The sequence below is a fragment of the Neovison vison genome, chromosome 11 (assembly GCF_020171115.1).
Source record: "Neovison vison isolate M4711 chromosome 11, ASM_NN_V1, whole genome shotgun sequence".
NCBI classification, from domain to species: domain Eukaryota; kingdom Metazoa; phylum Chordata; class Mammalia; order Carnivora; family Mustelidae; genus Neogale; species Neogale vison.
In genome coordinates this window covers 158,596,938-158,885,295 of record NC_058101.1, presented here as the reverse complement: position 1 = coordinate 158,885,295, position 288,358 = coordinate 158,596,938, and positions in this window count along the sequence as shown.

The window sequence follows — 288,358 nt, the reverse complement described above, 5'->3', positions numbered from 1 at the left end:
TAAGAATGCAGCTACATGTGAGACCCTGAACCAGCACTCTTCAGCTCTGTCCATCCTCAGCTGGTGGCACACAGAAACTGTAAAATAATGAAATAGTTGTTTTAAGCCAGTAAGTTTTGGCATGCTCTGTTAAGCAGCATTAGATGAGCAGAAAAGAATTATTGTGTAATGTTTAGTATCAAGCTGTGCCATCCAAGTGTGCCTTGGATACTTCTATATTGCAAGGACTTTCTTTCTTTGAGAAATATCCCACTCTTTCTACATTTCTTCTTAGTATTATTGGCTAATAGAAATCACCTAAAAAACTGCCTTTAAATGTAAACACAAAAAAGGAAGATGTTGTAGTTGCACAACTTCTGTCTTGATTCTGCTGCCAGTAGATTCTGAGCACATTCTGAGAATCAAAAGCTTTCGTGGGCTGATCCCAGCGTGGCAGTTACAATGCACTATGGCTTCTGGCAAGTCACTTAACATCTGTGGAACATCTTTTTTCTCTGCAAAGAGACAATACGACATGCCTATCCCACAGGGGTGTTATATGGTTTAGATAGGGTCTCATTCTGCAAATATAAAGTCCTATAATTTCAAGGTAACGTTACCAACACCCTTTCCCTTTCTCATTTATGACCATATGGGGTGGGTGCTATGAGGACTTGGTTTCTCGTTTACAAAGTTTGTGCCATGCAAACGGCCACCTTGCAACCAAACATGTCCCTCACTAACCATCTGAACACTGCAAAGGTTGATAAAATAAAAATTCACGTGTCATCTAGAAAGGGGTGCTGTTTTGGGCTTCATTTTCCTAGCTTTGGAAAAAATTTTCAGTTTTATGTGGTTTTAATAGTTCAATCTATCTTGGATCTGTAAGAGAATTTTTACTTTACTGTATTCCTATGGAGTCTACATTGGGGAGCAATTTGCTGTGGAAATCTAAGGTCCTGGCTAAGTTTTAGTCAAATTGTTCTAATAAGAACACACTAATGGCTCTTGCTCCCTTGGTTATTGATATAAATTCCTTGGCTACAGAATATATGTTTCTTTAATAGAAACTTGGAATATCTATATAGAAAATCCACCTCCCTGTTTTTATAAAGATGTGTAATTAGCTGACTTAGTCCCCATTCAATTTCAGAAGAGTACACATAGATTGAGCACATAAGGAAATACTGGAAATAATGGTTTAATATAATTTAACCAAGCAATATATTAATATAATTTGGCCACTAGTAAGGCAGGATGAATTAATCCATATTTCTGCTATACTTCAGGCTTGTAATCAATTTAAATTGCAATATCAGACCAAATTTAGCAGTGTTTAAGTTGAGTTGACTGGGTTCTCCCTGCGATTCCCACAGAGTAGGTTAAAATAAGACAAATGTAAAATTAGGTTTTGAATGAGAATTGTAGTCTCACATATTTTGTTAAGATATTTATAGTTGCAAAAAGTGAGAATTTTTTTTCTTTCTTCCTAATTTACAGTGCTCATACTGAGCACATAAATCATCCATCCATCGACAGGGGATTTATAAGAAATTACATCACTTATTCTTTACCTTTTTGACATTTGAGTATTATTAATCCTATTTGTGTGTTTCCATAATATATTTGTTTTTGTATAATAACAAATGTGAACTCTCTCTTTAAGAGCTATTGTGTCACTAGTTAAATTTATTAGAATGTATCTAGTAAACTACAAAACAAAGGAAATTCATAGCTTTATTTTTCCTTTTTTTTTTTTTGGAGGTTATACAGATTTAATGTCTTTTGTCATTTTACAAGACCAGTGCTCTAACCCCTGAGCTACAGAGCCCCGCTTGTCATTTTAAAAATTAAACTAACCTGCCTGCAGCTCAAGACTCCCTGAGCAAACACTGTGAACGCTTCTGTGACAGCGGCAGAAGTAGCTCACTGTTTCCACTTGTCTCCTGTTTCCTCCACCTGCTGCTGCTGTTCTACCATACCTGTCCGTAGACCATGGATCTTCCATCTCATGGGAGCAACCAGAACTTTTCTTCATGGTGAAAACCAAGAGTGCAGTTCTTTGACATGGACATTATGTCATTCACAGCTGGAGATGGGCCATGAGAAACAGGATAGTGCAACAATTCCTAGTGGCCTGGCAGGACAGAGGAGATACATCCTGAGAAAACCAGATTGTTTAATCCCCGTATCTTCTTCTTCATACAAACCATACAGACTTAAGGCTCTTATAGTCAACATTTATATTTACTATTAAGTGAACAGGAATCCCAATTTGTATTGAAAACACACACACACACACACACACACACACACACCCCAATTGCCATTAGTATCCAAACTGGACTTTCCTTTTACAAATCTAAGCATATAACCAAAATCTCATTGCAAAGTTCAGGAAAGTTATCATGCTGGAGATTGAGTTGGGGGCAAGAAGACAAAGCCAAAGGATCCTTTACTTTGTTATAGAGTAAATGGAATCTGTAACAGTTTCCCTGGGAGGTGTTATTTGTGATTTTTCTTAGTGAAAGAATAATTTGAAGGTAGGCACTGGATGAGAAATCAGATTAAGATAACTGTAAAGTCTAATACATTCCAAAATAATAAGCAAATGAATAAAATTATACTTTAATGCAATTCATTTTATGTTGAAAGTTTGTAAATTTTAGCATTTTATTTAGCATTTAAATTTAGCATTTATTATTTGATAAATAGTTTATTTTGAAGCTGAGGGTCTTGACAACAGAGTAGGTAAATTTTCCAGCATATTACATCATAAGTCACCTATACTTCTATCATCTCTATAGTTTTTTTTTTTTAAGATTTTATTTATTTGACAGAGAGAGAGAAATCACAAGTAGGCAGAGAGGCAGGCAGAGAGAGAGAGGGGAGAAAGCAGGCTCCCAGCGGAGCAGAGAGCCCGACGTGGGGCTCCATCCCAGGACCCTGGGATCACGACCCGAGCCGAAGGCAGAGGCTTTAACCCACTGAGCCACCCAGGAACCCCACCTCCATAGTTTTTTTAAAAAATATTTTATTTATTTCTTTTGGTAGGGGTGGGGGAGGGAGAAGGAGAGAGAGACTATTAAACAGACCTTTCCACTGAGCACAGAGCCCCACATGGGGCTCATTAAGGGCTTGATCTCAACCCTGAGATCATGACCTGAACCAAAATCAAGAGTTGAATGCTTAACTGGCTAAGCCACTGAGGCATCCCTATCACCTTGATAGTCTTAAATTATTCTGTCATTGGCTCCATAAGTTTAAAGTCATGGTCATGCCTTCTTAAACCCTATTGGTTATGCCATTATAGTACCAAACTCTGTAATAGTGGAAAATAAAACATCTATACATGAATGTGCAAAAAACATTAAAAAATAGATCACATATTTTGACATGGAATAGGGTCATGATATACTTACTCAACAAAGATAGAAAACACCTCAGTGGTGAACTAAAAATGGAATTTCCTGACTGCCAGTTTTATTTCCAGTAAAGAAATCAGCTACATACATTGGGGTGCCTGAGTAGCTCAGTCAGTTAAGCGTGGGACTCTTGATTTCTGCTCAGGTCATGATCTCAGGGTTGTGGGATCAAGCCCTGGATCAGGCTTCATGCTCAGTGTAGAGTCTGCTTGTCCCTCTCCCTCTGCTTTTCCCACAACACTCTCTTTCTAGATCTCTAAAATAAAGAAAATCTTAAAAAAAAAAAAATCAGCCATGTCAGTTTTATCAGCAAGTGTTCTGACAAAATTATCTTTGAATTGAACCAACTAGAATTTTTACAAAAAGAGCATCAAGTATATGGGAATGTTACAGCACTTAGCCTTTTAGGTTATGGGTGAGAGAGGAAGAAGTTGTGACATTATATAAGTTACTGATAATATTTTTTGGTTCCTTATATAATAATGTTTTCTATATTTCAGGATTATTAATTTGATTATTAAGTTTTCTATATTTCAGGATTATTAATTTGAGTAGAAAATTAAGGAAGAACAGCAAATAACATGGGATATACTCAATAAAAATATGTTATATTGCCCTGTGTGTGCTATTTACCACTCCTATGCGCTCTTCCATTTATAGAACTTCTGTCCATCATAATGTAAATTACAGTGCTCCTCTTCACTGGTTTTCTAATCTCTATGTCCTATTAATTACAAGCTTCAAAGCAAGAGAGGCATTATATGCTCTAAATCTGGCATAATCCTTGGTACTTACTAAGTATTAAATAACTATTTCTGGAGTAAAGGAATAAACTTACTAGGTAGCTATTATTCTAATTGCTTCTAAAAGTATACTCCATTTAATCACGTTATCTTTTTAGAGGACTTGGCTTTTCATGAATCTTTAATTCATATGATATGAATATATTTTATTGCTTTCAATCAGGACTTATTTCAAATTAAATATATTTAATTTTTTTCTGTTTATATTTTCCAGAATTTTATTTATCCATTTATTAGAAATCTTAAATCCTGTCTGCTTAATGCTTCAATTAATCTTTTTGATTCTGTTGTTTGGAATACACTTAAACTCTTTGGTTACATTTTAAGAAAGAAATGCAGAAACAGTTTCACTTACATTTGAGGTTAAATTTTGAAAAATTGGTTGTTTTTTCTGTATTGAAAATTAAAAAGAAGAGAAATAGTATTTCATGTGCAGAGTTACTTTGTGTGGATTTAAGTACATTAAAAATGTAGTATGTTTTAAATACTATTACTATTGTCACAGACAAGAATACCTTTTGGGGATAACAGATACAGTTCTTGGCAGTTTCCAGTCATTCAGTACATACAGTGTTTAGTAAACAGTACTTGCATGGATGTCAGCTGGCTGAGCCCAGTCCTTAACCTGGGGACAGTATGCTAGAGTAGATCTCACATTGCCAGATTAAGTCATCATGTTTTCAGGCCTGGAAATTTGATTTGTCAGTTTCCCAAAGGTGACTCAGCCCTTATTCACTGACTCACAGTTGCCCAAATCCTACAAACAGGATGTAATATTGAGAATGATGTTTTCTTCTAAGAAACTACTATAAGCAACCCAACCTGTGCTGGCTGCTCCATCTTTGATGGGCTAATTGTTGGGAAATCAGTTTCACATGAAACACTCCTTTAATGGGCGCTTGGGTGGCTCAGTGGGTTAAAGCCTCTGCCCTCACCTCAGGTCATGATCCCAGGGTCCTGGGGTCAAGCCCCGCATCAGGCTCTCTGCTCAGTGGGGAACCCTGTTTCCTCCTCTCTCTCTCTCTTTCTCTCTCCCTCTCTGCCTACTTGTGATCTCTGTCAAATAAATACATAATAATTAAAAAAAAAAAAAGAAAGAAACACTCCTTTAAGAAGAAAAACAAGGGCAATTATTTTGGCAATATTCAAGACGCAAATATGGTAGTCTAATCTAACTTCTAGAGTAGGGTGTGGCTGGGGCGTGCAGTCAAATCTGGCCTGCTGCTTACTCATATACAACCTAGGTAAGAATGGTTTTTACATTTTTTTAAAAAAATTGAAAAATGTAAATAGAAGAATAATAGTTCCTGACTCATGAAATTTGTAGGAAACTTAAATGTCAGTGTCTATGAATAAAGTTTTATGGGAACACAGACCCCCCCTTGATCACTTACATGTTATCTGTGACTGATTTTTCTATAATGACAGTGTGGAGAGGTTATGACAGAGATTGCATAACCCATAAGGCCTAAGATATTCCTTCTCTGGCCCTTTAAAGAAAGAATTGGCAAACATTGCTCTGGAGATAGGCTTTTCAAATGTTATTTGGCTTATAAATTATTTGAGAACCTCTTAAAATGCAGCTTCAGATTCACTCAGTCTGAGGAAGTATCTGAAATTCTGCATTTTTATGAAACTATATGATATTTGGATAAGGAAAATTCTAGAGCAGTGGTTTTCAACCCTGGCTACACATTAGGATCTTTGAAAAGATGCTGTTTACTGTGTGCACAAAGATAGATTAAAACTTATATTGGGATGGTTCCTAATAGTCATTAGCTTTTAGAAGCTTCTAGTGATTGGAGATAAAGGCAAAGGGCATTATCAGAGGATTTAGATATGCTTTGCCCAAAGCCAGTGCAGTTCATTACGTTTGCTGTTTGGATGTCTCCAAAGGCTCAACAAGACTTCTTTTTTTTTTTTTTTAATTCAAGTGTAGTTACATACACCATTTTATTAATTTCATGTGTACAATATAATGATTCAACAATTCTATACATTACTCAGTGTTTATCATTATAAGTGTAACCTTAATACCTTTCATCTATTTCACCCATTCCCCTACCCTTCAGCATCCACCAGTTTGTTCTCCATATTAAACAGTCTCTTTTTTGTCTGTTTTTTTCTTTGTTTGCTCATTTGTTTTGTTTGTTAAATACCACACGTGAATGAAATTATATGGTATTTGTCTTTCTCTGGCTGTCTTATTTCACTTAGCATTATACCTTAGACGAGGACCTAAAGATCCATCCATGGTATTACAAATGGCAGGATTTCATTCTTCTACATGGCTCACTAACATTCCATTGTATATATAAACCACATCTTCTTTATCCATTCATCAATGGATGGATACCTGGGTTGCTTCTCTGTCTTTGCTATTGTAAATAATGCTGCAATAAACATAGAGTTGTATATAGCTTTTTGAATTAGCATTTTCATTTTCTTTGAGTAAATACCCAGTAGTTGGATTACCGGTTCTTATGATAATTCTGGTTTTTTTTTATTTTTTATTTTTTACTAACCTCCCTACTGTTTTTCACTGTGGCTACTTTGCATTCCCACCAAGAGTGTGTAAGGGTTCCTTTTACTCCACATCTTTGCCAACAGTTGTGGTTTTGATTCTTGTGGTTTTGATTCTGATAGGTGTGAGGGGATATCTGATGGTATTTTTGATTTGCATTTCACTGATGATTAATGATATTAAATATCTTTTCATGTCTTTTATGGAAAAATGTTTATTTATGTCCTCCACCCATTTTTTAGATTACTTGGGTGTGTGCATGTGTGTGTGTGTGTGTGTGTGTATGTTGAGTTGTATAAGTTCTTTATATATGTTGTATAGATCATTTGTAAATAAGTTCTGCCATTTAGTCGGTTGCTTTTTTGTTTTCTACATGGTGTCTTCACTGTGCCTAAGCTTTTTTTTTTTTTTTTTTTTGGTGTAGTCCCAATAGTTTAATATTATTTTTGTCTCCCTTACAAGAGGACACATATTTACAGAAATATTTCTATAGGAGTCAAAGAAATTACTGCCTATGTTTTCTTCTAGTAATTTTATGGTTTTAGGTGTCACATGCAAGTCTTTAATCCATTTTGAGGAGGTGTTTTTTTGTGTGTATGGTATAAGAAAGTCGTCTGGTTTAATTCTTTTGCATGCTGCTATCCAGTTTTCTCAAACCATTTGTTGAAGAGACCCATTATATATTCTTGCCTCCTTTTCATAGATTAATTGACAATAAAGGCATGGGTTGATTTCCACACTCTTTCTTCTGTTCTGTTGATTGATGGATGTATCTATTTTTGTGCCATTTCCATACTGTTTCAATTCTTGCAACATTGTAGTGTATTTTGAAATGTGGGATTGTGATACCTCCAGCTTTGTTATTTTCAATATTTCTTTGGCTATTTAAAGTCTTTTGTGTTTCCATACAAACTTTAAGTTTATTTGTTTGAGCTCTGTGAAAAATATTCTTGGTATTTTCATAGGGATTCATTAAATCCATAGATTTGCCTTGGGTAGTTTTGACATTTTAACAATATTGGTTTTTCCAATCCATGAACATGGAAAATTTTTTTTGTTTTTTCCCCTTGTTTAGAATAAATTATTTTATTTACATTTTTACCTAAATTCCAGTTAGTTAACATAAAGTATAATATTAATTTCAAGTGTACCATATGTTGAAGTGATTCAATACTTCTATACAACACCTGGCACTAATCACGAGTGCACTCCTTAATCCCTATCACCTATTTCCCCCCATCCTCTCCACCTACCTTCCCTCTGGTAACCAACACTTTGTTCTCCATAGTTAAGAGAGTGTTTCTTGGTTTGCCTTTCTCTCTCTCCCTCTCCCTCTCTCTCTCTTTCTCTTTTTTTTTTCTTTTTGCTTATTTGTTTTGTTTCTTAAATTCACCTATGAGTGAAATCATATGTTATTTGTCTTACTCTGAGTGACTTATTTCACTTAACATAATACCTTAGCTCCAGCCATGTCATTGAAAATAGCAAGATCTTGTTCTTTTTTATGACCGAACAATAACATGAGCATGAAATAAATTTTCACTTGTTTGCATAGCTTCAATTTTTTTCATCAATGTTTAATAGTTTTCAATGTTCTTTTTATAGTATAGACCTTTCACCTCCTTGATAAGTTTATTCCTAGGTACTGTATTTTTTTTGTAGCTGTAAATGGGATTGTTTTCCTAATTTCTTCTTCTGCTACACCATTATTCGTGTATAAAAATGCAACAGATTTATGTATATTAGTTTTTCATAGTGTTCTCTTAATCCTTTGTATTTCTGTAGTATCAGTTGTTATTTCTCTTCCTACGTTTCTGATTTTATTTCCGTCCTCATTTTTTTTTCATGAGTCTGGCTAAAGGTTTGTTTTTTTAGTTGATCTTTTCAAAGAACTAGCTCCTTATTTCACTTACATGTTATATTTCTTTTTGGTTTCTATTTCACTTTTTTCTGCTCTGCTGTTTATTATTTCCTTCTTTTCTCTGTTTTGGACTCTGTTCTTCTTTTTCTAGCTCCTTTAGATATAAGGTTACATTTTTTATTTGAGATTTTTCTATCTTCTTGATGTAGGCTTGTACTGCTATAATCTTTCCTCTTGGAACAGCTTTTGTTGCATCCCAAAGATTTTGGACCATTGTGTTTCCATTTTCATGTATTCTTTTCTTTTTTTCAAGTTTTATTTAATTTCCAGTTAGTTAACAAAAAGTGTAATACTGATTTCAGGTGATTAATTTCAGGTAGTTTAGTGATTCATCACTTACATATAATACCCAGTGCTAATTATCTCCATGATTTTTTTTATTTCCTTTTCAATTTCTTGGTTGACCCCATTCATTGCTTAGTACCATATTATTCAGCCTCCATATATGTGTTCTTTTTTTTTTTTTTTTAAGATTTTATTTATTTATTTGTCCCAGATCACAAGTAGGCAGAGAGGCAGGCAAAGAGAGAGGAAGCTCCCTGCTGAGCAGAGAGCCGGATTCAGGGCTCCATCCCAGGACCCTGGGATCATGACCTGAGCCAAAGGCAGAGGCTTTAACCCACTGAGCCACCCAGGTGCCCCCATATATGTGTTCTTTTAAGATTTTTTATTGTGATTGACTTATAGTTTTATACCATTGTTGTTGGGAAAGGTACATTTCAATCTTTCTAAATTTACTGAGACTTATCTGTGGCCTAACCCTTCACTTTCATTCTACATGTGTCTTTAGATCTGAAGTGAATCTCTTGTAGGCAGCATATAATTGGATCTTGTTTTTTTATCCACTCAGTCACCCTATGTCTTTTGATTGGAGCATTGAGTCCTTTACATTCAAAGTAATTATTATTGATAAGTATATACTAATTGACATTTTGTTACTTGTTTTACAGTTATTTTTGTAGTTCTTCTGTGTTCCTTTCTTCTCTTGTTCTCATTGCCTGTGTTTTGATGGCTTTCTTTAGTGATGTGTTTGGATTCCTCTATCTTTATTTTTGTCATATATATTACATTATATTATATTGTATTATAACATATAATATAATAATATATAATAAGCAATAAGTAATATATAATATAAATAATATATAATATATTATATTATAATACATTATATTATCATATATTACATTATACTTTTATTTTACATTATAATACATTTACATATAATAACATTATAATACATTATATTTTTTATTTTTAGTTATCATTAGTTTCATATTTAAATCTTAGGCATATAACAGTCTATATGCATATATAGCAGTGATTAATCCACTTTTTTTATTATGTTTGTATGTAACTATGAAATTTTTTCCTTTCCTAATGTTCTTACTCTTGACTATGGTGTTTTCTTTTCACTCAAAGAATTCCCTTTAATGTTTCTTGTAAGGTCGGTTTAGTGGTGATAAACTCCCATAACTTCTGTTTGTCTGGAAAACTCTTTATCTCTCCTTCTGATTTGAAAGCTAACCTTGCCAGATAGAATAATTTTGGTTGCACATTTTTTCCTTTCAGCACTTTGAATATGTCATACCAGTCTTCTGCCTGGTGAATTTCCTGCTAAAAAATCATCTGATTGCTTATGGCATTTTCCTTGTTTGTATATACCTTTCTCTCTCTCTCTCTCTCTCACTGCTTTTAAAATTGTCTCTTTATCACTACTTTTTGCCATTTTAACTATTATGTGTCTTGGTATGGACCTCTTCAGTTGATTTTGTTGGGGGCTCTCTGTGCCTCCTGGATCTGGATTTGTTTTCCTCCTAAGATTCAGGAAGTTTTCAGTTATTATTTCTTCAAATAAATGTTATGCACCCTTTTCTCTTTCTTGTATTTCTGGGATCCTATATTGCAAATGTTATTATGTTTGATAATGTCACTGAGTTCCCTTAACATTTCTCTTTCTTTATTATTCTTTTGGTTTTTGCTGTTCAGCTAGGTTACTTTCCATTACTCTGTCTTAAGCTTGTTGATTGTTCTTCTGCTTCCTCTAACCTACTATTCTCTGTAGTGTATTTTAAATTTTAGTTATTACATTCTTCATTTCTGATTGGTTCTTTTTGTTTTTTATATCTTTGTTGAAGGTCTCACTATGATCCTCCAGCCATTTTAAGTCCAGTAAGTATCTTTATGACCATTGTTTTGAGTTGTTTATCAAGCATTTTGCTTACTTACGTTTCTTTTAGCACTTTTCGTGGGATTTTGCCCCCTTTTTTCATTTGGGATATTCCTCTGCTCCTAATTTTGTCTAGTTCTCTGTGCTTGTTTCTAGGCTTTAGTAAGGCAATTATGACTCCTGATCTTGAAAGTAGTGGCCTTATGAAGAAGAGGTCCTGCAGTGCCCAGTAGTACAATGTCTTCTGCTCACCAGAACCAGGCACTTTAGGGAGAAGTGTCCCCTGTGTGGATTGTATGTGCCCTTCCTATTTTGGCTTATCCTCATTTGTCTTATGTCTAGTCATCTGCAATGGCCTGCTTTGCCTGTTGTGGGATTGGTTTGATCCCTGTGTTGTTCAGAGGCCAGTCTGGGGCCATCGTAGACTTAGGGTTAGGTGGTATCAGCAGTCAGACCAAGGTGCCTGCCCTCCATCCATTTGCCATGGTTGTAGTAACACTGAACTGCAGAGCACTTTCCCCACTTATCTCTTCAGTGACTTTTTTTGGTGGGCAGGACTGGCAGTCTGGCCAGGTGCCTGCCAGGGTTGTAGATACGTTGATCAGGGCACTCTCTTTGCACTGCTAGTTAAATGCTTTGACCCCTGGTACTGTGAGTCTGTGGTTGTCTTTCCCTCTCCCCAGAACGGAAGTCACTTTGGAGTGTCAAGGTCAGTAAGCAAGGCAGGAGTCACATTGGAAGGACTCCTGCCAGTGGAGCCAGTTGGATGGGGTGGATTAGTTGGATGGATCCATCAGATAATGTAGAGGAAGTGTATAAGATGTGTTAACAAGGTAGATAGGTAGTGCTCCAGCTGTTTCCTGCAAGTATCCTGCAGACTATCTAGGCTAGGGTGGGAAGAGAGAAATGGAGACTTCCATCTCTTTTGTTCTTAGAGAAGTCTATTAAAGATCCCTGCCTTTCCAGCATATTTTTGGAATTAAGAAATAAAGCTTTTTTACCCCCCAAGTGCTTTTCAAACTGCTGCTTTTCTGCTGTATCTCCATGGGATTGTTTGTTATGCTTTCTCTTTAAGGGGCACACTGTTTCGTATTGCCCTTTGGCTCTGCCAGACCATGAATCCACTGATTTTTAAAGTACCTTGAATTAAGCCCTGCTGGTTTTCAAAGCCAAATGTCATGGGGACTTGTCTTCTTAGTCCAGGTCTCCTGTGTCTGGGGTGCCTACTGTGGGGTCTGCTCCTCTTCCTTCATTATGCTCGTGGTGTTCCTCCCACTTGTGGTTAGTCTTGCTAGGAATTTCGTTCCCAACTGGGTCTCTGTCCCTCGTACCATTTTTAATATGGCGTCCTCTGTACAGCTAACTGTGGAAGCTCTATTCTGCTTCGCTGTGGGTTTTTTCTGGATTGAATACACTGATGTATCTGTTATCTAGGTGTGTTCATGGGACAAAGTAAGCTTAGGACCATCCTACTTCACCATCTTCCTACAAGTTCAAGAGGACTTCTGATGGTAGTAGTGATGAAGTTCCCAGGGAGAAAAATTATGGTCAAAGAAAAGTCAGTAACATCATACCTACTATAAAGCATGCCCACCTCCTACGGAGAAGCCCAAATGATACTATGCTGACATCTGAGATAGAGTCACTGAAGAGAAAGCTGCTATTGTCATTACCTTCCTTGATCTCTATATCCAACAAGTAATTCTTTGCTTCAAGGTCGAGCACTTTCAGAATGCTCAATTTTATCACTGAATTGGGTGGATAAAATAATAATTGGGATAACTGTTTTTCTTGAATAAATAACAAATATCTGAAGGCATGCAGTTTGTTTTGACAAGACTTTAAGGAATTTCCAAACTTTTTACATGTAAACAATCTTAGGGTAGTATCCTTTTTGAGGATAATAGATCCTCTGTGTCTGATTCTTATTATTTCCATTTAGTTATTATGAAATTGTAGTCATTGACATTTGGAATAGATAAGGTAACCTCTGGTTTCCATGGACTGAAATTACAGTGAGAATGAGTACTGAAATGGAAGGAAACTAAAAACCTTCAACTGCAAAGAAAGAGTCATATAAATTAACCCTATATTTCCACTAACAGTCATCTATAAAGAGAGATTGACTAACACTGAAAATAAAAGAAGGATATAGTTTATACCCAAAGAATTTGGACCGATGAGACAGAGAAGCTGAGAGATGGATAAGTTAAATTAGAGGTCACATATAGATATGTAGCACAGGAAACCAAAGTGAAGTATAACTGTGAGGAACTGAAAAGATCAAAAAGAAGTGGAAAAAAACTACATTCTGTTAATATACTACATTGGTTCATTCAGAAGTTCCATGTAATAGAAAATCAGAGTGACAGAGCACTGTATACTTACAAAATACTGAAAATGTTTTATAGCTTCAGTTCAGAGATATCTTCAAAGCAACTTTGCACATGTCATTAAAAGCAGATTTATCATTTCCCATTTGTATCTTTTTAATGACACACCTTTGTGATTTTTCTAAATGTGCATGGATATATACTTAACATGCTAGCACAAAGCAATGGTATTGTTTGTTTGTTTGTTTGTTTAAGATTTTATTTATTTATTTGGCATAAAGAGATCACAAGTACACAGAGAGGTAGGCAGAGAGAGAGAGGGGGAAGCAGGATCCCTGCTGAGCAGAGAGCCAGATGTGGGGCTCGATCCTAGGACCCTGAGATCATGACCTGAGCCGAAGGCAGAGGCTTAACCCACTGAGCCACCCAGACACCCTAAAACAGTAGTATTGTTAAAATATAAGAATGTAGTAATTTTTAATTTATGTGGACTTACTATGTGCCTGGTACCTTCCTAAGTGTTTAGCAAGTGTCGTCTTACATGAACCTCACTATTCTGAAGTATTCACATAAGAAAATTAATTGGAGATGTTTTATGAAAATGTTAGTCACTTGTAAAGTGGAGAAGACCGGTTTTAAAACAAGGCCAAATGATTCCAGAGTTTGTAATCCTAATCACTATGTTCTGTGACTATAAAACACACAATAAATATGTCTCGATTCTACACTGTTGATGTCAACTTTTAAATTAGTGGAAGTTAAAAAAGAACATCACATAATTGCACATAGTATACTCTTGTTATTCTTAATCCTATTGATATGTATTTTTAAAGTAGAGCTTTATGAAGAGAAAAATGTCCAACTTACTAAAATTTCATGTACTATTAATGAAATATTTGTTGCATTCAACATTATCCTAGCAGTAATTAGAGATCTTGGTGAGAAGATTAGGTAATGAAAACTATGCCTTTTTCCCCCTTTGATCCTGTTCTGATAAGTGAGAAAAAAGTTATACTTTCAAGTTATTTTTATCTCAATGTTTTAGCAACATTTGAAAATAGAATGTGTTATAATTTAAATTCCTTATGTAAGTTCTGCAATTTAATTGCGACCAATCTAAATGAAATTTCAACTCTGAGTTTTAAAGTGTATGTTATATTTTCTCACATGTATAGTAGAATGCCATATTTTTATCTGTCTTGCAAATTTGTTAAAAAAAAAAGTTTGTTTTTCCATAATTTAAATTGAAGGTAAATTTCTAATTTACCTAAAATAGCACTCCTAACTTTAGCAAGCAAAACAATAAAGAGAAATTAGTGATAATTTTATTGGCTTTACCTTTAAATAATTGTAGCTGAGATTAAAGATATCTATGAATAAAATTTAAGCTATGGCTTTCCATGAGGAAACATCTCTGGGTAGATTTAAATAATTTAAATCTAGAAGATAATGTCATTTACCAAAGTCCTTTTTTTAATATTAATTCTGTATTTATAACTGCATTGATTGTCTATTGCTGTTGTAACAAATTACACATATTTAGTGCTTAAATCAACAAAAATTTTTTGTTTTACAAGTCTGCAGGTTTCAAGTCTAACACTCTTACTCTTACTCTTACTCTTACTGGGCTAAATCAAGTTATTAGCAAGGTGTGTTCCTTTCTGCAGGCTCTTAGAGTAAATTTGTTTCCTTTTCTTTTCCAACTTTAGAAGTTGCTCATCTTCCTTGGCTAATGGCCCCTTCTTTCGTGTTCAAAGCCAGCAATGTTGCATCTTTCTGTGCTTTAGAAAAGCTCATAGACTCAAAGGCTCCTAGACATAGGCTCAAAGACTTTCATAGTCACATCTCTCTCTGACTCTGATTCCCCTTCTGCTCTATCCTTCCATTCAAGGACACTTGAGATTACACTGCGCCTGCTTAGAGAGTACATGATAATCTCTCGATTTTAAAGCCAGTTGATAAGCAAGTTTATTTCTATTTTCTATCTTAATCCCACTTTATCAATAAGATAACATATACACAAATTCCAGGGATTACAGTGTGGACATCTTTGGGGACTATAATTCTGCCTACCACAAAAACTTACCCTTGATTTTAATTTAAACATCACTGATTCTGTATTCTTTTATTAAGACAAGGTGGCAGTTATTTTTCATTGTGTCATTCATTCATGGTGTCATTAATTTTTCTATTTTATTTTTATATGTGATTGATCTATGAATATTCAATTAGTAGCAAATTTAGTAATAAAGCAGGAAAATTAAATACAGTTAGTGAATACCACTTAGATGATCCTCTTTCTTTTCCATCCGTACCTCTGTATCGATTAATTTTGCCCAAGGCACATACATAAAGAAGATTTCACAGGATCCTTACCTCAGTGGGGAAGGAATGGAGATAAACTATAGACCAAGTTTGCTAAAGTGCTTCTATTGGCAAAATGTCACTGTGGGCCAGGGCCAGAAAGTGCAAAGAATGCACTTTGGAAAAATAAAACATCTTAATAGGATAATTGATTTTGCATTATCATTTAAACTAGTCGAAGTTAACTTAAATGGGCTCAATGTTTTGTCATAATCAAAAGGAGAGAAATTTTAATACAAATACTAGCATACCACCAGCCAACATCTTGTAGAGACCACCCCAAATATTCTGAAGAAATTCAGAAGACTAGAAGGGACTCACTGGCTACTCTCTGAGAACTTGTGTATAAACTGGCAAAAACACAAGCACATGTGCCTTATGAAATGTGGAAAATGGTCTGTTTGTGCATAGTCATCATTTCTTAGGTAGCCATCTTACTCTTCCAGTAAGTCTCTTGTTTCTATTTGTTGTTCTAGCGCAGTTTCCCATAGCCTTCATATGCAGGGACATTTAAGCTGCCCATGGCAAACCAGAATTCATCTACAGGCCCAAGTCGTGGTGGATTCCAATCATCAGCTAACACAAGATATGTTTTTCTTACTATTTCAGCTGCTCTTTATTCTTTTTTTTTTTTTTTTTTATAATTTAGATTTTATTTATCAGAGAGAGAGAGGGAGAGAGAGCGAGCACAGGCAGACAGAATGGCAGGCAGAGGCAGAGGGGGAAGCAGGCTCCCCACTGAGCAAGGAGCCCGATGCGGGACTCGATCCCAGGACCCCGGGACCACGACCCGAGCCGAAGGCAGCTGCTCAACCAACTGATCAGCTGCTCTTTATTCTTATGGCTATCTTTTTTCAGATGGATGTTTTCAGGTGCCTCTAGTATCAGGGTCCCATCACACATTCTACTCTACTCTGGACCACTGCCTTTTGTAGTATATGCCTTCATTTGACCTGATTAGAATTTATGACTCTGTTGTGCCCTGGATTTTTGCAACATTGGATATTCCCAAAGTCCACTTATGTCTGGAGATAAAAAAGATGGCCAAGTAGCACACTTCACTGGAACATTGCTTGTTGAATAAGCAAGCATCATATCAACACATCTTTTTGGAGTGAAAGCTGAAGAGATAGCAACCCTTGGATTATACAAATCTTGAAAAGTTCCGAAAGAACACAATCTATAGTGGAAAAATTCACCCAAAAGACTCAGACCCAAAATATAATCTGAGAAATTATTACACATTAACAGTTTCATGATAAAACAAAACAAAACCCTCTGAGCCTCCAGGTAAACAAATGAATAAAAAGAGAAACTTTCAAAAGAGCTACCACAAAAATACAGTCACATATTTTAACAAGGTTCAGTGAAATAAAACAGAGGAGCCATAGCTCAAAAATGCTCAAGGAAAGGAAATATGTGTCAAGGATTGAATAGCCACCCACTCTTAACTGTAATAAGGCTACTGAAAAATGAACTATATAAGAATGAAGAAAATATTGTATCTCTGAACACTTCCAAAAAAGACATAGATAAAGTTAGCAAAAGAAAGTCTTAAAATAGGATCAGTCCTACATAGTTTCAGTGGGAAGTTACACAAATATTCAGATAATCCCAATATATTTAATTTATTTGATATATAAAAATACATTTTTGATATATAAAAATACATTTAAAATCTATTATATTAACACATTAAAAATGCTCATTCTCATTAATACTAAAACATATTTTAAATAATATGTATTCCTGCTAAAAATACCCAATAAGTTTAAATAGATACTTTCTTAATTTGATACATATGTATGAGAGTTTATGTATTACACATGTTGGCTAAAGAGCAACATCTTATTGGGGAAAATGGGATATTCTCTCTAAAGAGAGGAAAAGGAAAAAATGCACACATACTGTTGTTTGGGGAGAATTTCCCAAGATAGCTATAGAAGAGAAAGGATATTTAAAACTGCCTCCGTATAAAATAATATGGTGGTATGCCTGAAAAATTAAAAAAAATAAAAATAAAAAGAAATTATAAAGTACGATAAGAAAATCCAGTAAGGCAGCATTTTATTAAAAAAAATCATTAACCTTCCCATCTACAGATAATAATTACTAGAAACTTTTAATAGGAGATATAGCCTATAAAAATATAAATTGAAAAGCAGGTAAAGTAATATTACAAAGTTGTAGTAATTAAAACAGTATGGTACTAGTATAAATATTGACACATAGATCAATAGAACAGAACAGAAAATCCAGTAATGAACCCACAACGATACAGTCATTTAATCTTTGATAAAGCAGGAACGAATATCCAATTGGAAAAAGGCAGTCTTCTCAACAAATGATGTTGGCAACACGGATAGCAACATGCAAAAAAAAAAAAGGAACTGGACTTTCTTACACCATACATAAAAATTAATTCAAAATGAATTACGGACCTAAATGTGAGTTCTCTACTAAGATGCTGAATCCAACTAACCTAACTGAAAATATTAATTCCCATGAGTTAAATACCAAAATAAACATATGTCTGTGAACTGCCACTCAACTATAATATGCAGTTCCTTTTTTTTCTGTTGGGGCCTTCAGAACCAGTCAAAGAGGAGACTCAGGCAATATGTGGAGGTACATACTCATTCCTTGAACGAATTTTGGATTATTTTATGGTCTCAAAATTTACTCCGAAGCTTAAAATAAAATACTTTCCAGTTTTTTTTAACCATAGTGCTAACACTTAATAGTAAGAAAAACCTTGAATAAACATGAAGATTAGGAAAAAAAATAATCATCAGGAAGGACAAAATACTTTAAACAGATTATATATTTCTGAAAATGAAACTCCTCTCCTAAGTAACAGGTAAGGCAAATGTTATTTGTAAGAGGAAGATTCATTCTTTTATTGGACAGTTATGGTTAGGTTCAACCCAAGGATTTATGTGTGCTTCAACAAAGCAATAATTTCTTCTTGAGCTTCTTAAGTTAAAGTGTTCTATCAGGCTTAGGGAGAATTCTAAAAGAAAGCTACTGAGTGAAAAATGACAACAAGAAAAACTACACAATCAAGGAAAACATACTTCTTAAGCTCATGCTATCCTTTTAGATAGAGAGAAAAATGAATCTAACAATTGACACCTATTTTCCTTTGCAGCTACATATTATTTATAAACATAAACTCTAAGTTCCTTTCAGTGGCAACAGACTTCATTGATTTTACTATTATTAAAAAACAGTTGAATTATGTAAAATTTAATATACACAATATAAACAAAGTTTCTTGAGTAAACTATAAAATCTGTACAGAAAAGTGGGAAAATATTGAAGAGGTATCAGGATTCTATGTAACTTGTATCATATTTTAATAATATTGCTATATTATTGAAGTATGACTACATATAATATAAATATTAGGTAGATAGTAATGGCAAATAAATTTTAAAATGTTTCTGAAACTCTGAATTTTAGAAATATACCTGTTTACTAAGATAATTGAGAAATATATAACAGTTAAATTTGTTTATTAGATCTACTATATTGATTTATGAAGTGGAACATACCAGAAAATTCTGGTTACTGTAAAATAGAAGAACTGTTTGCATATATTAATTAAGATATGAAATATTTTAATATATACACATTTAATTAAATATGTGTATATAGAGATATAAGCTCCTAGAAATATAGTCATAGGCACAAATATGTATGTTTTGCTTGATTGTGTAGTGTGTGTATGTCTATATGTATATGTGTCTCTGGGTCTGTGTATGTCTTATTTTTAGGAGGTTTTTGGTTTTGTTTTGTTTTAGGAGATCTCTTGGTATTCTGGACAAAATAAATGTAGATATTAGGAAACTATACATGTTAACTCACCTCATAACCATTTGCATGATGATTATAATTAACCTAGATGTTTGGCGCTATTACATATAAAATGATATTAAAATTTATATGTAAGGGGTTCCTGGGTGGCCCAGTTGGTTAAGCATCCAACTCCTGATTTCCTCTCAGGTCATGATCTCTGGGTTATTAGATAAAGCTAAATTTGATCTCTGCACTCAGTACAGAGTCTGCTTGTTCTTCTCCCTTTGCTCCTCCCCCCACTTGTACACACACTCTGATTCAAACAAACAAAAAAACAAATAAATAAAATCTTTAAAATTTATATATATGCTTTTATATGGAAATTTGCTTTCATACCTCTTATGTAAATAGAGGTTAGAATGGCTTCATCATACCTTGTGGTATATTTAACTTTTGTAGGAATTGTCAAGTTGTTCTAAAAATTGGTTGCTATATATAGAAATACAATATGTTTCGACATGTAGATATTCTAATTTGTAGCTTTGTTAAACTCACTTTTTTTTTTTTTTAAGATTTATTTATTTATTTATTTGACAGACGGAGATCACAAGTAGGCTGAGAGGCAGATAAAGAGAGAGGGGAAGAGGGAGGCAGCCTCCCTGCGGAGCAGAAATCCTGATCCCAGGCACCCGGGATCATGACCTGAGCCAAAGGCAGAGGCTTTAACCCACTGAGCCACCCAAGCACCCCATGTTAAACTCACTTATTAAGCCAGTAGCTTTTGTAGATTCCATAGGATTATCTATGTAAGATGGTCACATATGCAAATAAGCATAATTTTATTTCTCCTTTCCAATCTGGTGACCTTAATTTCTTCCAGTGCCTGATTGCACTGACAAGAATCAAAGGTCAGATGTTGAATACAAATGATCAGATTCAAACCCTTGTTTCATTTTTTATTGTAAAAAGAAAGCATACATTCTTTCAGTATTAAGTATAATTTTAGTTTTGGGATTTCATCCATGTCCTTTATCACTTAGGCTGAGAAACATCTCACTAACCTTACTTCACTGATTTTTTTTTTTTTTAATTAGGAATGGATGTCGGATTTTGTCAAATTCATATTCTGCACAATTGTTTTGATCGTATGGCTTTTCTTTTCCTTGTCTGTTGTGAATTACAGTGATTTTCCAGTTATTATTCTTGAATCTCTGGAGGAAAAAAAAATAACTTTTCATATGTTATTTGATTGTGTTCCTAAAATATTGTTAAGAATTTTTACATCAGAGTTCACAAGAATTTTGTAAGTCAGTAGCCAGCTTTTCTTGTAAAGGTCATAGTGTTGTTATTAGAAAAGCTGACATCAACAAATAATTGCAGAGTATTTCTTCTTTTTTTGAAAAAAAAATTATGTCGAATTATTATGCTTTCCTCAAATATTTCTAAAATAATGGTTATTTTTTCTTTATATAATAATTGATATATTTTTTTCCTTAAATAGAAATATCCTTCACTTTCACTGGTAAAGCCCTCTGAGCTCAACATTTTCTGACTAGAAAGGCAATATAGAGCTATGGAGTCATCTGGATTTTTTGAGTGAGTTTTGGTAATTTTTATTATTTTTAAAGATTTGTTTATTTTAGAAAGAGAGAAAAAGTATTTGGGAAGGAAAGAGGCCACAGGAGTGGAACCAAGAGAATCTCAAGCAGACCTACTGCTAAGTTTAGAGCCTGATGTAGGACTCAATCTCATGACCCTGAGATCATGACCTGAGCCAAAACCGAGTGGGACACTCAACTGACTGAGCCACCCAGTGACCCTTGGTAATTTTTTAAAGAAATTTTGTCCATTTTGCATTTTTTAAGATAATGTCTTATAACCTTTTAAATATCTGTAGAAGCTCTATTGATGTCACTGTCCTCATTATTAATAATGACAGTATTTTTCCCCCTTTTGTTACTGGTCAGAGTTGATAGAAGCTTATCAATTTTATTGATCATTTCAAAGAACAGATTTTGATGTTCCTTGATTTTTCTGTATGATTTTAAGTTGATTATTCTTGCTTTTAAATATACTGTATTGTTATTTCTTTCCTATTTACCAAATAGGTTCTTTGTCCCTTTACTTATTTTTCTTCCTTTTCAGATTTTTGTAAATTCATTTTATTTCCTTGGTGGGCTTATTATCATTAACTTTTTTGTTTGTTTTGCTTTGCTTTGTTTTGTTTTTAGCAGTTGATATAAGGTTTGTAGTGTCTATATCTGACTTTTAGTATACTTCCTTCAAGCATTATAATACCGCTCTACATAGGTTATAGGAAACTTACAACAATAAACTTCATTTTCTTTACGATGATGTTCCATTGTTTTCTAATTTACATTGTTTGTTAAGAGTAATCTGCTATAATTCTTACCTTTTCTTCTCTAGTAATTTTGTTTGTTTTGTTTTTTAACTATGGTACTTAAAAAAAAAATTATCACTGGTTTCAGCAATATCATTGTGATGGATAATGACTTAGCCTTACATATGTTTATTTTACTTAGGATTGATCATATTCTTAAACTTGTAGATTTATAAATTTCATCAAATCTGTAAAAAATGTTCTGATATTTTCTCTGTTCCTTCTTCAAGGACTGCAATCCTACTTAAACTAGGCTGGTTCAAATTGTATCACAATTGTTTCACTACCCTACAGCTCATTTTTCCTGTCTTTTTTATTTCTGTGTTACATTTTGTATAGTTTCCATTTCTATGTCTTCAAGTTTACTAAACAATTTTTCTGCAATGTCTTGTTATTAATATTGTCTGGTATATTTTTATCATAGATATAGTAGTATTTTTCTGTAGTATTTTAATTTGTATTTTTTAAAAGATATCTTTCATGCCTCTACTTCACATGATAAAATTTTCTTCCAGCTTCTTCATATGGAATTCAGTTATAATTATTGTTTTATTACTCTTATATGATTATTGAGTTTCAAGCCTGGTAATTTTTGATTGAAAGACGGACATTATGAATTTTACCTTTTTGGGTCCTGCATAGCTCTAATTATTGTTTCATGTAATTCTTTTGGATCTTCCCCCCCCTCCCCGCCATCTCAGGGGGGAAATTTTTCCCCATCTTCATATATTTTTTGACAAGTACTTGCTTCTATATTTGAGGGGTGCCTTCTGAATTTACTTAGAGTTTCTGTGTGCAGTTATCTTCTCTGGTATTCTTTCCTATAAATTCTATCAACTATACTTTCCCTGGACTTTCTATCAATAAATCATCCTACCAGTTTATAACTGGGTAATGTCTCCCTGCACTGTGTTCTGAAAACTTGTCTAGGCCATAAACTGAAGCCATACTAGGATTTGCTTGATTTGTTTCCTATCTCTCAGGAATTCATCTTTTTTGTTACCTCATGTCCGATGTCTTCAGAGTTTTTATTATATATATTTTACCTAATTTTTAATTATTTCAGATAGGATGGTAAATGCAGTACTTTTTCTTCTACTTCTAAAAGTTTAGTCTAAAAGTTTAGTCTAAAAGTTTAGGTTCCTGTTTAACATTTTTGATCTCTCCCTCTCTCCCCTCTCTCTACATAAAGTGTATAAAAATATAGACACTAAATTTGGCTCATAGCTTGTCATTTTACCAATCTATTCCTTTTGTTGCTTTTGATTTAGAGCCCTTTTCTTCACAAAATGATTTTGGTTTGAGAACAATAATGGTTATGGGAAGAAATGCTTCTCAATTTTATTTCTGGAGTAACTTTTTGTCATGTCAGCTGTTTGTCCATGACCATTCTGCTCATTTTACTAAGGTCTTACTATGTACAGAAAATATTTAAAAATGCCTTATATGTATTAATTTGTCTAATCTTCACAGTTATCTTAATCCTATTTAAAGACAAACCAAGTGAACAAACCTGAAGCTTAAAAAGTTTAAGTAATGTGCCCCAAATTATAGAGTAATAGGTACCAACATTTGGATTTGAATTCATGCATTCTAATTCCAAAGAGTGACCATACTCTTAAATTATCTGTGTACTGCCTCTATCTCAGCTTTTCTGAACCCTAATAATGCAATATTACTATCTGGGGAAACTTTTAAAATATATCAGTTTTCAGGTCTCATCCCCTTGATTGATTCATTCCTTCCTTCCTAGATTTATTTATTTATTTGAGAGACAGAGAGAACACATTTGAGGGACAGAGAGAGAGGAAGAGAGAATCTTAATAAGACTGCTGAGCACAGAGCCTGACACGGGGCTTGATCTCACAACTCTGAGATCATGACTTGAGCCGAAACGGAGAGTCAGACACTTAGCTGGCTGTGCCACCAACGCATCCCATCATCCCCTTGATTTCTGATGTAATTAATGTAGGACACGTCTGAAATTCGCATTTTCTAAGGCCCTGACACTGAGAACCATTGCTCTACTTCACAGGTCCTCTAGGTGACAAACAATGACTTATGAAACAGATGGACAAAATATATAAGTGATTGTTTGGAGATTCAGAGTGTCACATAATCAATTCTTTGAAGCATTTGTGTACCAAGACAAGAGAATCAAGTTATAATTAGTTTAATTAACACTTTCACAAGCTTTCAAAGGCTTTACTGCTAACTACCATGGAGTTTAAAAGGGCAAAGCTCTTGTTTTACCTAAGAATATAAAGGAAATCACTGGCTGTAAATCTTTTGATGATTAAGAAGATCTTAGTCTGTTAGTTCTTAGAGATATTTACTTTTTTAGGCATGCATTCAGTTTTACTCTCCAAATAAAATAACAAATGTCTAATTATATGGAGGCAAATGTGAGTGTAAAATTAAAAATAAAATAAATAGGTTAAAAAGAAGGTCAATCTTTTTAGACAGATTAAGAGCAGGAGAAATTTAGCATAAAATCTTAATTCTTCATAGATTATCTCAGTTCCTCATTTGACGGTTTTTTTTCATACTTTCTTTAGCCCTGTTTATTTCCAGAACTAGTAGTCCATGTCCTTAAGTCTTTTGATACATAAATTGCTTTGGATTTTCTGTAATTCTTCTCTCATTGTTGGTAACCGCATACTACATTGCCATGATAAAACCATTTGTTCCTCTCCTGCTTTTGCTTATAATCTGTGTACACAATTTATAAGGTTCATTACATGCAAAATCAATAAGAACTTCACTATGCTATTCTCAGCATTTTTGTGGTCTTAGCAGTATAAAAGATTATTTGCAATTTTGCTTCATCTTCTTCACTTCTATGTTATGGGTTTGCTAAAATTCAAATTGTTTATTATTTTTCCTCAACTGTTAATAGCTTCACTTAGAGATTATTATTCTACCTGGTTGCCATCCACAAGCTCTGCCTCTAAGAAATTTTTACACCAAAACTTCTTTAAAAACATTGTATGATCATATTCTTCACATGCTCAAGAAAAAGAAAAAAAAAAATGGGAGGAGGCGGTGGTAGATACTTCCCAATACATGCTGAATAAACCTTACAGTATCTTTCTACCGTCCATAGTGCATGTTCTCTCCTTTGTTCCCATGTGTTTCTAAGTAAGCAAACAGAAAAATAAAATCCTTTTAAAAGACCTAGAATTTCCTTGTTTTGAACTTCTAGAATGTCTTTGTTTTGTTAACTCATGACTTGAAATACTCTTCCGCTTCTTCTTTAACTTTCCCCCACTCGTCCAGATGTTACATAGATGAAGCCTTCTTGTATCATAAAAAGGAGTTTCTCTTTTTTTTGGTGCAACATGGAGATTTTCCATATGCATTAATTAGTTAACATATATATTAATACTTCATTCTCTAAAATTTAAGTCCCAATGAAGCCCCAAATCTCATATTTCTCATCTTGTAGTTTTAGTATAGTTTTTGTACATACTGAGAACTTTAGAATGCCCATTCAACTTATTTGACTTTAATTTATAAACCATATTCAGGAGTAGTAGTTAAACTGTGCTACTTAGGTATGTATCAATTATGTATCTGAGGGTTGGTAGATATATAACATGAGTGTATATTAAAATTACCTCATGTCATAGATATATTCTGTATTAGAGTGGTGCTTTGATATTAAAAAAATCATATATAAAATAATGGTGAGCTTCTATAAAAGAAAATGTACGTATTTATCTGATGTACAATACCACTATATTTTAGTTCTGATTTAATTGTTAATTATGCACCAAATTTAACCTATTTAATCACCTATTTAAAATAACAAAAAATGTAAAATCTTTAAGCATAGTTTGAATAATCTATTTTGTGAATTTTAAGTATGAATTCATTTCAGCTAAAAAATCAATCTGCATTTAAATACCAAACTGACAATTTTGCCATTTGAAAAGTGATAAAATGCTGATTAGAAATGATATATTAATATTGGCAAAGCCTAAACAAGAATGATTTATTTGAAAAGGCATTTTTGTAAACCTTTCTGATGATGAGGGATAAGATACTTTCTCGATAATTTCATTCATGTTGCCAACTAGATCATGTTTCTATGAAATACTACTGTCAAGGAAAAGAGAACAAAATATTAAATGATTGATGGTATAGTCAGTTTTTTTTTTTCCAAAAACAGAAAATGCTCTGATTAGAAAAAAACATATAAATTTGAAGGGCCCTCTCTCCTTATACAAAGTTGATAGTTGAGAATGATTTGTGTATTATGGAGAATCTATATCCAGTGACACTGCCTATTTTAGATTGATGATCCTAAAACTGGGAACATCTATCCAGACCCAGGTATGCACTTTTTAGATTCACTTCAGAATATTATTGAGAAAAACATATCTTCTGACAGAGTAAATATATTTCAAGGGGTAGTATCAATATTTTCCCATTGATTTCACCTTCTATATTGATACTTGATATTGAATCTATAGAAACTGACCAATCAGCAAAAAATTAAATATATACATTAAATGAACACTGACCAGTCCTTCTATAGAAAATATAGAGAATAATTTGAGTGTTTTTGCTACAGGGATTTTAAGTTTTATCCTGTAAAATAGATTTATAGCTAATTTATTATTTTAAAATTATTTTATGTCTCAAAAATAACAACAAAAAGGTAAATATTATGTATTGGGTTTCAGTTCCTAAAAAAAGTTGATAATAAATGTGGAACTGGCCTAACCCTTGACATTTTTTACCAACCCTGAGGGCTAGCTACAGCAGTATTCCTGATTAGATGAAAATCAGAAGACAAATCTGCTAGCAAAGCATTAGTATCTACATCAAAATTTAGTAAGTATTTTCAAAAGTCTGTGCTGTAGACGATGACTTAACATCTATAGGTGTAGAAGGCTTAATTAGTTTGTCACTGTGAAATATGAATATTGATGTAGAAAAGATCATTGTTCTTCAAATTAATTTCACTTATTTTAAATTTGTTCTTTATGACCATATTAAAGGTACAAGATGAGTTGTTTCATATGTTGCCTCCATTAGTAGTCGAACTTTGCACATTATTGCAAATATGTCACATTCAATAGATCTGGTCAGATGATTCAAACTGAAAATTAGTAAGTTAATTTCAACTTGTTTTGATTTATATCATCTATGTCATTGCTTATTAACTTATTATTGTGAATGTTCTTATAAATAGAGATTTAAAGTTCAACACTGAAGATGAAATAACTTTCTTTGGTGTTGATTGTATACATATAAATTTTTGTTGAGCAAAATTGTAAAATATTAATATTTCTACAAAATAAGAATCTATGAAAGAGAAGTATCTTTGGAATTCACAGTTGGATCTAAACAAATTGTAAAATTTTACCAATACACGAAAGGGTTTTCAAAATGTATGGACACAGATGTCCAGAATAATTACACTCCCTTATTTTGTGACATATAAATTACACTTAAGCAAGCCAGGATATGTGCTTTCTCTTTGCTAGCTATTATCAACTTAATTTAACAAAGCTTTGAACATCTAAATGACTATATTTAAGTCAACATTATAATAGTATAGAACATATTTTTTAGTGAGTATTCAAATTTTTGTTACAATCAATTGAAAATATTGAATCAAATTATTCCATATATAGAACACAAAACTTCATTTTTGGAGTTTAGGGTATTGTAATTATTGAAAATCATGCCGAAATACAAAGGTGTTAAAGTTATTTCTCAAAATCAGTGGAGAAACTGAAAAAATAAACCAGAGCTCATTGTTAAGCTTTAATTTTGAAGTTTTAAATCAAGATTTGGATTACTTATAATTTCAGGAAGAATCTTTCTTATAGAACTTTTATGGCACTATTTTTAATTAAATATGTGTATATTCTGTACCAAAATGAAATTTTTTGTAGATTAATTGCAAAAATGCCCCTAATTCTTCATTTCCCCCTATAACCATGGACTTTTGTACTAACTCAGTAGTTTACTCTATTAAGAGGTAATATCTAACCTTAGGACGGGATAATCTGCTATAGCAAAGGTATTCTTTTGCCAGTGAGGGGTTAGGCCTCCAGAGATTGGTCATACTTCTCTCTCTCAGAAACCTTCCGCATCATTAAACCAAACTAATTAGAGGGTAAGAGAGCATATGTAGTTGAGCTGAATTTTCTCTAGATCTAGAGATCTCTGAGACCAGCTAAATGATTAAATGAATAAGCATGGTCAACAAAAGCTGAGCCCCAGAGTGAGTAAGCATAATAACCCAACCACCTCAGAGACTTGTGATCAATCATTGTTTTAATCTACTAAATGTTGGGATTATTTGAAACATGGCAATACCTAACTAATTTAGACATGAAGATGAAAAAGTTTAGAAATTTGTAGCATTTGATTTCAGTGATATATTCAAAAGATTTAAAAGACAGTCTTTGTAGAATGTTGATTTGCATACAATTTTTTAATTTTTTTAAAGATTTAACAATTTTTATTTGTCAGAAATAAAGAGAGAGCACACAAGCAGGGCGGAGTAGCAGTCAGAGGGAGAAGCGGGCTCCCTGCTGAGCAAGTAGCCCAATGTGGGACTTGGTCCCAGGACCCTGGGATCATGACCTGAGCCTAAAGCAGACGCTTAACCAACTGAGCCAGCAAGGTACCCCTCATCAGCATAAGTATTTTTTAGTGGGAGGAAAAAAGAAAGTGTGTGTAAAAAAACAGTGGGCTGAAATATTTGCACATAAGTTATTAAAAACAAAACAGCATATGATGAGATGAGCACTGGCTGTTATAGCAACTGATAAATTATTAAACATTACATCTGAAATTAATGATGTACTGCATGTTGCCTAATTGAATTTAAATAAAAATTTTTAAGAAATTAAAACAAAACAAAACAGAATGGAGACTTTCTTCATATACCTGAATGTCCTTGGAGTTAACATTATTGATTGGTTAACAGCTTAAGTGAAAGCATTCTTCAATTTAAAATACTGACACCAGGCACCTGGGTGGCTCAGTGGGTTAAGCCTTTGCCTTTGGCTCAGGTCATGATCTCAGGGTCCATCGGGCTGTCTGCTCAGCAGAGAGTCTGCTTCCTCCTCTATCTCTCTGCCAACCTCTCTGCCCACTTGTGACCTCTGTCAAATATACTAAAAAAATCTTTTTTTTTCCAATTTATTTATTTTCAGAAAAACAGTATTCATTATTTTTTCACCACACCCAGTGATCCATGCAAGCTGTGCCCTCTATAATACCCACCACCTGGTACCCCAACCTCCCACCCCCCTGCCACTTCAAACCCCTCAGATTGTTTTTCAGAGTCCATAGTCTCTCATGGTTCATCTCCCCTTCCAATTTACCCAAAAGCACATACCCTGCCCACTGTCCATAACCCTACCCCCTTCTCCCAACCCCCCTCCCCCCAGCAACCCACAGTTTGTTTCGTGAGATTAAGAGTCACTTATGGTTTGTCTCCCTCCCTATCCCATCTTGTTTCATGGATTCTTCTCCTACCCACTTAAGCCCCCATGTTGCATCACCACTTCCTCATATCAGGGAGATCATATGATAGTTGTCTTTCTCCGCTTGACTTATTTCGCTAAGCATGATACGCTCTAGTTCCATCCATGTTGTCGCAAATGGCAAGATTTCGTTTCTTTTGATGGCTGCATAGTATTCCATTGTGTATATATACCACTTCTTCTTGATCCATTCATCTGTTGATGGACATCTAGGTTCTTTCCATAGTTTGGCTATTGTGGACATTGCTGCTATAAACATTCGGGTGCACGTGCCCCTTTGAATCACTACGTTTGTATCTTTAGGGTAAATTCACAGTAGTGCAATTGCTGGGTCATAGGGCAGTTCTATTTTCAACATTTTGAGGAACCTCCATGCTGTTTTCCAGAGTGGTTGCACCAGCTTGCACTCCCACCAACAGTGTAGGAGGGTTCCCCTTTCTCCGCATCCTCGCCAGCATCTGTCATTTCCTGACTTGTTGATTTTAGCCATTCTGACTGGTGTGAGGTGATATCTCATTGTGGTTTTGATTTGTATTTCCCTGATGCCAAGTGATATGGAGCACTTTTTCATGTGTCTGTTGGCCATCTGGATGTCTACTTTGCAGAAATATCTGTTCATGTCCTCTGCCCATTTCTTGATTGGATTATTTGTTCTTTGGGTGTTGAGTTTGTTAAGTTCTTTATAGATTTTGGACACTAGTCCTTTATCTGATATGTCGTTTGCAAATATCTTCTCCCATTCTGTCAGTTGTCTTTTGGTTTTGTTAACTGTTTCCTTTGCTGTGCAAAAGCTTTTGATTTTGAGGAAATCCCAAAAGTTCATTTTTGCCTTTACTTCCCTTGCCTTTGGCGATGTTCCTAGGAAGATGTTGCTGCGGTTGAGGTCGAAGAGGTTGCTGCCTGTGTTCTCCTCAAGGATTTTGATGGATTCCTTTCTAACGTTGAGGTCCTTAATCCATTTTGAATCTATTTTTGTGTGTGGTGTAAGGAAATGGTCCAATTTCATTTTTCTGCACGTGGCTGTCCAATTTTCCCAACATCATTTATTGAAGAGGCTGTCTTTTTTCCATTGGACATTCTTTCCTGCTTTGTCGAAGATTATTTGACCATAGAGTTGAGGGTCTATTTCTGGCTCTCTAATTTTGTTCCATTGGTCTATGTGTCTGTTTTGGTGCCAGTACCATGCTGTCTTGATGATGACAGCTTTGTAATAAAGCTTGAAGTCCGGAATTGTGATGCCACCAACTTTGGCTTTCTTTTTCAATATCTCTTTGGCTACTCGAGGTCTTTTCTGGTTCCATATAAATTTTAAAATTATTTGTTCCATTTCTTTGAACAAGATCGATGGTACTTTGATAGGAATTGCATTAAATGTGTAGATTGCTTTAGGTAGCATAGACATTTTCACAATATTTATTCTTCCAATCCAGGAGCATGGAACATTTTTCCATTTCTTTGTGTCTTCCTCAATTTCTTTCTTGAGTACTTTATAGTTTTCTGAGTATAGATTCTGTGCCTCTTTGGTTAGGTTTATTCCTAGGTATCTTATGGTTTTGGGTGCAATTGTAAATGGGATTGACTCCTTAATTTCTCTTTCTTCTGTCTTGTTGTTGGTGTAGAGAAATGCAACTGATTTCTGTGCATTGATCTTCTATCCTGACACTTTACTGAATTCCTGTATAAGTTCCAGCAGTTTTGGAGTGGAGTCTTTTGGGTTTTCCACATAGAGTATCATATCATCTGCGAAGAGTGATAATTTGACTTCTTCTTTGCCGATTTGGATGCCTTTAATTTCCTTTTGTTGTCTGACTGCTAAGGCTAGGACTTCTAGTACTATGTTGAATAGCAGTGGTGATAATGGACATCCCTGCCGTGTTCCTGACCTTAGTGGAAAAGCTTTCAGTTTTTCTCCATTGAGAATGATATTTGCAGTGGGTTTTTCATAGATGGCTTTGATGATATTGAGGAATGTGCCCTCTATCCCTACACTTTGAAGGGTTTTGATCAGGAAGGGATGCTGTACTTTGTCAAATGCTTTTTCAGCATCTATTGAGAGTATCATATGGTTCTTGTTCTTTCTTTTATTGATGTGTTGTATCACATTGACTGATTTGCAGATGTTGAACCAACCTTGCAGCCCTGGAATAAATCCCACTTGGTCGTGGTGAATAATCCTTTTAAGGTACTGTTGAATCCTATTGGCTAGTATTTTGGTGAGAATTTTTGCATCTGTGTTCATCAAGGATATTGGTCTCTAGCTCTCTTTTTTGATGGGATCCTTGTCTGGTTTTGGGATCAAGGTGATGCTGGCCTTATAAAATGAGTTTGGGAGTTTTCCTTCCATTTCTATTTTTTGGAACAGTTTCAGGAGAATAGGAATTAGTTCTTCTTTAAATGTTTGGTAGACATCCCCCGGGAAGCCGTCTGGCCCTGGGCTTTTGTTTGTTTGGAGATTTTTAATGACTGTTTCAATCTCCTTACTGGTTATGGGTCTGTTAGGCTTTCTATTTCTTCCTGGTTCAATTTTGGTAGTTTATATGTTTCTAGGAATGCATCCATTTCTTCCAGATTGTCAAATTTGTTGGCGTAGAGTTGCTCATAGTATGTTCTTATAATAGTTTGTATTTCTTTGGTGTTAGTTGTGATCTCTCCTCTTTCATTCATGATTTTATTTATTTGGGTCCTTTCTCTTTTCTTTTTGATAAGTCTGGCCAAGGGTTTATCAATTTTATTAATTCTTTCAAAGAACCAGCTCCTAGTTTGGTTGATTTGTTCTATTGTTTTTTTGGTTTCTATTTCACTGATTTCTGCTCTGATCTTTATGATTTCTGAGAATAAAGAAGCTGAGCAAAAGAGGGACAAACAGCTACTGGACCATGAGGGGAGAATTCGAGAGATAAGTGACACCATAAGACGAAACAACATTAGAATAATTGGGATTCCAGAAGAAGAAGAAAGAGAGAGGGGAGCAGAAGGTATACTGGAGAGAATTATTGGGGAGAATTTGCCCAATATGGCAAAGGGAACAAGCATCAAAATTCAGGAGGTTCAGAGAATGCCCCTCAAAATCAATAAGAATAGGCCCACACCACATCACCTAATAGTAAAATTTACAAGCCTTAGTGACAAAGAGAAAATCCTTAAAGCAGCCCGGGAAAAGAAGTCTGTAACATACAATGGTAAAAGTATTAGATTGGCAGCTGACTTATCCACAGAGACCTGGCAGGCCAGAAAGAGCTGGCATGATATTTTCAGAGCACTAAATGAGAAAAACATGCAGCCAAGAATACTATATCCAGCTAGGCTATCATTGAAAATAGAAGGAGAGATTAAAAGCTTCCAGGACAAAAAAAAAACTGAAAGAATTTGCAAACACCAAACCAGCTCTACAGGAAATACTGAAAGGGGTCCTCTAAGCAAAAAGAGAGCCTACAAGTGGTAGATCAGAAAGGAACAGAGACAATATACAGTAACAGTCACCTTACAGGCAAAACAATGGCACTAAAATCATATCTCTCAATAGTTACCCTGAATGTTAATGGGCTAAATGCCCCAATCAAAAGACACAGGGTATAAGAATGGATAAAAAACCAAAACCCATCTATATGTTGCCTCCAAGAAACTCATTTTAAACCCAAAGACACCTCCAGACTTAAAGTGAGGGGGTGGAAAAGAATTTACCATGCTAATGGACATCAGAAAAAAGCAGGAGTGGCAATCCTTATATCAGATCAATTAGATTTTAAGCCAAAGACTATAATAAGAGATGAGGAAGGACACTATATCATACTCAAAGGGTCTGTCCAACAAGAAGATCTAACAATTTTAAATATCTATGCCCCCAACTTGGGCGCAGCCAACTATATAAACCAATTAATAACAAAATCAAAGAAACACATCAACAATAATACAATAATAGTAGGGGACTTTAACACTCCCCTCACTGAAATGGACAGATCATCCAAGCAAAAGATCAACAGGGAAATAAAGGCCTTAAATGATACACTGGATGAGATGGACATCACAGATATATTCAGAACATTTCATCCCAAAGCAACAGAATACACATTCTTCTCTAGTGCACATGGAACATTCTCTAGACTAGATCACATCCTCGGTCCTAAATCAGGACTCAACCGGTATCAAAAGATTGGGATCATTCCCTGCATATTTTCAGACCACAATGCTCTGAAGCTAGAACTCAACCACAAGAGGAAGTTTGGAAAGAATCCAAATACATGGAGACTAAACAGCATCCTTCTAAAGAATGAATGGGTCAACAGGGAAATTAAAGAAGAATTGAAAAAAATCATGGAAACAAATGATAATGAAAATACAACGGTTCAAAATCTGTGGGACACAACAAAGGCAGTCCTGAGAGGAAAATATATAGCGGTACAAGCTTTTCTCAAGAAACAAGAAAGGTCTCAGGTACACAACCTAACCCTACACCTAAAGGAGCTGGAGAAAGAACAAGAAAGAAACCCTAAAAAAATCTTTAAAAAATAATAGTAATAAAAAACTGACACTTACTAAGACAAACGAGTCAGTTGAAAGAGTCATTAACCTTACTGAGTTCCCTAAAAAATAGAATTTTGAAAAATACATAAAATTTTATGAAAAATTAACTATCAAAAGGACAAGGAGAATTATGATATTTAGAAAAATACCAGTTACACAGTATTAGAGAATAATACAGTTAAGAATTAAATAATTTTTTATGTAGGTATCTGTAGGGCACCTGGGTGGCTCAGTTAAGTCTCTGCCTTTGGCTCAGGTCATGATCTCTGGGTCCTGGGTTTGAGCCCCTAATCCAGTTCCCTACTAAGGAGTGAGTCTGCTTCTCCCTCTCATTCTGTGCTCCATCTCTCTCTCTCTCTCTCTCTCTCTCTTACTGTCTCTCTCAAGTAAATAAATAAATTCCTGAAAAAAGTTATGTGGACATCTGAATCAAAAAATAATTTTTCTTTTATTACATACTCAAATGTTTATTATAATATTTTTTTACGATTTTATTTATTTACTTGTCAGAGAGAGAGCAAGAGAGCATATAAGCAGGGGGAGCGAGAAGTAAGCTTCCTGCTGAACAAGGAGCCCAAAGCAGGACTTGATCCTAGGACCGTAGGATCATCACCTGAGCTGAAGGCAGATACTTAACCAATTGAACCACCCAGGCATCCCAAGACTCCATTTTTGAAGAGTAATTTTAGGTTGGTAGAAAACTGAGAAAAGGGGACAGAGATTTCCTATATATCACCTCCTTAACCTCTCCCATTATCAATTTCCCTAACAGTGTGTTTCATTAGTTAAAATTGATGAACATACACTGACACATTGTAAACATTCAACATCCGTAGATTACATGACAGTTCATTCTTGGTTGTACATTCTACAAGTTTGGCATGTAATAATGGCATGTATCCCTCATTATAGTATCATACAGAGTATTCTCACTGCCCCCAAAATCCCCTGTGTTGTGCTTATTCATCTCTCCCCCATGCCCAAGCCCTGGAAACCAAGGATGTTCTTACTCTCTCTAGTTTAGCCTTTTCTAGAATGTCATATCATATAGTTGAAATCATACAATATATACATTTTCAGATTGATTTATTTCACTTAATAATATGCCTTGAAGGCGTTCCATGTCTTTTCATGGCTTGATAGCTCATATCTTTTTAGTGCTGAATAATATTACATTGTGGGTTTATCCATTCACCTATTAAATGACATCTTGGTTGCTTACATGTTCTTGGTAATTATGAATAAAACTGCTATAAACAGCTGCATACAGGTTTTTGTGTAGGCATATTTTCTGTGACTATGGGTAAATATCAAGGAGTGTTTTATTAAGGTATTGCAAATCTGTCTTCCAAAGTGGTTGAATTCCCACCAGCAATGAATGAGAGTTCCTGTTGGTCCACATTGTTACCAACATTTGATGTTGCCAGTGTTTCAGATTTTGGCCAGTCTAATAAGTGTGTAATGATATTTCATTTTTGTTTCATTTCTCTAATGACATATGATGTGGAGTATTATATCATGTGCTTATTTGCCATCCGTTTATCTTCTTTGGTAAGGTACCTGTTAAAGTCTTTGGCCTATTTTTTAATTGAGTTGTTCGTTTTTTTGCTGTTATATTTTAAGTGTTCGTTGCATATTTTGGGTAATAGTCTTTTATCAGATATAGCTCTGCAAATATTTTCTCTCAGTCTGTGGTTTGTCTTCTCATTTTTTTGATGTTGTCCTTTGTGACGTTGTACTTTGCAGATCAGAAGTTTTCAAATTTAAGTCCACTTATTATAAAATAAAGGGAAACCTATATGACCTTGAGTATGGTGGTGGCTATGTTATCTTTAGAGATTTTATGATTTTATATTTTACATCTAGGTCCATGATCCATTTTGAAATAAGAATTTTTTTCAGAATTCTGTTATAATGTATTTAGAAATACAATTTTAATATTTATATTTTTATAATATTTATTTATTTTTTTTTAATTTTCAACATTTTTTTTCAATTTATTTATTTTCAGAAAAACAGTATTCATTATTTTTTCACCACACCCAGTGCTCCATGCAAGCCGTGCCCTCTATAATACCCACCACCTGGTACCCCAACCTCCCACCCCCCCGCCACTTCAAACCCCTCAGATTGTTTTTCAGAGTCCATAGTCTCTCATGGTTCACCTCCCCTTCCAATTTACCCAAATTCCCTACTCCTCTCTAACACCCCTTGTCCTCCATGCTATTTGTTATGCTCCACAAATAAGTGAAACCATATGATAATTGACTCTCTCTGCTTGACTTATTTCACTCAGCATAATCTCTTCCAGTCCCGTCCATCTTGCTACAAAAGTTGGGTATTCATCCTTTCTGATGGAGGCATAATACTCCATAGTGTATATGGACCACATCTTCCTTATCCATTCATCTGTTGAAGGGCACCTTGGTTCCTTCCATAGTTTGGCGACTGTGGCCATTGCTGCTATAAACATTGGGGTACAGATGGCCCTTCTTTTCACGACATCTGTGTCTTTGGGGTAAATACCCAGGAGTGCAATTGCAGGGTCATAGGGAAGCTCTATTTTTAATTTCTTGAGGAATCTCCACACTGTTCTCCAAAGAGGCTGCACCAACTTGCATTCCCACCAACAGTGTAAGAGGGTTCCCCTTTCTCCACATCCTCTCCAACACATGTTGTTTCCTGTTTTGTTAATTTTGGCCATTCTAACTGGTGTAAGGTGATATCTCAATGTGGTTTTAATTTGAATCTCCCTGAGGGCTAATGATGATGAGCATTTTTTCATGTGTCTGATAGCCATTTGTATGTCTTGATTGGAGACGTGTCTGTTCATATCTTCTGCCCATTTTTTGATGTATTTGTCTGTTTCGTGTGGGTTGAGTTTGAGGAGTTCATTATAGATCCTGGATATCAACCTTTTGTCTGTACTGTCATTTGCAAATATCTTCTCCCATTCCATGGGTTGCCTCTTTGTTTTTTTGACTGTTTCCTTTGCTGTGCAGAAGCTTTTGATTTTGATGAAGTCCCAGAAGTTTATTTTCGCTTTTGTTTCCTTTGCCTTTGGAGATGTATCTTGAAAGAAGTTGCTGTGGCTGATTTCAAAGAGATTACTGCCTATGTTCTCCTCTAAGATTCTGATGGATTCCTGTCTCACGTTGAGGTCTTTTATCCATTTTGAGTTGATCTTTGTGTACGGAGTATGAGAATGGTCGAGTTTCATTCTTCTACATATAGCTGTCCAGTTTTCCCAGCACCATTTATTGAAGAGGCTGTCTTTTTTCCACTGTATATTTTTTCCTGTTTTGTCAAAGATTAATTGACCATAGAGTTGAGGGTCCATATCAGGGCTCTCTACTCTGTTCCACTGGTCTATGTGTCTGTTTTTATGCCAGTACCATGCTGTCTTGGTGATCACAGCTTTGTAATAAAGTTTGAAATCAGGTAAGGTGATGCTGCCAGCTTTATTTTTGTTTTTCAACATTTCCTTAGTGATTCGGGGTCTCTTCTGATTCCATACAAATTTTAGGATTATTTGCTCCAGCTCTTTGAAGAATGCCAGTGGAATTTTGATCGGAATGGCATTAAAAGTATAGATTGCTCTAGGCAGTATAGACATTTTAACAGTGTTTATTCTTCCGATCCAAGAGCATGGAATGGTCTTCCATCTATTTGTGTCTTCTTCAATTTCTTTCATGAGTGTTCTGTAGTTCCTTAAGTACAGATCCTTTACTTCTTTAGTTAGGTTTATTCCCAGGTATCTTATGGTTCTTGGTACTACTGTAAATGGAATCGATTCTCTAATTTCCCTTTCTGTATTTTCATTGTTAGTGTATAAGAAAGCCACTGATTTCTGCACATTGACTTTGTATCCTGCCACGTTGCTGAATTGCTGTATGAGTTTTAGTAGTTTGGGGGTGGAGTCTTTTGGGTTTTCCATATAAAGAATCATGTCATCTGCAAAGAGAGAGAGTTTGATAATATTTATTTCTCAGAAATAATAATTTTTCTTTTTTAAATAGTTATTAGTTCAAGCTATGTTGTAAGTCCAATAATATAATAAAACTATTTCAATCAATTACAAATATCTGTTATTTATATATTTCTAAAGTATTCTTAGAAGTCACTTTCACTTTCAAAATTTTTTCAATTTAAAAATATATGGTTGTCCTAACTATCATAGCTTACTGAGTATAGTACAATTACTCATGTTAATACATTGTTGCTTTATTTCCTAACATTGTTTTATGCCCTTTATAATGGTTTAGTAATGTGGTTAAGTTTGTGTAGTCCATAAAAGAGCAGGTAGCTGAAAAGATAATGTGAAGTCTGTATACTATGAAGGATGACACAGGGAGGATGGCATAAACAAAAGGAAAAAAAAAATCCCAAGATATGGTCTGAAGGAAAGAAATTTGAAATTTGAAATAAGATATATGAGCCTACACTGTAAATAAACTGACTAATGCTTAAATCCATGAGCTGTAAGTGAATAGAGGATACAAAATGGGAAATGTAAGTTAATTAAGTTCCAGACTTTATGATCCCAATTTCTGTTTTCCAATAATGATTTTTATGCTTTTGAAATAATATTTTTTTGTTTAATTATAGCAATTACAGTGAAGAAGGAAGCATTTTATGGTATGGAAATAAAATAAGGAATGACTACCCATTCTAAAATCTCTGGGAACCAGAATCAGGGAATCATGTTCTGAGCACACTTGTCAGAATGATCCATTCTCTCCAGCTTTCACAATTCTACATGTGTTTGAGCAATGAGCAACTGATACCATGAAGCCTAGAGTCCATGTTTGCTTATCATCACTTAATACCTTTTAGGTAGAATATGGTGGCCCAGAAAACAAAGGAGCAAAGGTGTAAAGAGAAATACTCTTTCCTTTTACATACACTGCATACTCGCATCATACATGTAAGGATCTTTCTTCCTTCACACTGTTATTTGCAATAATTTGAGCAGGTATGTCCAGTTTTTAATCTTATCTGTATGTCCATTGTGTTCATCCAGATGGCCATTTATCTATCCATCCATCTACCTATCTTCCTATCAGATATGGAATATATAGCATATGTGAAAGGAAAGAGTATTTTGCCCATTGCTCAAATGTGAGTGTTACTCACTGAATATTGTCTTCCTCCAGAGAGGATTTTAGTTTATTTCTAAATTGCTGGGATGAAGACACAGGAAAATCCAGGAAATCTCTTATTACACATGAAGATGGTGATAATTAAAAGTTGGCTTCAGTTTATGTGAAGTTTGATTTACTTCAGGTTCAAACTTTTCCTTTTAGTGTCTTTTGTATACTAAGCCTGAAGCCTGTAGAATTTGTGAGGACTACAAGCAGGTTATGAATATTAACTTTTGTCTTGCCGGTTTTTGTAAAGTTGGCAAAAGACTTATTCTTAGCCAACATCTTAGATAAACTTTTAGAAAGAACTCCCTGGACTTTTATTTTTTCCTTGTTATATATTTATTTTTTATTTTTTTCCTTCTAGGACATTTGTCTTACAATTTCTCATTGCCTTTTAAAGTAATCTTTTTAAAATTATATTTTGTCCAATTTTAAAATTATTATCTTTGGGAGATTGACAAGAACTTTCTAGTCTGTTGTTTCCGAAATTAGAATTGAAAACATTTTTGCTTCCTGATTCCTAATCCTATTTTTTGATGCCCTACTATGGTACCATTGTCTTTTCCCTCAACCAGAAATACCTTTCATTGTCAAACTATTATACATTCAGCAAGGGCTAGTTCAAATGTCACTTTCAGGACATCTCTCTTGATCCCTAGTTGGTGTCACTATCAATCTACCTTAATCTGTCAGTAACTTCTAATTCTCTTGAAAGAAAATCACACTGTACCATATTTTTCCTTTAAATACTTGATAGCCTAATTGTTTTTGACTGCTGAAATAGAAGTAACTGAGTTGCAAAGCTAGTACTTTCTATATTTCATATTTGGAACAGTCTATCCTAATGCCAGATATTCAGGTTGGTTATATTTAAAGTGGCATAGTAATGCCAGTAACTACCCACATTCTGCGATGTTAATTGCATTACTTTTTTTTATCAAATACACAATAATTGGAATATAGCCATTTCTAAAATGTGTTCTTTTAAAAGAGCTTACTTTGAAATTCTCTTCTACTTATAACAAGGTAACTCTAACAAGACCATTGTGGAATACTCATCCTGATCCATTTTTAGTCAACTCTTAATGACTATGCATTATAAACTACATGTGCTTACTGCCACTAAACCACCTTGTAAACAGATGGTTACGTTTATGAGTTACTTATTAATATGGAGCTTGATGGTGGACCAGGGCAAAAGAATTCATAAAATAAAGATATAGGCTTATGGTTACAACCACCCAATTCAGTCATAGGTTGGAAGTCTTTTCTCTATTAACTCATAGTCTACCTTGCAGTACCCAGAATAGCCCTTTAATATTAATCAGGATAATTCCTTGATCTTGAGTTAAAACTTGGAATGGTTTAAATATGATAATAGGACAAAAGGGTCTCATTGACAGTTTCCATTTTCTCCAGGGCATACATCTCAGTATCTAGTCAAGAAAATTTTATCTTTTAATTCATTCAAACATGAAATAGCCCCTGGTTTTTTAAATGAGCAGACATTTAGTGAACCTACTTAAGGAATAAAAACACAAAAATTATTTTTTTTCTGGAAAAAGACCCATGAATGTTAAAGCATTTTTGAACTCTATACAAGCATTAAAAGTAACAAAATGTTTTAACATTTCCCAAACACTGGAAAAGTTTAAATGAATTTTAAGTCTGGATTTTTGATATAATCTAAAGTATCATACACACTAAAGCAAGGCTACTTAATAATAACTTTAAAATTTTGAGGACCCTTGTATTTTTCTACAGGGTTACTCTAGAATTTCCAAGGATTATCTCTGCTCTAGTCCACTGTGAAAAGTATACAGGTCCAACGCAGACTTTCTATAGTAATTTTCTAAACTGTGGACAATGTTAGGAGTTTCTAAGGTCACTAGTAAGTAATTAGAAGAAGTGATTTTCAATCCAGAGCCAGACTTTTTCTATTTGCCACTGCCAGTAATCCCAGCTATAAAGATACTAATTTAAGAGGGGTTTCTTTAAACAGATTCAATAATTTCAGTCGTATTTGGCTGATTTATCAGTTAAGATTGTTATAGAAAAGAACAAACAAAACAAAACAAAAACAAAAAAGTAAGAAATACTGGGCAAGGTAAAAAACACAAAACTTAACATTAAAATGACAAATTGTTGGCATGACTTTCATTCCTTAGTTTAAAACATTTAGAATACTTTTATAATTCATATTTTTAATTTCTAACTATATTTTAACTGAATTTAATGTTTTTTACTTCCTTCTTGCTCACTTAAAAATAATGAACAAATCAATAAAATAATAGATCTTTGAAAATACTTTGGAAATACTTAGAAAAAAATGTGATCATGAATGAAAGATGTAACAGTGAACCAAAAGAATTCTCTGACTGAAAAAAAGGGACAAAAAATACTTGTCTGCTTTTCTTATCCTTATTGTTCTTCTCATAGATCCTATAAAATATACTTGTGCAACTAATACTTGTTCATTTTATTCTATTCCTAGTCTATATAAATAGCTAAATATTAGAGAAGTGAAAAATTAAAGCAGTGATATATAAAATATATATTTTATAGGTGATTACACTTAGAGTCCATATAGTTAAAAACTTGGGTGAAAACAACATAAACTGAGCTTGAGATATTCACATTAACGATTTACTTAAATTATCATGGCTCTGCAAGTTCCTCTTGCCCTCTGTAGTCTCCTCTGCCCCTTTTATGTTTTTTTAACAGTTTTAATGAGATATTGCTCATGTACTATACAACTGACCCACGTAAAGTGTGCAATTCAATAGTTTTTCAGATATTCACAGACCTTTTCATGTTTTTATCTCTTCTTTCTTCTACCCTTTTAAAAGCCTTCCTCTGACCTACTCCTCAACTAAAAAGTAGATTTATTAGGGAGCTAATGATAGAAAATGACCTGGTATTGCTATTGGTAAAATGCCATCAAGAACCAGCCCTAACTGAGCTGTATTGTAGTACACTGGGTGGCTGTTATCACTTCACTTTATTAAAACCCATATAGGTTAAGGAATAGGAGTAATAAAAAGATGTCTTGAGGATAATAAGAAAATATCACTGGACACATTTGCCTCAAGTCGACTTGGCATCCAAATTAAAAGTACTAAAGGGAAGTCTGGAGTCCCTTTATGTTATCAGTAGTGGTAATTCTTGTGAAACTGAAATTCATAAATGCCTTCCCTGAATTTACCTAGCATAGTAATTTATGAATCAGGCAGTACTAATGTTACAGCAGCTCAAGCTCTTATGTATTCCTGACCACCACATGGAAGTGAATATAATATGGAAGGGCATAAATTAGGTTTCCAAGTAATGAAACTGCATGCCCTTGATCCACGAAACAAATCAAAAGCAATCTGTTTCATGTGAATTCACAATCTATGGGTTGTTAATAATTCCTCACACATTTGATAAGTGAAAGTAAACCCGCATATTAGAACATATTAGAAGCTGCAAATTCTAAAAGCCTATTAAGAGTTTTGTATATTTTTCTACTCTTATTAATTCTACTCTTATTTTGTGCTGTTTATATTAATAAGCGTATATTTATTCTACTCTTATTTTGTGCTGTTTCCAAAACTAATTTGTAAATGTTAAATAAATTAATATAATGTAATCTCTGTTGCACATCTGTTATACACTTATAATGAAGAAACCCAAGGAAAGATATATTTCTATGATTGGAAGCTACATGCCTTATATTTTTACATGTAATCATCTGGAACTGAATCTTAACTGTAGAGTTACTGCACTTTCAGTAGGATGTTTTTATTGTTCACTAGAATAATGGATAGTTAAGTTGTTGGGAAAAGCAAAATTGACATGCATATTAATGAACTTTTTATTCTTCTCTGTCACAGAGGGTTTCTCCAACAGTAGAAAGTGTAATTTAAGCATTTTGCATTAAGTTAATTGGTGAGAGAAGTTTTATATAACATGGGAAAAACAAGGATATGGAAACATCATTATTAGATATCTAAATGACATCTCTAAAAGAGAAAGACAGCCCATTAGATTATACCTTAAAAATGTTTAGAAGTAATTCTGTGGGGAAAAATAAATCATATAAACACTATTACAGTACATTTTACCAGCATATCATAATATGTCTGCTAAACTGATGATGGGTATTCATGGATTGTCTCTACTGACTCTACATTCTTGAATTAAACAGTAGATCTAACTTAAGATGACAGAACATATCAGTATCTGATTTGAATCTTCATGTTTCTATCCTTTCTTTGAGTTTGGCTTAGCAGTCTGGGATACTGGGACAAAATTCAACCTCATTTTGTTGATCTATTCTAGACAATAAATAAAGAAGTAGTCCCATGCCGATTAGTTTTGCTCTGATCTCCTTTTCTTTTAACCTGATAATTAAAAAATGTACCTAGTAGTTGCTTAGAAAAACAACTTTTGTAATTCAAAGCTGTATTGAAGTCCTGTAAAAGGAACAGAAAGAGAAAAAGAGGCATTTGAATACAAACACCTACATGACACACACAGGCACACACAATCCACCACTAGTCCTTCTATATTGCTCCTTTCTTCTCTTGATTAAAATCCTTGATATCAAAGCATGTTGATATGTTGCTGTTATTATATTGTTATTATATTTTATTCTGCATTGAGTATAGCATCCCACCGTGAATGAACAGATAACCAAAAATTATTGAGTCATTGCATAACCAAAAATGTATTCTTTAGATGCTCATATCCCTAGAAAACAGAGAGAAAACTTTTTCCGGAAATAAAATCTTAAGGCAATTTCTCTAAGTAATAAAATTAGCTGTTGTTAAGCAGGTATAGGCTAGGTGAAAAAAGACATAAACTAATTTTATCTCTAAGTAACTCTTCCCTTCCAAATCTATGGGGGTTTTATAACCAAAATGGAAAATAAGGGAAATAAAATTTATGACGATCTAGAGCCATAATACTATACCTTAGTGGAAAACACAAGTGAGTTAGAATTGACCCAATGGACTATTTCATTGTCTAGTCTAAATCAATTGTAACAATGTAAAAACAAGACTTAATGTGGCACTATCCGATCTTTCTGTCCTATCAGATAATCTAAAAGACATCTTATATACAGGCATACCTTGGAGACATCATGATTCCTTTTATAGTTCAGGAACCAAAAGTACCCTTAACTTGATCAATCCAGAGCACTGCTCCTCCTTAGCAAAGATATCCAACATTGGTCAATCAGTTCCTCCAGTGATTAAATAAAAGGACACTAGCTTCTTAGCTTGCATGCAAGAATCCCAACTGATCTCAATCCCTGAGAAGCTCTACCTCTAAGCTTTTGCTTATACTGAATCCTTCACATGACTCATCATCCTCGCTCTCTCTCTCTGAGGTCCTTGGTGTCAGGTCAAAGCATTTCTCTTGGTGGTGTAACTCTCAGAGGACCTGACTACAGTATTATGACCTGAAAGACTTAATAGCTAAAACTTCAGCATTTCTCCACTATCTAAAACTGGTTGAGTTCTGATGGACAGTTTGAAAGCTTATTTAATAACCATTTTCATTTACTATCCTTAACTTTGACAATTAAAAGTTACTGTTAGTAAATGATTCTTATCTACCATCCTTCTCCTCAAATGTTTCATGGCATTTTGTAGCTGGAGTCATCCTCAGTCTTACTGGTCAGTTTATGGATTTTTCTGTGGGATGGTCACCAGACATTTTTATTTGCTGTTTTATGCTTCAAATATTAACAATAATAAAGCTCATGTTAAAAATGGGGCATGGGGGTGAATTTAGTTGGCATAACAGAATTCTGTGACAACACAGACTTCTGTGTCTAAAAAAAAAAAAAATTTTATTTATTTATTTGAGAATAGAGAGAGAGCATGTGAGAGAGAACATGGATGGAGGGAGGAGGGGAGGAGGTGAGCAGGGAGCCAGATGATTCGAGACCCTGAGACCTGAACCAAAGGAGGATGATAAACCGACTGAGCTACCCAGTTGCTCCCAAGTGTCATCTCCTTTTTTTTTCTTTTTTAAATATAAGGAGGAAGAAAACTCCTTGAGAAAAATGTCTTAATTAATATTAGCTTTAAGGAGGAATAATTTGCAAAAAATAAGAGCATTTCATACAAGCGGTGCCACATCTGAATTATTTATATACATATTTTTACATACACACACTTGTGCACACACACACATAGAGTTCCCTAAGAAAGAGGATCTTAACATTTTTATGCATATTTTCAAAGACCAGACTACCTCAGGATAAAAGAGGGAAACATGTATCACTAGAAAGTAACACATTTGCTAGGAGCCTGCTCTCAGCAGCTTGGCATAACCCGAAGACACCATTGCTACATACTGTGGAGATGAACCACTAAAGAGTGCTGCTGCTTGCGATGTTTCTTCAAAACATATTGAATTGCCCCAAGCTAGCAAGTTGTTTAATGGCATATTGAGTCCATATGTTCAAAAGTAGGGAATTATTTAGAAGAGTGTAAAGCTATAATTATCTTTTCTGTTACCAGCCAGCACATTGCAAATCATCTTCTCAGGGATACAAAATCTCCACACATTCTATTCCTCAAACTCTAGCTTTTCTTTTTTAGATTGATAAAGATGAACCTAAAATAACTCAGTTATGCTGTTTCAAAAAAGTGTCCCCTTGATCACTTATCACATCAGAATCTTGGAAGCTTAATAAGAGGAAGATTCCTAGTACTGAGTTGTACTCAATACCCTTGGAGTTCAGAACCCTTTTACACTTAGGCATATTGGGTGGTTCTAAGGGTCCAAGAAATTTGGGAACCATTATTTACAGAACACAGGCCAGATGGACACCTGCAGAAAAGTTTGATTAAATTGTTGCATAATAGGATTCTCTATTTCACAGGCCTAATTTAAATTAAAAGAAAATTTTTCCTATTATTAAAGTGATGTGATTTTGCTATCAAAGGAAATAATGCCCAGGCCCTTCCCCTCTTCTTCATATATTGTATTTACTACACAATAAAGGGAAGTGTGGAAGGCCATGGGGGTTCTATTTGGAAAACATGCTTCCTATCCAGTTTTGTAAGAGACAAACTTCATTGGCTCCTCTTGGTTATTTTTACTTTAGCTTGGCTTTCAGTTTGAAAGGAAAAGAGAACTACAGATTATTGGAATTTACATATATGTATATATGTAAAAAGAAATATAAGAAACTCTTATAGCCATACAGCCACACCTCATGAAGTTAGAACAATACTCCTCATCTTTCTACATAAAAAATTTCATTTGTACCAGCAACTCAATAACCCAATAACAGTTTTAGGGATTTAGCTTTCTTTATTTTCCCCACTATTATGAAGCAACTGGCAAGCAGAGGGAGATAACTGTTTTCTGCTCTAGAGATTTAAGAATGCTATTTAATTTTTGCTCTCTAAATTAGCTTTACATGCTTCTGTCTCTGCTTTTGTTGCTACCCTGCATTTTATAGGTACCTCATACTTTATACCTGAATCTTCTCAAAACAGGTCTAATGGATCAGTTTGATTTGGGTCAATGCAAAAATGAGTTAATGGAAAAATATCCCTGTCAGACTGATGAAGTTCTAGAACCTAGGTGAGGTTCAGTGGGTTGAGGTCCGGAGCCGATGACCAAGAAAGAATTCTTGAGACATCTTTGGTGCAAAATGGTGGTTTATTAAAGCACAAGGACAGAACCCATGGGCAGGAAGAGCTGCTGCTCCCAGTTGTGAGAGATGGCAGGTTATGTACCTAGCCATTGGGGGAAGGTGAGGGGAAGGGAGGTTTCAATGGAGCTTTCATATGCTAAAGAGGGCCTAAAAGGTGCTGGGATACCCAATGCCTTGCAATTTTATCAGTGTTGTGTTTTGGCAAGCCATTCACATTTCTGCTTTCAAGTGTTTTTGTTAGTGAGATTTAGGTTTAGAAGAGATTTAACTATATTTACATTTCCTTCTACCTCAGCCTCCTTCAGTTTTGTTTATGGAGAGGAGGGTGACATTAGGGTTTGAGGAACTGAGTTATTTGCCTCTGGAAAGTGTGCTATTGATAAGGTAACTTCTTTGTTTGTAGATCTCTAGGACATTTGTAAACCAAGGGAGACTCCTGTCTTGTAGGATTGAGATTTCTGCAAGTTAACTATTTGTTTATCGTTTATGGCAGTCAAGGTTACCTGAGGAATGCTACACATATTAAAGAGGGGGAGGTGATGGTGCCGGCTTTTGCTTTGTCTTCAGCCAGCCTCCTGCTCCCTCATCAAGACTATCTCCGAGTTTAGGCCTTCCTTGTGTCCTAAAACGATGAGATAGCTAGAAATGGTAATAATTTTGATGTAGTTTTAGACTGTAAGTGAGGTTAGGTGGGGTGGAATCTGGAGCCGATGACCAAGAAGAAATTCTTGAGATATCTTTGGTGTAAAATGGTGGTTTATTAAAGCATGGGGACGGGACCTGTGAGAAGAAAGAGCTGCTGTCCCAGGGGTTGTGAGGGGGTGGCAGGTTCTGTACCATGGGGGGTGGGGGAAGGAAAAGGGAGGTTTCAATAGAACTTTCATATGCTAAAGAGGATCTGCAAGATACCAGAGGCCTTGAGGCCTTGTCATTGTCCAAGGTCTTTTTTCCCTCTAGCAAGGTATTAACATTAAGATAGGTGGAAGGTTTCTAAAGAATGTCACATATTTTCCACCCAGGAGTGGGAATGGGGGAAGGTTGCCAGGTGTCAGATTTTGCTTTGTCCTCAGCCAGCCTTCTGTTCCCTCATCAATTTCACCAGAGAACTTATTAGTAGAAAAATCTTAAAGAAGATTACTTTGACTGCTTTCTTTGTTCAGGGTGAAGTGGAGGAAGGATTATGGATTTAGAATGTTGGTTTAGGTTTGCCTATGAAAGGAGACAGAGAAAGAGAAAGACTGAGAGAGTAAAGGGGGAGGGAAGTAAAGGAGGGAGGGAAGGAAGTGGAGTATTTCCTCATTGTTAGAGATGATAACTGCCCATCTAGGCAACTTATTCTATAAAAAAGAATCCTTTAAAACAGTGTTGAGATATAGTGATTTGTTAGTATTCAGCAGATGTGAGTTAATAATATTATTTAGCCTTCTATGTTAGGTACTTTGGGTTATAAATGGCAAGTTTTTTCAGTAATCCCTGTGGTTTAAAAGAGTGACTCTGGACGCTGTCACATCAAGCTCTTTGGAAATCTCAGCAACTACATAGCCGATTGCCAATTTTCTCCATTAAATAGGTTGCTTCTGTCAATTGGCAACTACAGTAACAATAAGAAATGTTTTTATATTACTATTTATTGTCTGAGCCTATAATTTCCTACTTGGTCTCTGGCTATCTTTTACAACTTGGGGATATTTCTAAGTAAAAGCTACAAAGAAAAGAATCATGATTTTCACAAAATCCTGCATTTAAATGCCTATGTCTTAAATTCTGTAAAACTGAGCTGTGATTCCAGAATACACTGCTCAATTCTCCTGAACAATATGTGGGGGAGAAGATTGTTATTAACATAGTTATATGATGGTACTTAGCTGAGTACTGTTATTTTACTTTCTCTTGTGTCCAGTGACATTTTACCTGTTTATTAAATGTCTTACCCTGGAAAGAAGGAGGTTCGTGTTATTATCACCTTGATTAAAAAAAAAAAAGTGTACCTTTTCTATGTAGAGGTTGTTGTGAGAGATTCTCTGCTCTTCCATATGGAAAAGTAAACTTTTCTATACTACGTATTGAAAATGCTTGCTTTCTTATCATTTCCACTTAAGGAAAAGGGCTAAAATTTTGTTCATAGTGATATATTTAAAGCCAATCAGAGTGCCTAACACATGATAGAGTCACAGAATAGCTATTCTTAGAATAGATGGATGAATGAATGAATGAATTGGAGGGGATTTAATTTTCTCTCTCTCTCTCTCTCTCTGTCACAGTGTACCTTGCCACATTACTTCTCAAACTTGAATGTGCATGTGAATCACCTGGTTATTGTTGGGTCAGTGGGCTCCAGGAATGCAGCGGTGATGCAGGAAGAACAACAGAAATGACCCCCAGGGCCCTGCCATCTTCTAGCCCCCCTCCTTTCCTTAACCCTTGACTCTCCCGCCAAAAGGATGTATGCCCAGGTCACATCTCCATAGGTAACCCAATACCTATGTAGGAAACAGAAGTATCAGGACCCCCCCACCCCATACCCTCTGATCACCAAATACCCTACCATATATGGATGTGAGCCCATGCCCTGCCTTGGCTCGATAAAAGAACCCCGCCAACTCCCTCCCAGTGCAACTTCCCCCACTGCCCTTTCCAGAGTCAAGGAACCTCACCCGAGGGTGCCCACCTCCTTCTGGCGCGACTTTCCTGGCTCCCCTTTTCCTGAGCCCTGAAACTTCACCAGAGAGTGCCTTTAATAAATCTTGCCTTGCACCCAACTTGCCTGCTGTTATGTTTACCTCACCTGCAAAACCTTACATTTGGTGCCCGAAACCTGGAAGGAGATTGAGCCTCCACCCCAGTGGGGAGGCTCTCTCCTCTCCCTAGCCAGACCTGGACCTGCCTTTCCGAACGCCACTTCTGAAGCCATGGTGCGTTTCCCCGGATTCTGCTCCTTCCTCCAGAAAGCCTTGCCTAATCGTGGCCGCATCAGGGCAGACCCCGCTGGTCACCAGGTGACCTCCGTGACTCTGAGAGGCTGGGAGACATCCTAACCTCTACGGCAGTGGACACAGTTTTTCTGCAACCCAGTGGTGGAGGAGGAGATGCCTTCCTCCAGCCCTGGGGTTGTCCGGCAATGAATCATGGGGACCTCCCAATCCAAATTCGACCCTAAAACATCCCTGGGGTGTTTTGGGCCTGTTGGCCAATCTTAAAACCCTGGAACTGGATCAGGACCTGCAAAAACAAATGGAATTAAATTTGTTGGACGTTTAGGTCTTTTCCAAAGAGGAAAAAATGCCAAGTCATTGATTACTGAACATGGGTTTGTGCTTTTGACTTCTTACAGCAAAGAAAATAAGAATATTTAGATCTGTTAGTAAGCATGGTTTGTGCTTAACTGATTCATAAATTGGAATCTAAAGAATTCTGTTATAACCATTCACAATGGATTAATAACTGACTAGAGGTTAATAACTAAAGGTGTTTCTAAGAGTACAAAATTCCGCTAACTGTTAGACTGATGGAAATAAAGGAAGCAACTCTGTATGTAGGAAAGTAGAAGATATGTAAGAAAATTTTAAGGAATAGGAGTACATTTTGTTGAAAGTAAAAGGAGGTAATTTTGTCCTTAATGAGATGATTGTTTGGGACAAAACCTGAATGCAAAGGAAAGTTGTAGAAGGTTTGTGAGGGGAAATCATTCAGGAACCCAATGAAAACCCGGCCATGTTTCTTAACGGACTTACTGAGGCGCTGACTCAATACACTCGCCTAGACCCGGCCTCTCTGGCAGGAGCAACTGTTTTAGCTACCCACTTTATTTCTCAGTCAGCCGCCAACATTCGGAAAAAATTAAAGAAAGTGGAGGAGGGCCCTCAAACTCCCATTTCTGATCTGGTGAAAATGGCATTTAAAGTCTTTAACTCCCTAGAGGAGGCAGCAGAACTTAAGCACCAAGCCAGACTCCCAACAAAAGATCCAAATGCAGACCCAAGCCCTGGTAGCAACCCTGAGGCCCGCAGGTTTTGGGGGTCAAAGGAAGGGAGCACCTAACCGCATCCCTCCGGGGGCCTGTCTCAAGTGTGGATCCAAGGGACACTGGGCCCATCAATGCCTCAATCCAAAAGCATCTACTAGGCCGTGCCCTCAATGCCGCATGATGGACTACTGGAAATCGGACTGCCCCAGTCTCGGGGGATTCCCAGCGCCTCCACAGCGGGGAGACCCTGAGATGATAAGTCCTGCCTTCCAATTTTTCCGATAGGAGGATGATTGACAGAGCCCAGACTTGGATACCCCTCTCACACATGCTGAGCCCAGGGTCACACTCCAGGTAGAAGGTAAGTCCATATCTTTTCCGTTGGACATAGGGGCTACCTATTCTGTCCTGCCTTCCTACTTGGGTCCAACTCGTTCCTCCCCAGTTGCAGTTATGGGAATTGATGGTACTTCCTCCACTCCAAAGGCCAGCCCATCCCTTACGTGAAGCCTGGATGGATTCCCCTTCTCAAACTCCTTCCTCATTATCCCTTCCTGCCCTGTTCCCCTCCTAGGCAGGGACATCCTCCACAAACTTCAGGCCACCATTCGTCTCTCTCCCTCTCCCTTGACTTCTGCTAACCTCATCCTCCCTCTACTCCCCTCTGACTCGTCCTCTATCCTGGACTGTCTCCCCTTCATGGACCAGGAGGTATGGGACATTTCCAGATCTATAGTAGCAACCCACCAGCGAGGACTTAAGTCCATCATCGACTGCCTCCCGCAGTAGGGTCTCCTTATCCCCATTAACTCTCTAAGCAACTAGATGTCACCGCCCAGGGATGGCAGCCCTGCATCAGGGCCCTAGCGGCAGGCGCTTCTCTGACAAAGGAGGCCCTCAAACTTACCTTAGGACAGCCCATCACGGTCTTCTCCCCCCATCGACTGATGGACTTAGTTAGCCACAAATCCTTGTCACAACTCACTCCTTCCCGTCTCCAACTCTACCACCTGCTATTCATAGAAAACCCCCAGGTCACTGTCTGTCTCCCCTCGCCTAAATCCCTCCACTCTCTTGCCAACACCTTCGTCTACTCCCACTCCTGCCCTCAACTCCTGGAAGAACTCTCTCCCTCCCATCCAAGACTTTTGGACCGGCCACTGCCTGACCCTGATCTCACTCTGTTCATGGATGGGAGCTCCCTCATAGCGCCAGATGGACGGCCACATGCAGCCTATGCAGTGGTCACCCTGGATGCTGTCATAGAAGTGGCCCCCCTTCCCACTGGGACTACTTCTTAAAAGGCAGAACTCTTGAATATTACCAGGACCCTTCACTTATCTGAGGGCCAACGGGTCACTATTTATACTGACTCCAAATATGCTTTTCGTATTATTCACACTCACTCTGTCCTCTGGTGAGAAAGGGGATCTCTCACGACCAAGGGAACCCCCATAGTCAACGGGCCTCTTATTGCCAAACTCCTCAAGGCTCTCAATTACCCTACCAAGGTGGCGATTGTCCACTGCCATGGCCTTTAGGCCTCCAATGACCCCATCTTTTGGGGGAACAACAAGGCCGACTCTATTGCCTGACAGACGGCTTTAAACTCCTCTCCAGCCCCTCTCCTGATTCTCAACACTCCCCATAGTCCCTCATACACTGATGAGGAGACTCAGGCCCTCAAAACATTAGGTAGCAGGTTGGGTGACAAGGGATGGTATTTTGTCCAGGACAAAATTGCCCTCCCGAACAGCCTAATCCACACCCTCATTACTGACATCCACCAGTCTCTCCATATCAGTCCAAAGGCCCTATACCAATTTCTCCAACCTCTCTTTCACCACCCCCTCCTCCAAAAGACACCAGGTCTGCAGAACCTGTTCTGTGGTCAGCGCCCAGGGCGGCCTCCGCAGACCGGGACCCACCCACCAGCTCCGAGGGCATCAGCCAGGCAAGGACTGGTAACTTGACTTCACTCACATGCCTCGACACAAAACCTTCAGATACCTACTAACTCTTGAGGACACCTTCACAGGCTGGATCAAGGCATTCCCCACCACTAGGGAAACAACAGATATGGTCGCCGCGATTTTCATTGAGCACATCATCCTGAGGTTTGGACTCCCTCGAACCCTACAATCAGACAACAGACGCCTTCATCTCCAGCATCACACAACAAATTTCTGAGAGTCTCAACATCACCTGAAAACTCCATGTCCCCTATCACCCCCAGTCTTTGGGTAAGGTTGAGAGGGCCAAGGTCCTCCTCAAGGAGCAACTCACCAAACTCACTCTTGAAACCTGCCTCTCTTGGCCAACCCTTCTCCTTCTAGCACTCACCCGTCTTAGGGCCTCCCCTCACGGCTGTCAGAACTCAGTCTCTTTGAGCTCCTGTGCGGCAGGGCCTTCCTACTCAATCACAACCAGCCTGCCTCTCCTCCACCCCTCCTATCTTATCTGCCCTATCTGACACTCTTATGAGCCCTCCTAAGGGCTCGTGCAGATACAACATCCCTGCCCTCAACAGCCCTGGTGGAGACTTCCCCCAGGCCCTAAATCCTGGGGACCAAGTTCTCCTACGAGAACTTCACCCTAAGTCCTTACAGGCCAGCCCCCATACGGTTATTCTCACAACTCCCACAGTGGCAAAACTCCTAGGACACCACCCGTGGGTACACATTTCTAATCTAAAACCAGCCCCACCACAGGATGGCTGGACTTCCCAAACCCTGGGGCCCACGTGGTTGTGGTTTTCCCACACCACTTCTCCTCACCCTCCTCCTTCTACCCGCCCCCCAGTAGCTGCCCCTCTGGTGACCCTGGGTTCAGGTGGCACTTATTCCTAGTGGAAACTTGGACCCATGGGGACACCACACGGTCTAATCAGTTGGTCACTACAGATTGCCAGCCCGAAGGGTGCCAGCCCTAGCAGAAATGGCTGTCCTTTCCACCCCACTCCTGCAACAGAAAAGGGCTGTGTTTCTTTCTCTGGTTTTTGGGGTCTCCTTGGAGTCTTCCCTAGTGGCCACTGGGCTGGGCACTGGGGCCCTAGCTCACTCCATAGATGTTACCCGAGATTTATCTGAACAGCTCCAAATAGCTGTAGAGGCCTCAGCCGAGTCTTTGGCATCCCTACAATGACAGGTTACCTCAGTGACCCAGATAGCCCTACAGAACTGACGAGGCCTGGACCTGCTCACCACAGACAAGGAAGGAACCTGTTTATTCCTCAATGAAGAATGTTGCTATTATATCAACAAATCTGGTATAGTTGAAACCAGTATCGGTGCCTTGGCAAAAATCCGTGACTCCCTTCATGGCCAGCATCGCCCTGAAATAAACCCCTCTCAGTGGTGGCTCTCCTCCTTAATGACCTGGCTCCTTCCAATCCTAAGTCCCCTTATTCTCCTCTGCCTATTAGCACTAATCGCCCCCTGTGTTCTTCGCTTCATTCAGGATTGCATCTGCGAGGTTTCCAGGGTCACTGTCAACCAACTTCTCCTGCATCCCTATATCCACCTACCCACATCCGTAGGACTCGAAAACAATGCCCCTTTGACAGCAGGAAGTAGTCAGATCTGAATCGCCGCCCCTATTACACCAAAAAGGTGGGAATGTTGGGAATGCAGGCTCCAAAAATGCAGAAAGAACAATAGAAATACCACTGGGGCCCCGCCATCTTCCAGCCTCCTTCCACCCCCTTTCCTTAACCCTTGACTCTCCCGCCAAAAGGATGTATGCCCAGGTCACATCTCCATAGGTAACCCAATACCTATGCAGGAACGGAAGTATCAGGACCCCCCACCACATACCCTCTGATCACCAAATACCCTACCATATATGGATGTGAGCCCATGCCCTACCTTGGCTCTATAAAAGAACCCCGCCAACTCCCTCCCAGTGTGACTTCCGCCACTCCCCTTTCCGGAGTCAAGGAACCTCGCCGAGGGTGCCCACCTCCTGCTGGAGCGACTTTTCTGGCTCCCCTTTTCCTGAGCCCTGAAACTTCACCAGAGAGTGCCTTTAATAAATCTTGCCTTGCACCAGCCTTGCCTGCTGTTGTGTTTACCTCGCCTGCGAAACCTTACAGTTATCTGGGTAAAGTATCTCATTGGTAGCTCTGAAGTAGGGCCTGCCACTTTTATTTTATAACCTAAATGGTGCCAATAATTTTAGCACATGGAACTTATTTTGAGGAGCAAGGATGAAATTATTGTTGCAAGCAAGCAACAGAGTTCCTCGTCTTGGATTTTTTCAACAAGATGAACAATTTGTAATATTTAAAATGGATGTCAGAGCACTACATGACAATATATTTCATTTTTATATTTGCTAATTAAGAAATGTAGTTAGTGGCTTTCCAGTCAAGTCAGACTTTCAAATGTATTAGCATTTTATTTTTTCAAAGCATCAAAATAATATATATATGTATGCATCATAATATTTATTAATATGCATACAGTATACTCAGTGCTTTCAAACCTCTTAAGCAGTTTCCTCAAAGTGTAGTGTTTGGCACAGTGAGGATCGTAAGACAAAACAAATCCATGAGGTCAAAATTATTTTCATGAGGAACTAAGATTTTGCCACAAAGGTATTTTTTTTTTTTTTAAACCAAGACGTCTTTTGCTTTCTCCATCGTATTGGCATTTGTAAGACAGTACAAGAGAGTACAATAAATAGCTCTTTAGCATGAATCAAGGTAATGTCATCAACTACACCAGTCATTGTATTCTTAACCACCACGCACTCACAGTAAAGATAATGCCAGTTTCACTGAAAAATGGCTATGATGAAGCAGTTCAAATTATATTTTAATGTATTTTGACCTCAAGTACATGCCTTTTTCATATTCTGTATGACAAAAGAGGGAGTATGCATAATGCACTTTTCCGGCATAATGAAAAACAGTATTTGTTCAAGGAAGGGCACTTGCACAGTTGTTTTTAAAACTAGTTGCTGGTTTTACAGAATGCAATCCAACTTAAATGAATGACAAACTATGACTTTTTTCTGATTTAGCTGTACAGCAGATTTTCTTGAAAATGAATGAAGTGAGTCTGTCATGTCAAGGTAATAACTGACAGTATTTGTTACCAATTGTAGAATTTGAGCTTTTAAAGAAAATCAGATTTTGAAAAAATTGGATTTGCCACTGTGAGTTTGACAGCTTATTTGTACCTAACACTCTTCTGATGACAACAGTGGCAATATTAAAAAATGTGGTATTTTGATATCCTATAATGAAATGTAAACATTTGGAAGATATGAATAATATACCAAGCCAATATTTTACAGATGACCAATGCATTATTTTAGAAGAGCATACATGATTAAAAAAAAAAAAAAAGCCTTTCAGAAGCAAGAAAGACCAATGTATTTTAATATAACAAAATATAAAAAGTTTGTTGATAAGGTTTTAGATTCCACACTGGAACTAATACTTTTTAAAAGAACCACTTGTCAGGAGATTTGATATAGCATTTAATATTCATAATCTGAAGTTTAAATATGTCTGTTATATAATGCACTTTCAAATTGATGATTATAATTATAAATGTATTAAAAATTTTAAAAATAAAAATATTAATTCATAACATTAATTCATAACATAATTATTTTGCTCCTTGCTACATTCTTTTCTCTGAAGTATGTCTTGACTTAATAAGATGTTGGAGTTTTCTTTTCTTTTTTTTTTTTTATTATAAACATATATTTTTATCCCCAGGGGTACAGGTGTGTGAATCGCCAGGTTTACACACTTCACAGCGCTCACCATAGCACATACCCTCCCCAATGTCCATAACCCTACCCCCTTCTCCCAAACCCCTCCCCCCAGCAACCCTCAGTTTGTTATGTGAGATTAAGAGTCACTTATGGTTTCTCTCCCAATCCCATCTTCTTTCATTTATTCTTCTACTACCCCCTTAACCTCCCATGTTGCATCTCCACTTCCTCATACCAGGGAGATCATATGATAGTTGTCTTTCTCTGATTGACTAATTTCACTAAGCATGATACCCTCTAGTTCCATCCACATCATCGCAAATGGCAAAATTTCATTTCTTTTGATGGCTGCATAGTATTCCATTGTGTATATATACCACTTCTTCTTGATCCATTCATCTGTTGATGGACATCTAGGTTCTTTCCATAGTTTGGCTATTGTGGACATTGCTGCTATAAACATTCGGATGCACATGCCCCTTTGGATCACTACGTTTGTATCTTTAGGGTAAATACCCAGTAGTGCAATTGCTGGGTCATAGGGCAGTTCTATTTTCAACATTTTGAGGAACCTCCATGCTGTTTTCCAGAGTGGTTGCACCAGCTTGCATTCCCACCAACAGTGTAGGAGGATTCCCCTTTCTCCGCATCCTCGCCAGCATCTGTCATTTCCTGACTTGTTAATTTTAGCCATTCTGACTGGTGTGAGGTGATATCTCATTGTGGTTTTGATTTGTATTTCCCTGATGCCGAGTGATATGGAGCACTTTTACATGTGTCTTCAGCCATCTGGATGTCTTCTTTGCAGAAAAGTCTGTTCATGTCCTTTGCCCATTTCTTGATTGGATTATTTGTTCTTTGGGTGTTGAGTTGGCTAAGTTCTTTATAGATTTTGGACACTAGCCCTTTATCTGATATGTCGTTTGCAAATATCTTCTTCCATTCTGTCAGTTGTCTTTTGGTTTTGTTAACTGTTTTCTTTGCTGTGCAAAAGCTTTTGATCTTGATGAAATACCAATAGTTCATTTTTGCCCTTGCTTCCCTTGCCTTTGGCGATGTTCCTAGGAAGATGTTGCTGCGGTTGAGGTCGAAGAGGTTGCTACCTGTGTTCTCCTCGAGGATTTTGATGGATTCCTTTCTCACATTGACGTCCTTCATCCATTTTGAGACTATATTCATGTGTGGTGGAAGGAAATGGTCCAATTTCATTTTTCTGCATGGGGCTGTCCAATTTTCCCAACACCATTTGTTGAAGAGACTGTCTATTTTGCATTGGACATTCTTTCCTGCTTTGTTAAAGAATAGTTAACCACAGAGTTGAGGGTCTATTTCTGGACTCTCTATTCTGTTCCATTGATCTATGTGTCTGTTTTTGTGCCAGTACCATGCTGTCTTGATGATGACAGCTTTGTAATAGAGCTTGAAGTCTGGAATTGTGATGCCACCAACTTTGGCTTTCTTTTTCAATATTCCTTTGGCTATTTGAGGTCTTTTCTGGTTCCATATATATTTTAGGATTATTTGTTCCATTACTTTGAAAAAAAAAATGGATGGGATTTTGGTAGGAATTGCATTAAATGTGTAGATTGCTTTAGGTAGCATAGAGATTTTCACAATATTTATTCTTCCAATCCAGGAGCATGGAACATTTTTTCCATTTCTTTGTGTCTTCCTCAATTTCTTTCATGACTTTATAGTTTTCTGAGTATAGATTCTGTGCCTCTTTGGTTAGGTTTATTCCTAGGTATCTTATAGTTTTGGGTGCAACTGTAAATGGGATTGACTCTTTAATTTCTCTTTCTTCTGTCTTGTTGTTGGTGTAGAGAAATGCAGCTGATTTCTGTGCATTGATTTTATATCCTGACACTTTGCTGAATTCCTGTAGAAGTTTTAGCAGTTTTGGAGGGGAGTCTTTTGGGTTTTCCACATACAGTATCATATCATTTGCGAAGAGTGAGAGTTTGAATTCTTCTTTGCCAATTTGGATGCCTTTAATTTCCTTTTGTTGTCTGATTGCTGAGGCTAGGACTTCTAGTACTATGTTGAATAGCAGTGGTGATAATGGACATCCCTGCCGTGTTCCTGACCTTAGTGGAAAAGCTTTCAGTTTTTCTCCATTGAGAATGATATTTGCAGTGGGTTTTGCATAGATGGCTTTGATAATATTGAGGTATGTGCCCTCTATCCCTACACTTTGAAGAGTTTTGATCAGGAAGGGATGCTGTACTTTGTCAAATGCTTTTTCAGTATCTATTGAGAGTATCCTATGGTTCTTGTTCTTTCTTTTATTAATGTGTTGTATCACATTGATTGATTTGCAGATTTTGAAAAAACTTTGCAGCCCTAGAATAAATCCCACTTGGTCGTGATGAATAATCCTTTTAATGTACTGTTGAATCCTATTGGCTAGTATTTTGGTGAGAATTTTGGCACCTGTGTTCATCAAGGATATTGTTCTGTAGTTCACTTTTTTGATGGGATCTTTGTCTGGTTTTGGGATCAAGGTGATGCTGGCCTCATAAAATGAGTTTGGAAGTTTTCCTTCCATTTCTATTTTTTGGAACAGTTTCATGAGAATAGGAATTAGTTCTTTAAATGGTTGGTAGAAATCCCCTGGGAAGCCATCTGGCCCTGGGCTTTTGTTTGTTTGGAGATTTCTGATGACTGTTTCAATCTCCTTACTGGTTATGGGTCTGTTCAGGTTTTCTATTTCTTCCTGGTTAAGTTGTGGTAGTTTATATGTCTCTAGGAATGCATCCATTTCTTCCAGATTGTCAAATTTGTTGGTGTAGAGTTGCTCATAGTACGTTCTTACAATTGTCTGTATTTCTTTGGTAATAGTTGTGATCTCTCCTCTTTCATTCATGATTTTATTTATTTGGGTCCTTTCTCTTTTCTTTTTGATAAGTCTGGCCAGGTGTTTTTCAATTTTATTAATTCTTTCAAAGAACCAGCTCCTAGTTTCATTGATTTGTTCTATTGTTTTTTGGGTTTTTATGTCATTGATTTCTGCTCTGACCTTTATGATTTCTCTTCTCCTGCTGGGTTTAGGGTTTCTTTCTTGTTCTTTCTCCAGCTCCTTTAGGTGTACTTGAGACCTTTCTTGTTTCTTGAGAAAGTCTTGTACTGCTATATATTTTCCTCTCAGGACTGCCTTTGTTGTGTCTTACAGATTTTGAACCATTGTGTTTTCATTATCATTTGTTTCCATGAATTTTTTCAATTCTTCTTTAATTTCCTGGTTGACCCATTCATTCTTTAGAAGGATGCTGTTTAGTCTCCATGTATTTGGGTTCTTTCCAAATTTCCTCTTGTGGTTGAGTTCTAGCTTCAGAGCACTGTGGTCTGATAATATGCAGGGAATGATCCCAATCTTTTGATACTGGTTGAGACCTGATTTAGGACCGAGGATGTGATCTATTTTGGAGAATGTTCCATGTGCACTAGAGAAGAATGTGTATTCTGTTGCTTTGGGATGAAATGTTCTGAATATATCTGTGATGTCTATCTGGTCTAGTGTGTCATTTAAGGCCTTCATTACCTTGTTGATCTTTTGTTTGAATGATCTGTCCATTTCAGTGAGGGGAGTGTTAAAGTCCCCTACTATTATTGTATTATTGTGGATGTCTTTCTTTGATTTTGTTATTAATTGGTTTATATAGGTGTCTGCTCCCACGTTAGGGGCTTAGATATTTAAAATTGTTAGATCTTCTTGTTGGACAGATCCTTTGAGTATGATATAGGGTCCTTCCTCATCTCTTATTATAGTCTTTGGCTTAAAATCTAATTGATCTGATACAAGGATTGCCACTCCTGCTTTCCTTTGATGTCCATTAGCATGGTACATTGTTTTCCACCCCCTCACTTTAAGTCTGGAGGTGTCTTTGGGTTTAAAATGAGTTTCTTGGAGGCAACATATAGATGTGTTTTGTTTTTTTATCCATTCTTATACCCTGTGTCTTTTGATTGGGGCATTTAGCCCATTAACATTCAGGGTAACTATTGAGAGATATGAATTTAGTGCCATTGTATTGCCTGTAAGGTGACTGTTATTGTATATTGTCTCTGTTTCTTTCTGATCTACTACTTTTAGGCTCTCTCTTTGCTTAGAGGAGCCCTTTCAATATTTCCTGTAGAGCTGGTTTGGTGTTTGCAAATTCTTTCAGTTTTTGTTTGTCCTGGGAGATTTTTATCTCTCCTTCTATTTTAAATGATAGCCTAGCTGGATATAGTATTCTTTGCTGCATATTTTTCCCTTTCAGTGCTCTGAATATATCATGCTAGCTCTTGCTGGCCTGCCAAGTCTCTGTGGATAAGTCTGCTGCCAATCTAATATTTCTACCATTGCATGTTACAGACTTCTTTTTCTGGGCTGATTTCAGAATTTTCTCTTTGTCACTAAGACTTGTAAATTTTACTATTAGGTGACAGGGTGTGGATCTATTCTTATTGATTTTGAAGGGAGTTCTCTGCACCTCCTGGATTTTGATGCTTGTTCCCTTTGCCATATAGGAAAATTCTCTCCAATAATTCTCTGCAATATACCTTCCTGTCCCCTCTCTCTTTCTTCTTCTTCTGGAATCCCAATTATTCTAATGTTGTTTCATCTTATGGTGTCACTTATCTCTTGAATTCTCCCCTCGTGGTCCAGTAGCTGTTCCTCTTTTGCTCAGCTTCTTTATTCTCTGTCATTTGGCCTTCTATATCACTAATTCTTTCTTCTGCCTCAGAGCCTCCATTTTTGATTTCACCTCATTAATAGCTTTTTTGATTTCAACTTGTTTAGATTTTAGAGCTTTTATTTCTCCAGAAAGGGCTTTTATATCTCCCGAGGGGGTTTCTCTAATATCTTCCATGCCTTTTTCAAGCCCGGCTAGAACCTTGAGAATTGTCATTCTGAACTCTAGATCTGACATATTACCAATGTCTGTATTGATTAGGTCCCTAACCTTTGGTACTGCCTTTTATTCTTTTTTTTTTTTGTGGTGAATTTTTCCATCTTGTCATTTTGTCCAGATAAGAGTATATGAACGAGCAAGTAAAATACTAAAAGGGTGGCAAAGACCCCAGGAAAATATGCTTTAACCAAATCAGAAGAGATCCCAAATCATGAAGGGGGGAGAAAGGGGATAAAAAGAGGTTTGGGAAAAAAAGGAAACAATTTTAAAAAAGAAAATGAATAAAGAAAAAATATAAAAAAGAAAATAAACTAGTTAAAAACGTTAAAAAAGAAAAGGGTAAAAGTTAAAAAAATTACCTGAAGAAGAAAAAAAAATTGAAAAAGAAAAAAAATTCAATTAACTGCAAGGATAAAGAATCATGGGGAGAAAGCCATGAGTTCCATGAGTCGGTTAAGCCTTCTCTGGAGCTCCGCTGTTCTCCTTGGTATTGAAACTGCGCTCCTTGGTAGTTGAACTTGATATTGGCTGGATTTCTTGTTGATCTTCTGGGGGAGGGGCCTGTTGTAGTGATTCTCAAGTGTCTTTGCCCCAGGCGGAATTGCATCACCCTTACCATGGGTGGGCTGAGTAGTCAGGTTGGGTTTGCTTTCAGGAGCTTTTGTTCCCTGAGCACTTTCTGTAGAGTTCTGGAGGATGGGAATGAAAATGACGGCCTCCCAGTCTCCAGCCTGGAGGAGCCGAGAGCTCGGTGCCCCACTCCTCAGTGCACCCTCAGAGAATAGCACCCAATTACTCCTGTCTCCCTGGCCTCTGGCCCCACTCTGAGCTCTGAGCCTTCGACCTGTTCAAGGTAACCTGAGCTGAGAGCTCACTCCTTAGTTCTGTCTCTGACAGAACTCCTTAGTTCTGTCTCTGTAGCCACCTTCCCCATTCTAATAACCTGCAAGCTCTGCGACACTCAGACACCCCCGATCCTTCTGTGACCCTGTGGGACCTGAGGCCACGCTGACCCCGCATGGACTTCACCCTGGTTTAGCCTCTGATGTCCCTCAGTAGAACAGACTTTTAAAAAAAGTCCTGATTTTGTGCTCCATTGTTCCACCACTTGCTGGGAGCCGGCCCCTCCCCCCCGCGGTCTATCTTCTGGTCACTTTGGATTCACTTCTCTGCCAGTCCTACCTTTCAGAAAGTGGTTGAGTTTCTGTTTCTAGAATTGCTGTTCTTCTTCTCTTCGATCTCTTCTTGTATTTGTAGGTGTTTGCAATCTTTAGATAAGCTATCTAGCTGATCTCCTGCTTCCTGAAGTAGTCTCAGCCTGCTACTTCTCCGCCATCTTGACTCCTCCGGATGTTGGAGTTTTCTAGTCAATTCTTCATTTGTATAGATGTACATATATCTATAATCAGTAAAATAGACATATATCTTTAAAACATATAAACTATTTTATAATGCATTTTCACGTAATTATATATATATATATAATTATGCAATGTATAGTGGTTGGTTAACTGCTCATATAATTATACTTAATTTTCAGTCACTGTAAATTTATTTGAAAATGTGTGAGTGGGTGTTTATATGTTTTATGTTTATTACAATCACAAGCACATGGATGGATTCTGTAGAAATGTAAATATATATCTGAGAGTATAGTGAAAAGTGAGAAGTTTATATGAATTATTTTAAGACTAAGTCAATATTCAAAACTTTAATTTGCTCATTAATCTAGCAATATTATGTTTTAGATATCAAAACCTTTCAAGTATTTGTTGTTGCTGCTGTTAAATTAAGTCAAGTACAAAATATACATTGACTTTAAAAGTGTTCTCAAAAATTTTTTCCCCAATATTCTCAGGGGCTAGGTATTTTAAAATAAAAATAAAATATTGTCATAAAATTTGTCAGTCATACGTCTCAAAAAATAAATAACTTTTGAGTTGCTTAACCTCTTTGTATATGAATTAAGTGTAATGACATGGCAATATAATTTATTTTTAAATTTTTTAATATTATTATCATTGAAATAATTATAAATGTGTTGGTTGGAAGCTTAAGGATTTAGATCCAGGGTTATTCAATAAATAGATTATAGTTTTGTACAATCTGTCTTGTGATAACAAGAGTAATTTGTCCATCAATGCAAAACAGGAGTGAAATAAATGAATCATTTCTTCTTGGTTTTAGTCTTGGTGTCAGCAGACTTTTTCTATAAAATGTCAGTGTGCGGGCACCTGGGTGGCTCAGTCGGTTAAGCCACTGCTTTCAGCCCAGGTCGTGATCCCAGGTTCCTGGGATCAAGTCCCACATGGGGCTCCTTGCTCAGCAGGGAGCCTGCTTCTCTCTCTGCCTTTGCTACCACTTTGCCTGCTTGTGCTCACTCGTTCTCTCTGACAAATAAATAAATCTTAAAAAAAAAAAAAAAAAAGGTTTTAAATAAAATGTCAGTATAGAAATGTGTTTGGTTTTGTGCCCGGTCAGTGTTGCAACTACTCAACTTTGTTGCAGTATGAAAACAGCCAAAGCCAATAAATAAACGTATGTGTGAGTCTTTGTTCCAATACAACTGTATTTGTAGTCTGTAGCTGATTTGGCCCAGGAGGTTATAGTTTCCTAAACCAAGCTGAAAAAGGATGATAAAGCTTGTCACTGGGTTCCTGGTGTAAACAAATATTTGAGAAGTACTTAATGATAGTCATTGCTATTTTTAGCATTCTTGCTGTTTTAGGAGGCGAATTGAATGCATACTGTGTGCTAGGCACTGCACCGTGTACGATATGGCAACCAATGATCTCAAGGTCAACCTAATGATATCAAAATATACTTCTCTGAGAATAGTAAATGTAATGGGAGCAACATGCAGACATATGTGTTGTGTCCTAGCAAGGGATCCTGGAAAGGAAAATCATGAAGCCAATAAGTCCATGGGGTACTAAGAGCTGTATTTTACAAGGCAAATACTTTTTGTTTGTTTTGGAATTGGATTTAAGAAGCATGTGAGAGGGTATTTTTATTTTTTTTATTGTTACTCTTTTGAAGTGATAAATTTCATGAGTACTTAACATCATGTTTTGAATGTACCTAGATTTGTCACTTTTAATTTTTTATCTGTATTCTCTCCTTTATGACGTCAGCTCAGTAAGGACAGCCACTTTGTTTTGTTTATTGAATCCTCAGTCACTGATACAGAGGGTTTGGATTCCTGGTGATGGGTTCAGGATTTCATAAGTGAACCTCTTCTTTGCTAGAGTTCTCAACCAACTAAGAAAAGAAAAATGAACAAGTAGATGGGGCTTCTGTGAGTCTCTGTGTCTTTGTTTATAGGTAACAGGGATCATCATAAATAACTAATTTCATAGAGTTCTTATCAAGACTGAATAAGATAATACTTATAAAGCACTCACAGTGGTGCTCTTTCTATCCACTCAGTAGGAGTCACCCATTACTATTAACAAGCTACAATAATACTGTTAAGTAAATAATATTAAATTAGTGTGGAGCATCTCTCATGGTATTTTAATCCAAATTGAATTATATACATGATAATATCTAAAATTAAGAAAAGAGCAACACATTTAGCCTCTCATTGTGCTAATTGTAAATTTATTTCTACTTGATGAGAATTATAAAGGTATCCTGAATCTATTCCTCTTAAATATAAAGTAATTTATTTTTTTCTTCTCAAATGATTTACTGTGATACTGTAGTAGCCTTAAAATTCCACTTAAATAGTTTTTAATTACTATTACCTTATTCAAAATAATACAATGAAAGATAAAACCTATAAATATCATTTCATACTCTTAATGGGAAACTGAATCTACTTACAATTATAAGCGAATTTTGCATTTATCCATACATTGTATAAATTTGTTGTGCTACTGAAATAGCATTTAGTTTTTTATTTAATCATAAACTGTGAAGAGAAAGAGTCGTATCATCTACTACAAAACCCTTTGTTCTGGATGCGTTCTTTTTCACTCCAAATGATTCTTCTCCCATCTCACCCCCTAGCCCCCCGCTGTGTACTACCACAGATGGGTCAGTGGATTGCATTAACTGGATCCCTTATTCAAAGGCAATCACAGACCAGACAATGAGAGGGAAGGGTAAAATGAAGTTGCAGTATCTATTCCTCTGCAGGATGTCACTGGATGATTTCAGCCCTTGATATGAAGTCATAGATATTGTTAGACAACTCCCTCTACGCAGCCCTGTCTTTCTTCAAGTTCAAGTAAATGTCTCTACACTCCGATCTTCAAGCATGAGGGAGCCAACTGCTCTCCCCTTATATTAACCTCAGGATGCTGCCTATGCCAAGTAGTTTTCTTACACCATGACTTTATATGTAATCCCTTTGTTAAATTATCCTCAAATTATCCCAGTTTGAGTGACACATACTTTTTCTTCTCAGGATACTGATGGCACACTTTATGTTTCAAGTAAATAAAAGAAGGTTTTGAGAGTCGAAGTACTTATTTGTTTTTTACCCAGAAGCTTAGAGGCAGATAGGGGCTGAGAACTGAGGTCTTTCAGTTATAATTAATATGCTTAATTGCCTAAATTAGCAATGCTGTAAAAAAAAGAATTCAGCAATGCTTCTCTGTATCCTACACCATGTATGTTCATGTATAGGCATAAGCACATGGATACATATATACATACACTGCCTGTGGTCCCTGGAGGATGGTGATTAAGTGAGGGGCTCTAGCATCTGATCACTGATTTAAATCCAGCCTTCACCACTTCCTGGCTGTAAGAGGCTGAAAAAGTAAGCCTCAGATTTCTTATTTATAAGGTGGGGAAAGTACAATTACTTACCTCATAGAGATGTTATGGAGATGAATTGAGATAAACTTCTAAAGTATTTAGCAGAATGGATCCTCACATAGAAAGCATAAATCAGTTCCTGCTGTGAAATCATTTTTACTAATAGTATTAGAAAATAATAATCATATTATTTTGATAAAGTGAATTGAGGTAGAATCAAGAGGATATGTTTTGTTCCCTTTTATTCCATTTTATTGAATTTGTTTTATTTATTTTATTTGAATTTGTTTATTTGCGCTCTGAGTATTAAATTCTTCAATCTTGAATTATTAACATTAAGTCCTTTACTGTAGCCAGTACACCTTAAAACACCTGACATTTTATATACATTTTGAAGGAATGTACATTCTTTAGGTTAAATGAAGAAGAAATAAAACTTCATAAAAATTAAAGTTTATTTTTTATAATTGAAAACCTTATTATCTTATAATAGAATCATTTTAGTTTTGGTTAGGATCTGTATTTCGGAAATTGTGTAAATTTCCTGAGTCTATTCTTAATTTTAGACTATTCTTTATTTTGTAGTCACAAAGATTTATATGGTTGAAAAAAATGGTAGTTTTGTGTGCTAAAATACTCAATGCAAATCTGTGAATTGATCTATAAAACAAACTATACTTTGATAAACCTATATTTTCACATGTGTAGGTGAAAATTCAGAGGCAGGCATATTTCTACAAATGATTTTCTCTTAATTTTAAGTCAAAAGGGTTATTTTAATTAGAAAACTATGGAGATTAATAATGAGCTGGGAAATTTCCAAAATAGATTTAAAAATGCCTATACTTGATTAAGCAATTCCTCTTTAAATATATTCACATTAAAAATTTGGGGCGCAGTCGACTAAGTGACTGACTCTTGGTTTTGGCTCAGGTCATGGTCTCATGGTTGTGAAATTGAGCCTGTGTCAGGCTCCATGCTTAGCGTGGAGTCTGCTTGAGATTCTCTCTCCCTCTTTCCCTCCTGTTCATGTTTTCTCTCTAAAATAAATAAAATCTTTTGGAAAAAAATTCATTTTTCTTGATGACAGCTATTCTAATAAGTGTGAAGTGATATCTTGTGGTTTTGATACTGCTCTGAGCATTTTTCTGATGATTAGGGATGTTGAACATCTTTTTATGTACATATTGGTCAGTTGGATGCCTTCTTTGAAAAAAAAATGTCTATTCAGTTCTTCTGCCCACTTTTCAAATGGATTTTTTTTGTTGTTATTGATTTGGATGAGTTCGTTACATATTTTGGATATTAATCCCTTATACAGTATATAATTTGCAAATATTGTCTCTAGTTCTATAGGTTGTCTTTTCATTTTGTTGATTGTCTCTTTGGCTGTGAAGATATTTAGTTTGATATTGTTCTACTTGTTTATTTTTGCTTTGGTTGTCATGGTTTTGGTGTCATAATCAGAAGTCATTGTGAAGACCAAGGACATGGAGTTTCTTCGCTGTGTTTTTTGCTAGAAGATAAGAAGAGTTGGCAAGGATATAGAGAAAAGGATACACTTGTGCACTATTAGTGGGAATGCAAATCAATTCAGCAGCTATGAAAAACAGTATAGAAGTTCCTCAAAAAATTAAAAATTGAATCCAGCAATCCCACTTCTACATCTATATCTAAAGCAAATGAAAATAGGGTGTTAAAAAGATATCTGCACTCCAATCTTTATTGCATCATTATTCACAATAACTAAGATAAAGAAACATCCTAAGTGTCGGTCAGTGGAGAAATAAAGATATCATCTATATCTACATCTGCATATCGATATCTGTTTCTACACACAATGGAATATTATTTAACCATGAGAAAAATGGAAATTTTGCAATTTGTAACAACATGGATGGATCTTGAGGGCATCATAGTAAGTGAAATAAGTCAGAGAAAGATAAAAACTATTACATCATTTTTAAGTGCAAACGCCAAACTCATAGAAACAGAACAAAAAGGTGTTTACCAGGGTCTGGGTAGTGGGGATTTGGGGGACATATTGTTAAAGGATATAAACTTTCACTTAGAGAATGAATAAATTCTGGAGATCTAATGTACAGCGTAGTGATTATAGTCAGTGATACTGTACTGTGTACTCTACGGTTGCTAAGAAACTAGATTTTAAACATTCTCATCTCATAAAAGAAATAGTAATTTTATGTTGTGATAGAGGGGTTAGCTAATGCTTCAGTGGTAATCATATTGTAAATGTGGTCAGTTATAAAATAAATTTATCAAATGTGTCAAATGTAAAATAAATGTATCAAATTTAAAAATTGTACACTTTAAACATATAATGTATATTGATTATAACTTAATAAAATATTAATATTTTTTCTTAAAAAACAATTCCATTGATTAACTGGAGTAAGGAAAAATAGAAAATAGAATGGAAATGAAGAAGCTAAATAGAAATAATCTTTATGATATCAAGACCTCAGGGTTATGCAAAGTCAGTTCTCCCTTTTAATAACATTTAGGTGGATATGTAGCTAGCTAGATATCTAGGATGATAGTTTCTTTTAGTCATAACCCTAAACAATAAAAAGGCTAACAGTATGAATTGCCTTATTCACCTGACTTTATCATTTAAACCACATGGTACTCATTGAAATTGTACTTATGGCACAAGAAAAATCTCCTGATCTTAAATATGCTTTATAATTCTTGTTCCCTTTGGTATATATCGACAGTTTTTGTAATCTTTACATGGCTTCTTAATGAGGTTTAAATGACTTCATCTGTTTAACTTTTTGAAATTATGCCACAACAAATATTACCTATAAAATGGTTGTGTGCAAAAATGGAAGAAACACAGGTATTTGGTATGTGAATTAATGTACTGGATTTTTGCAAAATCCACATCCAATCCCATTTTTAATTATCACAAAAACAAATCTCTGTTGTTCATTGAGAAGCTCTTCAGAGTAAAGATGAGAGTGACCAATGTGTTGAGTAAAATGTAGAAATTCAAATAAAAATGTTAGAGAGAATTCAAGCACCCTCCTGTGTTTAATTATTTTTCCTGTTTCTTCCAACATTCAATGACTTGCACCTCTGGTCACACTGAGACCCATATACGTTTGAGATATGATGTCTTAATATCTCTCGTTTCAGCAGAAAGAGGATGTTATATTTCCCTCCAAAACTCAAGTGCTATTGTATTTGATCTGATTTTTCAGGGTCCATTTTGTACTTTCCTTTTTAATTTAAGTGGTGTGAATTTTGGTCACAGTCACACAAGATGGTAATATTAATAGATGGTTGGAAGTTATTAATGACTACTTATATTTTCAAATCTGAATTCAAATCCAATCTGTAGGTGCAGCACAGTGTCCTTAATGCTGACTTCTGTTGTTGCTACATTCTTGCCTTATTCTGTTCATTGAAGCGGCACACTTATTTAATTATATAAAGCAGCTGTTGTGCAACGGCAACAGCTGCTTTGCATAATGTTTATTTACATTGCCATAATGTCATTTAAGAGGCCATTATGATTCCACTTTTAAGACCAATCCCATATTCTTTTTGTAGATTTTGTAGCAATGAACTTCTATCTTTGTCAGAGCCTGAAGTGATAGAGTAAACCAAATATAATCATGATATACTTCTCTGATTTTATGTTTCATGAGTTATGAATAGAAGTGTATAATAATGTGTGAAGATTATAAAACATTAGTACAATATTTCATTTCGGCATTTGTGTTAGAACACAAAGTTTATGTGTTTCTTTTTACTTCTCTTTGCTTTTCCCTTCTTTGTTCCTCCTTGTTTGACATGATTGCCCTCAACTTTCAGATTTGGATGAAACACTCAACTTCTTGCTTAAGAGATGGGCCAATTGATTCTTCTGGAAGTGCGAACAAGTTAGTCAGTCCCCTATGGGATGAATCTTAAGAATGAGAAAAGGATCTGGGCAAAATCATCTCCCCTCTCTCTCCTTGATGGCTTCATGGGGCAGTTCCTTCTCCCTCATTCTAATAAGGAAGATGTTGTATTGTGAGCTGTACAATGGAGATCTCCAGTGTAGCAAGAATCTCAGGAAAGTTGGTGGTCATAAGCTAGGGGTAACTGAATTCCAGCAAACTGGGAGCAACAATCCTGCTGACAATCAGATGAGTGAGTAAGCCTAGAAGCGATCTTTCCCCAGTTGAATCTTGAGATGATGGCAGTTCAGTGAGCCCCTTATATAAATTCTGTGAGAGACCTTGAAGCAGAGAACCTAATTAATGCAATAATTTTTGACCTCCAGAAACTATGGAATACTAAGTATTATCATCTTAAAATGTGAACTGTTGGGATATTTATTACACAGTGTTATTTATTAAAGTTTTAACATTCCTTTTGCAGATTGCATTCCACAGACTTCCATTTACTAATAAAGCCTTTGCCAACCAGGAAGGTCCTACAACTACAGAGGCCTTTAGGTGACCTATTCCATTGGTCCTAAAATTATGCTGCATTATATGGACCAAGCTTGTGTTTTAGAGCCCTACCTATCCATGGTGAAGGACTTCTTTTCATGGACACCAACAGAGATTTCTCACCTAAGCTTGTATCTTTGCAGTTAATACAATCATGGGAATGGGTTTGTGTATGAGTTTCACTCTAATAAAACAAATTTTGTATTTATGCTTCACAGGTCTATTTGTGTGGGTTTAAGTTTTCATCACACCCCATGTGATGGTTAATTTTATATATCTACTTCATTCAGCATAGTTGTTTATTATCATTATTATTAATGAAGTTGCTTTTATATTAGTGTTCAGTGGTGTGTATTGATTTGCAGGATGGATAGTCTATACCATTGATCTATTCCTTTATCACTGTGAAATCCAAACCATTTCAATTATTATATCTTTATGGCAAATTTTAGTATCTAAAAGGGCTCTCACTTCTTATTTTCTGTTTGTTAGAAGTATCTTGATTATTAATGGGCCATTTCTTTTCTATAAAAATTTAGAAATAATGTTATTATGTTTCATTAAAACCTTAATTGAGTTTCATTAAATCTGTACAGAGCTACATTGAAAAAAATTATGGCATTTAATCTTTTTATCCAGAAATATAGCACATCTCTTTAGTAATGACTTTCAAATATTTATGTTCCCACATATATTTGTTTTTGGATGACTTCAGATTGTTTATTTTTATGAAAATATGTTTGAACAATTGGTTTCTCTTATAAAACTTGCAGTCATCTTTCATACATAGCCCTCTTGCTATTGCTGAGGAACACTTCTCCATAGGTTTCTCACATGGCTGTACATCTTGGCAGAGACATTGATTGATTTTGTTCTGAACTATCTTCTTAAGGATGTCTGGATATTGATCAAACTTGTACGATAAAGTAAATGTCTTCCGCTTGGACATAGATAATGTCTTGTCCATTTGCTATCTTGGAAAATAAAACTAATGACCCCTTACAAAGCAGATGTTGTGTAAGTGTTCTACTAGGCCCATTTAAGACCGGGAATCTCTAAGGTTGTAGTTTCTCAGCTATGACACAAACCCATATATACTTGAAAAAAATGCAGTGTGGTTTTTTGTTTGTTTGTTTTGTGATTCTTGATGATAGTCTTTATGTATGTCTGTTAGGTAAAGTTTGTAATTATGCTGTCAACTTTTCTATACTTAAGTGATTTGTTTTTTTACTATCTTGATCTACCAATCACTGGCAAGGCTATATTGAAAATTTTCACACCATTGTGGATTTGCCTTTTTGCATTATAAAACCATAAAAATGTATATAATGAAGTTACATTGGTAAATTGAACAATATATCATCAAGAAGTGAACCATAAGTACTATTTAATATTAACATGCCTATATCATTTCTTTTTTGGTAGTGTTTCTATGATTTATTTTTGCTCACTTTTTAAATTTCCAATTGTTTTTATTTGGCTTTGTTTTTAGCTTTACTTCTTGCTGGAAGCTTATTGTTGGTTTCACTTTGTAATTTAACTCAGTATTCCTTTTTCAACAGAAGTATTGATTCTATTTACATTTTGTATTATTTTTGATAAATTCATATTTAAATTTATAGCCTTGTTTTCTTCTTAACAACTGTCCTACTTCTATTATCTTTCTTCTTTAATTTGGGACCATTTTTTTAAAATTAGTTTTTTATTGGTTTATTTGATCACTTGCCTTAGTAATTTTTTGGTAAATTTATTATTTATTACAAGTTTAATTTTAAAAGTACTTCACTAGAAGCTTGAAAAGATTGCCCTGTAGCCAATATCTGGACCATATTAAAAGCAGTTCTTATTCTACGGCAATTTATTTCTGTCTTTACTTACTAATTATGTTTTCCAGTTGTGTATTAACATAGTGAGATACAGAAAGCAGGGAAGTAAAATTACATAGAAACATAGGTAAGTGACAAAATGAAAATAAAATGATTTATATTCAACATTAACTGGTCAGAATTAGAATTCACTGAAGTTTAATTTCAGCTCAGTGTAAGAAAATATTTCCCTCAAATAAAGGCATCCCAAAGTGGAATTATCAGCTCTGTTCCATGTACTGCTTAACCCTTTGGTTGTGGTGAATGCTCTCAAGGAAACTTGAGATGGAGGGGATTTCTCATTTCTCTTATTCTCATTGACGTCAAATCCAAGCCAGCTGGTGAATATCTGCACTTGGAAGGGAATATGTGGCCTCATTGGACCTAAGAGAACAATCATTTTAAGTAAGTTATTAGTTACTCTGAAATAGGAAAAGTTGTGTTTGTTTGCTTGTATTTTTTTGTTTTTGTTTTTGTTTTTTAAATTTTATTTAAATTCTGGTTAGTTAACATACAGTATAATACTAGTTTCAGGTGTACAAAATGTGATTTTTAGTTCCATGCAACACCTGGTGCTCATCCCAAGTGAACTCCTTAGTCCCCATCACCTATTTAACCCAGACCACCCTCCCCTCTGGGAACCATCAGTTTGTTCTCTGTAGTTAAGAGTCTTTTCTCGTTTTTTTTCCCCTCTCTTTTTTCCCACCTTTATTCATTTGTTTTGTTTCTTAAATTCCACAAGTGAATGAAATCATATTGTTTATGTCTTTCTCTGACTGACTTATTTCCCTTAGCATTATACTCTCTAGCTCATTGCAAATGGCAAGATTTCATTCTTTTTTATGGCTGAGTAATCCTCCATTGTAGAGCTATATCACATCTTCTTTGTCAATTCATCAGTTGATGGACACTTGAGCTATTTCCATAATTTGGCTGTTATAGATAATCCTGCTGTGAACATTGAGGTACATGTATCCCTTTGAATTGGTACTTTGTATTCTTTTTTTTTTTTTTTTCTTTTAATCCTTCTATGTTAATAAAGTTGGTGTTTGACTCAGGGCATGTTTTACACTCCTAAGACTTAGCATCATTTTGGCCTCCAATTTTACTTTCCCTCCAGCTTCTTTAACTTCTGGCTCATTCATGTTGTCAAATTATCATTCATGGAGGGGGATAAACTAACTAGTGATGTACTCTAATAATTCTCTTACCCCTAAGAGTCTATAATGCTGTTAGAACTTTCAAAAATACATATTTTAAAATAAGCAGACATTTAAGTTTCATTATGCAATTCTTCATCCTCAGTTTATGAGTATCTGAGTGAAAAGTAATGAGTACTCTTCATCAAAGTGGAACTAAATTTTAGAGCATTAATATTAATTATATAATTGTGAATCCTTTCAAAACATGCCAAAATGTATTTCATTTGGATATCTGCATGATCATTTTTATTTCAAATGTCCTCAATCTAATTAAAGAAGATTAAAAGTAACCTTATCTTTATAAATTTCTGTATTTTATTTAAATTAATGTTCATTGACTTTCTCAGTTCCAAATAGTTGATCATCAGTTGAGATAAATCAAAGTTTGAAACTACCGACAAGCTGTCCCTACGGCCAATTCTAGTCTCTTTTAAAGGATAGAATAAAATAAAAAAGAATTGAAATCCTGTGGCTTTTAGCTAACTGTAACCATCTGACTTCAGTTATGATTTTAGGCAAATCTTTACATATTTTAACAAAAATGTCATACTCTATTCTTTATAATTGTATAAAAATCTTTGGAGAGTTATTAAAATAACAAAACTCATTAGACATTTATTCCTATAGGTTTGATTATCCTTACATTAAAGGTAATAGGATTCTAGTGAGGCAACTTCTGAAAAAAATATTTAGCTCCAGTTGTGGTAGTATATGTCCATAGATGTCAAAAAGTTTGACTATTTTGTCAAACATTTTGCAGTTGCTTCTATTGTGTACCTATGTTTAGACATGTATTTATATCATAATATATGTTATAATATAAGCTGACTACTGCTTTAAGGTTATCTAAAATTATGATAATAATAAAAAAGTAATTTTATCCATCCAAGAAGAAAATTTGAGAATGATAACCATTCATATTAAATTTATATCAACTTTATAAGTCTTTTGTCACTATGACATATTTATGAAGCTGTTAACTTTTAACTGCCTGAGAATTATAATGTACTTGATGTGACCCTCACATGCTCAGTCAAGATCATACAAGGTTCATTGATCATACGTCATTCAGAAATAATACTAATTTAGTTTACTATGCTTTTCATGGAAGCTTATGAAAAAGGATGGTCATTTCTTAGAAAGAAAATATATATAAAAATGCCCCTAAAAAAAAGTCCCTAAATAATATAACTGAAATGCCACATTTGATGCTGATGTGCAAATATTAGTGCATCAGGAGACTTATTTTAAAACATTAAATTGGCATTTAATAAAATTAGATTTTCCAAAATAAAATTAAGTTGTTTGTGTTTTTGGCACACAAAAATTAAATGGAGGGGCCCCTGGGTGGCTCAGTCAGTTAAGCATCTGCCTTTGGCTCAGGTCACGATCCCAGGGTCCTGGGACTGAGCCCTGTATCAGGCTCTCCCTCTCCCACTGCCTGCTGCTCTGCCTACTTGTGCTCTCTGTGAAATAAATAAATAAACTATTAAAAAAATAAATGGAAACCAAGTCACGACTCTACATATTATCTTGACTGGCATCAAAAAGTGCCACCAAAGGTAGCATAGTGATATAAAATAGTAATGTGGAAATGCACGAGGTTTTGATATTAGCTAATGGATGTATTAATTTGATTGTCCTTTTGTGTGTTAATTCATCTTATTATAAATGATAGTTGCAAAGAGTCATTTTTTAAAAATCAGTTAATAAGACAGCTATCGCTTCTCAACATTTTACTTAATTTCTGATCTGGACATTTCATTAATTTTAAAATTTATTTCTACTATCTTGCCAAAAGGACGTTTACCACTTCTTAAGTAAACATTACAATGTTTAACACTCTTGTTCTTTTTTCTTGTTCTCTGTCTTTCTTTATGTCCTGGTCTGGTGCATGTAGTACAAAAGAAATATTATATTGTGTTGTGGTAAATAGCTTCTTGATTACAAATAAAAATAACGAGTTATAATTATGTTTAATCCCCATATTTCTTCTGAATGATATCTTTACAAATTCATAAGACATTTCAGAGAGTGGAAAGACAGTCAAAAGTTCATGAAAATCGGCTTTGAATGTACAAATTAAAGGTTCCCAAACATTAGCATACATTAGAGTCACCTATAAGAGTTATTTAGATACATTTTACTGAGAAATTACTGAAGGAGATCAGAAGTGGGGGTCCAAGAATTTGCTTGTCAATGCTTTTGTTGCTAGATGGGGGAAAATAATTTGAGACTTACTGTAAAACAAATACAGTATTGGACCTTAGCTCTGACTACTTTATGAACTAGGAAATGCAATATTTACAAATGAAGAAATGTTTTACCTAATGCAGTGATATGTCAGTAAAAGTTTCTGAACATGTTTCCCTCTTTTGGGGGTGGAGGAGAGAGGGAATAAAACATAAATAGGTATGACAGTGATCATTTTATTGCTTTTCAGCTCTACATCCACCCTTCTTTGCTTTGTTTTGTGATATTACAGGAGGAACCTGTAAATCTTTTAGTTTTCCTTCCTTCCTTCCTTTTCTTCCTTTAATCTAGTAACCCAGGGATGGGTGTGCAGACATCCTGGGAGAACTATTCTGTAGCCTTCAGGGAATGCTTCTGCAGCACTCATGGGCTTCCCTCTGTATCTGGCAGCTGCTTCCACAGTAGTTGCAGTCATAGTCTTAGGGAGCTGTCTCCTCACGGTAGTGCACGCCTACTGAAGATTGTCTGTGGACTGACTTCTCCTTTTCTAAACCACTTGGCAAGTTCCGGGACCACTGGCAAACTTTGTGCTCTGTGGCGGCTCCTTCACTGAAGAAGTCTAAATACCTACCAGCCTGACCTGCCCTCTCTCATCCTTAGCACCTACTGGTTCCTCAGCGTCAACTGCTACTTGCTTTTTAATACTTGCTGCTTCTGGTCCTGTTAGAATTTTGTTTTGCCACTTTTATTAGTAAATAGCCATTTTCGTTAGTTAATTATTGATATCTTATTAAACTTCCCTCTTCAATTGCTGTAGTTACACTCTTGACTGGAACCTGATTTATCTTGAATATATTTAAATGAAAGCTTTTTTTTTTTTTAATTTCCTTACAGATAAACTCCTTTTTCTTGTTTCACCAGTGAGCCTCCTTGTTGAGACTTCTGTGAGCTTGAAGAATGAATAAGCCCAGTTGATGAACAACTATTTTAAAATAATATTTTAGATGGCAAATGGAGGACCATGCTTTCAAAAAATGTTAGATTTCAGTGAAGTTTTTCATTCTTGGGAGGACTCGTCTGATATGCCTGAGAATTTTATCTTTTTGATGTGGTAGTTAAAAAATTCTCTCTCATGTCCAAATCAACCTTTCTATGTCTTGCTTTCTGCTGAGACTCTGTTAACATTTATTCTTTGTCATCTGACTCTCTGTTGAGCTCTGCCATAAGTGTGTGCTAGAGGGAGATTCCAAGACTGGAAAAAGAATGAACTCCTTCTTTTCTATTTTGTTGCCTGTGTGCTTGCTGTCTGCTTCCTCCTTCTTTCTTTACTGTTAGAAACACCTGCCTCTTCATCCCAGCAGCACCAGTTCACTGCTATGCATTTGTCCGCTATCACATCCTAAAGCATGGAACCCTCTCTGAGACACCCATTTGCTCTGGAGACCCCTCCTCCAAGGCCAGAGGCATGCACACCAGCCAGGGAGCACCTCTTCATCAGAGGTCTGAGGTTCAGCTCCGTGGGCCTCTGTGCCAAATATCTAAATCGAATGGTACTTTCCTCTTTCCTGCGTTCCACCAAACCTAGGAGTGGTAGGTGCCCTCCTGGAACTGTTTTTTTTTCAGTGATAACTTTGGTGTTTTGTTTTGTTTTCTTCTCTCTCTTAAGTTATCTGGTTAACAGTTTGATACCTACCTAGCAGTCCCTTATATTAACGTTGTTGTTGTTATTGTTGTTGTTGTTGTACAAGTAGCTGGTGTCATTTTCATCTTGTAACAGGACCTTGATAGTAACCGAAATTGGTACCAGGAGTCAGACTCTAAAAGGTAACATTAAATTGGGTTTGGTTTGGGACACCTGGGTGGCTCAGTTGGTTGAGCGGCTGCCTTCGGCTCAGGTCATGATCCCAGCGTCCTGGGATTGAGTCCCGCATCGGGCTCCTTGCTTGGCAGGGAGCCTGCTTCTCCCTCTGCCTCTGCCTGCCACTCTGTCTGCCTGTGCTCACTCTCGCTTCTCTCTCTATGACAAATAAATAAAATAAAATCTTAAAAAAAAAAAACAAACCATAAATTGGGTTTGGTTTTATGCTTGTGCTTGAATAGAGGGCTTGCAAATCAGAGTTGGGAGCCTATTATTCTGTGATATAAGGTGGTATTATGATTAATCCAATTTTACCTATTGCTTATTGTGATGAAGTTGCTACTGAAACCAGTGCCTTGGGGAATGAGGGATCTATTGTGTTTGATGGTTAGGGCAGTAACAGTGACTACAGACACTATCCTGTAGGATGGATTCTTTGATTCTTTTCAGTGCACTAAATTACTTAGAGAAAGAATATGTCAAGTTTGAGGTCTTTAAACTCTCACTTCAAATCAGGAGACAGAGAATATCTGTGATACTCTAAAAGATTCCTTTATTTCATGTAGCCACCAGACCAAATCCTACTGAACATTTTTAAAAATGTAATTTTACTTGTTGCAGAATTAAAACATAATTTTAATCTAATATCTCATCAAGTCTAATAAAATGGAGTGCATTTTTTTTGTTGGGAGTGTGACCCTAAAATTTTGATTTAAAACATTTGATTGTAAGCAACTTTCCTTCTCATGTACATGCTATATTCGTATTTCCTTTGCTTAGAAACACAGTAAGAATTATATATAGGAATTTTCCTTTCAAATAAATCCCCATTCTCCTTAAAATCTACCCCAAATATTCTTTGTTTCCATTAGTCTTATTACTAGGGTTTAGTAATTAGTAATTACTAGTTTAGTAATTAGTAATTAGGGTTTATCCTATATTTAGGATAAAATATATTCTAGTATATTCCAGCAGAGCAAGTCAATGTCTGAGTAAAGAAGAAATATTTTATATACCAAAATAATTCAAAGATTTTGCTGATTTATATTGGCAGAACCCTGAGGAATATACACAGGAATGTATATCAAAGGGGGTGTATTAGGTAAGATTGAATGAAATTTATCAATATGGATGTACTTATCAGAATTTACTCTGTCAAATAAATAAATAAATAAAATCTTTAAAATATTAAAATGTATTTTTCTTCCATGGTAATTGAGGATTCATTTGAACATTGTTTTCTATTGGAAAATCTTTTGGTAGTCACTTACAAAAGGAATTTTCTTTGTATTTTTCACTTTTCTCGTTTCTTGATGAATTAGATGAAAAGGGCTTTTGCACTGTTCACTTGAGAATACATGGTAAGTGAAAATTTAAGTGATATTTTTTAGTAACATTGAACCACAGAACAACACAAAAATATTAGGTATCTATTTACTACTATTCTTTAAAAAAAAAAAAAGATTTTATTTATTTATTTGACACAGAGAGAGAGATCACAATCAGGTAGAGAGGCAGGCAGAGAGAGAGGGGGAAGCAGGCTCCCTGCTAAGCCCCCCGATGTGGCGATCCATCCCAGGACCCTGAGATCGTGACCTGAACTGAAGGCAGAGGCTTAACCCACTGAGCCACCCAGACATCCTAATACATTTTTTTTTTGCCTTGCTTTATGTTTTTTTAATTTAAAAAAAAATTATTTTATTTTATTTTATTTTCAGTGTTCCCAAATTCATTGTTTATGCACCTTACCCAGTGCTCCACGCAATGCGTGCCCTCCTTACTACCCGCCACCAGGCTCACCCAATGCCCACCTCCCTCCCCTCCAAAACCCTCAATTTGTTTCTCAGAGTCAACAGTTTCTCATGGTTTGTCTCCCCCTCTAATTTCCCCCAACTCACTTTCCTTTCCTTCTCCTAATATCCTCCATGTTATTCCTTATGCTCCACCAGTAAGTGAAACCATATGATAATTGACTTTCTCTGCTTGACTTATTTCACTCAGCATAATCTCCTCCAGTCCTGTCCATGTTGATACAAAAGTTGGGTATTCATCCTTTCTGATGGTGGCGTAATATTCCATTGTATATATAAACCATATATTCTTTATCTATTCGTCTGTTGAAGGGTATCTTGGCTCAGATGGAGTTAAAAGAAGGGCCATATGTACCCCAATGTTCATAGTAGCAATGGCCACAATCACCAAACTGCGGAGAGAGCCAAATGCCCTTCAACATTTAAAGTGCTATACTTAATGTACTCTGCAATATTATTAACATAATTGTGGTTTAAATAACCACTGGATCTGTTATAATCATCTAGGACTCCACCAAATAGCCTTTAACATAAAACATAGCTAAAATAACATGCTCAAGTCATGGATCAGTTAAAGTAATGTGTTGCTGTATATAAAATACACTAATTGCTATGGTGTTAATAATATAAGATATCAAATACAGTTTAAATTCTGTTATCTTAAATTCATTAAACTCTGTTATAAGGTAAAACTTGTTTTCCTAATTTTAAGTTTTATCTTTAGTGAAACAAATATTATAATTGCTTTGATTTTAAATAAAATAATATACTTATTTAAGTATTCAAATATCTTAGAAATATAGAAGCCCAAATTAGAAGCCTGTATTTTGTATCAGCTTAGAAGAGCTCAAATCATCGTGTATATCTAGACACTTATTACTGATTTTTGCAATGATAAATTTTTCATATGGAAAACTTATAAATACAGGATAAGTTAATATTATCATATTGAGCTCTCAATTATTTTAAGGCTTGTATTTGAATTTGTTTCCAATCATACAGAACAAACAGTTTCTGGAAACAATACTTATGGAAAACTATGGTACACAACCTGTTATATATAAATGCCTATATTTGAGCATTGTCATATTCTCATCAGGTACAACTCAATGTAAAATAACTTAGCAACCTCCCTAATAACCTTCTGATTTTATGTAGAAATAGTGTGTTCAAGACCATGCAATAACAATCAAGGACAATATGCTGAACAGAGAAGAACAAAAGTATATAAATTGAGTTGCAGATCTGATCCCCATAAATCATTTATACAATTTAGTGCTTAGTCAAAATAGCTACATTGATTCTAAGGAAATAAAATTCACATTTCACTTTTAATAATGTTCAAAGTTATTCTTCAAAGGTGAGCAAAAAACTTTAAAGGATTTAGTTAGAAATTCTCTGCAACATGTATACGTATTTGACATAATAAAATTGATTTCCTCGTGCTTTCAAAGTTGCCTACATTCATTTTCTGAACACTTTGACTTTGTACTTCATAACCTGCCAGTTTAAAGGTTTTGAACTAGGTCTTAATGTCTGTGCAAATTTCAGAAGCATATATTTAGGTATAGCTCTAGTTATTTTTAATAGCTTATAGCTCATCTAAATATAATTGGACTCTGATTGACTAGAAAATTGGATTAGCTCAGTATAGTCTATGAAAATTATTGTGTAGAAATTAAATGAAGTTCTTTGGGTTTGAACAATTTTTATATTCTAAACTCTTCCACTTATGGTTGTCAATTTATTGGGAAAGAATTTTCAATTTAGCCAACTCAGTGTAGATTTCTTCAGTCTTGTCTGTCAACAGCAACCATTTTCATAAACATATGCTTTGGTTTCCCTGTAATTCAGGATTAATTCAGTGTAATGGGCACTGAATCAGTTTCTTAAAATTTCCTTCAGCCACAAGTATCTGAAATTATAGAGGCTTCTACATTTCTTTGTTGACTAGTAATATCCTAGTTCTAGGGCCTAATTTTGTGAGTCAGATAATTTTTAAAATTGATTAAGTAACTTAGAAATATTTGTTTCAAATTTTAAATATCTTGCATTTTTTCTTTGAGTATGTGCTTAAAGCAAACCCCACAATTATGGGGCTATCGGATAATCCATCTCATTAGTTTGTTTGATGGGTAAATGTGAACACTGAAATATACTTGTAGTTTCTGTGTTCTGAAGTTTGGTAGGTTTACACCTTAATGTCAGGAAGAGTATAATTCAGTATTCATTGAGTAATTTGTGTTAAATAAAATAGCTATTGGCAAAACTACAAGTGAAATAAATTATACATAATATATGTCTCTAATTGGTACCGTTAAAATGATATGGAAAGACCTGGATTATATAAAGAAAAAAATAAGTAGTCCAAATATTTAATCCATTTTTGTAATTGATTTTTTTATTGTTTAGTTGCTCACATCACATAACATAATATCAATATCCTATAGAATGAAATTCCTCTTTGATAAAATAGCTTAATATATTTTGCCATTTCTTAATAATTTTGACATGCATAAATATTTATAAGAAAACATACATAAAATTTATCTCAATGTCTGTAAAAATCAGATAAGGAACCTAGAATTTTTTAATCGCTATGTTGGCATTATTTGGGGTAGGCATAAAAAGTCTTATTTATTCATCCTTGTTTCAAATTTCTATCGATATCCTTTAGAATGTACTTAGGAAATGTGCTAATGACATTGAATTCAGACTAAGGCACAGGCAGTATTAATTTCAATTCCAAGTGACCTTAATATTATATTCAAAAACAGGATAATTAAAATTAATAAGAACATGAACAAAGATATCACACCTGAGCAGAAAATAATAAACTGCAGAAATACAACATCATGCATTAAAATCAGTACTTTGTTGAAAAAAAAGAACATGAGGATTTATGCACACAAGTTGATGGCTTATTGGTTTTAGTTGCCCATTTAAAAATTGTGAAAATGGAATTCATGAGTATTAGTATCGAGATATTGATTCCCAGATTCAATAACTGACAAGTTAATTTTTTAAAGAATGCCTTTGAATATGTTATTTCACATAGTGCTTATAACAATCCTATGAACTTCATGAAGTCAGTATTATACCTATGTTTTCTGCTAAGGAAACTCAGAATAACTGAGGAATCTCAACTGTTAACATACTAATTCAGTGGAGCAGAGGCTGGAGCCCTGTTCTTTGGACCTATAGGAATGAAGGCATCTAAGGAGCATATACCCAGCAGAACAAGTTTCTTCTGGATTTCATAAATAAAAAGAAGAAATAACTTAAGAAAGAAATGAAAGCCATCACAAAAATGATTAAAATGTTGGAAATTCATATAAATATGAAAGTGAGAGCTATATCATAGAGAAAAAAAAAGTATGGAGCAATTTATTGTTCACAGTAGTACAAGTAAGTCTTTCAAAACTGTTAGAAAATTCATATCTTTATTGAGATTCTAAATTTGTTCTTCCTTATTATTCTAAAATTTGGTGATTGCTTATTTTTCTATTTATTTACTCTAACATATTATAGAAATAAGGCTGCATTCTAAGAGTGAAGCTTAGCAATAAAACTAAAATAAAACTATGATTATTGCTTAGTGAACAGTAAGTTTAAGATTGGCTGATAGGCTACCTTATTTAAGGATGAAACTCAGAGCCAAGATGAAAGGCTGAGTCAAAAACTTTGGATATAACTATGAATGCATTTCTTTAAATAAAATCATAATTAGCCTCCAAACTGTGTAACACAGATCCTAATCAAAGGACTTGGCTCCTTGCCTGGTTAAATCAGGCTTTTACTTGATTTCTCTTTTTCTGAGCCATTCACTTTAGTATTCTTAACTTTGTCTCAGTGGCTAAGAAGGAAGGGCTGTGGCCTCTTCTTTCAATATTGAGAGGTAGCTGTTGGAACTACCAGAGTTAGAGGCTAGGAAATCCAGAGATCATCCCATTGTTGTTTTCCTAACCCCAGCACAGTAGAAGGAGTAAAAAGTAACCTGCGGTCAAGGTGGCAGTTTTGATGGTATCTCATAGAATGCCAACATAATTTTGACCCTTAGAACTTTTAGTTGAGTGAAAAACAGGGTTGATTGACTTCTTTAAGTGGTTTTCCAACTTATCTGAAAGATTGAAAATGGCTTCTACAAAAAGGAACAGCATTCAAAATTGATAAATCTGGCTTAAAAGATTTGAAACATAGCATCCCCCAAATGAAAAGATTATGGAGATTAAATGAAAGACAAAACTTCATATAATATAAAAGCTTTTTGACCCTTAGGGTTAGGCATATATAAGTTTTATGACAAAGGTTATGATTAGAATATATCTACATAGTATTCCTTTCTTGTTATGAAACAAAAATAATTTAAAAATTGGCTATAACTTGAGATGCCTGGGTGGCTCAGTTGGTTAAGCAACTGCTTTTGGTTCGGGTCCTGATCCTGGAGTCCCAGGATTGAGTCCCACATCAGGCTCCCAACTCCACAGGGAGTCTGCTTCTCCCTCTGCCCTTCTCCCCTCTCATGTTCTCTCTCACTGTCTCTCTCTCTCAAATAAATAAATAAAATCTTTTTAAAAAAAGTTAAAATTGGCTATGATTTAATTTTTATATGTTCAAAATTATGATGCTTTCCATAAAACAAAAATATTGTTAAGAAAATGATGCAGGTTATTATTTGCATAACATTATCAAGGAAGAAGATACAGAAATTGCAGAAAATGAGAATTAATCATTAAATATCAACATTGTTATTCTTTGAAACATTTTACTTTTGAAAAACTGGTGAATGTTGTGTCTACTTCTATTTGAATGAATTATTATTTTCATTGTTTCAAACATTAGTTGTAATTTTTAGTATTCTGAGTGGTGAAAATTCCCAAAATCTTTAACTCTAAATGAAATAGTAAATCAAAATCTGCCCTGCTGAAGAAAGATGTGTATTATAATATGTCCTTAAATCTGATAAAGAAATTACTTTAAATGACATTACAAACTGCAATATTTCTTTATCTATGAACTAAAAATGATATAGCAGATGAGTTACTTATTAATATATGATATAATACAATATACAGTTTTTCCACTTGCAAGACGTTTGAAGATTTTTTAAATGTTTTATTTTTTTAAAGATTTTATTTATTTGAGAGAGAGAGAATGTGTGCATACATGAACCAGCAAGGAGCAGAGGGAAAGAAAGAGAGAGAATCTCAAGCGACTCCCTATTGAGTGTGGAGCCCATGTAGGGCTTGATCCCATGACCTGAGATCATTTCCTAAGTTGAAACCAAGAAGTGCTCAACTGACTGAGATACCCAGGCATCCCCATTTGAAGATTTTTATAATTATTTTTATTATGGAAGTTAAGGTGAATTACAATTTTAAAAAAGAAGTTGAAAAATTACCCAAACACCTTTTCACCCAAATATATTGAATCAATAAAATAAGCAGTAAAGATCAGTGGAGAAGGAAAAAGCACATTGCCTATATGACTATTCCTTGGAGATTACAGGTTAGCCTTAAAATAACATCAGCAAACTCAATCTCTTTTTTGTCATCTGTTCATTTTCTCCATAAATGATGAATACAGTTATTTGTGCTGAGTGGCAAAGGTTAGCAATTCAGAGGTTACAGAATCAAAGAATCTTGGAATATTAGATCAGTCCCTTGAAATTACATCTGAGGAAATTAAAATCAAGACAGTACAAGAGACTTTTAATAAAGTTACTGAGACAGAATTAGCAATTTTCTGGACATAGTAGGTGGATATTTATTGGCAGAAGCTCTAAACAATCTTAGTGATGCAGTATTCTGAAAATAGTGTAAATTGATGCAACATTGGTTCATCTAAGTCTGAAATTGATAATGATACTTGGATAATCAGATAGTCCTTTTCCTCTGGCCATGGGCCATTTGATAGCTCTTGTTAAGTTCATTCAGTACCATCAGACATTCCTTTCCTTAGGCAGCATAGATGCATCTACAGTCCATCAGATGTTTATCTATTTTCTTTTTTGTCCACCACACTAAAACTTGCAATATGGGATAGATAAATTCTGTCATCCACACTGTTGTCTTTAAATAAATGCAGTTGTGTAAGAGTCTAAATTAATTTATGTAGAAATATACAATAAGTAATATAAATGTCAGAACATATAATCTACAAATGAAATTAACTTGTACAACACCTGATTTTGTATTACTTGTTGGTCTCTTTTCAGATTAAATTCAGCTTAATTTCTAGAAAGGTATCTCTAGAATTCTCTGTAAAGTTGGCTCAGAAGCTATGTTTGTAATCTGGTATAAAATGGGGATCAGTTTAGGCCACTTACTTTACAGTTGCCTTTGCACAGCATGATGTTGTTTATTTAGATTTAATGTTGTAGATCATTAGAATAATTGAAGTTTTCTAAACATGTTTTTTATAATCTTAAGAAAATTTAAATGTCAGCAGCATTATTACTAATATTAACAGAAGTAATATCATTAAAATGATTTGGAAAGCTGTTAGAGCTTATAGGAAATAAAACACTCAAATAACAACAAACTACTCTTTGGTACATCTCTGTTTTCACCCATGTCTTATTTTGTCAGTGTAAATAAGTAGGGGTATACAGACATATACATAAACGCATGTGTATAGAAGTAGTACTTATTATGTTTGGACAGTTGAATTTTCGTTGCTCTCATGTGGGGGATTTGCCTAAAGACCCTGTGTTCTTTTTGGATAGAGGTTTCAGTAGAATCTAAGGATTGGGTTTGGTAAACCAAAGATTTTCTTTCTTTTTTAAGAGAGAGAGAGAGAGCATGTGTGAGTGAGTTGGAGTGGGGCAGAGGGAGAGAGAGACTCTTAAGCAGGATCCACTCTGAGCACAGAGCCCCACAAGGGGCTCCATCTCAGAACTCTGAGATCCTGATATAAGCCAAACTCAAGAGTCGAGGCTTAACCAACTAAGCCACTCAGGCGTTCCAGAATCAAAGGATTTCTAATGCTATTGGGGAATTGATCATCTAGAACCACCCTTCCAGCAACTTTCATAGCCAGATGTGGTTTTTTGTTTGTTTGTTTGTTTTAATAGATTTTTTTAAAAATTTATTTATCAGAGAGAGAGAGAGGGAGAGAGCGAGCACAGGCAGACAGAATGGCAGGCAGAGGCAGAGGCAGAGGGAGAAGCAGGCTCCCTGCCAAGAAAGGAGCCCGATGTGGGACTTGATCCCAGGACGCTGGGATCATGACCTGAGCCTAAGGCAGCTGCTTAACCAACTGAGCCACCCAGGCGTCCCCAGATGTTTTTTTAAAGTTTCACGATGCACTTATAACTAGACACTTACAAAGTATGTATGTATAGTTATTTATCCCTTGCATATTGCCCTTTTGGACTTCTTTGTTATTTTTTATTAGAATTCCCTTGTGATTCTGAAGAGTCAGTTTTGGGTCTTGAGGCACTTCTAACATTTTTGAGATAGTGTGAAGTTGTGATAATAGGAAACACTCAAAATCTACCTCCACCCCCCAAAAAAACCTAGTGATAAATGGCTTTACAGAATACTTAAAAATATTATAAATGATATAGAAGAGAGTATCCACAGAATTCAGTACTGTGTCCATTTTTTAGGACCTATGCCAGATCAGAATTTGAACTTCCTTTTCAAATTCTAGACTTTACCAATGACCAGCAAAAGACTAACACACAACAGTGCATCAGTTTGTTAGCAAATGTTGATTCAAATTTAGCTGAGAGACAGACTGCTAGCGAAGATCGATGAATTTCTTAAATTAGAAAATTACAATTTATAATTATCAAGTCTGATAAATCACATTTCCATGATATACTGAAACAAAGTAATTACAACTTATCCACTTCCTCTGATTAAAATAGATCACATCCTTTTTGAATAACTAGATGGCTAGTTATTTTTGTTTTGCTAAGAAAGTCTCCATGTGTATACTTTTTACATACTTAAGGAACATTTTTGTAAAACATGTATAAATTGCATCTTCCAGTTATAATTTTTTTAGTCTTCTGCATGATCTCAGCAAGTAGGTTTGAGGAAATATGTGTGTGCACATATATGTATATATATATGCACACATAATATATACACACATGTATACACACATATTATATATATGCATGTATGTGTACATATATTTACATATAATATATAAATATATATGCACGTGTGTGTATACATGCATACACACATATATATATATATACATACACAGACACACACTTCTCATGACTCCAAAAACCAGTTCATGAAAGAATCTCTGTAATATAAAAGGCTTAGATGAAGCCTTAAACTATTTTTAGGGGTCAGATTAATTTAGAATCTTCTACAACAATATGAAATATTAGTTATTCAATATTTTGTCAATACTTATTAATTCAATGGACTGATTTAGAGAAAACAGCATTACGAAGCAACCGTATTATTGCAGATATTTATGTCACTATGTTTCACTTTCAAATCCACCATGTCTATGTTTCTATTCCTATCTGCTTATTTATTTGACAGTATTTCTACTCATTTTCTCATTTACCCATGAGTCACCACATACTTCAAGAACATGCTAGAAACATCTCTGCCCTTTGGGACCCTTGTTATGTTAAGGAAACAGACATAAGTAACACAAAACAATTTAGGAAGAAAGGTTACTTTTAGGAAGTTTTCTCTAGTTTGAGTCTGTATCATTGAAACTGTTAATAAAATTAAACCATACTAAACTGTTTTCTAAATTTTTAAATAGCAATTTAACAAAGTTCTATAGTTTTACTAATTTCAGCTTTGGACAAGCTTTAATAACTTTAAATACTATAATTAATTTATAAATTAATTTTAACAATAGGTAATATAAGAATATATTGCTTATTTCAAAATGATTTAAAATTAAGAGAAGATTCTTAATCATTTTTTTCAGAAGAAATGTTCATTTCAAGTAAATAAAACATTTTAAAAAGTTACCAAAATTAGCCAGCTCTTTTGTATGAACAAAAGATATATATATATATATATATGTGTGTGTGTGTGTATTTCCTGATAAATAGTGAAATATATGCAAGTATAATTGTTTGAACTTATTTTAAAATAATAAACAATAATCTTTTTTGTAAAATTTATTGAGTTCAGTTTTCCAGCATAAAATAGAAAGTTTTCCCCATCTGATAATTCAGTGTTATGTTTCTGCTTCAATTTGGCTCAAAGCGTGATGTGTAAAAACTTAGTCACGTTTGTTTCATTGTTGTAAAAAACAAAAAAAAACCCCAGACAAATAAAAAAAGTTTTCCCATATATATTAACATGCAATTTTAGTGTAACATTTCTGTCAAAAGCATCTTTTGAAGTTTTAACTAAATCCTTAGGTTCTAGTACATAGAATATGTGCAACAGAAAAAAAAAAAAGAAAATATCTATCCCAAAGAAATACAGCTTAAAAATGTCCATTTTTGGGGCGCCTGGGTGGCTCAGTGGATTAAGCCGCTGCCTTTAGCTCGGGTCATGATCCCAGGGTCCTGGGATCAAGCCCCGCATCGGGCTCTCTGCTCTGTGGGGAAGCCTGCTTCCTCCTCTCTCTCTGCCTGCCTCTCGCCAACTTCTGATCTCTGTCTGTCAAATAAGTAAATAAAATAAATCTTTAAAAAAAAAATGTCCATTTTTGCCTTTTATTTTAAGATTGTGGTTTTTAGTCAGAGGAATAAAAATATAAACATAATTGTATATATCTCACTAATTGATTAAGATGAAAAATGCACTCTTTTTTTATAAAGCCAAAACACACAGTCATTTATAAATTATGATATAGCTCATTACTGAACTGCTAAAAATGGAATACTCTAAAAACAAAAAATCATTAAACAGCATTCTTCCCAATTAAGCCTAATAACTTGACTTTGAAAACTTTTCAGAAATAAGTCAATATTGATTCTCTGGTAAGCTTTGAAATGACTTTCCTACATCTGATTCATTAGGTCATTACAAGGAAAAATTGTCAACCACATGACCATGCAATTTGTATTCTGTAACTGGCTGCCTTAAAATTCTTTGTTCTGTTCATTTTCACCTGGGATTTCAGCCAGAAACTGACAGCTAGAGGACACTTGTCCACTGGTCTTGCTACATCATAAGTCATGTCAACAGTGCTGCCTAAGAAATTATATTCCTTCTATGCCTATCACTGCCACCACATCAAAAGAGAAAGACATTGATGATGTAATTTCATTCACTTTTATGGATGCGTTTATTTCTAGCATAACCATTAGTGGTTGTAGAAAAAGTTCAAATGTGTTTATGAATAATAAACATTACAAGACAGTATATTTATTGTCTTGGTTGTATTCTTCGTTGCATTCTTTTTATGTAAAAAGGCTGGACATTCTAATAAATTTGATTAAATGGAAAAAATGGAAAAGAGTTTATTGTAGTAGATTATCCTAGGGGGGGAAAAAATAGGAAGATATAGCAAATCAACTTTCACTTTGTGACATTTTGTTTTATCTCAATTGGCCTCAAAATTTCATAGATAAAACAGTATATTTCAATTTTATTTACATGGGAAATGAAACCAAGAAGCAATAAAAAAAAAAAATGTACACCATGTGACCCACCTTGAATACAAGTTTCTACACAAAGACCTGAAATAAGGAAACCACTTGCCAGAAAGTGGATAAAGACATTAATTTTTGTAGAAATTCATAATGCCTAGTTAAATAAGATTTAATAAACACATGCCTCCCTGGATGAAACTAGTTGAAAAGCAAAGAAGGAATGTCTGGAAAACTGGGCCTCCTTTGAAGTTTCTGGGCTGAAAACAGTCAGATCCTTGTTGTGGCTCAATAAACTCATCCAGGGAGTAAATGCTTAGAAAAAACCTTTCTCTTTGGTGGTCATGCATCCCATGTACTCCCTGTCTGCACATGCTCACCAGCACAGCTTATTCTAATCATGAGATGCTCCTTATGTCACCGTCCTGATTATTAAGGCTTCTTCAACCTTTTTATTTTTCTTACTCCGTTGTTGTATTGATGACATTCACAATAAAGGTGGAGGCAGAGTTTGGCTCCAGGACTTTCACCACTAGAACATCTGGTCCCCACCAGATCTCCTTTCTCCTACTTAGGAGAAAAGGTCTTCTTTCTCCTACTTAGGTATCTGGAGTAATCTTTTCATTGCTGCCTCAAGGTTTGCTGGCCAAACTCAACAAATTTTCATAGTTCCAAAGGAAGACATATCCACATACACACAGACACACAGACACACAGACAGAAACACACACACACACACACACACACACACTCTTAAACACCTTCATCCCCCAAATGAAATTGACTGAATATAAAAATGAAAACTATCAAGAGAACTAGTAGTTTGACCAGGACCATGGACCTTTTCTATCTTTAAGTCTTTTAATCTAATAAAAGTCTCAGATACCAAAAAAATCCCAAATCCAAATCGAACACTTTTTAAAAATGAAATAGAATTGATATATTACAGAATAGTACTTTTATTTATAAAACGTAAGGAGTTAATGTTTGTATATATTGCAAAACAGTCACCATAATAAATCTATTTAATATCCATCACTGCACATAGACACTTTTTTCCTGTGATGAGAACTTTTAAGATCTACTCCCTTAGCAACTTTCAAACTTACAACACAGTATTGTTAACTATAGTCCCCATGCTGTGCATTACTTCTTCAGGACTTTTTTTTTTTTATAATTGGAAGCTTATACCTTTGATTCCACATATTTCACCCACCCTGCGCCTCCTGTGTCTGGCAACTACCAGTCTGTCCTCTGAACTTATGGGTTCAGGTTTTGTTGTGTTGTTGTTTTAGATTACACATAAAAAAAATGAGGACACACAGTATTTTCTTTTTCAGTTTGTGAACACATTTTTAAAATAAATTGTTTAACCATATAAGAAATATATTTCAAATGTATTTATCTCTCATGTCTTTCCCCAATGATCTTTTGCTTTTACAACTTGAAAACAGAAGGAAGTCATTAAATTTAAAGTTACTGCGCGATAAACCAATGAGTGAAAAATGGAGACACAATATATTAGCAAGTGTTGTTCTTCAAGAAAATCGATCTAATTGTGCTGTGTACAATTGGTTAATATGTAGTAATTTGGAGGATGGGCAGTTTACCATCAATTGATAAATATTATAACGGTGATTTAAACAATTACCTTAAGTCCTACACTCACAGTCTCATATGATGGCTGGATTGAATTAAATACACTTTTTAAGAGTCAAACTGTAGAATTACTCATGAAAGAAAGAATAGAAACTTAACTTAGTTTTCTAGGCTTGAAATACCACAGACTACATACTGGTTTTTTTTAGTTTCATTTATTAGTTAAACCAATCTGCAAGAATCACTTCTTAGGTGATATTTCTCACAATGATATCTATAAAAGGAGTCATATTGTGCTTGTCAGGGTGTGGATGCTTTTATATATTGCTCAAAATTTTGAGGAATATGTATGTGTGATGTATTGTCCTTAGGAACATGCCTCTATCACAGTGAATTAAAATTGTTTCGATGTTACTGTGCTAGTACTTTTATTACCCTCTGCTTTATTTTCATATATTAATTTACTATAGAATTCGTTTATTTCCTATCCACAAGGCTGTTAGGTTTGTCTTCTTTTTTTTAATCTAGTGATGTGCTGAGCAGTTAGAATCAAAGCATTTTTATGTTACCAGTTCTACATATGTACTTATTTTCTAGCCCTTCCACTAAATTATGGGATGGATCCTGAAGGCTTTCTCATCTTCTTTTCTCCATTACATAATAGAATGTAATTACATAATAGAACAGGGGAAGATACTGTGACAACATACTTTTTTTAAAAATCTTTTATTTATTTATTTGACAGAGAGAGAGAGATCACAAGTAGGCAGAGCAGCACACAGAGAGCGAGCGAGGCGGAAGCAGGCTCCCCGCTGAGCAGAGATTCCCGATGCAGGGCTCGATCCCAGGACCCTGGGATCATGACCAGAGCTGAAGGCAGAGGCTTAACCCTCTGAGCCACCCAGGCGCCCCTGTTACAACATTCCTATGAGAATTCTTATACCAGAATTCTTATACACATAATTCTTATACCATGAGAGGGCTGACTGAATCAATTCTTATAGTATTAGTCCCATTGTATAATCATGACCCTGAGCCTTAGACAAGATAAGTCTTTTGCCTGTTTTTCCTTAACTAGGAATCAGAACATCAGAGATCTTTGTCTATGTATGTCCAAATTCAAATTCAGTTCTCATTTATTGTATCTTTGCCCTTCCAGTTCTCTGTGCATGTAGGTGTATGTGTGTATGGGGGGTGGGGGATGTGCATGTGTGCCTGTGTATTTTGAGTACTTCTTTGCAATCTCCTGTACTGTTCCCATGGAATTGAACCTTCAGATTCATATGTAAAGTTTGATAAACTGTTTATGGTTTTTCATTAATTATAATTAATGTAAATATACTCAGAAATCTGTTGTTATATATAGATAAGGTAAATATCAGGTTTAACTTTCAATGATTTCAGATTCTTAAGGTTTGTCCTATAAATTAATTTGGAGAAAGAAGTTATTCTATAAAATACAGCAAATTTGGAAAAAAAAACTTTATTTAGTCTTTAATGAACTAACCTTATCCATCCCATTCATGGTTTACATATTTTTCCCAGATCATTTCAGAGTAACCTGCTCTTTCTTAGCCTTGGCTTGTTTTCTCAATTAAAAGACAAAGAAGCTGGACTAAAAACTCACAGTATTCCTATAGTTGTAAAGCCCAGCTCCTGCACATTGGTGGACTGGAGAGAGGAAGGCCCTGGCTTCACCAGGCTTCCTCTGAGGCTCTGGGCAGCACAACCTTTGGTGCAGGTGAGTTGACGTTCCATGAAGCAGACTTTCAAAGTGGGATCTGGGAGACATGATGGAGTGAACAGACAAATAACTTCTGCTACTAATAGGCTTGAAATGTCATCAGCAAAAGTCACAGTACTTTTTGTGATCATTGCTTTCAAATCATCAAGTACTTGATACCCCAATGTGATTACCTTCTACTTCCATTTTATATATGTTTAACACAAATGAAAGTCTTGCTCACTGTGTTATCACTGCCTATAACACCTTCCTTATTAATCACCATGGGAGACCCTATTGCCCTCATATTGCATACGATCTCCTTCCAAAATCCCATTCTGAGTCTGTTTTTAATCACATATCTACCTTCCTAGTCCATAGTCCAAAGCAAAAACTTTTTTTGCTACAGTCTTATTGGATGCAATATTAGAGAAGCAGCAGTAAAGGGAAAAGGAAAGTAAGGGAGAGAAGAAGGAAGAACAAATGGAAAAAGGCATTTAATGAAGTTCATCCCAGATTCATCACCACCAACAACAATAACAACAAAAGCTGATTTCTCATTGTGATAGATTGAATTATTGGCTCCAGTTCTTCACTCTATACCTAGATTCATTCTCTTTGCTTGAGATATAGCTTTGCAGTTCTTCCCATCCCTACCTTTTTAAACTTTACTTCCTTACCTTAGTCAGGTTTTTAGGTTTGGGTCATTCTTCTCACCACCAAAGCGCTGGGTGGGGATGAAGAAAAATCTAAAAATTGGATGGAAGCAGTAAATGAAAACCAGTTGTAATCCTGGGATCAACTGTTGAATCAAGTTTTTTTTTTTTAAGACATTGCAGCTTTTTTTAAGATATTGTAGATACCATGAGAGGGCTGACTGAATCAAAATGATGCAAGGACTATACTGGATTCAGCTCATGTGTCATGGTGCATTGTCACAGTCCTGCCCACTTTCCATCCAGAGTTCTGGCAACCTGTCCTGCTGGTCCTAGTGACAGTTTGTGTTATTTCTGTGATTATAAAGCCTTTGCTGCTGCACCTGCCATTGAAGTTGCCTCTAGAACTCCATGTGTGCCTACTCCAGCAGGCACACACGCTACCTAAATGCAGCCCTCGGAAGCTTTGATTTCTCTGGGACCTGACTCAGAATGCTAGATGACCTAACTCGAGAGTACAGGAGAATTGGTGGTGTTGGGTGAACTTACTTCTGTGGGAAATGGAAGTAAGAGGGGAACAAAGATAGTTTGCCCATCTTTTGTATCTATTCCAGCTAAATGTTCTGAGATTCAGTAATTTTTTTTAAAGTCCTGTCTGAATATGTACTAGTGAGACCCAGCAACTAGTAACGTCATTATGTAGTTGTAACAAACGTGGTAATGCATCTCCTGTGGTTTCTCGTCAATTTTTCTTCATCTCATTTTTTCCCCTCATTTCTTTCCTGGGAACCTCCCTTCTCCTACCTCAATAAGACATTAACAGGAAAGCCTTTTGTTTCTTGGTCTTTTTTCTAGGGATCATGACAAAGATATATCAGTCATGACCTGTTTTTATAACCTTACATTCTCTCTACCACTTTCCCTTTATGATATTTTTGACAACAAAGAAATAGATAAACACTGTTTGAGGGAAAATGAGCTTATGAGCAAAATACTACAGTTCTTGCAGCAGCATGTGTGGCTGCTCTATTAATTTCAGTGGTTAAGTACTGCAGAGTGAGCCTCCAGCAGAGCATTACCTGGCAACAGCTAAAACTGCAAACACATTGCTAATTGCAACATTACTTCCTCTAGCCAATCAGGAAAAAAATAATCATAAGCTATCTGCAACTAAGCTGCACTGGGAAATGTGATTTGGCTGAAAATAAGGTAACTATTTGCTTGTTTCAAGATGAAACATTTCCTCTGACCCATTTGGAAAAGAGTGTTAGTAACAATAATAATAATAAAACCTAGCAAACTAATCTATTTGTACCATGTGGATAGCAATTCTGTTAACTTAAAAGGAGAAATTTCCATCTTTTCCCAAACCTGGATTCTCAAAATACTGAAGTAAGAATGCAGTTTCTGGCAAAATATCTCTCTTATATAAATGGTTAATGGAAATTTCTGGATGTTTGGAGAGATGTTTATTCCACCCTCCAAAGAATCTCAACAGAAACCCACATTTTGTTATCAAATTCCAGGAAGAAAAATTAAAAGTTTGAGAAATTAGACTCAAAGCCCAGAAATTTTTAATGTGTGTAGAAATTTTGTAACATTATAAATGAGCATTTTAAAATATATGTTTATGCTCTTTGTGATACATCTCCCATGTCTAAGATGTTTGCATTCTAAAAGTTTAAATTTAGAACATTATGTACTAATTACTCAACATGATAAATAAAAACTGAATTTTTAAAAGCTTAATAATATTATCTAGACATATATTGATTGTTTATTGTGTTAAGTTCTTATATGAAATATCTCACTGAGTATTGCCAAGGATGTATATGAGAGATGATATCATTATCTCTACTTTTTAAATAAAGTATTTGACACAATAGAGTTTATTTTGTTTGCCTATACTTTGCATGAAGTAAGTGACAGAGCTGGGACTCAATTCCAAAGTTATTTGACTCCAGACTTGATGTTCTCTGAGTTGTAGTTACAGTAAAATTGTTAGTAATCACTCTTGCTCAGTAAAATCAAGGAACCTTGAAGATTTTCTCTTCCTTTTCTAAGTCACACTTCTATTACCTAGCAATTGCACATCTTGTCTCCACTGCCCAGAACACTTTGTTTGCAAACCTTCAAGTGGCTGGCTAATCATTCAGGTGTTGAGCCCAAACAAACAAACAAACAAACAAATAAAAATCCCAAACAAAACAAAACAGACTAACAAAAATAGTAAAAACAAAAGAAAAACTGGACAAAACTTTAGTTGAAAAGCCTGCCTTGGTCAGCTCATCTATACCACTTATCTTTTCTTCCAAACATTTATAGCATCATATTATTTTTTCCTAACTTCCCAACTGCTATTGAAAGCAGATGTGGGGACTGAGGATCTAGAGTAAGAAACAACAGAAGAAAGAGAAACACTATATATTACAAATTTTGTTTTCTACTATTTACTAAATACTACCAACTTCCCACTGGAAGGCCTTCATATCAGATAAATCAGATGTATGTATACATTAAATAGATAGTATACATACTAGTATTAGCAGAACCCCCTCTCACACTTATTTAAATTTTTAATTAAAATTTTTTTTTAAAAAGACTTATTCACATATTATTTTAGAGAAATGGGAGGTAGTGATGGAAAAGGAGAGAAAAAAATCTCAAGCAGACTCCCCACTGAGCACAGAGCCTGACCCGGGGCTTACTCTTATAACCCTGAGATCATGACCTGAGCCCAAACCAAGAATTGGATGCTCAACCAACTAAACCACCCTGGCGTGGCACCCCACCTTTTTTTTTTTTTTTTAAATAAAACAGCTCACTTAGTTCCCTAAAATGACCAACTACCTCACCACTAAGGATTCCCAGTTATAACCAATAACGTGGATCCAGCTGGACCCAATTATTCACCTACCCCTCAGAGAACATCAGGACTGATTTCTTCATGTACCCATGTCTTGTTTACCTTCATTTCTCTTAGAAAACAAACTTCACAGAACACTGCTCATTGATGAGGGTCCTGTGCCATACCACATTCTACTTTCTTAGTATAACCAGTCACCTACTCTTCTGAGTTCTCACCTTCCATCGTGCTGTGTGAATTTCATACTCTCACCAGCATATTCCCAAATCTTTAAAAACCTCTTTAGTCATTGCTGTGATTCTCTTGCTTCCAGCTAAAATCTTGCTTTTCCCTGTGGATTAGTCTTCTCCAATGCCATGGGTATCACGGGGAGGTAAGACTCCATATTCTTCATTGCCATTTTAGATATTTGTCTTCCCCTGTACTCCTTAAATCCTCAATGGTAACAGTTCTTTGATTCCCAGTATTACCACTACTTCACTGATCATAAAACTTTCCTATTGGATTTTATCCTTCATTTCTGAGATAATAATCCATGGTCCATCAGTACAATCAATGCTCCTATATTCCATCAACACAATTGTCTTGGTAAAGCCACACCTCCAGTTAATTCAGTTTTCTACCTTCTTTTTTTTCAATTTATTTATTTTCAGAAAACAATATTCATTACTTTTTCACCACACTCAGTGCTCCATGCAATCCGTCCCCTCTATAATACCCACCACCTGGTACCCCAACCTCCCACCACCCCACCACTTCAAACACCTCAGATTTTTTTTCAGAGTCCATAGTCTCTCGTGGTTCACCTCCCCTTCCAATTTACCCCAACTCCCTTCTCCTCTCTAACACCCCTTGTCCTCCATGCTATTTGTTATGCTCCACAAATAAGTGAAACCATATGATAATTGACTCTCTCTGCTTGACTTATTTCACTCAGCACAATCTCTTCCAGTCCCGTCCGTGTTGCTACAAAAGTTGGGTATTCATTCTTTCTGATGGAGGCATAATACTCCATAATGTATATGGACCACATCTTCCTTATCCATTCATCCGTTGAAGGGCATCTTGGTTCTCTTTATCTTTCGAACATTGAAGCACAAGTCATACTAGATTATTGCATTTTATGTCTGTCTGCGCAGAATTTCAGTATGGACATGAGAATCCTAAAATAATTTTCTACACACATTAGCACTCTTATAAAAGACTATCATACCTTCTCATCCAAAGCTTCTAAAATTTGTTTTGTCTCAGCTGATAATATTGATTAATTTACTGCCAAAATAAAAGCAATAAAACGATACATTGTTAAGATGAAGACAAGTTACAGCTGAGGAGAAAATAGTTGCAAAACACATATCAGACAAAAAACTAGCATGCAAAATATACAAATAAATTTTAAAAGTCAAAAGTACAAAAAACTAACAGCTCAGCTGCAAAGTGGACAAAAGACATGTACAGACACTTTACTGAAGAAGAGATACAGATGGCAAATAAGCACATGAAAAGATGTTCAGTATCATTAGCCAGCAGGAAAATGCAAATTAGAACTATGAGATATCACTGTTCACCTATCAGAATGACTAAAACATGAAATAGTGGCAACGCCAAATATTGGTGAGGATATGGAGAAACTGAATCACTTACATATTGTTGGGTAGGGTGGGGTTGGAACAAATGTAAAATGACATAGCCACTCTGGAAATCATTTTGGCAGTTTCTTAGAAGACTAACCACATAATTATCACATGACCTAGCATTTTAGTCTTGGGCATTTATCCCAGAGAAATGAATTTTCACCTAAAAATCTAGAGAAGAATGTTCATAGCATCACTATTGTAATAACCCCAAACTAGAAACAGCCAAGATGTACAACAGATAAGTGGTTAAGCTAGTTGTGGTATATCCATACCATAGAGTGCTACTAATCAGTAAAAAGAAACAGGCTATTGATAGACACAACATAGATGATTCTCTAGGAAATGATTTTGATGAAAAATCCAATCCCCAAAAGACTGCACGCTATAGGATTCCTTTTTTTTTTTTTTTTTTTATATATGATTCCTTTTATGTAACATTCTTGAGGGCAAACATATAGAAAGAGACAACAGATTATTGGTTGCTAGGTGTTAAAGAGTTTGGAGGAAAGTTGGAGTGGCTATAAATGGACAACATAAGGAATCCTTCTGGAGATGAAGATGTCCTTTATTTTGACTGTGTCATGGTATGTATTGAAGTATAGTTCTACATATTCTCTCTGGAGGATTCTGACTAAAGGATACATAGGATTTCTCAATATTATTTCTTACCACTATATGTGATGTAGTTATTTCACAATAAAAACTTTAAAAGATAAACAGAAGGTAAAACCACAGTAAACAAAAAACCTTCCTTGACCTCGAATTTTCCTCCAGCTACTGCTTTATTTCTCAGTTCTCCTTCATAATAGTTTAAATGGCTTGTTCAACGCTTCTTTATAATTATAGTTCTTGTTTATGCTCCTACCTTTCTTGTCAACATTGATCTCTCTCTAATAATGTTTTCATTCCCTCTATCATTCTGAAATGGTAGTATTAAAGATCCTATCTAGCCAAATTCAGTGATCAATTCTAGTTTCTCATTTTATGCAAACTAAAAAGCAGAAATTTACAGTTATTCACTTTCTCCTTCAGAAATAGTGTATGTCCTTTGTTTCAATGACACCATCTCTCATGTTATCCATTTACTTCATGGCTCCTGCTACTCAATCTTTTTGCAGGTTTCTCCTTCCATTATTACTTCTAAATATGGGAATACTATTCCAAGAGCATGTACATCATGCCAGAGTTTTTTCCTGGAGTATTTTTTAGAATAAAGCCCTGGTTAAACATATTATGGTATAACTATATAATGTAATACTCTAATTATACATGAAATAAAGATGTTTTTAAATTTTTTTTCTATCTCAACAATTTTTGAAGTATACAATTCAGTAGATGTTAAGTGTATCCACATAGGTGTACAATAGGTATCTAGAACTTTTAGATCTTGTACAACTGAAACTCTATACCCATTTAATAATTGCCCTTACCCCCCTTCTCACAAACCAGGCTACTTACTACACCTACAAATTTGATGACTTTAGATAACTCATATATGTGGAATCAGGCAGTATTTGCTTTCATATGACTCTTTTATTTCACTTAGCATAATGTTCTTAAGGTTTGTTCATGTTGTGACATGTGATGTTATTTCCTCCCTTTTTAAGGTTGAATAATATTCCATTGTATATATGTACCACTTTTTTTTTAAGATTTTATTTATTTATTCAACAGACAGAGATCACAGGTAGGCAGAGAGGCAGGCAGAGAGAGAGAGAGAGAGACCGGAGGAAGCAGGCTCCCGTGGAGCAGAGAGCCCGATGCGGGGCTCGATCCCAGGACCCTGGCATCATGACCTGAGCCGAAGGCGGAGGCTTTAGCCCACTGAGCCACCCAGGCGCCCCTATATGTACCACTTTTGTACATCCATTCATTTGTTGATGGATTTGGGGTTGCTTTTACCTCTTGGCTATTGATAATAGTACTGGTATGAACATAGATGTACTGGGAATTACTCCATTGTACATATTTACTACATCACCTTTATTCCTTTTGGACATTTGGATTGCTTACATCTGTTGACTATTGTGAATCATGCTGCTATGAGCATAAGTAAGTTAAGACCATGCTTTTTAAGACCATGCTTTCAGTTATTTCATATGTATACACAGAAGTGGAATCGTGGGGTCATTTAGTAACTATTTTTAATTTTTGAGGAACCAACTTACTATTTTCTGTAGTGTTTTCACCATTCTACAATCCCACCAGTAGTACTCAAGTGTTCCAAGTTCTCCACATCCTCACCAACACTTATTTTATTTGTTATTTTATTTTATTTATTTTGTTTGTTATTTTATTTTACTTGTTTTGTTCTGTATTGTATTATTTTTAGTAACCATCCTATAGAATGTGAGGTGATATCTTACAGTGGTTTTGACATACACTTCTGTAACGATTAGTGACAGTAAGCATTTTCTCAAATGTTTATTGATTATTTGTATACTTTCTTTGGAGGAATGTTTATTCAGATCCTTTGCACATTTTTAAATGAGGTTATTTATTTATTTTTTTAGTTGTAAGAGTTGTTTACATATTCTGTAACTTAACCACTTGTAAGATATATAATATGTTATAATCAACATATTTTCTCCCATTCTGTAGTTTCCCTTTTTCCTCTGTTGATTTTGTCCTTCAGTGCATTAAGTTTTCTTTTTTCAATACACATTTTTTAGAGCAATTTCAGGTTCACAGTAAAATTGAGCAGAAAGTACAGAAAGGGGTGCCTGGGTGGCTCAGTTGGCTAATAGTCTGCCTTCAGCTCAGTCATGATTCCAGGGTCCTGCCATCAAGTCCCACATTGGGCTCCCTGTTCAGTGGGGAGTCTGCTCCTCCCTCTCCCTCTTCCCTTCCCCTCATTTGTGCTCTCTCTGGCACTCTCTCTCAAATAAATAAATAAAAACTTAACAAAAAGAAAGTTCCCATTTATGCCATTGTCCCCACATACACACAAACTCCCCACTATTGATGTCCTGCACTGCAGTGGTATCTTTGTTTAATCAGTGAACCTATAATGACACATCATAATCATCTGAAGTTCATAGTTTGTATTAATGTTTACTATTAATGTTGTACATTATGTAGGTTTTGACAAATATGTATGTCTACCATTGTAGTCTCATACTGAATAGAGTCACTGGTACAAAAATCCTCTGTTTTCTATTTACCCTAGTCACCTTACTCATCCCAATCCCTGGCAACTACTGATCTTTACCAGTCTCCATAATTTTGCCTTTTCTAAAATGTTAAATAGTTGGAATTATACAGTATAGCTTATTTTACTTTGTAATATGCATTTAAGTTCCTCCATGTCTTTTCATAGCTTGATAGTTCATTCATCTTTAGTACGGAGTAGTATCTCATGGATGTACCACAGCATATTTATTTGCTTACAAAAGACATCTTTGTTGCTTCCAAGTTCTGGTTATTATGAGTAAAACTGCTGTAAATATCCACATGCATATTTCTGTAGAGACACAATTTTTAACTCCTTTGCATAAATACCAAGAATCATAATTACTTGATTGTATGGCATGTTCAATTTTCTAAGAAATGGCTAAACTGTATTCCAAAGTGGTTGTACCATTATGCATTCCCACTAACAATGAATATGAGTTCCTATTGCTCCACATCCTCATCCTCACTAGCATTTGGTGTTGTCAGTGTTCTAGATTTTAGACGTTGTAAAAAGCATCTAGAGGTATTTCATTATTGTTTTAATTTTCAGTTCCCTAGTAACATATAGTATTTAATGCATTTCATATGATTATTTGTCACCTAAATATCTTCTGTGGTGAGGTGTTTTTCAGGACTTTTAACCATTTTTTTTTAATTGGGTTGTTCACTTTCTTATCATTGAGTTTGAAGAGTTCTTTTTATATTTTGAATAACAATCCATTATCATATGTGTTTGACAGATATTTTCTTCTAGTCTGTGGGTTGTCGCTTCAGTCTCTACATTCTATTTCACAGCCCAGATGGTTTTAATTTTAATGATGTTTAGCTTATCTGTTATTTCATTCACAAATTGTGCCTTTGGTGGTGTTTCTAAAAAGTCATCATCATACATAATGTCATCCAGGTTTTTTCTTATGCTATTTTCTAGCAGTTTTATAGTTCAGTATTTTACAGTTATGTCTTTGATCTATTTTGAATATTTTTGGGGAATATAAGGTCTTGTTTTGGTTCACTTTTGAAGATTGTTTTGGGAAGGCTTGACATCTTGACAATATTGAGTCTCCATATCCATGAACATGGAATATGTCTCCATTTATTTAGTTCTTTGACTTCTTACATCAGTTTTACAGTTTCTCTCATATAGATCTTGCACACGTTTTGTTAGATTTATACCTATTTCATTGTAGGGGGAGGGATAAAATAAATGGTAATATATTATTACTTTATTTTCAGAGAAGGGAGGTAAGTGATTTGTAAACACAGGGACATAAGAAAGACATATTTGATGGTATGTACTTTTTGTATCATTTTAATGTTTTTCCATATAAACAACTTTTTAAATGGTAAATTAGATACAAAAATATTTCCCTTCCTCATGAGTTATTTTTTTACTTTTATCTTTGATTTTTTTCTGGAACAAATATTATCCTTCCTCTTCCCACCCAGTTTTCATTGTCTTTGATGCACTGGAGAACTTATAATTTTGACAGCAAGGGATAAATCACATTAATTCTGATAATCACTGAATGAATTGAAACTCAGACATTTTGTTACCTGAAGCAATTTTGATGCATTTTTTTAATAAAATGCTGTTTAAACTAAGTTTAATACTTAGTTATTTTTGACCAGAATTATTTTTATGAGCTCATTCAATGACTCTTGCAAATAAAAATGAACATCAGCTCAGTGAATTGTTAACAAATATGATTCTGTTTATTTAGAAATATGGCTACAAATAGAAAATGCATCTAGGATCTTTAATAGGTAATACATTCTTATAGAAACAGAGACAGATGAGAATATATTGCCTAATTTTGAATTTTATTGCCAAACTGCAAATCACATCAAATAGCTACAATTAGATGGATGGATTTGATCGTTATCCAGTGAGTTGGGCAACTCAATGATAGTAATTAAATAATATGGTAGGAGAGTAAATGCATCTTATTTGACCCTCCTTTCCTCTCTCATTAGTAAGCCTTTCTAACACTGCTTCCAAGGCACTAAATCAAATTAATATTTCAGAATATAACTTCCTACTACAAGGTCCTTATGCCTTGTAAGGTAATACACTTAAGTGTATGTTCCAAGATGTTAAATCCTCTGTAACCTCTGCTAAAATGCTTCAGAGCTCAAAATTGATGTCAAATGTTAATCAAAATCTTTTGGCAAGTATAGAATTTTAATGGAATTGCTTGGTTCTTGAATTAAAGCAGATTTTTAGTCTCTGAAGTATAGGGCAAAACCTTAGCATATTAGAGATCCATTCTCTGGCATTCATTAAAAAAGGGCAATCAGGAACATAAAATGAATGCTATTCATACAAGCTAGTGGCATTAAGTACATTGGTTTGAACATTAACCTTATCATTTCATGAATCTAATTGATTTGTCTCTTCTAGCCTTTGACAAAAAAAATTAAAAAGAAAGATTTCTATCACTATTATTCATTTACCTTTCTTTCAAAACACATCTTAATGCATAGTAGCTAATTTTCTTTGAGAATCTTTCAGAATTCCAGAAAATGAACTTCCTTAATTTTAATATTTTGCTTCCCATTTTCTCCTTCTCATTTCCAGATTTAAGCAGTAGTAAAAGTATTTTTATTTATCAGGAAAGGCAAAATTATTCAATTTCTAAAAAGTCTTTCTCTGAGATTTGGAATCAAGAAAAAGTGGCTCTTCAGCTTCTCAAAGTCTTAGAATATGCATATCCTCAAACACTTGAATTGTATTTTTACTTTTTTAAAGGAGAAACATCTTTTGTAATTTAAAAGAAAGAAAAAATTAAATGCTACTTTCAGTATTAAAGGATGGACATTTATCTGATTTTCAAATAAACCACCATTTGCCCTTTATAATTTATATTTACAGAAAATTTATATTTTGATTTGATAAGCAAATATCTATTATTTTATTAATTATGGCCCTACCAATGAGAGATCATGAATTTCTATACAGAATGCACTAAGAATGTAGGTAGTAAAGTTGATTGCAAGGGCATGAAACAAGTTTAGCATTGACATATTTTCAGAAATTATTTGTATGCTAAGTATATTTATATACATTTGCTTTCCTCAGTCTGCCTCAATTCTTATTTGCTTCACATATAGTTGATTATTTATGAGCAACACACAAAACATAGAATTGTAAAAAAGCAGAAATTACACATTTATTGTGTCCTTCTAACCAAAGTGTAACCTAAGTAATATTGCATAATATTTTGTAATAGGCACATTCAGAACTGCATTGAAGTCCTTCATATGTAGGACGTACCTTGCCTTGTGCAATTTATGAATCACTTTGAATATTTATGTTTATATTAAATTCATTTATATTTATCTTATTTTTTAATTTAATGATCACACTTTTACAAAAATACTACAAAAATACTTCCTGAAAGCAAAAGAAGTTTGGGTAGAAAGAAGATTTTACTGTACATCTTTTAATTCTTTCAGTTTCAGTATTTACTGCAGATATCTTTTGGTTTTTGAGTCATACAAATTAATTGATAGTAGAAAGTTAACTTTACAAGCAATGATCAGGAAACTCAAAAGACAATATTCTTTTAGGTACTGTCTTTGTTAAGTTTTGTTATCAGGGCTATGCCTCTTTCAAAGAGAAATGATTTGGGAGTATAACCTGTTAAGTAATTTATTAAAACTTACCTGTAAAGAGCATAGTTCATGAAGTGTTATCTGGGCTTTGGAGAAAATAGACTTTCAAAGTCTTGGTTTCCTATTTACTAATGAAAGAGAGTATGTTATTAAAGTTTTAATTCTAAGTTATCTTATCTATATTAGGTGGATAATAATATATCTCTCATTCTAAGATTTGGGGCTATTATGATAGAAAAGTGAAATCTTTTCTGATGACTTTATGGGTAGGGTTTCAGTAATCCCTAAAATATTCTCTGACCATTGTTGGCATGGTGTGTAAATTTCTGCTTTTAAGCCATCATAATTATGTTTAACATTTAAACTTTTGTAGTGAAAATTCTTCATCTTATTATTTATGAGTAATTTGATTCTGAATAAAATTGAATTCATAATTCTTATAGGAGGTAGGGCTTTTCTGGGCATAGAATTATGATGCCTTTTAAAATGCCTGTAAAGCCAGGGCACCTGGGTAGCTTAGTCAGTTTAAGCAAGCTTTTGGATCAGGTCATGATCATAGGGTTCTGAGATCAAGCCCCATGTCTGCCTACCTGCTCAGTGGGGAATCTGCTTCTTTCTCTACTCCCTGTGCACTAGCTCTGTCTCTCTCTCAAATAAATAAATAAATACAATCTTTCAGAAAATGTGGCTTTTCATGCAAAAAAAAATTAAATTAAAAAAGTGCCTATAAACTATTAATATATATTTTGATTTTAACTACAGATCTATTATAAACCTATTTTACCTATATTCTGGTTGGAAAATATAATAGACAAGATGAAAGTTAAATTAAATTGATTATACAGCATAGTGTATAATTTTAAAGGCTATGTAACCTCTATTCTGGTCTAGTGAGCTCCTTCTTCTTAAGAAACCCCTCTCCTCCTTCCTAAGTATAACCTCTTCCAAAATGATCATCACTTACTTATACTTTCTATATAAAGTATTTATTTTATATATATATATACTTATATTTATTGTATCCATCTAAATAATTTTATTAGTTTTTTATACCTTCTCTTTTTAAATCTTTTTAAATATTTACAGCCTTTTACTGTTTATTTTAAACAACATTTTTCCTCCAATGTACATTTCATCTTTTTTTTTTAAGATTTTATTTATTTATTTGACAGAGAGAGAGATCACAAGTAGGCGGAGAGGCAGGCAGAGAGAGAGAGGAGGAAGCAGGCTCTCTGCCGAGCAGAGAGCCCAATGTGGGGCTCGATCCCAGGATCCTGGGATAATGACCTGAGCCAAAGGTAGAGGCTTTAACCCACTGAGCCACCCAGGCACCCCTACATTTCGTCTTTTAAGAAATTATCTCTTTTTAAAAATTTGGCTCATGTATATTAATTTTTTTTCCAATTTATTTATTTTCAGAAAAACAGTATTCATTATTTTTTCACCACACCCAGTGCTCCATGCAAGCCGTGCCCTCTATAATACCCACCACCTGGTACCCCAACCTCCCATCCCCCCGCCACTTCAAACCCCTCAGACTGTTTTTCAGAGTCCATAGTCTCTCATGGTTCACCTCCCCTTCCAATTTACCCAAATTCCCTACTCCTCTCTACTCCCCTTGTCCTCCATGCTATTGGTTATGCTCCACAAATAAGTGAAACCATATGATAATTGACTCTCTCTGCTTGACTTATTTCACTCAGCATAATCTCTTCCAGTCCCGTCCATGTTGCTACAAAAGTTGGGTATTCATCCTTTCTGATGGAGGCATAATACTCCATAGTGTATACGGACCACATCTTCCTTATCCATTCATCCATTGAAGGGCATCTTGGTTCTTTCCATAGTTTGGTGACTGTGGCCATTGCTGCTATAAACATTGGGGTACAGATGGTCCTTCTTTTCACGACATCTGTGTCTTTGGGGTAAATACCCAGGAGTGCAATTGCAGGGTCATAGGGAAGCTCTATTTTTAATTTCTTGAGGAATCTCCACACTGTTCTCCAAAGAGGTTGCACCAACTTGCATTCACACCAACAGTGTAAGAGGGTTCCCCTTTCTCCACATCCTCTCCAACACATGTTGTTTCCTGTTTTGTTAATTTTGGCCATTCTAACTGGTGTAAGGTGATATCTCAATGTGGTTTTAATTTGAATCTCCCTGACAGCTAATGATGATGAGCATTTTTTCATGTGTCTGATAGCCATTTGTATTTCTTGATTGGAGAAGTGACTGTTCATATCTTCTGCCCATTTTTTTTTTTTCCCAATTTATTTATTTTCAGAAAAACAGTATTCATTATTTTTTCACCACACCCAGTGCTCCATGCAAACTGTGCCCTCTATAATACCCACCACCTGGTACCCCAACCTCCCACCCCCCCACCACTTCAAACCCCTCAGACTGTTTTTCAGAGTCCATAGTCTCTCATGGTTCACCTCCCCTTCCAATTTACCCAAATTCCCTACTCCTCTCTAACGCCCCTTGTCCTCCATGCTATTGGTTATGCTCCACAAATAAGTGAAACCATATGATAATTGACTCTCTCTGCTTGACTTATTTCACTCAGCATAATCTCTTCCAGTCCCGTCCATGTTGCTACAAAAGTTGGGTATTCATCTTTTCTGATGGAGGCATAATACTCCATAGTGTATATGGACCACATCTTCCTTATCCATTCATCCGTTGAAGGGCATCTTGGTTCTTTCCATAGTTTGGCGACTGTGGCCATTGCTGCTATAAACATTGGGGTACAGATGGCCCTTCTTTTCACGACATCTGTGTCTTTGGGGTAAATACCCAGGAGTGCAATGGCAGGGTCATAGGGAAGCTCTATTTTTAATTTCTTGAGGAATCTCCACACTGTTCTCCAAAGAGGCTGCACCAACTTGCATTCACACCAACAGTGTAAGAGGGTTCCCCTTTCTCCACATCCTCTCCAACACATGTTGTTTCCTGTTTTGTTAATTTTGGCCATTCTAACTGGTGTAAGGTGATATCTCAATGTGGTTTTAATTTGAATCTCCCTGAGGGCTAATGATGATGAGCATTTTTTCATGTGCCTGATAGCCATTTGTATGTCTTGATTGGAGAAGTGTCTGTTCATATCTTCTGCCCATTTTTTGATGTGTTTGTCTGTTTCGTGTGGGTTGAGTTTGAGGAGTTCATTATAGATCCTGGATATCAACCTTTTGTCTGTACTGTCATTTGCAAATATCTTCTCCCATTCCGTGGGTTGCCTCTTTGTTTTTTTGACTGTTTCCTTTGCTGTGCAGAAGCTTTTGATTTTGATGAAGTCCCAGAAGTTTATTTTCGCTTTTGTTTCCTTTGCCTTTGGAGATGTATCTTGAAAGAAGTTGCTGTGGCTGATATCAAAGAGATTACTGCCTATGTTCTCCTCTAAGATTCTGATGGATTCCTGTCTCACGTTGAGGTCTGTATATTAATTTTTTACTTGAATTTGAGAATTTATTTTGTTATTCTTTTGTAGACTTCTTGGGATGAATGCTTGATCATTAGATTTTGCTTTTCTTCTACAATATAAGTATTTAATGCTATAAATTTCTTATTAAATATTATTATATTAGGATGCTAGAAATGTTTCTAGATAGTATTTTCATTATTATACAATTGAAAATATTTTCTAATTTCTTCTTTGAATAATGAGATATGTATTTATAACTTATCAGTATATTTGAAATATACAAATATATTATTTGGAAAATTTTGGGCTTATTATTTTATTGATTTCTAATATAAATGCCTTTGGCCAGAGAGAACATTTATATGATTTCAGTGATTTGAAATTTGTTGAGATTTTTCTTTTTTTTTTTGAGATTTTTCTTGAAACTGTATAGCTCAGTGTATGTTGAGTTACATAAATATTCTGTTTCAATTTCAAAAAAAGAATGTGTGCCCCACTCTTATTGAGAATAATATTCTGCACGTTTTGTTTTGTCATGTTTGTTAAGCTTGTTCAGATCATCTATATATCTGAGATATAGATAAGTAGGTAGTTAGGTACATACATACATATAGATGTAGATAGAGATATAGGTATAGATTTTTTTTTCTATTTGTTCCTTTAATTAATAGGAGAGGTATGTAAAGCTCCTCACTCTTTAGATTTGGAATTGTCAATTCTTTTCTTGTAATTTTCTAACTTTTTCTCGTGTGTGTGTGTGCCATTTATATGCATGTAATGAAGATAGAGGATAGATGATAGATAGATATAGAACACAGTGATTTCAGTTAATAGTTTTTGACTTGACACGTGTTTTGTTTGGTATTAATTAAATAAGCATACATACTTTAAATTAGTTTTTATTGACAATATATTGACTTTTACATTGCCATGTTTTCATTTATGTCTGTCTTAGTACACTCACAGCCTGTACATACAATAAGACTTTTTGTTTAAACTAGGCTGATATTTTTTTTTTAAATTTCATTTATTTATTTGTTAGAGAGAGAGTGAGCACAGGCAGACAGAGTGGTAGGCAGAGGCAGAGGGAGAAGAGGCTCCCTATTGAGCAAGGAGCCAGATGTGGGACTCGATTCCAGGGTGCTGGGTTCATGACCTGAGCCGAAGGCAGCCGCTCAACCAACTGAGCCACCCAGGTGTTCCTAGGCTGATAATCTTTTTAGCATGCACATTTAAATTTTAATATAACACTAGTAAACTCAGAGAATAAGTATACTATGTGCACGTGTATGAAAATACAAGAACTTTAGAGCAGTTTAAAATCTCATTTTTCTCCTCCTGACTACTGTTCGTAAGTTATAATTACAGGTTATAAGAAGATAATATTATATAGTTATAATTATCTCATTTCATTAATTTTATAAGTCAGAATAAGCAGTGATTCTCAATCAGGGGTGATTTGCCTCCCTGAGGAGACATGCAGAAATGTCTGGAGACATTTTTTAATTTTGTTTGAACATGGGATAGGGGAATACTATTGATATCCAGTGAGTAGAGGCCAGGGAAACTGCCAAACATAGCCTTGCACAGGCAGCTCCCCACAAAAAAGAATTATCTAACTCAAATACAAATAATTCTGAAATCGAGGTAACCTAAACTTAAGTTATACTAAGGTTAAATAAAAAGCTACACAATCAGATGTCTACTAATCACATGTCCCTAAACCAGAGTCATCTTTTCTCAGGTTCCCAGACTGAGGAAGTAGCCATAGCCATTGTCTGTAGTAATACTGATAATTGTTTCATAGAAAAAGATAGTTCTGAAGAGTCTTGAATTATGTATCAGATATTTGGCCTGAGAAAAGCATATGTCATTTCCACACATCACTTTACTGCCAACACTAATGAGATAGACCTATCTCATTTAAGCACATTCCTACCATATGCTGAAGATTTGAAGAGGCAGAAAATATTCAGTGTATGGCACTAATGAACTACTACAGTCAGTCCTGTGGTCACCAAATATTTGGGCCTCTCTCCCTCCTGTAGGCAAAATACAATCACATTTCTTTTGAAAAGAAAAAGCTCAAAAATTCAGTTTAGTCTCAATACAATCTCAAAGTCTGGGATTTCTGCATGACTTATAGTAATTGCCACGTAAGTAATAATTCGGTCTTTTTATCTTATCTTGTTCTTCTCTGAACATTAAAAAAAATGTTTTGTTCCCAAAAATGTGTTAAAAAATATTACCTACCATTGGGGAAGTAAAGAAATAAAAATTTCTATTTATAGGGGTTAGAAGAAGAGACCCACAGAAATCACTGTAGAGCAGCTATTCTAAAATCCAAAGTGCAGAATTTTTAAGGGCTTCTGTCCTGGTAATGGCTAATATGCTTTGATTAGGCTCTAATTTTATTCCCTTAGATGGATCACCAGTTTATTATTCTTTGTAAACCTGGCCTTTAGAAATGTCTTCCAGTCCCAATGCTCTCTTTGGCCACAAACAAGATAATTACTTGAAAATATGCCTTACCTGCTTCTAAGAGGATATCTGAGGCGTTTGTCCTAAGAACTTTCCTTTGTCAGTACAATTCTCTTAAGAAAACAGTGAAATTTTTATCCCTTGATTCCAGAGTCATAGGTCATTTGATTCTTAAAACAAAGCTAATTTTTAATTGGTCTTTATCACTCTAAATTTTATCTTCTACTAGTTGGGACTTTTTTTTTTTCTCCTGAGTAAACATCCAGTTTGAACTGCTTGTCAATTAGTACATGTACATATAAATTTACAAGAAAATGTCACACTGTATTTGACAAAGCCATCAGCAATTTCTCTGTCCGTTGCCTTCTGGCTTATGTAGGTTCTAATGAGAGGACTGCTGTACTTCTTACCTTTGTTCCTCTGTTACATGTCTTAGTTCTCTGTCTGATTTCAGATTTTCTTTGCTCACTGGTTTTGGCAATCATCATTATGTGCTTTGTTGTAATTTCCATTAAAATGTGCTGCTTGTATTTGTTGGGCTTTTTTTGATTCTTGTGTATAGTTTTCATGCATATGGAAAGTTTTCTACCATTATTCCTTGACATCCTACGACCACCTTTTATTCTGGGGCTCCAATTATATATATTTTATACCAGGTTATCCAGCACACATGTTCATGTTTTCAGTCTTTATTCCTCTCTGTGCAACATTTTAGTTTCTATAGCTAGGTTTTTGTTGTTGTTGTTGTTCACTCGTCCTTTAAAGACTACTTTACCCTATGCAGTATTCTCAGCCCTACAGGTACCATTTTTGTCTTTTCCATAATTATTATTTTTTCCTTTCATTTTGTTTATGCTTTCCTCTAACATCTTGAACACACGGTGCAAGTTCATTTTAACATTTAACATTCTTGTTTGTTAATTCAATCATCTCTGTTGTCTTGGTTTTGTTTCTATTGAATGATTTTTCTTTTCATTATGAACAGCATTGATCTGCTTCTTTCCATGTCTGATAATTTTTGATGGCTGCTGGATATTATATTATGGTAAGTTAACCTTTGGGTTTACAAGTCTATTTTTAGCTGGTTTTATCCACTATTCTACCCATCCATTGAATTTTTAATGTTGACTATTGAATTTTTATGTATAAAATATCCAATCATTCCTTTTCTAATTAACTCTTTGACTTTTTGTAATTCCAGCTCATCTTTCTTAAAACACTGTAAATATATTCACTTTATAATTTATAACTTGATATTCAACCACTGAAGAACTATGTGAGTTTTTTTCCTGTGGCCACTATTTCTGGTAGTCCTGCTCATGAAGAAAAGATTCTTCATATAACTTACTATCTTTTGTTATGTGAGTTTCTAAAATAATATATATTTTTTAATTGTAGCTGTTAATTATGGTATATTATTCCAGAGAAGTTCTGAGTTTCTGCCAGTTTACCAGGGATAGTCTCTTGAGTGTAATTCACTTCTGGAATGATGACAAAGCTTTTTTTTGAAACTTAAGCTTCTCTGAATGGCTCAAGTAATGAAAAAGGTGGTGGCATTCCAGGGTTGGTACATTTCCAATTCTTCGATTCTCAATTTAAGGATGTAGCCCTTCTTGTAGGGAAGGGGTTTCCTTTTAGAATCCTTGTTCATCCTGAGTTATGGAATGATTAAAAGCAGAATTAAATTTCTTCTTACTGACAGCACATTCAGGGAAAAAGCATCTATTAGACTTTTTACTTCTTTGAGTTATGATTTTCCTTTAGTTTTAGCTTACAAATACCTGCAGTTGGGCTTTTGGACGGTTTGAAGATGAGGTTTGTCAACATATACAGAGTCTTCAGGTTTTATAGTATTCTTTCAAGAGAGTATGTAGTCTGAAATAATTATCCTTCTATTTTTGGAAACAAAAAGTCTACAATTTATTTTTTTCTATTTATTATTTGTTTTTTTTTCTATTTATTATTTGTGACCTCTATATCTTTTAAATATTTTAGGATTTGGTGATTTTTTCACTGTTCTAATATAAGTAAAGTTGAATTGATTATAATTTGACTTTTAGAATATGGTGATAAAAAGGAATCATACCATATATAGTTTTATAAAGAAGATAAACAAATGATTAACATTTCTTTGTATAAAGCATTTGACAGCCAAGAATAGGTAGGTGCTACCCTTCTAGAAAATACTATAATCTTCTTAAAAATTTTGTGTTTGATATAGACAATTTTAGGCTGAGTTAGAGGCTGTTCCTATAGATGGGTACACCAAACTCTAGAGGTTATGCCCAAAGTTTTCAAGAGATGGAACATTCAAGATCTCTGGAAAGAATTGTACCACATATTGTTTAATTAACCTAGCACAGGATATTTTTGTTAACAAGAATTTGACCTCAGACCACAGTAGTGGTTCGGAGACACACAGAGAGCCATCACGTGGACTCAATTTATACAAATTGTAAAAACAGAGTGAGAGCCACAGAATTACATCAAGCTGAGCGGCAGAGCTTATATTTTGCAGACAATACAGACACAGAAGAGAGTATGATTCTGTCTTGATCATCTCCAAAGCCAGTCCTGTTTCTAAATTCCTATGAGCTGTGATTTTTAAAAAAAAAAAAGAAGAAGAAGAAGAAAAGATTCATATAAATTTTCTAGGAAAAGCCCTTTATGAAGTGTAGGGTAGTCTATCCTGTTCACAATACAAAATGATCTGACAAAAGTTAGTAACAACATATGCACAACAGGAGATTTATAGTGACTAATATTAATTAAACAGGATGATATAAGCAGTAAGCACCAAAGCATAAAGAGTTAAAATTTGACAGTCTCTGCTGATGCATGAAAACTCCATCAATCCTTTCATCAAATCCAACAGGGAACGATTACAGTTCAAGGATCAGGATAAAGTGATTGGGCATCTTGATAAGAACACAGTTATAATCTTGACCTTTAGAATATTGCTGTAAACTTAATGATTTGTATGTAACATTTGGTGAGACCAATCATGATATGGAGCAAAATATATTCATAGAAATTATGGCATTCAACAAAGATTTTTAAAAACATCTTTGGTCAAAGTTACATATTTATATAAAATGTTAATGTTAAAAGACAGTTCCTTCCTAAAATGTAAGCTGATATCACTGAACCAAATCTAGCCAATTTAAAAAGAATGAAAAGGAAATAACATAAATGTTAAATAAACAGGAAAAAAAAACACATAAATGTGAAGTTTTTGGATTAGTGGAAGAGGGGTCAATGTATTGCTTAATGAGCCTGATGCCTACAATAATTCCCAGATAATAAGAGAGGTGTTAGAGGCACATTAACTCTTTCAAACCACTAACCACCTAATTTGCAATTAGGGAATATTTCACAAAAGATATAACAGAAGCTGTTAAATGGTTTTTAATATTTCTTGAAATTTGTACTATAAAACTTCATGGAAAGGCTTTTGCATGGTTTATAGATAATGATTATAAGAATGCAAATGAATATAAACTTTACATAAACTTTTAATGAACACTGAGAGAACTTCAATTTTAGTACATAAATAGGATATGTTTTCTTCAAGAGACATGAGAGACTTTTAGGCTTTATGATACTTCAGGTTAGCAAACATTTTACTTTATGACCATTTTAATTCTAAAAGTTTCAATTGATTTTTCTTCCTTCACCTCAACTGCATTTCGATGCATTATTTGTTGATAGCAAATACTTTAGCTGAACAGTGAGTTACCCAAGAGAATATTAAATATACTGCTACGATTTATTTAGGCATCAATGAGAATGCATATTTTTATAAGGACTATATAAAGAATACTCGAAAGTTAAAGGGTTCTGTATATTCAGTGCTGTTATGCCATAATTTCTAAGCACAAAGAATAATATAACAAAGAGGGGTACCTGGGTACCCAGCTCAGTCAGGTAAGCCTCTGACTTTTGGTTTAGGCTCAGGTCATGAGCTCATGGGTCTGGGTCATGAGATCAATCCCTGTACAGGGCTTCATGCTCAGTGAAGAATCTGCTTGAAGATTCTCTCCATTTGCCCCTCCCAATTGTGCTCTTGTCTTTCTCAAGTAAATAAATAAATCTTTAAAAAAATAAAAAGAATAATATAACAAATAAAAATAAGGGATTTAGTTACTCTTATTATTTTCCACAATTTTTATCATTCCTTATTATTCTAGTGGTTTGTAATTACTTTTAAGATTAAATATAAGCTAGAAACAACACAATAGTGCTTTTAGTTTTGGAACAGAAAGATGCCTATTAAAAGATGAACTTCTTTTCAACCAAAAAATTACATAAAGTATACTTTTCTTTTCAGGTTTGAACTACCATAAGCAATATATTTTTAAAGGCCTTAAAAATGCTTTATTAATATTCTATCAGCAGAGCAAAACCATTTTTATTTATTCTAATTTCTTCAATATTTATTTTGAAAATTCAAGAAAGCCTTGGAATTTATTTAAGCAGATCTACCACCGCTTCATATTTACTGAGGCTCTAAAATATAATTTGAATCTGATGGGTTCTCCTCTATCTAAAAGAAAAATATGTTTTAGCTGCTCAAATATTTTTGAATAAAGTAAACACTTTCTGGTGTGCAATGGAAATGAAAATATTAGGTAACTTCCAGTGCCTATCACTGTGCTGTGGATATCCATGAATTTTTATGGTCACTTGATGGATATAATAAGCATATTTGATTATAAAATGTATAGAATAGTGATTAAGAGTAAAAGTTCTAAAGTGAAAAAGATTAGAAGTTGAGCCTCTTCCTGCATTCCTTACTTGTTCTTTGACCTTACAAAAATTACATTTCTAAGTCTCTGTTGTCACTCAGAAATGCTAACAATATCTTTCTCTGAGGGTTACTCTCAAGATTAAAATAGAATTTATGCTAATAAAGTTAAAAGTTAGCATAAATTGAGTGCTAAGAAATAGTCATTATTTTTATTACAAAATTATCTTCCTAAATCTTTGTCACTGGAAATGTAGTATTCGATTAATATACATAGAACTATATAACTTAGAAAACAAAGTAAATATCTTCTTTAACATAACAAGTTATTGAATAATAACTAAAAATATTAAGGTCCAATTGGACAAAATACTGTGTCATTCTTAGATAAAATTAGAGTTAATCTTCAAATATGAAGCATACTGAAATTTTTCTGTATCATTCTCAACTGTCAATTAAATTGACACTAGTTGTTATTTCTAGTGTGAAGATTAGTCTGACAATGTATTCAGTTATTTTGAGACAAAGATTTCTGACATAAATTCAAATGTGTCCATTCTTATTTTCAAACATATGCCTCTTATATACTTACTCATTTATTTGTTGTGTGTGGCATAGATACATATATATTACACATTAAACTTTTTTCCAACAGTTGAAGTTTGTATTTCTTTTTTGAGTATAGAACTTCTTTTACAGTGAAGTACAATATAACAGGTAAAATTCTGAACATTGAGTTCATTTGACTTCTTGAGATTTATATTTATATTTAGTTGTTTGTATCCTGATTATAAAGTTATAGCCCTTTTTAGCTAATGGCAAAGAGAATGGAACATAAAATGTTCTTTTTCTCATTCCTGGTACTTGGAATAACATATTAAATTCAGGCATTATCTGGCCTCACTGTACCATGCCCTTCTCTTCAAAACTAACCTTAATTAATGCCCTTAATTAAAACACAAATTAATATTTGAAATGATTAAAAAAGAAAGGTAGAAAGTGGGGATTGGATTTTAAAAAAGTTTATTTAATCAAAGAAAAGAAAAAAGGAATGAAAGACAACCATATCAAGTCAAGGAACAGTGTTTTGTAACTATGTTGAGTTTGGGACTGTTTATTGGCTGAAATTTTTCTAAACATAGTTAACCAGTTAGAATAAATTCAATATTTCAATTGAAAATAATCATCTAAAGATGGTTCCTATTTTTGTTTTAAGGTTGTGGTTTTTGTTTAAACGGCATATCCCCAAATATTGCATATACAGGGGGAAAAAAAACATTCATTATAAATAGCTCACAATTTTTGAGAGATTGTTATGTGCTTATCACTTCATTGTTATATGATTATTTCATTTAATCATTAAAATAACATATGAATGGACTAATATTACCCCACTGTTACAATTACTAATTTTAAAAATTAATAAACTTCATTTTTAGAGCAGATTGAGGTTTATAGCAAAATTGAATGGAAAGCACAGAGAGTTTCCATATACACCCAGTGCATTCCCCCCACACACAGTCTCCTGGAATATCAACATCCCACATCAGACTAGTACATATGTTGTATTTAATTAACTTACATCGACACATCAGTATTGCACAAAGTTCATAGTTTATATTAGGATTTACTCTTGGTTCATTCTATGAGTCTTGATAAATGTGTAGTGAAATTCATCTATAATAGTAAAGGAGAATGTCACTGCCATAAAAATCCTCTATGTTCTGTTTATTTATTGCTTCCTCCCCACAAAGCTATGGCAACCACTGATCTTTCTTCATAGTTTTGCCTTTTCCAGAATGTCATAAGTTTGAATCATACAATATGGAGCCTATTTAGACTGGCTTCTTTCACTTAGTGATAGGCATTTTAGTTTTCCCCATGTCTTTCCATTTCTTTTTAAAAAATATTTTCTTTAGTTATTCATTTCTTTTTAAAAAATATTTTCTTTAGGGAAACTCTCTTTAGGGAAACAGAGAGTGAGAGGCAGAGAAGGAGAGAGAGAGGGAGAAGCAGGCTCCCTGTGGAGCAGGGAGCCGGATGCAGGACTCTATCTCAGGACTCTGGGATCATGACCTGAGCTGAAGGCAGATGCTTAACTGACTAAGCCACCAATATGCCCATTGTGTTTCCATTTCTTGATATCTCATTTCTTTTAGGTGCTAAATAATATTTGATAACCTTGATATGCCACAGTTTATCCATTTACCTGCTGAAGAACATCTTGATGATTGCTTCCAAATTTGGGCAATTATAAGTAAAACTATAAATTTCCATTCTATAAATTATAAGCAAAACTATAAATTTTATGCAGACAGAAGTTTTCAACTCCTTTGGGAGTGTGATTGCTCTGTCTTACAATAAGAACATATTTAGTTTTTTTTTTTTTTTTTAATATTTTTATTTATTTGACAGAGAGATCACAAGTAGGCAGAGAGGAAAGCAGAGGGAGAGAGAGGAGGAAGCAGGCTCCCTGCCGAGCAGAGAGCCCCTAGTGGGACTTGATCCCAGAACCCTGAGATCATGACCTGAGCTGAAGGCAGAGGCTTAACCCACTGAGCCACCCAGGCACCCCAAGAACATATTTAGTTTTATAAGAAACAACCAAGTTGTTTTCCAAAATACCCATACCATTTTGCATTCCCACCAGCAATGAATGAGAGTTTCAGTTACTCCACATCCTCACTGCATTTGGTGTTTCAGCGTATTGTATTTTAGACATCCTAATAGATGTAATATTTCTTTATTTAATTTGCTAATTACATATGATGTTGATATTTTTGTGTTTTCTGCCATCTGTATAGCATGTTCAGAGAAGTGTTGATTCACACAACACAGTTTTTCAATTAGTATAATCACGCCTCAGATAAACCTTATTGGCTACTATACTGCCACTGCACAAAGCTTCACACAACACATTTTTTAATCAGGTTGTCCACTTTCTTCTTGTTGAGTTTTAAAAGTTCTTTGTATATTTTGCATAACATTCCTTAATCAGATATATCTTTTACAAATACAATCCCCCATCCTGTGCTTTTTCTTTTTTTGAGCAATAAACATTTATTTTTAACAGTATGAAGGCTGGGAACTCTGGGAACTAGTATGGTTGGGTTCTGAGGAGTATCTACTTCTGGTGTATAGACTTCAGCCTTCTGCCTCTGTTCTCAAAGAGCAGAAAGAAAAGAGAGAAGACTGGCTCTCTGCCTCTTTTTAGAACACTAATCCCATCATGGGGTTCCACCTTCATGACTAATTACCTCCCAAAGACCCTACCTATAAATACCATCTTGGTGCTTCCATTTATGAATCTTAGAAGGGACACAAATATTCAGTTCATAGTGGAGGGCTGGCAATAGCCAAGCTAAAAACAAATAATCTGTTCTTAGATGGCCTAGTAGTATTTTTCAAACACTGATATTGTAAATGGGGCACACGGGTGCTGGAGCACCTGGCTCCCAGAGTCTCAAACAGACTAGGTTTGGCCACGCCCCCACTGATAAAATCCAAAGGCACAGAGATAAAGGGTGGTGAAATAAGATAGTAATTTATTTCAGTGAGGCCAACACCAGGAAGACAGGACTAATTTCTCAAAGACCATCTCAAAAGTGCTGAAAATACTTCCAGGTTTATATAGGAAAATAGGGGACAAAGTTGGTGAGTGTGTGTGAGTGGGAAGTGAAGGTCTGGTGGATGGTTGCCCTGGGGCAGATCATGCAGGGTCTAGCAGGTGAAGGGTAATCCCTTTTAGCTTGAGCCGGTTGCTTGAGTTCCCCTTACAGGTTACTTTGCCTGCTGGGTCTTCTGCCTGAGTTAAAAGATAAGCTGAATGAAACTTAATCAATTAGAAAGTAGACGGAAGCCAAACCGAGGATAGTTGAAGTCCTCTTTCAAAATGTATAAAACTCAACGCGTTTCTAGCTATCCTTAAGTGTTAACTTCAGGAGAAATCCATCCTTTCCCACTTCAGGCTATGGCTGATTGCCTGTCTGTTCCCAGCCCTAGCATGTGCACATAGTGAATGTATAGGTAGAGGCTATCCCCATGGTCTACCATTGCTGTTGGAAGAAAGGGAGCTAAAAGGATCTCTAAAATATGCCTGCCTCACTGAGGGAAGAGAGGCAGAATGCAGTTTAGCACAAAGGAATTGGTCAGCTTGATCTGCAGCTCCAGTACGGACGGGTAATTAGCCCATTTCTTAGAATCTGCAGATGTTGAATATGTAGATGTATGGGCTGGAGAAAGGAATTTCAGACCTACAACACATGTTGATGGGGTTTGGCTCCTGTGAGAATGGTGGGGTCCCTGAGGAAACTCCTCAGTTGAACTAATGAAATCGGTATATAAATGCATTGTCTATTTTATTCATGATCTGCAATCCCTCACCTTTTCCTTTGTGATTACATCACTAAATTGAGCCCTTTCATAAGTCAGCTCTAGTGTTGATGTGCCACTTTTTCCATACGCTATATATTGTGTCAGCAGGTTTTGTTTTTTTTTTAATTGGGTTCATTTTTATTATTAGGTTGGAAGAGTTCTTTACTTTTTTACTTTAAAAAAATTTTTTTAGGGCTTGAACTCAGGACCCTGAGATGGAGAACTGAGCTGAAATCAAGAGTCAGACACTTAGACTGAGCTACCCAGGCACCCCAGAAGCTTTTTTTTTTTAATTGAAGTTTAATTGACATACAATGGTATTTAGTTTTAGGTAAAGAGCTTAGTGATTCAATAACTCTATATATTACATAGTGCTCTCTATGGTAAGTATAGTCACCATCTGTCACGATTCAACATTGTTACAGTAGTTGGTCTATATTCTCTATGCTATACTTTTCATCTCCATGACATTTATTTTATAACTGGAAGTTTGTACCTTTTAATGTCCTTCTCCTACTTTGCCCGCTCTCCTCACTCATCTACCTTCTGGTAATCATCAGTTTATTCTCCATATTTAAGAGTCAGTTTGGTTTTTGTTTGTTTGTTTCGTTTTTTAGATTCCACATATAAGTTAAATCATATGGTATTTGTCTTTTTCTGTCTGACTTATTTCATTCAGCTTAGTACCCTCTAGTTTCATTTATGTTGTCAAAAATGGCAAGAACTCTCTCTCTCTCTTTTTTTTTTGCCCGAGTAATATTTTTTTTTCCAATTTATTTATTTTCAGAAAAACAGTATTCATTATTTTTTCACCACACCCAGTGCTCCATGCAAGCTGTGCCCTCTATAATACCCACCACCTGGTACCCCAACCTCCCACCCCCCCCCCCCGCCACTTCAAACCCCTCAGATTGTTTTTCAGAGTCCATAGTCTCTCATGGATCACCTCCCCTTCCAATTTACCCAAAAGCACATACACTCCCCAATGTCCATAACCTACCCCCCTTCTTCCAACCCCCCTCCCCCCAGCAACCCACAGTTTGTTTTGTGAGATTAAGAGTCACTTATGGTTTGTCTCCCTCCCTATCCCATCGCAAATCAGTCAATGTGATACAACACATCAATAAAAGAAAGAACAAGAACCATATGATACTCTCAATAGGTGCTGAAAAAGCATTTGACAAAGTACAGCATCCCTTCCTGATCAAAACCCTTCAAAGTGTAGGGATAGAGGGCACATACCTCAATATCATCAAAGCCATCTATGAAAAACCCACTGCAAATATCATTCTCAATGGAGAAAAACTGAAAGCTTTTCCACTAAGGTCAGGCACACGGCAGGGATGTCCATTATCACCACTGCTATTCAACATAGTACTAGAAGTCCTAGCCTCAGCAATCAGACAACAAAAGGAAATTAAAGGCATCCAAATCGGCAAAGAAGGAGTCAAATTATCACTCTTCGCAGATGATATAATACTCTATGTGGAAAACCCAAAAGACTCCACTCCAAAACTGCTAGAACTTATACAGGAATTCAGTAAAGTGTTAGAATATAAGATCAATGCACAGAAATCAGTTGCATTTCTCTACACCAACAACAAGACAGAAGAAAGACAACTGCCCGAGTAATATTCTATTGAACATATAAACCACATCTTCTTTAACTGTTCATCTTTTTATGGATAGATGGGTTGCTTCTTTATCTTGGTTATTGCTGCCACTAACGTGAGGGTGTCCACATCTTTTCGAATTGTTTTCATTTTCTTTGGGTAACTATCAAGTAGTGGAATTACTGGATCATATGGTATTTCTATGTTTAAATGATTAAGAAACTTCCATATTGCTTTACATAGTGGTTGCCCCAAATTACATTCCCACCAGTGGTGTGCAAGGATTTCCTTTTCTCTACATCCTTGCCAAGACTTGTTATTCCTTATCATTTTGATACTAGGCATTCTGACTGGTGTGAGGTGGTATCTCATTGTGGTTTTGATTTGCATTTCCTGGATAATTAATTATGTTGATCATCTTTTCTTGTGTCTTTTGACCATTTTTATGTCTTTTTTGGAAAAATATCTATTTGGCTCCTCTGCCCAATTTTTCATCAGATTGCTTTTTGATGTTCAGTTGTATACATTCTTTATATATTTTGTATGTTAACCCCTTATCACATACATCATTGCAAGTATCTTCTCCATTCAGTAGATTGTCTTTTTATTTTGTTGATGGTTTCCTTTGCTGTGCAGAAACAACCACCACAAAAACAACAAAACAAATAAACAATCAACAACAGCAAGAACAACAACAAAAATCTTTTTATTTTGGCATAGTCCCAATAATTTATTTTTGCTTTTGTTTTCCTTGCCTGAGGAGACATATCCATGAACCTGTTGCTAAGCCAGATATCCAAGAGATTAATGCCTATGTTTTCTTTTAGGAGTTACATGATTTCAGGTCTCACACTTAGGTCTTTAATCCATTTTGAGTTTATTTATTGTATATGGTATAAGAACGTGGTCCAGTTTCCTTCTTTTGCAAGTAGCTGTGCAGTTTTTCCAACACCACTTATCAAAAAGTCTCCTTGCCTCATTGTATATTTTTGCAAAGCCTGTCTTTTCCTTATTGTATATTCTTACCCCATTTGTCATAGATTAATTGACCATCTAAGTGTGGGGTTATTTCTGGGCTCTTGATCTTGTTCCATTAATCTTTTTGTCTGTTTCTGTGCCAGTATCATGTTTTGATTACTTTAGTTTTATAGGAGCTCTTGAAATCTGGGATTATGATACCTCCAGCTTTGTTCTTTCTCCAGATTACTCTGACCATTTCAAGATTTTTTGTGATTTCTTACATATTTTTGAATTATTTATTCTAGTTCTGTGAAAAATGTTATTGGTATTTTGATGATGATTGCATTGAAACTATAGATTGTTTTAGTTAGTATGTGTTGCAGTTTTTTTTACTGAAAGATGGATGTGATGTATTGGGTAGAAATAACTGTGCTAAATAGGTTGTTAGTAACATCATGGTAAGATGTGGGGGATAGAGATAGGGATCTATAGTATTATGATTAGACCTCAGTCTTTTAGTGACTTATGCCTCTACACGGTGAACTTCACTGGTGCAACTTCTCTTGCCATAGCCCTTAGGTCAAAGAGGAGGGCTGGAAGAGGCTAAACTTGTATATTTTCCTTGTCCCACATGGAAAACTGAAGAAGCTGGCTTTGGGTATTTCCCTTTCCCCAGGTCCGTTGGGCTGTGACATATCCCTAGCAGGTTAGGCTCTGGTAAAATGTTTCTCTGAGGGCAGTTCTTGTTAAGAACAGAATACTCTGGTGTATTTCAAAATGGTTCATTTTTTTCCCTTCCTAACCCAGAGCCTTAGGGAATTTTTATCTGATATTTACTGTGAAGACCTAGTAGAAATCCTGGAGGTAAAACTTACAAAAGTGTAAGGGCCTTCTATGATTGGGTCCTCTTGGAGTTGTTCTCCCTTAGGTTTGTCCACACTGAATCTCCAGCAATTTGTCAATTACAGCTTAGGTATTCCTGTCTTGTTACTAGTTCTCACAGAGGTTTATGTGCATGGGTATCTCCTCCAGTAAATTTTGATTCTCTGTATCTGCTTATCTGTGTCTCCAATTTGGGGGCACTATTTTTTTCCTGTAACCTCACTTCTCTAATGGATCAAAGTTGTTGCTTTTTCAGTTTGTTCAGCTTTTTACTAATTGTTTGTACAAAGTGGGCTTCTAAGCTCCTTACATGTTGAATTGGGAAACAGAAGCCCCCCATTTTTTTTAATAGATGATATACCATAGCACTACACTGAGGCAAAGTTAACAATCAATGTTATCTATTGTGTAAGTCAAATATTGAAAAATTTGACAAATGTTAAGTAAAAGATGCATTAGTAATGATTTAATCACATATATTAAAGCCTGATGAAAACATCAGGACAAATATGTTAATTCTGTGATTTGGCAGCCTATTAGGTTAAAAAAAAAAAAAAACAGAAAGAATCTGTTTGAAGGCAGCTGTATCATCAGTGATACGATCTATATCACCTATGTTCCATGCAACTGCAAACACAAAAAATATTTTAAGTTGCAAAAGTGGTGCTTCTAGAACTATTTTGCCTTTTTTTTTTAAGATTTTATTTATTTATTTGAGGTAAATAACACATAAGAGGGAGAGGAAGGGATCACAAGTTGGGGAGGAGAAGAAGAGAGAGAAGAAGGACACTCCTCTGAGCAGGGAGCCCAAAGCAGGGATGGATCCCAGGACCTTGGGATCTTGAACTGAGCCAAAGGCAGATACTTAACCAACTGAGCCACCAGGAGCACCTAGAACTATTTTTTGAAAAGACCCCTAAATAAATATCCCTGGGATCTTGACCTGCATGGTCAACTTAGAGGCCAGCTTAAGGGCACCTGGGCACTCAGTCCTTAAGCATCTGCCTTTGACTCAGGTCATGATCCTAGGGTACTAGGATCTAGCCCTGCTTAGGGCCCCCTGCTCAGGGGAAAGCCTGCTTCTCCCTCTCCCATTCACCCTGGTTGTGTTCCCTCTCTCACTCTCTGTCTCTCTGTCAAATCAATAAATGAAATCTTTTTAAAAAAATAAATAAATAAAGGACACATTTTGAAGAGATAAATGGAATTCAAATCATACATTTATAAACATCTCATGTTTATTATTATTTTCCTTCTTAGAAATGAAATTGATTCCAAAAATTTGAAAAGTGAGAGGTATGTAATGAAGAAATATATTTTTAAAATCATGCCTCTTTAGAAATATGGTATAAAATCCTAGGTATCTTACTTTGCTATTAGGAAAAAAATATCCATCCACAGTAGTGCCCCAAAACACAGAACATGAGTTGCCACCTGTATGTATTAGTATGTAACCAAATCTCTCCTTTATTCCCCCATCTTCCCTTCTCTAGGTTGGGGGGTCCCCCAGGAGTGTCTTAATTACACATGGTCAAATCCTCAGTTTCTTATATTGGTACTTAAGCCAAAGAACTCAATGCTTTTTTTGAGTCTGTAGATTTCGTAAGGTTTTCATCACTGCCACTGGAAAAGAGCTGATCTGCCAGAAGTGGGTTGCATTGTTCATATTGACAAAGCTAGAAGCTTGCTACTACATTCACTTCTAGAATTAGAATGCAAAATCATTCCCTGTCATGATGAAATTGAGTGGCTAAGACAAAATATTCCTTACAGGCTGCTTAGAACCAAAAATGAATCTTATCAGTGTTGTGCTATGCCCTCCATATTATAGCATTTTGATTTTATACAAGTAGGTGTTTCCCAGAGAACACAAACCCACCACCATAAAAGATGGGTGGCCAGGGGATTTTTGATTATCTGTTCCATGCACAGACTCAGAACTAGAATATTTTCCTTTCTAGTAGCCATTATTGAACAGGGATCAGACTAGTGCTTCTGTTTGCTAACTTCCTTAGAAAGTTTTATCTCAGAGGGCTTGTTAAATTTCCTAACTATTTTCTTCTATCTGGGTCAACTCTCAAAGTCTTAAGAACCTTGAAATTTAGGAGTAAAGTGATATATTTTTCATTATGAAGCCTCTGGACTCCTTATTAAAGGTACAGAATTATGGCACTTATGGTCTACCTAGCTGTACACTGCATTAATTTAGGCCTCACTAAACACAGCTCTATGCACACACAGGTAAAACACCACACTGTTTAATGAGAACAGAAGCTATGTATTGAAGGATGACTACATACCAGGCACTGCTATGGAGAATGGGGATACAGCAGGGAAGAGACAGTCTTTGCCCTGAAGGACTCTGCCTGTTTTGTAAATAATAATATGAAATAATACTGTTTTACTTAAGGTCACTTGTTTTAAAATGATCCCTTCTGCCTTATTTTTTTTTTAAGATTTTGTTTATTTATTTGACAGAGAGAGATCACAAGTAGGCAGAGAGGCAGGCAGCGAGAGGGGGGAAGCAGGTTCCCTGCTGAGCAGAGACTACCCCTGCCAGGTGGGGCTTGATCCCAGGACCCTGAGATCATGACCCAAGCCGATGGCAGTGGCTTAACCCACTGAGCCACCCAGGTGCCCTGCCCTCTGCTTTAATGTGGAGAGTAGAGAAGTAAGGCAAAGTAGAAGTGGGGAGACCATTTTGAGGTCTACCAAAACATAAAGGTGAAAGACAGTGGTAGTGTATGTTATGATACTAGAGGAAGTGAAATTGGTCAGATTCATCATGGTATTAGAAACTAAAGCACATAAAACTTGGTGATAGATAGTATGTTCTTAGAAAAATGAATAATCTTGGGATTATAATACATACAGTCTCTAAACTTTTTAAAATTTCTAGCATATTAATATCATCTCTCTCCAGTAACTGGTTTCTTAGAAAATGTGATTTTAATGAGGTGCATAATATTTATCAAATGTCTGAACTCCCCTTTCTGTGTTGAATTGTCAATGCTGGCAAGTTTGTAGCATTCTTTGAATTTCAAGACTGACAGTGCTCAAAAATAATGATGTAGGGTTTTCATACACTCTGTCAGACAGATCTCCCACGACCATTTTGGCTATACTTTGACTACACAGACAATGGATATATGGCAGGTAGAACTCATGGAGCTCCAATTTTTACATCAAGACAAGGGGATCTTTAACATATACTGGGAGCATATACTGGGAGCCACCTCATCTCTGGCACCACATTTCTTTTCCTCTTGAACAGACTTGCTCGATCACATAAGTTCTTCTGACATAGTTCAACCTGGAAATGTGTAGAGAGTAACAATTCTACCCTTCTCAAGTGAAATAAGAATGAGGACTCATATTTCCAAATTTCTGTGGCTTCTAATCTTTGAATGTGTTCTAGTGTTCATTAAACTGTTCTTAACGAGTGTTAATGTACTTTTCCATTTGCATATTGATCCAGTGGCACTTTTTTCTCTATTAAATGATTAAATAGGTCAATTGCACCTATTCTATTTTTACCATTTCTTTCATCAGCTTGATTTTATAAACTTGCTTCTGTCATTTTTTTTACCATTCTTATTTTTCAAACCTTTTTCCATTCTTGTTCTGTTCTCTGGAATGCATTCTAATATTTTAAAATACCTATTTCCAGGCTTGAATAAATAGCTCCACACAAAATCCAATGCCAATAATTCAGAATAATTTCCTTTCATCTGGGTGTGATTTATATTTCAAGTATTTTCTTGTACTGATACAAATAACAAAAAGGACCTGTTAAATTGTTGAACCCATAAAAACTTATGCAGATTATCAGACTACCAGTAGATCCAGTTACAGAATCTTACTTCATAGGATGATAGTTAACACACAAGTGTTGGGGGCTTTCATCAAATGCTATGGATTGAACCCTTGGTTACCCCATTTTTTGGTAAATTTGTAGCCCTCATCTATACTAACAATATTTCAATGAACCAAACTTCACATGAAAACATGGTTTATATATTTTTCATATGTTTAATTGATCTATAAACAAAAACATGAATATTATCATTAATTTGTAAATTTCTAGGCAAGGAAGAGTTGACATTACCTGCGTTATCATCACTTTCTTTTGGTTCCCATTTCCACTGTCATAATTTAAGTCTTGATAAAGTCATGCAGCAGTAGTTTTCTAAGTGATTTTCCCCAATCAGCCTTGATATTCTTCAATACTATAGATTTATGTCAAATTGAGCTCCTAAACACTAGAGGTATTATTTATTCCTATTGTCATTTTGAATTTTGAAAAATAAGTATTAAGTCAGAAAGATCTGGGTTCAAATTCCAGTTGAATCTTTATTGAGCTGAAATTATCTTCTCTATAAAATGATGAAATTACTACTTAAAATGAAAAGTTGCTTTGGAAATTACATGAAGATACACATATTATCTGGTCATTTCTCTCTCTCTCCTCCTCTTCCTCTCACCTTCCATCCGTCTATCCATCATCCATCTAGTCATGTAGTAGATATTTCCTTGTTCTTGTTTAAGTTTCTTAAAAGTTATCATTTTCCTTAATAAATTCCATCATTACTTAGTCTGGCATGTAAGGCATGTTCCCATATGTCTATAAATTAACATATCTTACCTATTACCAGCATATCTTTCTGGCCCTATCTACTATTTTTTTTTTCATCTAAATTGGACTTCTTATTTATCCCTTGTTTCTTTCAGCATTCTTTCCCATTATTTTTCCTGCAAATAATGCCTTTCTCTATTCTTTTTGCCATCAGTATTCTGTACATCTTTCCTAAAGTTCTTTGTGAAATCCTTATTATAAACTTCAGATCACTTTTTAACATTTTGCTATTATTCTTATTTTCAAACCATTTTTCTTTGATCTCCTCACTCAGTGATTTTTTTCTTTTTTTAGTTAATTAACTTTTTAATTTAAATTTCATTAGCCAACACATAGTACATCATTAGTTTCAAATGTAATGTTCAATGATTTATTGGGATTCAATTAGAAATTCCTCATTTGAAAGGTAAAAATAGGAAGAACACAAGTTTGGCAATGGGACTTTAATTCAGAATCAGTTTTGATATTTTAAACTGAAGAATCCTCACCTTTAGTCTCTGTTTCTTTATGGATAAATATAAAATAGTGATAACATTCTCAACTATTTCACTTATTTTTCATGACTGACTACCTGGATAACTTCATGTAAACATGATATATAATCTGTAAATCACTAGTTAAATATAAGAAAGTGTGCACTTTTGTTGTCTATGTTTTTTGAAAAATAATAATTGAATGTATTAAGTATTGTACATGTACACAAGAACATACATATCTCATGAAAATTATAAGCTCTTTCTGATCAAAGACACTGTTTTGAATGTCCTTGTATCTCTTATAGTGTTACACAGAGGATTTATGGAATGCTTAATGCTTCAAAAGTTACTCTTTTAAATTAATAAAATAAACCCATTTATAGTTGCACCAAAAATAATAAAATGTCAAGGAATAAACTTAACCAAGAGTGAAAGATACTTACTCTGAAAACTATAAAACATTAATGAAACTGAAGAAGATACAAACAAATGGAGAGATATTTCATACTCATGGATTTGAAGAACAAATAATGCTAAAATGCCCATACTATCCAAAGCAATCTATAGATTTAATGCAATCCCTTTCAAAATATGAACAATGCTTTTCACAGAACTAGAACAAGCAGTCCTAAAATTTGTATGGGACCATCAAAGACCCTGAATAGCCTTAGCAACCATAAGGAAGACAAGCAAAGCTGGAGGCCTCACAGTTCCAGACTTCAAGATATATTAAAAAGTTGTAGTGATCAAAATAGTATGGTACTGGCAAAAAAAAGTACTTAGACCAATGGAACAGAATCAAAGCTCCAATATAAACCCATGATTATATGGTCAATTAATCTTTGACAAAGGTGTCAAGAATATGCAATGGGAGAAAGCTAGTCTTTTCAACAAATGGCATTGGGATAACTGGACAGCTACATGTGAAAGAATGAACCTGGACCACTTTCTTACACCATAAACAAAAGTAAACTCAAAATGTATTAAATACCTAAATATGAGACCTGAAACCATAAAAGTCCTAGAAGACAGTATAGGCAGTAATTTCTCTGATACTGGCCACAGCAACATTTTTCTAGATACGGCTCCTGAGCCAAGGGAAACAAAAGCAAAAATAAACTATTGGGATGAAATCAAAATAAAAAACTTCTGTATAGCAATGGAAACATTTAAAAAACTGAAAGACAATCTGCATAATTGGAGAAGACATTTGCAAAATACACATCCAATAAAGGGCTAGTTTCTAAAATATATAAAGAATTTATATAAATTAAAATGGCCAGAAGACATGAACAGATATTTCTCCAAAGAAAACATGCAGATGGCCAACAGACACATGAAAAGATGGTTAACCTCACTAATCATCAGGTAACAGCAAATAAAAACCAAAATAATCTATCATCTGACATCTGTCAGGATGGGTAAAATAAGAAAGACAAGAAATAGTAAGTGTTGGTGATGATGTAAAGAAAAAGGAACCCTCGTGCACTGTTGGTGGGAAACAAATGCAGCTACTGTGGAAGACAGAATGGAGGTCCTTCAGAAGATTAAAAATAGAATTACTATATGATCCAGTAATTCCACTACTGGGTATTTACCCGAAGAATATGAAAACACAAATTCAAAAGATATATACACCCTTATGTTTATTGCAGCATTACTTACAATAGCCAACATATAGAAGCAGTCCAGATGTTAACTGATAAGTGAATGGATAAAGAAGTGGTATATATATATACCATATATACATATATATATATATATATATATATATATACATGGAATATGTGTGTGTGTGTGCGTGTTTGTGTGTATACACACACAATGGAATAGTCGTAAAAAAAGAATGAAATCTTGCCATTTGCAGCAATATGGATGGAGCCAGGGAGAATAATGCTAAATGAATAAGTCAATCTGAGAGAGACAAACATCATATTATTTCACGCATATGTGGAATTTAAGAAACAAAACAAAAGAACAAAGAAGGGACAATCCAAAAATCAGACTCTTAACCATACAGAAAAAACTAATGATTACCAGAAGGGAGGTGTGTTGGGGAATGGATGAAATAGGTGAAGGGGATTAAGAGTATACTTATCATGAAGGGCACCGAGTCATGTATAAAATTGTAGAAACACTACGTTGTACACCTGAAACGAATATAACAATGCGGGCTAACTATACTGGAATTTAGATTTTTAAAAAAGTTATCTGTTTTTCATTTTATTAATTCAACTTAAATGGCCACATGCAGTAAATATACTACTGGTTCATCAAGTTTAAAAGTTTTAATTCTTAATTTTCAGGAGAGCAGATTTTCTAGTTGTATGTAAAACTACTTTTGCACTGAAGATTAGGAGTGTGAGAGAACAAGACCTTAGTGGGTAGAAGAAACAGTAAGCACGGGAACAGGCATATACGGCAAAAGCTGTATACATGTGGCGAAAGCCAATCATTCCTCCATCATTCCGTACTAAAAACAGTACATGCTGAAAGCAATGATGGTGGATAAGATAGTTAGGCCTAGGGAGGTAGGCTCTCCCCGAGTTAATGTCTCTCTAGGACCCGTGCAGACAGTTATGTACACAGTTCCTTACTGTCCTTCTCATGATTGCTTTCTTGAGTTGTTTTTTCTTGCTTCTGAAATTTTTACATTCTACGATCAAACTGGTCTCCAGGCTTCACCTCACTGCCTGCACTTCTTGGCAGTGTCTGAGCGAGCAGCTCATTCTGGCCTCTATTTGTTCAAGTTGCTGGACTCAGAGTAATCATTTCATCTCTCAGTGAATATGCTACATGACATAGAAAAAACAATCTTTTAGGAAAAAACTTTGCCAAATTCAATATTTTCATGCAGACTGAAAAGATTAAATACATAAAAGTTGAAACTCATGGAAAAGTATTCTTTATCAACATCTCTACCATTTATGAAAAAAATCATGAGACAGTGTTAAAAATTAGAAAAATCACATTCGAATTAGAAATCTGTTTATTTATTAATTATAATAATTTATTAAGGATAAAATATTTTTAAATGAAGGTGAGAACCCTTTTCTTAAAACTTAATTGAAACCAATTCAAGAATTTTTATATATAATTCCCTCTTTAAAAAAAAACAAACAAAATCTCATGACCCTGAGACCAATACAAAGAGTTGAACACTAGGCCAATTAAAATTCCCAGGCTCCCCCAATTCTAATCTGTTTATATGTGCTCATTTGCATATATGTCTGCACTTATAATTTAATAACATTGATTTTTTTGGAGAGTGTTTGGAATTGGTATAATTTCCTTAGACTCACAGTCCATACATCATATTCTATTCACAAACTCATATGTGTCATGTCCACTTTGACAAAGGAAAAATTCTTTAAAGATTATATAAAGATGGTTATGAATAATACAATTAATTTTTAAAATCCCTTTCTCATCACATCCCTCATGTTCCAAACTCATATAGTACAATGGACTTTGTGAACCTGATTTTTTTCCCCAGCCTTTTAATTCCTCTATTTTACATGCGAATCAAGGAGAATGTAAGCAACATACCTTTGTGTATCCCAGGAAGAGATGAATCTGTTTAGCTTTGTATTATGTTTGTTTTAATAGCATGTAAACTCAGATATAAACCCATATGTAAACTAAATTTCAGCAGGAGCAATGGAGAAGATGTGTTCTCTATGACATTTCTATGGCTAGTCCCAGCCCTTTCTTCTAAACAACAGTTGGAATCACCTTATTGACAGGAGGTAAAATCTTGCTAAATTGGGGACAAGTATGTGATAAAAGGATATATGTCTTTTACATTAAAAAAATTATTTTAAACTTTAAAAATAGTACAATCTCTGTCCTTCAATCATACGTTTTCTCCAGGCTTAAGACTTCATGGCATGTCTCAGAATGAATTGAGCACTTCATAGTGACTCAAAATGTTGATCATAGCAAAGCATTACATTTTTGACTTAAATAATTCTAAATACCTAGTTATGTTCAGTTTAAGGAATAAGGTTTACTTCAAAGAGCACGAAATATATGAAAGATATTGTAGCATAGATTTTTGATTTAGTTGTCACATATGAATAAGTAGAGGGCTGCCACCTCCATCCATACCACTGAGGGGCCCTTTTATTCTTACTGTTCCAGTGGAACGGCAAGATGGTGGAGGCTGGGAGATTGGGAAGTTGGGAGGAGGAGATCTCATATCTACTGTAGCCATTTATCAATTTTCATAACCACATAGTGATTCATGTTAGCTTCTAGCTAGTAAAAGACTCATGTTTAAGACTTTTCTAAGCCCTATAATGATATTTTATGATATATCTTGTTCCCACAGTTCATCAAAAACCCAGACATGGGTGGGGGTTTCATCTTCCATATGCTATCTACTGCCTTGAGTTTTGTTATGTATTTTTTTCTTAATTTTTTAATCTTATTTTTTGCCAAGTAAATTTGTGATTAAGTGTATTATTAAGGAATTTGGATAGGATATAGTTATTCCTGGTAAAGATCTACTCAGAGTTGTCCTTGAATATGTCACTGAATTAACTATGAAAAGGAACAATTTCTTAAAGAGCTAACTGAAGAATGTACTTATAGAGTGTCATCGACCGTAAAATTTACTCATATTCATATATATATATATGTATATATATAGCATATAATAGCATGTGCATAGGAAGTTTGAGTCTTTTTAAAATATGATGAGTAATTTGCAGTATTAAATGATCATATCTCCGATGGGACTCTCTTTCCACTTTATCAAAATAGCATTTTTATTTAATACATGTCTTAGAAGAAAAGGAATGATTTACACATGTGAATATGAGTTTACTGCCCATAAATAGTTCCATACTTAAGAAAACCTTACTTTTATACTTAAAGGTAGAAATTGGATTATATCACCACAAAAAAGGAAATTAGATCATATCAGCCACATTACATGAACCCCATCTTTGGCTGTCTTTGGTAATATATCAGGATAGGTTAACTGAAATATATTTTTTTAAGATTTTATTTATTTATTTGACAGACAGAGATCACAGGTAGGCTGAGAGGCAGGCAGAGAGAGAGGAAGGGAAGCAGGCTCCCTGCTGAGCAGAGAGCCCGATGCAGGGCTCCATCCCAGGACCCTGCCTGGGCCGAAGGCAGAGAGAGGCTTTAACCCTCTGAGCCATCCAGGTACCCCAATTGAAACATTTTTAATTTGGAAAAATATAAAAGTATTATTTCACAGCCTGCTTCACATTAATCACCTCAGTAACACATGATTGAGAATTATATTAATTAACCCATGTTGATAAATTTTGCTGTCTTTTGTTTTATAACAAAATTCAACCTATTAATAATTTAAAGGGTTAAACATTATGTGAGCTTTGGTCGTATGATCACTGCTATACCAAACACAGCCGTGTCACACAGTATTTTACTTGGCTTCTACCTCTGCTTCTTCTGTGTTCAAGAAATTTTAGCATTATGTATAAAGAGAACTCAGAGTTAACCACAGGGTAGTGGTCTCTGTATATGGAGTCCACTTGCCTGGGCTCCATCCTACCTCTCCCGCTTACCAATTCTTTGTCTTTCACCAAACCATAAGCGTGTTTACTTCGGTAAAATGGAAGTAATCATGGTGCTTGTAGGATATTTGTGAAGACTTTCTGTGATAATTACACAAGGATTGTAGCAGAATGTCTGCAGCATATGATGTGTTTAAATTACTATTAATTACTTTTTTCAGTGTTATTATATAAGTTTTCGATGTGTTGTTTTATCATCTTCCAGCAGATCCTGAGATGAGAAAGATGTCATAGAACAGATGCAAGTCCTGAGGTGCCTTGGGTGGCTCCATCCATTAAGCATCTGCCTTCAACTCAGGTTGTGATTCCAGGGTTGTGGGTTTGAGTCCTGAGTAAAGTCAGGCTCCCTGCTCAGTGGGGAATATGTTTCTCCCTCTCCTTCTGCCTTGTCCCCACTCCCCAGCTCATGTTCCCTCTCTCACATGAATAAATAAAATCTTAAAAAAAAATAAGAACAAGTCTTTAGGACAATTGCTGGATAAAATTTGCCAAGTTCTTCTTTATTCAGTGTATCATATCATATTTTAAAATAGGATATATTATAAGAGTATATTTTCTACGAGCTGCATAGAACATTTCCATCCTCATTTGCATTATGATTTGTCTAACAGACTAATATATAATCAAGATGTTCCTCTGAGTGGGGCTACTTTCTTAATTTTTATTTCCTGAATTAGTTTGTGGCTAAGATTAATGCTGTTAGAAAAAGACTGTTTCAAAGAAAAAAAAAAGACTTTTTTCTTGTTACTTAAAGCTTGTATCTCATAGAATGCAGAGACCTAGGGATCATGCACAAATTGTAACAGAGTGCCGTATAGGGACTTATCTCTCATGGTAATCAGAATTTTATAAAAATGAGAAGCATTTAGAGCAATACAGTTGCATTACTCAGCTCTTTCTCTTTTTTTTTTTAAGGTTTTATTTATTTATTTATTTATTTGTCAAAGAGAGAGCGAACACAAGTAGGCAAAGCTGCAGGCAGAGGGAGAGGAAGAAGCAGGCGCCCCACTGAGCAGAGAGCCCCATGTGGGGATTGATCCCAGGACCCTGGGCTCAACTCTCTTTCTTAAGCAATTATCAGTACCACAAAGTTAAGTCAGTGGTATTTTTTTCCTAGATTCCACAACTACTGAAATAATACCTCCTTACATTTCTGCTCTTACTGACACTTCACAAATTAGCCCTCTATTCTTCCTATTAATTTAGTATATTAGAGAGTATTGCTAGCTATGCAAAAAAGTCGTAAGATTCATTCTTAGTATTTTCATTTTCTTGGAATTTCTGGAGTCATAAAGTGTGGTGCTTTAGGGTGGCACTATCGAGGAATCTTACTCCCGGTGAAGAACTGCTGTTGAAGTCTTGCTTATATAACCCATCTGTTGCAGCCCCAGAATAAACTTTCCTCAAACTTCTCTCACTTTTGGAAAATTAGGTGATAGAAAATGAAAAAGAAATGTCAGAATTACTGAACTGTTAAGAGTTTGATAGTTGTAAATGGTACTGATATTGGCTGACAATTCCAACAGTAAAATGGTAGGTTAAGAACTGATTTGGATCTCTTACATATTACAAAACTGATTTAAAACTAGGCCTGACTTGAGGTCATCATCTTCCAAGAGTTCTGACTTATTGTCAAGCATGATTAATAGACTGACACTTTATTGCATCCCTTCCTGCAATGTATTACACATTCAAATAATTTATTAATTTTTCATTGTTAAACAATGAATACAATGTGATTCTGCTCTTTCATGGTAGTTCACAGGCAATATTTTATAGGAAAATGACTGTACTCAAATCCTACATAGATTTATATCCTTGGGTATAAAAATCATTTTCCTATTCTGGACCGTAAGCATAGTGGTTACTCTACACTCTAATATTCATTAATTCACAAACATAAGGACACACTAAATTCACAAACACAAGGACACACTAAAAATGTCCAGAATTTCCATGCAACACTATAAATAGCATATTAGCAAGCTAAATATTTTTAAAATGAATGAAGTTCCCTTTCTTCCTCTGAAATCTCTATTATTAAATAGCATGCCTTTAGCTAGCTAATTTTATCCTATCTAATTTATAAAGTAATTTAGGATTTCAGGGAGTGATTTCACAAGACCTAGAATAAAATAATAAGATTTATAAATGTTTTAAAGATTATTTTCATATATTAAAACTGATTTAATATTACTTTTATGATCTGAACATTTCTACTCTTATAATGTATTTTGGATTTAGATCAGGTTATCAGCTAGGTTAAATATCTTAGTTATGCAAACAGGAAAAGGTTTGACCTTAGCTTTTAAATATATGTTAATGAAAACAGTAATGATAACTTATAGTTATATTAAAAGGACTAGTAATAACTTGACAATTAAGTATATACTATATATGTTTCACCTTGACTTAAGTATGATTCTCATCAAATAATGTCACTGTGGATTTTAAATCTGTTTTTATCACCCACAAGATCTCATCTGCCAATATTTGATTAGAGGATCTAGTTACCTAAAACAGGTTTTCTCAGTTCCATAGATAATCTAGAGCTTCAAGACTATTGATTAAAGCTACATTCAAGTAAAAAAGAAAAAAAAAAAAGAAAGAAGGAAAAAAAAGTGGAAGATAATTTTGTAATTTTGATTACAGTTAAACCTGTGACTTCTGCTCTTTGCTGTTTTGAGTCCAAACAGCAAAGTACATTCCTGTCTTATCACCACAAACAGATTCTTCTATATTGACTAAACCTTGATGAAATTTTAAAAATCTTATTATGAATGAAAAATTCTTGATTCTTTCTTTTTTTTTTTTTTTTTTCCCCGAATTTATTTATTTTCAGAAAAACAGTATTCATTATTTTTTCACCACACCCAGTGCTCCATGCAAGCTGTGCCCTCTATAATACCCACCACCTGGTACCCCAACCTCCCACCCCCCCCCCGCCACTTCAAACCCCTCAGACTGTTTTTCAGAGTCCATAGTCTCTCATGGTTCACCTCCCCTTGATTCTTTCTTATATTTTTTATTGAAATAATATAAACTCAAATCATTTGAAAGGGCAGTAGGAGTATTGTGGCAGTGTACCTTGGTCTTTTGTTATTAGATAAATAGATTTAGACCAATAATTTAAACTGTTCAAATAAACCTACTACAGCAGAATGTAGACTAAGCATGAAGTTTTCTTAACTGATTTTTAGATAATTCACTTCTTTATTCCACTATTTCACAGATCCTTCTTTTTTTTTTTTTTTTTTTAAAGATTTTATTTATTTATTTGACAGAGAGCGATCACAAGTAGGCAGAGAGGCAGGCAGAGAGAGAGAGAGAGAGGAAGAGGAAGCAGGCTCCCTGCTGAGCAGACAGCCCGATGCGGGACTCGATCCCAGGACCCTGAGATCATGACCTGAGCTGAAGGCAGCGGCTTAACCCACTGAGCCACCCAGGCGCCCTCACAGATCCTTCTAATGGAACACAGCTGGGATTCAGTGGACACCAAAGGCAAGTGTAATGAGACTGAATGCGTTAGGACAAATTTGGCTCCACAGTTTTAAGTATTTCAGTATATTCATAAGCCAAATAAAAGTATTCATAATATCTTTGTCCTCTGACAAACAAAATTCTGAAATGATGTCATAGACATCATTAGACAAAAATTCAGAACTTGAAAGTTAATTTAAAACAGTTTACATAAACTCAAATGTATATATTATTAGTGTATAGTTTGATGAAATTTAACGGATATATATCTTAGTATGTTTGCCCACCCAATAAGGATTTGAATATTTTCATGATTCCAATAGCTTCTCTCAGACTCTTTGCAGCCAAGTCTCTCCAACCCTGAAATAGGCAACCTCTGATCTGCTTTCAGTCATTGGAGATCCTTCATTTTCCCAGAATATTAAAAAATGAGGGCATACAATATGTACTTTCTTGTATCTGCTGTTTTTTTTTAATATTTTATTTACTTATTTATCAATCACAGAGAGAGAGAGAGAGAGAGAGAGAGAGCGAGGGCACAAGCAGGCAGAATGGCAGGCAGAGGCAGAGAGAGAAGCAGGCTCCCTGCTGAGCAAGGAGCCTGATGCGGGACTCGATTCCAGGACCCTAGGATCATGAGCTGAGCCAAGGGCAGCGGCTTAACCGATTGAGCCACTCAGGCATCCCTTGTATCTAGTTTTTATTAGACATCCCATGCTTTCGAGATTCATCTGTGTTATAGTGTGCATTAGAAGATCTTACTTATTTAGCTGAGTAGCATCTTATTGTGTGGATATCCACCAAAATGTCTATTCACTGAGTTATTGATGGACCTTTGTATTGTTTCCAACATGGGACTATAATAAGTAAAACTTCTGTGGATATTCATGTACATGTACTGATGTGGACATGTATTTTTATCACATTTGGTTAAAAACCTAGGAGTGAAATTGCCAAGTCAAATGGAAATGCATGTTTAATAGAAACAGTCCAGCTCCTCTCCTGCATGGTTTTTCCATTGTAGTTTGCCAGAGCAGTAGACATATGAGAGTTCCCATTGCATAAAACCAAGAATTGCCAGTCTTTTAATTTTTAGCCATTCTACTGGATGTGCAATGGAATTTCATTGTGGTTCTAATTTGAAATTCACTGATGACTAACGATGAGAAAAACTTTATGTCCATATGTTAACATTTGTATATTTTCTTTCAAAAATATCTGTTCAAAGCTATTGCCAATTTTTGTTGGATTGTATCTTACTGAGTTATATTCTTATATATAATGGATAGGAATATTTGTCAGATATATATATTGCAAACATTTTCTTCCAGTCTTTACCTTACCTGTTCATTTTCTCAGTGGTGCCTTCAAAGAATAATCATTTTTAATATGTTGAAATCCAATTTATTACCTCATTTCTTTTATGGTTCATAATTTTTGTCCCCTATTTAAGAGATATTTGCCTATCCCAAAGCAGCCAAGATTTCCTATGTTTTCTTCTATAAATTTCATAGTTACAAAATTTACATTTATAGTTAGGATACATGTAGAGTTAATATTTATGTTTAGTGTGAGATGAGTATTGAGGTGAATCATTCTCCATATGGATATGCAGTTGGCTCAGGATTAGTTTTTAAAAAGACCATATTTTTTTCCCCCATTAGATGTTATTTCCTGCTTTGTTAAAGATTAATTGACCATATAGTTGTGGATCCATTTCCATGTTTTCTATTCTGTTCCATTAATCTATGTGTCTGGTTTTGTGCCAGTACCATACTATATTGGTCACTACAGCTTTGTAATGTAACTTAAAGTCTGGAATTATGATGTCTCCAGGTTTGCTCTTCTTTTTCAAGATTGCTTTGGCTATTTGGGGTCTTTTGTTGTTCCATACAAATTTTAGTATTGTTTGTTTAGCTATATGAAAAATACTGGTGGTATATTGATAGAGATTGCACTAAATGGGTATATTGCTTTGGGTAGTGTATATATTTTAACAATATTTGTCCTTCCAATCCATGAGCATGGAATGTTTTCTGATTTCTTTGTGTCATCTTTAGTTTCTTTCATCAGTGTTCTATAGTTTTCAGAGTACAGATTTTTTATCTCTTTGGTTAGGTTTATTCCTAGGTATCTCATTCTTTTGGTGCAATTGTATATGGAATCAATTCCTTGATTTCTTTTTCTCCTGTTTCATTATTGGAGTGTAGAAATGCAACAGATTTCTGTGCATTGATTTTGTATCCTGTGATTTTACTGAATTTGTGTATCAGTTCTATCAATTTTTGGTGGAGTCTTTTTGGTTTCCTATATAGAGTATCATGTCATCTGCAGATAGTGGAAATTTGACTTCTTCCTTGTCAATTTGCATGCTTTTATTCCTTTGTGTTGTCTGAAAGCCAGTCTCTTCAACAAATGGTGTTGGGAAAACAGGGCAGCAACATGGAAAAGAATGAAACTGGACACTTTCTTGAGCCATACACAAAAATCAATTCAAAATAGATGAAAGACCTAATGTGAGAGAGGAATCCATCAAACACAGGCAATAACCTCTTTTACACTGGCCATAGCAACTTCTTATTGGATATGTCTCCTGAGGCAAGGGAAACAAAAACAAAAATAAACTATTAGGACTTCATCAAAATAAGAAGCTTTTGCACAGCAAAAGAAACAATCATCAAAGCTAAAATGCAACCTATGGGGTATTTGAAGAGTATTTTTGCAAATGACACATGTGATAAAGAGTTAGCAACCAAAATATATAAAGAACTTATCAAACTCAACAGCCAAAAACAAATAATCTAGTTAAATGGTTAGAAGACATGAATAGACAGTTTTCCAAGGAAGATATATGAATGGCTAATAGATGCATGAAAAGATGTTCAACATCACTCCTCATCAGGGAAATACAAATAAAAACTACAATGAGATATCACTTCATACCTGTCAGAATGGCTAAGGTTAACAATATAGAAACAACAGGTGTTGGTGAGAATGTTCAGGGTAGGGGAAGGGAACCGTTTTAAGCTATTGGTGGGAAGGAATGCAAACTGGTGCAGTCACTCTGGAAAACAGTATGGAGATCTCTCAAAAAAATTAATAATAGAACTACCCTATGATCCAGCAATTGCAAGGTGTTTACCCAAGGGATACAAAAATTCTAATTTAGAGGCACCTAGGTGGCTCAGTTGGTTAAGTGTCTGACTCTTGGTTTGGCTAAAATCATGATCTTGTGGTTGTGAGATTGAGCCCCATGTCAGGCCCTCCATTCAGTGTGGAGTCTGCTTCAGTTTTTCACTGCCCCTCCTTCCCTGTCACTTTTTCTCTCTCAAATAAATTAAATAAATATTTTTAAAAATAATAATTCAAAGGGATACATGTGTTCCAGTGTTTATTAACAATAGCCAAATTACAGAAAGAGCCCAAATGTCTACCAGCTGGTGAATGGGTAAAGAAGAAGTGGTTTATATACATACAGTGGACTATTACTCAGCCATTAAAAAAAAATGAAATCTTACCATTTGCAATGATGTGGATGAAGCCAGAGAGTATTATGCTATACTCTCTCTATATATACTACATAATATATATATATATATATATATACTACATAGTATATGAAATATGGCAGTCAGAGAAAGACAAATACCATATGATTTCAATCATAGATGGAATTTAAGGAATAAAAAAATGAGCTAAGGGAAATAAGAGAGAGGCAAACCAAGAAACAGATGCCTAATTACAGAGAACAAAATGATGGCTACCACAGGGGAGGTGGGTGAGGGGTTAGATTAAATAGGTGATGGGGATTAAGGAGTGCACTTGTGATGAGCACCAGGTGTGTATGTTAAATGTTAAATCACTAAATTCTATACCTGAAACTAAGATTACACTATATGTTAACTAAGTAGAATTTAAATGAAAACTTAAAAAAAAACAAAAAACTGTTTTTTCCCCCATGGACTTAGCTTGGATCTTTGTTGAAAATTGGCTGACTGTATATATATATATATATATAGTTGAATATGACTATATATATATATATATATATATATATATAGTTGAAGTTATGGGCTACATGTATTTATTTATTTATTTATTTATTTATTGGTACTCTTTTAATGTTATCCTTATACCACTACCACATTGTCTCAATTGCCATAAATTTATAGTAAGTCCTGCAATCAGGAAATGTATGAATAAAAAAATAGTTTTTATAAAATTAATTTGGATATTGTACATTGTTTACATTTATGTATATATTTTACTATAAATTTGCCAATTTCTACAAATAAAAGCCAATTGTAATTTTAGTAGAGATGATATTGCATCTGTAACTAATTTGGGGAGAGTGTATCTTTCAAATATTGGGACTTTTGATTGTGAACATAACTCTATATTTAGATATATTTAAATTTCTCTCATCCAGATTTTGTATTTTTAAAATTTTATATCCATTGGTGATATTTTCTTAAATATATTCCTAAGAATTTCATATGTTTGGACAGTAGTATAAGTGAAAGTTCTTATTTTATTTCCTAGTTGTTCATTGCTTGCACAAAGGAATATCATTGATATTTCATCAATGGTATATTCTGTGACTTGATAAAAACTTGTTTTCCAACCAGAAAAGACCTCGAATAGCCAGAGAAATATTTTAAAAGAAAGCCAACGTTGGTGGCATCACAGTTCCAGACGTCAAGCTCTATTACAAAGCTGTCATCATCAAGACAGTATGGTACTGGCACAAAAACAGACACATAGATCAATGGAACAAAATAGAGAGCCCAGAAATAGACCTCAACTCTATGGTCAACTAATCTTTGACAAAGCGGAAAGAATGTCCAATGGAAAAAAGACAGTCTCTTCAAGAAATGGTGTTGGGAAAATTAGACAGCCACATGCCGAAAAATGAAACTGGACCATTTCCTTACACCACACATGAAAATAGACTAAAAATGGATGACGGACTGCAATGTGAGAAAGGAATCCATCAAAATCCTTGAGGAGAACACAGGCAGCAACCTCTTCGACCTCAGCCACAGTAACTTCTTCCTAGGAACATCGCCAAAGGCAAGGGAAGCAAGGGCAAAAATGAACTATTGGGATTTTATCAAGATCAAAAGCTTTTGCACAGCAAAGTAAACAGTTAACAAAACCAAAAGACAATTGACAGAATAGGAGAAGATATTTGCAAATGACATAAGAGATAAAGGGCTAGTATCCAAAATCTATAAAGAGCTTAGCAAACTCAACACTAAAGAACAAATAATCCAATCAAGAAATGGGCAGAGGACATAAACAGACATTTCTGCAAAGAAGATATCCAGATGGCCAACAGACTCATGAAAAAGTGCTCCATATCACTTGGCATCAGGGAAATACAAATCAAAACCACAATGAGATACCACCTCACACCAGTCCGAATGGCTAAAATTAACAAGTCAGGAAATGACAGATGCTGGCGAGGATGTGGAGAAAGGGGAACTCTCCTAACTCTGTTGGTGGGAATGCAAGCTGGTGCCGCCACTCTGGAAAACAGCATGGAGGTTCCTCAAAAAGTTGAAAATAGAGCTACCTTATGACCCAGTTGCACTACTGGGTATTTACCCTAAAGATATAAATGTAGTGATCCGAAGGGGCACGTGCACCCGAATGTTTATGGCAGCAATGTCCACAATAGCCAAACTATGGAAAGAACCTAGATGTCCATCAACAGATGAATGGATAAAGCAGAGTGGTATATATATACAATGGGATACTATGCAGCCATCAAAAGAGATGAAATCTTGCCATTTGTGATGACGTAAGTGGAACTATAGGGTATTATGCTTAGCAAAATAAGTCAATCAGAGAAACACAATTATCATATGACCTCCCTGATATGAAGAATTTGAAAGGCAACATGGGGGACTTGGGGGGTAGGAAGAGAATAAATGAAAAAAAGATAGGATTGGGAGGGAAACAAACCATAAGAGACTCTTAATCTCACAAAACAAACTGAGGGTTGCGGGGGGCAGGGGCTAGGGAGAGGGTGATTGGTCATGGGCATTGGGGAAGGTATGTGCTATGGTGTGTAAACCTGGCGATTCACAGACTTGTACCCCTGGACCTAATAATACATTATATGTTAATAAAAAATTTAAAAAATAATAAAATTTTAAAAAACATGTTTTCCTTCTATTAGCCCTTTCATAGATGCATTGAAATTTGTAGACATACCATTATACTATCCACAAATTAAAATGTATTTACTTTGTACTTGTAATATGTGAATCTCTATGTTTTCTTTTTCATTTTATTATGTTATTGTACTGGTCAGGATCTTCAGAGTATTTTTTTTTTTAATTTCTTTTCAGTGTTCCAAGATTCATTGTTTATGCACTACACCCAGTGCTCCCTGCAATAGGTGCCCTCCATAATGCCCACCACCAGACTCACCTAACCCCCCATCCCTGCTCCCCTCCAAAACCCTCAGTTTGTTCCTCAGGATCCACAGCCTCTCATGGATTGTTTCCCCCTCCAATTTACCCCAAGTCACTTCTCCTCTCCATCTCTGAGTATTTTTGAAGAGAGATGTTCATGTAGGAAGTCTTGCCTTTTTCCCAGTCTTAGAAAATTGTGTTTAATTGTATTTGATTTTTCCATTATTAAGTATGTAGAATACTCTAAATTTTCTGATTTCTAAATACTCTAAATTTCTTCCTTTATCAGGTTTTGTAAAATTACTTTTTATTCCTAATTTGGTGAGAATTTTTTTTTAGTTAAGTCTTTTTTTTTTTTTTTGAAGATTTTATTTATTTGACAGAGAGAGAGAGGTCACAAGTAAACAGAGAGGCAGGCATAGAGAGTGGGGAACCAGGCTCCCTGCTGAGCAGAGAGCCCAATGCGGGCCTCAATCCCGGGACCCTGAGATCATGACCTGAGTCTAAGGCAGAGGTTTAATCCACTGAGTCACCCAGGCACCCGAGAATTCTTTTTTTTTTTTTTTTAATGAATGTTTGATTTTTGTCAAATATGTTCTTTTCATCTATTGATATCATTGTATGACTTTTCTCCTTTTGGTTTGTAAATTACATTGAGTGATTTTTTTTTTTTGAAAGTTTAATCAACCTGTAATTCCTGGCGTGAACCCAATTCGATCATGATACATTATTCCTCTTACATATTGATGGATTGCATTTCTTGCATTTTTATTTTTACTTTTTAATTTTTTAATATACCAAGTTTTTATTTAAATTCTAGTTATTAACATATTTCTAACATTTTCTAAAGGGGAGTAGTGGGGAATTATGGCTTAGTAATAACAAGAGTTTGTACCAGTTTTCAAACTGGTAATGGTGGTGGTTTCACAAGAATGTAAATAAGAGTAGTGCCACTGATGTATACTCTTAAAATGGTTAAAATGGCAAATTTTCTATTATACATAATTTACTACAGTACAATATTTTTTTTCTTTTTTTCCCCATCTTATTTCTTTTCAGTGTTCCAGAATTCATTATGTACCACACCCATATTCCATGCAATATGTGCCCTCCATAATACGCACCACCAGGCTCACCCAACCCCCACTCCCTTCCCTCCAAAACCTGTCGGTGCCCTAGCGGCTTGTGGCGCATGCGTGGTGGGTTGGACAGTGTGCAGGGCCAGCGCGGAGCCGGAGCAGCCGGGGTGATGCTTCTGGGCTCCGCTGTGCCTGCTCGTTGCCTCGGCCGCCGCTGCCTCAAGCCGTCGCCGCTCCGGCTGGGCCCGCGGGGGGCCCTGGCCGCCGCACGACTTTGTCGGTGCCCGAAAGTAAATACGCCATTAAGATGGCGGCTGGATGCGAGCCAGTAGGCAGAAATTAGGATTTTGTATCTATGTGGCTGCAAGTGATTGGTTGTGCAACCTTGGTATATATAGACATGCACGGGCGGGAGAGAGGGAGATCCCAACAGCTACGCAGAAATAAAGCTTGCGTCGCTGAGGTCTCCTGGTCGTTCTTGCTGGCGAGAGCGACAAGTGGTGCCGAAACCCGGGAAACCCGAAACCTACACGGAGGAGTTCTCAGTGAACGCAACGATCCGGTAAGTGTGCACAAAATTTCAGATAAGAAAGTTCCTAAGTATAGGACGAGAAGTGAGAAAGTTCCTAAGTATAGGAAGAGAAGTAAAAGGGTTCCTAGGCATAGGACAAGAAATAATGGGATCAAAGTTTACTAAGATGGGAGGATTACTGACGGAAGTGCTTAAGGCTAACGGCACTCCGCTAGACTCTAACCATAAAACGGTTAAAAATGTTATCGAGGAGCAGGTCAGAGAAGCCTCTAAGGCAGGATCTAGCGGAGGGGGAGAAAGTTCAGAGGAGAGCTCCTCTGAAGATGAGCTTGGGGAAGCCATGACACACTTAAAATTAAAAGAGGAAGTCCCTAACGAACCTTTAAAGGGCAGGACATACAAAGAAGCCGGGAAAAAATATGACTCCCTAGCGCCCTCTGTCAGAAGGTCAAGAATTCCTACCCCTGAATGTAGGCCTATAACGCCACCTGCAGAATGGCCGCCACCATATAACACTTCATGCTCCCGAGGGGCGTGCGGTTGTCCAGAATGTAGAAATGCAGGATGGAGGGACATTACGGACTTTACTAAACCCTCCCCTCTTGCATACCCAGTGTTAGAAGATGAAAATCAACAGAGGTTTTATCAACCACTAGACTTCAAACTTATTAAACAGTTTAAGGAAGCAGTCACTACTTATGGGCCACAGGCTGCTTATACACTTTCACTTTTGGAAGCAGTCGGTAGCATGAACCTTACCCCAGACGATTGGACTAACATGGCAAAAGCAACTCTGTCTGGTGGACAATACTTGATATGGAAAACCGCTTGGCAAGAGTGTAGCTCAGAAACTGCCCGGCGTAACGCCGTGTCAGGGAATCCCCACTGGAATATTGACATGCTCATGGGAAGAGGTCAATTTGTGGGACCAAACAATCAGATTGGGTACCCCCCAGGGGTGTATGTACAGATAGCAGCTGCAGCCACTAGGGCTTGGAAGACCATACAGGGTTCTGGCGATTTGCAGGGACAACTTTCCAAGGTGTTGCAGGGGCCTAATGAACCCTATGCTGACTTTGTAGATCGTCTGCTCCAAGTAGCAAGGTGCATATTTGGGGATGTGGACCAAGCAATGCCCCTTGTTAAACAATTAGCCTATGAACAAGCAAATAAATGGTGTAAAGAGGCTATCCGCCCTTGGAAGTCTAAGGACCTGATTACGTATATCAAAGTGTGTCGAGACATCACTGATACAGTTGTTCAGGGCCAAGTTGTGGCAGCAGCAGTAGCCCAAGGGATAAGAAGTTTCAATGGAGGAACCAGGAGTTCTTCCAAGGCTTGTTTCCTTTGTGGAAGGGACGGTCATCTTAAGAGGGATTGTCCAAAGGGTAAAGGACCTCCTAGACCAGTCAAGCCCGCACCTGGGTTGTGCCCTCGTTGCCGTAAAGGGAATCATTGGGCTAATGAATGTAGGTCCCAGAAATATATTCAAGGAAATCCCCTGCCTCCGATCTAAGAGGGGGCCCCCCTCATGGTACTGTAGGTTTATTACTTGGCCGAAGCTCCACTTATCTCAAAGGTCTGATAGTTCACCCTGGGGTAATAGATTCAGATTATGAGGGAAAGATCAAGATACCGGTGTCTTCACCAAGGGGAGTTACTGCAATTAGCCCAGGAGATAGCTCAACTTCTCGCACTCCCTAGCCATCATGAAGCCTTTCCCAGTAGAGGAAAAGAGGAAGGTACGAGAGGTTTGGGGTCTACGGGAGTTGACCTAACATGCCTGACCCTGGATATGATTCATAGGCCTATAATTACCCTCAAGGAGCAAGGAAGAAAATTTTTAGGGTTACTGGATACGGGCGCCGATAAGAGCATCATCAGCCAACAAGAGTAGCCTCCGAGATGGCCCCTAACATAAGCAAAACAAACACTCAGGGGTTTAGGAATCACTCAAAGTCCTGATCAAAGCGCAGCTACCCTTGAGTGGGAGGATGACGAAGGCCATAGGGGAACTTTTCAGCCCTATATCTGCAATATTCCTATTTCCCTCTGGGGACGAGACATTTTGGAACAGATGAGCGTCCGCCTGACAACTGAAACTATATACAGCCCCCGATCAATAGCTATGATGCAAAAAATGGGATACACACCAGGAAAAGGGTTAGGGAAACAGGAGCAAGGTAAAATAGACACCATCCCTTTCACCTCAGAATATAAAGGGCAAGGCCTGGGTTTTCGGTAAGGGCCACTGAGGCAATGAAAATAACGTGGAAGACAGATACGCCCTGCTGGGTGCCTCAGTGGCCCCTTACTAACGAAAAACTATCAGCTGCTAAAGCCCTGGTACAGGAACAGTTAGAGGCGGGCCATATGAAACCTTCTACCTCACCTTGGAATACACCTTTGTTATTAAAAAGAAATCTGGTAAATGGAGACTTTTACATGATCTTAGAGAAATTAATAGGCAAATGCAGAACATGGGACCAATACAGCTGGGATTACCCATGATAACCTCCTTACCAAGAAACTGGCCATCAATAGTGGTTGACATAAAAGATTGCTTTTTCTCTATCCCTCTGCATCCTGAGGATACAATTAAATTTGCCTTTACCCTACCTTCTATTAATCATGCAGAGCCTGACCAAAGATATGAGTGGACTGTCCTCCCTCAGGGCATGGCTAATAGCCCCACTATGTGTCAATTATATGTTTCTAAAGCCATACAGCCTATTAGAGAGACTTACCCTGATTTAATGTGTTACCATTACATGGATGGCATATTGTTGTGTGGATCTGACTCTACTACAGTTTCGGAAGCCTTAGTAATATTACAAAAGGAGCTAAATTCATGGGGGTTAATTATAGCCCCCGAAAAGATACAGGCTTCCAACATCAAAGACTATTTAGGCATGAAACTATACAATACCATGGTAAAACCTTCAAAAGCCTCCATTAGAACTGACAAATTACAAACACTCAATGATTTCCAAAAGCTATTGGGGGACATAAATTGGATCCGACCCTACCTGAAAATAACTACAGGAGAATTATAACCATTGTTTGATATTCTGAAGGGTGATGCCCGTCTAGACTCTCCTAGGAGCCTTACTCTGGAGGCAAAACAGGCTTTGAAAATCGTGGAGGACAGGCTTGCCTTGACTTCAGCAGATAGATGTGATCCTAACCAGATAGTCCAAGCCATAGTGATTCCATCCCCTTCTTCACCTACTGGAGTGCTATGGCAAGGTGGGCCCTTACAATGGCTGTACCTCCCAAACACTCTTCCTCGGATAATCACAACATATCCAGTTGCAATAGCCATGCTAGCTACAAATTGATCACTGTTTGTATTTCTACTCTTGGAATCATACCTGACAATTGCATCATGCCGTATACTAAGGAACAGATTCGCCTACTATGTGCTACCCTAGATGATTGGGTGATACTGACCACCTCTTACTCAATAGAATTTGATAATCATTATCCTTCACACCCACTAATAGAATTCACAAAGGGTATTGAATTCATACTACCAAAAATTAGTAGATCGACACCACTAAAAGAAGCCTCTACTGTCTTTACAGATGGAAGTAAAGAGGGCACAGGAGCTTATATCATAAATGGAATCGTGAACCCAGTCATAGTTCCTGCCAGGTCGGCTCAACAAGTAGAGCTACTAGTAGTGCTCCTAGTGCTCCAGAGATTTTCAGACACTCCCCTAAATATTATTTCTGATAGTCAATACGTGGTAAATGTAACAAAAAATATTGAAACAGCTATCCTCTCCTTAAGTGATTCACCTATTCCATGGATCTTAAGGCAACTACAAGAGGTTGTGCAACTGCGCACTGCACCATTTTTTATAGATCACATCAGAGCCCATATGAGCCTACCGGGACCATTATCCGAGGGCATTGCTCTAGCAGACCACAATAGTCGTTTCCAACTTATTTGCCCTACCTTAGAACAGGCGAAGCTGTTCCATAGCAAATGGCATGTGAATTCTAATACCTTAAGATATAGATTCCATATCACCAAAGAACAGGCAAGAGATATAGTAAGGACCTGTGGGAATTGTGCCACATTACTCCCTCAGCCTTACTTAGGGGTAAATCCCAAAGGCCTTCAAGCTAATCACCTATGGCAAGTGGATGTCACACATGTACCTGAATTCGGGCAACAAAAGTACGTACATATATCAGTGGACACTTATTCGGGTATCATAATGGCTACTCCCCTCACAGGGGAGAATTCAAAACAAGTCATCACACACTGCCTACGATGCTTTGCAGATTGGGGTATCCCAAAACAAATAAAGACAGATAATGGACCTGCATATACATCAAAATCTATCCATCAATTCCTGAGTCAATTTGGTATAGTCCATACTACAGGTATACCTTACAATCCACAAGGTCAAGGAATAATTGAACGCGCCAATGGCACCTTCAAACGATGCTTACAAAAAATAAGAAAAGGGGGAATAGGGGATGACTACAAGTCACCCCGTGATCTTACATCTCTCACCCTTTACATTTTAAATTTTTTGTCCTTGGACCATAATGGTACATCTGCAGCAGACAGGCATGCGGCGGTTACCGAACGCACTCTAGCCCAGGCAAAGTGGAAGGATATACTCACGGGCCAATGGAGAGGCCCTGACCCGGTCCTAAGATGGCACCGAGGTTCTGTTTGTCTTTTTCCACAGGATGCCCAAGTGCCTATCTGGGTCCCAGAGCGACTGATTAGAAGAATCGATCAACATGGCCCGCCCTATCCTGATGCTCGGCCTGATAGCGATCCTGGTGACACCAGCATCCCTTCAACAGATGCACCAATGGGCAATAGTGAAAGCCTGGCCGTTCCCCATGCCACTGATGAATGAGTCCGCCATCCTCCCTCCTGTATACCTACTTTCATTCCCATGCCCGTTTCTGTAAATCCTAACAATTTGCCTGTATTGCTCTCAAGACATAAAAGAGACTTTGGGATCACTGCAGCCATTATTGCGGCTGTAGCGGCCTCCGCAGCTGCAGCAACTGCAGCGGCTGTAGCTCTCACCACGTCTGTAACAAGTGGACATCCTCCAGAAACTATTGACGACCGGATGCATCCAATCACTTTCTGGACTTTGCATAACTTCCGTGGCCTATAATGACCTTTCTATTGCCGCTAATCTGTTGAAAGAGTTAAGCAGATAAGATTGACATAGCTCCATTAGGGGATTGGGTATCTGTTGTAAATCCTTATGTTCCGCCCTTTTGCATCATTACGTAAACAACAATGTAGGCAACAGTTGGCGCTAGTACAAGCTTGCATGGCACTGGAAGCTGGTACATTTCCTCAAATCTGGCTGGCAGCGCTAGATCGGTAGTCAATGACGGGTTGGCTGCATGCACATAGCAACCTAAGCCAGGAGTTTTCCAACCAGGGGGAATTATCTGATGACGGTAAGCATGTTCATGGCAGCTGACAACCTAAGACAGGCACGATCTCCTGCCTTGCATGCTTAATATAAAAGAAAAGGGGGAGATGTCGGTGCCCGAGCGGCTTGTGGCGCATGCGTGGTGGGTTGGGCTTTGTGCAGGGCCAGCATGGAGCCGGAGCAGCCGCGGTGATGCTTCTGGGCTCCGCCGTGCCCACTCGTTGCCTTGGCCGCTGCTGCCTCAAGCCGTAGCCGCTCCGGCTGGGCCCGCGGGGGGGCCCCGGGCGCCGCATGACTTTGTTGGTGCCCGAAAGTAAATACGCCATTAAGATGGCGGCTGGATGCGAGCCAGTAGGCAGAAATTAGGATTTTGTATCTATGTGGCTGCAAGTGATTGGTTGCGCAACCTTGGTATATATAGACAAGCACGGGCGGGAGAGAGGGAGATCCCAACAGCTACGCAGAAATAAAGCTTGCTTCGCTGAGGTCTCCTGGTCGTTCTTGCTGGCGAGAGCGACAAAAACCCTCACTTTGTTTCTCAGAGTCGACAGTCTCTCATGCCTTGTCCCCCCCTCCAATTTGCCCCAACTCACTTCCCTGTCCATCTCCCAATGTCCTCCATGTTATTCCTTATGTTCTACAAGTAAGTGAAACCATATGATACTTGAATCTCTCTTCTTGACTTAATTTCACTCAGCATAATCTCCTCCAGTACTGCCCATGTTGATACAAAAGTTGGGTATTCATCCTTTCTGATGGAGACATAATATTCCATTGTATATAAGGACCATATCTTCTTTATCTATTCATCCATTGAAGGGCATCTTGGTTCTTTCCACAGTTTGGTGACTGTGGCCATTGCTGCTATGAGCACTGGGGTATCAATGGCCCTTCTTTTCACTACATCAATATCTTTGGGGTAAATACCCAATAGTATAATTGCAGGGTCATAGGGTAGCTCTATTTTTTAGTTCTTAAGGAGCCTCCATATTGTTTTCCAAAGTGGCTGCACCAACTTGCAATCTCACCAACAGTGTAAGAAGGTTTCCCGTTCTCCACATCCTTCTCTCCAACAGGACAGGAAACAACATGTGTTTCCTGTCCTGTTAATTTTGGCCATTCTAACTGGTGTAAGGTGATATCTCAATGTGGTTTTGATTTGAATCTCCCTGACTGCTAATGATGATTAACATTTTTCCATGTGTCTGTTAGCCATTTGTATGTCTTCTTTTGAGAAGTGTCTGCTCGTGTCTTCTGCCCGTTTTTTAATGTAATTACTTCTTTTTTTGGGTGTTTAGTTTGAGGAGTTCTTTATAGATCATGGATATGTCCTTTGTCTGTGGTGTCATTTGCAAATATCCTCTCCCATTCTGTGGGTTGCCTCTGTTTTGTTGACTGTTTCCTTTGCTGTGCAGAAGCTTTTTATCTTGATGAAGTCCCAAAAGTTCATTTTCACTTTTGTTTCCTTAGCCTTTGGAGACATATCTTGAAAGAAGTTGCTGTAGCTGATATCGAAGAGGCTAATGTGTATGTTCTCCTCTAGGATTTTGATAGATCCCTGCCTCACATTGAGGTCTTTTATCCATTTTGAGTTTATCTTTGTGTATTATGTAAGAGAATTGTCGAGTTTCATTCTTCTACATATAGCTGTCCAATTTTCCCAGCATCATTTATTGAAGAGACTGTCTTTTTTCCACTGTATATTTTTTCCTACTTTGTCAAAGATTATTTGACCATAGAGTTGAGGGTCTATATCTGGACTCTCTACTCTGTTCTACTGGTCTATGTGTCTGTTTTTGTGCCAGTACCATGGTGTCTTGATGATCACAGCTTTGTAGTAAAGCTTGAAATCAGACAACATGATGCCCCCAGTTTTGTTTTTCTTTTTCAGCATTTCCTTAGCAATTCGGTGTCTCTTTTGGTTTCATACAAATTTTAGGATTGTTTGTTCTAGCTTTTTGAAAAATGCCAGTGGAATTTGGATTGGGATGGCATTGAAAGTGTAGCTTGCTCTAGGCAGTATAGACATTTTAACAATGTTTATTCTTCTGATCCATGAGCATGGAATGGTCTTCCATCTTTTTGTGTCTTCTTCACTTTCTTTCATGAGTGTTATGCAGTTCCTCAAGTACAGATCCTTTACCTCTTTGGTTAGGTTTATTCCCAGGTATCTTATGGTTCTTGGTGCTATAGTAAATGGAACTGATTCTCTAATTTCCCTTTCTGTATTTTCATTGTTAGTGTATAAGAAAGCAACTGATTTCTGTATATTGATTTTGTATCCTACCACATTACTAAATTGCTGTATGAGTTCTAATAGTTTGGGGGTGGGGTCCTTTGGGTTTTCCATATAAAGTATCATGTCTTCTGTGAAGAGAGAGTGTTTGACTTCTTCATTGCCGATTTGAATATCTTTATTTCTTTTTGTTGTCTGATTGCTGCTGCTAGGACTTCTAGTACTATGTTGAACAAAAGTGGTGAGAGTGGGCATCCTTGTGTCCCTGATCTTATAGGAAAGGCTGTCAACTTTTCCCCATTGAGGATATTTGCTGTGGGTTTTTCATACATAGATTTTATAGAGTTGAGGAATTGTTCCTCTATCCCTATACTTTGAATCATTTTAATCAGAAATGGATACTGTATCTTGTCAAATGCCTTTTCTGCATCAAAATTTTTTTTTGAAAAAAGATACACATGAAAGTTTTTTAGACTTGTGTTATCTTTAGTAATACATTACCTGAAAAGTGCAGTAGGCTGCCAATATTTGATTTCTGAAAGTCTTATGCATTAGTTGCCAATGTATATATGCCATTTAATTCCTTGAAGCAAACCTGACTCTCACCTATGCAATTATTTTATTATTTAATTAATAATCTCATTTTCCCCTCTGCTTCTAAAGGGTCAGTGAATGAAATAGAGTGTTAGTGAATGAAACAGAGTCAATTTATTACTTGCTCCATTATGCGCGAGTGTCTTATTCATTTCAGGCATGAGTTTCAGAAGAGAATAATCTCCAAATTTCAGAGGAATTAAGTTTTCACAGTTCCTGGTTCCAACAACCTGCCGATACTGCAGGTTCTTGAGGACCAGCTCTCTTTTCACATTAGTTTTGTGCACATAATTTTAAATTGTGTAATCTCACTGAGGAGACAGTTCTATAAATTCATGGCACATGATTTTATAGGTAAGAAAGTGAAAGGGTGTCTTCTTTATACATTGTAACCTCTTGCCTATGTGCTTTCTATTGGGCCAGTTTATAGTAAAGTTGATATTGTTAGTAGTGGTGCTCTTAATCACAATTTTTTAAATTTGTTTTTGTAGTTTGTAGAATCTTACAGAAAATCACAAGAAGTAACAGTAAACTCTCATATTCTGAGTTATTAGGTTCATGAATGCTTGAACTTCAGTTAGAACGTGGTGAAAATATGTAAGATAAATTAAATTTATCTTACATATCTTACATACATATAAATTAATTTATAAATTACATATTTATAAATTACTTTCTTACCACGTGCTCATAATCCAACTTCTGATTTAATGGTCATTTATATAATGTCCTATTTATCATTATAAATTTCATTTTGAGATATAAGGCACAAAAGTTTATCTAAATTTAACTATTTTAAGGTACAAAGGGAAGGAATATATTAGCTTACATAATTGAACCATTCATAAAAACGTTAGCTACTGACATTGCTCAATCTAAGGATTCAATAATGAGATCATTAGGGCATTTTTCACTTTCTTTACTATACTGGAAGGCTTCTGTTAATAGACTAAGTATCACTTCATCTGAAAACTCAATATTTATATCTTGTCAACTGGAAAAGAAACCTTTGAAAATAGAGCATCTTTGCAACTTACTGAATGGGAGAAGATATTTACATATGATATATCCAATAAGGAGTTAATATCTAAAATATATAAAGAACTTATGCAATTCAACACCTAAACAAAAACAAAAACAAACAATCCAATTCAAAAGTGGTAAAAGGAATTAAATAGATAGTTTCCAAACAAGACTTACAGATGTCCAACAGACATATGAAAAGATGCTCAACATCACTAGTTATCAGGAAAATGCAAATCAAAACCAAAGTGAGATACCACCACACACCAGTCAGAATGGCTAGTATCAAAAATACAAATAATAACAAGTGTTAGCAAGATTGTGGAGAAAAAGGAATCCTTTTGCTCCATTGGTGAGAATATAAACTGATGTTATCATGATGGAAATCAATATGGAGGCTCTCAAAAAATAAAAAATGGAATTATCATATGACCCATTAATCCTACTACTGAGTATTTACTCAAAGAAAATGAAACACTAATTTGAAAAGATGTGGACATCCTTATGTTTATTGCAGCATTATTTACAGTAGCCAAGATATAGAAACAATCCAACTATCCATTGATAAATGAACAAAGAAGATACAGTATAAATAAGATATATATATTATCTTTATCTATATGCATATATAAATAGATATACATTTATGGGATATTACTCAATCATAAAAAATAATGAACTCTTGTTATTTGCAGCAGCATGGATGACCTAGAGGTTACAATGCTAGGTGAAATAAATCAGACAGAGAGACAAATGCAGGGGCACCTGACTCAGTGGGTTAAAGCCTCTGCCTTTGGCTCAGGTCAAGGTCCAAGGGTCCTGGGATGGAGCCCCGCATCAGGCTCTCTGCTCAGCAGGGAGCCTGCTTCTCTTCCTCTCTCTCTGCCTGCCTCTCTGCCTACTTGTGATCTCTGTCAAATAAATAAATAAAATCTTTAAAAAAAAAAGACAAATGCCATATGATTTCATTTATATGTGGAATCTAAAAAAAACAAAAAACAAAAAACAAAACCCAATGAACAAACAAAAAATGAAACCCAGTTTTCTTAAATACAGAGAACAAGTGGATGGTTGCCAGAGGGGAGTTAGGTGTACCAAGATGGGTGAAATAGGTGAAGGGAATTAAGAGGTACAAACTTCCAATTGTAAAATAAATAAATCTTGGAGATGAAAAGTACAGCATACGGAACATAGTCAGAGATATTACAATAACATCTTATGGTGACAGTTTGTCACTTTTGACACTTGTCACGGTGAGCATTGAGAAATGCATAGAATTGTCTGATCACTATGTTGTACACCTGAAAGTACTATAACATTATAGATCAACTCTACTTCAAAAATAAATTAATTAATTAAAAAAAAGAAAACAGAACTTCTCTAAGAGTTGTGATCTAAAAGACTGGAAAATTTTATGGTTATATGTACCCTCTGAGAACATTTATTTTGGCCAGAGATGAGACAATATAATTGGCCAGGTTTCAGTCATATTCAGGCCCTGTGTCCTGGAGGGGACAAATTGAGATTATTAATCCTGTCTCAGTTACATGGAACATGAATTCCTCAGAAAAGGGGGTTTGGCAACAAGAAACTGGACATATGCTCTTTAGCCTTCAAACAAATTAACAATTTACTACAACAATTTACTAAAACAATTTACTAAAGATTTACATAAATTATAAAGTAAGTATTGAAGGAAATTATGGGGGATGCCTCAAGAACTACCTTCACAAAATAAGTGATCAATAGATATAATTTCTTTACTTTCTCCATTCTTTTAAACAGAAGAAAGTTAAATTCAGTAGATCATAAGTCCGTTTTATAGAATATATGAAATATCCAAGCTTAAACAATCAGACTTAAGGGAAAGATTGTTACATTCTTTGCTAGGAATGTATGTTGCCTCTGTAAGGAATGTATGGAAGTCATGACAAATGGCCTGAGTAATAAAGTCATTTCTTGTCCTGTGTGATAACAGAGGAATTCTGTCTTTAACGTTAAAAGAAATGTATGTAAATGAGAAGTATATAGGTGATTAAATTTTATTTTATTTTATTTTATTTTATTTTTTTGGTGATTAAATTTTAAACTGTCATTTGAAATATTTGTTTACCCTAGTGCAAACAATAGCTCAGTTTCAAAAAAGAGAAAGGTTGACAGATCGCCAAAAAAAGGATAAGAGATGAAGAAATTTAGTTGTTAGAGTAAAAAATGTGTTTTTCCAGATCAAAGAGAAGAAATAATTAGTACAACAAAATCAAGATAATATGTGATTGTATTTCAGAGAGAACATTTCAGAGACAATGTAAAAAAATATAATAAATGTACTTGTAAATATTGAACAGCTACTGAAAAAAAGGCAGTTGGATCTTTATGTCTCAGCTAATAGTCAAATTATATCAGACACATAAAATACACAAGAGTAAAGTTATTTAGGTTTAGAAAAAAAAACTTTAGAAGAAATCTTTGACATGGGGGTCACCCATTTCAATGTATTTTAAAAATGTCAAAAGACAAATGACCAATTGGTTTAAGAAAATGAGACTTGAAAAAAAGAAAAGAAAATGAGTAGGGTTATGGACATTGGGGAGGGTATGTGCTTTTGGGTAAATTGGAAGGGGAGGTGAACCATGAGAGACTATGGACTCTGAAAAACAATCTGAGGGGTTTGAAGTGGCGGGGGGGTGGGAGGTTGGGGTACCAGGTGGTGGGTGTTATAGAGGTGGTGGAGCACTGGGTGTGGTGAAAAAATAATGAATACTGTTTTTCTGAAAATAAATAAATTGGAAAAAAAATGGAAAAAAAAAAGAAAATGAGACTCATATATCAGAATCAAGATTAATTTTCTTAATTTCTAAAGAGTTCCTACAATATCAATTTTTTTTAAAAATGCAGTAATGAATGGACAGTATAAATTGAGAAAAGTAAATGTAAATTACTCTGAAATATATATTTAAAAAGACTTTTATTGCAGTTCTGATAAGAGAAATACAAAGCAAAACTACTTTGAAATACTATTTTTAATACTGTTATTAAAAACCACAAAAAATTTGGTAACAATATATTAATGAGTATTTGAGGAAAATATCATCCTCATACATTGGTTGTGTAAGTTCTCATATAAGATAGTACATTGGAAGTATAACCCTGTATTGTGGTCAATTTTACAATGTCTGCACAAATTAATATATATAACATATATTAATAATATAATCAATATACTTTATTGCATTATTTATTACATATGATATTTAATATATTAAATATTATATATTATAAAGGGTACATTATTATGGTATATAAATATATTATGTATATATTATATCATGTATATATTACATTCATGTATGTATTATAATATATGTATATACTATATTATATGCATGTATAAATATATTATGTATTTATATCATATATATATATACACATACATACATATATGGCACATTATATATATAAAATGTTCAATCTGAAAAACCAAAACTTAGGAATTTATCCAAGAGGCACGCTTAACCCTATCTACACATTTATATATGCTGTGAGTTTGTTAAATGAACACTTGTAAAGTAGAGCCCTGGGATGTTGGATGGTGAGCCACAGTTTAATCAAAGACTGCAGGAGGATAGAACTAGAGAGATTTATTACTCACAGGTCCCAGAGGTACACAGCATACCTTGGAGGACCACTTGGGATGTCAAGGTAGGATGTGGAAAGAGAGAGAGGAAGGACCTGGAGCACAGGCGTTTATTAGGGTCTAAAGAGGAGTGCTTTAGGGGTCTACGTCCAGATTAATCAGATCAAACCAAAAAGAGCAGGGTTTTGTTAGCTCTGGAGGGTTTATCTGAAGGGAGCACACAGAAAAGATTTGGGATGCAGGAGATGCTCTTGCTAACAAGAATTTCTGGGGAAGTCATATCAGGCACTTATATTTGCTTGTGACTCTGGGCTATTTTCTACGGCATGAATTCACAGAAGACACAAGAAGGCCAATTCAGTTCAAGGCCCTGGCAGGCTGCAAGGAAGGCCACTTAAAATGGTTCGTGAGATAGCAATATTGTGGTACAGTAGTTTAGGTAGACTGTCAACAGTTACATAAAATTTATAAAATATATTTAAAATATGTTTCGATACACATGTACAAAATATAGATAGATGAAACATATCATATGTCTCAGGAGGGACATCTAATACTTTGAAGTGGGAGGTATGTCCTCAGAGACTAGCATGGGAAGGAGAAATATAACCTTGTTCACTTTTGTATCATATTATTGGATTTATATATTTAAAAAATTAATAGAAAGGGAGCACCTCGGTGGCTCAATGGGTTAAGCCTCTGCCTTTGGCTCAGGTCATGTTCTCAGGGTCCTGGGATACAGCCTATGGAACATATGTTGCTCTTTTTAGAATGTTCTTTCATACTTAAACTGTATTATCTTTTTATTGATAATTCAGGTCAAGTATTATTTATTTCAGACACTTATTTCATGCCTTTTTGTTGGCCTCCTGAATGAATTACCAGACCCATATTTTGATGTACATGCTATTGTGCTAGTTTGAATATTGAAGGTGGCCAGACTGTGGAGAACATTATACATTTTACCATGCAGAGAGTGCAAGAAAAGGTTAATGAAATCAATTAGGAAATTACCTAAATTGGTCTGTGAATGGAGGGATAATATCATCATTGTGATACAGGTAGATTGCAACCAAAAATGAGAATTATTCTATCATATTTCAAGAGGAGAGTCAAGTGCTATTTAAAAATAAAGCAAAAAGCTTGTGGTCAAGAGAATTGAGAGAAACACTTATGGTTGTTCAATGCACAATGAGTAAACATTTTTCCAGATTGTACAGACTCAAAGTACAATCTAGGAGCCCACCATTTGGGATCACGGTGTTAGTGTAGCTGTGGATGCAATTATTTAACATCCGTGATGAATGAGATTGGGTGCAAACATTTTATTCCATGTAACACACTGAATTGTTATTTGTTATTTCTCTATTATTTTTTCATATAAGATTTTGAACTCTATGAGTCACAAGATAGAATTTGCATTTCTCCACACAAGGGACATAGAACTGGTCAAGTGAGCCAAAGTTTCTTTCTCATATATTTTTTTAAAATTGTGAATTAAAGTTGAGAGATAGAGTAGAAAGTTAATCAAAGTGAAGATAGATATACAAAGACGATATAAATATAGTTATGTAGAGATTTGGTTAGGGACAGGTGTATTGAAAATATGGAGAATAACAATAAATGGGAAAGTTAGTGGTCGGTAGGAAGTCATAATTTGAAGTTTTGAAGAAGGATCCACCAAAATTTTTGAAGAGTAAAAGCAGGTGAAGTCCAGGATGTTGTTTGAACTTAGAGAAAGTATTTAAGTATTCAGACCTCTGAGATACAGTAGAGGGAGAGGGAATAAAATTCATTAAGGAATATTTAAAGCTGTGAAAAGAAAGAGATTCTGGAAACTGTTTTCATGGCAATAAACAAATAATTAGATATTGTTTTAAACATGTACCTTAGGAAATTCTATTTAGATACAAGACCACTTTTTAAAAACATTAAAATCTTAATGTATAAACTAAAGATAATTCTCATGATTGTTTAAAACTGAATCTAAGCTATCACTTTTCCTACTTTGAAAGTAGATTTTCTGGAAATCATGGTAATAGAGGCAGCTATGGGTAGTATTAAAAGCATGGTCAGCATAAGGATATCTGGGTGTAGATTTACCTTAAAACTGTCTTTGGGGGAAGCCTGGGTGGCTCAGTTGGTTGGACGACTGCCTTTGGCTCAGGTCATGATCCTGGAGTCGCGGGATCGAGTCCCACATGAGTCTCCCAGCTCCACGGGGAGTCTGCTTCTCTCTCTGACCTTCTCCTCACTCATGCTCTCTCTCACTGTCTCTCTCTCAAATAAATAAATAAAATCTTAAAAAAAAAAAAAGACTGACACCAATATCCCTAAAAATGTAAAAACATCATTAAAAAAAAAAACTGTCTTTTGAAGTTAGTAAAACTCTCTAAATATCACTGTTTTTTCCAGTTTCTTGAAAAGTTTGCTGGATTATCTGAATGACCACTTCCTAAAATCTTTATCAAATGATAGGCTGACCTTTATAAATTTCTTCCAGCACTAGCGTTTGTAATTTTATGATGTTTATGTGCAGTAGCATGGGGCAAAATAAATTATTTGTGTCCTACTGTGTGAGGATATGATATATGAAGTTGTCATAAAAGAGTGTTTGCTTATAAATTATTCCTAGGAATTTTTGAACTCTTAGTTTGGGAGCTGCCTCTGCATAATATGGTGCACACTGACTGCCAAAGCTTAGGTTGATGGCTGAGGGCTTTTGGGAGGATATTTTTGCAGACATCTTACACATAGTAAAATTCATGATTCTCTATAGCTTCTCTCATTTTTATATACAGCCATATACATACAGTATATTTTAGAATTAATTAATAATAGGTAAATCAATAGCCATTCTCCACATTGCAGAATAAAATAGTGGCTCTAACTTCCTGTGGGATTTTATTTTATTTTAAAGATTTATTTATTCATTTTTAGATAATGAACACAGGAGTGTGAGCAGGGGAAGGCGGGAGGGAGAGGGAGAGACAGAGAGAGAAGCAGATTCCCCACTGAGCACAGAGCCCTATGCAAGGCTGAATCCCAGGACCCTGACATCCTAGGACCTGAGCCTAAATCAGGAGTCAGAGGCTTAACCAACTGAGCCACCCAGGTGCCCCCAGGATTTTAGACCTAGTAAGCAGAGAGGACAGTTGAAAAGTAAGACACTTGGGATGTAAATTTCATTCAGAGTTTGATTAGCTGAATATGTACACCTCTAACTTAAACAGAAGTGTACATGCACACACATTCACACAGTATTTCAGGGTCGCAGAAATAAATTAGTCATGAATATGAAGGTATTATAATCTTATGAGACTATGGAAATATTTGTGGAATTTATATATGGTGTTTTTGGCTATAAAAATGAGTGCATTGGGTGCCTGGATGGCTCACTTGGCTAAGTGTCTACCTTTGGCTCAGGTCAAGATCCCAGGTTCCTGGGGCCGAGTCCCGCTTTGGGCTCCCTGCTCAGTGGGGAGCCTGCTTCTCCCTATCCTTCTGTCCCTCCCCCTGCTCTCGCTTTCTGTCTCTCCCTTTCGCTCTCAAATAACTAAATAAAATCTTTTAAAAAATTAAGTACATTGTACAAAATTATTTCTAAGGTGATTTTAAAGACCTGATGGTTTAAGGATGTTCGTAGGCCATCTATAGGGTAGTCATAGAATTCTTGGTTTTTCTACATATACCAATGAATGTAAATATATACTGTTTACTCTTTGGACTGAACATGTGCATTTTTAAATTAAGTTGGTTACTTTTGGCTTCATTGCTAAATCCTAAAGAGTTTTTGTTTTGTTTTAATTGTAGAGCTCAGTTTATCATACTCACAGTCCATATATAATATAGTATAATCACTGGTAGTTCAATAGTTCTCACTTGGGTTATTCCCTTTTATCTTCATACAACTTCTGTGACTCCCTCCAGAAAGATACATTTTAATACATTTTAATATGTACATTTTCAAAGTTCTCAGAAAGTAAAATCTGGCTTATTATATTTTTTTTAGCATTTTTAAATTTTTATTTTTTATATAAACATATATTTTTATCCCCAGGGGTACAGGTCTGTGAATCACCAGGTTTACACACTTCACAGCACTCACCAAAGCACATACCCTCCCCAATGTCCATAACCCCACCCCCCTTCCCCCAACCCCCCTCCTCCCGCAACCCTCAGTTTGTTTTGTGAGATTAAGAGTCACTTATGGCTTGTCTCCCTCCCAATCCCATCTTGTTTCATTTATTCTTCTCCTACCCACTTAAGCCCCCACTTCATTTCTTTTGATGGGTGCATAGTATTTCATTGTGTATATATACCACTTCTTCTTGATCCATTCATCTGTTGATGGACATCTAGGCTCTTTCCATAGTTTGGCTATTGTGGACATTGCTGCTATAAACATTCGGGTGCATGTACCCCTTCGGATCACTACATTTGTATCTTTAGGATAAATACCCAGGAGTGCAATTGCTGGGTCATAGGGCAGTTCTATTTTCAACATTTTGAGGAACCTCCACGCTGTTTTCCAGAGTGGTTGCATCAGCTTGCATTCCTACCAACAGTGTAGGAGGGTTCCCCTTTCTCCGCATCCTCGCCAGCATCTGTCATTTCCTGACTTGTTAATTTTAGCCATTCTGACTGGTGTGAGGTGATATCTCATTGTGGTTTTGATTTGTATTTCCCTGATGCCGAGTGATGTGGAGCACTTTTTCATGTGTCTGTTGGCCATCTGGATGTCTTCTTTGCAGAAATGTCTGTTCATGTTCTCTGCCCATTTCTTGATTGGATTATTTGTTCTTTGGGTGTTGAGTTTGCTAAGTTCTTTATAGATTTTGGACACTAGTCCTTTATCTGATATGTCGTTTGCAAATATCTTCTCCCATTCTGTCAGTTGTCTTTTGATTTTGTTAACTGTTTCCTTTGCTGTGCAAAAGCTTTTGATCTTGATGAAATCCCAATAGTTCATTTTTGCCCTTGCTTCCCTTGCCTTTGGCGATGTTCCTAGGAAGATGTTGCTGCGGTTGAGGTCGAAGAGGTTGCTGCCTGTGTTCTCCTCAAGGATTTTAATGAAGTCCTTTCTCCCATTGAGGTCCTTCATCCATTTTGAGTCTATTTTCATGTGTGGTGTAAGGAAATGGTCCAATTTCATTTTTCTGCATGTGGCTGTCCAATTTTCCTAACACCATTTATTAAAGAGGCTGTCTTTTTTCCATTGGACATTCTTTCCTGCTTTGTCGAAGATTAGTTGACCATAGAGTTGAGGGTCTATTTCTGGGCTCTCTATTCTGTTCCACTGGTCTATGTGTCTGTTTTTGTGCCAGTACCATGCTGCCTTGATGATGACAGCTTTGTAATAGAGCTTGAAGTCTGGAATTGTGATGCCACCAACTTTGGCTTTCTTTTTCAATATCCCTTTGGCTATTCGAGGTCTTTTCTGGTCCCATATAAATTTTAGAATTATTTGTTCCATTTCTTTGAAAAAGATCGATGGTACTTTGATAGGAATTGCATTAAATGTGTAGATTGCTTTAGGTAGCATAGACATTTTCACAATATTTATTCTTCCAATCCAGGAGCATGGAACATTTTTCCATTTCTTTGTGTCTTCCTCAATTTCTTTCTTGAGTACTTTATAGTTTTCTGAGTATAGATTCTGTGCCTCTTTGGTTAGGTTTATTCCTAGGTATCTTATGGTTTTGGGTGCAATTGTAAATGGGATTGACTCCTTAATTTCTCTTTCTTCTGTCTTGTTGTTGGTGTAGAGAAATGCAACTGATTTCTGTGCATTGATTTTATATCCTGACACTTTACTGAATTTCTGTACAAGTTCTAGCAGTTTTGGAGTGGAGTCTTTTGGGTTTTCCACATATAGTATCTTATCATCTGCGAAGAGTGATAATTTGACTCCTTCTTTGCCGATTTGGATGCCTTTAATTTCCTTTTGTTGTCTGATTGCTGAGGCTAGGACTTCTAGTACGATGTTGAATAGCAGTGGTGATAATGGACATCCCTGCCGTGTTCCTGACCTTAGCGGAAAAGCTTTCAGTTTTTCTCCATTGAGAATGATATTTGCGGTGGGTTTTTTATAGATGGCTTTGATGATATTGAGGTATGTGCCCTCTATTCCTACACTTTGAAGAGTTTTGATCAGGAAGGGATGCTGTACTTTGTCAAATGCTTTTTCAGCATCTATTGAGAGTATCATATGGTTCTTGTTCTTTCTTTTATTGATGTGTTGTATCACATTGACTGATTTGCGGATGTTGAACCAACCTTGCAGCCCTGGAATAAATCCCACTTGGTCGTGGTGAATAATCCTTTTAATGTACTGTTGAATCCTATTGGCTAGTATTTTGGTGAGAATTTTCGCATCTGTGTTCATCAAGGATATTGGTCTCTAGCTCTCTTTTTTGATGGGATCCTTGTCTGGTTTTGGGATCAAGGTGATGTTGGCCTCATAAAATGAGTTTGGAAGTTTTCTTCCATTTCTATTTTTTGGAACAGTTTCAGGAGAATAGGAATTAGTTCTTCTTTAAATGTTTGGTAGAATTCCCCCAGGAAGCTGTCTGGCCCTTGGCTTTTGTTTGTTTGGAGATTTTTAATCACTGTTTCAATCTCCTTACTGGCTATGGGTCTGTTTAGACTTTCTATTTCTTCCTGGTTCAGTTGTGGTAGTTTATATGTTTCTAGGAATGCATCCATTTCTTCCAGATTGTCAAATTTGTTGGCATAGAGTTGCTCATAGTATGTTCTTATAATAGTTTGTATTTCTTTGGTGTTAGTTGTGATGGCATATTATATTTTTTAAGTACTCCTGCAATTCACCTTTCAGATCCAAACCTCTTACTAAGAAATCTTCCTCTGTTAAGCTATTGTGTTGTTTTGTATCTACTTTATCTAGGTTTTCAATTCTTAAAATGTTCTTGATTAAAAAATTTTTGTAACATAAACCGTTTTTGAAGTATCATTTAATAAATGAATAACTTGCTTCCATATTCCAGAGACTTTTCACTGACCATGAATTAAACAAATGAACAAACAAAAGAACTATAGATTTTTTTTTAGATTTCCGTTTCCATCTGAAATCATCAGCACCGTGTCAACCGGCAATCATCTGTACTTGTGCTCTTCCAATGTTGTTGGTGCCATAGCCGTATTTATAGGTTTTTGGCTGCAGATGACACAATATGGAACAGAATAACAAAAAGCTATTTTGTATTATAGTAGCTTTTATTTTAATGACTAAATGGTCTGTGATCCTTGTTGCACTAATGTAATAAATGACTCAGAAGATCACAATGCTCTGAAGCTAGAACTCAACCACAAGAGGAAGTTTGGAAGGAACACAAATACATGGAGACTAAACAGCATCCTTCTAAAGAATGAATGGGTCAACAGGGAAATTAAAGAAGAATTGAAAAAAATCATGGAAACAAATGATAATGAAAATACAACCGTTCAAAATCTGTGGGACACAACAAAGGCAGTCCTGAGAGGAAAATATATAGCGGTACAAGCTTTTCTCAAGAAACAAGAAAGGTCTCAGGTACACAACCTAACCCTACACCTAAAGGAGCTGGAGAAAGAACAAGAAAGAAACCCTAAGCCCAGCAGGAGAAGAGAAATCATAAAGATCAGAGCAGAAATCAATGAAATAGAAACCAAAAAAACAATAGAATAAATCAACCAAACTAGGAGCTGGTTCTTTGAAAGAATTAATAAAATTGATAAACCCTTGGCCAGACTTATCAAAAAGAAAAGAGAAAGGACCCAAATAAATAAAATCATGAATGAAAGAGGAGAGATCACAACTAACACCAAAGAAATACAAACTATTATAAGAACATACTATGAGCAACTCTACGCCAACAAATTTGACAATCTGGAAGAAATGGATGCATTCCTAGAAACATATAAACTACCAAAATTGAACCAGGAAGAAATAGAAAGCCTGAACAGACCCATAACCAGTAAGGAGATTGAAACAGTCATTAAAAATCTCCAAACAAACATAATTTTTAAAAGTTATTATTGAAGTGGTATTGACATACAGTGTTATATTAGTTTCAGGTATATGACATTGGGATTCAACAACTCTATGCATTACTCAGTGCTCATCACAATATGTATAGTCACCACCTGTCACTGTACAAAGCTATTACATTATTAACTATAGTGGCTGCACTGTATTTTTCACCTCTGTAACTTTTTGAATTTTATAACAGGAAGTGTGTACCTCTTAATCCCCTTCACCTATTTGTCCATTCCCCAAGCCCTCTCCCCTCTGGCAACCACCAGTTTGTTCTCTGTATTAATGAACTTTTCTTTTTTTTTTAATTTAAATTCAATTAATTAACTTATCATATATTATTTGTTTCAGGGGTACAGTTCTGTGATTCATCAGTCTTATATGAGCACTGGGTATTATGAGCCTGTTTCTGTTTGTTTGTTTATTAGATTCTACATATAAATGAAAGCATATGCCATTTGTCTTTCTCTGACTGACTTATTTCACCTAGCATAAAGCCCTCTGTATTTATCAGAATTATCCATACTCCTATGTCTAGAAGCCTATTCTATTTGACAACTCTTCTTAAAGGTACCTACAATGCATTGTCAGCACATTAGTCACATTTTGTCATAAAACATGAGAGGAACAAAAGCTACGTGAGAAAAAAAATTAAATACCAAATTGTCAATGTCATTCGCTTCTTATACCATACATGTTTTTGGATATCTGCCACAGCAGTAAAGCAACAGGTACACAGCAGGGTTATTTGACATAAAAAATTTCTCTTAAAAATGAAAATCTTCTCTCTGGTTTCCTACTATGAGAGTAGGGCTTGTTCAGTCCCAGAAGTAGGTCACTGTGGGGTAAAAGGAAGTTGGGAACAGTATCAGAGAGGAGTGGCTGATATCATCAACTACTTTCCCCTTTCCACATCACAGTGTTCCCTATGATGAGATATTGGTTGCTGCTAATTATTTTGACTAAACAATGTTGCTCTCTTAAAAGGCTGTTTTTCTCACCACAGCATATAAAGCTTGCTTTATCACCACACCTCCACTAATACCTCCATTACTAGGCTTCCTATACTTGTCAGTTAAGATTTGTTGGAGTCCTCCATATGTTCCAGAAACTGATGACACAATACCCTTATAGATTCAATCATGTAACTATTTAGTCCATCAAGATGGCATCTATTAAATAGTAAGTCTTCTCTTTGATGAAATAAAATTTACCTTTTTTCTTTTTACCTTCTGGATTGTTACTATGAAATTTTGTTTACAAATATTTTGGCACTATAGCTTACAAATATGTGTTGATAATATTTACTTGATAATTTTACCTGTAACCCTTAGGTTTTTATCCATCTAGAATAACTTTGTAAATGGGATTATTTGGTAGAAATCAACTTTTATAGTTATCTGCTTTCCTAAGATAATATGAAGAAATCCAAGTTTCAACCTGATATATTCTGTTCCTAAATATACTTGGTTGTCGCTGAATCTCTTTTCTTAACATTTGCTTTATTTTTTAAAAATATCACTCTGATGTATACTAAAGTTTTATAGAATGCAATGCATCTCTTAATGTATTTTCTCCTACATTATTTTTATATTATTCTTCTTTGTAAAAGTAACAATTATTCTGAGAATTTATTCCATCATATAGGTTTTTTCCCCCATATCTATATTTTTTAGCATTTTAATATTAAGCATAATAGAGAAAAAATCTAATTTAATGAATTCAAAGTGAATAAATGATAAAAAGTGAACACCTATGTAAATATCAGTCACAGTATGTTTTCTATTTTTTTTAACTTTTTTTGTTTCCTTCACTTTCTTTCTTTCTCTTTCTTCCTTTCTTTCTTTCTTTCTTTCTTTCTTTCTTTCTTAAATATTTCCCTTACATACATTGGGAAGCCCATCAGACAACGATATAACTTTTGCCTTCAAAAACAAAGATAATTTAAAAACCAGGATAGAAATAGTTTATTATATTTTCACTTATTGTAACACTTTCCCCTCCTCTTTTTTTCTTTCTTGATGCTCCCTGTTGCCTTCTGATATTACTTTTATCTCTGACATTCTTCCTTTAGCAATTCTATTTAGATTGGTTCTGCTGGTAACAATTTTTTTTTTTTTTAATGTTCCTTCATCTGAGATTGCTGTTTCAACTTCATTTATCCTGTGTACAAAATTCTGTGTTAAAGATTCATTAATTTCAGGACTTAGACACTTTTTATCACTCCTTTGGTCTCCATAATTTTTAAAATTATGTTCAGTTAGCCAACATATAGTACATCATTAGTTTTTGATGTAGTGTTCAATGATTCATTAATTGCATATAACACGCAGTGCTCATCACAACTGGTGCCCTCTTTAATACTTGTCACCTGGTTACCCCTCCTCCTGAACCCCCTCTCTTCTGTAACCCTCAGTTTGTTTCCCAGAGTCCTAGTCTCTCATGGTTTGTCTCCCTCTCTGATTTCTTCCTATTCAGTTTTCCCTCCCTTCTCTGGTCCTCTGTGCTATTCCTTATGTTCCACATATGTGTGAAGCCATATGATAATTGTTTTTCTCTGCTTGACTTATTTCACTTACCATAATACCCTCCAGTTCCATCCACGTTGATGCAAATGTATTCATCCTTTCTGATGGCTGAGTAATATTCCATTGTATTTATGATCCACATCTTCTTTATCCACTCATCTATTGATGGGCGTCTCAAGCTCCGTCCACAGGTTGGTATTGTGGACATTGCTTCTATTGACATTGGGATGCATGTGCCCCTTCTTTTCACTACATCTGTATCTTTGGGATAGATACCTAGTAGTGCAATTTCTGGGTCACAGGATAGCTAGTTCTGTTTTTAACATATTGAGGAACCTCCATACGGTTTTCCAGAGTGGCTGTACGAGCTTGCATTCCCACCAACAGTATAAGAGATTCCCCTTTCTTCACATCCTTGCAAATACTTGTTGTTTCTGGTTTTGTTTCCTATTTTGTTAACATTTTTGCCATTCTAACTTGTGTAAGGTAGTATCTCATTGTGGTTTTGATTTTATTTCCCTGATGGCTGGTAATGTTGGACATTTTTTCATGTATCAGTTGGCCATTTGTATGTTCTCTTTGAAGAAGTATCTGTTCATGTCTTCTGCCCATTTTGGATTCCACAATTTTTTTTTAAAGGTTTTATTTATTTATTTGACAGACAGCAATCACAAGTAGGCAGAGAGGCAGGCAGTTTGGTGGGGGGATAGCTCCTTGCTGAGCAGAGAGCCTGATGCGGGGCTCCATTCCAGGACCCTGGGATCATGACCTGAGCAGAAGGCAGAGGCTTTAACCCACTGAGCCATCCAGGAGCCCCTCCACAATTTTTGATGAGAAATTTGCAGTTATTTGAATTGTAACCTTATGTATAAAGTGTTCTTTTCTCTGGCTTTGTTAAGATAGCTCATTGGTGCAAAAATAATGAATATTTTATGCTGAAAATAAATTTAAAAAAGATAGCTCATTGTCTTTGGTTTTTAAAATTATGATTATGATGTGTATGGAGATAGATTTCTTTAATATTTTTCTATTTAAGTTTTGCTCAGATTTTTTTTTAAAGATAGAGGTTTATATCTTTTATGTAATTTTGAATACTACCAACTAATATTTCTTCAGATATTTTCCCAGATCCATGTTCTTTCTCCTCTCCTTCAGGGACTTGAAGGAAATGAACATTAAATCTTTTGTTATTGCTTCTCAGATCTCAAGGGACCATAAGCTTACATAATATCTTGGGGGAGAGTGGAGAGGCGGTTGGGTTATGGGCGTTGGGGAGGGTATGTGATACGTTGAGTGCTGTGAAGTGTGTAAGTCAGACAATTCATAAACCTGTACCCCTGGGGCAAATAATACATTATATGTTAATAAAAATAATTAATAAAAACATCTTATATGTAGATACTCATAGTAATGTTATTTATAATAGCTCTAAACTGGAAACAATCGAAATGACTGTTTATCAGGTGGTGAATGGAGAGTTAAAAATAATAGTAAAAAAATAAATAAAATGTAGTATAGCCATGTAATAGAATACTATTCAACAATACAAAGGAATGAACTACAGACATACTACAATATGGATAAATCTCAGATCCTCATGCTAAGAGAATGAGGTCTGACACAAGAGATTACATTTTTTATGATTCTACATTTATAAGATGACCAGAAAAGGTAAATGTATGAAGGCAGAAAGTAAAGCTTGGTTGCCTGGGGTTGAGGGGGTGGGAACAAGGGTTTAAATATAAAGGGACATGCAGGATATTATTCGAATGATGGAATGTTCTGAAACTGATTTATATCCATAGTTTCACCACTTGGGAAATTCACTAAAAATAATTGATTTGTAGACTCAAAGATGATGAAGCTTACAATATATAAATTATACTTTAATAAAATAGTTTAACCAGAGGATTAGGTGTTTGGTCCAGCAAGAGCTCTCTTCCTGGTTCTAAGATTAAAAGACAATAGGCTTTTCTGGAGCTTTTACCTTTTTACTTTTGTTTTCTTTTCTTTCCTCTCTGTGTGGGTTGGTGGTTTGGGGTGCATATTGCATTTGCCTCCAAGATGGGATTTATAGAATGCAAACATAAATCCCAGAGTCCACAATATTGGGTCTTATAGAGTACCTACGTTCCTAGCCATTTGCCTTCTTTTCTGTACATTACTATGACTCAGGTTCTTTTGTTGTAATTTGGAGAAGAGCTAGAGTCCAATGTGCTTAATCTGTCCAGACTCCTACTTTAATTTTTATCCTTCAATTATTTTAATTAATGAATAATAAAGCATATATCCTGGGTATCATTTCAGACATGTTTTGTATTTTCCATTTACTTGTACATATTTTTCTCTTTTTCCTTTCTACTTCCTTTGTACTGATCATATTTCCTTCTTTTTAAATTTATAGATTTACTTCATTTTTCTTACAGTTGCTTTTAGCTTAGAACACTTTTATGATTTTCATATTCATTTGCTCTAATCAATTGTCTAAACATTTAAATGTCTATATTTTCTTAAGGAAAAATACACTTTCTCTGCTCTTAATCCTTTTTCACTACTTTCAGCGAGCTAAAATACTGCTTGTACTATCCTGTCTGAACAGTCACTATTTGCATATTCGCTATAATGACTTGCAAATATTTTACCCCAAATTTAATATCCTGACAACCTGTTATGATTAATTTGCCTCTGGGTATTAGGAAAAACATTTACATTGCACACTGGTGTGGGTGAGAGATTACAGAATCATATTTTAGCTATTACTGTATTTCAGAAAGACTTTTCCAGTAGCTCACTTTGTTTAAATGCTTTGGGTATCATGGCTATTATCTTTAACATATCATTAAGTGAAAATTTCTTCTAAGGTAATAGAAAAGCCAGTGAAGATTGTAGATGAATCTAAAAGGCCTAGAATATCCCATACAATATGAAAAATTATCTTCTTGGGGATTGTGCTCCATTATTGAGGGCATGTTCAAGAAAGCATTACAAAGCAAAACGGCTGTAGTATGCAAGGAACTAGTCTAGAAATTTCTTGTTACTCTAACATACTTATGAAGTAATTAAAGCAAAAAATTAATATTACAAAATAATTGGGATTCTTGAAAGAGCCATGAAAAATTTAAGAATTCTGTTATCACATAGTGAAGCACCAACAGAGTTACTCTTTTAGCTCGCAACTAGGGTAGACACAACACTAGGTTTTGACCATTGGGTGTAAACAGACATGATGTGTTCAACTCATGAAATGATCTCAATGAGAATGTGTGCTCTTAGCTTCTTATTCCTGTTCTTACTGGCTAAATGAGTATAATGTGACTGGATAAAGTTGCAGCAGAAATCTGGAGGTATGATCTGGAAATAACAGGTTTAAGTAAACAAGAAAGTGCCTGGAAATTTAGCTATCATGTAGTCACCCTATTAATTATGAGAGTTTGGAATTCATATTATTAACAGAAATATAGTGGACAGGAATGTTTAAAATAAAATACATGTATAATATGCATACAACATAACTATATATATATATATATATATGTTTATGTGTCAGTGAGAACGGTATGGCTCCATTTATTTTTGAAAACATATTATTTCATCTCCTAGTTTCTGAATAGGAAAATTCAAATGGGATACTTAAAATTAATAGTTGTTGCTTCAGTCCTCATATATAATTGATGTATTGATTACTAATTTCTTTTACAAAGAGAAATGCCCTTACTAGTCACTACTATTCATTAGTTTTAGCCTTAAGTATAAAATCTTAAGCTGCAGATTAATTTAAAAATATAGCAAATGGGATACATGTAAAGAAAAATTTGGTAAAGCTTTTGTTACATGACATATAATTTAGGGTAAAGGTAAGGGGATACTTTGTCATTGTATTTCAGAAAAATAAAAGAGAAAATTAGTTAAACAAAATAAAATCAAAACTTTAGTTGGATTTTAAGCAAAACATAATGAAGCCAGGCAAAAAAGAAAAATCTATTTCCAAATATATAGTATGACTATAAAAGAAACTTATAATGATGGTGGACATAAAATTGAGAGAAAAATTAGCATTTAAAAATGACAATATGACAAAAAATCCTTCTTTAAAGTTGCTTTAAAAAAGAAATAAGCATTTAGATTAGCATATTAAAATTCATTGACTATGAAACAATTTACAGTCACAACAGTAAGTAATGTTAGAATTACTTAAAAGAACTAAATTGCCGTCATTAAGTAATATATCTGTCCATTTTTTGAAATATGTTTTTTCAGAAATTTAGCGTAATTCACTTCAAAATACTTGTTTTAATGTGTTAGATTTTTGTAACAGAAGATGCCTTGCTTTTATGTATTATATCCATTTATAATAAGAATATATGCTTTCTGTTAATTAAAATGAATGTCCATGTGTATAACCTTAATCTTTAAAAAAATCACATTGAGTCAATAATCTTTTAAAGTGAATTGACACTTATATAAGCATGGAATTTGACCTGATGTATCTGGAGCTTAAATGGTTTAAGTAGTTGTTAGTTTAGAAGAGGTATCCAAAATTTACCTATCTGAAAAGGCCAGTTTGGAACCACTAACCCATGAGGCAGACCAGTTGGAAATGTGGTCAAAGGAGAGCATCTTATTTCTTTTTTCTTTTTCTTTCTTTTCTTTTCTTTTCATTCTTTTCTCTTCTTTTCTTTTCAAAATACTTGATTTCTAAAGTGTGGTGACAACTCATTGCTCTCTTCCTTATAGGAAATGTGAGTCTGTTTAACCCAGTTTTCTCATTTTTCTGGAAAATTTCACGTCAGTATTTAAATGAAATCACATATGTAAATATCAAGACAGCCAATTCCAGGTTTCTTTTCATCTTAATTTTATTTTTTTCATGTTCCAAGATTCATCGTTTATGCATCACACCCAGTGCTCCATGCAATATGTGCCCTCCTTAATACCCACTACCAGGCCAATTCCAGTTTTTTAAAGATGTGTAAGCTATCTCAATAGGCATTGGTAAGTGACTTCTCTTTTATACAGAAGTTTGTGGATGGTTTTTTCTCTGACGATTCCTGAAAATGAAAAGAATAATTCTGAGTTTAGAATTTGAAATTCTTCATACATAGAATAGATAACATAAGAATACATACTTTGGTCTTATTTTCATGAGAAATATATGGGATACACAATATAGCCCATACTCCTTTAAATATTTTAGAATTAGACCGATTTATAACTATTTATGTTCCAGACATAAGTATGCATTATATGTTTAATATGAAACATATATAAGAATATAAATATATAAATGTAATGAAAACAAGTAATAGTTCGCATTATTTACATAGTGAAAAGGATAATAAAACCATGAAGAAAATATATATGCAATAAAAACCATCCTCCTAAAGCAGCCAGTATTTAATCTTCATGGTTATAAATTTCAGTATCGAGCTTTATAAACTTAAAAAAATCTAATAAAGTTCAGGACACGAGATAACATCTAATATGAGTATTATATTTTTCAGAACAAAGATAAAGCAGAAATATTTTAACCCTTAATGCAAAGCTAGTAGAGCTAGAACCTTGATCTGCTGAATCAGTTTGGCATTTTGCATATAATGTAAAAGAGCTTTATTATTGTTTCTTGTACTTGTTTGCCTTTTTTGAAAAATAGCCCTTCAACCAAAAACCAATATTCCAAAATTCCAATGATATTAGACCATGTACCGTGCTCAGAGTGCTATTTTACTTATTTGTCTGATATATAACAAAAGGATATAACATACTTTCTAAATTTGTTTTTTTGCAAATGAGAAAAAGTATGGTAAGAAAAAGTTTCATCTTCAATAAAAATAGGATATGTTGAATGAAGATAAAATAAACATCTTATTATAGAAATTTTGGAAAATACTGAAGAGTGAATGCAAGAATTAATTGAAAAATACTGAAATGAAATCTCCCAAATTAAAACATTCCATAATAACATCATCCATTGACATTTTTTATAGTTTTTATTTTATTTATTTATTTATTTAAGATTTTGTTGATTTATTTGAGAGAGAGATAGCAAGAGAAAGCATGAGCAGGGAAGAGAGGGAGAAGCTGGCTCCCTGCTGAGCAGGGACCCTCAATGGGACTCAGTCCCAGGATCCTGGAATCATGACCTGAGCCGAAGGCAGACATTTAACTGACTGAGCCACCCAGGTATCCCTCTTTTATAGTTTTTAAAATTAAATATAAAAATTTTATATTTATATATATATTTTATATATATTATATATATTTATATATATTTTAAAGATAAAAATAAAACATGGGTGCATACTATTATATGATTTTAAGTGCAAATTGGTATGTTACATATAACATATAGGGTAGGGATGTTATCATATCATAAATATATTTAAAGACTTCAGCTTCATACTTTTCCAACTTTCGAACCTTAAACACATAAATACCCTGTTAAATATGTGATGCTTTTACCATATCTTTTATCATTTTTTTACCTCAGCATTTTCAAAAATTAAATATTCGGAACTCATCACATTTATCCAGAATACCGAGTAAGCATGTCTATATTTACTATTCTTTTCTGATTAATTCCCATGCTTAAAATGTACATATTTTGGTAATATTGCCACATTCTTTTCAGAAAGATAGGATTAAGAGACTCATCTACCAACAGTGTGTACAAGTATTTGATTCACCACAGTCTTACCAGCTTAGGCATTGTATACAAAAGCAAAACTAAAAAATAAAATTTCTGGTTTCAAATTGATTTTAGTTTTATGTTTTTTGCAATTTCCTCCTAGTTCTAACATGTTTTGATCATGTTTCAATTTATCATTTGGTAATCTTATTTATTTTCTCCTTCTGTTACTTATTTTTACTTCACACATGTATATCGCTTCTCGGCCTTTTGGCTAAGATCAAGTGTATACAGCCCAGGTCTTGTCACCCAGCATTTAGTGTATCATAGTTTTCTAAAATATTCTTATGGTTCCTATGATGAACAATTTTTCTCCACATGTCTTGTGTCTAATCTTCAAGATGATGGTTTCACTAATCAAAATTTGTATTTCATAGAGAAGAGAACTATTGCTTTTCTGTTAAATCCCATTGGAATGGGATCTATCTGTAGGGATCTATCTGTTCACCACTTGAAGGGAATATGGATTTGAGCTTGTGTATTAGCTGATTTCATTTTAGGCAACTATTTCTTGGCTATGCTTCTGCTATATGGGTAGGCATATGATATACCTAGGCCAATTTCCAGTAATTTTGTTCTCTGCTCTCCTTTTTACCACTACCACTATTTCCAGGAAAATGATCTAAAATTTCCATCTTAGAGCTCCTGGTTGGCTCCATTGGTTAAGCATCTGCCTTAGGCTCATATCATTATTTCAGGGTCCTGGGATTGAGCCCTGTGTAGGGCTCCCAGCTCAGTGGGGAAGTAAATCTGTTTCCCTTCTCGCACTCGGCTCTTTCCCCCTGCTCTATCTCTCTCAAATAAATAAAAATATTTTAAAAATAAAATAAAATTTCCATCTTGAAAATCTATAATAACTTTTGTAAAAAACAAACTAGAAAGTTTTACCTATTGTCAGTGTAAATGTGTATATTTTTGTTTTTCTCTTATGTATTGGACCTGGTATAATCAGCCATTTATATTAATTACCATCTTTAACCAAAAACCAATTTATTTTCTCTCCAGATGTAAGAGAAAATGGGAATACAGTTTAGTTTTTTTCTTCACTGTGGTAGTCATTTATTCTTATATTATTTTAGCAAATTGAGGTTAACTAAACTAAATGTATGTAAATTATGTTATGTATACATGCATGTATAATTTGAGAAATAATTTTTATATTTTATTCTATTATAAAAATAAGAGTGAAGCAGTAAATTAAAATTATGTTTTGTGACTAGTGTATCTTACTTACAAGTCATCCAGGCATACAAAAATTGTGTATTAATTAAATAATGTATCTAAGTTCTTGAAGTTAGTTAAAGATCTGGAAAAGTACAGTTTTAACTAATACATTATATTCCTGTTATAAGTACATTGTAGGAATTCATAATCTACAGTGGTCTGGCACAAACCAAAATATTGTGATGACATTACTTTTTTTTTTTAAATAAGGGACTTAAATTATGCCCAAACTTAAGAAGAACACCCCCATTCTTTTTTGTTTTGTTTTGTTATCTTGTTACCAAAACTTTTCCTCTTTAACTTGTAACAATAGAAACAAAGGCTATGATGTATGTGACATTTTCCCTATCCACAAACAATGTAAACTGCTGAATGTATGTATTTTTTAATTTAGACATTATGAATGCTTATCTGGACCAAATATTTCTAGAGTACTCATATAATAGAAATTTTTGTTTTGCTTTATTTATTTTTTTTTCTGATTAATCTTTCTAGTTTACTGAGAGGGAAAAAGAAAAATAGAGGGATAAAAAGGAAACAAAGTGAGAGAATATCAGCTTCAAGCAAATATGAAGTTACTGTAAAAGACAAATTATCTTCCCTCTGGAAGTTGAGGGGAGAATCTTTAGAGTCAAGAAAATGAATTTGGACACACACATCCATAAATGAGAGCTGTTACATGTATTTTAAATAATAATTCAGTCTTTTGACAATGATTAAGTTGTAGGATTTTAAAAATCACTAATTTCTGAAGTATGGAAACAAGGATATGTTTAACCAATAATCTCTTTTCTTTCAACAGGCGAAATATTCTTCTTTGGAAGATACTTACACTTTTTGCTTGAAAGCATGTCCCAAATGAAAATTGTTTTGCAAACAAAAGTTTTACCGAAGTAGCCACTATTATTCTAAATTGTTACTGTTGAAATTTTGCCAGTTAGGGAAATATACATAGAACTTAATGTGTTAATGAGAAATCCTAAAGAGAGCAGGTATTTGGCCTTGGGGAGGCACAGTTTTATCTTCAGAGGACCCAGGAAACCCACAACAGTCTATAAAGGTATGCAGTCTTCTGTCTCTAGAACTTAGCCAAAGGGCAGTTGTCAACTATAACGATCAAAACAAAATTAACCTCAAACTAAAAGACTTGAATGAAATATAGGTGCACAATTCAGCATGACCTAACTTCCCAGCCATAAGCAGAATGATTAATTTAATAGATAGAGACTCAAGGGGCTTCAGATGTGCTACCTCTCCCTGACTTGCGAGTCCCAGTTCAAGGCAGCAAGGGTCTTGGATGAATCTCAGTGAATCTGCAGTTCTGTCAGTAACCTCTAAGCAAGGCCACCAGGAACATATCACTGTTGGCTCATTGCGGCCGAAGAAAATGTGCAACATATAGAGCTGTGGCTCTATTCACTAGCCCTCCCTCCCACCTCTAGTCTTTATAAAATCAAAATACCACCAAGATGTTTCAAAATGTCCCAAAGTGGGAGGGAGTATTTCATCCTTTGAGATTTTTTTTTTGTATTTTATATGAAAAATGGAAATGTGGAAAAAGATATTACAGATTTCCCATTTCTGTCAAATAGGCATCAAAGACCTATATTTAGAACTAAGATTAATGTATGTAAGTGTGAGCTTGAGTAAGTGACATAAATCCAAAGATGGCTGGCATTGTCACATCCAGGTAGTATTAGCCTCAGTCTATTTTTTGTGTTTCTATCCTAAAGCATCAGAGGCCTAGCAGGTTACTAAATAGTGTGGGGTTTTTTTTCCCCTTAACATATCTAGTAAATGTGGATCTAAATAGTTTATACACCATAGGGAGCTATAGGTTATCTCAGTAAAATACTATTAGAAAGGAATAAGAGACTCAACATATAAATGGACAATGGCCAGACCATATACAAAAATAGAACTCTGACCCATAATTACAGTAACCAGCCCAGGAAACCAACCCATTAACTACAATAATCAGTCTGGGAAGCCAGCTTATTATAAAGCAGACATAGGAAGTCAAAACACTATCTCTAGCAATAATCCAAGAAGCCAAATAGTGACCTCTTGCTGGAGTAGGTAGTCAAGAGGAAATGAGTGCAGGTTGACTCATAAGCTGAACCCAGGAAATAGGAGGTTCCTTACCCCTCTTCTCACAACCCTCAGTCCTTGGAATGCATGTTCTGCTCATCGTTCCTCAGGTGGGATCTGTTTGAGGGAGATTGCCTTGAGAGTGTAACATGTTGTTTAGAACATCTGGATAGCATATATGACTGAACATAGTTAAAGCCTCCATGTAAACTTTTAAGATTCTGGTGGGGTGGGGGAGCTCTGTTTGTCTTGCAGCCACCCAAGACAAGCTTCATATGTAAGCCCCCTTGCTTATTGAAAATACTACATGCCAATATGGAAAAACCTGACTCTGTGATTTCTGTTTGTTCTTTGTGTACAGGGACCAGTTTAGGAACCAACACCCCTGTAACCATTGGTTCCAAATGGCTAGGACTTGCTAATTACTCCCAGCTTTCCTGATTTCTGTCCCGACTTCCATCTTACGGCCAAGTAGAGAAAGCCACATTTGTACCTCTAACCAACCACTAGGATACCCACTTCTAGTTAGCCAGCCTTCAACTTCTCCATGCCAACAGACTCCATCAGAATGTATGAGAAGCCTTACTTTTCTTCCACTATAAAGTTTTCCCATTCCCCTGGCTGCCCTAGCATCTCTGCCAAAATGTCAGTGGTAGTGACTGACTCTCGTGATATAGAAAACGCTAAGTAGATAGTCTTTGCTTATTCTCATTTGATTGCTTCTTGTTTATTTCCACAGGAACTATAAGAAAGAAAGTAATATGAAACTGGAGGTTCTCAAGGCTTCAAGGAGATAGGACTCTTGGTTTTTATGACGTGGGGTTATTATTATTTGGTATCTGTATTATGTCTAGGTGGCAGAAAGAAGGAAACAGGGCTAAGTCTATAATTGGAAAAGAAGGAGCAATCATAACAGCTAGAAAAGCGAGATAGTTGGTCATTTTTATTGTTTGCAAAATGCTTGGGGCTTGATCTGAATACATTAATGGTAAGGATGGGATGTTTTTAAGAAGCAAGTATCATGTTTACTTAAAATAATGAGATGCCATGAAATACCTAGTCTTTTTATTAACAACTGTCTGATGTGGAGGGGTGCATCTAACTGAATATCAACCTCGGGAGCCTCCATCCTTTATCTATACCAGCAGATAAAGAACACCCTTGGGCCCTGTCAAATTTATTGCTAAGTAATCTTCCTCTCCTGGAGAGATGAAATTGAACAGAAATATGAACAATGGGGTCAATAAAAAACAACTCTACTTCTGTTTAAGATTCAGACCAAAAAATGTCAACCCTTTAGAACAACATGTTAAAATATGACTAAAGAGTGTACTGGTCCATGATATACTTTATTAGAACCTATCCCCAATAAGCATAAAATTTTAAGCTGCAGAAGTGTCATCATTTTTGCCTGCCTCCAACCAAAATGAAGTTTGCATATGGATTTAGGAATAACTATGGAGCAACAGAACCGTTTTTTAGAACTCCAGGATATAGACTTTCTATTTCTCTGTGGAGACCATTTAATTCTATCACTGTAAGTAAATAAAGTATCTTTATCAATGCTTCTCCCTCACCTGTGTTTTGTAGTTTGTTGATTCCAAGTGTGTATTTTCTGAAATAACTTCTTGGTTGCTACACAGCAATTCGCAGTAGTTATAAATCAATTCCTTAAAGCAATTAATTAAAAAATTTAAGGCAGTTAATCCAGCCTAAGGCCTCCAAACTCATGGATCACCAGCTGGGTTTATGGAAGCCATCTGGCATATACTGATTTTTCTTCTTTCGTATTTAAAATTTGCAGCATAGATTGTTCAATTAAGGTCTTTCTTTGAAAGATTAAGGACATGACGTCTTTGTCCAAAAGCCAACTGAACGTAGGGAAGTGTGGATATATATAAAAAGTTAGGATTATAATTCTCACTTGGGGGATAATATTACATGTTACACTTGGGAAAATGTGAAGTTGTGAATGTCCCTTTATGTTTTCTTTATCCTCCCTTACTCACTTTTTTTTTTTTTTTTCAATTTATTTATTTTCAGAAAAACAGTATTCATTATTTTTTTCACCACACCCAGTGCTCCATGCAAGCTGTGCCCTCTATAATACCCACCACCTGGTACCCCAACCTCCCACCCCCCCGCCACTGCAAACCCCTCAGATTGTTTTTCAGAGTCCATAGTCTCTCATGGTTCATCTCCTTACTCATTTTTCTAAGTCAAAGAAAAGTTCATACTTTAATTCAGAAATTCTCAAATCTGTAAGACCCAATGACATCTTTAAAAATTTTATAACATCATTTCCTATATTAAAATGAAATTCATGGATTTGATAGCTTACCTACAAAAAGACTTAAACCAAGGAAATACTATAAATATAAGGGAGTTACTAAACATTAATAAACAGGTGTTCAGTGTAAACCTATAAGATGTAATTATATTAGAAGTCGTCTTGAAGTGAGATGCTTCCAATTTGACATAGAATCACTGTGAATGATGCAATGATACAGAAATATTCCACCTTTTGATGTTATCAAGATGACAGTCTTCAATATCTGAGTAATTCCTCCATATCTGAATAATCAGGTCAGAAGCTCACCCACCAACTCCCCCTGCACAGCCACACCCTCTGTCCCAGATCGCAGATGGCAATTCAGATCACAGTGTAGCACCATACGTGCCCTAGCCTATGATCATAACAAAACAAAAAACTCTGGTCACCCATATCCCATTATTATTTCTCTCCAGACATAACCTGAGCCTTTCTCCTTGGGGGAATCCAGTTCCTGTTTACCATGTGAGTAATAAAATATTTTATATCCATAGCTACCTGTATGTCATTAGACCAAAAGTTTATAAATTTGGGAGTGGGGATGGTAAGGGAGTTGTTCTCTATATCCAGTAGGGGATGCCAGGTGCTCAAAACAAAACAGAAAAAGAAAAAAGATACAGTTGTGCGTTGTTGGTGATTTAAATAATAAAGACTGCTATTTTACCATTATAGGTATGGACTCTTTTGAAATGGTATATAAGGCTAAATAAAGTTTGAGGAAAAAAATGCTATGTTTCCCTGATTTACGTGTTTGTTCTCTATTAGAAAATATTGAAAATAGCTAAGACTTATATTTATTTTATGTCAAACACTGTTGTAGGTTTTTATATTTACTCATCACAGCAACCTTCTGGTATTATCATTACGATTTTACAAAAAGAGAAACCAAAGCACAAGACGGTGATTTACTGCCTAAGATCACACAGCTAGTGACAGACCCAGAATTTAAACCCCAGTATTCCAACTCTGGAATTCTTTTCTCTTGGTCAATACCCTCTATTGGTTCTTAGATACTTTTAATTTATGTGCATACAGTTAGATTCCAGTCTTGGGTAGTTAATTATAAGGTTTTCGCTTCACACATTTCTAGTAGGACAGTCACCATTCATACAGGAAGCAGGTCAGTTCTGATGACATAATGCTGTAGGACCAAGGCCAGCTAACTGCCCGTGGACCTCATTCATCTAAGACCATTCCATCCCACACTTACTGTAGTGGTGACACCAAAAACACGACCGAAAATTGACAAAATGCCCAAAAGTTGGAGTATTTCTTCCACTGACATTATTGCTTTGTATTTTAATGAAAGTAGAAGTGTGGGATAAAACCGCCAATTGCCCATTTATATCATATGAGCATTAAGAACCTTGTTTGTAGGACAGATGAAGAATAGGAAGTATGAACGTGAACAAGTCACATAAATACACAAGCATGTAAGACAGCACTGTGTATTGAATTGGTAGCTGTTCTACATTTCTTATAAGTAATCTACATTGAGGGCATTCACAGTTTAGAAGACGTGGTATTTTGAGACTAGGTACTCTTTTTTTTGCATGTAACAATATCCCCAGCATTTCTCTATTAAATGTCCGTCTAGTTTACAGACACACTTTTTATCTAAGTTATCTTTGGTCTCACATTTCTACTCTTCCAAGTCAGAAAGCTCTAGACAAAAGGCCTTAGGGATTGATAAAGCAACTTAATATTCTTTCTTATTTTGCATTTATTTAGGTTTATGATCAAAGTGAAATATTTGAAACTTCCAAAGCAATTAATCTCAAATAGTTCCAGAGTTGTTTTTTTTTTTTTAATTTCAGAATTCTCTGGAGATTACTTTTATCTAAAATCCTAAAAATGAAACTACAATGAAATCAAGTTTACTAAAACATACTTGTAAAGTATATTCTCCATGCATTTCTCTCTACAGAACAGAGTATGTTGACAGGTCATAAAATATTTAAGTCATAACAAAAGGAGAAGTTGGTTTTTTAACAGCTTTATTGAGAATGTTAATATTAACATTTATGTGAATGTTAATATTTTCTCAATTCTTTTGTTTCTTTTTTTCTGTAGAGTTTTACATCTCTTTTAACAAAATTGTTATTTAATTGATGCTACTAAATTTGAAATTACCTGAATTGCTCTTATACCTAAGAAAATATTTTTTTAAAGTTTTATACAACTCCCCTCTATTGCAGTATTTGGCCTTAGGGAGGATTAGAATTTTCCTTTGGCTTTGAATTAATCTGGAAATGAGTCCCTGCATTCTAATACAATCAATGAATCACTAAAGAGATACTAGAGGAACCAGACAATGCATCAAGAATTATTTATGAGTAATTTGGAAGCTCATAGATACATAGTTTCAAAGTTTGGAGAAATAAATATAGCATTTATTAGTAATGTTTTCATGCCAGTGAGATAGAAATCATTGAGTAAAATCCCATTGTAAACATCAGTTCTCAGCTGCCATTAGGAAAATGCTGAGCATCTCATTTCCCAGCTCTAGTCAATTTTAGTGATATTCCCAAGATCAACTTCCTGTCAGAAGATGCTACAGAAAAAGCAAGACAATGAAGACAAACTTCTCTCCATGAGAAATTATCCTCAGACAAAGAGGTCTTGTGAACCTAACGATTAATAATCTTTAACTTTGCCATGTTTGACTTTGAAGTAAGTGGTGGATAACAAAATGCAGGAATAAAAATTGGGGTCAGTTATTTTTCCTAGTCAAGCTTCTTTTTTCCTTTTACATAATTTCCTCCTTAAATATATTCTTAATGAACTGAACAACTTAAAATGCAAACTATTTCATAGTTTAATAGAATGACACTAAACTAGAACTGAAAGAGCAGTGGATTTCGGTTTCAGGATTGTTAGGAAGTCTGTCTCCTATTTCACTTAATGGGAGCCATATGTAGCCACTTATATGAGAAATGAGGCTGCAGTGGATAGGTTTTTTTAGTTTATGTTTTGTGACGTTCCCTGATGGGCCACAGTGGGAGTAAAGGGTGAGTGTAGAAGGCTGGGTAACATGATTCTAAGCTTTTTACCTCTGTTTCAAATAGAATATATTTCCCTTTATATGTTTTACATGTTGGACTGTGTATTATAAGCTTTAATTCGAAGCAGGCACTGGTAATTTACTTCTCCTTTACACAAAAGTGTGTGGATGATTTTGCTCTGACAATTCCTGCAGATAAAAAGAGTAATTCTGAATTCATTTTCCAGAAGTAAGGAAGTTTAATAAATAAAGACAGAAAGATACAGTTCAAGAGAAAATGAATATTATTGTGTAATGACTTTGTATGGCTCTGTGAGAGATGTACATTAATATTTGTTGGTGGATGCAGAAGCCCAGGCTGGGTTTTGTTCTATGGCTGATGGGGGTGGGGGGGGTAGGTGGGAGGTGCTCGTATAAACAATTTGTCAGCTAGTTCAGATCTAACTGTCCTTGATTTTCTCACTAGATCCCAGACACCCACTTTGGAGATGTGAAGTATCAATAACCTATGTGACTGGGTTTCTGCCAAAATGTTACTTTAAGCTTACACTGCTGACTCTTCATTGCCTTTAACCTTCTTTATATGGTATATTTCTACTTTGAGATTCAAAATGATATCTGCTCCTGTTGCAGTATTTTCCCTCCCTCTCACAAAAGGGAAGTTGATTTTGATAAGAACCAAGCAAAGCATCGAAAATAAGCAGCTTTGGTCTTAGCCGCGGGTAGGGATGGGATGTGAGAGAGTACCAGATAGAAGGTACTGATAGAAATGAGCCACTATAAGCCTTTCACAGTTTTTCAGGATATATCTTAGGGACAAAGACTAGGGATGCCAGTGAAGATGAATAAATGTCAGGATATTGACCATGACACACTATGGCGATCTGTTTTCATTCTTTGCAAAGGATCTCTCCATATGTTTATAGTTACACATTGAATTTTTTTCTGTGTGGTCTGTGTATATTTATCTCCTTATCCCTCTGCTCTTGTGCCATTTCCCCAGTTTAAGTGTTAACAAACCCTCAGTGAGGTGGGTTGCTTAAGTGAAAAATAAAAATATCACTCACAACTTAAAATAGGCATTTACATACTGAATACTGAGATATGAGCTGGAGGTAAGAAATGGAAATAGGAGAAGGGAGTTGGGGGAAATTGGAAGGGGAGGTGAACCATGAGAGACTATGGACTCTGAAAAACAATCTGAGGGTTTTGAAGGGGCGGGGAGTGGGAGGTTGGGGGAACCAGGTAGTGGGTATTAGAGAGGGCACGGATTGCATGGAGCACTGGGTATGGTGAAAAAATAATGAATACTGTTATGCTGAAAATTAAAAAAAAAAAGAAAAGAAAAAAAAGAATGAAAGTAGGAAATAAAGGGGAGACTTACAATCCAGAGAAAGCAGGTCTTGATTCCTCAAAGCCTAGGCAGGGGGACTGCAGGGCATTAGGAAGATCTTGTCAGGGAGAAGAGGAAATCTTCTGGAAAATGAAAACGAAAAACACTTTTCACCAAGATTTCAAGTAAGAATTCCACACCAGGACTTAGATGAGCCCATTAACCACAAATTGAACAGAGAACTGGGGCCCTGAATACTGTCTGTAATCAAGAGGGCTCAAACAGAACAATGTTTACTGGAGTGGGCTCACAGGGGGTGCTCAACTTTTGAATTTCCCCATAATCGAAATTGGATTACGTGCACAGCCTCGGTGATTCTGACTCCTTCAGATAGAAATGAACTTTTCATATAACAGACAGACAAGTGTTGAAATTTGGTTAAATGCTTAGGAAAAAGCAAAATGTGCTGATATTCAGAGCAAAGCTATTATGGAAAATACATTCTGTCTTTGGAGATATATCACCCTAAAAGATACGCTTTTCTTTATAAGTAATAACATTACTATGCCAAGTTTTGACTGACACATTTTCTATATTTTTTGGCCTCAAAAGCACCCAAGATCATCATTTGATAAACTTGCTAATTAAATCCAAATGAGAGAATTCATGGAAATATATTTCCAAAGCTATGAATTCGCTATATTTTCTTTGGGAAATTAGGATGATGTACCAACTGGTATTATAATTTTTCCAATTTTATTATTTAAAATAAATTGCTCAATATTTTTAGTGAATATTATTTTTACTCAAAATTTTTAGCACAATATTGGACTCAAGAATTCTGACAGGAATTAAAAATATTTCCTCTCATTCAAATAAATGCACCATATTAAAATTTAATTTTAAGTAAACAGATGAGGTATTTAACTTACCAAATCTATAGATATAGTTCCATCTAGTGTATTTAGAGTGTAATCTATCCTATCAAAAAAGTTAACTCTGTACCTATATTCTTAAATCTTCAATTTAAAACATATGCAAATGTCTTTCCTGATTAATTGCAAAGCTTGGATTCCGAGGTCAATGTTCTACATGAAGAGCAGATTACTTTTTTAAACGTTGTTAATTCACTATTGATCACTTTTAGACTCTTTGGCATCTAGTGGAGAAACTCCTTTGGAATAATTTATGAGTGCTTATATCTGTTATGAACTTTCAAAAAGTCTCTATTCTGCAACTGTTATATTTGTTTTGCTTATGTTCAGTATACCCTACCCCCATTCCAACAGGTTATTGATATTCTAAAAAAATTGCATCTTACATCATAATACTATGAAGAGTGTGACTTCTACTAGGATTAATATAAATTTGTTCATTTCGGATCCTTTCTTTTTCCACAAGTATCTTTTTTTTTCCACAAGTATCTTTTTTTTTTTTTTAAGATTTTATTTACTTACTTGACAGACAGAGATCACAAGTGGGCAGAGAGGCAGGCAGAGAGAGAGAGAGAGAGAGAGAGAGAGAGGAGGAAGCGGGCTCCCTGCTGAGCAGAGAGCCCGATGCAGAGCTTGATCCCAGGATCCTAAGATCATGACCTGAGCAGAAAGCAGAGGCTTTAAGCCACTGAGTACCCAAGTGCACCTCCACAAGTATCTTTAGAGCTAGAACGTATTTGTGGGTGAGTTTTTCATCTATTCCCCACTCTGGGCCCTCTCTAGTAGAAAATTCAGTAGAGGACTTTTTTCACATGAAACGACTTAGTGGTATGCATTATTACAGAATGAATTTGGCCTTTTTTCCAACTGTAAGTTATTAATTATCTGTTTATATTGTATTGCGTTCCTGATGCAATAAGGTGGCCTCATTGAGTCCTCATAATAAAAAAATAATGTTCACGAATGCAGTGACACTTATGAAATTATTCCCTTTAGAACATCCCTGTATATTTTACTCCTGTGATTATTCATTTATAGTAGTCATATAAATTTTCAAGGCAAACTTATATTAAATTAAAAATCTTTTATAAAACAAACCATTTTATGAGTTAGATAAAAATAATGTTGGAATAGCTTAGTTGAGCCATGAGGTAGAATAGTTAAGAATTTTTTTAAAGTATTTCCATAAAAATAATTTAAAATCAAAAGAATGTAAAAGTAATCTAAAATTTGATGAAATATTTTATATAATGTCCTGAAATATTTTACAAAATAATCTGGCTTTTTAAATTATGTGTTTATCATAAACATTAATGAATAGTTATAGCTAGTGGTATTTAAAAATTGTTTACTTTAATGTCATTATCACTTAAAAATATACTTTATTGGGGTGCCTGGGTGACTCAGTTGGTTAAGCATCTGCATTTGGCTGGGGTTACGATCCAGGGGTCCTGGGATAAAGCCCCATGTCAGGCTCGTTGCTCAGTGGGGAGTCTGTTTCTTCCTCTCCTTCTACCCCTGCCTGTGTTTGTGCTCTCTCTTCCTCTCTCTCTCTCTCTCTCAAATAAATAAAATCTAAAAAAAAAAAAAAGTACTTTATTTTCCATGTTTCATCACTTTCCAGGTTTATTGATTTTTTTCTTTTTTCTTTTTTGTACTTCTCAGGGCTTTTCCAATCCATTCTTTCTTTACTCCCACTCCTGGTAGTATCCTTGATCTGTCTCTAATCAAGTAATTGCTTCTTTGTTTTCCCTTTTTGGCATTCTTGAAATACCTTGGTATAAACCTCTAGTGTAGCTTTTATTATAGTGTGTGATAAGATGCTGATATTTCTCACTTTCTCACTAAGCTATTACTTTCTGAATTCTAGGGACCAAGTTTTACTCAATAAAGCTCATTCCCAGTGCCTATAAACATTCTGTCTTTGAAAAAACATTTGTCAAAAAAAATGTTAAAATATCTATTGAGGTCAGAATGGGAACAAAAGAAAAAAAAATCCAGATCAATTGTGTTGAAAAGCTGTTTTAATTTCTAGTATAAGATTAATTGAAAATAAGTCATTTTTGTTTTTGTTTTTTTAGTCTGGCTCTAGTCTTGCTATAAAAAGAGCTGCCAGATTCAAGTATGTTTGGAAGTAAGCAGTTCACTGAGGGTGTGTAATCTGTGAGTGATGATATGTTTTTAGCAGCTTGGAATGAGAAGAAAAGAGATCAATATGATAATAACTTGACTAGGAAGCAAGAAGAAGAGAAAAATAGGATTTTTGTTTTGTGGTTGGTGTATTTTTAACAATTCTATTTAAAATTCTCATCATTTGAAAAATTACAGAACCTGATTCAACTCTATTCTTTTTGAGAAGCCGGAGTAAGCATTGTGCTTTTCACTATAATTTTTTCTTCAAAATTAGTTTCCTGTGGATGTGCAATCTTAAGACATCAAATCCCTTTCTCAACTGCTTTTACTTTCATCAGTGATAGCAAAAGATCATTTATGTGTCTAAATTCTTATGGAGCTTTCATACTGGGAAACCAATAAATTTCCCACTATGGAAAATATGTTCCTTACAGGATTTTGGAAATCTATTAACCCAACATATCATATATGGTAAATTATTAATCTAGTAAATGTAGACCCATATAACTAAATTCTCAAAATGCAAGTCACTCAGAATTTAGGAAATATATCTCTCTATGCTTAAGATACTTTTATTTACACATTTTAAAATTTGTCCTGGCTTTTGCTTAAACAGTATTCAAACACTGGTTGTGCTTCTCAAGCTGGAGAGGATTTAAACCTGTGGCTCATGGTGCTTGAGCTGATCATAGGCCCAGAACTCTTAAACTTCCAGAAGAAAATTAAGGAGAATTTTTTTTTTCCTATTGGGATAGGCAAACTTTTTTTTCTTTATTGGGTTAGACAAACATTCCATAGGGCATAAAATCACAAAGTATAAAAGAAAAATAATGATAAATGAATAAAATAAAAATAAATCAGTATTCCTTTTCAAAATACAGTTAAGAAAATGAAAAGCAAACCACATACTAGGAGAAAATATTTTCAAAATATGTATATTATAAAAGACTTAGATCTAGAATATATGATGCATATTTCCAACTTAATAATAAGACAAATGACTCAATAGGACATGGATGAAAGATCTGAACAAATACATTGCTAAAGTAGATAAATGATGGCTAAAGCACATGGAAACATGCTCAACATCATTAGTCATTAAATAGAAGTTAAATTAAAATACAAATTAAGTGCAAATTAAAACGACAATTAAATGTCACTATACACCCATTAGAGTGGCTCAAATTAAAAATCATGGCTCTAGCAAGCAATGCATACTCTCACGTATTGCTGGTGGGGCTAAAAAAAATGGTACAGCCAATTTAGACAACAGTTTAGCAGTACATTTCACAGTTAAACATACAATCACCACAACCCCTCTTTGTGGTATTTACCTAAGATTAATTAAAACAGATATCCACACAAATATAATATTCTATTATATAGAATATATAATATTCTATTGATATTCACTCCAAATTGAAAACAACTCAAATCTCCATCAGCTCGTGAATGGATAAAATATGTGGTGTATCTATACAAACGAATGCTGTTCATAAACAACTAAACTACGGATACACAAAATAGCATGGATGAAATACAAAGCATTTTGTTTTGTGAACAGAGCAAGGCACATAGATGAATATATAGCTTATGATTCCATTTATATGAAATTTAAGAATAGTCATAACTAGAGTGCCAAAAAGCGTATTAGTTGTTTCCAAGGGGTGGGGTGTATGGATTTACTGATCATGGATAGCTAACTGCATATATTTGTCAATAGCCTTTGAATTGTATGCTTAAAAGACAATCTGAGGGGTTTGAAGTGCCGGGGGGGTGGGAGGTTGGGGTACCAGTTGATGGGTATTATAGAGGGCACTGATTGCATGGAGCACTGGGTATGGTGAAAAAATAATGAATACTGTTTTTCTAAAAATAAATAAATTGGAAAAAAAACTATAAAAAAAAAGAGTGTATTTCCTTTAATGTAAAATTATACTTAATAAAGTTGTCTAAAAATAGTCTTTAAAAATATTAGAAAGCTTAGTGAGCAAGAATCCTTTATAGACTTAGATTAATCAAATCAAACATTTTATACAGTTATTACTATTTTATAATTCATTATGCCCAATTTGTGAAGTAAAATAAGATAATAACTGGAAAAATTATAATAGGTGATAAAAATGATACAATTTTTTATATCATTCAAGAGATCTATATACTGTCTCTATAAGAGATTGATATATTGCCTTTTGGCTTTAATAAAGATGCATGATATGATTCCAAAAATAACTAATAAATAATAAAAAGGATTTTATAATATAGCTACCATCGCATTAAAAAAAGCATAGGAGAAAAATACAGAATATCTAAAAGCAGCAATGATATTTAAAAAGAATCTAAATATTTCCCTTATTGAAGCAAATTTAAATGGACTAATTACCAGATTGTATATTAAAATCAAGGTACATGCTATTTATAAGATGTGCACTAAAATCGTAATAATACAGGAAGTTTTAAAATAAAGTCATGGAAAAAACATAGAAGGAAAACAATAAAACAAAGCAAAATAAAAGTCAAGTCTATCACTTGACAAAACAGTCAGTTAACTAATTAAACAAGTAATAAAATAGCCTATACTTATATGAATCTTTAATAAATACAGTAGAAAAAATGAGAGTCATCATTACCATATGTAATTGCATCATATTTCTAACTACTTAAGTTTTGCAGATAAAATTTTAGTGAAAATTCAAAAATTTTGAACAAAAATAATGACTTTCATTTAACAAAAATACATAAAACTATCATACATAATTTGTGAATTACTTGAGCATACTTGGAAAATTTGCAAATAACTGGCCACTTCTTAAAATATGGAACAAGTTCTGGTAACTACTAAGTATTAACAATGTTGTAAAATTCATCCTTTAATGAAAACACAAGTAAATTTGAAGGCAGTAAGTACAGGAAACAAAAACACAATCTATGTACTTGAAAATTTAAAAGCACACTGTTCAAAGAAATAATTTGTGGTGATAATTTATTAAATAATTAAAAATATATATGCATGTCAATAAATATGTCATGACAACAATACTTAGAGGGAAATTATTATCATAAATGCTATTATTAAAATAATATGTGGCCAATAATAAGCTTATCATTCTAACTTAACACATTACTAAAATAACAAGAAAAAAAAATTATATTAGAGAAAAAAAATCAGTGATACATAAAACAAGGATGTAATAGAAGATATTGATGAAGCCAAAAGTTAATTCTTTGATGTGACCACTTAAAAACATTTTGTTGCATATAGCAAGAAAATAAAATGAGAACTCTTAAGTAAAACAAAAATATTTTTAAAATATTAAAACATTTTTAGCAAATTTCTAAAAACATAAGAGCATACTATTAAAAGCTGGATGGCAGTGTATTTATAACTTAGATGAAATGGACAGGTTTCTAGGGAAAATACAGTTGTCCTTTGAACAACATGGGTTTGAACAGAGCGGGTCTGCTTATACACAGGTTTTTTTTTTCCTCTTTTTTTATTATTATTTTTTATTTTTTTATAAACATATAATGTATTTTTATCCCCAGGGGTACAGGTCTGTAAATCGCCAGGTTTACACACTTCACAGCACTCACCATAGCACATACCCTCTACACAGATTTTTTATAGTACAGTACTATAAATGTATTTTCTCTTCCTCATGACTTTTTAATTAATCTTTCCTTTCTCTAGCTTACTTTATTGTAAGAATATGGTATATAATATATATGCCATACAATATATGTGTTGGCTCTTTGCATGATCAGTAAGGATTCTGGTCAACTATAGGCTATTAAGTTTTTGAGGAATCAGAGGTTATAGCAAGATTTTCAACTGCTCTAGGGTCAATGCCCCAAACCTCTGAGTTGTTCAAGGGTCAACTGTATAGTTAATTAAAATAAATTGAAGGAAAAAAAAATGCTTGTAGTGCTATAGTATTACTGTAATCCTATAGTATAGTAGTACTATAACCAATATTGAATCAATTCTAAATGTACTTTTTTGAATGAAAAAAATTGATACAGTATTACAGGTAAACATCAAAATGTCAGTAAACAAATCATTATTCTTTTATTTAAATTTCTTTGTCATAGAATACAAAAGAGAGAGAGAAAAAGAGAGAGAGAGGGAATAAACCCAACTCTATTTATGAGGTCAGTAAAACTTCTCTAACAAAATTGAACCAGTGAAAGAAAAGAAATATTTTCTAAATGATTGCATCCATTTGTGGAAATAGATTTTAAAAAGTTAAACAAATGTTAACAAATCTAATGCAACCATGTGCAGAAATCAAATATATTATGAGATATTGGAGTTAATCTGGGAATATTGGAGTAGCTTAACAAAAAAAGATATTTTATCATTTTCACAGATTGAAGCAGAAAAGCATATGAGCATCTCAATAAATGTAGGAAAAGCATTGAAACATTTCAGCATTTATTTTTGAGATCAACTCAATAAAAGTTCTGAGCCTGATACTTTGTATCTACTTAAATAAGGCACAGCAGTTATAATTCTCAATTGTGAAATTTTAAAAAGATAATAAAGGAAAACAAACCTGTGAATATCATGGAAGATATTATTATCTGCACTGAGAATCCTAGTTATAGACATACGATTAAAAATAACTGATAAATATAGCAAAATATCTGCTTTAAAATCAATATAAAATACTCTAATATTTTATCCAATAACAGAAAACATGCAGAAAATATACTATTTATTGCATTAAATAAGACCTCAATAAATAATAGTTAAATCATGTCACAGAAAATATAATTTCTTCATTTTTTTCTAATTGATTTTTAGACACAATACAGTTTTAGACACAATATTTCAATCAAAGATTTTGGTTACACTTGACCCTGTGTCAGGCTCTGTGATTAGCATGGAGTGTAGTTGAATGATCTACCCCTTCCCCACATGTTCTGTCTCTCTCCCCTTCAAATAAAAATGAATAAATCTTTAAAAAAAAAAAAAAAAGGACACAGGGAGTTAGTGGGGGAGAAGATAAGAGGGAGGAGGAATCATTAAATCATTAGACCAGAGCTTTTAAAGGGGTTTCTGTGGGAAAGACAAGGCAGGGCAGAATATACAGTTTCAGATTGGCTATTTTAAATAATTTTGTTGGATCTTGAGACATAGGGACTATACCTAGTTGTCTGGCCCTGGGATACTAAGGAAGAGAGATATTGCCTGTTGGAGTGTACAGGCCCTATAGAGGAGGGAGGGCTCTGAATCCTTTAACTTCCATTTGCATATCAAATGTATGTTCCCACCCAAAGAAGAGGCCAGTTAGAGAAACAGTCTCCAAGAAATTTTTTGTCAGATGTCAAAACAGGATCATATACCAAAAAATTTAAAGATATAAGTAATACAGTATGGTAAGAAATCTTTATGATAGTAATAGGAATTATTATTAAATGTGTTAATAAAATATAACATCATTTGCATTGGGTTATTAAAATCAACAATTTCATTTATCAAAAACCTGTTTCAAGGTTGTAGGAAAATAGGTCAGTTGGAAAAACAGTTTGCTACTGGCCTTGAGCATCCTTGCATGTACTTGCTGAGTGTGGCAGAATGAAAGCTCTAATGCTGAGTGGTTTCTGTAACTGATCACATAGGCATATATGTAGGTCAAGGAAATCAGTGTGACTACTATGGAACTCTTGCTTCACCAGGTGTGGGGACGGGGACATGAAGGAAGATGAAGAGCACAGGCATGTTTCTGCTTGGTAGTGTTTGCTCTTTGGTTAGCATGTGCTAGCCCTTAGTACTGGGTACCTCAGATGTGAATCCTGTTTACCTTCCAAGTAATAGGTACTTCGTGAAAGGTGAAGCTGAATCTTAAATAAAGTGGTAAGGACAGATTTTAATCATTATATATTATCGAAATACAGAAAAGAGCCCAAAGTGAACTAAACTTAAATTTAATTTGTAAAGAGGTGACTCAGAATGAAAATAAATAAATAAAAGGAACAGGAAGGCATAGAAGAGTTGAGCTTTTGGGCAACGGGAACTTGTAAATTTAGGCTGTAACTCATGCTATTTGCTATGCTTTGAGTATAGTCTCTTTTCACTTATTCAGGAGTTTTTTTTTTATCTTTTTCAGCACCCATGGCACTGTGGCAAGCTCACATTTGAACTTGCAAGTAGGATACAGTCTCAGACGCTTCACTGTTTTTGACAACCATCAATTTAAAGAAACTATTTGTTATACCTAAAACCAACAACATTTAATTCCAATATGCATATAAAGAATTCCTGTGAATAAATAAGAAAAGGGAAACCAACAAAGTTAAAAACAGGTATAAGATAGAACTGGTCATTTGAAATAGGAGGAAAATAATAAATAAACATGAAAATATCTTCTTAACTTCATTTGTAATCTGCGAAATGGTAAATGAGATCCCAATAACATAGAATTTTACACTCACTAGTTTGGCAACAAATAAAGATAGGTGACAATTTCCCTTTTTGGGTAGGATTTGGAATGATGAGAAATCTTATGATTGTCATTGGGAGTGTATATTGGTAAAAACCACTTTGGGATAGAATAGCATTCAGTACTCTATAATTCTTCAGTATTATTATCTTGCAAGTAAAGGTTAGCAGGATATACCACCCCAAAATATGCCCTTTTGGTATATTGATTATTTTGAGCTGTGAGACACTTGAAAAACAGATAGTGAAAAGAGAAGCTTTATATGAACTCTTCTTCTCTGCCTTAAGAAAGTCCTCCAAAAGGAACTCAGATGCCACACATCTCCTCCCTGGGTGTTTCCTCAACAAGGAAGATTGATTCGTATCATAAGGAAAGGATGGTAGAAATCAACAGTATCACAGCCAGGCAAACTTTGTAACAAACTGTCCTATCTCCTATCTCTTCTTCTAAAAGCCCATTCCTAAAAATAATTTTCTCCCCTAAAAATAATTTACTTTCCTAAAAATAATCTAGTCTACTCTAAATTCCTACATTTTTCTCTCCCCATTTTTTCTATGATGATAGTATTTAACCCTGAATTCCAGGCTAACTCAGGGACTTCCTCATTTTTCCCTGAGTATTTCCCATGCATACAGGAGGTATACAGGTGAATAAACTTCTCTTTGATTTTCCCTTTTTAATCTGTCCTTTTTTATGGGGAGCTCACCTAGAACTCAGAGGAGTAGAGGGAAAACTAGATTTCCTCTCCTATAAGTAAGAGACATTTATGAGATTATTCATTGCAATGCTGTTCTTTAAACAGTAGGATGAATGCAATTCAAATATCCATTGGCAGGACAGAGTATGTATAATGAATTAAATAAATATTCTATGAATGTGACATTGAACAAACTAAAGTCACACTCAGCAACATGCATGAACCTACGGAATATTAATATGACCCCCCCAAAAGCAAGTTTTAGTGTATTATATTTCTTCTATAAGATCCAAAGCCAGCCAAAATCTTAGAATAAAAATATATAGTAAATTATTGAATGTATACCATTAAGCCAAAATTCAATATAGTTGTTCAGCAATGGTAGGAGGACAGAATTTGAAGTACACATATATATTCCATGTTATGGGTGACATTTAATTTAAATATGGAAATGTGGTCATGGTTGTTTATTTTTATTATGTTTATATATAATATATATTATATTTTATTTTTATAAATTAAATATTATATAATAATTTAAATAGCATATGATAAAACAAAAACTTTTACTATACATAGAAATAATAAATTCATAATTTGAGTGTAAAAAACAATTTCTGTAACATCTAAGCAGATAATGGTACAAATAAATTCAATCAGCTCTTGAATTTCATAACAGTCTTTATTTTCCAAATTGTAGAGTACTTTTTTAAAAAAAAAGATTTATTTATTTATTTATTTGAGAGAGAGAAAGAACACATGTGGGGAGGAGGAGCAGAGGAAGAAAAAGAAACAGACCCCCTCCTAATCAGGAAGCTGGATGTGGGGCTCCATGCCAGGTCCTGTGATCATGACCTGAGCCCCTGAGCTGAAGGCAGACACTTAATCAGCTGAGCCACCCAGGCACCCCTTTAGGGTACCTTTTGTTCCATTCTAGTAATTTTACAGCTTTTGTTCTCTCTCTTAACCTGAAAGGCCATGGAAAAATTTTTCCTGTTTCAAAAAATTATTTAGGTACTATTGTGACCAGTGAGCTCTAACTATTTAGTTATTTTACTAAGTATGCCCTGAAGTCCATGCTCAAACAACTTTTTTTGAAGTATCAGTGATTATACAAGAGTTACTTACAAGTTTTTTCATCAATATAATATCTACTCTTTTGAGACCCACATTTCTGTATACCCAATTCAGAAAAAGTAAGATCTATACCTGTACTGTAAATTTTAAGTGAAGGCTATAAAAATCTAGAACTTTCATTTAACATCTTTTTGAAAGTACTCTTCAACCACTATCTCTATGGATTGTTCTTATGCCAAGTCCCAGCCTTGAAAACTTGAATAGACCCCAGGAGAGTGTTAAATTCATCCCTAGTTCATAGAAATAAAGTTTGTCAGGAAATTTGTATATCGACTTAGGTGTGAACTAAGTTTCTTTCACAGTATATATGTATATCTTTACAAATTCTACCTTCCATGCTTTATAATCCATAAAAATTTAAGAGCAATAAGTTATTATGGTTCCAAAAAGACTTAATAACTATTGTATAGCGGTTTTCTTTTTAATGTGTTACATTAAATCGGCTATAAGTCAAACATAGCAAGTCATTAATCCTTATTATTTTTCCTTCAGGTGTAGGTAAAATAGAATTCCCCAACTTTAGGAATTTGGCTTAATGTTAAGAATGATAACAAAAACATGAAAAAAAAATCCTCTCTTATTTACCAAGAAAAAATGCCTTTCTCATAAACTTTATGAATGAGAAATCTTCACAGAAAAGTTTGTGAGCATTTTTTTTCTTTTTTACCCATTATTATCTTTAGATTTTCTTATAATATGTTTATCATATTTATACTTTATGATGAGCACAGTAACCACTTCATGAAATTAAAAGAAAAATCTTAATTCAGCCTGCTATGGAAAATATATTTCAATTTTATGTTTCCTTATCTCTTTACTTAGCTCCATATTTCTTTGTTTGCCAAGTGTAATGGAAGTGTTGGTCCTCTAAGCACTGATGGATGGGGAAAATAAATATTCTTTGAAAAACAATGAACTTAACAAGTTTCTTTTTACCCAGTTGCTAGCATAGGTCTATTTATTCTCGTGGAGACTAACAATACATAGCTAACAGATTTGTATAATGCAGTTCTAAAAAGGTGATTTTTATGATAATGCAAATACCTCATATGGGATGAAAAAAGGAGTATCCTTTCTATTCTCAATTTATTCCTCTTCCCTCTGAGAATCTACATCTGCCTAGAATTATCATCAACAGAGAGAATAAATAAGAATGTGCCTGTGGCAATTCAGGGTGTAGGACACCTTCTGTTGGGCTTCTCTGTGATCATTTGTGCATTTTAATTTAATACTTAATGCTAGGTTATTGCTTATCTGTATAACTGCTTTCTGACACTACAAAATGGCACAAGTTGTCTCTTAATCTTCATGGTGGTACAAAAATTTAGATTCACGTCCTAACAATAGGTCCCTCCTCTTAATCGATATATGGGATTTAAAAAAATACTTATTGGAAGATATTGTTTATTTTTAGTACTATTTATAATAGAAAATCATAGTTTTGTTAGCAGTGAGTTCCTCCCAGGCCTGGGTTCTTGAGTTCAACCAAGAAAGATTCAGAGCCAAACTCTTCAGCAAGTGTCCAGTAGCTGATTAAGTGAAAGTACCTTTTGATGATTGTGAGAGAGGCAGGCCTAGCAGTGGCAGCTGCACCTGGAGAAGTCTTTTCTTTTTATGTTTACGTTATGGGTCATACCTAGGGTGTGCTCTGACTGAGGTTGCCTCCAGTTATCAAAGGGACGCCTCCTATTGGCTGGGAGGGGGAAATTTTGGTAGTTTTGGTAGTTCTTGTCAGAACTATCATGGCAGCCTTACCCCATCGGGTTGAAAACCACAGTGTGAGTGTATTATAATGAAGCTATACCTCACTGAAGGGCAGTATCATGGGGAAGAGGATACGCATATCCCCTGGGATCTGTCCCAGCTGTATGGAATCTGGTTTCTGATCTTTATCAGTCAGAAAATGCTTGTTCCCTGCTTCTATCTAACTGCAGGCTCTATCAGGTTTTGTTGTTGTTATTGTTGTTGTTTTTTATTTTTTTGTTTTTCCCATGAGTTTGGCTCTTGAGCTTTTGTTTGTGTAAAAGAGGAAAATTAGAATAAACCTTCCATCTTCAGAGTTCACTATTTTACCACCGATTTTCCAACCTTTTGTTATGAAAGTAATTATATAAAACAGCTTTATCTACAAATAAATTGATGAAGGTACCTTTAAACTGCATTAAATAGTTCTGAATAAAAAGTATGATTACAAAGCATAGAGGGTTTTTTTTTTAAACTAATGGCTAAACTCTCTTAAGATACATGAAGAAAAATAAACATTAAAACTCCTTTTATAATAAAAATGATGCTAGCTAAGATTATGACCCTAATAGCATCTATGTTAGATAAGCACCATAAAATACCCATCCAGAAAGTAAATAAAAAACAACCCAGAGTCACAGATTTCCTGTGAAAATGTCATTATAAGACTCTTTTTCTGACTAGATCGGGCACGTTCAGGGTGGTATGGCCGTAGACTAAGACTCTTTTTCTTAGCATTTGGAAATAATCCCTTGGGATATAAGAATTATTCTTAATTAAGTTATATTGGAGCCCATTGCAAGCGAGAGATACTTCTTTCAACTATAAGGGTTGGACTGACTGAAGCAATCAGTTTGAATTCTGAGTTTCCGCCTAACAATAATTCAGTGGGTTTTTTTGTGATGACACAGTAGTGAAAGCTACAGTGGAGTATAGAGAATGGAATGATGTGTGTGTGTGTGTGTGTGTGTGTGTGTGTGTGTGTAACACCAAACAATTCCAAACAAAATACAAGAAATAACAAATTTTAAAACACTGGACATCGGTTACTAAAGAATAGTGATTCCTGAGAGACAGGGCAAAAACACGATGAGGCCTACAATTTCTCCGCAAGTTGCATTGAGAGAATTCCCAGCCACTAGTGCAGGAAGAGGAAACTGAGAGGAAAACTAGTAGTTTCCTTACATTGAGAAGGTGGAGCTGAGAGTCCAGGGCAATCAAGGCAACCTGGTCTCATAAGACTGTATATCAAAGAAGAGAGAATTACACAGAAACAGAACCCCAGAGATCTGTAGAAACTCCTTGAATATTTAGCAGAGTGCTGATGAGCATACACATGTAAGGAAACTACTGCAAGATAGGAAAGAACTAATCAAAAGGGTTAGAATAATTAGTGGTTGGCCCTCACACAGGGCCCAGAATAGTAATTGTTCTCAGCCAGATTGAAAGAAATCATTAATTTACAGGATATTGAGTAGACTACTTTGGCAGGTTTATTCTCAGTAGTGAGAAATAATTAGTCCTACACTGAGCACTTTTTCAGACCCACCTAACAAGTATAAAAACAATCCCTGAAAAGATTAAACTGTCTACAAACTGCATCTCAAAACAGAGCTTAAGAAGATTTATAGGAATACAAAAGTATCTAGAACTGCCAAGTGAAATTGACAAGGTTTGGCATCCAATCAAAAATTACCAAACATGAAAGAGGGAAACAATCCCATGATGAGAATAGTCAATCTATCAAAACCAATGAAGAATTGACAGGTATTGGAATTAACAGCAAAGGATTTTAAAATAGTTATTTTAACTATATTTTAAAAATTAGGAACTATATTTTAAAAATTAGAATAATAAAAGAGAACTGAAGTTACAGAGAAAAAACTACAATGTCTGGGATGCAGTGTGTCCCAGATAGGATTAATAGCAGATTTGATTTTGCAAAAGAAAATATTAGAGAAAATGAAGGCAATGACAATAGAAACTATCAAAAATGTCACAGAGGGAAAAATAAAATTTTCAATAATGAAAAGATTATGAGGGACAATTTTGTGCAGCCTAATTTATAAGTTACTCGGTCTTTAAAAAAAAAGGCAAGAAGAGGAATAAAAGTAGAGGAAGTCATGGCTGAGATTTTTCAAACCTGATGAGATCCCATAGGAACAAGAAGTTTATTGAAATCCACTTGCAGAAAACATGAGTAAAACTACGTCAAGGCACACCTTAATAATTTGTTTAATACTAATGACAAAACAAATTCTTAAAAGCAGTCACAAAAAAAGACTTGTTTTGTGGAAAGGAGCAACAGTGAATATAATGGCAGATTTCTTGGTGTACTCAGTACAAGCAAAAAGATGGTAGAGTTTCATCTTTAAAACAAAATTAAAAACACAATTAACATTATTTTATAATGGGCAGAAAACTCTTAAAAATGGTGAAGTAAAGAAAAATATTTTCAGACATGCAAAATTTGCAAGACTTTTTCACCAACATTCTCACACAACAAGAAATGTTGATGGAAGTCCCAAAGAAAGATAATGGTACCAGATAAATATCTGATCTACCCAAAGATATAAAGAATATTGGAAAGGGTTACAATATGGGTAAATGTAAAGGCTTTTTTTTTCCTTATTATGTATATCTCTTTGAAAGGTAAGTGGCTGTTTTCCTGAAGTAATAGCCGTGTATTATAAGATTGATAAAATATATAAGGTAAAAGGCATGTGTACACTATAGTAAAATAACATGTTGTTGGCATGAAGATATACAAGAACATAGTAGAAAGTTCAGAAATAAGCCACACTTATAAAGACAACTTTTTTTTTTTTTTTTAAACACAGACGGTGCAAGAGAGAAATTATATAGGCTTTTCAATAAATTGTGCTAGGATAACTGGGAATCTATATGCAAAAAAAAAAAGTGCTATACTTTGTACAGTGTACAAGAATCAACTCAGAATAGATAATAGACCTAAATATAAAAGCCTAAAACTATAAAACTTTTAGGAGAAAAATCCACATGTAATTGGCTTAGAAGAAGGTACTGGAGGGGATGTGGGCAGGGGCAGATGGGTTAAACAGGTGATGGGTATCAAAGAGGACACGCCAGATGAGCACCATGCATTGTATTTAAGTGATGAAATCACCAAATTCTACACCTGAAACTTATATTACACTGTATGTTAACTAACTAGAATTGAATAAAAACTTGACAAAGAAAAAGGTGTCCTAGATACAACTCCAGCACAGCCATTAAAACAAAACAAAACAAAACAAAAAAACTAATTGATCTCTAAGTTTTGAGGCATTTTAATACCCTACGCAATACATAAAATGGGCAGCTAGTTGTTGCTATTACAGATACCTCCATGGCTAACTCCTTCTTTTTTCTTAGTCACACATTTTTCAATGAGACCTACCCTGAATATCTTATTTTAAATTGCATACAGTACTCCATCTTCTGGCACTTTGAATTAACTGTACCTGTTTTCTTTTTTCCATAAGACCTTTATTCTCTACCCTGTTATCTAATATGCCTATTAACTATTCATATAATTTCTTCATTATTCATATTCTATTCACTATTCACTATTCATATAATTCATACCACTAGACTATATGGCCAACAAGGAGTGTTGAGTGGTAGATGCTTAACAAATATCTATTAAAATAGAGGAGAAAATCAATTACCAAGAAAGAAAATCCAACTGAAATATTATAATTGGTTGGCTTTGGGGAGCAGGAACTGGGGACAGAAAAGGTAAGGCAAGGTACTGTAATAACATGTATAAGTATTTGGAGAATCGCTTTAGTTTAAATTATGCACATTATTATTATGATTTTTTACAATCAAATGATGATCTAATATTGTTTAAAATTAAAACAACATGTATTCCATATACACTAAGTCTCTAGGCTTCCCTTGTTGATTTTTAGTCCTCTTGTATAAGTTTTGCCAAAGTAGAACAGTCCTTTCCAAGAAAGGCTTTAACTATGGTGATTACATAAGTTATCATTCAAGCCAGGATCTTTAGAGAGTACTAAATGCTAAACAGAATGATACTCACAGATGATAGTCAAAAACGGTCTCTGCTATGCAAAACCAGATGCATGGCCATCCTTTTTGTGACCTCTAGGAAGTTTGAGGTTATTTTGTACTTAGGTTGAGTATGAAATTCAAACAGGTAGAATTTCTAATAAGAAAGATAGAGGGATGCCTGGGTGGGACAGTCGGTTGAGTGTCCAACTCTTGGTTTCAGTTCAGGTTGTGATCCCAAGATCGTGAGATCTAGCCACGAGGCTAGATGTAGAGGCTCCATGTAGAGTCTGTTAGAGTTTATCTCTCCCTCTCTCTGCCCCTCCCCCTACACACTCCCTCACTCTCTTAAATAAATAAATAAATAAATAAATAAATAAATAAATATTTTTGTAAAAGGAAAGAAAAACGTTTATACGAGTCATATTCTTTTTCAACAATTCTGAAGTTAAAAAAAAAGGAAACAAATTCTAAAAACTAGTAGGACTTTCAGCCTATATAGTGGCAAAATCTAAAGAAACCTGAACTCGGTTGTTGCCAAAACCTTTATTTATTTCACTTACTGTGAATGTTCATAAATTTGCTGCAAAACTATTAATATCCATGAATATTATCCTACCCAGCAAGATATTATGCAGCATATGGTATAAGTAATGAATTATCTTTATAAAATCAAAAAAATTCAGAATTCTGAAAATCATCTGATCCCCAAAGTCTCAGTTAAGGAATTACAAACCTATATATCCTTCCCTTAATTATCCTTTTATTTTGTCATTTTATTTGCTAATTATACCCTTTTAATTATTGGCTTAAATGGAAGACATACCTTTTATTATTTTATTTTATTTTATTTTATTTTATTTTATTTCTTTTCAGTGTTCCAGAATTCATTGTTTATGCACCACACCCAGAAGGCATACCTTTTTAAAAAGAGATGATCTCATTTAGAGAAAGTAAGCCTTTCCCTGGTGGTTAGGGCACAGAGAGTAGAAATGTTATGATTTGGCACCTGTTCTAAAAGTGGAGGCCACCAGGTCTCCATGAAGATTATGGCAACACTCTATCTTCAAAACTGAAAGCAGAGTTTCTTCAGGAATTTATATTTTATAAATCTTTGTTTTTAATGATATGAATCCTTTTCTAATACAGACATTCCAAACAGTCCCTATGGCATGAACGGGCATTATATATACAGCACAATAAACAACATATGGGTAACCTATGTGGAGGCATAAATATGTCTTTCTAAATTGGATGGGATGGTCCAGTGGATATATTTTTTTGTGTTGGTATTCTCTGAATTTCTAACATTTTCACATTATTTCACTCCTTTCTGGAGCCTCTTACTGTTGGATTTTGGCAGTTGATGCTGTGATTTTACAACAGCAAGCCCTCCATGAGTTCTTAACACCCAAAACCACCTCTGTAGATTGGCATACGGCCTACAGACCCAAGCTGTCAAGTAGCTTCCACGTGAAAGAACATAGCGCGTTATTAAGCCAATTCATTTCTAGGAGGAGGAACACATTGTTAAATATATAATCTTTGATTTTGGGAAACCATATTTAAGAAGTAGAAATAAAACTAAAAACTTATCCTGTGGTTATCACGCATTTTTCAGTAAGCACTTGTTTTGGAATCTTTTTTTTTTTTTTTTCAGTTTACAGAGGAGTTGCAAAGATAGTGCAGCATGTTTTCTTACATCCTAGGTCCAGTTTCTCATTCCGGTATCACCTTATATTGCGACAGTGCATGTGTCAAGACTAAGAAGCCAACATTGGTAACTTACTGTTAACTAAACCTCGTACTTTATTTGAATATCACCTGTTTTTCCATCAGTGCCCCTCTTTTTGTTCTGGGATTCAATCTGGGTTAACCACATTGTTTTCTGTAATTATCTTCTTTGCTATCTTGTATAATATATCTCTATATATAAATTACCTAAACCTGAGTTCATACTTTTTACCTTTGACTCTGGTCTACTACCATAGTCTTTTCTAGCCTACCATTTTGCATACTATAACTTTCCTCCCTGCAGTGAGAATCCGGGCTCTCACTAGCCACTGCCCATGTACCTGTTCAATGCTACTACATGTAAAGCAGAATTGAAATTATTAACGTGTCCCCCATAAAAAAAAAAATTATCAGCATGCAGTATTTATGTGTAGTTCCTTTTGTCTTTACCCTTACAATTTCCTGTCCAAACACTATTTTCCAAAGTGTTAGGCCAACTTTTTTTTACTCACCTAACTTTTCATTGCAGTCATACCATACATTCATAATACTGTCAGATTCATTTGTCACAGTCTGCATTCCATCCTTAGATCCCTGAAATGCTGGTTGATTTTTTGGGTTTGTACATTAAAACACTTTTGAGGTATAGTTCTACTAGTTTTAACAAATGCATAGAGTCATGCATCCACCACCCCTGTTGCTGTATAGAACAATTCCATCACTCAAAAATTTCCATAGTGTATCCTCTTTCCAAAAACCTTATGCAACAACTGATCTATTTTCTGTCACTAAAGTTTTGCTTCCCAAACTGTCATACAAATGGAAAGATACAACATGTCTCCTTTTGGGTTTCCTTTCCTTTTTAAAGAATTTTTTAAGATTTTAAGATATAAACTCATATATGGAACTCAAGAAATAAAACAAATGAACAAAGGAAAAACAAAAGAGAGACAAACCAAAAAAGAGGCTCTTGACTATAGAGAACACATAAATGGTTACCAGGAAGGTGGTGGAGTTGAGGACGGTGGGGGGGGGGGAATGGTGAAATAAGCGAAGGAGATTTAGAGTACACTTACCATGATGAGCACAGAGTAATATATGGAACTATTTAATCACTATATTGTGCACCTGAAACTAATATAGCACTGTTAAGTACACTGGAATTAAAATAAAAAAAAAGATTTATTCATATTGTGGCATGAATCCGTAACATATTTCTCATTTTAGTTCTGGATAGTATTCTTCTGTGTGGCAGTACTACATTTTTTCTTACAGAGAAAGACTCTGTGTGTGTGTGTGTGTGTGTGTGTGTGTGTGTAACTGAGGGCAGGGTGGGGGGCACAGAAGAAGAGAGAGAATCTCACAGAGCTTGGTCTCACAACCCTGAGAGCATGACCTGAGCTGAAATCAAGAGTCGATCCTTAACTGACTTAGGCACCCAGGTGCCCCTGTACTACAGTCTGTTCACCCATTCTCCTACTGAAAGACATCCTGGTTGCAACTATTCATCACGTATTTTTAACTTTAACAAGGGTAAAAATTAAATAAAATAGATGTTCTCACCAATTTCAAATCAATGTTCCATAAAAGTAATAAGTTAAACATGCATTTAATTCTTAAATGTCTTTTCCATTCCTTTTCATTACTGGCACAAGTAGCAATGTCATTGACACACTGACAGGCCACCAGGCTATTCCTAGACCATTCCATAGTTTAAAAAAAAAAAAATTATACTATGGATGCATTCAAATAACTAATTATTTTACACATCCAGACTAAAGAATTAAAAACCGTAACTTTGTTTAAGGGAGCATATTGAATCCATAACAAATCACTCATGGCACATTTTCCTTCAAAACTAGTAGGGATATCAGATGGCAGCTACATTTGTGGTGAGGTACTATAAGGTACAGTGTTGTTGACTGACTATGTTGTACACCTGAAAGTAATGTAATACATCAGTAAATAGTAGAGATATATCATTAAAGTAAATAGAAATATTTGACCATTTTTAAAGATTAATATTTTAATATTTTGTTAAATTGTAATTAATAAATATAAATAAGATAGAGTTTTTGATGATTTTTTTTCACTCCTCTTAAATGTTTTATCCCCAAATATATAACTTTCTATTAACAACAAATAGTTGTCTTGGGCACGCATCATTCATTATGCTTATTTGACTACCAACCACTTCATTTATAAATCTGTATAATTTTGTAATAGAAGGGACTTGAAAATTCAGAATCATTTATGTTTAAGGAAACAATCAGCAAAACTAAAAGGCAACCTATGGAATGGGAAAAGATAATTATAAATGACATGTCTGATGAAGGGTTAGTATTCAAAAAATATAAAGAACTTACCAAACTCAACACACAACCCCCCCAAAAAATCTAATTTAACAATGGACAGAAGACATGAACAGACATTTCTCCAAAGAAGACATCCAGTTGGCTAAGAAACACTTGAGTTATCATCAGGGAAATGAAAATCAACACTACAATGAGGTTATCACCTCACAGCAGTTAGAATGGCTAAAATCAACAATGCAAGAAAAAACAGGTGTTGATGAAGCTGTGGAGAGAGGGGAACCTCTTTCATTGTTAGTGGTAATGCAAACTGGAGCAGCCACTCTGGGAAAGGAAAAGAAGGACCCCTGGAGGTCCTTCAAAGTTAAAAATAGAACCACCTATGATCCAGCAATCACACTACTGGGTATTTGCCCAAAGAATATAAAAACACTAATTCAAAGGGATACATGCATCCCTATGGTTTTGATACATATAGCCAAGGTATGGAAACAACCCACAGGTCTATTGTTTCATGAATGAATAAAGAAGAAGTGTTATATATATATATATATATATATATATATATATATATATATAATTGTGCGCATGTGCATATATACGTACATGTGTGTACATGTGTACATGTATGTATATACATGTACATATGTATACATCTACATACATGTGTGTATATACATGTGTATATATATATGCACACACACACAATGGAATATTATTCAGCCACAGAAAGAATGAAATCTTGCCAATTGCAATGACATGGTTGGAGCAAGAGAGTACAATGTTAATCGAAACACGTCAGTCAGGGAAAGATACCTGGGAAATACCATATGATTTCACTCATAGGTGGAATTTAAGAAATAAAACAAATGAGCATAGGGGAAAAAGGAAGGCAAACTAAGAAACAGACTCTTAACTATAGAGAACAAACTGATGGTTAACAGAGGAGAGGTTGGTTGGGGGGAATGAGTAAAGTAAGTGATGGGATTAAGGACTGCACTTGTCCTGATAAGCACTCAGTGATTAAAATAAAACTTAATTTTAAAAATCATATATGTTTATATGTAAGAGTTTTAGTGATAACAAGGAAATCGTGTGTGTGTACTATGTATTATATACCAAATTTACCAGTGCTATTCCTCCACTCCTATTTTTACTCATAATCATTGAACTAAAACTTTAGGTATACATTTCTAACAGAAAAAAAATGTTTTAAAACATCTTTAATGTTTAAGGAAACAATGTTTAGATTAAAAATAAATGTTTAAATATATATTTGATATTTTAATTTAATATTTACTACACCCTTTTCAGAATTATGATTTTTCAAGTAAAATACAAAGCAAAGTATTTCTCAATGTTACTCACATCACATTTAGTGTGTTCATATAATGGTTTTAAGAACAAGAAAAAGATGAAAACATGTTTTCTGAAAGTGGCAACAAATATAGTGGTAGACTTTGAAGCCACCTGAAATGGCTTTATCATTTCTTATATCTGTAATTTTATAATGCTTATGAACTTTATATAGTTCTGCAACCTTATAAACATACAACATATGTGTACATACCACACATAATATGGTATTTCTCTTGCACACTCTCTCTCCTCTCCCAGCACACAGAGACATACACACACAACTAAAAAGAGTTAACATTTACTGAAGGTTTAGATTCCATGAAGTCACCTTCTACATGCTTTAAAAAGTGATCTTGATTGGACCTCATACTAATCCTTTTATTTGGGTTTACTATACCTAAGTTTTTTAATGAGAAACTGAGGTCAGACACGTTAAATACTATGACTGACCAAAGTTACATAGCTAATAAATAAAAGAAGTTTCAGGACTTCAGAATCTAGCACTATATGCCACCATGTGTCTACAAATGCCACTGTAAATGCCAAATTCTAAAATCTGATTTTTAACTTTTAGCCAATTCTAATATTTGAACAAATATATATGTGTGCATATAAAATATTATAGTGTATATATGTATAAATATATAATTTATTTAGAATGTTTTCCTTTAAATACAAATATAATATCATTTATTGTATTTATCTAAATTATGTGTGAAACATGAGAAGTGCTCTCTGAAGATATCTGTATATCCACTATTTGAAACAATCTTTTCAACAGTTTACCTGAGTTTATTGCTATGGAAGAGAAAAAAATAGAACTTTTCAAGTAGTATCTTACATTCCTTTAAATTGAGCACAGTTCTTTTAAATTGCTTTATGTCAACCTGTAAGCTCTTTCTCAAATAGTTCAAGGTTATTATATAATTAAAGGCTTTTTGTCAAGATCTATACTAGTGAGAGATGTTGAGGAAGATTAAAACTCATGTACATTGGGGTGCCAGGAGTGGCTCAGTCAATTAAGCATCTGATTTCCACTCAGGTCCTGATCCCAAGTCCTGGGATGGAGCTCAGTGTCTGGCTTCATGCTTACTGGGAAGTCTGCCTCTCCCTCTCCGACTGACCCACCCCTGTTTATGCTCATTCTCTCTCTCAAATCAATTTAAAAAATCTTTAAAAAAAAATCATGTCCATGAAACTTACATATTTCTGCAACTTGGCACAGTTTCTTGAAGTAAAGAAAACTATGTCATACATCATGCCCTGAGAGTGTTAATTGTTTCTCATTATTCATCCTTCTTTGAGGGTCCATCAAATTCTTGTTACATTTTTACATTTTTATTTATTTATTTGTTTATGTGAGACAGAGAACATGTACCCATGGGTGTGGGGGAAGGGGTAGAGGAAAAGAATCTTCAGACTCCCCTCAGTTCAGAGCCTGACACGGGCTCGATTTCAACACCCATGAGTTCATGACCTGACCCAAACTACATCAGACTTTTAACCATCTGAGCCACTCCGGTGTCCCTGATTCTTGTTACTTTTAAAGTCATCTCAATGCTTTTCTTATCTCCCTTTAAAAAATCAAACTCCATGTATTCTGCTCTACAATGGGAGACAAAAACAAGAAATACACAAGAAAGTATATTTGGATGTGTGTCTGTGTATATAAATTTGTATATAAATATGTACAGATACATACGGATGCATGCATGCATGTGTATTACTGTGTGTACACAAACATACATACATACACACATGTATGCATATATATTTGGGTAAGTAACTAGGCTGATAGTGCACCTAAAAGTGTGTGAAGCTTCAAAGGAGAATTCTGTAATCTCTAATAACTAGGACTCTGTAACTACCTAGTAACATGCACTCTTTGAAGAGAATTAAAATCCTAAATGACATTTGTGTATGGGCAAAATGTCTTCCAAAGATAAAAGCATGGCTTTAGTGAGAGTCAAAAATCAAAAGTATCTAGATGTTGATGACACAGATCAATTCATGTAGCTTGTATCTGACCAGAAGACAGGATGTCCACAAGCTAGACACTAAGATAACATCTTCAACTTAGATACTTCAGTGTGTGTCTTGCTATGTAACTGTAACTCTCCAGAGACATTAGGGCTGTGGCACCCAGTTGTCTGGGGCCACATCGGGGCCGTGCCATTCACTGGCTGTGGAACTTCAGGCACAGATTGTAGTTCATGTGCCTCACTTTCATCAGGAGGATAACTGTACAGTGGTTGCTGTGAAGTAGAAATTAGTTCATATATGAAACAGGCTTAGAATAGTGCCGGTAACCACTCCACCAAGGATTACTACTATAAGTTTTTGCTATAATAATTACTATTTGGTTGAAGTAACAAATATATTTTTGGTAATACATTGATAATCCTAGCTAGTCTTAAATTAAAGCCTAGAATTAGTAAAACTTATCAAAAGAGGTAAGCACCACATATCATGTATTTATAAGGAATTATATGAAAAGTTTAATTTTCAACTTTAATGTATATTTCTGCCATTTGAAAAGAGTCATAAGAATCTCCTTTACTGTTTTTGCTGTGGTTCCTTTTGCCTATGGACTAGACTAAGGGAAATTTCAGTTGAGTTTGAGTTTACGTGATCCCAGTCACTTTCATGTATAGTTAGTTTACTCTATCTCTCCCACTGTAAAATTAGTTTCCAGGGACAAATCCATGTTTCACTGCAGCAGCTCAATTGCATCACGACACGGAGCTGCAGGGCCCGAGGATGTTTCATTTTATGAATTTGATTTCTGACATTAAAGTTACCTGAGTAATGAAGGGGACACAAAGTTTGAAATGTGTGGAGCCAGGAGCTAGTCTGTTGAGAAATTATCCCAGTTATCAGAATTGTAAAATTGCAAGCAGAGAATTATATTCCCATGGATATCTAATCAAAATGGAAGTACTTACCTCTTAGGAATATACTGCTTAAGCCATCATGCACATTATAAAATTATCCACAAGCTAAACTTATTTTATATATTTCCATGTGACACTAAGAAAATGTATTATGAAACTGAGAAATAACTTATGACATAAAATTTTGATTATACCAATTTCGGATCATTTCTCATTAAATAAATGTTGATGAGAACTAATAAGTTCTTGGACTGTTTGATAATACAATTGACACAAAGTAAAAAGATGAGTATTTCTTAGTGATGAACCATGAACTACTGGTTGGGATCAAAAACACCCAAAACTCATAAATGCCCCTCAAAATACATGTAGAGAACAAATTTGTTAACAAATGCATCAATTCAAAGAGTTTTAAAATTCAGTTAAAGCACAAGAAAATTTAACATGCCTTGACATTTTACAGTTCACATGTAAAATAAACTTGATATTTTCCCCCCAAATTTGTCAACCATACTAAAAGTGGACATGACATTATCAATGATGCATGTGGAGCAGGATTTTTTTTTCCCTAAACTAAAATTAAGACAAAAGAATTTCAATTAAACATGTTAGGGAAAATACTAAATTATAATTCCATTTCCTCTGGAAAAATACTTTGCAAACTTATTATTATAGATAATAATATATGTTCAAAAATAATTAGTATTGTTATTTTCTGATGTTTTATAATTGTGTATTTGTCAGTTTGTAGCTATTTATAATTGGCCATGGTTTCTTGTCTTGTTCTAAATAATATTCATTTTCATAACAGCTTAGGAAATGTAATTTTGTATTCTTTTTCTTAAGGGGTATAAATCCTACCTCCAAATTAACAAGAAGTGGCAGGACCCATAAAACCTGAATGTTCTTGATTCAAATATTTGTATTTTTATAAAGCTTTACAGTTGATTTAGAAGTATAGCCAGGGCTAAAAAGCATTAATAAAATTATGGGAATCACAAATATTTGTCAGGGAGATGACCTTAGGTGTCTTTATTGGCTTAGAAGTTAAATAGTTCTCTAGTCAAGGTAGAAAATACAGAAAGAAATAGAAGCCTTGAGAGAAGGTTTTACTTTTGAACATGGTTGTTTCTAGAAAATGTTTGCTAGCAATCACACTAACTTTGGCAACCATATCAAATTCTTATAGCAAGCTTACTGTAGACAAAATTCTTAAGATTTTCTTTCTTAATGTTCCCCTTCTTAGGTTTCTCCTTACATTTTTTTTTTTTTTGTATATTGGGAGCTTTAAATTTTAGTACCTAAAGGAGTTTACTTTTGTCCTTGGTAAATGTGTTTCAGCAATATCATGGCCTCATTCTGAGCTTTTTCTCTTTATGCTAGCTTACCAATGCTTTGATATTACTGCATATACCTGTTCTCCCTTATTTTTTTTTCTCAGTTGATCTCATAGCCAGGAGTTCAGTTATAGTATCTAAAAAGCATTCCCTCTAATGTAATAGAAGTTCCAAGTCTGAAGAATACATAGGAGGACATTTGCTTTCTGTTCCTAAGAAGTGTATCGACCGTGACTGTTGTTACACACACAGACACACACAGATGCACGTGTAGGCAAGTTCTGCTATACCCAGCATATGTTGATTTTATTACAAATACTCTTATCTTCACCTTTAATGTTCTCCACTGCAGCCCAGTGGTTTGGAAGGTGATATGAAAGCTGTCATTTGCTATTCCAGAATGGCTTTTCTGGAGTCCTATTCCAGAAATAATTAGGATATATCACTTGCAGTGTTCATTTGGTTTAATTTGAGGGATTTGTTGAACTTAAATTGCATCTTAAATACTAGGAGAGTAAATTTATGGACATGATGAAAAGACATGTCTGATATATGAGACTTACATAAGATTAAATCCTATTTCTTTCAGAAAAAGTGACAAATCTAAATGACAAACTCACCCACAGAGAACATGATAAACAAACAAACAAACGAACTGATCACTGAAAGAGTTTATAAAAAGCTTGATGTGAGCTCTAAGATAAATTTGGGGAAATGTCTAGATATTTCCTTCCAGTGTTCATACTCAAATAGAATAGGATCTAGAAAAAAGCAAATAGCATTAAACCTTTATGGTGTAAAGAACAGGAACATTGTGCTACATGAAAACAATTTTAAATGGAAACAATTAGTCATCATTTGCTTTAAACAGATTGATATTACCAGGAACTAGGAATTGAGTTAGCTTAAGATGGATCTTCTTTTAGGGATAATCTAGTAATATTTTACTCAGTAATATTTTGATCAGTGTTTAAATTTTCCTTGCATTACTGGGGTGCCTGGGTGGCACAGTCGGTTGAGCCTCCAAATCTTGATTTTGGCTCATAATCTCAGGTCATAATCTCAGGGTCGTGAGATCCTGCCCTCCATCTAGCCCCCAGTTGGGCTCCCCATTCAGCTTGGAGTCTGCCTAAGACTGTCTCTCCCTCTCCTTTTTGCCCCTCCCTCACTTGCTCATGTACACTGCCCCCCCCCCATAAGTAAAAAAATCCTTAAAAAATTTTTCCTGGGGCGCCTGGGTGGCTCAGTGGGTTAAGCTGCTGCCTTCAGCTCAGGTCATGATCTCAGGGTCCTGGGATTGAGTCCCGCATCGAGCTCTCTGCTCAGCAGGGAGCCTGCTTCCCTCTCTCTCTCTCTCTGCCTGCCTCTCTGCCTACTCTGTCTGTCAAATAAATAAATAAAATCTTTAAAAAAAATTTTTTTTCCTTACATTACTCATAAAAGTCAGTCAGCCCAGCTAAAAGGCCTAGCTAAAGCCATTTACTATCCAAGTGGCTAATTCACTTAACAGGAAGTATTTTACCAGCCACTTAATCTTCTTCTGCCTCAGTGTTCTTATCTAGAAATGAAGTTCATGCTGATATTTCCTTCTCAGAGGTTCTGTAAAGATAAGTGGGAGTCAGATGTAAAACACTGACAAAACGGTTCGTTTGTGGTAAGCCCCCACTGATACTAGTGCTGTCGTTTCTATTTTTCACGCATTAATCAAGGTTCTGTAACGTTCAGTGTGGGCACCGGAGACAATGCCGCTCTCCTCACTCCTCGTGTTGTTTAAGGACACCTCTTCTTCCTTTCCAGAGGTAGGAACACTTTCAGAACATTGTACCTTCACTTTCTACTCAGGATATGCATTCCTGAAATATTTATGCTCCCAGGAGTCAAAAATCAGAATTGCTTACTCTAAAATCAGTGTTTTTCAGTCTCCAGCTATTATAGGTTCATTGCAAAAGATGGAGGCTAGTCGCTACTGGATCACGAAGAGGACCTGACCTGCTGCTTCTTCAGGCCCCAGGCCCAGTCTAACCCAGACAAACTTTTCAGTTTTGTAAAAAAAAAAGGTTCCTCTCATTGTTGCTTATGAGGTCTTTGCCTTCTAAATGCAAAAACATTAACACAGTTTTGATGCCCTCTTTCACAATTATTAATAAAGAGTGTTATCTGGGAAAAAAATAAGATGTCATCAACTCATTCATATGCATTATGAATATATGTTTATCTGATGATATAGCAGATTTAGCAAGGGCTAAGCTAATTTTTCTCAAAATGTGATCAGAGTCTTGCCTCAGTTGTTTGTTAAAATACAATTTCTTAAGGCCCAATCCAGATATACTTAATCACAATATATAGGTGTGAGGCACTGTGACTTGTATTTTATTAAGAAATCCAGGTTACTTTTTTCTTATTATAGTTTATGAACTACTGTCAGTCCTTCCAGGCAATAAAATTTGCATATGTTTGATTTTATATTCACTTACATTGACTGAGATTATTTCATTTGGGATTTTGGAAACAAAGTTTACATCAACAAGAGAAAATAGCAATCAGAAGGAAACATGGGGAGCATGGAAACTTCTTCCCATCCTTTATTATGACAGGGCTTTTTAATTTTATTTATTTATTTTTTTAAGATTTTATTTACTTATTTGACAGACAGCAATCACAAGTAGGCAGAGAGTCAGGCAGAGAGAGAGGAGGAACCAGGCTCCCTGCTGAGCAGAGAGCCCATGCGATGCGCAGCTTGATCCCAGGACCCTGGGATCACGACCTGAGCAGAAGGCAGAGGCTTTTTTTTTTTTTTTTTTTTTTTATCCACTGAGCCACCCAGGTACCCTGGGGATTTTTTATTTTAAACCTCAGATACACTACGGAGATTTTGCTATTTTCAAAGGGATAATGCTCCCACTTGACTCCTCTTCCTAGTTGCCACATATTTTCTATCTTTCTAAGATATTGGTTAGAGATTTCTTAATGTTTTTATGTTCTCCATGGAGTAGGGTACTAGATTTAGCAAATAAAAACGCAGTATATTTAGTCAAGTTCTAATTCCAAGTAAAACTTTTTTTTTTTTTAAATACAACTCTTATCTCAAGTATTGCTAGTACCAAAATAGTATTAGCTGAAATTCTAACATGACGGGGCCTCATATATTTTATGTGACAACCATACCATGGATTATTTCTCTCGTTTATTTTGCTTGGTTTGGTCTTTGCCTTTTATCAATAATTTTTTTTCCCAAATATCTGATAATAGCTGCTTCTTCTTTTATGTTTAAGAGAGAGAGATTACAATAGATTGAGCATTTATGCACATAGGTGATGCCCGTTGTCAGCTGGGTTCCCTGTAGTATGAAGAGGTTACTCCATTTTATTAGGAGACCTCATTTACGAGTGTCATAGGATCTTTTCTTTTGGTTTGGTTACAAAAGAATCATTTAATCTCTCTGGAGATTTCAAATCTACCTGCCAGTATTCTCTGGGCTCAATGCAAGAAAAAGTTCTGTAGTCTCAGTACAGTATGAAGATTATTTTAAAATGCTTCCTTTTGTGTGTGTTTGTGTGTGTGCTAAGAAATTTCCACCTTTTGCTATGTCTGGATTCCCTGAGCCAGGAAATGGAAATGACAGGAATTTGGACTTGTAGGCATTCACCAGCAGTACCTTCGAAGCAATTAACGTAGCAGAAGAGAAGTATAATGTCATGCTATACAAAGGCCTTTGCAGGCATTGCTGGTGACCGAAAGTGGTTTAAATACTAAGTGCTTTAAATATTAAGATTGGAAAAAAAGGGGAAAAGTAAATGGCCTGTAATTCAAAGACAAGAGTCTTTATATTTAAAAGCTTTATCTAGATAAGTTTAGCTATATACTAGATAAGTATAGCTATACAATAATGATGAGGAACAAAAATTACCAAAATTTAATAGATTTTCAGAGAATTATGAAAACTACAAGTTCAAGTTTGGTCTGTGAATACCTGAAATTTTCCTATGCCTAAAGCAGCTTCAGGCTTTCCAAATTATGCCTATAGAAAGCAGACCGAAAAAGCTACGATACTGTCTCTAGGTAGTATCTTCCTCAGGTGGGCATTTGAAGGGTTGAGACAAAGACTAGATGCATAGAGTTCTTCCCCAAGAGCAGAATTAGGGACAGTCATAATTAGTAACTGGAAAATTTATTGCCATAGGGAAAAACTTACATAGTCTATATACAAGAGGGGAAAAAGAAAAATTCTGTGGATTTAAGAGTGCTGTGTATTTTCCATTTTCACAATTCTTAAGGGTTCATCCTGTACATACTCCACCTTCGTGTGTTGAATGTTTTTTTTTTAATTTTTAATTTTTTATCACCATATAATGTATTATTAGCCCCAGGGGTACAGGTCTGTGAATCGCCAGGTTTACACACTTCACAACACTCTGTGTTGAGTGTCTTGTAGGCTGATGACATTTATAGGTTCCTGGAGTTTGCAGAGCTGTGCATAAGCCAGACTTCCTGGGCTGTTTGTTGAATGAAGCAACTGGACATCACTCTCGGTCATGTCTCTTGCAAAATGTGAGACTGTTCAATGGATGGAAAAACCCATGATGTCCGATAGTAAGTAAGTAAAAGGAATGGATTACCACTGTCCCTATTTCTGCCTTTACTTGCTTCCAGTCTGTTCTCACTGGAACAGTTCGAGTATTAATATGAAGGGGTCAGTCTCTTAATATCACTCCTTGAAGTTCTCCAGTAGCTTTTAACCTCATTCAGAGTAAAAACCATGTTTCCCACCTGCCCATACATTATCTGGATTCAAGTGATTCTCCTTTTGTATCTGCATTGGTCTTTTGTTATTACAGAACATGCAAAGTCTTCTCCTGACTCAGAGCATTTGCATTTATGTTTTTTTTTCCCTTTCCTTTCAAGATAATCTCAATAATTTTCTTTTTCTTTTTCATTTTCTGCAGATTTTACATAAATGCCACTTTCTAAATGAGGACTAACCTGATGGCTTTACTGTACATTGGAAACTTATGTGAACTTAGGGAACATTTATGATCATGACAAGTATGAATACATTTTTTTTACATATTTTGCATCTTGTTTGCCTTCCTCCATTGAAAATGCAAGGTCAAGGAAAGCAGCCCTTTTTGTCTGATTTTGTTTCTCTTTTGTCTCTGTTTTACTGCTGAATATTTAGTTCTTAAATCTGTGCCTGCACATTGTATGCATTTCATACACACATAGTGCTGGAAAGAACAAAAGTTAATTCCCTTGATGTGAGTGTGGTAGATAGCTGTTGAGAGAAGAGCAAGTATTTCCTAGTTTTCTAAAAAGATATGTGTGGGAAAGCTTTGTAACAGTTTCCCAAAGATAATGGGCATTTATTTGCTGTTCTCCTTCCCTTCCTTTTGTGTCATTGTGACAAGAATGTGGAAGCAATGTCTGGAGATCATCCACACCTTTGGACTCCAGAATAAGAACTTTATCCTATAGATGAACTCTGATAAGGTGGAAGGAGCATATTCACTGAAAATTTCATGGAACAGAGTTGCCTTACTAGTTGTAATGGTTGATTTTATATGTCACATTGCTGGGACACTGGGTGTTCAGATATTTGGTCAAAGAGTATTTGGGGTATTTCTATAAGGGTATTTGGGGATGAGTTTAACATTTAATACTGTAAACTTAGGAAAGCAGATTGCCTTTCCTGATGTTGGTGGGCCTTGTCTAATTGGTTAAAGACTTGAATAGAATGACAACAAAAACACTTGAGTTTAGGAGGAACAGCAAATGATACCTGTGGGCAGTCAGTGAATTCCTCTCTCTCTGTAGAGAATATTAATACATCAGTGCAGACAGCAGTGAAGGATATATGTGGGATAAATTAATTTCTGTTATGTTTAAGCCACTGGTACTTTGTGGGTTTTTTTTTCCCCCACTATAACTGAACTAAATCTACTGAATACAGGGAAATGGATCTTTTTTCATTATAATTTTAGGAATGAAAAATACAATATTCCCTACTTAAAACATAAATAATGAAGTTAAATAACATCAAAATATAGAATTATTTAATATAATAAATAGGCAGTAAAATATTGTGTCTTTTCACTCTGATTCTTCATTTTATATGCAGGAGTCTTGTGGTAATGTAGAAGGTGAGGATCATTGTTTTAATTCGGGTCTGACTTTAGACGCTGGCCCATTATGGGCTGTTCAGCCAGTGAACATTTCTAGATGTAGCTAATTTCCTGTAGCAAGGACTCATTCACTGCATACAATAATCATTGCCATTCCCCCTAAACTTTTTTACTTCAGTTGTTTTATACTGACCAAGGTTCATTTCGGTAATTTACAACCATTTGTTAGCTTAACAATGATAATCATATCAGTATCTATGAGATAACTCATTCATGGATCAAATACTAAAAAATAAAGTGATTTCAATATCATTGCCCTGTTGTAAATTAACATTTAAGTCTGAAGTCACTTTGAATTTCTTCATCAGGCTCAAGTATAAGAACTTTGCTAACTGTTTTTTTTCTTTAAAGCAGGAGTCAACTAAGTTTTACTACAAACAGTAGGATAGGAAATGTTTTAGGCTTTCCAAGGGAGTTGGGCTTTGTCCCAACTCTACACATGGATACCTTGAAGATGTTGTGGGTTTAATTCTAGACCACTGCAATAAAACAAATATCACAATAGAGACAAATGAAATTTTCGGTTTCCAAGTGGATATTAATGTTATATTTACATTGTAACTTATACTGTACTCTATTAGTGTGCAATATCATTATGTCTAAAAAATGCACATACCTTAATTAAAAAACACTTTGTCATACATGAGTTCCATTACTCACATACTTCTAATGCCGTATATCGAATTCATATAATGAAACAGTCTCTGGCCCTGCAGCTCTGTGTTGTGATGCAATTGAGTTGCTATAGTGAAACATGGAATTGTTCCTGGAAACTAATCTTACAGTGGGATAAATAGAGTAAACTCATTACACATGAAAGCGACTGGGATCACATAAATATTTCCAACTAAAGCCATAATCGACTAAAATTTCCCTCGGTTCAATCCATAGGCAAAAGGAACCACAACAAAAGCAATAAAGGAGATTCTTACGACTCTTTTCAAACAGCAGAAATATACATTAAAATTGAAAATTAAACTTTCCATGTGATTCCTTATAAATACCTGATATGTGGTGCTCCCCTCTTTTGATAAGTTTTACTAATTCTAGGCTTTAATTTAAGACTAACTAGGAGTATCAATGTATTACCAAAAATATATTTGTTATTTCAACCAAATAGTAATTATTATAGCAAAAACTTATAGTAGCAATCCTTGGTGGAGTGGTTACCGGCACTATTCTAAGCCTGTTTTATATATGAACTAATTTCTACTTCACAGCAACCACTGTACAGTTATCCTCCTGATGAAAGTGAAGCACATGGGCTACAATCTGTGCTGAAGTTCCACAGCCAGTGAATGGCAAGGTCCTGATGTGGCTCCAGACAACCGAGTGCCACAGCCCTTATGTCTCTGGAGAGTTACAGTTACATAGCAAGACACACACTGAAGTATCTAAGTTGAAGATGTTATCTTAGTGTCTAGCTTGTGGACATCCTGTCTTCTGGTCAGATGCAAGCTACATGAATTGATCTGTGTCATCAACATCTAGATACTTTTGATTTTTTTTTCCAATTTATTTATTTTCAGAAAAACAGTATTCATTATTTTTTCACCACACCCAGTGCTCCATGCAAGCTGTGCCCTCTATAATACCCACCACCTGGTACCCCAACCTCCCACCCCCCCGCCACTTCAAACCCCTCAGATTGTTTTTCAGAGTCCATAGTCTCTCATGGTTCATCTCCCCTTCCAATTTACCCAAAAGCACATACCCTCCCCAATGTCCATAACCTTCCCCCCTTCTCCCAACCCCCCTCCCCCGAGATACTTTTGATTTTTTAAAAAATTTTATTTATTTATTTGACACAGAAAGAGAGATCACAAGTAGGCAGAGAGGCAGGCGGGGGGCAGGGAAGGAAGCAGGCTCCCTGCTGAGCAGAGAGCCCAATGAGGGTCTCGATTCCAGGACCCCGAGATCACAACGCGAGCCGAAAGCAGAGGTTTAACCTGAGCCACCCAGGTACCCCGATACTTTTCATTTTTGATTCTCGCTAAAGCCATGCTTTTATTTTTGGAAGACATTTTGCCCATTCACATATGTCATTTAGGATTTTAATTCTCTTCAAAAGTGCATGTTACTAGGTAGTTACAGAGTCCTAGTTAGTAGAGATTGCAGAATTCTCCTTTGAAGCTTCACACACTTTTAGGTGCACTATCAGCCTAGTCACTTACCCAAATATATATACATACATGTGTGATGTATTAATTTTTGTATACACACAGTAATACACATGAATGCATGCATCTGTATGTATCTGTATATGTATCTGTGTACATACAAATTTATATATACAGACACACACCCACATAAACTTTCTTGTCTATTTCTTGTTTTTGTTTCCCATTGTAGAGCAGAATACATGGAGTTTGATTTTTAAAAGGGAGATAACAAAGCATTGAGGTAACTTTACAAAGAACAAGAATCTGGTAGACACCCAAAAAGGTTTGATAATGATAAACAGTGAGGGCTCTCAGGACATGATGTATGACTTGTAGCTATTTTTTTTTTTTTTTCAAAAAATTGTGGCAAGTTGCAGAAATATGTAAGTTTCTTAAACATGATTTTTAATCTTCCTTGACATACCTCACTAGGGTAGATCTTGAAAAAAAGAGCCTTTAATTATATAATAACTTTGAACTATTTAAGAAAGCTTACAGGTTGACATAAAGTAATTTCAGATAATTGCGCTTAATTTAGAGGGATATAAGATACTACTTGAAAAATTATAATTCCTTTTTGGGCTTTTTTTTTCATAATAATGAACTCGGGTAAACTGTTGAAGAGGTTGTTTCAAATAGTGATTATAGTTATTTTAACTATGCAATATGTATTTTAGCAATACAATGTTTGAAATTATATACATATTTATCAATGCATTGTTAGGTTTCATTCAGAACATTTTTCCCTTAAATACAATTTATTTTATTGCTTTTATCTAATTTATATATGTGAAACATGTGAAGTGCTCTCTGCAGATATCTATAAAACCACTTTTTTTTTTTCAAAATTAGGTCAGTCCTTTTAAACCCTGCCACTGATTTATCAGCTAAATTTACATAATATTCTGACAGTTTTGTTGTCATTTCAACAATCTTCACAACTCCTTCACTAGGAGTACATTCCACCTCAAGAAAGCACTTCTTTGCACATCAATAAGAAGCAACTTCTCATCCATTAAAATGTTCTCATGAGCATTTCAGTCCTACCTTCAAGGTCTACTTCTAATTCTAGTTCTCTTGCTATTTCCACTATCTAATATTTCCACTATCTAATATGAAGATAATATTCCACATTATCTTCACTAATTTTTCCACTGAAGTCTTGAATCCCTGAAAGTCATTCATGAGGGTTGGAGTCAACTTTTTGGAAACTCCTATTCATGTTGATATCTTGACTTCATGAATGTAGAATAATGAATGTTTTTAATGGTGTCTACAATGGAGAGTCCTTTACAGAAGGTTTTCAATTTGTTTTGCCTAGATTCAAAAGAGAAGTTACTATCTATGACAGCTGTAGCTTTACCAAATGTATTTCCTAAATAATAAGACTTGAGAATCAAAATGATTCCTTGATCCGTGGGCTACAGGATGGATATTACATTAGCAGGCATGAAATCAACATTAATCTCATTGTCCATCTCCACTAGAGCTCTTGGATGAAGGCACATTGTCAAAGAGCAGTCATATCAAATCCTTTTTTTCTGAGCAGTAGGTCTCAACAGTGGGCTTAAAATACTCAGTAAATGTTGTGAACAGATGACCTGTCACTGAGGCCTTGTTATTCCATTTATAGAGCACAGACAAAATAGATCTCTCATCATTCTTATGGGACCTAGGACTTGCAGAATGGTAAATGAGCATTGGCTTCAACTTAAAATTCACCAGCTGCATAACAACAGCCCCTAACACCAGCCCCTAACAACAGAATCAGCCTCTCCTCTGAAGCTTTAAAGCCAGGCATTGATTTTTCTCCAGCTAGGAAAGTCCTAGATGGCATCTTTTTCCAATAGAAGGTTGTTTCATCTGCACTGAAAACCTGTTGTTTAGTGTAGCCACCTTCATGAAGTTCACCTTATGTGAACTGGATCTTCTGGAAAGCTCGCTGCAGCTCCTACAGCAGCACTTGTGGCTTTACCTTGCACTTTTCTATTATGGAGACGGCTTCTTTCCTCAAACCTCATGGACCAACTTCTGCCAGCTTTCAGCTTTTCCTCTGTGGCTTCCTCACCTCTCCCAGCCTTCCTAGAACTGAAGAAAGTGGGGCCTTAATCTGGATCAGACTTTAGCTTAAGTGAAAATTGTGGCTGGTTTGATCTTCCATTCAGACCATTCAGACATTCTCCACATCAGCCTTAATGCTGATTCATGTGTTCACTGGGGCATCACATTTTAATTTCCCTCAAGAACTTTTCTTTTACATTCATAAACTGTTTAGTGTAAGAGGCCTAGATTTCAGCCTGTCTTAGCTTTCAGCATGACTTTCTCACTAAGCTTAATCATTTCTAGCTTTTGGTTTAAAGTGAGAGATGTGCAACGCTTACTTTCACTTAAACACTTAGAGACCATTGTAGGGTTATTAGTTGGCCTAATTTTATATTGTTTTGTCTCTGGAAATAGGGAGGCATAAGGAGAGGGAGAGAGATGGGAACAGCCAGTTGGTAGAACAGTCAGAACACAAGTAACATTTATCAGTTAAGTTCCCCATCTTAAGTGGGCATGGTTCATGGAACCCTAAAATATTTACAATGATCCCATTAAAGATCATTTATCACAGATCACCTTAGCAAAATAATAATGAAAAGGTTTGAAATATTGTGAGATTGATTAAAACATGACACAGAGGCATGAAGTAAGGAAAATGTAGTTGGGAAAATGGTGCCCATAGACTTGTGCAAAGCAGGGTTGCCACAAACCTTCAGTTTGTATTAAAAAAATGCAGCATCTGTGAAGAGCAATGAAACCAAGTGCAGTAAAAGGAGATAGGCTAGTATGTAAATTGGTCCTTGTTTACCTTGACAAATATCTCCCATATTTTTGAAGCACTGTATACTGCCGCTTAAAAATTAGACATTGTAACTTTACACTGATTTGTGTGATCATTTGATTAGTGTCTACTTGTACCATTAGGAAACAGTTTCCTATTGTTTGTGACTGCATCTCCAAAGTGTAATATGTTGTCCAGTTTCTAGTAACTCCTTAATAAATATGTGTTGAATGAATGAAAGAGAATATAGAACAGTTACATTCAATCATATTCAGTCATTTTTTACACATTTAACAATTTTTTTAAAGATTTTATTTGTTTATTTGATAGAGAGACAGAGACAGCAAGAGAGGGAAACACAGGCAGGGGGAGTTGGAAAAGGAGAAACAATTTCCCTATTGAGCAGGGAGCCTGATGTGGGACTTGATCCCAGGACCCCAGGATCATGACCTGAGCTGAAGACAGACACTTAACAACTAAGCCACCCAGATACTCCTATACTTAACAAATTTATGAAGCATTCAAGATGTGTTAGGCACTCTATTTGCCTTTAGATACTCAATAGTAAACAAAATAATGATTCCTTAGTCCAGTGCAATTTAGAATCACTGCGGTGGGACACACAGTAACTAATACATATAACAAATGAATAAATTGTTTTTATAAGAATAGATGATAAAAGCTGTGGAAAAAATTAGAACAGGTAAGAAAGTATGATATCCAAGTGCACATGCCTACAAATGAAAGCTATAATGTAGTTTTTGGGGGGTTCCACATAGTCTGGACAAATAAGTTTGAGAATCATCATCATAAAGACAAAATTTTAAGCCATGAAAATAAAAGACACCAGCAAAAGGTGAACTGAGGACCAAAGACCAAGCCCTGGTACATTCCAATGGTTAAAGGACAAAAAGATTAAAAAACAAGTAAAGAAAATGAGGAAGGACTGACTAGCTAAAAAGGAGTAAGAGCAAGAGTGTAAGCATCCCGGCAGCTAAATTCAGACTATAATTAACATGAAGTATTAAGCAATCAGGCTACAAACTAGGGTTAGGTTAAGCTGAAGATTAAAAACTATGTTTCGGGACACCTAGGTAGCTCAGTCAGTTAAGCATCTGCCTTCAGCTCAGGTCATGATCTCAGCATCCTGGGATGGAGTCCTGCATCAGGCTCCCTGCTCAGAGGGGTCCCTGTATCTCCCTCTGCCTGCTGTTCCCCCTGCTTGTGCTCTCTCGCTCACTCGTGCTCTATCTTAAATAAATATAAATCTTCAAAAAATAAAAACTATGATTCAGTGTTGTTTTGGGGAATCACTATTTTTAGAAGTATGGCTAATTGACTGTAGAATTATATTCAGGAAAGCTATTGTGATTTACTTCTACATGGGCGTATGTAATAATGAGAAGTAGGGATTGTAGCCCTTTACATAATTGTATTAAAATAATTATTTAAATGCTTTTCAAAAAATGATGTATTTGGTTTTCATTTAATGTGCATATCCAGAAGATTTCATAGTAACACATATATCATTGTAGTATAATTAAAATGTCTCCTTGAGTTTTATGAAGTACATGATCAAATGTTCAGAAATATTCAGAAACAAATAATATAATTCAACTTTCAGCTGTAATAGGAAAATATGCATTATAAAAATTGAATTTTAAATAATTATCACTATGATATTTGTTATAAGATGGTAAGCTAAATAATTATTGAGATTAACTTGAATGGTAGCCAGAATTCTACTTAAATAACAGTTTATTATTTGCTATTACAGAGGTATTTGTTGGAATTTTAGGCTCTGTGATAGGCTCTCTATCTAGAGTTTGTTCCTACCATCTCTTCTTTGGCCGTATTAATCTACAGTTTGTATTGCAATGTTATATTACATGTTGGTCATTTTTCAAAGTTAACTTTTTTTTGCCCATCTTTACAGTACAGAATATTATGCACAGTAATTTGAGTTGACATTGCTTCCAATTATTCCTATAGATTAAAAAAATGCATGTGATTTTAAGTGAAATCTTCAAAAATACATATTTTAATGGATTGTGTGCAGAAATCTTTAAAATCTGTGAGTCTGATTTGCTTTTAATGCATTGAAAACATAATCCAAGAATATGAACTCTGAGTTGTTTTATTTAGAGTGGACACAAGACATAATTAGTAAATGTATATCCTATTGACTAAATATGAATCATTAGAAAGCTGAGGGGTTTGGGGTTTTTTTTTTTTTTTTTTTTGAGCTTTTGCTTCAAAAACGTGTTTTTATGTGATTTTTGAGGCTGTTAGCTGAAGATGCTAAAGGTAATAGCATTATTTTCTGAAAGGATGTGTGGTATTCGAAAGTGCTATTACATGACTCTGTGGTGTTTTGCCTTAGCCATTCCTGGGGGGAATCCCATTATCTGCAGCTCGGTGTCCTTATGGATAACACCTTGCTTCTCTTTGCACAGAATCTGTCTCTAATTGTTTGCACACTGTGATGTTTTGTAGGTTTCTTCTGCCTCTGACTACATCTCATTGCCCCCAAAGGGGGCTTGTAAGCTCTTGAAACATTTCTTAAGCCCACCTTCTGTTCTGCTCTTCCTCACTCAGCTTTTTGGAAAGCATTTACCTTGATACCCTGGTGTTCTGTTCTGTTGATTCTCATCATGTGGCTTCTGAGGCAAAGCTAATTTGCAGTGATGGTTTTTGAAACTTTGGGTTTGTATGTACTGACTTAAAATAAGAATTATGTCTCAACTAAAAGTTGAGTGGAAACTAAATGTTTTTCTGATAAATTTTATGTCATAGAAAAATAAAAATGAAGGGAAGGAATAACTTTATTCTTTTTATACATCATAAGTTAAAATAAGCTTGGGACGGGTTTTATTTATTTAAATTGTTTTTCCTGAGAGTATCATGTTTTTTAAAATGATTAAAATTACAATCGATACTGTACAGATGCATTTTATTTGACAGAAAGTAATCATACACAGGTCAGTTATTTTTCATTGATGTATAAATTGACTATCAAATTCCTAAGTGTGAGCGAGGAATAAAAAGGTTGTGAACAAAAAAATAAAATTTGAGATAAAGATAATTTTGTTTCAAATATGTATTATAAAGAACTAGAGTAATATAAAAATTTAAGATGTCAATAAAGTACTGCAGATAATCGTAACAATATGATAAATTCTGCTTATTAAGCATTTAATAGAAGGTCATAATAATCTTTATCATTTTTTAAAGATTTTATTTATTTATAAAAGAGAGAGAGCATGAGCAGAGGAGGGGGAGGGACAGAGGAAGAGGGAGAAGCAGACTCCCCACTGACAAAATTGACCAAAAGAATATGCATTATGATGAAAGGCATCATGGGAGACCTTATGATTCTATCGCTATTCCCCTCCTTTGCAAGAGAGAAAACTCTTCTTTACTACATGGATATCAGTGTCGCATTTCTTAGTTCGGTGCACTTTATGAAGATAATTTCATAAAATATTCTAACATTGAGGAATTTACTCTAGACTTCATTATTCTTACTTTTCTTTACTTCCATACCTTTCTTCAGGAATTTCACCATCCCTTACAAATCAATACATTTTAGTAATTTCCACCATTATTTTATATATTCCATACATTACGCAACTGTTTCACTTTTCGGTTATTTTCATTAATATGTGTTCACAAAATTATTCTACATAATATTTTTAAGCTCTTAAAGTTAGCAAATTAGATTATATTTTAAATTCATCAACATTGATACATTTATCTCACTCTAGATCATAAGAAATTTGTGTTGAAAACTATTATCTCTCAGTGTAATCTGCGAATGGACTCATGTTGAAATTAGAGTTGATGTTCATGACTGTGTAAGTTATATAATGAGAGCACACTCTACTTAAGTTAATGCAGTACAATCAATTTAAATTTGTTCTACCTGATTTTGAAAAGTAGTAGTCACTAACCATATATTAACTATAATATAATAATTACCTTTGTCTTTACATCAAGCTCAACATTATTCTCTGTAATGTAGTCATTTTCCTTCAATTATTGCCAGATATTTCTCATTAATCTATCAAATCATGCAGATTTAAGACATATTCTAAAAATAGGCAATAATTACAATTGCATTTATTCAAATAACTGTTTTAATTTCTTCCATTAATTAAGGAAGTTTATAACATAACCATCCAACTCTGACTTGTCTCTTACCCCATTTCTGTTTTGCAGGTGGACTCTTCCATTTGTTCAGTGAATACCAGGTATTTAGAATGTATAGAGCCCTTACCGGACATTATGTAACATGCTACGAAGTATGATTTGAATATTATCTAGACCCTCTTCACTTGTTCAGAATATGGATTTATCTCAAATTATTCAGATTCAAAATATACCACTCACTTTTTAATTTTTTTTCTGAAGTTGAAACTGTTGGTAATTTGTACTGAATCAGGTATCTGTGATATGTAGCAGCTGGTTTTCACTTTTGTTTTTTTTTAATCCAAGCTTAGCTAAAATACCATGTGATCAAAATCCCTAGTCCAAAATATTTTCATTTGATTAAATTTAATGTTATTTAATCTCACTCTGATTTCATGTATAATTTGGGTCATATGCTCTGTCTTTTGTATTTTGGATATTTATTTAAAACATAACTACTCACAAATCCTTTTTGAAATGGGTTAACTATATATTCAAGGTGAATAAATAATATGCTGGTATTAGACCTTGCCATTTATTTACTTATTTATTTTGTGCTACAGAAGACTACAGAATATTTGTTAAAATGACAGGTTTGGAATTAGAAAACCATAGATTTAAATATTATTCCAAACACACTATGACCTACTCTCCATTAAACCCCATTATTAACTTCTCTGAGCCCTAATTACCCTTAATGTCTTAGCTCAGAGGCTGAATGGTTGAAGAATGCACACAGAAGTCCTTGGGTCTTAACTAAGGCACTAAGATTCAGAGGGGACAGAAGAAACACAGGCACAGATAAAGCTTTCATTTCTGGAGAAGGCTGAAACCTTCAGCACAGCTTTCTAATTGTTTTTTTTCCTCCCTCACTGGAATTCATTTTGGATTAACACACTGCTTTACCAGTCTTTCTCCTGCTTTGGTATGGGGAGGAAGTCATTACAACTCTGCTATTTATCCTTCCTTCCCCTTCGTAACAAAAGCAAACTAATTAAGATGTTCTTCTAGGTTTTTTTGTTGTTGTTGTTTCTGTTTTTTATAAACCTGTATCTCTGTTGCTTTTATACTTAGACTTTTCAGAACAATAGTTTATAAGTATTGCAAAATTATACTTAAAATTCATTCTTCAACCCCCTACAATATAGCTTTTGTTCCCACTCTTTTGCTCAAATTGCTTTTTCTATAGCTACCACTGAGCTCTAGCTTCAGAATTGCAGTAAATCTCATGTATGACTCTTTCTTTGCCCCGGAATCATTAAAGATGTTAACTTTTGCCTTTCCATAAATTTATATTTCTCTTACTTCTCTGATATCACATTCTTATATCTTTCTACACCTTGGATTTTTCCTTTTCAGTCTCATTTACTCTTTCTTCCTTGTTAACCGAAATCTAATTTTTAACAGTATGTCAGGTCTTTATTTCTTATTTTAACTTCTCTATGTAAATGACCTCATTCTTGTAGGGTTTCAGTTCCTGTGTGGAACATTCCCAAATGCTATGTTTGACTCCCACTTCTCCTAGACTTTCAGGTTCATATGTGCAATATATGTCTAAGACTGAAAGTCATTACAATTGTATGAACCAGAACTATGAAGCTTATCCTTGATATTTAATTTTTTTAATGTTTTTATTTAAATTTTAGTTAGTTAGCATGTAATGTAATACTGGTTTCAGGAGTAGAATTTTGTGATTCATCACTTACATGTAATACCCAGTGTTCATCACAAGTGTCCTCCTTAATACCCATCACCCATTTAGTCCATCCCCTCCCCACCTCCCTCCATCAACCCTGTTTGTTCTCTATAGTTAAGAGTCTCTTACGCTTTGCATGCATCTCTTCCCCCTTCCCTTATGTTCATCTATTTTGTTTCTTAAATTACATATGCAACTGAAATCATATGGTGTTTGCTTCTCTGACTGACATATTTTGCTTAACATAATAAACTCTAGCTCCATCTACATTTTTCCAAATGGCAAGATTTCATTCTTTCTGATGGTTTAGTAATATTCTGTCGTGTGTGTGTGTGTGTGTGTGTGTGTGTGTGTGTGTACTACTTCTTTATCCACTTATCAGTCGTGGATATCTGAGATTTTTCCATAACTTGGGTATTGTTGGTAATGCTGCTATATCGGGGTGCATGCTCCCCTTTGAATCAGTAGTGCAATTCCTGGGTCATAGGATAGTTCTATTTTTAACTTCTTGAGGGACCTCCAAACTGTTTTCCTCAGTGGCTACACCAGTTGTCATTCCCACCAACAGTGTGAGAGAGTTCCCCTTTCTCTGCATCCTCGTTAACATCCTAATTTACTAATTTTCGCCATTCTGACAAGTGTGAGGTGGAATCTCATGGTGGTTTTGATCTTTCTTTCCCTGATGATGAGTGATGTCGAGCATCTTTTCATGTGTCTGTTAGCCATGTCTTCTTCGGAAACATATCTAGTCATGTCTTCTGTTCACTTCTTAACTGGATTATTTGTTTTTTGGATGTTTAATTATCGATTACTACCTGCACACAAGCAATCATATGTTGACCTTGCATCAAAATCTGCTCATTTATCTCTTACCAACTTCCCTTAACAAACCCGATTTCATCTTCAAGGATTACTACCAAAGTCTCCACCTATAGGGGAAAGATTAAATTTAACAGATCATGGATGAGAACTGCAATGTTTATAATAAAATCCAAATTCTGTAAATTGTGTCATTATTTACTTGTCATCAACTCCTCATCTTTACCCCCATATTCAGAGCACTCTGGCCACTTGTTCTTTTACCTCCCCCAAATTAACAAGCTCTTTTCTGTTTGCTTTGCCTGTTATCACTTATTCTTCTTTCAAATGCTATTTTCCTACAGAAACTTTTCATGACTTTATAATCTTAATTTGGTCTTTTCTATTACTCCAGACCTCAATATTTTGACTTGCCCTCCATAAAGTTTATCACACTTTGCATTTATGCATGCACTTGGGGCCCATTTATGTAATATCAACCTCCTTGTGAAACTGTGTTGGCCTTAGGATGTCATTGCACAGGTTTTCTGTTCTGCAAAACCTGGTGCATGTATAAGTTTCTGACATCAGAAGTAGAAATAATAATACTTGATCCACTGGGTAAAATTAGATACAATAATATATTTAAATATTTAGCAAAGATATTACATCATAAGACTTTATGAAATTTTGATAACAATGAGAAATGGTTTTGTGCCAAGACACCCACTTTTTAAGAATAAAGGCAGTTATTTCAGAAGGGTAAAAGGATGGATGCAAGCCAGTCCACCAGCATTCAAAGCTCAGCTTTGCTAATTTTAGCTGTGCATTTGTGGGCAAGTTACCATTCACCTCTTCTTTGTTTCCTCACTTTTAAAATAGAGATGGCGGGGCGCCTGGGTGGCTCAGTGGGTTAAGCCGCTGCCTTCGGCTCAGGTCATGATCTCAGGGTCCTGGGATCGAGGCCCACATCGGGCTCTCTGCTCAGCAGGGAGCCTGCTTCCTCCTCTCTCTCTGCCTGCCTCTCTGCCTGCTTGTGATCTCTGTCAAATAAATAAATAAAATCTTAAAAAAAAAAATAAAAAAATAAAATAGAGATGGCAATTTCTGATAGGCTGTATTAAGGATACAGTGAATTAACATATGTTTAACCTAGAGTTAATAACACATATATACACTGAGTATTCAATGAACATTAACTCATTTTGATTATGAATTATTTTTGCGTACTTTATCAAATATTTAGAAGTTTTTCTCCTGAAAATACTGTTAGTTTTAAACTCCTAGGAAAACTTTTCATTTGCTATCTATGCTTTTACAATGCTTACTCTTCTTTTATTCTATATTAAAAACTTTTGCCGGTCATGAAAATGATTTAAGTTTTCTTTCTTTCCCTACATAGCCCTCTCAAGTTTTTTTGCTAACACTTTTTGCAGTGAGATTGCAAAAGTGAATTATGGCTTTATTTTATTCTCTCTCAGAATGTCATTGTTTGGCTCAGCAAAATGTCTCTGGTCCTTCTTTCAGCACTTTGAAATCTCTACTACTTAAATCTTTTTACTGTTCCAGGCCCTTAATCATGTCAACTCATTTTAAAGTCTCCCTTTTAGTCTGAAAATACCTTACAAAATTATAACCCAGGGTTCTAAACTCGTATTAATCCGCTGGCTTTGAACTGCCTGCATAGCTGGGCCAACTTCATCCCACGCACAGACCTTGAATGCCATCAGGTGTCCATCCTGACAAGTAGTTTTGTCTTTCTCTCCCACTCCCTACACTTCCAGGCTTCACCCTCTGCTGGAAATGGCATCTTAATCAGTATCTGTTAATGCACTCTTTCAAGTCATCTTCTTACACCCACCTTTTCTTGTTAAGTCTAGAATACTGAAATTTAACACCTCCCCAAAATTCTTGGCCCTCTTTAGTTTTTATAACTAGAGTTAACTTTCAAATTATACCCATATAATAGGAATGTATTCAAACTGAAATGCTATTTTTAATTGATGCAAAATGTCTTTCATACCTACTTATAAACCAAATTTTGAAAATATATCAAACATTTACCTAGGAACAGAGGATTATTACTGGAGTAGGTAATGCAAAGGGCATAAGGGGTATTTTTTATTACCCACAATATCTCTAGACTGTATGTAACATATTTATTTTCAAGACCTTCCAACATTTATTAAGAAAGAGAAGATTATTACTAGAGTAGTTCATGCAAAGGACATAAGGAATATCTGTATTAATCACAATATCTCTAGACTGTAATGCATTTATTTTTCAAGACAATTAGGGCTTGGTTTTCTTTTTTATGCATTTGTTAAGTTGTGATATTGCCTTTTTTTTAATGTTATCTGAAGACAAAGGCACTAACTAATTACACAAATGAAAATACTACTACTACTACCACTTATAGCACCTACAGTTCTTTGAACACTTACTTGAGCATTGAACATTGAGTGCCTGGCAACTTTCTAGTTATTTTATACATATACTTCTATTTATTTTTGACAATACCAAAAATGTGATAAAGTTAGTATTGTATTATAAATTAAGAAACTAAGTATCAAAGTAGTTAATGTATCTGATTTTAAGAAAATGAGTAAGTGAAAAATCGTGATTTGAAAATATTTCTGGGGTGCCTGGGTGGCTCAGTGGGTTAAGCCTCTGCCTTCGGCTCAGGTCATGATCTCAAGATCCTCAAGAGCCCCACATTGCATCAGGCTCTCTGCTCAGCAGCGAGCCTGCTTCCCCTTCCGCCTCTGCCTGCCTCTCTACCTACTTGTGATCTCTCTTTCTCTCCATCAAATAAATAAATAAAATCTTTTGAAAAAAGAAAACACTTTTGATGACCAAACTTGTGGTAAGCAAAAAATAACTCACAGAAAAGTCTGTACACTAATCTCTGGGGCCTGTGAATTTCTTACATTACATTGCAAAGGAAATTCAGATAACAGATGGAATTAAATTTGCTTACTTATCAGCTAACCTTATGTTAGAGAGGTTATCTTGGATTATTCAAGTGAGTCCATAGAGGTTCTTAAACGTAGAAGAGGAAAGCAAGGAAAGCAATTCAGTGGATGTATAAAACGCACTACCTACATTGCTGGTTTTGAAGGCAGAAAGGGGCCACAAGCCAGGAATTCAGGCAGCCCTCTGGAAGCTGGAAAAGGCAAGTGAATGTTTCTCCCATGGAGTCTCCAGAAGAAACACATTCCACCCCAGATAAATTCATTTTAGGACTTTTAACCTTCTGACCTATAAGGTAATGTATGTGTACGGCTTAAGCCACCAAGTTTGTGCTGATTTGTTACAGCAATGAGAAAATGACATAGACTTCAGTTATTTGTAGCCTTTGATTATCATGACAAATTTCAAAACTGTAAGGAATTGAGAGATGATCATGTTTGGTGCCTCATTTATCAGATGAAAAAAATAAAGAATAGAGATACTAAAATTAATTGCTATCAGATTTTTCTGAATGTTCCTATTGGCTTTTCAACTGAAATGTAAGCCAAACTTCAGAAGTTGAGTGCCTTTGTTCTCTCTATCCATGTTTTCTCAGGATGCAAGAGTTATTAGAATAGACTGCATCTTTTGATGTATGTTTTTTTGCCCTTTGATCTACAGTAGCTCTCTTGTGTTCACACAGTACATCAGAGGGACTTATTATATTTGGAAAGTAATAGATGCTGTTAGAAATGTATTTTCTCCACCTAGGTATACTCTATATTAGTAAATTAAATATAATACATTTAAGTAGAGAAAATATTATTTCTTTAGGATTTCAATTGCTTATTTTTCTAAAGTCACTTTTTCTTAGGGGTGGGAGTGCAGTGAGAATCTTAAACATGTTCCATACCCAGCATGGAGCTTGATGGGGAGCTCCATCTCACAACCCTGAGATCATGACCTGAACCAAAATCAAGAGGTGGTTACCAAGGGGCACATGCATCCCAATGTTCATAGCAGCAATGTCCACATAGTCAAACTGTGGAAGGAGCCAAAATGTGCTTCAACAGATGAATGGATAAAGAAGATATGATACATATATATAAGGGAATATTATTAAGCCATCAAAAAGGATGACTACCCACCATTTGCATCAACATAGATGGAACTGGAAGGGACTATGCCAAGTGAAGTAAGTCAGGCAGAGAAAGACGATTATCATATGGTTTCATTCATATGTAGAACATAAGCAATAGCACGGAGGACCATAGGGGAAGGGATGGAAATAGGAAGGGAGAGAAATCAGAGAGGGAGATGAGCCATGAGAGACTATGGACCATGGGAAACAAACTGAGGGTTTCAGAGGGGAGGGTGTGGGAGGAGGGGGTAACAGTGATGGGTATTAAGGAGGGCACATGTTGTGATGTGCACTGGGTGTTATATGTAACCAATGAATCACTGAACACTACATCAAAAACTAATGACTATACAGTGACCAGCTGAACATAATAAAAAAAATAAATATAATATCATAAAATATTATTTGGAAAACTAAAAATAATAAACAAAAGTCAGTTACTTAATGGCCTGAGTGACCCAATTGCCTCAAAAAGTCATTTTCTTAATGCTCTGGTGACAAGGTTTTTGGTTTTGGGGGACGGTTTAAGAAAATTGTTGGAAACATTAAAAATGGAGAAACAGGGTGATTTTTAAAGTAAACATTCAAAGTATGATAAAAATAACAATAGCTTAATATTTGTTGAGCATTATCTATGGATTGGGTACTGGTCTCAAACACCTGTTTTGTGTGTATTATTCAGTCTTAGTTTCCCAATGTTCCCATGATGTATGCTCTATTATAATACACTTTACTGATGAGGAAATAAAGATACAGAATGTTTAGATAACTTGTCAAATGTCACATCCTTGGAAACAGCATTATCAGAATTTAAATACAGACTGTCTCCATCCAAAGCCTGTGTGTGTGTGTGTGGGGGGGGGTGTTTGTGTGTTGATTAGTTGGTTGGCTTGATGAATTTGATTAGTTTTTAGGTGCCATAAAACCTACCAAGTATATTTTTTAAAAATCACATATTCTAGGTTTTATTATTTGTAGTTATTACATTCCAAGTTAATTCACAACTTTACTGCTTTTAAATCTATTCATTCAAATTGTCAATAATGCACAGGTTATTTTTAACAAATTGAAGAAAACTAATCATCATAAGCTCTAACAGTTAAAATTTCTCTTGATAAAACTTCTCCCACTACCCTCTTCAAATTTTTCCTTTTGTGCAATTTAACATCAACTGGCCATTCCCCTCTCCCTCATTCATTCATCATTCAGAAAGTACATTGGAACTTTTATGTGTCACACTCTGCCTTAATACTGGCAACATGATGGTGAAGTAGAACTGAATATTCTCATAAGTCATGTGATTCATTAACTTACAATGTGTCAACAAATCCAGGCATCAGATCTTTTTCTATGAAAACAGAAGAAGGAAATTTTACTGTAATAATAGAGAAAGAATAAAATAAACAGCCTATTCAATGAAAGAAGGAACAAAGAAAAGTTACAAAATTGTACTCAACTCCAAAAAGAAGACACTGGGAAAGGGTGGAGCTAAAAATATTGATTTTAATCATCACACAAAGAATAGGAGTTAAGATGGAGGAGTAGTAGGACACTATGCTTGCCTGGTCCCTTGACACAGCTAAATAGATATCAAATCATTTTGAACACCCAGATAATCAATTTGAGGACTGAGAAAACAAATTGCACACTAGAGGAAGAAAAGAGTCTACGTCATGGAAAGTAGGAGATGTGGATATGTGATTTGGGGAGAAAAGAATCACCAGTGTTGTGGAGTAGAGGAACCCTGACCATGGAAAGAGAAGAGAATGAGGGAGAGAGAGAGAACAGAACACAGAGCATTGCACGATAAAAACACTTCCCCAAAAATCACTGATGGGAAAATAAAAGGACTGATTATTTCAAGTTTTTACAAGTAGCAGAACTCAAAGTCTGTAGTTTTAGAAGTACATGCCATTGCTAGCTGGAGCTTGGTAGACATAGAGGTGTTCCTGTGAAGAAGGAGGGTGGAGGCCTTGGAGCAGAAGCATGGTTTGAGGATTCTTTGGGTCACACTGGGAGACAGAGTTCCCCTTTCTGGAGTGCATTTAAGAGTGCCTCTTTGGAAACAAAAGAGCCAAGAGGAGCTGCCCCATTCATTAGTTTATAAGCAGTGACACCTGCTGACAGCAGCTAACCTGGACTTTGCTTTTTGCTGATTTACCATAAACTATAAGCCCCTGCATATTCTTGCAAAGGGCCTCCTGGGACAAACTGGCACTAGCCACAGCATAGCAAGAGCCTCCCCCAGAGGAACAGTTTACATTTGTCCTCTGACTGGTCACTAAAATGTGGAATTTTGAAACCCAGCCAGTGCACTTGAGATAAAACACAGGAGCACTACAGACAGACACCTTGGACACAGGAGCACCTGGCAGGCAGAGACACCTTGGACATAGACAGGGTAAAGGCAGGGATCTGAAGGGAACCTGGGATACCTGAGGGAAGATTGTTTACTCTTCTCTGAGGACTTCCTAAACAGCAGTGGTGCAAACTCTCCTTTCCAGGGAGGAAAAAACTAGATGATGCCCTTTTTATCCATGCCCATCAACACAGATGGACTTCATTGAGTAGCACAGTGCCCACAGTGAAGGCTTGAGCCACTTACACCAACCCTCACCACCTGTGTTCTGCAGATACTTCTGTAGTAGGGAAACATGCCTGAGATTCAGAGCAGCAGTGGGCCTCTCTCTCAGAAGACCGGCACAAACCCCCCACCCGCACCACATCTACTGACCAGTAAGGCTGCAAAGCTCCAGCTCTAACAGAAATGGCATCTGGTATTTTTTAACAAGCAGAACAAAGAACAGTTAATTAAAACCTGCCACAAGGTGTACAAGGTCCAAACACTGCAGGAAAGGAGAAATTCAGCAGAGGACTGACCAGAAGGAAAGAGCAGCCAAAACACAACAGCAGACTACACACCATATACAGCAGAAACACTTCCTGAAACACCAGGCCCTAGACAGTGTGTGACTTCTTTTTAATAAGGTCATTACTCTAAGGAGCAGGAAACATAACAGACTTTCCTAACACACAGGAAGCAGAGACCTAGACAGAAAGCCAAGATGGAGGAATTCATCTCAAAAGAAAGAACAAGAAGAAGTCACAGCCAGGGATCTAATTAAAACATATAGGTAATATGCCTGAACCAGAATTTAAAGCAACAATCATAAGGATACTAGCAGGGCTTGAGAAAAACCTAGAAGACACATGGGAGTCCCTTGCTACAGGGGTAAAAGACCTAAAACCTAGTCTGTTCCAAAACAAAATAGAAAAAAAAAAAAAAAGTGATAATCAAGACGGAAAATTGACTGCATATAATGACTACAAGGATGGAAGAGGCAGAGGAATGAATAAGTGATATAGAAGATAAAATTAGGGAAAATATGTGGAAAATAATGAAGTTGAAAGAAGAGGAAAAGAAAGATACTGGATCATAAGTGTAGACATAGGAAACTCAATGACTGCATAAAACATAATAACATTCTTATCACAGGAGTCCCAAAAAAAGAAGAGAGGGTAAAAAGAGGCAGAAGATTAAATTGAACAAACTATAGCTAAAAACTTCCTTCATGTGGTGAAGGAAACAAACGTTCAAATCCAGGAGGCACATAGAACTCCCATCAAAATCAACAAAAGCAGACCAACATCAAGACATGTCATAGTAAAATTTGCAAAATACAAATATAAGGAAAGAATCCTGAAAGCAGCAAGGGAAAAGAAATCCATAAATTATAAGGAAAACAAATAAGTTTAACAGCAGACCTATCCAGAGAAACTTGGCAGGCCAGAAGAGAGAAGCATGATATTTTCAATATGCTGAATGGAAAATATGTAGCCAAGAATACTTTATCCAGCAAGGCTGTCATTTAGATAGAAAGAGAGATATAGTTTCGCAGACAAACAAAAACTAAAGGAGTTCATGATCACTAAACCAGCCCTGCAAGAAATATTAAAGGGGACTCTTTGAATGGGAAAGAAAGACCAAAAAAGACTGGAAAGGAGCAATGAAAATCTCCAGAAAGACTGACTTTATAGTTAATACAAGTGCACCAAATTCATATCTATGAATAATCACCCTGAATGTAAATGGACTAATTGCTTCAATCAAAAGACAGCGAAAAAAAAATACAGTGTATCAGAATAGATTGAACAACAAACAAACAAACAAACAAACCACAAGACCCATCTATATGTTGCCTACAGAAGATTTGATTAAACCTAAAGACACCTCCCGATTGAAAGTACAGGCATGGAGGGGAGGAGTCAAGATGGCGGAGAAGTAGCAGGCTGAGACTACCTCAGCTAGCAGGAGATCAGCTAGAGAGCTTATCTAAAGATTGCAAACACCTGCAAATCCATCAGCAGATCGAGGAGAAGAAGAACAGCAATTCTAGAAACAGAAAAACAACCACTTTCTGAAAGGTAGGACTGGCGGAGAAGTGAATCCAAAGTGACGGGAAGATAGACCCCGGGGGGAGGGGCCGGCTCCCGGCAAGCGGCGGAGCAACGGAGCACAAAATCAGGACTTTTAAAAGTCTGTTCGCTGAGGGACATCGCTCCGGAGGCTAAACCAGGGCGAAGCCCACACGGGGTCGGCGTGACCTCAGGTCCTGCGGGGTCACAGAAGGATCGGGGGTGTCCGAGTGTCGCAGAGCTTGCTGATATTGGAACGGGAAAGCCGGCTGCAGAGACAAAGCCGACAGTAAGCTCGCAGCTTGGAGTTGCCTTGAACCGGTCGCAAGCTCGGTGAGCTCGGAGCGCGGCCGGAGGTTGGGCAGACGCGAGTTACTGGGAGCTGTTCGCTGAGGGCGCACAGGGGAGCGGGGCCCCGGACTCTCGGCTCCTCCGGGCCGGAGACCAGGAGGCCGCCATTTGTATTCCCGTCCTCCAGAACTCTACGGAAAGCGCTCAGGGAACAAAAGCTCCTGAAAGCAAAGCCGAGCAGATCACTCAGGCCGGCCCCTGGTAAGGGCGGTGTAATTCCGCCTGGGGCAAAGACACTTGAGACTCACTACACCAGGCCCCTCCCCCAGAAGATCAACAAGAAATCCAGGCAAGACCAAGTTCACCTACCAAGGAGTGCGGTTTCAATACCAAGGAGAGAGCAGCAGAATTCCAGAGGAGGAGAAAACAAACCACGGAACTCATGGCTTTCTGCCTGTGATTTTTCAGTCTTGCAGTTAATTTAATTTTTTTCTTTTTCATTTTTTTTCTCTTCTTCTGCAAAAATTTTTTATAACTTTTACCCTTTTCTCTTTTAACGTTTTTTAACTAGATTATCTAATATATATATTTTTCTTTTTTATACTTTTGTTTATTCATTTTCTTTTTTTTTAATTCTTTTTTTTTCTTTTTTTCTTTCTTTCTTTTTGAACCTTTTTTTATCCCCAAATCAGAAGAGATCCTAATCTCTTCAATCTTTTTTTTCTTAATTCTTTTTTAAATTCTTGATTGAATTTTTAATTCAATCTCTTTTTTTTAATTCTTTTTTTTCTTTCTTTCTTTTTGAACCTCTTTTTATCCCCAAATCAGAAGAGATCCCAATCAGAAGAGATTGGGAGATCCCAATCAAAGGAGATCCCAATCAGGGGAGATCCCTCACCCAATCGTGAGGGGGGAGAAATCCCCCCTCACGATTTGGGATCTCTTCTGATTTGGTTAAAGCATATTTTCCTGGGATTGTTGCCACCCTTTTAGTATTTTACTTGCTCCTTCATATACTCTTAGCTGGACAAAATGACAAGGCGGAAAAATTCACAACAAAAAAAAGAACAAGAGGCAGTACCGAAGGCTAGGGACCTAATCAATACAGACATTGGTAATATGTCAGATCTAGAGTTCAAAATGACAATTCTCAAGGTTATAGCCGGGCTTGAAAAAGGCATGGAAGATATTAGAGAAACCCTCTCCAGAGATATAAAAGCCCTTTCTGGAGAAATAAAAGAACTAAAATCTAACCAAGTTGAAATAAAAAAAGCTATTAATGAAGTTCAATCAAAAATGGAGGCTCTCACTGCTAGGATAAATGAGGCAGAAGAAAGAATTAGCGATCTAGAAGACCAAATGACAGAGAATAAAGAAGCTGAGCAAAAGAGGGACAAACAGCTACTGGACCATGAGGGGAGAATTCGAGAGATAAGTGACACCATAAGACGAAACAACATTAGAATAATTGGGATTCCAGAAGAAGAAGAAAGAGAGAGGGGAGCAGAAGGTATACTGGAGAGAATTATTGGGGAGAATTTCCCCAATATGGCAAAGGGAACGAGTATCAAAATTCAGGAGGTTCAGAGAACGCCCCTCAAAATCAATAAGAATAGGCCCACACCCCGTCACCTAATAGTAAAATTCACAAGCCTTAGTGACAAAGAGCAAATCCTGAAAGCAGCCCGGGAAAAGAAGTCTGTAACATACAATGGTAAAAGTATTAGATTGGCAGCTGACTTATCCACAGAGACCTGGCAGGCCAGAAAGAGCTGGCATGACATTTTCAGAGCACTAAACGAGAAAAACATGCAGCCAAGAATACTATATCCAGCTAGGCTATCATTGAAAATAGAAGGAGAGATTAAAAGCTTCCAGGACAAACAAAAACTGAAAGAATTTGCAAACACCAAACCAGCTCTACAGGAAATACTGAAAGGGGTCCTCTAAGCAAAGAGAGAGCCTACAAGTGGTAGATCAGAAAGGAACAGAGACAATATACAGTAACAGTCACCTTACAGGCAATACAATGGCACTAAAATCATATCTCTCAATAGTTACCCTGAATGTTAATGGGCTAAATGCCCCAATCAAAAGACACAGGGTATCAGAATGGATAAAAAAACAAAACCCATCTATATGTTGCCTCCAAGAAACTCATTTTAAACCCGAAGACACCTCCAGACTTAAAGTGAGGGGGTGGAAAAGAATTTACCATGCTAATGGACATCAGAAAAAAGCAGGAGTGGCAATCCTTATATCAGATCGATTCGATTTTAAGCCAAAGACTATAATAAGAGATGAGGAAGGACACTATATCATACTCAAAGGGTCTGTCCAACAAGAAGATCTAACAATTTTAAATATCTATGCCCCCAACGTGGGCGCAGCCAACTATATAAACCAATTAATAACAAAATCAAAGAAACACATCAACAATAATACAATAGTAGTAGGGGACTTTAACACTCCCCTCACTGAAATGGACAGATCATCCAAGCAAAAGATCAACAGGGAAATAAAGGCCTTAAATGATACACTGGATGAGATGGACATCACAGATATATTCAGAACATTTCATCCCAAAGCAACAGAATACACATTCTTCTCTAGTGCACATGGAACATTCTCCAGAATAGATCACATCCTCGGTCCTAAATCAGGACTCAACCGGTATCAAAAGATTGGGATCATTCCCTGCATATTTTCAGACCACAATGCTCTGAAGCTAGAACTCAACCACAAGAGGAAGTTTGGAAAGAACACAAATACATGGAGACTAAACAACATCCTTCTAAAGAATGAATGGGTCAACCGGGAAATTAAAGAAGAATTGAAAAAAATCATGGAAACAAATGATAATGAAAATACAACCGTTCAAAATCTGTGGGACACAACAAAGGCAGTCCTGAGAGGAAAATATATAGCGGTACAAGCTTTTCTCAAGAAACAAGAAAGGTCTCAGGTACACAACCTAACCCTACACCTAAAGGAGCTGGAGAAAGAACAAGAAAGAAACCCTAAGCCCAGCAGGAGAAGAGAAATCATACAGATCAGAGCAGAAATCAATGAAATAGAAACCAAAAAAACAATAGAACAAATCAACCAAACTAGGAGCTGGTTCTTTGAAAGAATTAATAAAATTGATAAACCCTTGGCCAGACTTATCAAAAAGAAAAGAGAAAGGACCCAAATAAATAAAATCATGAATGAAAGAGGAGAGATCACAACTAACACCAAAGAAATACAAACTATTATAAGAACATACTATGAGCAACTCTACGCCAACAAATTTGACAATCTGGAAGAAATGGATGCATTCCTAGAAACATATAAACTACCAAAATTGAACCAGGAAGAAATAGAAAGCCTGAACAGACCCATAACCAGTAAGGAGATTGAAACAGTCATTAAAAATCTCCAAACAAACAAAAGCCCAGGGCCAGATGGCTTCCCGGGGGAATTCTACCAAACATTTAAAGAGGAACTAATTCCTATTCTCCTGAAACTGTTCCAAAAAATAGAAATGGAAGGAAAACTCCCAAACTCATTTTATGAGGCCAGCATCACCTTGATCCCAAAACCAGACAAGGATCCCATCAAAAAAGAGAGCTATAGACCAATATCCTTGATGAACACAGATGCAAAAATTCTCACCAAAATACTAGCCAATAGGATTCAACAGTACATTAAAAGGATTATTCACCACGACCAAGTGGGATTTATTCCAGGGCTGCAAGGTTGGTTCAACATCCGCAAATCAGTCAATGTGATACAACACATCAATAAAAGAAAGAACAAGAACCATATGATACTCTCAATAGATGCTGAAAAAGCATTTGACAAAGTACAGCATCCCTTCCTGATCAAAACCCTTCAAAGTGTAGGGATAGAGGGCACATACCTCAATATCATCAAAGCCATCTATGAAAAACCCACTGCAAATATCATTCTCAATGGAGAAAAACTGAAAGCTTTTCCACTAAGGTCAGGAACACGGCAGGGATGTCCATTATCACCACTGCTATTCAACATCGTACTAGAAGTCCTAGCCTCAGCAATCAGACAACAAAAGGAAATTAAAGGCATCCAAATCGGCAAAGAAGTCAAATTATCACTCTTTGCAGATGATATGATACTCTATGTGGAAAACCCAAAAGACTCCACTCCAAAACTGCTAGAACTTATACAGGAATTCAGTAAAGTGTCAGGATATAAGATCAATGCACAGAAATCAGTTGCACTTCTCTACACCAACAACAAGACAGAAGAAAGAGAAAGTAAGGAGTCAATCCCATTTACAATTGCACCCCAAACCATAAGATACCTAGGAATAAACCTAACCAAAGAGGCTAAGAATCTATACTCAGAAAACTATAAAGTACTCATGAAAGAAATTGAGGAAGACAGAAAGAAATGGAAAAATGTTCCATGCTCCTGGATTGGAAGAATAAATATTGTGAAAATGTCTATGCTACCTAAAGCAATCTACACATTCAATGCAATTCCTATCAAAGTACCATCCATCTTTTTCAAAGAAATGGAACAAATAATTTTAAAATTTATATGGAACCAGAAAAGACCTCGAATAGCCAAAGGGATATTGAAAAACAAAGCCAAAGTTGGTGGCATCACAATTCTGGACTTCAAGCTTTATTACAAAGCTGTCATCATCAAGACAGCATGGTACTGGCACAAAAACAGACACTTAGACCAATGGAACAGAATAGAGAGCCCAGAAATAGACCCTCAACTCTATGGTCAACTAATCTTCGACAAAGCAGGAAAGAATGTCCAATGGAAAAAAGACAGCCTCTTCAATAAATGGTGTTGGGAAAATTTGACAGCCACGTGCAGAAAAATGAAATTGGACCATTTCCTTACACCACACACAAAAATAGATTCAAAATGGATTAAGGACCTCAATGTGAGAAAGGAATCCATCAAAATCCTTGAGGAGAACACAGGCAGCAACCTCTTCGACCTCAGCCACAGCAACATCTTCCTAGGAACATCGCCAAAGGCAAGGGAAGCAAGGGCAAAAATGAACTTTTGGGATTTCATCAAGATCAAAAGCTTTTGCACAGCAAAGGAAACAGTTAACAAAATCAAAAGACAACTGACAGAATGGGAGAAGATATTTGCAAACGACATATCAGATAAAGGACTAGTGTCCAAAATCTATAAAGAACTTAACAAACTCAACACCCAAAGAACAAATAATCCAATCAAGAAATGGGCAGAGGACATGAACAGACGTTTCTGCCAAGAAGACATCCAGATGGCCAACAGACACATGAAAAAGTGCTCCATATCACTCGGCATCAGGGAAATACAAATCAAAACCACAATGAGATATCACCTCACACCAGTCAGAATGGCTAAAATCAACAAGTCAGGAAATGACAGATGCTGGCGAGGATGCGGAGAAAGGGGAACCCTCCTACACTGTTGGTGGGAATGCAAGCTGGTGCAACCGCTCTGGAAAACAGCATGGAGATTCCTCAAAATGTTGAAAATAGAACTGCCCTATGACCCAGCAATTGCACTACTGGGTATTTACCCTAAAGATACAAACGTAGTGATCCAAAGGGGCACGTGCACCCGAATGTTTATAGCAGCAATGTCCACAATAGCCAAACTATGGAAAGAACCTAGATGTCCATCAACAGATGAATGGATCAAGAAGATGTGGTATATATACACAATGGAATACTATGCAGCCATCAAAAGAAACGAAATCTTGCCATTTGCGACAACGTGGATGGAACTAGAGCGTATCATGCTTAGCGAAATAAGTCAAGCGGAGAAAGACAACTATCATATGATCTCCCTGATATGAGGGAGTGGTGATGCAACATGGGGGCTTAAGTGGGTAGGAGAAGAATCCATGAAACAAGATGGGATAGAGAGGGAGACAAACCATAAGTGACTCTTAATCTCACGAAACAAACTGTGGGTTGCTGGGGGGAGGGGGGTTGGGAGAAGGGGGGAAGGTTATGGACATTGGGGAGGGTATATGCTTTTGGGTAAATTGGAAGGGGAGATGAACCATGAGAGACTATGGACTCTGAAAAACAGTCTGAGGGGTTTGAAGTGGCGGGGGGGTGGGAGGTTGGGGTACCAGGTGGTGGGTATTATAGAGGGCACAGTTTGCATGGAGCACTGGGTGTGGTGAAAAAATAATGAATACTGTTTTTCTGAAAATAAATAAATTGGAAAAAAAAAAAAAGAAAAAAAAAAGAAAGTACAGGCATGGAGAACCATCAATCATATTAAAAGATGTCAAAAGAAAGCTGGTGTACCCATATTTATATCAGACAAACTATAATGAATGGGTTAACCAAGAAATTAAAGAAGAACTTAAAAAAAAATACATGGAAGCAAATGAAAATGAAAACATGACAGTCCAAAACTTCTGGGATGCAGCAAAAGCAATGTTAGGAGGGAAATACATAGCAATTCAGGCCCACCTCAAATGCAGTAAAAGTATCAAATACAAAACCCTCCACATAAGAAGCTAGAAAAGGAACAGCAAATAAGGCCTAAAACCAGCAGAAAAAGGAAGTAATAAAGATTAGAGCAGAAATAAATGATATAGAAACAAGCAAAAAACAGAGCGGCTCAATGAAACTAGGAGATGGTTGTTTGAAAGAATTAATAAAATTGATAAACCTTGGGCGCCTGGGTGGCTCAGTGGGTTGAGCCGCTGCCTTCGGCTCAGGTCATGATCTCAGGGTCCTGGGATCGAATCCCGCATCGGGCTCTCTGCTCGGCGGGGAGCCTGCTTCCTCCTCTCTCTCTGCCTGCCTCTCTGCCTACTTGTGACCTCTCTCTGCCAAATAAATAGAGTCTTAAAAAAAAATTGATAAACCTTTAGCCAGACTTACCAAAAAGAAAGGAGAAAGGACCCAAATAAATAAAATCATGAATGAAAGAGGAGAGCTCACAACCAACACCACAGAAATAAAAACAATTATGAGAATATTGTGAAAAATTATGCACCAGCAAACTGGGCAGTCTGTAAGAAATGAACAAATTCCTAGAAACATAAACTACCAAAACTGAAACAAGAAGAAAAAGAAAATTTGGCTAGACTCATAATCAGCAAAAAAACTGAATCAGTAATCAAAAATCTCCCAACAAACAAAAGTTCGGGACAAGATGGCTACCAAATGTTTTAAAGAAGAATTAATACCTATTCTTCTTAAACTGTTCCAAAAAAAAAAAAAAAGGAAGGAAAATCTCCAAACTCATTCTATGAGGCCAGCATTACCTTGATTCCAAAACCAGACAAAGACCTTACTAAAAAGAGAATTACAGGCCAATATCTCTGATGAGTTTGGATACAAAAATTCACAACAAGATACTAGCAAATCAAATCCAATGTACATTAACAGATTTATTCACCACTATCAAGTGAGATTTATTCCTTGGGTGCAAGGGTGGTTCAACATTTGCAAATCAATCAACGTGATACACCATATTAAGAAAAGAAAGAATAAGAACGATATATGATCCTCTTAATAGATGCAGAAAAAGTTCATGATAAAATGCACCACCCACTCTTGATAAAAACCCTCAACAAAGTAGGGATAGAGGGAACATACTTCAACATCATAAAGGCCATCTATGAAAGACCCACAGCTAATACACTCAATAGGGAGAAACTAAGAGATTTTCTTTTATAGTCAATAACAAGGCAGGAATGTTGTCTCTCACCATTGTTATTTTGCACAGCACTGCAAGTCCTACCCTCAGTAATCAGGACAACAAAAAGAAATAAAATTCATCCACATCATCAAAGAAGAAGTTAAACTTTTACTCCTTGCAGATGACATGATACTCTATGTCAAAAACCCAGAAGACTCCACCAGAAATAGCTAGAACTTATACATGAATTCAACAAAGTCATAGTATACAAAATCAATGCACAGAAATCTGTTGCATTTCTATACATCAATAATGAGGAAACAGAAGGAGAAATCAAGGAATAGATCCCACTTAGAACTGCACCAAAAACCATAGGATACCTCGGGATAAACCTAACCAAAGAGGTAAAAGATCTGTACTCTGAAAACTATAGAACACATATGAAAAAATTGAAGAGGGTGAATGGGTGGCTAAGTTGATTATGTATCTGACTCTTGAGTTAGGCTCAGGTTGTGATGTTGGAGGCATGGGATCATGCCCTCCTCCCATGGAGCTCTGTGCTGAATATGTATTCTATTTGGGGTTCTGTCTCTCACTCTCTCTCTGCTTCTCCCCTCTAAAAAAATAAGAAAAAAGAAAAATAAATAAATTCAAATGACACAAAGAAATGGAAAAATATTCCACGCTCATGGATTGGAGAAACAAATACTGTTAAAATTTCTATACTACACAAAACAAGCTACTTGTTTAATGCAATCCCTATCAAAATACCACCAGCATTTTTCAGAATTAGAACAAAAATTCCTAAAATTTGTGTGGAACCACAAAAACCCCCAAATAACCAAAAAAATCTTGAAAAAGAAGAGAAAACATGGAAACATCCCAATTCCAGACTTCAAGCTATAACACAAAACTTTAGTGATCAAGACAATGTGGTACTGGAACATAAACAGACACATAGAGGAATGGAACAGAATGAAGAACCTGGAAATGGGCCCACAATTATATGGTCAACTAATCTTTAACAAAGCAGGAGAGAATATCCAATGAAAAGAAGAAAATCTCTTCTACAAATGATGTGGGAAAACTGGGCAGTAACAAACAGAAAAAAGAAACTGGATCACTTTCTTATACTATACACAAAAATAAATTCAAAACAGATGAAAGTCCTAAATGTGACACAGGAAACCATCAAAATCCTAGAGGAGAATACAGGCAGCAACCTATTTGACATTGGCCATAGCAGGTTCTTACTAGGCATATTGTTGGGGGCAAGGAAAACAAAAGCAAAAATGAACTGTTGGGACTTCATTAATATAAAAAGATTCTGCACAGCAAAGGAAACAATTGACAAACCTAATAGGCAACCTATGGAATGGGAGAAGATATTTGCAAATGACATAGCTGATAAAGAGTTGTAATCCAAAATCCATGAAGAGTTTACCAAACTCAACACCTAAAAAACAAATAATAATCCAGCTTTAAAAAATGGGGAAAAGATTGATAGAAAATATGACTAGATATTTTCCAAAGGAGACATCCAGATGGTTAACAGACAGATAAAGAGATGTTCAACATCCCTCAACATGAGGGAAATACAGATCAAAACCATGATGAGATATTACCTCACACCTGTCAGAATGGCTAAAATGAACAACACCAGAAACAACAGATATTGGCAAAGATGTGGAAAATGGAAAACTCTCTTACACTGTTGGTGGAAATGCAAACTGATGTAGCCATTCTGGAAAACAGTGTTGCAGGTTACTCAAAAAGCTAAAAATAGAACTACCCTAGAATCCAGCAATTGCACTACTAGATATTTACCCAAAGGATACAAAAATACTGATTCCAGGGGGCACATACATCCTAATGTTTATAACACCATTATCAACAATAACCAAATTATGGAAAAAGCCTGAATGTCCATTAACTGATGAATGGATAAAGAAGAAGTGGTATACATATACAATGAAATATTACTCTGCCATCAAAATGATGAAATATTGCCATTTGCAATGATATGGATGAAGCTAGAGTGTATTGTGTTAAGCAAAATAAGTCATCAGAGAAAGACAAATACCATATGATTTCACTCATATGTGGAATTTAAGAAAAAAAATGATGAACATGGGGGAGGGGAAATAAAAAGGAGAGGAAAGCAAGCCATAAGAAAGTTTTTTATTATTATTATGTTCAGTTAGCCAGCATATACAACACCATTAGTTTTTTATGTAGTTTCCAATGATTCATTAGTTGTCAATAACACCCTGTGCTCATCACAAAATTTATAAGAACCTCTTAACTATAGTTAAGAACAAACTAAGGGTTGATGGTGGGAGTGGGTGGGAGATGGGCTAAATGGGTGATGAGTATTAAGTAAGGTATTTGTGATGAGCACTGGATATTATATGTAAGTGATGAATTACTAAATTCTACTCCTGAAACCTGTTTTACACTACATGTTAACTAATTAGAATTTAAATAACATAAAAAATAAAAATAAATTAAATTAAAAAAATCATCATCACACAAAACTGAGTCAAAATGCATATACTGGGTACATGATGGTAATGTATTAACTCTGTCTTATTTTACATTTAAAATATGTACATAAAAGTTTTCCTGTTGAATGTAAAAAAATTTAATAAATTAGGTACTTTGCGCTTATATAAGCCCATATGGTATGTGTTGAATTTTTTAAAGGTTTAACTCATATGTTCTTGTGACTCAACTATTGATAATGGTCTTAACATGCACCCAGGAAGAAAAGATCAAAGAATTTTGAAAATATATCTCTTTTTGAAGTAAATACAAATGAATTAATTGCAATGCATATGATTTGTTCTTCACATCAAGCTATGTTAAATACTAACAATTTTATTTATATTTTGCTTGCTTTATTTTAAAATAATATATGAATTCCTTTCTTTGAGATTTTATTTTTACTTATTTATTTATTTATTTATTTATTTATTTTTGAGAGAGAGAGAAAGATGGAGATAGTAACAGAGACCACAAGCAGGGAAAAGAGGGAGAAGCAGACACCCCGCTGATCAGGGAGGCCAGCCTGGGGCTCAATCCCAGGACACTGCAATCACTACCTAAACCAAATCATTCAGTCACAAAAAGCTAAAATGATCATGTTCACTACTGTTAAAGCTTTAAAGAGAAAAATGACATGGAGCACCTGGGTGGATCATTTGTTAAGCATCTGCCTTGGACTCAGGTCATGATCCTGGGGTTCTGGGGTAGAGTTCCACATAAGGCTCCCAGCTCAGTGAGGAACTTGCTTCTCCCTCTCTCATTCCCCCTACTTGTGTTCACTTTCTCACTGTGTGTCTCTCTTTTTCAAATAAATAAAACCTTAAAAAAGAGAGAGAGAATAATGACACAAATCAGATGAGCAATAAAAATATAAGCTAAAAATAGTATAAATCTAATCTGAAACAGGTTATAATACACTGAGAGTGAGCAAGAAATTGAGGGTGCCACTGTTCAGCTGTCTACACTGTAGATCTCCCAATTAGCATACCACATGCGATCTGTGACTGAAATTCAGAACAATTTTCATCCTCATTCCAAAGACTGTCTTGCACAATTTTGGGGGGTGCATGTACTCCACTTTGAATACCACTGATCAGTGATATGATGGAATTACTTCATGAATTAAAACATATTTTCAATGACATATACGTTATGGATGAAAAGATAAAATATGTATAACACTTGCACAAATTATCTATTTGAATAGTAAATGTTCAAGGAAAGAAGAAAGAAATTAGGAAAAAAAGATTTAAAGAGAAGAATTATATAAGATTAACTAAAACTTTATTTTCAAGGAAAACTAAACATTAGACAAAGAGAAGATAAGAAAAAAATCAAGATTAGACAGAATTACTGAAAAAATATAGATAAACCTAAACATAGCTTTGCAAAATTTTGAGCTGTTTTCATAAAAAGATACCACACAGGTATTACGATAGCAAAAATAAGTTACTTTACAAAAGGAAATGTAATTATGTCAGTATCTTTAATAAAAAAAAAAAAAAAGCTGGTCACAGGATATAGTAGATAGGGGAATAAAATATGTAGGCCTTGGGCACCTGGGTGACTCAGTTGGCTGAGCATTTGCCTTTGGCTAAGGTCATGACCTCAGGGTCCTAGGATCCAGCCACTCATGTGGCTTCCTGCTCACGGGAGAGTCAGCTTCCTTCCCTTCTGACCCTCCTCCCTGCTTGTGCTTTCTTTTTCTCTCTATGTCTCAAATAAATAAATAAAATATTTTAAAAAATACATGTAGGCTTTGAAAGAAAATAAAAAGACTTCATCCAATAACAGTGGAAGACATTAAAAGACATATTGGAACATGAATAATATTAGACAATATGCCATCCATGAACCTTCTCTGTGGAAGTCATTTAAAGAAAATACATAGCCAAGGGGAAAAAAAGGTAAAAAAAAAAAAAAAAGAAACCATAAAAATAGTCCTGAAACTAAATTCTATAAATTTCCCAAAATGTAGCATTTGGGAACAGTAGTAAGACAGGTAGGGAAGATAAATAAAAGTGAACTAAATTTTTCTAAACTCTCATATCAATGGTAAAAAGCATGCCTTGAGCAAAAAATGTGAATATAAAATATGAAGGTAATATGAAGGTAATTATTAATAAGTAGTGATGTGTAACAGAACATCTAAGCTATCAGATGTGAAACCATACAGATAAAAATTTAAAAATAAAATAATTAAGCTAAGGAACTATCAAAAATGATAAAAATCATTAAAAAATAATAAATAAATATGGCCTAGAAAAGAAGTCATAACCCAAACATTTTAGGTATTATATTTAATAGGAATTGGTGGAATTCTTGATTAAATATGTGATCCTGTATTAGGTTTTAGTTATATTCTGATAAAAAAAGAACACATATAAGATTAATAAAAAAAAAAAAAAGAAAAAACAAAAGGAAGGGAGAATATAGCATCTAAATAAAAGGGAAGATTAAAGCATTTTGAAAATACTAACATCTAAGCAATATCAAAGTACAAGAGATTAAGACTCATATTTCTGAAGATAAATGTTATTTTCAAAGAAGCTATGTTCACTTCCTGATCCCTCAAACAAACATACTACCTGGGAAGAATTTATTAAAGGCAAAAATTAGAAAAAAATTAGAAGAAAAAAATGAGATAAAATAGTGCTTTCAAATTAAACACAAAGTTTTCTAACTGATTCCCATGTTAAAAAAGGAAATTTCAAAAAGTTACAGACCACTTAGCAATAAGAAAAATAAAAGCTCAACGTAATAAATGTGCTATGCAACCCAAAAATTATTCAGAATGAAATCTATGGACTTAAATACATGTATTAGGAAAAAAGGAAAGAAATTAATTTAATAACATCCAACTAAAGTGAAAAGGAAAAAACAGCTAAAGTAATTAGGAAGAAACCATAAAGACATAAGCAGCAGCACATATTTCAGTAATTATTAAAACCAAAGTTTTATCAGGCAACAACCATAAACTGTCTTTGAGAATTCCAACACATTGGCATGAGAATTGTTTGTTTCCTACAATAATGCTGCAGTACTGATGAGCTCACATCCTCAGTGAAATATACATTACACAGTTCTCTTTCCTCCCGAATTCACAGGTCAGATACTATGCCCTGTTTTACACCAGAGGTGGGTTGGGATAGGTCTGCTCCACATGTCTTTTACACTTTGGAGCCCGCAGATTAGCTAGGCCAGGGCAAGATAGCAATGGCAGAGTTTAAGAACAAACATATAAGTAAGTTTAAGAGCACATTTTAAACTCTTGCTTGTGGCCCATGAGCTAATATGCTTGTCAGTCAAAGTAAGTCAAATAGCTAAGGCTAAGTTCAAGATGAAGTGATATGTATCCTGTACCTTCAGCAGGATGGACTGCAAAGTTTTGAACTAAGGATATGAATAATGGAGGGATGAAGAAGTTGGGTCAGTAATTTAATTTATGACATCATGTATAAGCTCAAGCACATGTATTTCTGTCTGTAAGTGTGATATAGTTGGGGACAAAGATAAAAGTTTTTTTTTTCTCATTGAAAATCATGTTTATTTATTTATTTTTTATTAACATATAATGTATTATTTGCTTCACAAGGTACAGGTCTATGTATCATCAGTCTTACACAATTCACAGCATTCACTATAGCACATACCCTCCGTGGCATCCATAACCCAGCCACCCTCTCCCTTCCCTACAGCCCTCAGCACCCCTCAGTTTGTTTCCTGAGATTAAAAGTCTCATATGGTTTTTCTCCCTCCCCAGTCCTATCTAGAGCATATTATGGTAAGTGAAATAAGTCAATCAGAGAAAAGGAAACAAGACGAGAAGAGGTAAGTATTTTTTAAATAAAGGAATAATAACATAAAATAATATTTACTATGTAACTCTGCCATAATACCTCAATCCATATTATGTTCTTCTCAGTTTATTGCTTTCAGATGGTTAAAAATACAGATTTAGAAAGAAAAAAAATGTGAGGAAAAAAAGAAAAAGAAATGGGAGGATATGTTAACTATCCTCAACTGATGAAGCATTTCTTTATCTGGGAACTGATAACACATGTGTATTTACTTTGTAAATCTATACATAAAGCTATACACATTATGGGCATTTTTTTCTCTCTGGGTACAATACATTGTTTTTTTGTTTTTTTTTTGAAATAACGGATTCCAGGAAGATGACAATGACAACAATAGTATTTTTTTTCCATCTCTCCAAAACAAACAAACAAACAAAACAAAAAACAAAAACAAAAACCTGATGGGGCAAATAGCAAAACAAAATATCTATAGAGAACATTTACAACCAAACTAAGTGAAAAGGCTTCCCCACCAATCCTAAAATTCAAACAGTTGGTTACAGTCTTGTGTATGGGTAAGAAGATAGAGCCCTGGGAGCAGTGTCTGATGAAAGATTAACAGACCTCAAAAGAGCCAACACAGGTTCAGTAAAAACCACAGATGACTGATTGGAGAAGAGCTGCTGAAAGTGGAGGTTTGCCCTCTCCAGTTCCTAGTCAGTGCAAGTACTGGAAGTAAGAGGCTTAAAGGACGTGGAGTACATGAATGCTAGTCACTCTCAAAACTGACCTGCAAAGGCTTCCTTGTGGGACAAAACCTCACTTTGCAGAGTAATGTTGCCAGTGAAATCAAAATTGAACAAGACAGAGATGAACAAAAGAGAAGGTCCAGGTCAAAATTGGGGAGGGAAAGAGAACCAGGATTTCACAGAAAAGCAAGTCACTGTATTTCTGAACACCATACAAAAACATCAGAAGCAGAACCTCTGGGAAGACAGTAAAGCTTTCCTGAACTTGCCTGTATTATAAAGTTCAGGAATACTAATTTCACCTAAAGATGAAAACAAGAAAGGCAAAATAATTATAAGAATAAAGCAAATAAAGTACAGAATAATATCCCTATAGACAAGGAAAGCATGCCAGCAGGACATGCCCACAAAATAGATCAAAAGTAATGTGCTATGTTAAAACAAACTAAAAGACATTAATAAAATAACATAAACATGAGAGAACAACATAAATTAGAACTAAAATATGAGCTGAGATCACAGAACTCGAGAAAGAATTAGAAATAATATTTCAGAAATGAATACTAAAGTTGAAAGAACACAAAAACAAAGAAATAACAAAGTAATGCCTTCAGACAAATAAAAAGTAAAAAAAAAAAAGGAAAATTTAAAATATCCATAAAAATTGAAGGAAAAAAAGAAGGATTTGAGAGAAAAATGGCCAGATATTGAAAATACACACAAGAAATTAAAATACAGATAAGAAAAATCAAAGAAGAAAATCAAACTAAGAAAACAGATTATGCACTAAAAACTATAACGTAAAAAATCCTGAAGATAAATAATTAAAAAATATTTTATACTACATGTTGAGAAAAATATGTGTGTGTGCCTGGGAATATTGACTTTGAGTGATCAGCATGAAACCATAGTCTAATAAAATTGCTAAACCTTAAAAAAAATAAAAGAGGAAGGAATATGTTTTAGGAATGCCTAGAAAAGGAGAGAATATGATTTATAAGGGAAGAATAGATTATCATCAGAATTCTTCACAGCAACATTGAGGTTAATTTGACCTGTTAATAGAAGTTATACCATCCAGGGGTACCTGGATGACTCAGTCAAACATTCAACTCTTGATTTCAGCTCAGGTCTGATCTCAGAGTCATGAGATTGAACCTGGTGTCAGGCTCTTGGTGGGCTGCAGCCTACTTAAGATTCTCTTCCTCTCTCTTCCTCTGCCCTCCCCACCACTATCTCCCTAAAAATACCCAAAAAACAAAAAAAGTTATATTGTCCATGAATTCAGAGGAAAATGTAGTTGATGATTTGAGGACAAAGATACTATCAAGTGGATATGAAATTGATTATCATTACGAAAATTTGACAAATCTGTTCGGAGTATGTAATTTTTAGTTTATAGAAAGAGAAATAAATTTTTAATTAGGTATTATAAGTTATCCTTGAAATGAGTTATCTTGATATATAAACTCCTTCAAAGGAAAGAAAATGAATGGTCAGACATTTCCAAAGTGGAGAACTTTGCTGGATCACTGCTGTTCCCTTGCCTGATAATCCAACACTTCCTAAAACCACTCCAATATGCCCAAGGTAACATATACTTTGATATGCTTTATATAATACATAAAGATCAGAGAGCTCCATATGTACCAAATAATACAGTATATATTATTATCAACAACACTACAAATAATAATTCTCCCAAATACCTCAAAGCATTTCATAAATAATGAATTTTTAAGAGCTCTGAGATTAACATATGCTGTCAATACAGGTTTTAATGAAAAAAGGGAAGTTCATAGAGGTAACATAAGCTCTCAAACACATTCATCAAGTTAGACTGAAGGCTGAAGATAGGACTCAAGACTCACATCTCTCTGTATAGAGCACAAAAGAGCAAGGTTCTTTGCTTACTATTTCAGTGCTATGAAGCATAGATAATCCTAATGATACATGTCATATTTTAGGAGTATAGGAAATAGTAATCAAATGAGAAATTGTTGGATACAGCAAATATTTTCTCTGCCATCTATCAAAGTGTTCAATTTACATGAGAGACTAACCACGCCCCTAAAACTCTTGTGTAATACAAATCCCTGGCCATCACAAGAGTAGAAAAATGTAATACAATAATAGACCAAGGTGTGATCTGGGATATAGGTGCTAGCATCAGAATAATTTCTGATCATCTAAAAGTTCTCCTATTGTTTTTGTTTTTGTTTTTTTAATTTTTATTTTTTATTAACATATCATGTATTATTAGTCCCAGAGGCACAAGTCTGTGAATCTCCAGATTTACACACTTCATAGCACCTACCATGGTACATACCTTCTCCAATGTCCATAACCCAATCACCCTCTCCCTACCACCCTGCCCCCCCATCAACCCTCAGTTTGTTTTGTGAGATTAAGAGTCTCTTATGATTTATCTCCCTCCCAATCCCATCTTCTCTCATTTTTAACTTCCCTATCCCACAAACCTCCCATTTTGCCTGTTAGCTTCCTCATACCAGGGAGATCATATGATAATTATCTTTCTCTTATTGACTTATTTCATTAAGCCTAAGACCCTCTAGCTCCTTCCATGTCATCACAAATGGCAAGATTTCATTTCTTTTGATGGTTGCATAGTATTCCACTATATATATATATAGGTTCTTTCCATAGTTTGGCCATTGTGGACATTGCTGCTATAAACATTCAGGTGCACATGCCCCTTCAGATCACTAAATTTGTATCTTTAGGGCAAATAACCAGTAGTGCAATTGCTGGGTCATAGGGTAGCTCTATTTTCAACTTTTTGAAGAAACTCCATGCTGTTTTCCAGAGTAGCTTCACCAGCTTGCATTCCCACCAACAGTGTAGGAAGGTTCCCCTTTCCAGCATCTTTAACCAGCATCTTTCACCATCCCCTTTCACCAGCATTTGTTGTTTCCTGACATGTTAATTTTAGCCATTCTGACTGGCATGAGGTGATATCTCATTGTGGTTTTGATTTGTATTTCCCTGATGCTGAGTAATATGGAGCACTTTTTCATGTGTCTGTTGGCCATCTGGATGTCTTCTTTGAAAAAAAAAAATGTCTGTTCATGTCCTCTGCCCATTTCTTGATTGGATTATTTGTTCTTTGGGTGTTGAGCTTAATAAGTTCTTTTGGGTGTTGAGTTTAATAAGGTTCACCTCCCCTTCCAATTTCCCTCAACTCCCTTCTCCTCTCTAACTCCCCTTGTCCTCCATGCTATTTGTTATGCTCCACAAATAAGTGAAACCATACGATAATTGACTCTCTCTGCTTGACTTATTTCACTCAGCATAGTCTCTTCCAATCCTGTCCATGTTGCTACAAAAGTTGGGTATTCATCCTTTCTGATGGAGGCATAACACTCCATAGTGCATATGGACCACATCTTCCTTATCCATTCATCCATTGAAGGACATTTTGGTTCTTTCCACTCTTTGGTGACCATGACCATTGCTGCTATGAACATTGAGGTACAGATGGTGCTTTGGAGAGTTTTGATCAAGAAAGGATGATGTACTTTGTCAAATGCTTTTTCAGCACCTATTAAGAGAATCATATGGTTCTTGTTCTTTCTTTTATTAATGTATTGTATCACATTGATTGATTTTCAGATGTTGAACCAAACTTTCAGCCCTGAATTAAATCCCACTCGGTCGTGGTGAATAATCCTTTTAATATACTGTTGGATCCTATTGGCTGGTACTTTGCTGAGAATTTTTGCATCTGTGTTCATCAAGGATATTGGTCTGTAATTCTCTTTTTTGATTTCAGGAGAAATCAGGAGTTTCAGGAGAATAGGAATTAATTATTCTTTCAATTCTTGGTAGAATTCCCCTGAGAAGCCATCTGGCCCTGGCCCTGGGCGCTTGTTTGTTGGGTCATTTTTGATGACTGCTTCAATCTTTTTACTGGTTATGGGTCTGTTCAGGTTTTCTCTTTCTTCCTGGCTCAGTTTTATTAGTTTATATGTCTGTAGGAATGCATCCATTCCTTACACATTATCAATTTTGCTGGCATATAGTTGTTCATAATATGTTCTTATAATTGTTTGTATTTCTTTGGTGTTGGTTGGGATCTCTCCTCTTTCATTCATGATTTTATTAATTTGGGTCCTTCCTCTTTTCTTTTTGATAAATCTGGCCAGAGGTTTATCAATCTTAATAATTCTTTCAAAGAACCAACTCCTAGTTTTGTTAATTTGTTCTATTATTTTTTTGGTTTCTATTTCATTGATTTCTGCTCTGATCTTTATGATTTCTCTTCTCCTGCTGGGTTTACGCTTTCTTTGTTGTTCTTTCGGCAGCTCCTTCAGGTGTAGGACTAGGCTGTGTATTTGAGTCCTTTCTTGTTTCTTGAGAAAGGCTTGTATTGCTATATATTTTCCTCTCAGGACTGCCTTTGTTGTGTCCCACAGATTTTGAACAGTTGTGTTTCCATTATCACTTTTTTCTCCTATTGTTGAACAATACAGAACAAAATCTCATTTATATATCAAACTTCAAACTTCATCAGGTAACCTAACAGTTTATCTAAGATAATATAAACAACAGCAGAGCAATTAGGGTTACCACAGAATTGTCAGCCTACTGAATGCTCTCTTCATCAGCAATGGACCCATACACATTACTTTATATCTCTAAACATTTTTACAATTTACAGAACACTTTTCAATATATTATTTGATGAACTCAGAAGGCTAGGACTCTATAACTCTGGAGGACAAAAGGAGTAGAATCAGATCACCAGCAGTCAGTTCTTGTAATGAAATAAAACAATTATCCTGAATACAATACTCAGTACAAGCAATGTATTCTACCAATAAGAATTGCTTATAATTCATTTTAAAAAACACTTCTTAAAAAATTTTGTCAGTATATTGTTCACCTGAAACTAATGTAATATTGTCCATCAACTACATTTCAATTAAAAAATTGCTGAATATAAAGAAGAGAAGAAAGGAAGAGTAGACTTAAAGATGTACTAGGCAATAAAAACAACACGCTTGCATAATAGTCTATAGGTGGACAATCTCCCATGGTTGGTACTTAATATTAATTACTTGAGAACTTCTCCCGGATATTTTTTTTAATTTTTTTAAATTTTTTATACAATTTTAAACAATCAAAAAAAAAAAGGCCTCTGATGCCTATCCAACACTTGATACCTATGAGAATACATGTACAGAAAGGAATTTTACACATTGCTAAGTATTTCTACCTCAATAATCACATATGACATCTATACCATCATTCAAAATAAATTCACTTGTATAATCACATAATTCATAAAGACATGAAATCTCTGATACAACTTGCCTACTAACTACAGCTCACGTTTCCTCAAATGATAGGGAAGACCTAAATAACCATACTAAACTACTTATTTTATTTATAACACATATAAGAAGATAAAAGTGTTCATCTAAATATAATCTGTAGATGAATCTTACAAAATTCCAATATGTTTGAGAACATAAATTTTTAAATGCATGTAGTAAAAAAATTGAAAATACATACCCACCATTTCCTTCCACTTAAAATTTTCAAGTATACATGATATCATCACTGAAATAAAGATGTCAAGTCAATTGCAGGTTTATAAACAGCATTATAAACAGCAGTCAATCACAGGTTTTCTATAATCCCTTTATTCCTGCACTGTTTCTGGAATCGTAATTTATGATTTCTTCAATTCTGTTAGTTTCTGCAAATGTATTGGCAGTCCTTACTTCACAGTGTAAACAGATAGATAATAGAAAATAGAGCTACAGTTAAAATGCCTATTGAGAGAGAGTCCCTATCCTCATCGAAGCAGTTTTAATTGCACTGAGGCTCCCTCTGATGAAAGCTCTTGATAGAGGACAAGCCTGCTATTAATTTTCCAGGGTCTTTTCTGAAAGGCTCTTCAGCCTCTCTTAGCAGAATGCATCTAAGAGCTGCAATCTGAAACCTTGCTTTCCCAATGATCATACTGAAAAACAAAAACATGATCTTGAGGCAAATGTGCATACCAAGGATAATGACTTTTGAAGCAGTGACATGTTTGATAATGCCCCTGAGTGGCTCATCTCCAATCTGTGTCAGAACAATTTTGTCTGTAAAGCAGAGTAGAAATCATTTCTTTTTCTTTTTAAAGAAATAGATTTAGATTAAGCATAGCTCTAAAATGGTAAAAATTGGGAGAAAATGTGAAAACTACTCAGTTTCTTAAGGGATACACTAGTGTTTGAAATTTTAACTCAGTCTCTAACTCACTCATCTCTTGTGAAAAAAAAAAAAAATAATAATAATCCCAAACCACATAGGTAAACTGTCAGGGCTGTCAAATATCAGTGAACAATTCATCATCAATCATCAACACTTTATCTCTCGGGAAGACTCTGAAAGTTGTCCAAAATATCATTGAACGACCCCAAGGCTATCACAAATACTTAATGAGATCTTCTCGGGATCTTTTGAAATTCTGCTTTTAATGTTTAACGCCTTCGTTGTTTCCCTCTCGCCAGACTCTTTTTCAGACTCTTGGAACTCCACTTTAATAATCGCCTTTATTATTTCAGAACATAGTGGAAATGAAGACAGCCTTTGTACACGATTTATAAAGTGCATATTACTATAGCAACAATACTGTAATTTTGAAAACAGGCATCTTTATAAGAAACTGGATAACTATAATGAGAAATGACAACAAATGGCAGGACAGTTTAATTTTTAACTTATTTTATTCTCCACAATTGCCTTCTTTCATTTGCATTATCAAGTAGTCTATTAATTTGCACACTTTCAATAATAGTAGATTCAATCTAGTTTTATCCATTGTCAGTAGACTCATGTAGAAGAATTGGTTCCATTTTTTCTGAGAGATTTCTAACTAAGGAACTTGTGTAGTTTAAACATAACTCAGTGGAAAAAGACGAAATATTTAGTCTTTGTTTCCAAGACAATGCCCAAATATTAAAAATTAAGGGATGTTTGACATTGGTAACAATAAAAGCCAGATTATTGATTACACTGTTTCACAGAAAGGGAATGCTGTTGTCTCAGTGAGTGAAGTTGGAAAGAACACTCTTACAACTTAGTCTGTCAGGAAACAGGACATCAAAATGCAGTTGAGGCTCACAGAGGTGCCAAGAACGGAGATGTAACAAGATATAAGCAGATCATTTTGTAGTATAGATCTCTAGATAGACAAAGAGATCAGACCTCGAATCCCTTCATTAAATAAAGTCTGCACATTTATGATATGCTAGGCACCACAGAAGCCTTAAATGACACAGCAATGAAAAGGTGGATGAGCTCCCTGTCTAGAGGGCACTTACAGTTTAGTGGAAGAAAAACATTGGAAAAAAACATTGAAAAATATCTAACTTACTTTGTTGTAAGTGACATGAAGAAAAACAGCAGAATATATTAATGGTATATTAAACTGGGTCCTGAACAAATGTTGTATTTTTATATCTGTGGATAATAGAACAAAAATAGGAATCTATCATTGTTTTCTGGTTTGGGGTAAAGGAAGGGAAATCAATGCTTTTGACTTCCAGCAGCTTTCTAGGTATCTAATTCTTATCTAAAGAGGTAATTCAATATAAAGAGCTAATTCAGCTGTTTTAAAACAGACACAATTTTAGCAAACCACGTGACATCACGGGTATGCTTTGTTCTTTGCTTTGTTTTTAGACTGATTGCAGAAACTGATCCCAGGGATATATTTGTAGTTATTTCTGTGTGCCCCATTATTTGCATGTAGTTTTTCCAGCTTTTCTACCTATATACAAGCCCTTCTTTCTACTTTTCATATTAAAATCTTGCATACTCTTCATGATTAATCTAAAATGCCTTGTCATTCTTGGAGCCTGTCTTTTCAATGACCTTTCATATGATAATCAAAGCAACACTCATCAGATTCTTTTTGGATAACAAAATTAATATCCATTCATTGTAGAAAATATGAAAATGACAAAAGCAGATGAGTACACTAATATACACAAAATGCCATGACTTCTCTAAAGAGGTATGCAGTAGCTGTATGTTTGTGTTCATGTGTCATCAGGGAACCTGGCCCAATTATTCCACATTTTTTGTTTTTGCTGTCTCATGGTAGACCAACAGAGTTAAAAGGCTTTGAGTATTGTCTTTTTATCTTTAGCAAAGTAAGCTGCATAATTTCAACACAAACTTCTATGTAATCATGCTTGCTAAGCCCCCTGGGAAGTTTACAGGTAACCACCACCCATGTGTGCACCTAGAATTCTAACCCAGCTGAGCCTGGTCTGTGGCCTTGGGCCATTTGGAAAATGAAATGATCCACCTTCAGGCAGAAGGTGGAACCCATCCAGGAAACTGAATGGTTACTTGCTGGCACTGTAAATGAGAAAGAATTACCAGATAACAAACCCATTCTTCAGATCTGTCCCTACTGTTTTTGTCTGCAGTTTCTATTTCAATGCATTCAAAAAGGTGAAAGTATGTCATTTCCCAGAGAGGAGAGGTCTTTAATTTTACCTGGCTTCATGTGTGATAAACTAAAGAAATCAATATTCTCTTAGAAAATACTAGGAAATATAAGAAGGAACATCAATTGTTTTCAGGACTAATACTCTTACTTCTCAAATTTAAAACGTCCACAATTGACAGGGCAGAGTAACATTTTTTCCTGAAATGTGATAGATAATTCTTTGCGGGAAATCTCCCCAAGTTAAAACTGAATATACTAGTTTTTTTAAGTAGCAGCATATTTTATTTGTCTGAATTTTTAATAAAATAGAAGTGGACATAATTAAGATCATAACAATAAATGAAAAAGCACTTAGAAATATTGGAGAACTGTATCAGTTGTATAAATATTTAGTGGTAAATTTTAATTAATTTATTAATTAAATTTAATTATGTAAGTGATAAATAATTGAAGATCTCTAACAATGATACAAGTTATCAATGTGTTCTTTATATAGTTTCAAAGAAGTGATCAAAACTCTTTCAAGCTTACTGTATTGTAAGACAGAAAGGTCGATTGTATCAAAAAGTGGTTTCTGCAAAAAAAAAAAAAAAACTGTGAGAAATGATTAGCAAAACATTGAAACAAAAATTAATGTCTCATACATGTTTTATTTTTTCATGTTGCCAAGATCAATTATTTCTGTTTCAGTGCAGTCACAAAATGGTTACTAATAGCTTTTTATAATGTCTTTTTTAAAAAATTATTTATTTATTTATTTATTTCAGAGAAGGAGGGAGGGATAGAAAGAGGCAGCAAGAGAAAATCTCAAGGAGGGTCCACATCCAGCACAGAACCCATTGCGGAGCTTGGTCTCAAGACCCATGAGATTATGACCTGAGGTGAAACCAAGAGTTGGATGCTTAACCAACTGAGCCACCCGGCACCCCTATTATAAAATATCTTAATTTTTGCCTGATATCTCTAAGTACTATAGTAGTTATTTGTAGCATCTCCCTATACTCTAAGGCAGAAGTTTAACAATATCTTTGTGGTGACAGGTAGGAATAGCTTGTATACCACAGAAGTTAACACAGCCACCCACCGAAATGCATTTTAGTGATTGTATGTCAGATCAGCCACAACTAGTGGGTTTAGCATTATGTCAGATGGGTGCTTTAAATTACTTATTTTTGTCCCTTCAAATAGCAGAGCCAGACACATAGTCACATATGTTAACAAAAGACACTTGTGATAAACATAAGCCACACCAATAAGGCAAATTAGTTTTAACCAATTACTTATTTCAGCAACATGAACCTAAAACAAAGTATAATTAAAGAATTATGAGGTGAATTGGGGCAGAAAATCAGGGAACTTGTATTAGAAGGTGGTGATGAGACAGTAAAGTAACCCCCAAACTGAGAAGGCATTTTGAGACCAGAAAACCAAGCAGTCCACTCCATACAGTAATAGAGTTTTATTCAGGATGACTTACTGATAGTGAGAATAGGGGAAGGACTCTACACAGCAGTTGCATAGTTATTCTCCATAAAACCCAAAGCTTAGTCCATAAATTTTATTTTATAGAGCTAAGGGGCATGCAGCAAGGTATTATAGTGAGATCACAGGGTTTGTGTGCCCCTCAAAGGGCTTGTATGCACCTGCCAGCTAATTTTAATTAGATTTTGTGGCACTACCTGTACATCCTGAAGGGAAAAGATTCTGTTATGTCTAACAGATTCATGGGACACCAAAATAAGCCTCCCCTGATTTCAACTGTGGTGAGCATTTCTAAGTAATGTATATTAATCTCCAAGGGGCCCAGAATACCTAGCCCCAAGAGAGGTCTTTGAACAAACATTAACAAGATGGAGGGCAAAAACGGAGTCAGTATTTTCAGCAATCCTATAGCTTGCAGTAAAGTGAAACAAGAAAATAAATGCTTGAATACAGCATTCCAAACAAAGAGAAGAAAAACTGCATGTGTCTGAGAAACTTTAAGTTTTTCCTTAAAGTTGAAGGGCTGAGTGGGCTGGGGGAAAAGGTAGGAGATGAGGTTGGAAAGACAGGAAGTTCCTATTTTGTGTGATCGTTTAGTATCCCATTGTGAATTCCAGGGAAAAGATTATAACAGTGACAATATGAATTATAAATTAGTTGTGAAAACTGGGGAAATGGCTTTTGAGGTTATTTTGGTATAATGGACAAAAATAATTGTGGCATTGCAGCTTAACAGACTTTTCTTCCTTTCTCAAAAATTACCTACTTACAAAGGTAAAGATTAGAAAATAAATATCAGCAAACCCAAGGAGAACTTGGGATAATTTGGGTATATATCTGGAAAAGGATCAGGAAAATCAGAAGAGTATGGTGCTAAGCGAGGAAAGTAAAGATTTTTAAGGCATTAATACACTATGTTTTCAAATGTTTAGAGGTTAACAAAATAAAAATTAAAATTATTGTAGTTATCTACAGACTTACTAACACAGAAAGCGTTAATGCCTTGAGTAAGGGAGACTATGGTGCTGGGGAAGGGCTGACACTATTCTAGAACTAGCTCTCCAACAGAACTTTCTGTGAAGAAGGATGTCACCTGTATCCATAATATCTAATACGATAGCCTTAGCCACATGTGACTCTTGAGCTATTGAAATGTGGCTTGAGTCACATAGGAAATAAATTCTTAATTTATCCAAAATTTAATTGACTTAAATATAAGTAGCCTAATGAGGCTACAGTATTTGTAATCACAGTACTAAAGATTTCAGAAATTAATACATAGTAAGAAACTGACCACACCAATACAAATAATGTTTCCAAAATATCTTGCATGAATAAAGGAAGAAAATAGTCCAGAAGCAGGTGTAAAATGTGAAATCACTTGAAATAATTTTTTTTCACCCAATGTCCCTACAGTGGGATAGAAATAAGCATGAACAAATGATAGTAGGTGGAAAAGCCATACATGGACCAGATGAGCAAAATAGAATACAAGTAAAGTGTGAAAAATAATCTCAGTATTTATTGAATAATTTTGTTCTAAAAGTTATAAAAGTTATGATGTAGTTAAAAATCCAATAATATCTTATCTTTCTGACTTCGGTGTATATCCTGGTTATTCTCCAACTGCCCATGTAGATCATTCCTTTTCTGGCCTGCTTTGTGTCCCAGGAAGCTGAGTTCTATTGACTTCCTTGCACAGATTTTCTGCTCTCTGTTATGTTCATCCAATGGGAGGAATTGGAAGAGAGACGTCAGGATACTCATTTTGTTTGAGCTCTCTCTTCTCCTTCCTCACTGATAAACCCTGCCTGTCAGTTTCTTTCTCCTCCTCCTTTCTCCCACCCGCCTCTAGTTATAGCTTCCACAGACCCTTTCAGTCCCAACGTGAGAGATAAAGGTTTCTCATTGTTGTTTGACCTAGGTCCTTAATCACTGTTTGTTTCCTTAACAGCGTCCACACCTCCGAAAACATTTCACTTGTTACACTCTTCAATTAAACACTTTAAGTGGGCCACTTGTGTCCTGTTAAGCTTAACTAATTGGAAATGAGAGTAGCCCCAGGAATTAGTTCCTCAAATTGAGATTCTGGCACTGAGTTTCTAATATGGTTGATGAACTCAAAGATTACTTCCTTGCAGGAGAGAGAGGAGATGCTAATTCATTACATGAAGAGGCATTATGATTACTTAAATCATAACCTATACTGTTATGGAATGGCATGATCAATGATGACAAAACATTAGAAAAATACTTGCTTGTGGCACTTAATTACTATAGCAGCGATGGAAATTAAAATATCTGTGTCTGATTGCTCTAGGAAAAGTACTCAAAGAAAAAAAAAAGAAATAAAATAAATTTAAAGCCTTGACTTCCCAATTCCAAGCATGGGTGAAGGCTAAAAAAGCCTGTATGTCAGCCTTAAAGAAATATAACACCTGTAACCACAACAGGCACAATGGAAAATTTCAGCAGAAAATAAAAATCTATAAAAAATCAATTAGACTAACTAGACTTACTGTGGTGATCCCTTATAATATATTCAAATAATGAATCATTATGTTATACACCAGAAACTAATATAATGTTGCTCATGTCGATTTTACCTAAATAATATATGTATGGATATGCATGTATGTATGTATATGTGTATAAATATATCCAGATTGTAATATAAAATCGCTTCAATTTAAAACTGAGTAAATGTGTTTAATGCTACAGATGGAGAATTAGAAATTTTGAAAAGAATATAAAACATTTAGAGAGAAGCTACAAGAAAAGAAGGAAGAATATAGACAAAGAGCTTAAAAGAAATATGGGATAGTGAAAATTTCTTGAATATATTGAGTTAGAACTCCAGGAGAAGAAACAACAGAGATGAAGCAGAGCAATATAGTAAGTGATAATCGTCAATAAATTACCAAAGCTGCTGTAAAGATCTTGAAGCATCCAGTACAGAAACAGTATGAATCTAGAGCAAGATAAATACAAAGTCAAACGTATCTAGAGATCTCATACTAAAACTGCAGGAAACCAAACATTATGAGCACATCTTGGGCGGGGGTGTGTGTGTGTGTGGGGGAAACAGAAAAACAGACAGAAAACAATAGGTATAACAGCTTCCTTTTAACAGATCTATCTACAAAATAAAATGACATTTATAAAATTAAATGGTATTTTCAAAAGTACTAAAACAAAAATCTGCGCCATTCTCCAAAAATAAAGGTACAAGAAAGTATTGGAAACAGAAATTGAGAAAATTAAACATCAGCAAAATTATGTTAAAGGAATCATTTAAAGCAAGCTCTTCGTGTAAAAGGAAAATTGTTCCATATGGAAGCACAGAAATGTTAGAAGGAATAAAGATTAATGAAAATAAAATATGGGTAACATATAATACGAATAATATTGCTTGCTTTTTAAAAATGTATAACAACTTTATGGGCACCTGGGTTGCTCGGTCAGTTAAATACCCGAGTCTTGATTTTGGCTTAGGTCAGGAGCTCAAGGTTGTGAGATCAAGCCCTGACTGGGCTTCACACTGGGGTAGACCTTACTTAAGATTCTCTCTCTCCCTCTCCTTCTGCCCTTCCCCTCTTCACATGCTCTCTCTCACTCGATATATATATGTTTTATATATTTATATATCTATTTATATGTTTATAAATTATGGCAGTAGGGGAGAAATTGGGTTAAAATGCTCCAAGATCCTTTTATTGTCTTTGGCATGACAAAAATAGAAAAATATATTCTATTTTAATAAGCCAAGAATGCTTATTATAATTTCTAGGGTCCTTATAAAATAATAAAGAATTTATGATTTACAAGTGAATTGAGTAAGGTGATAATTGGGGTAGAAAAGAACTCTAATTAAAATAATAGAAAGAAAAAATGAAATGAAGTAAAATAATAAGCAAAAAAGAAAAAAGAAAAGTATTTAGATGGTACATCTATGTTATAAATAAGCTCTTAATCAAATATATTATAAATGAACTAAGCATCAAGACAAAGAATTTAAAGTAAAATTATTTTTGTTTCTTTAAAGATTTATTTATTTATTTGACAGAGAGAAAGCAGGCAGAGGGAAAGGGAGAAGCAGGGAACCCGATGCAGGGCTTAATCCTAGGACCCTAGAATCATGACCTGAGGCCAAGGCAGAAGTTTAACTGACTAAGCCACCCAGGTGCCCCTAAAATTATTATTATTATTATTATTATTATTATTATTTTGATAGAGAGAGATCACAAGTAGGCAGAGAGGCAGGCAGAGAGAGAGGGGGAAGCAGGATCCCCGCTGAGCAGAGCCCGATGTGGGGCTCGATCCCAGGACCCTGAGATCATGACCTGAGCTGAAGGCAGAGGCTTAAACCACTGAGCCACCCAGGCGCCCCTAAAATTATTTTTTAAAAAACAGCCAAAAATATGCTCCTTGTTAAGGACAAAACTGAATCAGGAATATATGTAAACATTGAAATTAAAAGTGGAGAAAATATATAATGCAAAAACTACCCTCCAAAAGTATTGTATCTATACTAATGCTAAACTTCAAGGGAACAACTTTGCTCAATAGACAGAAAGATGTTGCCTAATGGTAAAATGATCAATCCATCAGGAAAGTAAAATAATCCTAAATCTGTGTTCATCTAAAAACTTGGTTAAATTACTGCTTTCACAGTGGGAACTTTCTAATATGCATTTTTTACTAACTTACAGAACTGTAAGAGCAAATGAGAAAGAAAATAAACATTTGAATTAAACTCTAAGTACACCTGATGTAATTGACATGTGTAGAACAGAATACATATTCTTTCCAATCTTGTATGCACTTAGTTTTATGAAAATTAACTATATGCTGAGTCATAAAACAGGTCTCACAGATATTAAATAAACTATTTGGAGGAAATTCTCCAATGACAGTGATATTAAGCAAAAGATAAGTTTTAAAAAGACAAAGATAGTCCAAAACTATAAAAAAAATATATATTTCTAAATAACACATGGATTATCACAGAAATTACAATGGAAAATATTTTAGTGTACTAAAATTAAACATATCTTATTAAATGCAGCTAAGCTGTGCTTAGGGTGAAATTTGTACCTTTAAATACGTAACCTAAAAAGAATAAAAATTCAAAATGAAAGATCTAAGTATACAAGTCAGGAAATTAAAAGAGAACAGGAATTTAAACCTAAAGGAAATAGGAGATAATTAATTAAGAGAAAAGCAAAAGTTAATGGCATTTGGAATCATTTTGTGTTAGAGAAAATCAAAATGGATAAAAAAGTTAAATCTTTTAAAAGGGATTAAAATTTATAAACTTCTAGAAATACTGGTCAGAGCAAGACACCAAGAGAGAGATTAAATTATCAAAATTATGGATAAAAATGTGGTATCAGAAATTCAACATATAGGGACGCCTGGGTGGCTCAGTTGGTTAAGCAGCTGACTTTGGCTCGGGTCATGATCCCAGCGTCCTGGGATCGAGTCCCGCATCGGGCTCCTTGCTTGGCAGGGAGCCTGCTTCTCCCTCTGCCTTTGTCTGCCATTCTGCCTGCCTGTGCTTGCTCTCTCGCCCTCTCTCTCTGATAAATAAATAAAATCTTAGAAAAAAAAAAAAGAAATTCAACATATAGTAAAACTCAATAAAAAGATTTAAATTTGAAAATGTAAACAGAGAATTCCTAGGAAAAAAAACAATGTATTGAAACTGGTAGAAGAAAAATGAATAAAATGAGTACTCCTCTGTCTGTTATAGAAATTGAATTCATAAATTAAAAAATTCCCCACAAAGAAATTCCAGGATGGTGGGACTTCATTAGTGAATATTACTAAATATTTAAGGAAGAACTAATTCTTAGCTTATACAAATAATGTCATATTATTAATAAATGGAAACAGTTCTCACTGTATTTTAATTATGATTGTAAATCTTGATAAGAAAGTCACAAGAAAAGAAAGTACAGATAGGTAATGTTCATAAACATAGATGAAGAAAGACTGAGCTAAACATTAGCAAAACAAATTTAGCACTACAGAGAAATACTGTGTCATGACAAAGGATTATCCCAGGAATTAAAAATTGATTTTGATATTCAAAAGTCAAAATCCACTACATTAACAAAGTAAATAGAAAAGCTGTATCATAAGACACTAGATATCCAAATCCTCTTTATAAATTCTTTGTTTCTGCTTTTTTTCCCCACCACTATTTTTTTCCCTTGGGATTCTAGAACCAGAATGATCTTAAATTACCTAGGCGACACAATAATTTAGACAAAAATTTTGACTAATGTTGTTTTAATAACATCAGTGATCTTAAGTTTAGATTTAGAATGAAATTTACAAGGGGGAGGAGTCAAGATGGCGGAGAAGTAGCAGGCTGAGACTACTTCAGCTAGCAGGAGATCAGCTAGATAGCTTATCTAAAGATTGCAAACACCTACAAATCCATTGGCAGATCAAAGAGAAGAAGAACAGCAATTCTAGAAACAGAAAATCAACCACTTTCTAAAAGGTAGGACTGGCAGAGAAGTGAATCCAAAGCGAGGGAAGATAGACCCCGGGAGGAAGGGCCAGCTCCCGGGAAGCGGCGGAGCAAAGAGGCACAAAATCAGGACTTTTTAAAAGTATGTTCCACTGAGGGACATCGCTCCAGAGGCTAAATGGGGGTGAAGCCCACGCGGGGTCAGCGTGGCCTCAGGTCCCGCAGGGTCAGAGAAGAATCGGGGGTGTCTGAGTGTTGCAGAGCTTGCAGGTATTAGAACGGGGAAGCCGGCTACAGAGACAGAGCCGAGAGTGAGCTCACAGCTCAGGGTTACCTTGAACCGGTCGCAGGCTCAGTGAGCTCAGAGCGCGGCCAGAGGCCAGGGAGACGGTAGTTATTGGGCACTATTCTCTGAGGGTGCACTGAGGTGTGGGGTCCCAGGCTCTCGGCTCCTCCAGGCCGGAGACCAGGAGGCCACCATTTTCATTCTCGTCCTCTGGAACTCTACAGAAAGCAAAGCGTTCAGGGAACAAAAGCTCCTGAACGCAAACACCAGCGATTACTCATCCCGGCCCCTGGTAAGGGCGGTGCAATTCCGCCTGGGGCAAAGACACTTGAGAATCACTACAACAGGCCCCTCCCTTGGAAGTTCAACAAGAAATCCAGCCAAGACCAAGTTCACCTACCAAGGAGTGCAGTTTCAAAACCAAGGAGATCAGTAGAATTCCAGAGGAAGAGAAAGCAAAGCACAGAACTCATGGCTTTCTCCCCATGATTCTTTAGTCCTGCAGTTAATTTAATTTTATTTCCTTTTCAATTTTTTTTCTCTTCTTCTGCTAAAATTTTTTAAACTTTTACCCTGTTCTTTTTTAACGTTTTTAAACTAGTTCATCTAATATATATATATATATATATATATATATATATCCTTTTTATACTTTTTCTTTTTTCGTTTTCTTTAATTTTTTCTTTTCTTTCTTTCTTTCTTTTTTCTTTCTGAACCTCTTTTTATCCCCTTTCTCCCCCCTCACAATTTGAGATCTCTTCTGATTTGGTGAAAGCATATTTTCCTGGGGTTGTTGCCACCCTTTTAGTATTTTACTTGCTCCTTCATATACTCTTATCTGGACAAAATGACAAGGCGGAAAAATTCACCACAAAAAAAAGAACAAGAGGCAGTACTGAAGGCTAGGGACCTAATCAATTTTAGTATATGTGCTGCCGAAGCGAGCACGGCTAGGGACCTAATCAATACAGACATTGGTAATATGTCAGAACTAGAGTGCAGAATGACAATTCTCAAGGTTCTAGCTGGGCTCAAAAAAGGCATGGAAGATATTAGAGAAATCCACTCGGGAGATATAAAAGCCCTTTCTGGAGAAATAAAAGAACTACAATCTAACCAAGTTGAAATCAAAAAACCTATTAATTAGGTGCAATAAAAAATGGAGGCTCTCACTGCTAGGATAAATGAGGCAGAAGAAAAAATTAGCGATATAGAAGACCAAGTGACAGAGAATAAAGAAGCTGAGCAAAAGAGGGACTAACAGTTACTGAACCAAGAGGGGAGAATTCGAGAGATAAGTGACACCATAAGATGGAACAACATTAGAATAATTGGGATTCCAGAAGAAGAAGAAAGAGAGAGGGGAGCAGAAGGTATACTGGAGAGAATTATTGGGGAGAATTTCCCCAATATGGCAAAGGGAACGAGCATCAAAATTCAGGAGGTTCAGAGCATGCCCCTCAAAATCAATAAGAATAGGTCCACACCCCATCATCCAATAGTAAAATTTACAAGTCTTAGCGACAAAGAGAAAATCCTGAAAGCAGCCCGGGAAAAGAAGTCTGTAACATACAATGATAAAAATATTAGATAGGCAGCAGACTTATCCACAGAGACCTGGCAGGCCAGAAAGAGCTGGCATGATATATTCAGAGCACTAAATGAGAAAAACATGCAGCCAAAAATACTATATCCAGCTAGGCTATCATTGAAAATAGAAGGAGAGATTAAAACCTTCCAGGACAAACAAAAACTGAAAGAATTTGCAAACACCAAACCAGCTCTACAGGAAATATTGAAAGGGGTCCTCTAAGCAAAGAGAGAGCCTACAAGTGGTAGATCAGGAAGGAACAGAGACAATATACAGTAACAGTCACCATACAGGCAATACAATGGCACTAAATTCATATCTCTCAATAATTACCCTGAATGTTAATGGGCTAAATGCCCCAATCAAAAGACACAGGGTATCAGAATGGATAAAAAAACAAAACCCATCTATATATTGCCTACAAGAAACTCATTTTAAGCCTGAAGACACCTCCAGATTTAAAGTGATGGGGTGGAAAAGAATTTACCATGCTAATGGACATCAGAAGAAAGCAGGAGTGGCAATCCTTATATCAGATCAATTAGATTTTAAGCCAAAGACTATAATAAGAGATGAGGAAGGACACTGTATCATACTCAAAGGATCTGTCCAACAAAAAGACAGGGACTTAAAGGGACTTTAACACTCCCCTCACTGAAATGGACAGATGATCCAAGCAAAAAATCAACCAGGAAAAAAGGCCTTAAATCACACACTGGACCAGATGGACATCACAGATATATTCAGAACATTACAAACGTAGTGAACTGAAGGGGCACATGCACCCCAATGTTTATAGCAGCAATGTCCACAATAGCCAAACTATGGAAAGAACCTAGATGTCCATCAACAGATGAATGGATAAAGAAGAAGTGGTATGTATACACAATGGAATACTATGCAGCCATCAAAAGAAACGAAATCTTGCCATTTGCGACAACATGGATGGAACTAGAGGGTACCATGCTTAGCTAAATAAGTCAAGCGGAGAAAGACAACTCTCATATGATCTCCCTGATATGAGGAAGTGGTGATGCAACATGGGGGGTTAAGGGGGTAGGAGAAGAATAAATGAAAGAAGATGGGATTGGAAGGGAGACAAACCATAAGTGACTCTTAATCTCACAAAACAAACTGAGGGTTGCTGGGGGGAGGGGAGTTGGTACAAGGGGGGGGTTATGGACATTGGGGAGGGTATGTGCTATGGTGAGTGCTGTGAAGTGTGTAAACCTGGCGATTCACAGACCTGTACCCCTGAGGATAACAATATATTATATGTTTATAAAAAATAAAAAATAAGAAGAATGAAATATACAAGACAGAAAAGACCTCACTCAATGTCAAGTTTAAGTAGCTATTTACTGGAAACAACAGCATGCACAACATCTGCAGAGCAGAAATTTCATGACTCACAGGTACATCTTTTGATTTTGTAGAAATTCTACACTCAAGATGCCTAACCAATAGAGAAGAGTATGAGTGGACATGAGCTAATTCATAAAAGCCTTCACTAAATTCTCTTAGGCTTTATAACTGGATAGACCCATGCTCTCAGATAGACATCACTCACTAGTTACATACCTTACTTAGGTTTACAAGACTTATGACCATTCTCAGGGATAGCTACAACTCATCAGTACTGGTTACTCATTTATTAATAAACCTTAACGAGAAGGTGGTGTTTGTTTCAGTACATAGTCCTCAGCTAGAGTGGCATTTATATTGGACCTGATAGAGGAAAACTCCTAAGAATTCTTTTAATATCTCCAGAAGAATTGACCAAGGAACACATCTTCCTGGTGCCCCTGAAGCTACAAGAAAGGACACAAAGCCATCTATTAGACCTAATCTTTCAGCTCACCTTAAATGCATTCTTTTGTCATTATTATGATAGCCCAAGTATATCAAACTCTGTATCCAAAGGGAATATAGGTCGACTAGTTTACTTGTTGGAATTCTTTAAAAGTACACTTTTAAAAGGTATTTCATTTCCTGAATATGATCACTTAACAAAAAGATGAATTAAAGAAAATTATTTCCTACTATAGACTACCCTCATGAAGACAGTACTTCAGTCTAGAGATACCGCATAAACTCACGTTTGTCCATTGTCTTATAAAGTTCACAAGTGGATATTAACCTAAGTCCAAAAAAATTGCTAGTGGCTTTTGACTCCTAAGCAGAGGTAATACATTGGCTTAAAGACCAAAATTACTCAATTAAAAAAATTTAAAAAACTTCATTATTCTTACTCACAGCTAAGATATGAGGATACAAATTTCACCCATTTGCAACTTTAATTAATAAAGACCTATTTATTAAAAAAAATACTGCCAAGGACTTCTGGGAAATTTAAGAGCTTACCAGCAATTTTATTATAAATCTTATTATTCAGAAATTTATAATTATGAAATTCACTTAAGGCAATGTTTAGCTTTGAGAGAAGTTATTATTTTTAAATATCATTCTGAAATATAATATTTGAGTATTCTAAAAAGAGAACAGGAAGCATCCAAGACAGAAAGAGTGATGAAAAGAAGGAAAACAATATTATTTTATTTAACATTTAAGCAAAAGTGGTTTACTGCTAAGCATAATATTTTTAAGGAAATTTAGAGGTTGTTCTAGACATCTACTATTGTGCAACAAACTATGAGACAATGTTTGCTTCCCAATAATGTTATCAAACAACAAGATTTTATTATGTGGAAATATTGTGGGACAGGAACACAGATAAGATCCAGCCCACCTACTCAGTTCCCAGGGTAGGAATTCAGAGTACTATAATAGTGAATTAAGTCCCTCCATGGCATTCAGCTGGTTATTTTACTCATCTGGGGAATCCAAGTAGCTTCATTCACATATCTAATGACTTGGCAGGCCTGGCTGGAAGCATGGGCTCAGCCAAACCCTTCTCTCTCTTCATGTATCCTCTGGCATCTCTTTGTGATCTCCCTAATATGATAGCCACACATCTTTGATGGCAGATCAGGGATCTTTGAGCAAGTATTTCAAGATACTAGGGAGAGGATTCAAGACTTCTTTTGACCCTGCCTTGGAAGTTCCATAAACACACATCCATCATATTCTCTTGGTCAGGCAAGTCACAAAGGCCAGCCCATTCGGGAAAGATTTGACTCCTCCATATCAGAGGAATATCAAATAATTGTGCCCATCTTGAATCTTCAGCAGAGACCTCCTATTTTGTCAATATAATTTTAGATAGCATCAGACCAGATATCATTGTTATTTATTCTGACATCTTGATTAATTGGCTTTATGACATATAGTTCTGAAATTTTTATCTATATAATGAAATGCCTGTATTGGATGTTTGCAACATGTCTTTGTAATTTTAACAATGTATTATTAACTCATATCCTTTTCATTTAATAAAATATATTTATAGATTTTTGATTCTTACTTTTTCATAATCTCCATATTGTTTATTATATTTTTATCTAAAACATATCTGGAAAACTTAGTAGAATGTTAGAAGTGGAAAGAATTATAGGGGTCTGAAATTTTGCCCCACTTGCAGGCTAGTAAGTCAGTTGTCCTCAGTTTCATAGATTGGTAGAAGACATGAGATTTCTGGTCAGAGACAAAAGATTTTTTATCACTAATGGTAGCTGGCAGCATAACTTTCTTGTTACTAAATTGAAATTTTGAGGGTTATGAAATTATATTTCATGGTATAATGTTGTCCATCTGGTAAATTCACATAAGCCATTGCTCTTGTTTTAATTATCTTAAGGAAATATTCACCGAGCTGGCTACATGAACAACTGACCAGACCAGTCAGAGTCCCAAGCTAGAAAGGCTATCTGTTTGGGGTTTAATTCTCAGTGATTATCACCTAGAAATTTTGATAATTATTTCAATGTTTTTGTATTGTTTTGTGAATGAAGTCCAATGGAGCAAGAGACCACTAACCTTGAGCCTGTTCACTGACTTTTTTGCCAAGGGTTCTCAGATATGCAGTTACCCTTCTCCTAGCTATCTACCTCCCTTGGCTCCTTCCCTTGATCTTTTGCACAACTCTTGTTGCCCTCTGTCTCTAGTGGGAATATATAAGTGGAAGTATGGGCAGGGTGGGCTTGAATGCAGGAGCCCAGCACTGGTTGTCCCCACACACATTCTGGCAGTGCCATGGAACACTGAGCGGGCAACTCATCCGGGGCGTCCCTCTTGCTCACCTCCAAGCCAGTAAATCCAGGTAGGAGGCTGAAATCTCTGGGGCTTGTCTGGCCACAGTTAACTGAGCAACAGACCAGAAGAAAGAAAGCTGAGCCTGCAGTGACCTCCCTGCCCTCTGGACTTGATGGCCTGTATCTGGAGGCTGGCAGGAAGGGACACCTGCCAGCTGGTAAGCCCCGTGCCTGTGCTGAGTCACTCCCTGGCCATCATCTCTGTGAGGGTCTAACTCATCTTCCTTTGCCCAAGGAAGACCATATTAAATAGCATTTAAAACAAACAAACAAACAAACAAAAAAACTATGTCAAAGAGACCATAGAAGACAGGAAAAATCTGTATTTTTTTTAAAGCACATTTTTTAAAAATGGCCTAGTTTTTTGAAGAAGGGGCCTGTATTTTCCTTTTTCATTGATTCATGAAAATTATTTAGCCAGTATTTGGTCCACAGTTTTTAGGAATCTAAAAAATCGCTTTCCAAACTGCCAGCTATTGATTTGCTGGACTTTATTCACATAATCCTAAAAGGAAACAAAACTGTACCATCTACATTTGAATAATATATGCTCATTTTTATTTGTGATGGAGATAGGAGAGTAGTTTGGGAGGGAAATTAGGGAAAAGAAGTCAAGGAGGCAATTCTGCACTCATTCCTTGAAGGGAAACAAAAATAAATTGGCAACTCCACCTGCCACAAGCTTTCAAAGAGATACCTCTATTTAAACACAAGTAATCATACAAAGGGCATTATTTCATTCACTTAAAAATGGGTGGGTATCTGCTTGTTAGATAGAATCTTTTAACAGGGCAATCAGATCCTTAATTAATATGAACAGCATAACCTCACAATACTAATTCAGGGGAAAAATTATCTCAGCATTTCTCAAAGAATGTTTCTTGGTCTATTAAATTATCATATTATAATTTCTCTTCCTTGTATTTGAATGAGACTGAAAATGAACCTGTATCTTGATTCATCCCTCCTTGCTCCCTACTCCAGGCTGTGTGACAGACGTCCTTGAGAGTTTACAGAAGAGATCCTCCCTTTGCCCTGAAGTTTTTCGCTGGAAGCTTTCTATCTAGGAGTAGAAAAGAACATCTACAAAACAAATGCACACATTAGTCTCCTAATCTAGCACTCTATTAAATAAAGAGGTGTAACATTTTGCTATGGAATAACAATTTTAATTATATTGCATGTTTTAAAATCCCAGCTGAATATAATATAATTTTAGTACCTCGTTTCTCCTGAGGCATCAATATCATTTATCACTCCTGCCATCTGGCATGTCTGAACCGTCATGATCAGCAGTTTATGTGGAAATTAAAGCATTCACTGGGTCTCTCTTCAGTAATACTCTGAGGTCAGGGACAATATTGCTAGCAGCAGTGAAGATGCATTTTTATCGCACACTTGAGAGGTATCCATTCGACATATTTTATAGCTTTCTAGGTTAAGACTAGCCAAGCTTTTCCTTATTTGCACTGACCCGACATGGGGGTCATTTTGTATAATAACTATCTAAGAATCATTCAGAGTAGTTCCCTTCCTGCTGTTGTGCTTATAAAGCTGCATTCAGCTAAAAGCTTAGGAGCAGCAAAAAAAGAATTCTCTCTTGGGTGCCTGCATGGTTCAGCTGTTAAGTGTTTGCCTTTGGCTCAGGTCATGATCCCGGGGTCCTGGGATCGAACCCTGCATCTGGCTCCCTGCTCGGTGTGGAGTCTGCTTCTCCCTCTGCCCCTGCTTGTGTTCCCTCTCCGTCTGTCTCTCTCTCGCTGTCAAATAAATAAATAAAATCTTTGGGAAAAAAAAGAACTCTCTCTCTCTCTATATATATATATACACATATACATATATGTATACATATGTATATATGTATATATACACATATATATGCACATACATATGTATATGTATATATATCCAACAATTATACATAAACATATTAAGCGATAGTTTATTATAATTTATGTTTATTTGTTACATTTATCTATTGATTGTTCAATCTGTTTTTATTCTTTCTTAAAGCATACAGAAGCAAGAATATGCCAGCCATGGGTCTAGTTAATACAGCAGTCTTCTCAGGGCAAATATTAACCTTTTTTCAGTATAATAGAAAGTAAAGTTAGCTCTTCAGCAAATATATCCTTGCAATGGGATTTGGTGATATTGTCAAAGATACCTTATAGTTTGAGTTTAAATTTGAATTTATATGACTGAGAATGTAAGGGACATTTGTTATTCCATAAATTTATTTCCACAGTTACTGAGCTTCTCAGGATGGTGGAGTTACCTGACTTAAAAAAGGTTAATCCAGTTTGGTAAAATTGTCCAATCTTTGCAAAATGTTACAGTTTAGAAATTTTCAAGTTTGGAAAATACTGTTCTCCATCAGGAACGTTATGCCTTAAGAAAGAGTAAAATACAATTTTTAAAGTAATAAAAAACAGTAATTTATTATTTTCCAGAAATGAATGCTTGTGAATGTGAAGGAAATACACAAATCTCTTTTTTTGGTTTCTATTCTTTGCATTCCTTATATTACCACAAAACATACATACTTACATGTATGTATACACACACACATACACACGCACACACACATTACATACACACAGCACATTAGTCCCACCCATGATACACAGAACAGAATGATTAAAACAGAAATGTTGCCATAACTAATATGGAATTTCTGTAGAAGCAAAACCCATGTGTTCCTTTTTTAAGTCCCAATAATTTAGAGCAGTGAATATCTTGTGGTATATTATAATGTTAGTAAAACTTTAGAGGGGAAATAAGTTTCTTTGAAAATATTAGGGAAAAGGGTAAGATTTGTTTTTATTATGTGTGTACTAATGCTTCTTCTAATAAACAATAAATCACACAGATTTTCTATTTAAAAAATGCTTATTTTACATTTTACATTTAGATCAATATTCTAAATAAATGTTCTTGTATGAGGTTTAAGGTGTCATTCAAGGTTTTTTTGTTTGTTTGGTTTGGTTTCCCATTTGCCCTCTTAATTCTAGTGGTTCAAATTCAACAATTTGTTGAAAATGCTGTACTTCCCTTTACTGAATTGATTTTGTGGTTTTATAGTTTGAGAGTTTTTAGCATGAACAGGCATCAAATTTTGCCAAATGCTTTTTCTGTGTTAATTGCTGTGTAATCATTGACTTTTCTTCTTATACCATTATTATGGTGGGTTATATTGATTTATTTTTGAATACTGGGCAAGCTTTGCATTGGGAAACAAAGTCCAATTAGTCCCAAAGTATTTTTCTTTTTATATAATGATGGAATTGGTTTTGTAATATTTTGCTGAAGATTTTTGAAGCTATAAATTGATCATGAGGGACATAGGTGAGTAGTTCTGCTGTTTGTACTATATTTGTCTGGTTTTGTATCAGAGTGATGCTGGTTTCATAAAATGGGTTATGAAATGTACCCTATTTCTCTATTTTATGGAAGAAATTTTGTAGAATCAGTGATGACTTTCCTGTAAATAGTTGGTAGAAATCACCAGTAAAAACTTCTTATACTAGATATTTCCTTTATGGAAAGATCTAATTACTAATGCAACTACTTTATTGAATTTAATGAATTATCTATTTTATCTTGGATGAGTTGTAGTAGTTTATGGTTTCAAAAAATTGCTTGCTATGTTGTCTAGTTTTTGTGCATATTTGTGCACAATGTATCTTTATTATCTTTTCAGTGTCTGCATGGTCTTTAGAGATACTCCTCTTTCACACTTGATGTTAGTAATTTGTTCATTCTCTTTTATCGGTATCAATTTTATTGATCATTTCAAAGAACCAGCTTTCAGTTTGGTTGATTTTCTCCATTGATTTTCTGTTCTTAGTTTCATTGATTTCTGTTCTTATTTTTATATCTTCTTTCTTCTGCCTGCTTTTGATTTATTTTGTTCTTTTTCTCATTTATGAAAGTGGAAGCTTAGATTATTGAGTTGAGAACTTACTTCCTTTGTAATATACGCATTTAGTGCTATAAATTTCCCTCTGATCCTTACTCTCAGTAAGTCCCACAGATATTGATATTTTGTGTTTTCATTAGCATTCAATTCAATATATACATATTTTATTACCCATGGGACTTCTTTTTTACCCACGAATATTCATAAGTATTGTTTAATATCTAAAAGTTTGAAGATTTTTCCATTTTCTGTCTGTTATTTATTTCCAGTTTGAATCCCTCATGATCAGAGAACATATTGGTGGGTGGTCAATTATTTATAATTAGTTGAAGTTTATTTTATGACTCATTATATGGTCTATCTTGGTGAATGTCCCATGCAGTCTTGAAAAGAATGTGTATTAACCTGATGTTTAGTGGAGTGTTTTATATATGCCACTTAGAATCCACTGGTTAATGATGTTTTTCAGGTTCTCTATATCTTTGTTGAATGTTTATCTAGTCATTGTATTAATTACTAAATAAAGGAAGTGGAAGGCCCTAACTATAACCACAGATTTGTTTATTTCTCCTTTCTAGTCTGTCAGTTTATGCTTTGTGGTTTTGTTTAAAGTACTGTAATTTGGTGCATAATATTTATGATTGTTATATCTTTTTGGTGAGTTGAATCTTTTATCAATATATAATATCCTTTATTATTGATGATGTCTTTTCTCTGAAGTATCCATTATCTAATATCAATATAGCTATTCCTACTTTTTATTTTTTTAAATTTTTTAACCTTTAATCTAAGATTTTATTTATTTATTTGACTGAGATCACAAGTAGACAGAGAGGCAGGCAGAGGGGGAGGGGGAAGCAGGCCCCCTGCTGAGCAGAGAGCCCGATGCAGGGCTCCATCACAGGACCCCGAGATCATGACCCAAGCTGAAGGCAGAGGCTTAACCCACTGAGCCACTCAGGCACCTCTAGCCTTTTATCTTTAACTGACCTGAAGTCAGGGTCTTACAGCCATCAGGTGGCAGGGGATACACACACAGTGTTCTTGGAGTTCCCCACTGGGTTCATTTCTGTATCCTGTGATGAATGGAAGTGTGGCCTCCCTGCCAGAGTGAGGAATGGAATTGCCATAATCACCTCCTTGCTTCTGACATAATGTCTAAATATAGTGTCATCCCTGAGCCCATGAGTAGTTGTTAAAACACCCATGATATGAGAAGCTACCATTCTGATACGCTAAATAAGAATCTGATCAATGTCACTTTTGAGGGAAAAATTCTGTTCTTCAGTGAAGGTGGCTGGCTACCGGATGCACCTGAGACTGGTAATAATCCTTCTAAACAAGGAGAGGAAGTGGGAGAGGGTAGGACACACTTTTGGCAATTCTTGAGCAGAAGAGATGGGGGTAAAAATATAAAATTTACAACACTTAAAGGAAAACAAAACCAAACCTTGGTTTTGGTCTCTGAGCTGGGAAGTAAGAGTGCAACACTTTGAGAACAGAGGAGAAGCTATTTCTCAAACTTGCATCTTCATTTTCTTGCTACTTCTGCTAATCAAGAGATTATTTTCTCTATGCATTACATTACCAATTTATTGGTTATGGTGCTGTGTAAATCATGGCTTTATTCTAATGGGAGAGTATACATGTATAATGTAATATATTGGTGCAGAAATCAAATCAGTGGTAGAGTTCAGAAGTTGTATCATACACAGTATACTGAGGAGACCAATGAAACCTAATTTGCAAGCACACAGGTTTTAATTTACTATGATTAGAGACTTGCCCTGCAAGGCTCCTCTCAGGATCTCTCTCACTGCCCTCTGATCACAAGTGTCTGAAACTCTACCATTAGATAGTAATTTCTCTAGGTACCAGACCACCTAAGTTCAATTCCTAGCTCCTCTACTCACAAACGTGTCTACTTAGGCCTTTTGACAAGTCTCTTAACTATTCTATACATCAAGTTTCCTCATCTATAAAATGAGGATAAAAATAAGAGTACTAAGATCACAGGGTTGTTATGGGGATTAAATATATATATATATATATAAAGGAATATATATATATAATATATATAAGGAATATATATATATAATATATATATATATGTAATATATATAAAGGAACCCGAAGAATGCCTGGCATAGGTGTTCACTTTCATCGTTATCCCTGATATTTACAAAGGAATTAGGCACCCTTCTAAGGCTTGGCTTCTTTCCCCTGCGTTCTTGTCTCACCATTAAACCACGCTGGGCTCTCTCTGTTCTAAGATCCTGCACTGTATGTCTTGTTTCCTGTAGAGCATGTCATGATGTTTCCTTTTCCTGGAATGGATTGTCCAATTATACGAATCATAATCATGCTTTGAAACCAAATTAAAATACTGCTGTCTTCTTCCTTGATCTTTGACCAAAATATGATCTCTCACATTCTCTTGTTCCCTGTAGCTTTTGTCCCTACCTCTACTGTAGCACTGTCCCATCTGCCTGTGCTAGAGTTGTGTATATGTATGCTTCCCGATGGCAGAGACTGTGTCTTTATATCCCTATGTTCTGCCAGCAACCTGGAATAGCATGTTGCGTAGAGCAGTTTAGTAAGTATGTGTTGAGTGAACAAGAACCATTATATAATACAAGAGTCTAAAATCTATCATTGAGAATCCATGTTTATGCTGTTGCCCTAGATGCAGTATGGCTTTGGTTGGGGGGGTGACATTGGGGAGATAAAATTATTATATAGATTGAGTTTTCCATAGACCATACTTTAAATGTACTAAAGGAGCTTGTTATTTAAAGAAATTCTGTGATTAATGTTTTTGTAAAGCATTTTGGGAGGGGAGGGGATCATGGAATATAACATTTTCATACTGACTTGATTAAATCAGTGTACATTGCTTTTTTAATCATTTGTTGAGTTCACAGATCCAGGAACCTCCCCAGTGTAGAACACTTGTTAGGGCTCACTTGTGGGCAGGGAGGGGTAGCAGGAGCCAGACACAGCTCTAAGGCATGTCTGGGATGTGCTGAAATTGTACTGTGGGAAGTTATCCCTTTTTTCCCCCACTCTTACCCTGGCCCCAGTACCCTTCTGTATTCTCAGGATTTCAGATAACACTTCAGAAGATCCTTTGTGATCCAGGGAAGATTTAGTGTCTGTGGACTCTAAAAAGGCAAGCACCAGGATAGAGATTCTATAGTAAGAAAATGGACATTGGGAAGATAAATGGGGAAGGAATCTGGATTTGTGGGGAAAATGTGGGCTGAAAGACAGGATCCACAGATTCCAGTGATGCTCCTAACTAGATCTGTGATCTGTTCTTACCACTCTTCTGGATCTTTCTTTCCTCATGTCTAAAATCATGGCATGAGATTAAGGATATTTCTAGGGTCTATTCTGGCTCTAGGTTCTGGGATTACAAATTCTACATTGTAAATAAATAAGTGCTTAGAATGGAATTGGGGTGGGAGCTGAAGCATCCAAAATGAACATGAGTTTGTTTCTAAGGACTCCCAGGGACTATTTGTCATTCTTATTTAGATAAGTATCTCCTCAGAGGGCCTTCCTTGGTGATGCAAGCCACCCAGCCATTCTATCATAACAGCTACATTTAATTTTACTCAGTATGTTTTTATCTAATGTTTTCCTATTTGCATGATTGGTCATCACCTGTCTCTTCACCCCAGATCAGACGCTTCCTGGAAGCAAGGACCTTGTTCACCTCTGTAATCCAAACACTTAAGAAGAGTGCCAGACTCAGAATGGCCATTCAAAAGATAACTGTTAAATAAATGAGGAATCTGTCTGCTTTGTAGAGTTAGTATATTGAGCAACCATTTTGCTCTGCCTGAAACTCTCCCAGGCAGATGGAGTGGTTTACTAAAGAGCGCAGGAGAATGGGCACATTTTCCACCATTGGCATGAGCAGGCCACATGCCAGCAAAGATTTGGGGGGCCAAAAGAGGGGGCATCTTCAGTAAGGCCCAACTTCCCAGGGGTGGCAAACTGCAACAGTTTTCAACAAGGAGCCTCAGGTTGAAGAAGACTCATTCAGGTGGTGGTATGAACCATGTGATGGGACTTCACAACATCCTCCCTGTTTTTAAAAAGTAGTCTCAAAGCTCCTGTCTTATAAATCTGGCTTCTTCTGAAAGCCTTGAAGCAAGGCAGGATAATCTGTAGGACTGAGCATCGTTTTAGAAATCTGAAAGGTGCTGAGGTGAGTGCTCCACATTACTGTTATCAGCTTTGTAAACCAAGCGACAATACTACCTGATTTTGATCCCCTTTTGTAAAATAAGGTTTTACATAAGGTTGTTGTAAAGGGTAAAGGAGATTTTGTAGTAAAACACCGGTTAATAGTGACTGAAACAACTAGTTTTCAGCAAACGTCAATCGCAACCCATGCCCCTTTTTTAAAGGTAATATTTGTACATGGTAAATAGTCAAATGGTACAAAAGAGTATCCAGTAAGAAGAAAGTCCTCTTACCATGATCCTCTATTCTCCCAGGGCCTCCCCCAGAGAAATCATTGTTTCCAGTATCTTACGCATTTTCTCTGAAGATACTCCAAACATATAAAAATTTTATATATTAAGAAAGGTAAACTCAATGGAATTATTAGTATCTTTCCACTTAAGTCTACCACTTAATTGTTTGCTTTCTCTTTCTTCCTTTTGTTTCTGAATCTTCTTTTCCATTTTCCTGTGGGTTTTAGAATTCCACTTTTATCTATATAAAGTACTATTAGGTATCACTTTTTAAAGATTTTTAATGGTTGTTTTGGGAATTATACATACATGATTTGTGCCCATTTACTAGCATCACCATTTTATCATCTTAAGTGGGATATAAATAGCTTAACACCATTTTGTTCCCACCACTGACTTAGTCTGAGAAAACTCCACCTCATTACTTCAGGCAGAGAAAGAAGACAGGACTGTCCTAAGAGGCAACTCAGAAATGACTGCACCTCCTTACTGAAAGGTTGAAATATAACTCAGGGCTATGCCAATGGACTTTGGTGCTACAACATATATTGGAGTGGAGGCGGCTCATGGTTTTTCAAAGGTGTTGACTAGCACAAATGTGGATAAAATTTTTCTACCTTTTGGGCTGACAATTTCCCAGTCGTTTGGTTAGATTAAGCAGATTTGGGGTCTGGGGCTATTTTCTTTTGTCTGTACCCATGGACATTTATGAGACATGGGTCTCTCTATACACAGATGAGGATTTATATGAGGCAAGAAAAAACCAAACTAACTAACTAAAACCATCACCATCAGGTAGTCCCTTAAACCTCAAGGTCACTAGTCATCTGTTTCATTTTCTTATTTTTTTCAGAATCCTCTGGTGGTAATTTATGTATTTTATCCTAAAATTTTTGTTGAGATTGGCAGGAGGCATTAAACTGAATGGGCTCCATTTTACCTAGAACTTGTTTATCATTCACACTTTAATCTTGATCTTTAAATATTATTTCAAAATTGCAAGAAAACCAGCATGAAATTTAAGATTGATAGCTGATATTAAGTCAAACAAGATATGGACTATTCAAGATTAGGGTTTTCTTTTTTATCATATATATATATTATATATATGTACATATATATATGAGATATACACATATATATGTATATTTTTTATTTTATTTTTTCAGTGTCCCGAGATCCATTGTTTATGCATCACACCCAGTGCTCCATGCAATACGTACTCTCCTTAATAACCACCACCAATCTCGCCCATCCCCCCATTCCCCTCCCCTCCAAACCTTCACTTTGTTTCTCATGGTCCACAGTCTCTCATGCTTTGTTTCCCCCTCTGATTTCCCCCAATTCACTTTTCCTTTCCTTTTCCTAATGTCCTCCCTGTTATTCCTTATGCTCCACAAGTAAGTGAAACCATATGACAATTGCCTCTCTCTGCTTGACTTATTTCACTCAACATAAAGAAACTTATTTCCCTCAGCATAATCTCCTCCCATCCTGTTCACATTGATACAAAAGTTGGGTATTCATCCTTTCTGATGGAGGCATAATATTCCATTGTATATATGGACCATATCTTCTTTATCCATTTGTCCGTTGAAGGGCATCTTGGCTCTTTCCACAGTTTGGCAACTGTGGCTATTGCTGCTATGAACATTGGGGTATAGATGGCCTTTCTTATCACTACATCAATATCTTTGGGGTAAATACCCAGTAGTGCAATTGCAGGGTCATAGGGAAGCTCTGTTTTTAATTTCTTAAGGAATCTTCACACTGTTTTCCAAAGTGGATGCACCAAGTTGCATTCCCACCAACAATGTAAGAGCGTTTCCCTTGCCCCACATCCTCTCCAACACGTGTTTTTTCCTATCCTGTTAATTTTGGTCATTCTAACTGGTGTAAGGTGATATCTCAATGTGGTTTTGATTTGAATTTCCCTGATGGCTAATTATGATGAACATTTTTTTTCATTTGTCTGTTAGCCATTTATATGTCTTCTTTGGAGAAGTGTCTGTTCATGTCTTCTGCACCCCCCCCTTTTTTTTTTTACAAGATTATCTGTTTTTTGGGTGTTGAGTTTGAGGAGTCCTTTATAGATCTTGGATATCAGCCCTTTGTCTGTATTCTCATTTGAGAATATCTTCTCCCATCCATGGGTTGCCTCTTTGTTTTGTTGACTGTTTCCTTTTCTGTGCAGAAGCTTTTGATCTTGATGAAGCCCCAAAAGTTCATTTTTGCTTTTATTTCCTTTGCCTTTGGAGATGATTAGTGTTTTCAAAAGAAATTCCTACATGAGAAATTTTTTAAAATAGAAGTAAAAATAAGACTGCTTTTTAAATTGGTAATAATGACTCTGTAAGTGTGTGATTTGTGATAATGGTGACACTTATTTGTATTGGAGTATCAGCAGATGGAAATAGGTTGGGAGTGTGGCATACTATGAAAATAAAATAAACAAATGAACTGAAACAACAACTAAAAAAAACAAAACCTCAAGATATTTTTCTACACTTCTCAAAGAAGACTAGTCCCCTTCCTCTTTTGAGAGTCATTTATGAGACTGAAAATCAAATAAAAACTAAAATAGTTGATGTCTTCATCAGAATGTTTAATGACAGTATAGCCAGATGGTTGGTGAATTGCCAATTCAACTAATCTGTATGGATATTAAAATATACAACAGGTTTACTGAACTAAAATATAACCTTACAGGACATAGAAAGGTTATATAAAATGAACTTTTGAAGTACCTATGTGATTATTGTAACACTTTTCCAGTAAGGACTTGTTAAAAAGAAATTAAAAGGAAGACAATAATAATTGTATTCAGGCATTGTTTTAAAGAAGATACATATCCCCTTAAAATTAACCAAAAGCTTCCTAAGTGTCAATATTTTTCCTGTTTTTTATAAGGAACTGAGAGATAAAAAGGGTTAGGATCAGCACAAATTAAATCAGGTAATAAGTATTAGCCTAAGCAGTTTGGCCTCAAAATTCAATCTATCAATTACTTGCTGCACTGCCTCTCTATGGTTAAATGCATACTCCTCTGGTTGTAATGATTGGGGTTAAAGAGCAATTCTACAACTGCCAAGCAAAAACATGTTGATTTTAGCCAAAGATCAACATTGATATTGATTTTATTATAAAGGCATGCTTTAGTTATTAGAAGTATGCTATCACATGTAAAAATTATAAGGTGATATTTCAAATCAACCAAATACCCACCATAGGCCATGGATAATCTTACAATAGAACAATGGAACTGATGAGAAAAGATA